We start from the raw sequence: 288358 nt of genomic DNA on the forward strand, positions 1-288358 counted from the left end.
TCTCTGTCTGTGAGCAAGAAGACGGGTAGAAACATTTATTTCCTTAATGCTAACTAGGTGTATTCTTCTATAGTTTTAATACTGTATGTTCTGCCTGTTAAATGTTTGAGTGCTGTCATTCACAAGGCACAAGGCCATTTAAGGCGTATTTCCCTTTTTGTCAGGGATTGTGAGGATCTACAGTGTAGCATACTTCGATAGGACAATACAAGCGCCGATCCAAGGATTAAGCTGTGTCTCCTGCAGAGGCACTCATTTGTGAACTGGTCTTAAATCGTCTTGGTGCTGTCACTTGCATAATAAGTTTGTTTAGGTTGTTTTGTTTGGGTGGCAGGTAGCTTCAGGCCATCAGAAGTAGGTTGCTGCCCATCCTTTCATCGTGGGTTACCTTTTTGCCAATTTTTATTTCCAACATCTTTCTCTGTCTCACTGCCAACTTAATACTTCTACTATAGCTAGCATAGAGGACTGATGTGTGGTTTCCTTCAAGTCCACTATCAATATCACTCTGAACTGGACAGTGGGAGGGAGGGAGGCAGCAAGGGGGCATTTCACAGTCTTCCCTGTGTGAGCGTGAAGTGCCTCAAATTCCAAAATTATTGTAGTATCCACTGGGCCCTGAGGGGGTTTACCTCTGTAATGGAATCTCTCTCTTAGTATCCTGAGATTATTATGAATAAGGGGGTAAATCTCAAATCTTTCTACTGCTTAAAAATGAAATAAAATGCACCATATTTTCCCATTTGTGCAAGCATTTTCAGCATGGTTGTTTTTGTCTTTACAAAGCAGTTTCCATGGCTCCCATACCTCTGCATTAGTGAAATAAAAAATTAATAGTTTGAGTTTGATTAATTATGAAATTACACATGTTCTGTGAACCAATATGTTGAAAACCATAAGTAGGTATTGCCAAGTAACAGGCCACAAATAAAGTCAGACAGTAGGGAGTCAAATTGGCCACAGCTTTTATAAAAAGATTAAGTTGAACCAAATCAGCCAAACCTAAATGAGGTGGAAAGTCTATTAAATTTCCATTTTTTTTTTCAAAAAGCAGCCTTTCATTTTACTTATGGGCCCATCTGTGTACAAACTGACTGCCTTTGGACATGCAAACGGAGAGTAAAAGTGTTTTATTGGACCTAGGATGGGAAGGGAAGATTGGCTCTCCTGAGTTCTAGCTAATCCCATATCTGTTTCTCACTCATTGGCTAAGTCACCGATCCTCTCTGAACCAAAATCACTGGTACCACTCCACTGGATTCAATGGAACTGAAACAGACTATAGCAGTTATGAATTTCAGCCAGAGTTTAAAGGCATTTTGGCACCTAAAAATGCAGATAGGCAGCTAGTGAGATTTTCAGAAGTATCTAGGTGCCTAATTCCCATTGAAATAAGTGGGAATTAGGTGTCCAGGTACTTTTCAAAACCCGATTAGGTACCTAGGTGCACTTTCAGGTGCCTAAATACCATTAAAAATCTGGCCTTTGGTCCATATGTAAATTGGTGTTAATGGTATGACCTACCTCGTATAAATATTGTGAAGATTAACATATGTTTGCAAAATGCTTTCCAGATGTGAAGTGCCATGTAAGTGCTAAGGCATTCATTAGTGTGTAGTATCTATGCAAGTGAAAAATGGTGTATGCAAAGCAAGATCCTAGGCGGCAGCTGGGTGAAAATATGCCCCTTATTGTTTTAGAAGAAAGCTAAATCAAGAGCTTACTATCCCTTTTGCTAAATTTAGTTTTTCAAATGAAAAATTATGAGCCATTAAGGCTTTGAGCATGGTACTGTTGAAAGATATAACTAACAGCTTCAAATTTAAAAAACACTTCTGATAAAATGTTGCATGTACTGTAGCACTGTTTCTAATCCACCCATAAGACTGACACCAGATCCATGCATAACATGCATTGATTGACCTGGACAATGACATATGCCAAGCATAACAGCTTTGATTGACAACCCAGCAATGAGAGAACTGTGTCATCCATATTTGGTACAGTCTGTGCCCAACCCTCTTTATGAATATGTAACAACACTGCTATTGACATAAAGGGATACATTTTAAGAGGGCACGTGAGACTGCGGTAACAGGGGAAAGTGGTCTTTGTATCCACTGAGCATTTTGAAATGGAGCTCCAGTGAACTCTTCTCTGATCTACACTTTTCTTCAGGAATGTGCATGGTTACATCCATTAGAGATGGCGATATGGATGCTGTAGTAGCTGCCAGGTCACCTGCACTCTGACTAACTGGAAGATCAGGCATCTCCTCACCACTCACATCCTCACTGGGGATGGAAGGCTCACCATGAACATTTGTGTCTATGTATCTCAGGAGAGCTCCTTCCTGCTTAGATAGAAAAGCTTCCTTTGCTTTCTTTCTTTTTCTGAATGCTGCCTCAGAGGGGCATTTTCTTCTTTCACTCATGACTGCTGTTCTTTGCCAGCTATAGTTGCTCTCAACACTCAGTTGAAGGGGACAAATAAGCAGGCTGGTGGCAGGGCCTGAGTGAGAGAAGATATCAGTGCCTAACTGGCTCCTTCTACTTCAGTTGACTGCCTATTATCCTCAAGTGAGTTCTGGGAAGCAGCAGGAAACAGGAAGCTCCCTGAGAAGCTGGTGTTAATCAGTCCAGGCTCCTAGGGGGTGCTAGAGAGGTACGTAAGAGGCTTCTCCTCCTCTCTTTCCCTGCAGCTCCTGCTGCTTTCTGTTATTCCCTCTGACCTTTTCTCCTGCCTGTCTGTCATGTCTCTTGTGCCTGCCTTCCTCCAGCACAGCACTCCACCATCTCTGTGCATCTAGAGCAGAGAGAATACATATGCACCAACAGCAGAAACAATTTTCTACACTCTGTGTCGTAGTAGTGCTCCCCCCCCAGTCTGGCATCTGAGGCGGCCACCTCAGTTTGCCTCATGGTAAGGTCATCCCTGAGCAGCAGAGCTGGCTGGGCATGGAGATGTGAGCACACTGCACCCTCTTCTAACATGATGTAGCTCTCCCACAGCACAAGAGCATCCAGAAGGGATTCTGGTAGATTCAGGCATAATTCTTTCATAAGACTACAACTGCACAATATTCTCTCAGTACCCATTCCAGATCACCTGAGGGGTCACACAGTATGACCTAGGCCTGGTGAGAGAAGTTGGTCTCTTGACAGAGTATCATTTTTCAGTGTTTTGCTGCAATCATACTAATTAATGTAGATTTCACATTATACCGCTGTGTTTTTATCAATAAAATTGCAGGGCATGCTATTTTCAACAACACTGTTATACTGGTTTATTGAAAGTGTATCAAGCAAACACAAACACACGCATACTATTTCTTTAAATTGCAATACACATTTAAAAAAATATTTTATTGTTTTCCACGTGGTAAATAGTTATTGTTACTCCAACTGAACTGAAATTAAATATGATTCTTTTGGGAGTCTGATCCAACTCCAGTTGAAAATCAATGTGATTTTTGCCACTGACTAACAGGAGAAGAAAGGGTCTCTATGAACTGGTTGTTTTTTTGTTTTGGCATTTATTGTTGCTCTTGGCACCCTCTTTACCAATGATCTTGGCATCGTTTTGAGAGATTCTTAGTTGATGTGTGCACCTTCTTCTGGTTGTGTTAGCAGTGCAGCATAGATGCTGTTGGCCCAATCCCAAAATCCTTCGTCAGCCAAAACTCCCATTGATCATGCTAGGAGGTTTCCTTGAGTAAGAACTGCAGGTATAGACCCTGGAAGTCCTATCTAATTTAATTTCCTAGAAATTTCTTTCTTTGTTTTACAGTTTAGGAGCCAGATGATCTTTCTGACCAGATTATATTTTTAAGGTATGACAGTTTTTTTACTTAAACTTCTTGACATAATTTAATTCGCAGTAAAAAAGAACTAAGGGAACTGAGAATGTGAAGGGCCTTTCTCCAAGAAGGACTATTTTTTTTAAATATGGTGCCTATCCCTCTTCTTCATTTAAATGAGTAGCGGCCATCTAGTAAAAGTGGGTCTTGAAAAGTTTTAATTGTCCTGGTAGCTGTTAGTCTGGGGTAGAAGGAAGCTGGTTAGGGAGATATCCAGGAGGTGAATTTTTCCACAAAATACATCTTTCCTTGAAAAGGCTGAAATAAGGAGCCTTTGGCACTGTAGCTTTTCAGTGGATAAATAGAGAATTAATTCTCCAGGATGCCAATCCTGTCTCTTTCATAAGCACTATATTTAAAAAAAAAGCCTTAGCATGTCATGTTGCTTTTATTTATGGCTTTATTACTAATTTTTAATGTTGTAACCTTGTATGTTTGTAGTCTTTTTAAACTATGTTTTGTAGTAAAGGACCTAGGTTACTATGTGACAATAAAATGTGCCTATATACAGCCTATTAATGAATATCTCTTATTTGCATAAAATCTGCAGTTTTATCAGAACTTTTGACTTGATTTTACACCAGTCTAAACAGGAGTCACAGTTCTGAAGTAGTATAGTTACAGTGGGGTAAGAGAGAAGAGAATCAGTCACTGTGTGCCTAGAATATATTGTGAAGAGGAAATTGTGGTAATTAAGTAACTTTATATGCAGGTTAACAGTTCTTTTGGGCTAAAGACAGTATGTGAGGGATGTACAGAGGAATCTTGCCCTGAAGCATGATTTGGAGATGGACTGGTTGTTGCCTTCTACATGCAAGAGTGTTTGAGGTCCTTTCACTTAGCATGAGGTTTTTTTCCAGAGGCAAAGACAACCAGTATATCAAACTCAAGACAGCATATTTGGATCTTTCTGGTAAAATGGGAAAGTGCCATATTCTTGTTGGAAAGGTCTACCATCGATAAAGTCAACTTTATCTTTATTTAGGAATTACTACAGTGTTCATGATCAATGCGAGTTTTGTATATATACTAGTGTGTTCTAGAAATAAGGCTATGACCTCTTTCTTTTGAACAGTGGTGTTTCGCCTTCCTCCGAAGCATGGGGGGCAGCAGTTACTAGTTAGTGAGTGGTGGTGGGATTATGTGTGGCCTGCATCTTGCAGGAGGTCAGACTAGATGATCATAATGGTCCCTTCTGATCTTGAATTCTATGATTCTATGATTCTATTTTGTTATTGATGTTGTCAGTGATATTATCTTATTAAGTTTGGGAGAAAGAGGAAGAAAACTTGTCACTACTAATGGTCTCTAGAACTTGATAAATGTAACATTCCTATGTCTTACAGGGGTATTGTAGAATCTAGTGTGTGTGACATAGCTGCTGCATTTTATTCATATCTTGTATCATCAGTTATAGGAACAAGCACACAATAACAAAAGTGCAACAAAATTACTCATTTGTAGTCAGAATGTGATCTCAGTGAAGTTTCAACCTAACTATGTGCCATTAGAGAAATGAAGACTAATCTTTTAAAAGGTAGCAAATACATTATTTTAAGATTTCAATTACTCCACAGTACAGTTCACTTATCTTTTGTGGTAGGAAAATCTGACCTGGTATAAATGGTTGTAAACACAATGACTTCAAAGCAGTTACCCCCATTAAATCATTTCTGGTTTTAGCCCTGATTATTCTAAGGCTACCCTTATTGCTGAGGATAAGGTACTACTTACTAAGATCATCACTTCAGATGATCATACATAGAGGGTTACCACTGATTTCAACATGTGTAGTCTCAAGCCCATAGTCCTTGTTGACCTCAGTGTGAGAATGGTAAAGTACTTTTCCCTACTTTTAGCCTCCAGAAGTTAAATACTTTCTAATTATTTTGCATAGGCTGTTATTTGACCATATTATGGCCCAGTCCTACAACCACTGACTTCAGTGGTAGTTATTTCCATGAAGACAGTTAAGCACACGAGTAAGAGTTCCAGGATAAGCACTTAAACTGGAAGATTCCCAATGCTGAATTGAAAATGTACTTGTTAAGTCCAAATCCTGAATCTGTGAATTTACTTTTCAATTAAATGCACAGAAATCTAGTCTTGTACTATTAATTATAATCATTATATGCCTAAGTCCTCTGGCATCACGTTGAATATTTACCCATAAGAAACTTCTCTAGACATGGATGAAATCAAGGATCTCCCACTAATTTAAGGGAAACAAAGTTTTTGTTTAATATTTGTCACAAAACAAAGGGTATATTGTAATTATGAGAAATATCCAATGTTAACTTTTAAAAAATCTGCATTTGCTAGCAAAATATTTGGGAATAAATTATCCATTGAAGCCTTTGTAGTTTATTGCTTGCTTGCTAATTGTCAGTAATAATCACTTTCAATTACTATCGAGAAGTAGGTCAGCCAGTTTTTAGTGCTTATGAAAGTTGCAATTTAGAGCTAGAAGGCATATCAGCACATTATATTTTAATATGGGGGAGCAAATGGGCTTCTTTGCCGGCCTCTGAACCCTAAACAATGGTTCTGTGTAGGATACAGATCTAATTCAATATAGGATTTGTTGTATCCTGCTGTGGTATGTTAAAGTAATTATATTTACTGTAATTTTATTTATAAATATCTATATAATTAATTAAAATTATTCAAATTAATCACCAGAGCTTTTTTAGTCAGACCTTTCTCTGGTTTATGTGTAGGATCTGTGGGATCCCATTTCTGTTTGGGCAAGTTATGCTTCCCCCCTTTATCTGTGTGTCTTTTATTTAGGATTATTTTTGTCTAATATGGTTATGAATGTCAGAAGCAATCTGCAGACAGTCCATTAGCTTGACAACAGAACAGAAGGCCAAAATCTGAGAGCTGCTCAGCCCCGGGTCAGTGTAGTTCAGGTGTGCTGCAGAGGTGATGTGTTCCAGTAAGCGGGAGAGGGATGTTCTATTAGGCCCTGATCCAAAGCCCATTGAAATCAGTAGAAAGCTTTCCATTGACTTCAGTAGGCTTTCGATCAGGCTCTTATTGCACATCTTCGTTCTGCTGGCTGATACATACAGCTGCATTGGCATCATCCTCAAAAAAAGTCTGTTCACCTGCTCTCTGCCTGAAGCATTCTTAGCTAACTATATGGGTCAGAGCAGGAGTCGGCAACCTTTCAGAAGTGGTGTGCCAAGTCTTCATTTATTCATGCTAATTTAAGGTTTTGCGTGCCAGTAATACATTTTAACATTTTTAGAAGGTCTCTCTTTATAAGTCTATAATATATAACTAAACTATTGTTGTATGTAAAGTAAATAAGGTTTTTAAAATGTTTAAGACGCTTCATTTAAAATTAAATTAAAATGCAAATCTTTTCAGTTTAATGTGATCCTTGCCCTGGGTGAGTTTTCCAATGTCTGGCACGTATTTGAATACTTTAAGCTGCACACAGACTTCTGAGTGATCAGTTGTTAACCAGCTCCGAGAGGGACAGAGGACAGATTTCATGTGTGAAAATACCTGTTCACACAAGTATGTGGATCCAAATGCTGAAGGCATTGCAAACACAATTTTCTTCAAACAGTTACATTTCACTGGCAGGGATGTCGAGCAGGTCAGAATAGAGGCCCCATGATCTCTCTCCATAGCTTCAAGTGCGCTCTGCAGATCTCCAAACTTTGATGCCCACAATTCTGAGCTTTTTAACTGAATGAGCTGCATTTTGAAATCTTCAACACCCATCCCACTGAAATACAGACAAATCCAAGTTGCTTTCATTGAACTTTTCAGGGTTAATTAGAAAAGAAAGCATTGGGCCAAATCGCTGGAAATCTTGAAATCTGTCAGAAAATTCTGATTCCAGTTCTTGCATGTACATTCCAGCCTCATCGACACTGACAATGCAATGTGTCGAGAGCTCTTTTATGTGTTGGAAGTAGCGGAAAGCCGAAGCTCAAATATCCGAAGAAAAAACTGCTAGTTTTACAACAAATGCCTTCCAGGTTTCATAAAGATCCAGAACTGTTTGCCCTGCACCCTGGAGACAGAGGTTGAGTTTATTTAAGTGAGTGGTGATGTCAGTTAGAAACATGAGCTTACGCAGCCATTTGTCACCATCCAGTTTGGGGTAGTTTTGTTCTTTTTCTGACAAAAAGGCCTTGATTGCATCAAAACAGTTTACAAAGCACACCAAAACTTTGCCACAACTTAGTCACCAAATGTTGCTGTGAAGTGGAATGTTGTTATAAGCACTGTCCATTTCTTCTAGCAGTGCTTGAAACTGTCTGTGAGTCAAAGCAGACAGAGTAACAAGGAAATTCACAGTTCTCACCACTGTATTCATCACATTATTAAGCTCTGAATGAGAAATTTTAGCACACAGGTTTTCTTGATGGATGATACAGTGACATTTGACTGTCAGCAGGAACGGCTCCAGGCACCAGCACACCAAGCACGTGCTTGGAGCAGCAAGCCACGGGGGGTGTTCTGCCAGTCACCACAAGGGCGGCAGGCAGGTTGCCTTTGGCGGCATGCCTGCGGAGGGTCTGCTGGTCCCGCGGCTTTGGCGGACCTCCCGCAGGTGTGCCGCCGAATCCGCGGGACCGGGGACCTCCCGCAGGCAAGCCACTGAGGGCAGCCTGCCTGCCATGCTTGGGGCGGCAAAATTCCTAGAGCCGCCCCTGACTGTCAGGTGACCAATTTGATCTTCAAGTAACTTTACAAATCCCTTCTGTTTTCCAACCATGGCAGGAGCACCATCTGTTGTTACACAAATTTTTTTCTGATGTCAATTCCTCGTTCTTCAAAATGACTTACAAAACTTTCCAGTATATCTTCCCCATTTGTTGTGCCATGCAGGGGTTTTAGGCAACAAAGTTCCTCTTGGATTTCATCAGAAGCACAATATCTTGCAACAACTGCCAAATGTGGAATGTCATTTATATCCACGCTTTCATCAACTGCAATTCTAAACACTGCTGTGTCCTTTAATGCAGTTGTCTGCTTTTGTTAATGTTTTCTGCCATTTTGTTTAGGTGTCTCTCAACTGTTCTGGCAGACAGGCAGTTATTTTATTCTAGATATGATCGTATCTTTATTTGGCAAATCATTGAACAAAACTTCCGAACTGCTGAGAAAAACTTTGTATATATTCCCCATCTGTAAACGGCTTTCCATTTTTTGCAACGCACTGTGCAATCAGGTAACTTCCTTCTGTGGCTTGATTTTTACTTACACTTAAGCATTTAAAAACACTGCTTTGATTCTCATATCCTGCTACTGCCTTTTTGATTGATTCAGTCTTGTCTGCTTTGTCAACAAAGGTTTTCTCATGCTTTGTTTGAAAATGTTGTTGAACACAATGTGCGACAAACAACACTTTTACAACAGAAAGCACAAACAGCACGATCCTTCTTTTGAATAAATACAGATGTGTCTGTCCAAAAACGCTGAAATGAACGGACATTTAACTTTGCTTTCTTAGGAGCTGACATTTTGTCAAATGTACCTCTCAACTTGCAGTGGGGAAAAAAATTGCGACAGATGGCACGCACAATGTCAAATGCAGTGTGCTGTTCCACATGGTGTGATAGTGATGTAAGCAGCAAATCAGGACTTAAAAATATCCCAGTACAGTGATTCTGGAACAATTTTAAGGTGGGGGTGCTGAGCTGCCCCTGTCTGCACCCCTCACTGCCCCAGGCTGGGGCCAGTTGGCCACAGCTGGGGGCGGCTGCAGAGCCCAGTGCCAAGGCCAGGAGCAGAGCCCCAGGCCGGCAGTGGAGCCCCCCAGACCAGTGGCCGGGACCCGTGGCTGGTGAATGGGACCCCGGGTGGGAGGGGGCCGACGGACAGACCCCAGGCCAGCAGTGGATCCCTCGGGACCAGTGGCCAGGACCCGGGCCTGGTAGCGGGCTGAGCAGGGCTGGCGGCCGGTACCCCAGGCCAGCAGCAGAGCCCCAAGGCTGGCGGCCAGGACCTGGGCAGTGTGAGTGTCACTGAAAATCAGCTCACGTGCCGCCTTCAGCACACGTGGCATAGGTTGCCTACCCCTGAGTCAGAACTGAGAATGGCAAAAGGTGGCACTCAGAGGAGGTAAAAATATGTAGTTTCCTAGAATAAAGGAGTAGGAGATCTTAAAATTCAATTGGTAATTATATGCTTGAATAAATGTAGGAAAGGAGACCAGCCAAAAGAGAATAAAACAATGTGCCCACCCTTCTGCTTAATTAGCCTATCTGCCCCAAACCAAATCTCAGCACAGCCAAACATAGACAGAGACATTTTAAGATTTAGTGGTGAATTTAGCACTCATCAAAGTGAGAAACTAACAATACTGTCTTGAATGTAGACTACTGTAGGCAGCTTCACACAAAGCTCTAGCAACATACTCCAGTCTATCTGCAGTCCACATGGTCTCCCACTGTATGATTATTGTTGATTCTCCTATGGTGCAGTTTGTTCAGCATTATTCAACAGGGTCCTCAAAAGTTACCTGTACATAACTTCCATTGGAAGGATGGAGGAGGCTGGAATCAGATTGCCCTTACAGCAATGGTGTGCTAAAGGAACATTATTTCAAAGGAGTATTAAAGAATATTGCTCAATAGCCCTCAAATGATCATACTAATTTCTCATTTTATTCTCCAAAGCAGCTCTTATATTGGCCAAGCTTCCCAGCTTCTTTAACTTCAGAGTTGCCCTCAGGCCAGCTTTTAGGGGCATGACCTAGGAAATGGGGTCAGTCAAGGCTTCTTTTGTAACATGCCTCACCCCTGTATTCCACCCTGTGTGGAGTGCTCTCTGGCCACAACTCAGAATCTGGACCATTATCTCATGGGACAGTTTTTAAGTCTTCCCCAACAATAGTTTCAGCATCAAGTAGGAGTTAAACATAAGAAGATTATTATATATCCTTGCAGGGTTAGAAATGGAAGATTTATACCAATGAGAAAGGAATATTCCCACCTTCCAATGGGACCAACATTTGCACTGGAATACCCCAAGATATCAGACCTTACATTCATGACAGTTTTATGTACAAAAAATCTATTGTGTCATGTTTAAAGGTTACTGGATTCATGGTATCGGATGTATTCTAGCTTTGCAAGAGGGATAGAAAAATGACCCCATTAAAATTGTAAAATAGTTTGCCCTGTAACTTATGTTGATTACACAGAAGCCACTATGTTTTCATTTGGCCTAAAGATATTATCAGCACTTATTTGGGGATGGCCTGCATAACTCACTCATGGACTGGCAACTCATGAGTACAGTAGCAGCCCCAAACCTATACTGATAAAAAGCATTCTTCCCATGTTACATTATATATTCCCTACATATACACATATGCATTTATATATGAAGGCAGTGGGACCATTCATATGAGTCATGTGAGCAGGACTTGGACCACAATATCTTAATATGGTACTTTGACAATCTGTATCTCAGGGGAACACTCTGCACCCCCATGTTCATCCTTATAGTATGATTGTGTGGTATCCAATGTAAAGTTTGTCATGTTGGATGTCTTCGGTGTCTCATGATGCACTCAGCATTGTTGTTATAATAATGTTATGGGTTGTAATTTCATGTATATAGTTATGAGGCTCAAAATGTGTCCTTGTGGCTTAAAACAAGCCCAGGAAAAACTCTCCAGGAACAGAGGGGCAGTTCACATCTCATCAGGGCATGTATGGGACATACCCAGCCCAGCCTCACAGGAACAAAGGACACTGGCCTAGGCAACAACAAAAGATCTGTTGGACTCTCAAGTGAGTCACCCCGCTTCCCTTGGTCAGTCAGGGACTACAATGAGGTAATGATCACCTGATCTTGAAAGGTGGGGGCAAAGCCAAGAGGGAAAAATAACATGATAAAAGGGAGAGATGTTTGCCATGCTCTTCCTCTCCTCTCTTCCACCTCCATCTACAAACAAAATAAATAAATAATAATTGGAGATATACCTATCTCCTAGAACTGGAAGGGACATTGCAAGGTCACTGAGTCCAGCCCTCTGCCTTCACTAGCAGGACCAAGTACCGATTTTTGCCCCAGATCCCTAAATAGCTCCCTCAAGGATTGAATTCACAACCCTGGGTTTAGCAGGCCCATGCTCAAACCACTGAGCTATCCCTCCCCCTACACCACCACAAAGTGACGGAAGCACTGATCAAAGGGGAGAGCCTGGCTGAAGAGCAACCAGCCAGCCTGTGATGAGAAGCGTCTAAGTTTGTATGGGCATTGAAAGTGTTAAAATCAGCTTAGAATGCTTTTTTGCTTTTATTTCATTTGACCAAATCTGACTTGTGTTTTGATTTTAATCACTTAACATCTATCTTTGTAGTTAATAAATTTGTTTGTTTATTCTACCTGAAGCAATGTGTTTGGTTTGAAGCATGTCAGAGACTCTCCTTGGGAAACAAGCCTGGTACATATCAATTTGTTTGTGAAATTGGCGAACTCATATAAGCTCACAGCATCCAGCAGGCATAACTGGACACTGCAAGATGGAGGTTCCAAGAGTTGTGTCTGGGACCAGAGATATTGGCTGGGGCCATTCGGTTGCACAATCTGAGGAACCACTTACATGCCAGAGGCTGTGCGTGAACAGCCCAGGAGTGGGGGGTTTTCACAGCAGAGCAGGGTAAGGCTGGCTCCCAGAGTCAAGGACTGGAGTGATCTAGCAGATCACAGGTCCAGATAACACCAGGGGAATGTCACAGGTACATTTTAGGTGTTATTACACACATTGTGTGTACCCAATATGATCAGGAACACCAAAGACTTTGGTACATTAAACATCCTTTATCATAATCAAGAAAAAAAATCATTGTTAAGTTACTGAAAATTGAACGATTCCTACAAGTGGTATGCTAACAAAGGTAAAATGATGAGATAGTCCAAAAGCTAATGCTGCTCAAGTGAACCCTAGTAGACAGTAATTCTGTTTCCACACAAAGATTATTTTGTTATCTTGCTTTTTTTTTTTTACAGGAGCTATTTTTCATGCATAGTACTAGTGTAAATTATGTACAGCAGACTTATTCGTTTAATAGGTTCAGGTCAGAGAGTTATTGTATTTCAGCAGTTGGTGCTCAGGGATTTTGTAATTTACAAAGTTTATTAATTTAGCAGGCATTTGTTTAAAATGCAACTTTTCCCTTCACCAGGCATTTGCAGTAGAACAGTAGTGTCTTGTCAAAATAGTGGAATTCCCTTATTATGATTCAGTTGTGAAAGTCCATGAAACTAGACCAAAAATATTTAAAAAAAAATACACACAAGAAAATTAATGCATAATGAAGCAAAATATTTGGGTGGGGGAAGAATATGTGTGCAAAATTGAAAAAAAGCAGAGAGGACTAGGAGACCATATATTACCATTCATTGTTTAGTGCAGCAGGGTGCCACAATTAGAGCACTAGGTAAATGCCAGCCTCTTAAGAGGGCAAGGCACAGTGGTCAGTCATGTTGAAATCTGCCTGCTTAATCATTTGAAGCTACCGTATTTTCCGGCATATAAGATGACTTTTTATACTAAAAAACAACCCCCAAAAATCGGGGGTCGTCTTATACGCCGGGTATAAACAGCGGGCAGCCCAGAGCCCTCTGATTCCCGGCCGCGGCTGGGATTTAAAAGGCTCTGTGCTCCCTGCCGCAGCGGGCAGCCCAGAGCCCTCTGATTCCCAGCCGCGGCTGGGATTTAAAAGGCTCTGTGCTCCCCGCCACAGCGGGCAGCCCAGAGCCCTCTGATTCCTGGCCGCGGCTGGGATTTAAAAGGCTCTGGGCTCCCCGCCGCAGCGGGCAGCCCAGAGCCCTCTGACTCCCCGCCGTGGCTGGGATTTAAAAGGCTCTGGGCTCCCCCCCTTGGAAGGGGGGGTAGTCTTATATGGCGAGTATAGGCCAAAACCTATGTTTTAACTGTAAAATTAGGGGGTCGTCTTATACGCCCAGTCGCCTTATACGCTGGAAAATACGGTAGATTCTACCTGGCCCTTACGCAGCCACTCAGAATGCACGTAGGATGTTAGGCACTTTCATCACATTGCTCAGCCCTTTACACTCAGGGAGTGCAGAGGTAGATACTGAGATGTCTTCTAAGGAAATATAGCACCCTAAAGGGTTCTGGGAAGGGAAAGGTTACGCAGAACAAAGGCTCTGCTCCTACATGTTGGCTAGCACACCTGCTTGGCTGTAAGGGATTGGGATGAACATGCTGTAGTCCTTAAAAAAGTGCTAGCAGTTTGCACTCCCACTAGTCCCCAAACACAATACTTCCAGTACACTTCCTGTGACAGAACATGCTCAGTGCAGGACTGTGCCTTCAAAGCAGGGTCTAACACAGCGGTGGGCAACGTGTGGCCCACGGGCCACACATGGCCTGTCAGGGTAATCCACTGGCGGGCTGTGAGACTGTTTGTTTACATTGACCATCCACAGGCACGGCCATCTGCAGCTCCCAGTGGCTGCGGGTTGCCGTTCCCGGAGAATGGGAGCTGCAGGAAGTGGCGGACAGCACGTCCCTGCGGCCCACACTGCTTCCCATAGCTCCCATTGGCCAGAAATGGTGAACCGTGGCCACTGGGAGCTACGGGCGGCTGTGGCTGTGGATGGTCAATGTAAGCAAACTGTCTTGCGGCCCGCCAGCAAATTACCCTGACGGGCCATGTGCGGCCTGTGGGCCGCGGGTTGCCCACCACTGGTCTAACACCTCTACAGCAGCTTTGTAGAGAAACATGAAACAAAATGTGAGTGCTTTTTATTACACTCCCATGGGACCATTTCTAATATTCTATTCCCCATCACCTGCAGAAGCAAGGACCTTGTTGTATCCCAAATGTAAGCACTATCTACCAGATCCTGGTATGGAGTAAATCAGAGCAATATCAATGACTTCCACATAGCTATACTGATTTATATGACCTGGCTCTCTGGTTTGATGCATCAAAGAAGTCAAATATGCACCTAGAAATCAATAAGACATTGTCCAGATCACAACTGTGCTTGGGCAAAAAATGGTTACTCACCTTCTTGTAACTGTTGTTCTTTGAGATGTGTTGTTCATGTCCATTTCAATCAGGTGTGTGCACACTGCGTGCACAGTAGCTGGAAGATTTTTCCCATAGCAGCTTCTGTCAAGTCGGCCTGGGCACCCCCTGGAGTCGCACCTTCATGGCGCTCAATATAGAGCCCTGCTAACCCGCCATCCCCTCAGTTCCTTCTTGCCGGCTATTCTGACAGAAGGGTAGGAAGGAGGGTATTGGAATGGACATGAACAACACATCTGAAAGAACAGTTATGAGAAGGTGAGTAACCATTTTTTCTTCTTCAAGTGCTTGTTCATTTCAATTCCAATCAGGTGACTCCCAAGCCCGAGTTCAGGAGGTGGGGTCGGAGTCGTCCACTGATTGGAGCACCGCTCTTCCAAAGGCCTCATCATTTCTGGCCTGCTAGGTGATTGCATAGTGCATGATGAAAGTGTGTATGGAGGATCACGTCACTGCTCTGCAGATTTTCAGGGCGGGAACCTGTGCCAGGAACACCACTGAAGAGGCCTGGACCCTCGTGGAGTGCACAGTGAGTGGAGGTGCAGGCACCCCTGTCAGGTTGTAGCACTCACGTATGCAGGACGTGATCCATGATGAGATGCATTGTGACGACATAGGTTGACTTTCATTGTGTCTGAAACTGCCACAAATAACTTGGACAGACTTTTGGAATGGCTTCGTTCTCTCGATGTAAAAGGCTAGCACTCTGCGGAGATCCAGTGAGTGAAACCTTTGTTCCCTGCCACTCAAGTGCGGCTTAGGATAGAATACTGAGAGGAAGATGTCCTAGTTGATGTGAAACTGGGAGACAACCTTTGGAAGGAAAGCCGGGCGGGGTCCGAGCTGAACCTTGTTCTTATAGAACACCATGTAAGGGGGCTCTGACGTCAGTGCCTTGAGCTCAGAAACCCTCCTGGCTGAGGTTATCGCTACTAGAAACGCTACCTTGTATGAGAAATAGAGCAGGAAGCACGTCGCCAAAGATTCAAAGGGCAGTCCCATGAGTCTGGAAAAGACCAGATTGAGGTCCCAAGCTGGGACAGGCTGCCAGACATGAGGGTATAGCCTGTTGAGACCTTTAAGGAAATGGCTGACCATAGGGTTGGCAAAGACCAAGCGGCCTTCTGCACCTGAAGGAAAGGCAGAGATGGTGGTCAAGCGAATCCTTATTGATCACCTGGACAGCCCCTGCTGCTTGAGATGGAGAAGATAGTCTAATATAAGCGGCACAGAGGCAAGCATCAGGGACGCATGATGCTGCACCAACCAGACTGAAAATCTCTTTCACTTGGCAAGGTAGGTGGCTCTCGTGGAACAGTCCCTTAGGAGAAGTCAGAGTTCTGGCTGCTCTACAATGCACTGAGTAGTACAGACTGGGGGGAATTCAACCTAGAACCATGGAGTGCAAAGTTGGCTTATAATCGCCTTTGCACCACCTCCCTCCTCTTTCTTGGGTACCACTCAGGAGTTGGGCCAGTAATTATTACTGTGAAGGTAAGAAGAAATGAAATGGGCTTCCGGGGAAGCAAAAGGGAATGTAGTTTCCACACTGTAGGAAGCAAAAGCACGCTTGCCTACCAGCTGCAGATGTAATGACGGGGATGAAGATAATTGTCAGCACAAAGGTTCAAGGAACAAGTTTTGACTGTAGCTAGGTGTAACACTGTTAGGACTTCTAAAATCCAGCAGCACCACTATAAACAGCCAACATAAAGAATTTAAGGTGGGCATGACATGATCTCAGTAACTCAAACCAGTGAGCAATCCTGTGGCTCTTTTCAGAACAAGCTGCAGGAGATCAAGTAACCAGAAAGCTCTCTGAAGAGGGAATTAGAATAACAGAGCCTTATATTCACAAGCATCTGTATCACAGTTGCAGATCACCAATTAGCTTATAAAGTCCCACCAATTAAAGAAAGATACAAGATTGACTAACAGCAAAAAAGGCCTGCTTTCTTCATGGAATGAGACAGTTGCCTGGTAGTTGAAAAGCTGCCACTGTTGACATACCAGTCCTTGTCTCTGGCTTTTTTTCATTGTCCCAGACGTGCAGGAAAAAAGACAAGATGCAAGTGAGGTTGTTTAATTAGGCTGAAACTTTACTAATTTGACTCATCTGGGAACTATCCAGCAATACCTTGTACAGGGCAGGTCATGAGTCTTGTCTTAATCTGTGACACCTGGTGGAGGGCTGACATCAGCATCCCACCCATCCACAGCTGGTCTCAGCTTATTGCCCTCCCTTTGTCTGAGAGTTAAGGGGCAAGGGAAAGGGGAGTTGTCTCCTCCATATTCCAGACATTAGTAGCCCCAAACCCATTCATCAGCTTCTTTAGCAAATGCCTTTTCATAAATCCAATTCTAGTTTATTTGGGAACCATACTTCTATAGAATGAGAATGTGCACAGGATACCTGACACAAAGCAATTCAGTTGGCTAACTTTCCCCTCACTCCCAGCAAAGTAAGTGGCCCCTAGGGGAACTAGGAGGGCTGGCTGGGCTCTCCCCTAACCACAGAGTCACAAGTGAGTGAGTTCAGATCATAAGCTGTAGGTGAAGAGTGCTTGGTAGAGGGAGGAGGGGATGCAAAGGTGGCCTTTAATCACCTTTGCACTCCCTTTAACTTGTGTGGCAAATGGCCAATAGTGGAACATCTGTGTCTTGTTGCATGTCACACCATAGGGAACAAACAATATAGTTGCCCCTTTGGCCTGGCTGGTTAGCCAGAATTCAGGTCCTTGCAGGGTTGTTTCTGGTAGGATGAGAAATCTGTAATATGAGTCATGTATATTCTTTGTGTAATCTACCTTATTTACTCCCCACCCCAAAAAAGTACACTACATTCATTTCCTTGCCACTATAGAAACCAACAGAAATCCCCCAGTTTGCTTCTTCAACAAGCTCTGTAACCCAAGTACTCTATCCCCTCTCTTCTTCTCAGGGTCATGCTCACACCTGCTTCTTTGGCTTTCTGCCTCCAGCACACACAGCCTGTGAATAAATGTCCTAGCTCTTTTGTTTGTCAGCAGGGAGAGTCCTGCTAATAACTCTGGCCTGTGACCCCATTGCCTTGTGTAGTCACCCCCATTGTCTTTAGCTGATTTTCCTAAGGCACTTGATTGCTTCATCTCTGGAGCCTGAAAGAGCATGCTTGCCATCCTCAATTGGTTTTAATGACATCTGTGATTGTCTTTGGATCCAGGATTTACTTGTTGGGTTTAAACAATAAAACCTGACTTTAAGGATATTTTCTCACTTTTTTGATACAGTTAAAAAAAAATTACACCAGCTCTGCCCTCTGTTGAAGATGGGAAGGGACCGAGGGGTCCCTGCCCAGGCTACTCAGGTACTTGGGGGTTGGGGATAGGATCTCAGCGCAAGCTTTGTGTAGACCCCTATGAGGAAGTAAACTTGGGGAGGGAAGAGTAGTTTCCTACCCAGTCTGCTCCCAATGCAAATAATGGAGTCCTACCACTGATTCTTCAGGTAATGCTGCCCCCTGTCCTTTACAGAATGAATGAAGCCCCTTATTGCTCCAGTTCAATTAAGAAGGCTCCCAGTACTTCAGTACAAGTAATGCATCCCTTAAACCCCAGCATAAGTGAGGTCCCTGCCCCCAAATCATTTTAATGCTCCTCTCCCACACTCACCCTGCAATAAGTGCAGGTTTTCCGTACTTGTTACTGCCACTGTGTCCTGGTCCCAGAAGTCTCCCCTCTGTTCCTTCTTAACTGGCAGCTCTGGGCCTGTCCAAGGGACAGAGCTGGCCACGAGCACTGGCAGTGTTTGGATAGGGCAGGAGAAAACAAGTAGCTCTTACCATGTTCAGAAGAGTGTATTGCGAGAGGAGGGAGCAGAAACAGCTAGGTAGCTCAGAGCCAGCTCTACTCCTTCCTCTCCTCTCCTCTCCTCTTGTGAATCTAGCCTGTGTCCTCCTTCACCCTCATCCAAAAATTTCCAGTAGACTTCTGGGAAGCTCTCCATTCCCTCAGACATAGAGACAGGGGTAAGGGGCCAACAGCTGCCTGAATTGAGTCTTCTCCTTCCTTCACTACTGCCAGCTGTTCCCTGCCCCAGGCAGGAGCTCAGAATGGGCTGCAGGAAGACATGGAAGTTGAAGGAGTTCTAATGCAGTTCACTCCACTGAATACTGTCATACACTTGAGAGTTCTGGTCACCAATATATCACAGAATAGCTTAAAAGGGACACTTCCCATAGTTGCAAACCACCAGGGTATAGGGATGTCCCAGCCATGCCTCTTTCTCCACACTGCCAGCTCTGTCATGGTGGCTATATGCCAACTAAGACCCCCCTACTTTGGCGGAATCCTTCAGAAGCTGCCTAAATCTGATTATGGGGCACCTTTGTGCCATCAGAGCAGTGGAAAAATACCCTAATGCAAGGCAGGCTCTTGGCCAAAATGTCTGTCTGGTAATTAATCCCATCAAGCAGTTGCATACCTCTGTAACACATCTGATTTTTTTTATTTCACTTGAGTTATAAACTATTCTTTCTGTACCCAGCATAGCTTGTGGCTATTTATCTGTTTGGATCTGTCACTTAGAGCTGGTAATTCCTTGGTGTATTTGAGGACTGTAACGTATGCTGTACTAAAATAACTTTGTGTTACCAGATAGTTGGAACAAATCATTTCTCTTTGAAGATTTATAGAGTACAAGTCTCAGTTGTCCTTTACTTTTTAATTTGGTCCAAAGGAGTTGCCACTTCAGCAGTTATTGCAGCAAACTCCTTGCTTTGTCTACACCCCAAAAAGAAGATTGTTGACCCACATGTCAGATTATCAGTTTTGTTGGGTATAGTGATCTAGCCTCCAGTTAAACCTTTTTTTTTTCCTGCTAGAACTTAGGACCAATGTTTGAACTATGTGCGTTTTTGGTTGGTTGTGGTTTTTTTGTTTGTTTGTTTGGTATACCGTTTAGTTTTGCTTCATATATTTCTATGTTTTCTTAATGCCACAAAACTCCTTTCTCTGTCTCTGGGATCAGCAACTTAACATATGAATGCAATTGTCTGAGTGAAGGCACAGTTTTATCTATCCTCTGGTATCCAATATGCTTTCTGTCTGTTGTGTTTAAGAATATGGTACAAATGATTTTATTAGTATATTGCAAATACTCAAATCTACAGTTCTATTTAAAATTAATTTTCTCTTTTGTCTGTAGTTGCATCTTGGAACACTTTCCTTATGAACTATAAAATGTTAATAGCAAAATATAGTGTTACTTTATGACTGTCGTGTCATTTTTTCTCAGCTTGATCAGCTCTTTCAAATGGCATCATTATGATGAAAGTTGTTTACAGTAATAAAGCAAGAATAGTTTCAATAAAAAGTAGGTGCTTTTACACTTAGAGTATGTGGCATTAATGCAGTAGCTACTCATTCTGTGGGTGCAGAATCTTAAGTAAGTCCACAACATAATGGAGTTAATGTATGTAATCACAAGATTGCCCCCCACAGGATCTAAAGGCATGGAAAAAGACAACAGAAAATACATTATTAAAATGAAGGAAGAGAAATTGTACATATTGGTGATATAAGGAACAATAACTGGTAACTGAAGCTTTGAGTTTTAGAGAAACTGAATTATTCTAATGCAACGTCATTCTTCACTGGTAAACTTCTACAGATCATCAATTTCTAAGAAGAACACAGTGATACTTAAGGTACATTTGTAAACATTTTACTAATAATACATGATTAATAGCAATTAAAATATAAATTATTGCAGAGGCACTCTAACGTGGTGGGAACACATGGATGATTTTTCAAAATACATTGAAAAAGGATGTTCTACAAAGTTACAAAGCATTAATAAGCTGGAGCATATAATATTATTTAGATACCATCACACCCCACCAAATCTTAGAGGAGATAGTATAGCAATAAGGGAAAAAAAGCAATGGTGGGACTTTATGCCAACTTCACCCAGGTGAAAGGATAATTGAAGGTACATAAAAGGGGTGAAGCAGGCCCTTTCAATTTAGTGGGAATGCTCAGACTTTGCAGGATCAGGATCTTAATATAAATAGATTGGTTACTAGCATAGTGTTGGATGAAATTCAGGTTGCTGGGATTGTAATGAATAAAATGATCAAGGAAGTAACCAGAATCATAAGAACATAAAAACATAAGAAAGGCCGTACCGGGTCAGACCAAAGGTCCATCTAGCCCAGTATCTGTCTACCGACAGTGGCCAATGCCAGGTGCCCCAGAGGGAGTTAACCTAACAGGCAACGATCAAGTGATCTCTCTCCTGCCATCCATCTCCATCCTCTGACGAACAGAGGCTAGGGACACCATTCTTACCCATCCTGGCTAATAGCCATTTATGGACTTAGCCACCATGAATTTATCCAGTCCCCTTTTAAACATTGTTATAGTCCTAGCCTTCACAACCTCCTCAGGTAAGGAGTTCCACAAGTTGACTGTGCGCTGCGTGAAGAAGAACTTCCTTTTATTTGTTTTAAACCTGCTGCCTATTAATTTTATTTGGTGACCCCTAGTTCTTGTATTATGGGAATAAGTAAATAACTTTTCCTTATCCACTTTCTCAACATCACTCATGATTTTATATACCTCTATCATGTCCCCCCTTAGTCTTCTCTTTTCCAAGCTGAAGAGTCCTAGCCTCTTTAATCTTTCCTCGTATGGGACCCTCTCTAAACCCTAATCATTTTAGTTGCCCTTTTCTGAACCTTTTCTAGTGCTAGAATATCTTTTTTGAGGTGAGGAGACCACATCTGTACACAGTATTCGAGATGTGGGCGTACCATGGATTTATATAAGGGCAATAATATATTCTCAGTCTTATTTTCTATCCCCTTTTCAATGATTCCTAACATCCTGTTTGCTTTTTTGACCGCCTCTGCACACTGCGTGGACATCTTCAGAGAACTATCCACGATGACTCCAAGATCTTTTTCCTGACTCGTTGTAGCTAAATTAGCCCCCATCATGTTGTATGTATAGTTGGGGTTATTTTTTCCAACATGCATTACTTTACATTTATCCACATTAAATTTCATTTGCCATTTTGTTGCCCAATCACTTAGTTTTGTGAGATCTTTTTGAAGTTCTTCACAATCTGCTTTGGTCTTAACTATCTTGAGTAGTTTAGTATCATCTGCAAACATAGCCACCTCACTGTTTACCCCTTTCTCCAGATCATTTATGAATAAATTGAATAGGACTGGTCCGAGGACTGACCCTTGGGGAACACCACTAGTTACCCCTCTCCATTCTGAGAATTTACCATTAATTCCTACCCTTTGTTCCCTGTCCTTTAACCAGTTCTCAATCCAGGAAAGGACCTTCCCTTTTATCCCATAACAGCTTAGTTTACGTAAGAGCTTTTGGTGAGGGACCTTGTCAAAGGCTTTCTGGAAATCTAAGTACACTATGTCCACTGGATCCCCCTTGTCCACATGTTTGTTGACCCCTTCAAAGAACTCTAATAGATTAGTAAGACACGATTTCCCTTTACAGAAACCATGTTGACTATTGCTCAAGAGTTTATGTTTTTCTATGTGTCTGACAATTTTATTCTTTACTATTGTTTCAACTAATTTTCCTGGTACTGACGTTAGACTTACCGGTCTGTAATTGCTGGGATCACCCCTAGAGCCCTTTTTAAATATTGGCGTTACATTAGCTAACTTCCAGTCATTGGGTACCGAAGCCGATTTAAAGGACAGGTTACAAACCTTAGTTAATAGTTCCGCAACTTCACATTTGAGTTCTTTCAGAACTCTTGGGTGAATGCCATCTGGTCCCGGTGACTTGTTAATGTTGAGTTTATCAATTAATTCCAAAACCTCCTCTAGTGACACTTCAATCTGTGACAGTTCCTCAGATTTGTCACCTACAAAAGCCAGCTCAGGTTTGGGAATTTCCCTAACATCCTCAGCCATGAAGAATGAAGCAAAGAATCCATTTAGTTTCTCCACAATGACTTTATCGTCTTTAAGCGCTCCTTTTGTATTTTGATCATCAAGGGGCCCCACTGGTTGTTTAGCAGGCTTCCTGCTTCTGATGTACTTAAAAAACATTTTGTTATTACCTTTAGAGTTTTTGGCTAGCCGTTCTTCAAACTCCTCTTTGGCTTTTCTTATTACACTCTTGCACTTAAGTTGGCTGTGTTTGTGCTCCTTTCTATTTGCCTCACTAGGATTTGACTTCCACTTTTTAAAGGAAGTGTTTTTATCTCTCACTGCTTCTTTTACATGGTTGTTAAGCCACGGTGGCTCTTTTTTAGTTCTTTTACTGTTTTTCTTAATTTGGGGTATACATTGAAGTTGGGCCTCTATTATGGTGTATTTAAAAAGGGCCCATGCAACTTGCAGGGATTTCACTTTAGTCACTGTACCTTTTAACTTTTGTCTAACTAACCCCCTCATTTTTGTATAGTTCCCCCTTTTGAAATTAAATGCCACAGTGTTGGGCAGTTGAGGTGTTCTTCCCACCACAGGGATGTTGAATGCTATTGTATTATGGTCACTATTTCCAAGCGGTCCCACTATAGTTACCTCTTGGACCAGCTCTGCACTCCACTCAGGATTAAATCTAGAGTTGCCTCTCCCCTTGTGGGTTCCCGTACCAGCTGCTCCATGAAGCAGTCATTTAAAGTATCGAGAAATTTTATCTCTGCATTTTGTCCTGAAGTGAAATGTTTCCAGTCAATATGGGGATAATTGAAATCCCCCATTATTATTGGGTTCTTAATTTTGATAGCCTTTCTAATTTCCCTTAGCATTTCATCATCACTATTACTGTCCTGGTCAGGTGGTCGATAATAGATCCCTAATGTTATATTTTTACTAGAGCATGAAATTTCTATCCATAGAGATTCTACGGAACATGAACATGGATTCGCTTAAGATTTTTACTTCATTTGAATCTACACTTTCTTTCACATATAGTGCCACTCCTCCCCCTGCACGACCTGTTCTGTCCTTCCCATATATTTTGTACCCCGGAATGATTGTGTCCCATTGATTGGTCTCAGTCCACCAGGTTTCTGTGATGCCTATTATATCTATATCCTCCTTTATCACAAGGCACTCTAGTTCACCCATCTTATTATTTAGACTTCTGGCATTTGTGTACAAGCACTTTAAAAACTTGTCCCTGTTTATTAGCCTGCCTTTTTCTGATGTGCCAGATTCTTTTTTATGTGACTGTTTATCATCTGATCCGGCCCTTACATTATACTTCTCATTCCTCTGCTCCTGACTATAACCTGGAGATTCTCTATCATCAGACTCTCTCCTAAGAGAAGTCTGTGTCCGATCCACACGCTCCTCTGCAGCAGTCGGCTTTCCCCCATCTCCTAGTTTAAAAACTGCTCTACAACCTTTTTAATGTTTAGTGCCAGCAGTCTGGTTCCACTTTGGTTTAGGTGGAGCCCATCTCTCCTGTATAGGCTCCTCCCATCCCAGAAGTTTCCCCAGTTCCTAATGAACGTGAACCCTTCCTCTCTACACCATCGTCTCATCCACGCATTGAGACTCTGAAGCTCTGCCTGCCTACCCGGCCCTGCGCGTGGAACTGGGAGCATTTCTGAGAATGCCACCATAGAGGTCCTGGATTTCAGTCTCTTCCCTAGCAGCCTAAATTTGGCTTCCAGGACATCTCTCCTACCCTTCCCTATGTCATTGGTACCTACATGTACCACGACCACCGGCTCCTCCCCAGCACTACACATAAGTCTATCTAGATGCCTCGAGAGATCCGCAACCTTCGCCCCAGGCAGGCAAGTCACCATACGGTTCTCCCGGTCATCACAAACCCAGCTATCTATGTTTCTAATGATCGAATCTCCCATTACTAACACCTGCCTTTTCCTAGAAACTGGAGTTCCCTCCCCTGGAGAGGCAACCTCAGTGCGAGAGGCAACCCCAGCACCATCTGGAAGGAGGGTCCCGACTACGGGAAGGTTTCCCTCTGCTCCCATTGACTGCTCTACTTCCCTGGGCCGTTCTTCCTCCTCAGCAGCACAGGAGCTGTCTGAGCAGAGGTGGGACAATTCTACAGTGTCCCAGAAAGCCTCATCAACATACCTCTCTGCCTCTCTTAACATAGGTGAGAAAAAAAGTTTGATGATCCTTTGACTAAGACTGTGAGCTGAGACTTGGAGATCCAGGTTCAACTGTTGGCTCTACCACAGATTTCCCCATGACCTTGGGCAAGTCTCTTATGCCATGATTCAGGAAAGTGCTTGAATCCATCCCTGTTTAGGATGCATTGACTTTAGTGAGAGTTAAGCACATGCTAACATGTTGTCCTGGATAGAGGTTTTCCTAAATCAGGGTCTTATTCTCTCTTATTCTATCTGTTAAAAGGGGATAATAGTACTTCCTTTCTCTGTTCATCTCTTCAGATTGTAAATTTTCAGAGCAGGGAGAGTTTCTTACTACACATATGTGCAGTCCCAAGTACTGTGGAACTGTATTCTCTCTTGGGGCATTACAATAATACAAAAAGTAAATAGTAAAAATAATAGAAAAACTCATGTCTGGAACTTCCTTGGCTGTCACAGGTGAAAGGTACCAATGGCTACATTTGTTGCATCTGACGAAGTGGGTATTCACCCACGAAAGCTTATGCTCCAATACGTCTGTTGTCTATAAGGTGCCACAGGACTCTTCGTCACTTTTTACAGATCCAGACTAACACAGCTACCCCTCTGGTATTTGAACAAGGGTTAATCAAGTGAAAATTCTCTTACTTTGCTCATTACCTTGGTAATAATTTATTAGCAAACACTTCACCTAGGATAGGTACAGGTAAATCCTAGACTGAATTTTGCTTACCTACAGGATGTACAATAACATTTACTAATTTCTCTGTATCAGTTTGAAAGCTATAGTTTAAGACTGCAGGTGTCTGACAGAAAACTGAAGACTTGATTGATTTATATGACACTGTTTTAACAGAAAGTTCTATAAAATAAGTCAAAAACAGTTTGACATCTTGCAAGACAACCTTAGATTAAGAAATGTCAGGTTTGTGGAGCACAGAAAGAAGAGACCATGATATATATTTTCAATGAATAGCAAAAGTGGTGGTGGTGGGGAGATGCCTATAAACTTCCCCATCAATGTGTTGTAGCACATTATATCCTTGGAAAGGCCAATCAAGTAACACATTATAGGGTACTTGTGCGATGTTGCAACTCTTCGAATGAGGAGAAAACAATTGAAACTGGCACATAAATCTGAGTCAAGTTGTTAGGGTTGAAGAATTTTCTTTTATGTGGATTACCCTGCTGTTCTTATATGATGTTGAAAGGTGTTTATAACTGTTAAACTGGGAATGAAAAATATAAGCCAAGATAATGTGCTACATTCACCTAGACTGAAAACTCATTGTGGAAATCAAACTTTTGTCTTTCTCTTGCACATGCTGGATAAGAAGGGAAACTGTTCCTGGAAAGTGAAAGACATGAATTTGGAGGACATTGAAACATATAATATGAGACTCCTACTTTTTTATACAAAGCATATCTTTCCTAAACGTTAGTTTCATGATTCCTTTTTGTAAATTAATTTTTATTACATTTTATTAAATTACATTAAACAAACATTTGGCCTGACTCTCCTATTGCACCGGTCCTACCTAAGTATATCTTCACTCTAATTTTAAGGCAGTGTTAAGTCTTGTAACTCAGGCCTGGCCTGCCATAAGTAATTAACACATGGAGGGAGGCCTCATTTCTTGAGGGATAGAATTAGGGAGTGTAGAGAGGTTAGCCAGGCTTGTCTCTGACTGGGGCGGTGAGGAACCATACCACCTCACTAAATTCAGGAAGATGTCTTGTGGGGAATTATTTCGGCCACGGGAGTCTTCCTCTGCGGCCTCTGTGAGGGCAAAAATAAACACAGTAAGCCAGGCCCTAGGTCAGAGCGGGGCAATGGTGAGTCAGGTGCTCAAGCTCTCAGGCAGGGGCTGAGCAACAACAGTATATAATAGTATATAATAGTAAGCCCAGGCCCTGAGAACAGTAGAAGTAACATGAGCTATTGTTTGCCTGCTTCCTTCCAGCATGGGGTATTTATTCCTCAGGTAATCAGTGGAATTACACTGAGAGCACCTTTTGGGCTCTTCTGCTTTTACAGGAGATTTGGGATGAGGGTTAGAGGAATGTTTTTGGGTAAGAGAATGTTTAGGCTCCCAATCCCCTTCTCTCTTCCCAGGGGCAAAATGGGATCCTCCCTTCCCAGCAGTTTTAAACCCCTCTTTCTGTGGCCTGCCCTCAATAGACACCTGATTCTGTTCAAAGGCATCAGCTAAAAAAGCCATCTCATCCACAGACTTTACATCTTTGTCCCATAGACACTGCTTTACATCTGCCTTACAGATGCTTAGGAAATGCTCTTGAGCAACAAGATCCAACATTCCCTCAAAACTTGCCACCTTTTTACCCCTCACCCATTTTCCCAACAAATCTTTCATTTTGTTTACATGTTCCCCATTACTCATCCCAATATCCCTCTTAAGATTCCTAAATTTAACTCTATATGTTTCAGGGGTAATCTAAACACTTCGTAAAACAGTATCTTTACATTTACAATAGTCTAAAGCATCTTCAATAAGCATTCCATTGAATACATTTCGAGCTTTACCGGTTAATTTCGCAATCAGGGTAGGAACTCCCTTATCATCAGGGATTTCGTGTATTTCAAAGGTAGTCAGATATTCAGCAATATCATCCTCTTCACTGTCTGCAGGACATAAGTGTTCCCACTTGTGGATTTTTGGAGTGATGGGAGTCATTGGGGTTGGGGGCAGGGCCAGCGCAAGGATATTTCGCACCTTAGGCAAAACTTCCACCTTGCCCCCACCCCCGGCCCGGGGATCCAGGGCCGTCCCTAGCTATTTTGGTGTCCTACACAGCCCCCCCATGGAGGGGCTGTAGGGGGCCCCAGGCCTCCACAGGGGAGAGGGAGGCTGGCCCCAGGCCTCCGCAGGGGGGCTGTGTGGGGCCCTGCTCCAGGCCTCTGTGGGGGGGGGGGGGTGACCCAAGACCTCTGGGGGGACAGAGGGAGGGGGAATGACCACTTCCTGCAGGAAGTGGAGTGACCCAGCCCCAGCCTGCTCTGCTCCCCTGGCTCCCAGCCATGCAGCCAGCGAGTGTGGAGGGAGTGATTCCCCCCTCCCCCCAAGCCTGGGAGCCAGGGGAGCAGAGCAGGCTGGGGCCGGGTCACTCCACTTCCCGCAGGAAGTAGCCAGCTCCCTGTCCCCCACGGAGGCCTGGGGCTGGCCAGCCCCCTCCCCCGCTCACCCCTGCAGAGGCCTGGGGCCCCAGCCTGCTCTGCTCCCCTGGAACCCAGGCTCATGCGGAGGGGGGAACCAGCGGAGTGGCTGGGAGCCAGGGGAGCAGAGCAGGCTGGGGCCAGGTTGCTCCACTTACCATGCGGTGAGTGGAAGGTTGGGCCTGGCTGCAGTCTTCAGGGGAGTGGGGGAGGGACTGGGGTGGTGAAGGGGTGGGAAGAGGCGGGGTTGGAGCGAAGCAGGGGTGGGAGCCATGGGGAAGAGCCAGGGAGCCCCCCCCCACCGCGGCAACTCCCATCCTGCAGTGCCCCCCCTGCGGCAGCTCCCCGCCCCTCCTCCACCTGAGGAGCCCCCGCTGCGGCAGCTCCCCGCCCCAGCTCACCTCCACTCTGCCTTCTCCCCTGAGCACGCTGGTGCTGCCCCACTTCTCCTGCCTCTCAGGCTTGTGGCGCCAATCAGCTGTTCGGCCTGGCAAGCCTGGGAGGAGAATTAGAGCGGGGGTGGCATGCTCAGGGGAGAAGGTGGAGCGGAGGTGAGCTGGGGCAGGGAATGGTTCCCATGGATGCCACCCCCATTACTTGCTGGGGACAGCCCTCCCTGCCCCAGCTCACCTCCACTCCACCACCTCCCCTAAGCGCACTTTTTGGCACCCCCAAACCACTTGGCGCCCTAGGCGGCTGCCTAATTCACCTAGTGGTTGCACTGGCCCTGGCTGGGGGAGTGTTCTGGTTCTGCTTCTCTAGCAAGTACAGTTGGTGTTTTTGCTCACTTTCTCTTTCTTCCTGCTCTCTTTCTCTTTCTCCCCTCTTTTTTCCTTCCATGGCCCTTCTGTATGCAGCCTCCTCTCTGTCTGACTCTTTTTCTTTTATCTCCAGTTCTTTCAGTCGCAATAATCTCTGGTGCTCCCTCTCCTTTACTGCAATCTGCAGCCTAAAAAGCTCCAACTTTGCAATTGCTTCACTGCTTTCACTCATTTTCCTGCTTTTCTGCTCCTACTTCCCTTTCCTGAAATAAGCAAACAGAAAATAACACAACTGTGACCTCCTCCTGACTGTTCTTAGCCACTGCACTTAAGACTCACTTAAAATCACAAATATCAGTGCTTAAAGTGTGAACTTCACTTGGAGTAACCAGCAGTACATACCCTCTGCCCATTGCGCCACTGTGACATTCCCCTCTGGTGTTATCTGGACCGGTGATCTGCTAGGTCACTCCAGTCCTTGACTCTGGGAGCCAGCCTTACCCTGCTCTGCTGTGAGAACCCCCCCACTTCTGGGCTGTTCAGACACAGCCTCTGACACATAAGCTGCTTCTTGGATTGTGCAATTGAATGACACTAGCCAATATCTCCAGCCCCAGACAAAACCCTAGGAACCTCTATCTTGCAATGTCCAGTTATGCCTGCTGGACACTGCAAGCTTATATGAGTTTGTCAATTTAACAAAGAAATTGATGTGCGCCAGGTTTTGTTATCCCAAGGGGAATCTCTGACATGCTTCAAACCAAACACACTGCTTCCGGTAGAATAAACAAACAGATTTACTAACTATAAAGATAGATTTTAAGTGATTATAAGTTAAAACACAACAAGTCAGATTTTGTCAAATAAAATAAAAGCAAACACATTCTAAGCTGATCTTAACACTTTCAATGCCCTTACAAACTTAGATGCCTCTCATCACAGGCTGGCTGGTTGCTCTTCAGCCAGGTTCTCCCCTTTGATCAGTCGCTTGGTGTGGTGTCTGTAGATGTAGGTGGAAGAGAGAAAGAGAGAGAGAGAGAGAGAAAGAGAGAGAGAGAGAATGATACATGTCTCTCCCTTTTATCATGTCCTTTCTTCCCTCTTGGCTTTGCCCCACCCCCTTCAGAGTCAGGTGAACATTACCTCATCACAGTTCCAAACTGACCAAAGGAAGGGGGTGATTCCCTCGAGAGTCTAACAGATTATTTTGTTGCTTCCCAAACCAGTGTCCTTTGTTCCTCTGAGGCTGGGCTGGGTTTGTCCCATACATGCCCTGATGAGGTGTGAACTGCCTTTCTGTTCTTGGAAAGTTTTTGCCTGGGCTTGCTTTAAGCCATGAGGATACACTTTCAGCCTCATTTCATACCTGAAATTATAACCTATAACATTACAGTAACAATTACTATAACATCACTATAACAATCATGCTCAATGCATCATAAGCCTTCCAAAGACACCCAACATGACAAACTTTGCATGGGATACCACACAATCATTTTATAAAGATGAACATGGGGGTGTAGGGTGTTCCCCCAAGATACAGAATGTCACACTGGTCCCAACATAATTCCCAGTTCCATAAAGCCAATTCAACTTGACAGTAGTGACCCCTGCCACCCACCCTGGCAAAGGGCGAGGGAGGAAGGATGGGAGACCACCCAAGGCCCCAGCAGGAGTCACTCTTCCCCCAATTTATGTGAGCTGAGGAAACCTGCTCAAAAGAGTGCTGACATTCAGTCAGAACCTGAACATCACAATCTCAAGTAATAAACACAGTCACATCATCAGCATATGCAGAAACTTTCACCAAAATACAAACTGGAACAGGGGCAGAAAGGCCAGAAACAACATGTATAACAGAAGCTTGATAGAAAGAGCATACAAAACCCAGCCAGGGAACAACCTTGTCTGATTCTCCTATGGAATGAAAAGGGAGGTCTCAAAATACCATTCACCTTAGGTAGACTATATATCTCATTATACAATACCTGAATGCAGGAGACAAACCTTGGCCCAAAACCAAAAGCACAAAGAGTACAAAATGAATATCCATGATCTACACAATCAAAAGCATTCTTTTGATCAAGGGACATGCTTACCACTCCTCTGGCCACAGCACCCCAGGAGCTGGTGTGATTGGCTGCTCTGGCCCAGGGAGGTGGGCTGGAAGTTCCTCCCAGAGGAGAGACATGGGGTGGTCCCCTTTACATTGTGCCTCCCCCCACAGTATCACAAGGCATGAGTCATCTACACCTATTGGGACCCAGTCTCTGTCACAGCCACCTCAGCCTGGGCTTTACTCTCAGAAACCCCCATATACCCAGGCACAGAGTCACCATCCCCCGGGCAGCCTACCTCCTCTTAGGGAACTGATTGACCAAATGTATCAGATTCCTGCAATAAAAATAGGTCATGTCCTACATGGCAACAAACACAATGTCGTCACACCCCCCAATCCTGTACTTCAGGGAAACTTTTAACACTTTGGAAACATTGTTTAATATTATATAAATCTATCTATGAAAGGGAAAGACATGCCAAACTTCTGGTCCATTACAACCCGAAGGAATCCTCCTAATGGAGCTAGTGATCTCAGCATAACTCGTCAGGTCTCTAGCCAGCTGCTTACATCTTAAAAAAGGAGGAACATTAAAGATAGTGACTTTAATAGCAGATGACAGGGGCACTACAGTGACAAAAGCACCCCACACAACAATCCCCTCCGCAACTACCTGCTCAACAAAGCTAAGTGTGGCAACAAGGCAACAACAACTTTGCTGATATGGGAGGCAAACCTCACATTTTTAAACCTGTCACCTTCCTCACAGCTAGAATCCACCCTCCACAGAGGCAGAGTGTGGAGGAAAAATCCACAACCCATGGTCATGGGTTAAACCCTCAGAATCCACAACAAACTGTGGTCTCTGTCCCCCTGGGCTGTCCAGAAAGCAGACAAAAGCTTGCAAAGACATCCTGAAATTAAACCCACAACAACCACAAATCTAAATACACAAGAAAGAAAACCCCATTTTCCCAACAGAAGGAAATGCAGAGAACTGCAAAGCACACTCACTCTCAGCCTTACTTCCAAAGTGTGTGTGCATGCACGTGTGCATGTGTGTCTGAGCCTGTGCAGTAGCTTGGTGCTTAGGGCTCTCATCTGGGATTTGGGAGACACAGGTTCAAGTGCCTGTGCTGAATTTCTCCTGTTGGAACTGTTCCACTTTGTATAAATAATTAAATATTCAGAAAGAGACTGTCTGTATAGCCTAGGGCACTCACGTGGGATGTGGGAGATGCAGGGTCTCTCTTGGTCCAAGGTAGTGCTCTAACCACCAGGCTAATAGCTATTCTGGAGTGGGCCTCTTTTTGTGAAAAAAATTCAAAAAGTCTTTGGTTTTGTTCTTCTGTGGAACAGGGAAACTTTGTGGGACAGGAATCTATTTCCTACCCAGCTCTGAAAGAAACAGTATCAGCTACTATGGTATTTTTAAACAGACTTAGGACTTGTACAGAGAACATATTGCTTAGAGTAACTCTTCCATTGCTCCTTCCTGCCATGTTCCCTGTTCACGCTGCCTCCCTCCCCAGTGTGGCCAATTGGGCTGCACAGGTTTTTTGCACTTGAAACCATTCGTGATTTGGCAAAACTTTCTACATAGCTGCTTTTCCATGAGATTTTCTCTCCTCTCCATAGCACAGAGGGTGGAGTAAAGGGGCATATCTGATTAATCCTTTTCACACTTGAAAGCTGTGCAAGTTTATTACAGGATGACACTATTATGAATAGCTCATGTTAAAAATACTCTTTGATATGAAGAAATATATTTAAAAGTTTGTCTGCAATACAGGGTAAGAGGAGAGCTAGAATATTTGAATGAGCCCTTTGAAGCCTGCAATTGCCTGAGTTCATTGTCGTCCAAGGCTCTAGTTCAAGATGACTGGAGCTGCTCCAGGCTTTGCAAACTTATTTCAATCATAGGTGAGTTGCAATCATATTGAAGTGTCCATTAAAACTTCAAAGGATAAGCTTGATCTGAGTTTTACTTGTCACAATGTAGAATACTTATTACAGGGAGATTAAACTTTTCTCATTTTATGGGCTGAATCCCATGTAAGGTCATGTACCATATTAAGGTTTTTGACCAGCAGTAAAGAGCTCAGATTTTCATATTTTACTATTAATGACCTTGGGACTACATAAAATGGCAGCTGCCTTTAATTCAATCCAGTTGTGCTTAAGCACAGCAGCACTTGTGCTCCACTGATGTTTCCATAGACAATAGGTACTATGCAGGGGCGGCTCTAGGAATTCCGCCGCCTCAAGCAGGGCGGCGCGCCGCGGGGCATGCTCTGGCGGTCGCCGGTCCCGCGGCTCCGAGGGACCTCTTGCAGACGTGCCTGCGGAGGGTCCGCTGGTCCCGCGGCTCTGGTGGACCTCCCGCAGGCATGCCTGCGGATGCTCCCCCGGAGCCGCGGGACCAGCGGACCCTCCGCAGGCATTTCTGCAGGAGGTCCACCAGAGCTGCGGGACCAGTGGACCCTCCACAGTCATGCCTGCGGGAGGTCTGCCGGAGCCGCCTGCCGCCCTCCCGTCAAAATGCCGCCCCAAGCGCGCGCTTGGCGCGCTGGGGTCTGGAGCCGGCCCTGGTACTATGGGCTAAATCCAGGGCTGGTTTAGAAAGTATTTTAGGAAGCTAGGCAATGTAACACTGGCACTTCTAGGCAGAACAGAGCAAGCTGTAATAGCTAAGATGGTAAGGCATCTTTATGGTACAATAAATGGAGTGGAATTAGCCTCATTGCACATGTGTATGAGAAGTAGGAAGCATGGGCCTGATTTTCCTCTAACTCACACAGGAATAAACTAGTTAATGGAGATACACTACTGTAAGTGAGAGGAGAATCAGGCCTCTTAAGACCAAAAAGTGGTATGCCAGTACAGACGAGGGAAATTCACCATGCAAAATAGACTTATTTACGTCCTGCAGTCATATAAGTGGGGAAAAGGGCATCTAAATCAGAGACGTAAATTTGAGTATCTCTGCCCCTTCCTAAAATAAACTTGCTTCACATGCACACAGAAGAGCAATGCAGCCTACCAACCCAGCATAATAGCAAAATCTCCATTAAAACAGTGAGGACTGGCAAAGTCCATGGATATCTCAGTAACTGTATTCCTAACTATGGTCAATGAGGTCACCTACTAGCACAGGCCCTCTGTGATGATGAAGCTAATAATAATAACTGATACTTTGCACTTAGAGAGCACCTTTCCACTTAAGTATTCAAAGCACTTTACAAACATTACTAATTAATTAAGCCTTATAACATCCTTGTGAAATATAATTATAATTCCCAATATACAAATGGGGAAACAGGTAGAAAGAGGTTAAGTGACTTGCCCAAATTCACACAGCTAATCAGCTGCAAAAGTGAGGCTACACTCCCCTGAGTGATGCAAGTTTCAGTGCTGTAAAGTGGCAGTGTAGATAGTGCTATAGCGCTGGGAGCCACACTCCCAGTGCTGGTAGCTCTTCCCCTTGCGGAGGTGGTTTTATTACAGCACTGGGAGAGCTCCGTCCCAGTGCTGGAGCTGCCGCAGCTGCGCTTTAATGTCAGCTGTGTAGACATACCCTATAACTCAGATTTCCTGGCTCCGAGTCGTGTACCATTACCAGAAAACTGTTCTGTTTTACATAAAACATGTGCCTGATACAGTATGGAGGTAACATTGAAATGGTCAAGGGCAAAATATAACACTGAAGGGTCAACTATTCACCCCTAGCCGAGCAGGTCACCAGGGAACAAGGTCAAAAACTGAAGACTGGGAATCCAAACAAAGCCACAACACAGAGGACATCTGCCTCTGCAGGGAGAAGATGGCAATGGCAGGATGGCGAGGCAGTAGAAAATCATATTTGGCCCTGTGGAAATCAAACAAGTGTAACACCATTGCCCCACCATCACATCTAGAGCATGACATTAGATTTCAGTGCTATCCTCGTGACAGTTGCCTTTGCAGTCTCTTGGTTACATTCTGCTGTCTGTTGTAGCAGTGTAAACCTGCAGTAACTCCACCAAGACATTGGAGACCAACACTATCAAAGACAGGCTAGTCAACATTTCAAACATTTCATTCATAGTTTTGGACTCCCAGTTTGAGACAGTTAGGGCCTGGTTTTTATGGGTGATGCTGAGCACCCACAGCTCCCATTGACTTCAGATGGAATTGTTATTGTTCAGCATATCTGAAAACTATACCTCAGTTTCTCAAACTGGGCATCCAAAAACTGAGAAACCCTAACCTGATGGACACTTTTTAAAATTTGAGCCTAAATACATAATCCAGTGGATGGAGTTACTCTTGATTTATACTGCCCTTCTTTGCTTTCTTTATGTTGTATAAAAACATGATAGAGAACAGATATATAATAATTTGTTTGGCCTTTGACATCATCCTGCAAGTATGTGATCAGTCTTAGTTAGCCCCTCTATTTAATTTGAGCCACCACTACACTCAGGGAAGTTTATTTTTACTTTATTGTAGGATCCCTCTTCCAATTTATATAATTTAGGGAGTCAAGTTTACACTAACTAAATTCTGCAGTCTAAAATCCATGGATTTACAAGAGTGTAACTGAGAGGAGAATTACAGCAGTGTCTTTACTTATACCATTTTTACATGGGATTTTCAGGATTTTATCCATTCATAATTTGCTACTTTGTAAATATTTAGACACATGGACGTCCTCTATGTATCTATACAGAATTATTTTTTAAAAATGTTCACTGCTTGTACTACTGTACTTTCTTCTTTTTTGTAAAGAACAACCTTTTGTCTAGTGTCCTGAAGAATTTCTTTCTTTTTTTTGTGGGTTCATTTCAACCTTCAAGTCATTGTAACAGTTTTGTGTATTTAATATACAGTGAGTGTTAATATCATTGGCAGTTTTATAATAACATTATAACATACACCGTTCTTTCCAGATTTTTATGGACATCTAGGCTTCTGCCTTAAACTACTATAGCTTGTAGAATTTACAGCAGAATTTGAAAATGAAACCTCATGAAATGCCTTTTAAATTGTGTTGTACATCCACTGCTGTATATTTTTTGCAAAAAGACTAAAATGTAGGCAACTCTTATGCGATAATTTCTAGCATCCTATCTAAACAAGAGCATAGCATTATCATTCCGCGTGACAAAGCATAAAGGAGAAAAAATTGCAGTATAGTAGAAAATATAAATTCATCTTTTTATTTTAAAATCAAACAATAACTTGTTTTTCAGAAAAAAGGGTGAAAAACATGCATTGTTAGTTTAACAGAGGTAGCATTTCAGATTCTAATATAGACTAATACAGACCAGCTAGAAAAATAAAAGCTGAAGAGAGCCAGGAAACACCCTTTCTTTTAATGCAGACCTATGCCAGAAAACAGAGCCAAGTGGTAGATAACTTTACCATCAGAAATCAGCCTAATTAATCATTGTACACTGAAGACATGTAGAGAGTCTCAGATTGAGAATTAACATCATATTTTGAATGTCAGTTTAGTGCAAAGGGCAGCATTTCTTGCTACATTTGTAACCAAACATTTTAAAAGCAGAAAAGTCTGGATTTATCTTGTACCCTTAAAAACATACAGAATTTACACTGAAAAAATGTGATTTACAGAGATGACACAAGCTGTACTCCGTGTTATCAGAAAATAACACCACTGCATCACAGAGAGCCAACTCAAGTTGTCATTTCTGGTTACTATTATTTCTTAGGTAATAAACGACTTCTAGTTATTCTGGGCTGATGTGACATGGCAGTGTAAAATCAACAGGTTTTGTTGACCAAGATGATAACATGTGTCACCACTGTACTAAACCTGTGAAAATCCCTTGGAATTCTTATTTGTTAAACCCCATGTTCACCACAGTAGCCAATGAAGAAGCCACAACAAGATGCTATGTGCTATAAATTGCTACCGTGGCTTCATGCAACAGCAGTCTGCCTTAAACAAGCTAATAAAAAACTTCACTTGAGGAAACACTAATGAGGATTTTTTAAAATTTCAGTATGTAAAACCAAGCTTACCAGGGGCAGCTCTGCAGTTGTGTGCCTTACATATTTGCTTATTACCAATTAAACTGAACTCCAACACAACGTAAACATTAGTTTTTTAAACACCTGTTGGCCCACACTAAAAGCAAATACATACAGGTACTGCTACATGACATTTGTATTAATATTTTGCATTTTCAATCTCCTTTCCATACCCTTAATCCTTCTTGTCACTCATCCCTGAACTTCCTCTAATTTTGCAATATCCTTTTGGGATGGAGTGACCAATACTACACCAGATGACGGTGAACAATTGTTGTTGTTGTTGTTTTATAAAGGCATTATAATGTTTTCTGTATTATTCTCCATCCCATTCCTCATGCATCATAAAAAAAATTGACCTCAGGTGCACATTGAGCAGAGGTCTTCATTGAGCTGTCAACAATGGTGTCCATGGCCTTCTCCTAAGTTGATATAATTAATTTAGATAAAAAAATTCTCTCCAAAGTGCATTAATTTGCATATATCAGCATTGAATTTCATCTGCCATGAAGTTGCTCATTCACCTAGCTTGTTTATTTCCTTCTGATGTTCCATATAACCCTCTCTGGACTTGATTAACCTGAATAATTTTGTGTCACCTGCATATTTTACTATATCAGTGTTCATCCCATTTTCCAGATCATAAATAAATAAATAATGCCAGTCTTACTACAGAACATGTGGCACATCAGAGTTGAACTTTTTGCCAGGCTGAAAACTGATTATTTATTCTTAGTATTTGTTTTCTGTCTTTTAGCCAAAGTAATCTGTAACAATACATGGATGAAATTCTGCCCCATTTGGGAGTTTTGCCAGGGGCCTACATCTCTCACCTCTTGGCTACTTAGTTTCTTTAGTATCCTCTTGTGGGAATCCTTGTCAAAGACAATATGGAGGTCTCAACTTTTGTCGAGTAATTCTCCTTTATCACCCACTTTACTGATGTGTTTAATGAAGTCTAGTAGATAGAGAGGCATGATTTTTCTTTTGAGAAGCTACACTGATGTACCATATGTATTGTATTTTATTTTAAATTGTTTTGACCTGCTTACCCAGTATATAGGTAAAGCTTACTGGTCTGGTAATTCCCGAATCACCTTTAGAGTCTTTTCTTAAATACAGATACAACTTTTGCCACTCTCTGATCCTCTGACAAAATAGTTGCTTTTAACATAAAAATTTGCTCCAGCACTTTTTTTGACACCTCAGTCTTTGAAAGCTCTTCATCTTTTTTCCAGAAAAGAGCAATTCAGGGGTAGAAATCTCCACAACATCTTCTGTATCAAGACTGATACCAAAAAATCATTTAGCTTCTCAGCCATGTCCTTATCTTCCTTAATTGCTTCCTTTAACTCCTGTTGATCGCAGACTTGCCAATTCTTTTGCAGGCTTCTTGTTTCTGATATACAGTACTTAAAGCATTTCTTGTTTGTTTTCATACCTTTAGCTATTTGCTCTTTGGAATCCATCTTAATCCTTCTAATTTTCTTCTTACATAGTGCATCTGCAGTTTATGCTTCTTTTATTGTCTTTACTAATTTAGATCCTGAAAGTTATTTATTTTTATTATAAGCATCCAAACGCTTACCTTTTAAAAGTTTCCCTGCTAATAGATCTGCATGTAGTTTGGCTGATTTGCTGTGTGCATTTACATGTAGTTTGGCTATTTCACAGAGGAGGGGGTATATGTTTTTAAATTTTGCTTCTTCATTGGTCATAGTATATAAATCAGGAGAATCAGTTCTGCTTTAAGTACACTTTAGTGTTCTGATGGGAAAAAAGCCGGTTAATCTGCTACACAGATTAGCCATTGGTTAATCATGGCAACAATACCAACAACAATTATACTTCCAAATCTCTTCTTCAGCTCTGGATGCCCTAAATTTGAAGTCATATGGGCTTCATTCTTATTCAGATTTAGATCCTTAAATCCATTTTTTCATGTAAATATCATAGCAGAATTTTTAGAAGCCTTCTCAATCCACTGCTAGCTTCAAGCATGCAGCAGCTAATCTCCCAGTGATATGTAGCACACCAGCTATCCATCTTCTTGCTGGTTATCCCTGCTACAATCAGGGGCAGCTCCAGGCCCCAGCACACCAAGCGCGTGCTTGGGGCGGCATGCCGCGGGGGGCGCTCTGCTGGTCGCCGGGAGGGCGGCAGGCGGCTCCGGTGGACCTCCCGCAGGCATGCCTGCGGAGGGTCCGCTGGTCCCGCGGCTCCGGTGGAGCATCCGCAGGCACACCGGTGGGAGGTCCACCGGAGCCGCGGGACCGGCGACTGGCAGAGTGCCCCCCGTGGTGTGCCGCCGTGCTTGGGGCAGTGAAATGGCTAGAGCCGCCCCTGGCTACAATGACCCCCTGCCATTCTTTCCATAACAACTTTCTTGTGTTATATCTGTCTCTACATCTAATGTGACCAAAGTACGTAAAATTGAGTCTAAATTCCTTTAAGCACTAAACTGGCCTTAGTATAAATGAGAATCAGGTCATTATGATTCCAACTAGCATGTGCAAGACATACTAAAGAACCATGGTACTTCCGCATATATCCCTGCAAACTTCTATGTCCATCTGACCTGGTGTGTTTTTATGTGTATGCAGCTGTGTACATTCTAAACACATGTGAGTTTCTGTATACTGATCCATCACTCCTTATCTTCTCTTTACAAGCCAAAATGCCAGCGATATCTATTAGGGGATTTTCTCAGTAAATAGGAAAGCTGGACTTCTGATCTAGATGTATCTGAAGAAGTGGGTTTTAACCAAGAAAGCCTATGCCCAAATAAATCTGTTAGTCTTTAAGCAAGGTGCCACCGGACTCCTCATTGTTTTTATGGATACGGACTAACACAGCTACCCCTCTGATACTTGATCTAGATGTAAATTTTGAAAGCTGATATGCAAAGCTTTTGAGGAAATTTTTGCGCACTTGACATTTTGTAACAAAGAAAAGTTGATGTCTTGAAAATTATGCAAAATTAACTAGTGAATTGAAATTTTGCATGTTTGTGTTATTTTAAAGCAAGTTTTGTTTACCTTAATTAGATAAAATACTTTATTTATATTCAAAAGGTCATTCCTCCTTTGTTACCTCCAAAATGTAAAGAGCCCTCCAACATTTTATCAGACTAACCCCACTCACTATAATTATTTTCTGTAAACACTGCATTTTTTTGAACTGTTGGAAACCATACTCAAATCTTGGACTATGCCAAAATATATTTATTGTTTGTTTAGCTTCAGGGGTCAGTTAACTAACTAGTGCCTTGTCAGTCCCAGTGATTGTCATTCTCCCCCAAAAGCAGTGATGTAAGAACCTCAAATAGTTCAGAATTCATATTCACTTTGAATGCTAATCTGAAGCTTAACTGAACCTTTAAGGACTCCACTAGAACCGGTGACCGTATGGGCCATGACTTCCCCTATCTGTTGTTTGTATCTGAGAGGAAACTCAGCAGCTTGGAACCTCTTTGTAGCATTACTTCCTCATTTTTAGGGGTAATCAAGCAACCTGTTTCCCTCGGTGACATCTGATTGCTCCACAGCAGGGGCAGCCCTAGACTAGCTGCCAGCAACTGGTGCCCTAGGCGAACCATGCAATCGGTCCTCTCTCCCCCAAACCTCAAAGGTAGATCTAGGCTGAGTTTTTTTGGTAAACTGGGAAACATTTTGCCCCTTTTTTCCTTTTAATGTTTTTTAAGTTTTTTTTTTTTAAGCAGAGGCTTAATTATTCGGTTTGTCTGTCCATCCGTCTGTCCAACCAATGTTTCTGAGATCAGATAAAATAGAGACGCGAAATTTTCAGAATAGATTTGTATACAGGTGATATTTCAGTCCGATTTCAAATAAAAATGCATTAAAATATTAGTTATAATTTTTATTATTACAAATCCAAAATTATCCATTATACTATCCTGCTTTAATTGCCATTACCACCACATCCAATATAGAAAGAAATAAGAAAACTCTTCAATGAACTTTAACCTGTATTTACAAAACACTCTGAATAAAAAACACTCTGTGCTTTTAAAACATGACTTTTCTTGCTTTAAGTTTTGAAAATTCAGTCACTAGTTCTTTTAGATCTAGTTTTCCAGCTATTTCATGCTCTATTGACATTTTGGCAAGTCCAACAAGTCTCTCTTGCACCATTGTTGAACACAGACATGTTTTTATCAATTTTAACTTTGAGAAGCTACGTTCCCCACTAGCTATGGAAACTAGCAACGTTAAAAGAATGCATAAAGCTATAAAAATGTTTGGAAAACTGAGAGTTCATTTTCACAAACAAACTTCAGTACTTCTTCAGGAATGGAATGTTTCTTAAGTCATCTTGAAAAAGCTGAAGCTCACTACACAAATCTGTAGCATCAATGTCTTTTGAATTTTCATGAGTCAATGCCGACTCCAGTTTTATACAAAATTCTCTTATCTGTTGTGCTGTTTTCTTTTGCAAGCTGTGGATATCATATAGAAAGCCAAATACTGACTCTAGCTGCTGCATCTGTTAAAATCTTTCATCAACCGAATGAACAGCAGTATCAAGGACTGCAAAGCAGAAATTCACTTTGGAGCTTTGTTTTGGGTTTTGAATGGGTGTGTCTCATCCTTCATACGAAAACTGCTGTTTCTTTTGCTGAATGTGAACTGGCTCTGGTTCAAATTCTGTTGGAAAGTCTATTTCTTCAGCAAGCTCAAGAGAATCTATCAGTGTTCTTTCGAACCCTTCATCACTTCTTAATTCCTCCAGAATATTTTTAGTATTTGCTGCAGTTTTTGAGTAGCAGAATGTATGTTCAAGTTCTTTTCCTGAAGCAACTTACTAGTGAGGTTAATCTTGAAAAGGATATTATGCCACAAAATGAGTGAAATCACAAATTTGAACTTGGAAAGGCCATTTGCAATAACTTCTGCATCTGAACATGCTGTATTTCCAGATGATCCAGTAAAGGTAGTATCATCAGAAATTTCAATTAGGGCATCATAAATGTTTCCAAGTTCATAGCGAAGAAGCTTCAAAGCATCAATGTGACTCTCCCATCTTGTCTGACTAAGTGGTTTCACAATTTGAGAATTCACATGGCGAGTCAGAATCTCTCAACAGCATGTTGAGCCTGAGAAAAAACACATATATTCATTGCACCAGGTCAAAGGAACTGCTTGCTTCCAAACAGAATCTAGCAGCATTATTGACAACCAAATTCAGAGAATGTACACTGCAAGGAACGAACAAGGCCCTAGGATTGATTTCCATCATTCTCCTTTGCACACCATTCTCTTTACCCTTCATATTACTCCCATTATCATAACCTTGACCACGTAAGTTTTCAACAGATAATGACATTGTTTCAAGCTCTTGTAGAATAGTTTCAGTCATAAATGCTCCAGTCATCTCCTTCAATGGTAAGAAACCCAAAAAATGTTCCTTTATGAGCACTTCAACATTATCTTCATCTGCAGACTTTTCTGTATCCACAAAATGAATGATCGTCATCATTTGTTCAAGATGACTCACATCTGGTGTACGGTCCAGTATTATTGAAAAGTATTTTGCAGAATGGGCAGCTTCTACAATTTTTTTTTAATGGCATTTGCTAGGATTTGAATCAGTTCATTCTGCATATTTTTTCCAAAGTAATGAACCTGTGTTTCATGATCAGTTATTTTATGTAGATGCTCCTTCATGACTGGATCAAACAAAGCTAGGTATTCAACAAATTTTAAAAAGTTTCCAGTACCTGGAGTGTATAATTTTTCATATCTACTGCGGCCGTGGAATGCTAAATTTTGCCCACCGAGAACTCTCACTAAAGCAATCAGGTGCTCTAATATTTGTTCTTCATCGATAGTTTTTCCTTTTTTCAATTGTAATTCAAGTTCTTTCCAATTTTGAAAACATTCCAAATGTTCTGTACTTCTTTCATATGAAGAGAGAATTGAAGATATGTTTTTCCAGTCCTTCGAACCATTTTCAGTAAGTGATGTACCAATTGCTTGATTTCTAAACAACTTGCAGCAAAAGCAAAACACAGAGTCCTTCGACACTGAATATTGTAACCAGTTTTGATGAATTTCTTCCCCATTAATGAGTTTCCTCTTGTAATGCTGAGCAGAGAATTTTCTTTTATTTCCATCATTAAGGAAGGGAAATTCATGAACTTGTTCGGGTCCATGTTCCATGAGAATTTGCAGCACACGGTCATCACATCTGGGCCATGAAGCTGGGTCCCGATACTGTAACTTGTTTGTAACTTCCTCATCCTTTCTTCCTTCTACTTCATTTACTTCAATTTCTGCATGTCTTTCTGAAGGTGAATATATTTTCTCCACTTCCATATAAGTCTGACGCAGGGCCGCCGAGAGGATTCAGGGGGCCTGGGGACTTCGGCGGTGGGTCCCGGAGCGGAAAGACCCCCTGCCGCTGAATTGCTGCCAAAGACCCAGCACTTCAGTGGCGGGTCCCAGGGCGGAAGGACCCCCCGCTGTGGGTCTTCCGGGCACTTTGGCGGTGGGTCCAGGAGCGGAAGGACCCTCTGCCACCGAATTGCCACCGAAGACCCGGAGCGGAAGAAGCTCTAGGAGCCCGGGCCCCACAAGAGTTTTCTGGGGCCCCCAGAGCTAGTGAAGGACCCTACTCCAGGGGCCCCGAAAAACTCTCATGGATGCCCCTGCGGGGGGGGGGGCTGGATCAAATTGCCCCACTTGCCCCCCCACCCCCGGTGGCCCTGGTCTGATGCTGTGAGCTGCCTTCATCTAGAAGTAAGTTTCCATCATCTTGAGTTTCCAAACTGCTTTTTTGTGGATGTGAACTACCCTCATCTTGGTCCTTTTCCTTCTCAGCCTTTCATTTATGATACTCAGCTCCTGAGGGTTTTCTTTTGCCTCTTTCTGCCATGGGGCATTTGAATATTGTTACATACTGTGCTCCTGACTGCAAACATTATAGCATTAAGGATGGCTGACACACCCACCACATGGTTGGCAATTTAAACCACATTGCAGCCATCCCAACACATCTTTTCACTGCTTAAAGGTTCAATGATTAGTAACATACACTCACTTACCTATTAAAACAGTTAGTTACAAAGTATACACGGAAACAAAATGACCTTTTTCGATGTTATAACCCGACACCGATTATTCGGAAAATAATCCCCTTCCTCATGGTTACCAACTTGGAGTGTGATGTCAACACTTTCATAGTCTATTAAGTGTTAACACTGTTACTTTTCTTTTATGGATCCTTATTTATTACATGTGAACCAGTTATAACAAAGAAAAGTTCATAATTATATAGCTCAATGATAACGCTAAGGTTTAATAACGCTTAAAGATATTCACATTTTGGATTTATAATCATAGAATATCAGGGTTGGAAGGAACCTCAGGAGGTCATCTAGTCAAACCCCCTGCTCTAGTTCAAAAGGAATTATTTTGGGGAAGTTCTATGGCCTTGGAATCTATAAAATTCCCTATTAAGCCAATATTAAAAATCTAGTCAACAGTCTCAACACACTTAAGTTGATATAAACTTGAAAAAATATTTTGGGCTAAATCCTACTCATTTTATTCATATGAGACTAGCTTTGGTAAATTCCAATTGGACTGTTCATAGGCTAGATGGTTCTCTTATTTACACTGATGTATCAGAGTATCTTCACTGAATTCAGTTGAATTACTCTGGAGTTACATTAGTGTAACTTAGAGCACAATTTTTATACATGTAAGTAAAGTGAGCAGGATTTAGAACAATGTGCTCATAATCTCTCTCTTTATTGTTCTACTATCAGTAGGTGCATTTAATGTAGACTGAAGTTCAGAGAAGCAACAGTAACAATCTAAATTACGTCTGCAGTCAATTACCTACTCCACAAAATCAGCTTAGCATATTTATGTGTTTAAATATTAGTCTGCTATGATCACAGAGAGGAAAATAACATTTTAAGGATTGCCATGAAATATGTTTCACAATGCAGAAACAAGAACAATTCTCTCAAGTGCAGAGAGAAATTTTCCAGAGGAGTTTGAGTAGGAGTTTGCAAGGGGAGTTTGGGGGGAAGACTAGGAGAACTAGGCAGAGGAACAGACAGACTAGTGAAGGGAGTGTGTGGTGTACTGGCAGTGTTGTAGTGCTCACTGGAGGGTTGTTTTGCTGTGGATAGTGGTGTTTTGGTTTGATTTGTGTTTCCCTGACTAACAGGACTTAGATGGGAAGGCTATGACAGATACAGAGGCAGCAGTGGTAGTGACTCAAGCAGTGGAAGACACAATGAAGATGACTGGATGTGGAAACTGTGGTATGTACATGATCCTGGAGGGGGTACCTGAAAAGAGTTTCATCTGCATGAAGTGTCACCTGATAGAGCTGATGGAAGAAAAGATCCAAGATGCAGGTGGAAACTCTGGTTGAGTTTAGAAGGGGAGTTTGAGCAGATGATGGAGCAAAGTCATGAGGAAGCTGAAGGGAAAAGTTCAGACTTCCAGATGGAAGCAGGACCAAAGAACTCTGAGGGGAGACTGCTGGGTGAGGAAAGTAGACAGCGGAAGCCTGTGACTAAGAGGAAAAAGATGGGCTAATGAAGGAGAAATAGAACTCAGGAACAGGTTTGCGGAGTTGGGAAATGAAGAAGAGGCATAGCAGGTGGTCACTGAAGGTGGGAGGGCAAGGAAGAAGAGAAAACCAGCTAGTCCTATAGGAAGAGGGGAAGATTCAATGGAGATAACACCACCAAATATGAGCCCCAGGAGGATATGGGATGTGTTGCGGAGGATTGCAAGGGACAATAGGAATCGAGAGGACTTGCAGCAAGAGGGAACAGGGGATAGACCGGAGAATTGCACCATCACCAAGAAAAGGCAGGTCTATATGATTGGGGACTCCTTACTGAGAAGAATAGACAGGCTTATAACCAGAGCTGATCCCGAGAACAGAAGAATGTGCTGTCTGTCGGGTTCCAAGATACGGGATGTGGACCTGAGGCTGAAGAGAATCCTAACAGGAGTGAGACAGAATCCACTGATTATCACTGGAACGTATAAAGGGAGACTATGCCAGGCTGGGGAAGACTCTCAAGAAAATTGAGGCTCAGATGATCTTCAGTGGGATTCTGCCTGTTCCTAGAGAAGGGCAATAAAGGTGTGACAAGATTATGATGATCAACAGATGGCTCAGGCAGTGGTGCTATAAAAAGGGCTTTGGGATGTATGGCCACTGGGAGGCATTCATGGACAGAGGACTGTTCTCTCAGGATGGACTTCACCTGAGTACAGAGGGAAATAGACTTCTAGGATGGAGACTGGCACAACTGATTAAGAGAGTTTTAAACTAGGAATTTGGGGGAGATGGTTGGGAGACGTCCAGGTAATCTCCACACCAGATTTTAACATTGAGAGGGAAGAAAACGAAGTAAGAAAGGATACAGCCATGGGTAGGAGAATGGACATAAGGAGGAAGGGTAGTGTAGATACCAGTCCAATAGGTGATACTGGTGGTAGAATGTCTGTGCCTAATCGGGTAAAGAATGTGAGCAAAGCCAAACAGCAAAAATTAAGATGTTTGTACACTAATGCGGGGAGCCTAGGTAACAAAATGGAGGAACTAGAGCTACTGGTGCAGGAAGTGAAACCAGATATTATAGGGATAAAAGAAACATGGTGGAATAGTAGTCATGACTGGAGTACAGGTATTGAAGGGTATGTGCTGTTTAGGAAAGACAGAAATAAAGACAAAGGTGGTGGAGTAGCATTGTATATCAATGATGAGGTAGACTGTAAAGAAATAAGAAGGGATGGAATGGATAAGACAGAGTCTATCTGGGCAAAAATCACATTGGGGAAGAAAGGTATTAGAGCCTCCCCTGGGATAGTGCTTGGGGTGTGCTATAGACCACTGGGATATGATTTGGATATGGATAGAGACCTCTTTAATGTTTTAATGAAGTAAATACTAATGGGAATTGTGTGATCATGGGAGATTTTAACTTCCAGATATAGATGGAGGACAAGAGCTAGTAATAATAATAATAGGGCTCAGATTCTATTGCTGATGGATTCCTTCGCCAAGTAGTTGCTGAACCAACAAGAGGGGATGCCATTTTAGATTTGGTTTTGGTGAGTAGTTAAGACCTCATAGAAGAAATAGTTGTAGGGGGCAACCTTGGTTAGAGCAATCATGAGCTAATTCAGTTCAAACTAAATGGAAGGATAAACAAAAATAGATCTGTGACTAGGGTTTTTTATTTCAAAAGGGCTAACTTTAAAAAAATAAGGAAATTAGTTAGGGAAGTGGATTGGACTGAAGAGCATGTGGATCTAAATGCGGAGAAGGCCTGGAATTACTTCAAGTCAAAGTTGCAGAAACTATCAGAAGCCTGCATCCCAAGAAAGGGGAAAAAATTCATAGGTAGGAGTTGTAGACCAAGCTGGATGAGCAAGCATGTGAGAGGTGTTTAAGAAAAAGAAAGCCTACAAGGAGTGAAAGATGGGAGGGATCAGCAAGGAAAACTACCTTATTGAGGTCAGAACATGTAGGGATAAAGTGAGGAAGGCCAAAAGCCATGTAGAGTTGGACCTTGCAAAGGGAATTAAAACCAATAGAAAAAGGTTCTATAGCCATATAAATAAGAGGAAAACAAAGAAAGAAGAAGTGGGATGGCTAAACACTGAGGATGGAGTGGAGGTTAAGGATAATCTAGGCATGGCCCAATACCTAAACAAATACTTTGCCTCAGTCTTTAATGAGGCTAATGAGGAGCTTAGGGATAATGACAGGATGACAAATGGGAATGAGGATATGGAGGTACATATTACCACATCCGAGGTAGAAGCCAAACTCGAATAGCTTAATGGGACTAAATCGGGGGGCCCAGATAATCTTCATCCAAGAATATTAAATGGCACATGAGATTGCAAGCCCATTAGCAAAAAATTTTAATGAATCTGTAAACTCAGGGATTGTACCATATGACTGGGAGTTGCTAACATTGTTCCTATTTTTAAGAAAGTAAAAAAAGTGATCTGGGTAACTACAGGCATGTTATTTTGACATCTGTAGTATGCAAGATCTTGGAAAAAAATTTGAAGGTGAAAGTTGTTAAGGACACAGAGGTCAGTGGTAATTGGGACAAAATACAACATGGTTTTACAAAAGGTCGATCATGCCAAACCAACCTGGTCTCCTTCTTTGAGAAGGTAACAGATTTTTTACATAGAGGAAACACAGTGAATATAATTACCTTGATTTCAGTAAGGCATTTGATATGGTTCCACATGGGGAATTATTAGTTAAATTGGAAAAGATGGGGATCAATATGAAAATTGAAAGGTGGATAAGGAACTGTATAAAGGAGAGACTACAACGGGTTATACTGAAAGGTGAACTGTCAGGCTGGAGGGAGGTTACTAGCGGAGTTCCTCAGGGATAGGTTTTGGGACCAATCTTATTTAATCTTTTGATTACTGACCTTGGCACAAAAAGTAGGAGAGTGCTAATAAAGTTTGCAGATGACACAAAGCTGAAAGGTATTGCCAAGACAAAGAAGGACCGGGATATCCTACAGGAAGATCTGGATGACCTTGTAAACTGGAGTAATAGTAATAGGATGAAATTTAATAGTGAAAAGTGCAAGGTCATGCATTTAGGGATTAATAACAAAACATTTTGTTATAAGCAGGGGCGGCTCCAGGGATTTTGCCGCCCCAAGCACGGCAGGCAGGCTGCCTCCAGCGGTTTGCCTGTGGAGGGTGGGCTGGTCCCGCGGCTTTGGCGGACCTCCCGCAGGCGTGTCTGCGGGAGGTCCTCCAAAGCCGCGGGACCAGCGGACCCTCCACAGGCACACCTGCGGGAGGTCCACCGAAGCCGCGGGACAGCGGACCCTCTGCAGGCAAACCGCCGGAGGCAGCCTACCTCCCACCCTTGTGGCGCCGGCAGAGCGCCCCCCACGGCTTGCCGCCCCAAGCACGCGCTTGGCGTGCTGGGGCCTGGAGCCGCCCCTGGTTATAAGATGGGGACTCATCAGTTGGAAGTAACAGAGGAGGAGAAAGACCTCGGAGTATTGATTGATCACAGGATGATTATGAGCCACCAATGTGATATGGCCGTTAAAAAAGCTAATGCAGTCTTGGGATACATTAGGTGAGGTATTTCCAGTAGAGATAAGGAGGTGTTAGTACCGTTATACAAGGCACTGGTGAAACCTCATCTGGAATACTGTGTGCAGTTCTGGTCTCCCATGTTTAAGAAGGATGAATTCAAACTGGAACAGGTACAGAGAAGGGCTACGAGGATGATCCGAGGAATGGAAAACCTGTCTTATGAAAGGAGACTCAAAGAGCTCGGCTTGTTTAGCCTAACCAAAAGAAGGCTGAGGGGAGATATGATTGCTCTTTATAAATATATTAGAGGGATAAATACCAGGGAGGGAGAGGAATTATTTAAGCTCAATACCAATGTGGACACAAGAACAAATGGATATAAACTGGCTATCAGGAAGTTTAGACCTGAAATTAGATGAAGGTTTCTAACCATTAGAGAAGTGAAGTTCTGGAACAACCTTCCAAGGGGAGCAGTGGGGGGAAAAGACATATTTGGCTTCAAGACTAAGCTTGATAAGTTTATGGAGGGGGTGGTATGATGGGATAGCCTAATTTTGGCAATTAATTGATTTTTGACTATTAGCAGAAAATATGCCCAATGGCCTGTGATGTGTTAGAGGGAGTGGGATCTGAGTTACTACAGAGAATTCTTTCCTGGGTGTCTGGCTGATGAGTCTTGCCCACATGCTCAGGGTTTAGCTGATCGCCATATTTGCGGTCGGGAAGGAATTTTCCTCCAGGGTAGATTGGCAGAGGCCCTGGGGGGTTTTCGCCTTCCTCTGTAGCGTGGGGCACGGGTCACTTGCTGGAGGATTCTCTGCACCTTGAAGTCTTTAAACCATGATTTGAGTACTTCAATTGCTAAGACATAGGTTAGGGGTTTGTTGTGGGAGTGGGTGGGTGAGATTCTGTGGCCTGCGTTGTGCAGGTCAGACTAGACGATAATAATGGTCCCTTCTGACCTTAAAGTCTATGACTCTGTGACTCTATGTGTACAACATAGGAATATCCTCATTGATGCAACCGATGGCCCATCCAACTTAATATTCTGTCTCAGCAGGAGAAAATTAAAAACCTCTAGAATGCTTCTAAACTTGTGGGAAATTTCTTCTTGATGATTGGCTTAAGCACTGAATCAAGAGGATCACTAGCCCTTGTGATTTTACCTTAGCTAGTTTCACTTTTAGAGAAAACATGAGTGTGTGTACATATCTACACATCTTAACTATTCTTAAGCCTTATGATTTTATGTTAGTTAGTTAAAACAGAGAACGAGTAAATGTGAGTGAATGCATGTATAATATGTATGTTAAGGAGGAGAAGAAAAACAGATCTGAATATTTAAGACTTTGATAAACATTTGGAAGCTTGATGATCTGAACTTTGACTATCTACTTCCTCAGTATCAGGTCAAAACAAAGTCGTTAGTCCAAATTTACTTATATGTTTGGAAAGTTTGGATTCAGATCCAATATTAACAGCTTGGTCCTCTTCCTTCTGTATATATTTAGACCCAGGGTTTTGGCTCAGCCTATCACAGAGGAACAGGACAACTACAAAGTTTAGATGTGATGAAGTTTGGGAATTTTGGTGATCTATGTATCTTATGAAGGAGAAAGAAAAGAAAATTTGGTCATTTTGCTGATACAGCTGAAGTAAGATTTCATTTTCTTGTCTCTATGTAGTTAAATTCCCAAGAATCCAATTTTGTTGGTGAGAACATGACAAATGGTTTAATAATGACTATTATTAAAGATAATTGGTAATGTCTGATTTATTTTTCTAGTAAATTCATTAAAATAAGTTATTAAAACCTTATGTTCTCTTGTAAAAACTGCCTTTGTCTGTAACACAAATATGTCATTTCTAAGAACAGCCAGATGAATATGTTGCAGTAGTGGTATTTAAAAATAATTTTGGAAGGAATTCTCAGCTCATTATTTAACATTAGATATGTTTCCCCCCCCCCCCATCTTCTGAATTACCAGTATTAAGAATAGGAAGACAAGACCTCTAGCTTCTATTTAAGCAACATGAGGGACATCTTGAAAATAGAACACAATCGAGAGAGGGAATGTTTATGAGTCAGAGAGGCATGTGCTACCAGAGCCAACATTAATAAGATGTATCAGATGTTTCTGGTGATGAAAACCTTTTTGTAAGGTGAAATGGGCCATATTCCATTCCTTTTATTTCAAAGATAAGATGGAATTGCAAAACCTACCTGGCTCCTTGATGCAAGGACTCTCCACATGAGATAATCTCCAGCATATTACTGTTGGCAAGCAGATCTTTCACCCTTTTTTCCTCCAGGCATTACAGAAAATATTAAATCAGTTTGGTGTCCATACAAACTTTTGATCCTAGAAACAGCCTAGGGTACTATCATTATCTTCAGGAGAACCATTTGTAGATCTTCAGTAAGTAGTACTAATTTAACTTCTTTGCTAGAGAAAAAGTGACTGATTTTCTAGATCAATATTTGATTGAATATGTTTGAAATGTTGGCAGATAAAGGCCCCTTTTTCTGGTCCAAAGACTTTTTGAACCACAGAGATATACTGTTCTAGCTCCCCTGGGATCTAAGTGGAAGGAGGTCTCAAAGATCTGTAAGAAACCTACCTGCTGTTCCTTGTGTTCTTCCAGCAAAACTTTCTAAAGGTTGAGATGAGAAGAAAAGAAGATCAAGAACCAAAATGTCTTTATATCAATTCTTAATCTTTCTTTGTGCCTTTCTCAACTAAAAATAATTGTTTATAACACCAGTTTACAAAAACTCCTGTAATAATATCATGTGAAAGCAGAAAAAATGTTCAGGCTAGTCCTTCATATTTGCTTTAAGAAGATGCTCCAACAACTTTTGCAAAGCATTTGAGTGTTTTCCTCCCCTTTCATGACACTAATTAAAGTGGCATGTCAATGTATCATCATGTTGAAAGAGATCCATTAAAGAGAGAGATTGAGAGTGGAAAAACTGGAATAATGGGCATATACATTAGAACGTCAGAAGAAAAGTTGTCTAGTTATGCTAGAAAATTGCAGAATTTTAAAATAATTATTTCATAGAAATAATGTAAGAATACATTCTATGATTCTCAAACAGTAGCAAGACATACCGATGAAAAATATAGAAATGTGAGATATCAACCAGCTTATATCATATTAAGACATACCGTACATAAACTACATTGTAGCAGTGGTATTCTTGCTTTTCAAATTAAGGTTTCTTTAAATCTTCAGGAGTTTGATTAGCCATAAACATTTTTAGACTGAGACTTCATATAAAATCCTGGATTGAAATTTGACCTAGTACAAGAAAAAATATTAAATTAGCTTAGAAGTTTTTATAATACACAATTTTAAAAAAATGCTTATTGGGTTTAAGATACTTTTGTGTGCTCAACATAAATAAGGTTTAATTTTTTTTTAAATGAGAAATTCTTGATCCATACTATTGTATTTAGAGTTTTATTTTTTTTTTAAAGTATTTACAGCTTATTGGCTGATGTTTATGCACTGTTCTTCAACAACAAAAAACACACAAGAACTTTTATTACTCAGATAGTGTGTGGTATCATATTAACTCTATAGACTACAGCAGCTCCCATGAAGCTACTACAGCCTTTATAATCAATTATCTGTCATCTTTGTTAGATCTACATTGGTACATTGGATTACATTAAAAATCTGCTTTTTAAAAGTGCCTTGATGTAATTAGCCAATACTTGAGTAATGTAAGTAACTTGCTTATTTTTTACTTGAAAAGTAGTTAAAATGTACTTCCACAAGCCAAGTATGTGTAAGCCACTCAAATAGCTCCAAAGGAGAACAGTATTTTAGTTTTATACTTTGTTTTGTTTGTTGTTTCAGTGAACTTGAGAGAAACTTTAAAGAAACTGTGGTAAAGCAACCATATTCCTGCCTTGTTGATCTCATGGGAAACAGAGAAAATCACTAACACTCTTGTATTGACCATCTAATTTCAAGTGATGCTAAAATAACTCCAGTGTCCATTCTTGTATGTAAATTGAGTGTTGAATGCTTGTTAAACTTTGGGGTAAAAGTTTTAGCAGTATGCCACCAACTATTTCTGCAACATGCATAATTGCTAGATTATTTCAGAAACATCTCATCCAGTTACCATACCAGACACTAGTAACTGAAATCATAAGCACCCAGCAGTGATGTTGGATAGGCAATAGACTCTGCAAGGATCAAAATAAGCCAAAAAAAATCTATGTTTTGTACCTGCTTCCAATATGTTTGGGAAGCACTGTTAATGAGAAATGAGGTTGATGTACCCACCACACATTTTTGGATTACTGTTCAGCACCATTAATCTGAAACCTAATGAAACTGAGACCACCTACAGTGGAGGGATATTGTGTCCATCTGACAAACTGCATCCAATTTACTAACTGATGGTATGACACAAGCTGCCACTGGTCATATGATTTTTCTGTTTTTGATTGGTCATACATTAAGCATTAGTAACAGGGCAGTGCCATTCCACTGTAGTTCTCTGGCAAGATTAATAGTATTGCACAGTACACTGTAATTATGTGACACTGATAACATGTAATGTGCAGTTTTCCACCCACCATGGACACAAATTTGTAGAAATCTTGGCTTCTCAAGACTGTATTTATGGAATTAGAAAAGAATAATTTGCTGGCCATGGTGTATATTGAATCTTTTCAGTTTACTTTTGTGTAACTTTGAGAACATGTTTTATGTATGTCACAACAAAACACTGCAGGAAGAGATAAAATAATACATACATCACACAATGCACAACCTAGACTCCAACCTGCATTGCACAATGGGGTTCTTTAAAAGAAAAATGCTGACTCTCCAAGTGGAAGATGCTTTTGTTTCTGCACCTGTTTTGGCTAGTAGCTGATGTTTGGGATTCCACTGCAATATACACTTCTACAGGATGTCAGTAGAAGTAAAATAGAGAGAAATTATTATAGATATTAGTGATCTTCTTAAAAAGAACAGGAGTACTTGTGGCACCTTAAAGACTAACAAATGTATTTAATTTATATAAATGTATATAAATTGATCTTCTTGTGATTGGTAGATATGATTATCACATTTTCCTACTTGGGCTCCCTCAGTGTATTCATAACAGAGTGCAGCTTATTAAAAAGCACTGCTGTTAATGTTTTACTGGCATAACTATCAGTGCTTACTTTATGGCTCTTTACAAGTCAAGTCACTAGTCCCCTGTCAGATTTTGGAATAAATGTTAAGTTTTTTTAATGAATTTTAAGGTTCTTCATGGGTTTGCTCCATCACTCTGAACTTGTCCACTTGTATGTTCATGCTCATTATTTATACTTAGCAGGTGTTGGTCTGTTATAGGTTTCTAAATGTTGGCTTCATACAGTAAGGAGGGCTGGGAAGGTGTACTTTGGGTGTATTGTATTCTTTATATTGTTCCACAACTGTTAAATGGCTTTCCAACTGACAGTCAATGTACTACTATGTGTTAAACCACAATCCCCCACCCCTATATCTGGAAGTAGGGGTGAAGGATTGGGAGTGCAGGTGGTGTTCTCTTCAATCCTTCCAGTCCAGGGTAGGGGCTGAGGCAGAGACAGATGCATCCTGGAGGTGAATGCCTGGCTGCTAAGATGGTGTTACTGGAGGCTTTGGCTTCCTTGACCGTGGGATGCTGTTCCAGGAAGAAGGACTGCTAAGCAGAGAAAGGGTCCACCTATCGAGGAAGGGGAAGAGCAGATTTGGATACAGACTGGCTAACCTAGTGATGAGGGGTTTAAAATAAGTTTGAAGGGGGCAGGTAACCAAAGCCCACAGGTAAGTCAAAAACATGGAGACGTGGGAAAAGGGTCAGACTTTGGGTGGAACATGGGCTGTTATAGAAGGGATAAAGGAGAGAAAAGACAGAACTGGAAGGGGAGGAAATTAAATCAGTATCTTGGATGTCTGTATAGGGAATAAGTAGGAAGAACTCAAAATGCTAGTAAATAAACACAACTATGACATTGTTGGCATCACAGAGACTTGGTGGGATAACACGCATGACTGGAATATTGGCATAGAAGGGTTCAGCTTATTAAGGAAGGACAGGCAGGGAAAAAAGGGAGGAGGTGTTGCCTTATATATTAAAAAAACTATACTCTTGGAGTGAGGTAGAGATGGAAATAGGAGGCAGACTTGTTGCAAGTCTCTGGGTAAGGATAAAAGGGGTAAAAAACAAGGGTGATGTCATGGTAGGGGTCTACTACAGACTAAACAGGAAGAAGAGGTTGATGAGGCTTTTTTTAAACAACTAACAAACTCACCCAAAGCACAGTACTTGATGGTGATGGGGGACTTCAACTACCCAGCCATCTGTTGGGAAAATAACACAGCAGGATGCAGATTATCCAACAAATTCTTGGAAGGTATTGGAGATAATTTTTTATTTCAGAAGGTGGAGAAAGCTACTAGGGGAGAGGCTGTTCTAGATTTGATTTTGACAAATAGGGAGGAACTGGTTGAGAATTTGAAAGTGGAAGGCAGCTTGGGTGAAAGTGATCATGAAATGGTAGAGTTCATGATTATAAGGAATGGTAGGAGGGAGAACAGCAAAATAAAGACAATGGATTTCAAGAAGGCAGACTTCAGCAAACTCAGGGAGTTGGTAGGTAAGATCCCAACAAGAGCAAGCTATCCCACTGCATAGGAAAGATAGGAAGTATGGCAAGAGACCACTCTGGATTATCCAGGAGATCTTCAGTGATCTAAAAATAAAAAAAGAGTCATACAAAAAGTGAAAACTAGGTCAAATTACAAAGGATGAATATAAACAAATAACACAAGTATGTAGGGACAAAATTAGAAAGACCACGGTACAAAATGAGATCAAACTAGCTAGAGACATAAAGAGTAACAAGAAAACATTCTACAAATAAATTAGAAGAGGAAGACCAAGAACAGGATAGGCCTGTTACTCAACGAGAGGGATGGGGGGAAAACAATAATAGAAAATGTGGAAATGGCAGAGGTGCTTAACGACTTCTTTGTTTCAGTTTTCACCAAGAAGGTTGGTAGTGATTGGACATCTAACATTGTGAATGCTAGTGAAAATAAGGTAGGATTAGAAGCTAAAATAGGAAAAGCACAAGTTAAAAATTACTTAGATAAATTAGATGGCTTCAAGTCACCAGGGCCTGATGAAATGCAGCCTAGAATACTCAAGGACTGACTGAGGAGATATCTGAATCATTAGCAATTATCTTTGAAAAGTCACTGAAGACAGGAGACATTTCAGAAGACTGGAAAAGGCCAAATATAGTGCCCATCTATAAAAAGGGAAATAAGGCCAACTTGGGGAGACAGAGCAGTCAGCTTAACTTCTGTACCTGGAAAAATAATAGAGCAAATAATTAAGCAATCAATTTGCAAATACTTAGAAGATAATAAGGTGATAAATAATAGTCAGCATGTATTTGTCAAGAACAAATCATGTCAAACCAACCTGATAGCTTTCTTTGACAGGGTAACAAGCCTTGTAGATGGGTAAGCGGGAGATGTGGTATATCTTGACTTTAGTAAGGCTTTTGATATTGTCTTGCATGACCTTCTCATAAACAAACTAGGGAAATACAACTTGGATGGAGCTACTGTAAGGTGGGTGCAAAACTTGTTGGAAAACCGTTCCCAGAGAGTAGTTATCAATGATTCATAGTCATGCTGGAAGGGCGTAATGAGTGGGATCAGGTCTGGGTCCAGTTCTGTTCAATGTCTTCATCAATGATTTAGCTAATGGCATAGAGAGTACATTTATAAAGTTTGTGGATGATACCAAGCTGGGAGGGGTTGCAAGTGCTTTGGAAGATAGGATTAAAATTCAAAATGATCTGGACAAACTGGAGAAATGGTCTGAAGTAATTAGGATGAAATTCAATAATGACAAATGCAAAGTACTCCATTTAGGAAGGAACAAGCAGTTGCACACATACAAAATGGGAAATGACTACCTAGGAAGGAGTATTGCAGAAAGGGATTTGAGTCATAGTGAACTACAAGCTAAATATGAGTCAACAGTATAACACTGCTGCAAAAAAAAAGGAAAAATCATTCTGGGATGTATTAGCAGAGTGTTGTAAGCAAGACACGAGAAGTAATTCTTCTGCTCTACTCTGCGCTGATTAGACCTCAACTGGAGTATTGCGTCCAGTTCTGGGCGCCACATTTCAGGAAAGATGTGGACAAACTGAAGAAAGTCCAGAGAGGAGCAACAAAAATGATTAAAGGTCTAGAAAACATGACCTATGAGGGAAGATTGAAAAAAACTGGGTTTATTTAGTCTGGAAAAAAGAAGGCTGAGAGGGGACATGCTAACAGTGTTCAAGTACATAAAAGGTTGTTGCAAGGAGGAGGGAGAAGAATTGTTCTTCTTAACCTCTGAGGATAGGACAAGAAGCAATGGGCTTACACTGCAGCAAAGGAGGTTTAGGTTGGACATTACAAAAAAACTCCTGTCGGGGTGGCTAAGCACTGGAATAAATTGCCTAGGGAGATTCTGGAATCTCCATCATTGGAGATTTTTAAGAGCAGGCTAGATAAACACCTGTCAGGGATGGTCTAGATAATACTTAGTCCTGCCATGATCAGGGGACTGGACTAGATGATCTCTCGAGGTCCCTGCCAGTCCTATGATTCTGTGAATATACCTACTGATGCAAGGAAATTCAGTTAAGGATGATACTCCATTATTATCTCACTTGAGTTGTGCCTACATATTGCAGTACACATTATATTATGTATACCAAGAATCCTGCAATAGGTAAACAAAAGCAGGAGGCTTCAGCCTTCACTGTGAATGTCTTTTATGTTCTCTGAGGCCTGGTCTACACTACGCGTTTAAACCAAATTTAGCAGCGTTAAACCGATTTAACCCTGCACCCATTCACACAATGAGGCCCTTTATATCGATATAAAGGCCTCTTTAAACCGGTTTCTGTACTCCTCCCCGACGAGAGGAGTAGCGCTGAAATCGGTATTGCCATATTGGATTAGGGTTAGTGTGGCCGCAAATCGACGGTATTGGCCTCCGGGAGCTATCCCACAGTGCACCATTGTGACCGCTCTGGAAAGCATTCTGAACTCGGAACACTGGCCAGGTAGACAGGAAAAGCCCCGCGAACTTTTGAATTTCATTTCCTGTTTGGCCAGCGTGGAGAGCTCATCAGCACAGGTGACCACGCAGAGCTCATCAACACAGGTAACAATGCAGTCTCCTGAGAATCGAAAAAGAGCTCCAGCATGGACTGCACGGGAGGTACTGGATCTGATCACTGTATGGGGAGAGGATTCTGTACTAACAGAACTCTGTTCCAAAAGACGAAATGAAAAAACATTTGAAAAAATTTCCAAGGCCATGATGCAGAGAGGCCACACCAGGGACTCAGTACAGTGCCGTGTGAAAGTTAAAGAGCTCAGACAAGCCTACCGGAAAACCAAAGAAGCAAACGGAAGGTCCAGGGCACGGCCGAAAACATGCCACTTCTACGCTGAGCTGCATGCAATTCTAGGGGGGTCCACCACCACTACCCCACCCCTGTCCGTGGATTCCGAGGTGGGGGTGGTAATCGCAGCCATGGCTGAGGATGCTGTGGACGGGGAAGATGAGGAGGAGGAAGAGGAGGATGAGCTTGCAGAGATCACACAGCACTCTGTTCTCCCCAACAGCCAGGAGCTTTTTCTCACCCCGACGGAATTACCCTCCCAGCCCTCCCAAGCAACTATCCCATACAATGAAGCCATGGAAGGGACCTCTGGTGAGTGTATCTTGTAAATATAAGACATGGTTTAAAAACAAGCGTTTTTTAATGATTAATTTGCCCTGGGGACTTGGGATGCATTCACGGCCAGTACAGTTATTGGAAAAGTCTGTTAACATGTTTGGGGATGGAGCGGAAATCCTCCAGGGACATCTCCATGAAGCTCTCCTGGAGATACTCCAAAAGCCTTTGCAGAAGGTATCTGGGCAGGGCAGCCTTAATCCATCCTCCATGGTAGGACACTTGACCACGCCATGCATGTAGCAAGTAATCTGGTATAATTGCATGACAAAGCCTAGTTGCGTATGGTCCCAGTGTTTGCTGGCATTCAAGCAACATCCGCTCTTTATCTCGCTGTGTTATCCTCAGGAGAGTGATATCGTTCATGGTAACCTGGTTGAAATTCAGGAATTTAACTAAGGGGACAGAGATGGGCATTCCTACTGGGCTGTTTGCCTGTTGCTTAGAATAAATCCTTCCTTACAGGTAGCCAAGCAGGGGGATGGGTGGGGGGTGATTGGCGCTGAGCTTTTTCACATTTGGCTAGTAGGGATCTTCCCTGCTACCAGCCATGTGGTGGGGGGAGGGGGGTGTTTAGCAGTGATCTTCCATGATACCAGCCACGCGGTGGGGGGAGGGGTAAAGCGATCATCCCAGAGAATTGGATGGGGGGGTAGTTTCTGCTGCTGCTGCATGTTAACAGGAAAGCAGCAGCACTGAACGGGCTTTGCTTGCTATTTGGTAAAGGAGGGCACTGGATATATGAAGGCTGCAGAAGCCGAAAGACAATGGCTTACCATGACCGCATGCAAGCCGAATTCTACTGCCTGGACCTGCGTCTGTGAGATCTCTAACACCAGAGCCGCAGGCACTCAATATTAAGATGTAAAATGTGACCTTGCAGTGAAATCACATGTGCTATATAAGGTGAATAGTGTTGTTCACCGTGAAAGAGTGTAAGCATTGTTCTGTAAAATGTATCTTTTTAAATACTTCTCTCCCTTTTTTCCCTCCCTCATGCAACTGCAAATTTTTCAAGCCTCCCTACTCCATACCGAAGGCTATCTCAGATAAGGCGGCGGAAAAAAAAGACACGAGACGAAATGTTCTCGGAAATCATGGAAGTGACCCACAATGAAAGAGCTCATTTGAATGAGTGGAAGGATGTGGTATCAAATTACAGGAAAGATGCCAGTGAACGTGAGGACAGGAGGGACGCTCGAGAGGAGAGGTGCCGGCAGGAAGATCAGAGGTGTAGGCAGGAAGATCAGTGGTGGCGGGATGCAACTCTGGGGCTGCTGCGTGATCAAACTGACATGCTCTGGCATCCTGGAGCTTCAGGAACGGCAGCAGGATCACAGAGTGCCGCTGCAGCCCCTGTATAACCACCCTCACCCCTCACCATGTTCCACATCCTCCTCACCCAGACATGTAAGAATGCGTGGGGGGAGGCTCCATGCACCCGCCCACTCCACCCCCGTGGACAGCCCAACCAAAGGCTGTCATTATTGTGAATTTTTTTTAGTGGCCTTTTCCTTCCCTCCTATCCTCCTCCCAAACCACACCCGGGCTACCTTGTCAGTTCTCTCCCTCTTTTTATAATGAATTAATAAAGAATACATGATTTTTAAATGATAGTGACTTTATTTCCTTAAGCAAGCTGTAATCGAAGGGGGAGGGTGGGTTGCTTACAGGGAATGAGTCAATCAAGGAGAGGGGCGTTCATCAAGGGGAAACAAACACAGCAGTCACACCCTACCCTGGCCAGTGATGAAACTCGTTTTCAAAGCTTCTCTGATGCGCACCGCTTCCTGGTGTGCTCTTCTAATCGCCCTGGTGTCTGGCTGCGAGTAATCAGCGGCCAGGTGATTTGCCTCAGCCTCCCACCCCGCCATAAAGGTCTCCCCCTTACTCTCACAGAGATTGTGGAGCACACAGCAAGCAGCAATAACAATGGGGACGTTGGTTTGGCTGAGGTCTGAGCGAGTCAGTAATGTGCGCCAGCGAGCCTTTAAACGGCCAAATGCACATTCTACCACCATTCTGCACTTGCTCAGCTTGTAGTGAACAGCTCCTGACTACTGTTCAGGCTGCCTGTGTATGGCTTCATGAGCCATGGCATCAAGGAGTAGGCTGGGTCCCCCAGGATAACGACAGGCATTTCAACATCCCCCAACTGTTATTTTCTGGTCTGGGAAGTAATTGCCTTGCTGCAGTCGTTTAAACAGAGTAGTGTTCCTGAAGACGCGAGCGTCATGAACCCTTCCCGGCCATCCCACGTGGATGTTGGTGAAACGTCCCTTGTGATCCACCAGTGCTTGCAGCACCATTGAAAAGTACCCCTTGCGGTTTACGTACTGGGTGGCCTGGTGCTCTGGTGCCAAGATAGGGATATGGATTCCATCTATCGCCTCACCACAGTTAGGGAATCCCATTGCAGCAAAGCCATCCACTATGACCTGCACATTTCCCACAGTCACAACCTTTCGTAGCAGCAGCTTAGTGATTGCTTTGGCATCACAGCAGACCCCACAGTAGATTTGCCCACTCCAAATTGATTCCCGACTGACCGGTAGCTGTCTGGCGTTGCAAGCTTCCAGAGGGCTATTGCCACTCGCTTCTCAACTGTGAGGGCTGCTCTCATCTTGGTATTCTGGCGTTTCAGGTCAGGGGAAAGCAAGTCACAAAGTTCCATGGAAGTGCCCTTATGCATGCGAAAGTTTCGCAGCCACTGGGAATCGTCCCAAACCTGCAAAACTATGCGGTCCCACCAGTCTGTGCTTGTTTCCCACGCCCAAAATCGGCGTTCAATGGCTAGAATCTGCCCCATTACCATCAGGATCTCCAAAGTGCAGGGGCCCGCGGTTTGAGAGAATTCTGTGTCCATGTCCTCATCACTCTCGTCGCCGCGCTGCCATAGCCACCTCCTCCTCAACTGGTTTTGCAGGTCCTGGTTCAGCATAGACTGCACGAGAATGCGCGAGGTGTTTACAGCGTCCATGATTGCTGTCTTGAGCTGAGCAGGATCCATGCTTGGTGTGCTATGGCGTTTGCACAGTTCACTCAGGAAAAAAGGCGCGAAACGGTTGTCTGCTGCTTTCACGGAGGGAGGGGTGAGGCTGTACCCAGAACCACCCGCGACAATGTTTTTTGCCCCATCAGGCACTGGGATCTCAACCCAGAATTCCAAGGGGCAGGGGAGACTGCGGGAGCTATGAGATAGCTATGGGATAGCTACCCACAGTGCAACGCTCCAGAAATCGACACTAGCCTTGGTACATGGATGCACACTGCTGAATTAATGTGCTTAGTGTGGCCGCATGCACTCGACTTTATACAATCTGTTTTACAAAACCGGTTTATGTAAAATCGGCATAATCCCATAGTGCAGACATACCCTGAATTAGATCATTTGTGATTTTACTCTTTCCACTCTTAAAAAATGTTGTTATAAATGTTCACTGAGAATATATGAATTGGTATTGAAATGCCTTCAGTGATCTCTTGTATAAATACACACAATTCTTGGAGAGTTTGTAAAATGTGTGTTATTCATAATAAACTGTATTGGTCTATCAGGCAAATAGGTACTGCAAATTGTAAAATGCACATTATTTGCCTAAGTGTTAAAACTCTGTCAAAGTTATGGTCTGTGTTATAAATATGTATTTTCTCTATTTTTATACACATTAACATGGTAGAGGATAAGCACTGTTGTGGAGTGGTGGATTGTTATGATTTAATCACAATATAGAGCCTGTGGACAACAGTGTATCAATACAGAGTATGGGATATAATAATCAGCATATTTTTCCCCAGTCTGTTCTAGTTTCTGCTGCTTCTGCAATCTCCAGGGAAATGATCCAAAGCTTACTGAAGTCAATGGAAAGATTCCAATTAACTTAAGTGGGCTTTGGATTAGGCTCCAGGTAGCCAAAATAGTGATTTCGGCCCATACTGTGCCTAGGGAGAGAGGAAAAGGAAACAGCACAGTTCCCTAGCTGTCCTGGATCCTCCTGTTGGTTCTGTGCAGACACAGCAGGGGACATGTGTGCAAGGAGCTGCCCTTCAGGAATCCAGGAGCTGCCTAGAAAGCAGCTAAAATTTATGACTTCACAAAAAAATCCACACAATTTGAGTGGTCTGGATACCATTATATTCTGGTAATTGCATTTGTTAGGGTTACCAGGTTCTATCTTAAAAACCCATTTTAAGGTTTTCTGTGATAACTCCCCTGCACTAAGCTTTGCTTCAGACTCAAGCTTGAATAGCAAGTCAAAGCCTAAAAGCAAATTTGTTTTCAGATTTTTCCAAAAAAGGTCAGATCAGCTGTTTCAAATGTATACAAATTCAGAAATGTAGAAATACCATTTAAGATTTTTTTGTTTGTGTAACTCATAAAAAGCTAAGCTTTAAAAAATAAAAAGTATTACGGACTATACAATCCTAATCACTTCTGATAGTCTGAAAACTATGTTTTTCAAAGAGGTGTTTTTATTTCTCTCCCCTTTTTCCCCCAATGCCACAGTAATTTATTCAGATCCTCAAACATCTTTCCATCTCTCATTTTGGCCATATTGTTTTCTCAAATATGGTGCTCATCTCGCCAGTGCTGCTTGCTGTGCTTTTCCCTGATGTTTCCTGATGCTAATTCTTATTACAGTCTCATATTGTCATTCATGTAAGGTCACTATTTACTGGCATATTCTGTGAGCAACTATTAGTGCTTTTTATGGTTCCTACCTGTCTACATTGTGACATTGGAGAGCAGTGACATGCTCTAAAATGGAAAGAAGCCACAATGCAGCCCCCACAAGAATCTGGGGGATATTGTTTACTATTCAGCTATTCAGACAGTGTTTAGGCCACTACATTGTGTTATTTTATTTATCATGTTACTTTCCTTCTTATCATTGTGATACATACAAGAGCTGAGATTGGCTGTCATTTGCCAACAAGATTTGTTACATTTGTTGTCAATGGCCTACATGCTGTTTTGACAATAACTGTCCTGCTTACTTGTCTTCTATGCTCACTCATAGCACATGATGGCTGATTTAAATGATCTTTCTAACAGTGCTACTTACCAGTATCTGTTAGCTGAATTTGATAACTCCAGTTTGGGTAAGGCATTATTTATTTATTTGAATTTTTACTACATTGTAAGAAAAGAGTACCAATTCAGTGCACTGAGCTAAAATGACCACCTTTTTTTTATAGCAGTAAAAATATAAAACAGATCTTCCACATACCCCAGGATCAAATGAAATAATCCAACAACATGAATATAACAGAAAATAGTTACTGCCACACAGTGTTTTAGCCTGCTCCCCTGAAGTAAATGGCAACATTTCCTATTGACTTCAATGGGAGCAGGTTCAACCCTCAAATCACACCCAAGTCCCACTCTACCTGCCCTATCAATTGCCCATCTTCTTATAGGGAAGGACTTTGTAATATATCTTGAAGGCTAAAAAAATTAGGCTCTTATAAGAACATAAGAACATAAGAAAGGCCGTACCGGGTCAGACCAAAGGTCCATCTAGCCCAGTATCTGTCTACCGACAGTGGCCAATGCCAGGTGCCCCTGAGGGAGTGAACCTAACAGGCAATGATCAAATGATCTCTCTCCTGCCATCCATCTCCATCCTCTGACGAACAGAGGCTAGGGACACCATTCTTACCCATCCTGGCTAATAGCCATTTATGGACTTAGCCACCATGAATTTATCCAGTCCCCTTTTAAACATTGTTATAGTCCTAGCCTTCACAACCTCCCCAAGTAAGGAGTTCCACAAGTTGACTGTGCGCTGCGTGAAGAAGAACTTCCTTTTATTTGTTTTAAACCTGCTGCCTATTAATTTCATTTGGTGACCCCTAGTTCTTGTATTATGGGAATAAGTAAATAACTTTTCCTTATCCACTTTCTCAACATCACTCATGATTTTATATACCTCTATCATGTCCCCCCTTAGTCTTCTATGGACCAGGAGGAAAGCACTTTCTAAGGGTCCAGGGCTATAAGGATTTAAATATAAAAAAGACTGGAGGCATCTGAAGATGAAGGATACTGGGGACCATCTGATAGTAGTGGTATCGGGATATTTTGGTTTATCTAATTCCTTCCTCCCAGTGAATAGATATAGCTGGACAGCAGCTGGGTTGGAAAATCCTGGTGGACATCCAGAACTGTGTCCTTCATTCTATTAATATGGCAAGTCTCAGATTGTCAGAGGAAGAATTTTATGTCAAGGAGGCTCTCAGGGCCAAGCAAGCTGCTCCCTTTCTCTTCTCTACCCCTAGCTCAGTATGTATAACATCTAGACATCATTACTCTTTTAAGGATGTAGAATTACAAGGAAACACCTTTGCTTTCCTGAATAGTTACTGGATTATTGTAATCCCTTATTTTCTATGGTTCCTGTTTATATTAACTCTAGGATAAAGCTCAGTCACTACATAAGAGATTACATCCTCTATAAACATAGCTATCTCATCAGCTCAGTCCTATTTTAAAACTAGAGCTGGTTGGAAAATAGTATTTTCTGTGAAAAATTTCTAAAGAAACAAAAAAACAAAAACAAAAAAAAGGAGGTCATCTCTAACTTTTTCATGACTCTTTTTTGGTTGTGTTTTACTTCAGAACAAAAATTGCTTTTGAAAACCAAAACTTTAGTTTCATTTTCAAAAACTTAAAAATATGATGTGGTTTATGAAAAAAATGGAAAGTTTTGAAATAAAAAGTTAAAACTGGAGAGAGACCATTTTTATTAAAAAATTGTTTTTGAATGTAAAATGTTGACCACCTCTACTTTAAAACTCAGAAGTGGCTTCCTGTAGGGGTATGTCTACACTACCCATCAGATCAGTGGGCAGCGATCAATCCAGCGGGGGTCGATTAGACGCAATAAATCGACCCCCGAGTGCTCTCTCATCGACTCCTGTACTCCACTGCTGTGAGAAGCACAGGCAGAGTCAATGGGGGAGCCACAGTTGAGTAAGTCGCGTAACTTGGATCGATCCCCCCACCTTACCCCCCTAGTGTAGACCAGGCCTAAGATAAGCAGAGTTGTGTAGAGATATTAAAGACTTATAAGAGTGGCACACCTAACTAGTTGCCTTCTTTCATTAGATGTTTCCAGGTTCATGTTAAAATCAGAACACATATTTAGTGTATCCCAGTTACAAACTTGGGGAAATGGGTGCTACAGCATTTGGACTATGCCCTTGGACTATAGAGTTTTCTATCTATTACTGTTCAAAATGTCAGTCAGTATTGACATTCAAAAGCAGATTGACTACATTCTCAGAGATTTGCATCACACCTTTGGGGGTTGCCTGGAAATACCACATACTCTTTTTCTACTTTCTGTGGCCTTTTGTGGCTCCCTGCTTCTTCAGCTGGGATGCACTGATAAACTTTCTGCGCTTACTTCCATGTACAATTATTATATGGCCATAGTCATGTAAGACCTGAAATAGGCCATTTTACCACCTAGATAGAGAATTAGGCACATATCAACAAATGGAGCACAGGCACACATAAATTCTTAAAAGGGTAATTCAAGCACGAACGAGGCTGCTGTGTGCACTTGGGTATGCTTAATGTTTGAACACTGTGGCATGACCAAGGGTTTAGGTGCCCAATAGGGAGTTTATAAGAAGAAACACCATAACTAAAATTAGGCACTGAAAAGATAAGTCCTTCCAACACACACCTAAATTGTCAGAGCTGGACAGGAATTTTCTAAGTTTTTTGTCAGAAAATGTTTATTCATCAAAGCTGAAGCTGTTTGAGAGCCAGGGTCTGTTCTAATGAATCTCCTGATTTGAAAAATTAAAATTTCACAATTGTCAAACTTTCCATTTTTACATTTTTGAAATAAAAAAAGTTTCATTTGTCTTTTCAGAATGATTTGGTTAGAAATTTCAGTTAATGTATACCAAAAGCTTACAAATTAAAAAAAAAAGTTGAAGTGAAACATTTCAAAATAAAATGTTTCAATTGACCTGAATTTTTGTGGTTTTTTTAATCAGTTCATGACAATGAGATTTTAACTTTTTGTCCTGTTTTGATATGGGGAAAAATCTTGAATTCTCAGACTCTTGCAGAATGGGAAAACAATTTCTCCTCCAGCTCTAGTCTTTAGGCACTGGCCCAAGTTTCTCCTTGGCAGCAGATCAGTGCTAGATAGGCTGTCTGAGAGAGAAAGATACCTTCTGATAGAGGGAAAGGGTCAGTGCCAGATAATGTGTTAGGTGTGCTATTTTAATGCAAAATTGAATTTTACAATATCTAAAACTTTAACTTACATACTGAGGAGCCAGAAGAAAGTGTAAGCCACACTAGCATAGACTCCCATCCCATCAGTGAAATGCTTGTAAGGAGGAATCAGGGAGTTTTACTAAATTTAAGGGAGTTGGGTGCAAAAGAGCCCAATCTTACACATAGTTGTTGAAGCTGGGCCATTCACTTTTGTGAATTTTCTTCTAATTTACACTCCTATAAAAATAGCCAAATCAGGCCCATAATGTTCCAAAACACTAACATGGGACACCAGTCCAACAGCATCTGCTTGTGTTTTTGTAAAAATTGGGTTCTGGTAATGTATTGCAATAGAACCCTACAAGTCTGCAGTAATGATGCACACAGATCATGAGGGAGGGGCTTTTTCCTGTGGTATTTGGAGTCACTTCACTTTTAAATGATGCTAAGTGGGAAATTAGTGTTATCCCTCAAAGTGCATGAGATTGTCACAGTTTGGGGGCTAATAATATAAAATTGATATTAAAATAATATTACTTGATTGAGTTTTGCAGTTCATATTTAGTTTTCAAATTACTTGAGTCAAAAGGCAGTAGTAAGAAATAATAAAAAACCATTCAAAGCTGCTAAAGCAAATTAAGGTTTACTAGTCCTTTGAAAGACAAATGATCCAAATGCTGTAATGTAGGGAGGGCAGTAAAAATGTTCCTGACATTTACTATACGTTTAAAATAGCAATTGTTCTGGGATGCCATATATTGAACATACTTAATATTTCCCCCCAATTTCTGTTTAGGTGATGGTCTTTTTATTTTTAAGAAAGGTCTCTTTTAGCTATACTTAAGTTTTTGCAATATGAGAATTTCTAGATTACTGTAGAGAGGCTACTGGAGTCAGTGCATACTAACCCCTAAAATTTAACATGTGTATGTACTATGTAACAATGGCCTATGTCATGTGAATGGAGCCAGAAAATAAAAATCTGTCTTTTTACCATCACTCTGGCAGGTCTAACTTTTATTTCATAGTATCAGAAGCCAAAAGAAAAGAAAGCAAATGAAGGCACCAGAATTACTCATAGTGGAAAGGAAAATGTCAGAGAACTAGAGGAGGCAGCAACATTCCCAAGTTTTCCTGGAAGTATTTCAGAGAAATCCAAGAGGTGCATATATTCTGTACAGTCGCAGGCCCAGAGGCTTCAGATATCTGCTGTACCAGGTTTTCCAGTAGGATCCTGAAGAGGTTTGCAAATGGCAAGATAATCATTTAAAATTTCACAAATACTCTGACATGCACAAAAAGTCACTTGGGAAAGGTAGAGGAAACAAGCAAGGTGAGACCATTGACCATGGTGTTACATAGATGTGTAACAAAACTAAATCCTTTGGATCTGAATAGTTAACATACAGACCAATTAGTAGAGCTGGCCAAAATTTTCAAATCAAAAGGATTTTCATCACAAAATGGCTTTTTCTTTTTCTTTCTTTCTTTCTTTTTTTTTAAACTGATTATTTTTGTGAAAAATTTACACCTTTTCTACATTTTTTTTTAATTTATTTTATCAGTGTATAGAAAATATTATGCAATGGTTAAATTTCTCTTTTACAAAACAAAAATAAATGGTAAACAAAGATAGTAATTTCAATAACTTTCAATTAAAATGGGATAAAATGTGAAAAAATTGAAAATGAAAAATGGGTGTGTTGACCCCTATGACTTAAAAACAAATTAGAAATTTCAAATATTTTTTAACCTCCTACACTAATTAGAGACTAAATTATATGTGGTGTAAGTAAAAACCACAAAGTAACGTTGCTGGATGAAGTGGATTTGATGCGGCAAAGAACAGTGAATATTTGTAAGACTAATGAAAAATTATTTGCAAATGAAAGGGTGAAAGAACTGAATTGCAACTAAATAAAAATGCATACTACTGCATAGAAACAAAATTCATGGTTAAATAGAGGCCAGTTTTGTTTGTAACCAATGTGGAGGCAATCACAACATGATAGAAAGGTGCTGAGCACAAGGACTGCACAATATTGACAACCTTAAACATTCAAAAAACATGAATAAGGCAACAAAAAATCATGAAACTGGCACAAAAATCAGATTTTAAAACTAATAAATTTGGAGTTCTTGCTATTTATCTGCTAGCGTTGGAGATTTAGAATTAATGTTTTCAAGCTATTATCCACAACCACAAAAGCTAGCAACTTACTCATTTTAATTAATGCCATGATTCTCAGATAAGAACCTTGATTCCAACAGCTAGGCCTTTAAAAATACACCAAAGATCATAACAGTCATAGTTGGCAACACTGGCTGTTAATATCATGCATGCAATGAAAACAACCTCTTTGCACAATTGTGTTGCTGTGAGTAACAATTGCAGACATACTCATGAATGTTTTTTTGTTTTGTATACAAGCAGAGGACAAAGCAGTGATCATCATGCAGAAACAGAGGTAGTTGTTCTGTTTCTAAATAAGTGTACAGTGCACGGCCCTGCAACAGAATGGTTGGTGACAATGGAAATAAATGAACAAAACACCAGTTTCACAATACATATTGGAGACAAGTACAATGTAATAATGGAAAACATATACAGAAATATTAGTGACTGCCCAGTGTTAAAATAGAAAACTCAGCTTGTTTCATACAATGGGCACATAAGCCTGGGAGGCAATGCCCGGCTAGCATGTTTGTATAGACACCACTTGGTAGAGTTTTGAACAATGGAACAGGAAATTTCATTTGTGCTTGGGTCTAAGAGCAGTCTACAAATGCAGATGATCAAACTTTTTTGTTTACAGATATAGAAGATAGTAGTGAATTTGATGATGTTTTTAAACAGATAGGGATGCAGTAAGGATATTATACATCACACTGCTGTAGAAGGGAATGTGCTCTCAAAAGTATATGCACCACATAAAGTCCCATTAATACTAAGAGAGAGAGAGAGAAAAAGCGGAACTTCACTAGATGAGAAAATTGGATGTTACTTGAGTGAATTCAGATAAAAACTGAATGGGGTAACAGTATGGTTACTACAAACAAGTTAAAAAATTGTAGAGATTGGAAAGATATGAATAAGCCATTAATGAAAGCACTATCCCAGGAGAATAGTTAAGGTGATCTTGTCTAGACTTCAAAATGCAAGAGAGAGTTTTCAGTTTTGGATGCAAGCCAAGGGTTTTGGCAGGTCCAGTTCTACACAGAATGTGCAAAATGCTGCGCCTTCAACTGTTTTGGCAGATATGAGTAAAAGTGAGCATCTTTTCAGGATTCTCTGAGCATCTGAGTTTTAAGAACATATCATTTCTCAGATATTTGAGGATCTAAATGGGATGGAAGTAACTGCTGCTGATCTGAAGTTATAATGATCAACTCCACAATTAGAAGAAACCTAATGTTCTCTATGCCAGCAAAAAGAACTTTAAATTGAACAGAAATAAATTCTAGATTAGGCTGAATGAGTTTAATTATATTAGACACATAGTCAGTGACAAAGGAGTTTGACTTAATCTAATAAATGAGAATTGTAACAATGGAAAGACACAGAACCAAGGAGCCCTTTCAGAGATTCATGGCAAGTTAACTTACCTAAACAAATTCATCCTTATTTTGTCATGGTTAAGTGCTCCTCTGAGAATGTAGTTTGAGAACAGTGCACAACAGCACTGGCTTGATTGGCAAGAGAAAAACCTTTTTAAAATGAAAGAAGTTGTAACAGAAGCATCTGTACTGAAATATGTTGAGATTAACCAAAAGCTGATGATCCCAGTCAATGAAAGCTCACCAAGGCTTTCATTCATTGAATTGTGGAGGTAAATGCGTAGTTAAGCAGGTGGTGTTGGAGAGAGGAGGGCTTTGGATTCTTCGACCATAGGATGTTGTTCTGGGAAGAAGGATTGCTAGGAACAGATGGCATCCACCTAACAAAGAGAGGGAAGAGTGTCTTCGCAGGCAGGATTGCTAACCTAGTGAGGAGGGCTTTAGGCTAGTTTCGCATGGGGACGGTGACCTAAGCCCTGAAGTAAGTGGGGAAATGGGATACCGGGAGGAAACACAAGGAGGAGGGTGCAACAAGGGGGCCTCCTGATTCATACTGAGAAAGCATGGCAATCAGCTAGTTATCTTAGGTGCATGTACATGAATGCAAGAAGCCTGGGAAACAAGCAGGAAGAATTGAAAATCCTGGCACAGTCAAAGAACTATGATGTGACTGGAATAACAGACTTGGTGGGGTAGCTCACGTGACTGGAGCACTGTCATGGATGGGTATAAACTGTTCAGGAAGGACAGGCAGGGGAGGAAAGGTGGAGGAGTTGCACTGTATGTAAGAGAGCAGTATGATTGCTCAGAGCTCCAATATGAAACTGAAGAAAAGCCTGATGAGAGTCTTTGGGTTAAGTTTAGAAACAAGAGCAACAAGGGTGATGTTGTGGTGGGTGTGTGCTATAGACCACCAGACCAGGAGGAAGAGGTAGATGAGGCTTTCTTCAGACAATTAACTGAAGTTTCCAGAACACAGGCCCTGGTTCTAATGGGGGACTTAAATCGCCCCGATATCTGCTGGGAGAGCAATACAGCAGTGCACAGACAATCCAGGAAGTTTTTGGAGAATGTTGGGGACAACTTCCTGGTGCAACTACTGGAGGAACCAACTAGGGGACGTTCTCCTCTTGACTTGCTACTTATAAACAGGGAAGAATTGTTAGGGGAAATAGAAGTGGGTGGCAACCTGGGCAGCAGTGACCATGAGATGCTTGAGTTCAGGATCCTCACAAAAGGAAGAAAGGAGAGTAGCAAAATACGGACTGGACCTCAGAAAAGCAGACTCTGACTCCCTTAGGGAACTGTTGGGCAGGATCCCCTGGGAAGGGGAAAGGAGTCCAGAAAAGCTGGCTGTATTTTAAAGAAGCCTTATTGAGGGTGCAGGAACAAACCATCCCAATGTGCAGAAAGAATACCAAATAGTGAAATCGTCAGTGAGCTTAAAGACAAAAAGGAAGCTTACAAGAAGTGAACTTTGAATAGATGACTAGGGAGGAGTATAAAAATATTGCTAGCGCGTGCAGGTGTGTAAATCAGGAAGGCCAAAACACAACTGGAGTTGCAGATAGCAAGGGATGCGAAGGGTAACAAGAAGGGTTTCTAAAGATATGTTAGCAACAAGAAAAAGGTCAGGGAAAGTGTGGGACGCTTAATGAATGGGGGAAGCAACCTAGTGAAAGATGATGTGGAAAAAGTTGAAGTACTCAATGTTGTTTTTTGCCTCGATCTTCACAGACAAAGTCAGCTCCCACACTGCTGTCCGGGACAATGCAGTATGGGGAGGAGGTGAACAGCCCTCAGTGGTGAAAGAACAGGTTAAGGACTATTTAGAAAAGCAGGACATGCACAAGTCCATGGTCCAGATCTAATGCATCTGAGGTTGCTCAGGGAATTGGCTAATGTGATTGCAGAGGCATTGGCCATTATCTTTGAAAACTTGTTGCGACTGGGGGAGGCCCCGGACGATTGGAAAAAGGCAAATATAGTGCCCATATTTAAAAAAGGGAAGGAGAACCGGAGAACTACAGCCTCACCTCAGTCCCTGGAAAAATCATGGAGCAGGTCCTCAAGGAAACCATTTTGAAGCACGTGGAGGAGAGGAACAGTCAACATGGATTCACCAAGGGCAAGTCATGCCTGACCAACTTGATTGCCTTCTATGATGAGATAACTGGTGCTGTGGATATGGGGAAAGTAGTGGATGTGATATATCTTGACTTTAGCAAAGCTTTTGATACGGTCTCCCACAATATTCTTGCCAGCAAGTTAAAAAAGGTATGGATTGGATGAATGGACTATAAGGTGGCTAGAAAGCTGGCTAGATTGTTGGGCTCAATGGATAGTGATCAATGGCTCGATGTCTAGCTGGCAGCCAGTATCAAGCAGAGTGCCCCAGGGGTCGGTCCTGGGGCCGGTTTTGTTCAACATCTTTATTAATGATCTAGATGATGGGATGGATTGCACCCTCAGCAAGTTTGCAGAGGACACTAAGCTTGAGAGATTGAGGGAGCCCCACCTCAGAATATTTTATAGCTCAGTGGTTAGAGCACTCTGAGAGTTCAGATCCTTTCTGCCTATCAGGCAGAGTGTGAGGAATTGAACCTGGGCCTCACACATCCCAGGCAAGTGCTCTAACTACTGGGCTAAAAAATTTATAATGCGGGTGGCTCCTCCTCTGGTTATTTTGGATGGAGCAAAGCAGGCGCCTAACTCATTCTCTCAAAAAGGAGCTCAAGTGCCTAAGCCACCTGATTCTAAAGGCTGGCTCTCCTGTAAGGATTGCTAAACTGACATAGGCACTTCTGTGCAGCCTAGACTTAGGTGCCTATCTCCGAGAGGGACAGGGCGTAGCACACCCCCTTCTTGGTGGCATCTCCCAATGACTAGCTTAAGCAGCTCCTCACCTAGTGTGCTGGCTTTTGTGCCTCGCATTCTTGGGCCCCTATCTCTCCCCATGCATTGTGTAGGGACCTTGGGGGCTAATTTCATTTTATGGATCACAGTGTTGTTCCTGTGATTTTCTAGGTGCCATGACACTCAATGTTGCAATACCCAAGTCCCTTTTTGGATCCCACCCCTAGAAGTGCAAGGTCATCCTAGAACTTCTTTTATTTACAATCCTTCTCATAGCTGCACTCATACATACCACCTAGTAATGCAAAGCCATTGCAATGTTGACCAGACTTCACCCAGGGGTTTTTGAGCTTCCACTTATACAACAGTTCTAGGGCCCTATGGTTTGAAGTGTGAGACTTCAGAGATCAGTCCCAAACAAAGGTCTTCCCATGTTGTTGCATTTTTAGCAAAGTGTCTCCCCCTTTTCTTTGTCTTTTTCATGATTTAGTTAGAAAGATCTTTTTAAAAGGCTTATTTTACTATAGTAGTATCACATCTACATTTTCAACAGTATGCTGTTTAATCACATTGGGTTATAAAGTGATACTCTCAGTACTTACTGTAATATCTAGTGAAACCCATACATTTGGTCTTTTAGTGTCCCTGACTCATCAGCTTATATTTGTTCATCAACAGTTTAACAGCCACTCTTAAAAATGTGATTTAGTGGGTAGTTCTCTAAACCCCACTTTCTTAAAAAAGTTCTCTCTGCATGTCTTTCATTCTCTTATTGTTGGACCTGAATAATTCTCTACATTCAGATATACAGAACCAAACCCTTAGCTGGTTTAAGGTCAACATCAATGGAGCTGTCACAATTTATATGACGAGTCTTGGACTCAGAATTTAAAAAGAATACTTCATTCATAGGTTTTTAAGATTCCAGGGACTACCAGATCACTTAGTCTATTTTCCAGTATATCACAGGGCATAAAATTGCACCCAGTTACCCCTGAACTGAGCCCAGTAACTTTTGCATTACTAAAGCATCTTCCAGTCTTGATTTGAAGCCATGAAGAGATGGAGAATCTATCACTCCATTGGGAGTTTGTTCCAGTGGTTACTTGTGCTCACTGATAAAAACCAGTGCCTTATTTCTAAGTGGAACAATATTTTTAGATACCAGGACTTTTTTTTAAACTTTGATCAGAGTGGATAAAAATCAACGATTTATCTCTTTAAATCAAAAAATTTGATTTTTGATAAAATGCTTTTTGAGGTAAAAATCTATTTAAGTTAGTTTTAATTAAGATATATTATAGCTCAAAGATATCTCAGCATGGAATAGGGATTATAAATTCTAATTCTATTGTATGAGACAATATATTCATGTAATGTTTAAGAAAAGTTTTGTAAATGAGTCTCAATAGTTCATGGATTAGGGACCCAATCTTATGGAGTTCCAGGGGCTTCTGTATAGATTATTTAGCTTAATCTTTCTATCTACCCACTGGGACTCAGTGCTCAGTCTAGAAGATACCAGAGATGCTTAGTTTTGCACTTCTCAAACTGTGGATTTGTCTCTCCAGAGATAACATGCTTGTTAACAGCAAAAATTTGCTTAAATATATAAAGGTGAGAAATAACAGACCTCAACCTTACTGTCCCTCTGCAAATTTGTGTATACAGAATCAATCCCTTACCTCTCTCTAAAAGTACGAAGTTTCAAAAAAGTTCAATGAATAGAAGATTGTTGGGGGCGGAATAGATCTGGACAAGGAGAAGTCTGGTGATAAATGTGAGAAGGGAGGGACAGGCAGTAGAAACAAAAGTGAAACTGTTTGAGCAGCATATTCCAGAAGTCTTGAGGTCTTTCTGAGTGTAGCCTTTGTTGATTTGAGATCTACAATACCACTCTCTTACTAGAAGGGAAAACCTATAATGGCAGCAGGCCGTAAAAGAGACCCAGTTTGGGAATATTTTAATGAAGTTCCTCTACCTATGAATGAGACAGGCGTGTGCGCAAAATGCAAACAGTGCAACAAAGAAATGCAAGGCCTGTTAGCCCGAATGAAACAATATCATGAGAAGTGATGTTGAAGATGATGAAAGGAACATGTCTGAAAATGCAGGATCTTCAGGTTGGTCAACTTTTTTATTTCATACTTCTTAAGGCCTGCCTGTCTTCCTTCTGGACTATACTTGAATTCTCATGTTTGAGCAAAAAATATAGTTGTTACTCTATGCTATGGTACTATCATTTTAGATGCAGTTGTGATAAAAAAAATAAATAGCTGAAATAGGCAGATCTTCCTTTTACAGTTTCACCTTTAACGTAGCACCAAGTGTCAGTGAATGCAATGAGTAATACTAAATAGGCAGAAGGGTAATAATTTAATAACTGCCTTGACTTATTTTGTTTAGGAGAATCCATCCTCAACATACAGGATTCTGAAGACGATCCACCTTCATTTTCTATAGTTTCAGAGTTATATGCCAATGATAGTGTTTCAGTCATGTATGTCACATAGCCACAGTATATCACCTGTAGCAAAAAGAAACAAAAATCTCCCTCATCCAGAAACAGCCATAGATAAGTTTGTGATAAGAATTTGGGGATTGGTCCTGCTTTGAGCAGGGGGTTGGACTACATGACCTCCTGAGGTCCCTTCCAACCCTGATATTCTATGAACCAGCAGATTACAAAAAGAGGTAATTGATGAAAAAATTGCCCGGTTTGTTTATGCAACAAACTCTCCTTTCCATGTGATTGAGAACCCACACTTCATTAACATAGTTCAGTCATTAAGACCAGGATATAGTCCACCCAACAGAGCAGATGTTGCAAGCAATTTGCTGGATAAAGGGTATGAAAGAGAAATTGAGCAGTGTGCAAAAGGTCTAGAGGATAAAATTGTTAACCTGAGTCTTGATGGGTGGAGCAATGTCCACAATGATCCTGTTGTATGTGCTTGTGTGACGACAGAAGAAGGGAATGTCTTCCTTACAGAAACAACTAATATATCAGGAAATGCACACACAGCACAATACTTACAAGTAGCAGCAGTAAAAGCTATAACAAACTGAAAAAAGATTAAAATGTCTAGTACGCACCTTGGTCACAAACAATGCTCCAAATATATCCAAGATGAGTAGAAATTTAGAAGAGAGTGAAGAGTCCCAAGCTAATAACATACGGTTGCAGTGCTCATTTGATGCACCTCCTAGCCAAAGACTTCAGTGTTCCAGAAATAAAGGCTAATGTTGTTGAAATTGCAAAATACTTCTGTAACAATCACTTTGCAGCGGATGGTCGGAAAAAATGTGGGAGGAACGAAGCTAACTCTCCCACAAGATGTGCGATGGAACTTAGTAGTGGACTGTTTTGAGCACTATATCAAGAACTGGCCTAATCTGATGATAGTTTGTGAACAAAATCGTGAAAAAATAAATGGTACTGTCACAGCCAAAGTTCTCAACATTGGGTTTAAGAGAAATGTTGAACACATGATGAGTACCCTGAAGCCTATTTCTGTAGCCATAAACAAAATGCAGGGAAATAGCTGTTTTATTGCTGACGTTGTTGAAATTTGGAAGGAACTGAGTGAGATCTTAAAAAGAGAAATATGCAACGACAGAGTTAAATTACAGGTATTTAAAAAAAAATGGGACAAGCACTATCGCCAGCTCATTTTCTTGCAAATATTCTCAATACTCAGTATCATGGTAAAACCTTAACTGCTGAAGAGGAGGAGTTGGCTATGACATGGACATCCAGCAATCATCCCTCTATAATGCCAACTATAATAAACTTCAGAGCTAAGGGTGAACCATTCAAGAAATATATATTTGCTGATGAGGTTTTAAAGAAAGTCACACCAGTGAACTGGTGGAGGTCACTTAAGCACTTGGATTCAGAGACTGTTGAAGTGATAATCTCACTTTTAAAAGCAGTAGCTTCTTCTGCCGGTGCAGAAAGAATATTTTCTTCCTTTGGACTAATTCATTCCAAACTGAGAAACTGTTTGGGACCTGAAAAAGCAAGAAAGCTTGTTTTTCTTTTTCAGATTATGAACAAACAGGAAAATGAAGGTGACGACGACTGAGTTAGCTGCAGAAGCCAATATTTTAAGTTTCTCATGTTGACCTGGCTGACTTAGTCAATTTAATTTTTGCTGTTTTTTAAAATTCATTTAACTATTTTATTAAAACAATTTTAACAAAAACAAACCTGATTTTAAAAAACTTGAATGTTTAACTAAATTAAAAAATTCATATGCTTGTTTTGTTAAAATATTATGTTTGCTTTTGAAGAAAAAAAATCCAGAATACATAACGTTGTTGGTTTAGTTAAATAAAACAATCTAAATGTCTGTCTGGTGATGTTCTCCTCCTAATACAGCAGGACAAGAAACTCCTCTAAATATTAATGATTAACCTGTTGAACTGGAGATAGATAGATATGAAGTCACTGGGAGGTGAACTGCTTCAGTTACCTTTGGTAAATGAAATAACCAAACAATCGTTCATTTTCTGATATAGCTGTAAAACCAATCTGAAGTTTTCAAAATAAATCACTTTAAAAATGTATAGTGTGTACTTTCTAAAAATGAAACCTACATCTAACTCTGAGTTGTGAAGAATATGTATTAAGGTTATAACAACCAACAAGAACGCACTTTTATGTAGAAATCCATGATTAAATTGAGTCTTCTGACTAGTCATTTAAATCAAATAGACCCTGACTTTGATACACATTGGTTTATTTAATGTATACATTTTAATACACAGTGTGAAATCAGCATGTCCGATTAGACCAGAAAACTAGCAGTCAAGCCTCCTGGTTTCTATTCCTGGCTCTGCTGTTGACTTTCCCTGCGAACTCAGGCTAACTTAAGTTAGGAATCTATAGCCATATTTAGATTCCTGAATAAATGGTTTGATTTTCAAAGTTATTGAGCATCAGTAGCTGTTGAGGTTTGATTCATTTGATTTATCGATTCACTTAAGCAGATGCTTAACTTTGATCATGTAAGTCCATACCTATTCAGCAAAGCAGTTAACTACATGGTTAATTTTGCTAACAACAGGCCTGATCCAAAGCTCATTGAAGTCAACTGAAGTTAATAGAGACTCCCAAAGACTTTGAGTCAGGTCATGGGCCCTGATTCAGGAAAGCACATAATAAATGCGGTTGCAGTGGGGTGGCTGTTTACTGATCACCCGCTTGTGGCCAGGGGGCCCTTTGCAGGCACACTGCCCCTTTTAGCCCCTATTGTGGCTCCCTTAAGAACTGCACAGAGCTTTCATGGTGGATAACACCACCCCATAACATAAATAATTCTTAACAATCCTCAGGGTCACAAAATAAAGTTCATCACCACACAACAACCCATACTTAGCTTTGATACAAAAGAATCAAAATACACTTTGGAGGGGAACCTTCCTTAAAGCAAGTTATTTAAAAAGAAACAAACACTAAGTGTAGCTTGTTCTTTTATTTAAGAACAACTGATTTTGGCTGACTCTATCCCTTTTCTCCGAGATGCAAAAGCAAGTAACTCAGCTGCATTTAGAAAAATGGCTTCAATGAACAGGAAAACGGCAACATTTAATCTTTTTTTGGTGCATCCTGCATTTTATGAGTAAATTCTGTGGGAAACTGTGTAAATGGAGCATAGTTATTTTTAAAATAGAAGCCTTTGTTATTAGTTGCATAACTGTCATGTGAACATAAAGCACCCTGCTGTATAGACAAAAGACTGAAAAAGTTACCTGGAGAGTTTCTGCTATTGAAAGACTAAAAATTGAAGCAGTGGGATGAACTTTTGGTTCACAGACTCAAATACTGAATGTTAAACCTGGCTGAGAGAAAATCACTTTAGTCTGATAACCGGATTACTTAGAACAAAAAATAGAGAAAATTAAGAACTGAAGAGCAGAAAATTAAGGTGGAATGCAATTTAAAGACTAAGTAGATGATGTAGGCTTTCATTTTCATCCCCCCCAGTGTCCAGCTAATTAAAATTATAATCAAAATGAAAGACTCTAAACTTGTAAATATCTTTAGCTAATGATTTTGTCTTTTTAATCATCTTCACATTCAAAGACTTTATTTTATTCATTTAGAGCTTTACAATAAAATTGTTTTTCTCTAGTAAAATCCTCATCTTAATTTTTTTTATTTGTTTCCTTTTACATCATATTATATATTTCTATTTTGTCTGATTTCTGCACAATGTTGTCTCTAATCTTACAGTCTAAGCTCCTATTCCTTTTTACTTTCTTGAAACTATTATAAAGTTATATATAATAAAGTGCTTTAGTTTCAACCTTTTATTTAATATACAGTCATAATGCTGCATCTATTGGCTTTAAAATGTAGTGTCCACAAATGCTCTAGCCCCATTATAAAGATATTAAAAACATACTATATTATGAAAGCACTGGTCACATTCAACCCTGAAGTTTACATTGAATGTTTCCACTTAAAGAAAAGGCTGAAGTTTCTGAGTATTTTCAAGAAAATCTGTTAAATAGTTCATGAGTTTAATTAAAAAAGATCCTTTAACATACTGTCTCTCACCTTTTTTGTACTCCTTTGACTTAAAAATCCCACATCCACAACCTGGAGCTCTTTCAGAAAAATCTTTCAAATATCAGCCAATGTTCACATTTTAAAAATATAGTTGCCCTTATTTTTACTCCATCATGAAGTTCAAAAATTAATAAAGTCAGTCCCAAATGGATGCTCCAGAATCTAATTGGTTAGTATATGATTTTCTAGCTCTCATGGGTGTGCAGAAAACCTTGAAAATGTGAGCTAAGCGCTGCTCATTCCTACGGCTCTATGTCCTTGCTACATGCTGGTTATTCCTTCTGCTCACGCCAAACAGAGTATTTTTACGTGGTAATTTTTTATTACTTTGACAACATTGATTTAGCACAATAATTTCAAGATCATAACCTGGCTTATCACAGCATAATATTTTAGCACAGTATTAGTAAAATTTCTATAAAGTAAAATAGCTTACTTCAATTTCATATTAATCTGTTTGACCTTGAATCTGAATTGTGTAATATGATTTGCGCACTTTAGCTTTAAAGTGTAAAACTATTACGTTTCCAAAAAGAAGTCCTTTGATCCATATCTTTCTGCCAATACAAATGATGTCTCCAACTGATTCAGTTGCTTTGATTATATCCTGGACAAATGCAACTCACTAAGTACTCTACCATGATTATTGAACTTTCACAGACTCAATTACTTCTCCTCACCTGTAAAAACCCAGGAACCATCTATTGTCCTCTTATATATGTCTCTTTTCTTCCAATGATTATAAAAAGGTGTTAAAATGTTATTGTAGATAAACTAATAAGCAATATAGTCCACACGGCAATTGTTTTAAATTAAATGTTTCAGTTTTAAAAAAATTGTATGCAAAAGTGCAAATGTAAAATACCCAATCCCTGTGCACACATAGGAGATGTGCATATGCATATACTTTTGCATAAAGGCAACTCCAACATGTTTGCACTGAATGTTTGGTGTGCATAACTCATGTGTACAAAAGTCCATGTGCAATATAAGAATTTAGGTCATTGTAGCATTGATATTCTTTAAAACTATCTATGTATACTGCTACCCATCACCATAGCATCTGATTTTACTTTCCACATAAAATCAATCTCTAGTTGACTTCACAGAGTCTTTTGCTCTTCGCTTTCTTGGGTTATAAACACTCTGCAGAGGATTTTGGTTTGTTTGCTTGATTTATGAGCTTGGGTTTGGTGTTTTCAGGGGTGAAGGATACAGCAGAAGTGTGTCTTACTGTTGTGAGTGTACTCCTGTTATGGAGGAAAGGCTTTGTCAAAGAGGAAGGTTTTGTAGCATTTCCTAAATGACATCAGACTTCAGGTATGTCTAGTCCAGGGGTTGGCAACTTTTCAGAAACGGTGTGTCAAGTCTTCATTTATTCACTCTAATTTAAGGTTTTGCGTGCCAGTAATATATTTTAACGTTTTTAGAAAGTCTCTATAAGTCTATAATATATAACTAAACTATTGTTGTATATAAAGTAAATAAGGTTTTTAAAATGTTTAAGAAGCTTCATTTAAAATTTAATTAAAATGCAGAGCCCCCCGGACCAGTGGCCAGGACCCGGGCAGTGTGAGTGCTGCTGAAAATCAGCTCGCGTGCCCTCTTCAGCACGCATGCCATAGGTTGCCTACCCTTGGTCTAGCCTCCTCTAATAGCTGTAGCAATATTTCCAGGCAAGTACAAAGATGTGTAACTGGTGCAATGTGATTATATATATTGGAAAGGATTGAAGTATCTGGTATAGAATTATCATATTCATTTAGGTACACATATGGACAAAACCATGGTGAATTCAGTAGATCCAAAACACCCACTGATGACACGTCTCAGAATTTGATGTTTACACTGCTGTAAATCCAAAACATTTCCATTAAAATTCGTTGAAATAATCTGGCTTTACACCGGTGTGAGGTCAGATTTTTGCCTAATATGATGCGAGATATCCTTATTCAGCATGTTCCAAACAAGCACACTAAAAATAAATTGTATTTTTGTATCAAGAAACTTGATGCTTAAACCTGTAAGAAGTAGATAAACAAATTATGTTTATAATAATGTTCACCGGGTAGAGTATAAAATTTTTTTTAGAAAGCTATTCATTTAAGTTTCTTACTAGTAGAGTACTGTTTTTATTTGTGAGTTTTACACAGTAACTATACATGATTAGAGACACATGAATTGACATCTGCTGTAATACTGGAGACTAAAAGAACATGGCCAAAAGGAAGGATGGTGCTTATTTAGTTTTGCATGAGATGCTATTAAGGCTAATACCAACTCTGATAAGGTACACAGGAACCAAGTAATTAAATAAGGTAATTATTGGTGTAAGGTACACTTTGAGAGAAAATAGTTCAAGAGAATAAACGTTTTGATCCAAAGCACATTTTCTTTATTAAGGATGCAATTTACTGCAAAGCATCAGATTAACTGTTTGAGGTGAAACATTGCGTAATGAGATGCTTTCTATTTGCATTTGTTTATGAGCATCTGGCACAAAAATAAGTTAAAGACAATATTACATCAATCTGTGGGGATCAGAAGGCAAAATGTTGCTTGAAATGGTTAGTAAAATCTAACATTTTCAAGGATCCTCTGAGCAGGGGTTCCCAAACTTGGTTCGTGGCTTGTTCAGGGTAAGCCCCTGGTGGGCCGTGAGACGCTTTGTTTACCTGAGCTTGTTCAGGGTAAGCCCCTGGTGGGCCATGAGACGCTTTGCAGCTCCCGGTGGCAGCGGTTCACCGTTCCCGGCCAATGGGAGCTGTAGGAAGCAGTGGCCGCTTCCCGCAGCTCCCATTGGCTGGGAACAGCGAACCGCAGCCACGGGGAGCTGTGAGTGGCTGTACCTGCGGACGCTCAGGTAAACAGAATCTTGCGGTCCGTGAGGGGCTTACCCTGAACAAGCCGTGAACCATGTTTGGGAACCCCTGCTCAGAGGCAAGGAAACTGAATAGTCTAAAGCAAACAAGCACCATCTGTAGAGAACTCAACTGCTACTACTGCTCATACTCTGTATCACCGATAAACTGAAGGTCTGGTGAGTTCCAATGACTTACCTATTTGCATGTCAAAACACATTAACCAGCACCAAGAATATAGGAGATCATAGACTGTTGTGACCACCTATTCTTGTAGAAGCTACCATAGGATCTTACAAGTCTTAAGACATAAGTATTACCTCTCATTTGAAATTCACCTAATATCCTGCTGGGGTGCTTCAATATTTCCTCAGTGAGTTAGTGGCAGAATGGGAACAAAACACCAGAACCATGACATGGAGTCCCCAGCTCAAACTAGTAGACTAGCTTTGTGCATTGGCCAGAGTGCAGGTGTCCCCATATTTGTTGTGCAGTAGGAAAGGCTGGTTTATTGTTAAAGCACTAGACTGTGAGTGATGTAGGTTCAATTCCTGGCTGTGCAATAGCCCTCCTGAGTGACCTTGAAAAAATCACCCACTCTCTGTTCTAATCATAGAATTATAGATTATTAGGGTTGGAAGGGACCTCAAGAGATCATCTAGTCCAACCCCCTGCTCAAAGCAGGCCCAATCCCCAATACCCTAAATGCCCCCCCAAGGATAGAACTCACAACCCTAAAACTGTGCCTCAATTCTCCACCAGAAAAATGGGAATACTATTACTCCCCACCCCCACACACTAGCTCTTTGATTGTTTTGTCCATTTAGATTGTAATTTCTTGGAGACAGTGACTTCCTCTTCGTTGGCATAGAGCCTAGCACAATGGAGCCTCAAGGAGCTACTGTAATATAACTAATAAAAAAACTTCAGGAGCTAGCCTTTCCTAATCTTTGGTCCCCTATGCAGGCGCCAGGAACAACTGCATTTCTACTATCCCAAGTGCACCTACTGTCTCCTTCCTAGCTACCCCTGCGTGCTACTGGTGCCAAAGAGATAGCGAGGCCTTAGCAAGAGCCTGAAGAGCTGGACCGCCGGGGGGGGGGGGGGGGGCCGACGGAAATGCATTGCTAGTTTGCTACACTCTACTGAGGGGCGGGCAGCCCTGGCTCTGCACTGCAGGCAGCGTGCGCCCCCGGCCATGCACTGCTGCTGACTAAACTGGGGCAATGGCGGAGTTGCACTGCCTGGGTCAGGGCTCTCCCCAGGGGCGGCTCTACGAATTCCGCCGCGCTGCTCGCGCTGCCGGGCGCCGGTCCTGCGCCTTCGCGGGACCTCCTGCAGACGTGCCGCTAGTCCCGCGCCTACGGTGGAGCTTCCGCAGTCATGCCTGCGGGAGGTCCACACGAGCCGCACCCGCCTGCCGCCCCAGGCTCTCCCTCTCGCCAGCCCTGCTCAGCGCCCCGGAGCCCGCTCCAGCCGAGGCGCACTGAAGGCCCACGGGAGGGACCTGAGGACGTTGGCTCCGCCGGGGGGAGCGCAGGGCACGCACGCGCTCTGAACTCCTCGCCTGGGTCTTACCCGCGGGGCGAGGGTCCGGCCTAAAGCCCAACGCGGTTGGCGGCACTTCCCACTGCCGGGCATCAGGGCTCGGCTCAGCCCTACGGCGCGGTCCCGGCCTCGCGCAAACCTATCGCCCGCCCCCGAACACGGCCACGTCCCCCGCCCGCCTGCCGGCCGGCACTACTTTCCTCAAGCGCCGTGCGCGCCACTTGGCCCAGCCAGAGCCCGCCGGCTCCCCGCGGCAGAGGCAGGGCGCATGCGCGTAACCCGTGAAGAGGCGGGTTTTGGGGTGGCGCGTGGGATTCGATTCGAACAGGAGCCTGCGCCGCCAGCCCGCGCGCGGGGCAGGAGATGGCGGGTTCCGGGGCGCTGCTGCGCCAGTGCCCGCTGCTCCTGCCTCAGAACCGCGAGGGGAGCGTCTACGAGGGGTTCGTCACCGTGCAGGTACCGGCAGCACCGCCCGAAGGGAGTGTGTCCCCCCAGTGAGCGGGCGGGGGGGCTTGTGAAGGAGACTCCCCTCCCCCAGTGAGCGGGCGGGGTCAGTGCCCTACGATAGACATCATTAGAAAATCTGGTCACTTTTTCTTCCTCTGCAGGTCTCTTCCTTGACATGAGTAAACACTGACATGTGACACTGACTACATACAACATACTGTAAATGCGCAAAGGAACACCGTGTCCCTTCCCTTCCTCCCACCGCCCCCAATATCTTTTCTATCTGAATAGCCTAAAGTAGGGGTTTATATTTCTGGAATCGATGAAATCTTTAGCCAGAAATGTGACTTCCAAATTGACCATGTCCCTTTTAAAGTTAGTTACTTCTTGCTACCTTTCTGTACTTTAATGAAACAGTGTATCATAGTTATTTGACCTTTGAAAAGGTCAGAATTACATTTGCTTCTTTCTGGGAGGGGGGGAAGGACATTTAAGTGTAATAAAATTCAGAGTTGTAATATATGATGAAAGTTAAGGTTATGGGGTACATTTTTTTGTTTCTCTATATTTTGAAACCACTATAAGGCAAGTATCAGAGGGGTAGCTGTGTTAGTCTGGATCTGTAAAAGCAGCAAAGGATCCTGTGGCACCTTATAGACTAACAGACGTATTGGAGCATGAGCTTTCGTGGGTGACTGCCCACTTTGTCGGATGCATGTAGTGGAAATTTCCAGAGGCAGGTGTGTGTGTGTGTGTGTGTGTATATATATATATATATATATATATATATATATATATATATGCAAGCAAGACTCAGGCTGGAGATAACGAGGTTAGTTCAATCAGGGTGGATGAAGCCCTCTTCTAGCAGTTGAGGTGTGAACACCAAGGGAGGAGAAACTGCTTTTGTAGTTGGCTACCCATTCACAGTCTTTGTTTAATCCTGATCTGTGGTATCAAATTTGCAGATGAACTGAAGCTCAGCAGTTTCTCTTTGAAGTCTGGTCCTGAAGTTTTTTTGCTGCAGGATGGCTACCTTTAAATCTGCTATTGTGTGTCCAGGGAGATTGAAGTGTTCTCCTACAGGTTTTTGTATATTGCAATTCCTAATATCTGATTTGTGTCCATTTATCCTTTTACGTAGGAACTGTCCAGTTTGGCTGATGAACATAGCAGAGGGGCATTGCTGGCATATGATGGCGTATATTACATTGGTGGACGTGCAGGTGAATGAACCAGTGATGGTGTGGCTGAGCTGGTTAGGTCCTGTGATGGTGTCGCTGGTGTAGATATGTGCGCAGAGTTGGCATTGAGGTTTGCAACAGGACCTAACCAGATCAGCCACACCATCGTTATCTCCAGCCTGATTCTTGCTTGTGTATATATACCTGCCTCTGGAAATTTCCACTACATGCATCCGACGAAGTGGGTATTCACCCACGAAAGCTCATACTCCAATACGTCTGTTAGTCTATAAGATGCCACAGGACTCCTTGCCACTATAAGGCGGTGTCTTTGGGATGTCCATTCCTTGGAGCAAAATTTGTGTATATAATTTAAAAAAAAATGTGGGCATGTTTTTTCCCCAAACATTATTTATATCTTTGCTGATGTTATGGCTGACCTGCTGGTGTCTTAAACAAGCTTCTCTAATTGCTTATCTACCATAGAAACTGCACTGGTTTAACTGTAGGTCTGATACAACCCTTTATTCCAACCAATGTGACTTTGTAGATTGGACTTAAGTCTTAATGACAAACTAAGATTTTAAGATGGCCTGTAATTATCCTTTTATAAAACATGAGCTTACATTAGTGTTTTGCGGTGAATTCTACAGTAGCAAGGGGAAAGGCGAAATTCAGCATGGAAGTGTGTGGGTTTTTTTGTTTTGTTTTAATCTTGGCTTTGTTCCAGATCTTCAGCGATGTCATTACTATGCAAATTTTCTAGGTAGTTGCTTTCTTTCAAATGCATATTATTATTTATAAAGTAGATTTTTTTTTTTTATGTTTAAGGTAAAATAAATCCCGATATTTCAAAGACTGTGTTGTGTGTTTAACCTCAATCGCACTGAAGTGACTACTTACATGCATAAAACTAAACCTGATAGTATAAGTGTTTATAGGCTGGGCTTCTACAGTTTGCAAAACTGTGTATTTACACACACACGTACATACACTCTTGCACACACACAAATGATTCCCTACAAACTGGTTCCATTTTCCCTTGAAGCTGCGTGTTAGCTGGGATATCTCAGAGTGCATCAGCTAATAGTTCATAACTGTGGGGGATCTAAAACAAAAATAAAAGCTAAAATTTTAAAATAGCTTGCATGCTAGATGCCTTTCATTTTTTTTACTGTTTGGAGTCTTTGGTGTGGAACTAATTGTAGAATTAACTTAAGAGTTGTAAGTTGCTTTTAAAAACAAAAATAAGGTATCCTGTAAGAATTTTGTAAGAGCTTGCATTTCTCATAGTGTACCTGTTTTGTTCAATATCTTTATTAATGATCTGGATGATGGGATTAATTGCATCCTCAGCAAGTTCGCAGATGACACTAAGCTGGGGGGAAAGGTACATACGCTGCAGGGTAGAGATAGGGTTCAGAGTGATCTAGACAAATTGGAGGATTGGGCCAAAAGAAATCTCATGAGGTTCAACAAGGACAAGTGCAGAGAGTCCTGCACTTAGGAAGGAAGAATCCTATGCATTGCTACAGGCTGGGAACCGAATGGCTAAGCAGCAGTTCTGCAGAAAAGGACCTGGGAATTACAGTGGATGAGAAACTAGATATGAGTCAGCAGTGTGCCCTCATTGCCAAAAAAGCCAACGACATATTGGGCTGTATTAGTAGAAGTGTTGCCAGCAGATTGAGGGAAGTGATTATTCCCCTCTATTTGGCACTGGTGAGGCCACACCTGGAGTATTGCGTCCAGTTTTGGTCCCCCTACTACAGAAGGGATGTGGACAAATTGGAGAGAGTCCAGCAGAGGGCAACGAAAATGAGGGCGCTGGAGCACATGACTTACGAGGAGAGGCTGAGGGAACTGGGGTTATTTAGTCTGCAGAAGAGAAGAATGAGGGGGGATTTGATAGCAGCCTTCAACTACCTGAAGGGGGTTTCCAAAGAGGATGGAGCTAGGCTGTTCTCAGTGGTGGTAGATGACAGAACAAGACCCAATGGTCTCAAGTTACAGTGGGGGAGGTCGAGGTTGGATGTTAGGAAACACTATTTCAGTAGGAGGGTGATGAAGCACCGGAATGGGTTACCTAGGGGAGTGGTGGAATTTCTTTCCTTAGAGGATCTGATGCCTGGCTGGGATGATTTAGTTGGTGTTTAATCCTGCTTTGAGCAGGGGATTGGACTAGATGACCTCCTGAGGTAAATTCCAACCCTAATATTCTATGATTCTGTGGCTGAGGCTACACTTTCACTTCAAAGCGCTACCGCACCCTCTCCCAGCGCTGTCCGTACTCCACCTCCCTGTGGGGAATAACGTACAGCGCTGGGAGCTGCGCTCCCAGCGCTGGGGCTTTGACCACACTGGCGCTTTGCAGCGCCGCAATTTGCAGCGCTGGAGAGGGTGTGTTTTCACACCCTGCTGCAGCGCTGCAAATTTGCAAGTGTAGCCATGGCCTGTGTCTATACTGCAGTTTTACAGCCTTGCAGCCTGAGCTCCAGGATCCTGAGTCAGCTAACCTCAGCCAACCACAGGTGTTTAGTTGCAGTGAAGACCTACCTAAAAGTCTTCACTCTGGTGAACTGAGAAAGTTTCAGAGATCTCTTACCTAGAGATTTTCTTCCTATATCAATTTTGTTCATCTGAAAGATAACATGCTGTACTGTATGATTAAAGAAACAATGTTTGGAATAATGCAGTCTCTGATGCAGAAAAAATTCCATATAAGAAGTTTATTCCTCCATTTTTCTCATAGCAGCTTCCCTTTGAGTTGTTTCTGTATTTTCTCTATTTGATACATCTGCAAACTTGCATTTTAACTAAACACTTATTTTCTAGGATAGAGACTTCCATATAAGGATACTGTTACCATCAGATTTTCAGCTTAAAAATGCAAGGTGAGGTAATATTTCATGATAAATACACTTACATTTGTTCTGACTTACAGTGGGGATGTATGAGTATGTGTACGTATATGAATACTAGTGTCACAGAGTAGCTGGCCTCAGGCTTCTTTTGCTCATTGTCTGATAGCTATGTGAAATTTCTATCCAAATAATACTGTTTTCATTGAGTTGTAAGTTCCTGAAAAAAAGTGTGTTTAAGAATGGTGGTGATTTAATATTCATATTATTGTAGTGTGCAGGAGCCCAAATAGGTTGCATGCCCTTTGTTTTAGGAGTTATATAAATATATCCAAGTAATAGACCCAAAGAGCATACAATGTAAGGTGAAAAGTCTTTTCAACCATGTTGCTTTGATCAATATTGCAGTTAATATTCTTCCCTGAAGATTAGTAAAATAAGAAAATAATTTAACTTTCATGAGATTACAATGCAATAACTAATTAGCTCTTGTGAGCTATTAATGTTTATTTTATATATATATACTTTTGTCATCATCTTCAATATCCCCACTAAACTGTGTGGCAGTTAACTCTGACATTTTCAGGATTTTTTTTTTGTTAATTCTAGTATCTGTTACGGAGACATATTAACTTGTAAGAATTATGTTGTTGTTTTCAACCTAGAATAGAGACTAGCTTATAGGTAAATGTCTACTTATTAATTTTTAAAGAACTTTGGCTAGAGAAAGTGACATTTAAAAATATAAGTAACTCATCTTAGTATAAAAAATTAAGAGTTGGAAAATATTTTTTTTCTTGTTTTTTCTGGGAGGTGGGCGAGAGAGAACTTTGTAAATTGTAAGATGGACTTTTGTTTCATATGCTGTTTCATTGTTTAAAGATCACTTGAATCAAGTTAAAACTATGAAAACTGTATTTCTAGGATACACTGTAGCTGGCGTCTAAAGAAGGTATTGCATGGGTATCACCAGATTGTGAAACAGGTATATTATTCTTATAAAATCATTGTGAGCTTGAAAAATATTAATATTAAATTTGAAAAGCGTTTACTCATCCTCACCATCCTAAAAGTATTTAAGAAAAAATTCCATTAACTGTACAGTAAAGATGTATTGTTTTGCGGTGCTTGGGGAATTATAACTTACCCTGAAGAACGATAAGTGAAGTCTTGTAAATAACTTTTTAATTTTCCTGCAAACTTCAGTTTTTGAAGACTATTAAGATGAATGAGTGCTTTATACTATTTTTAAAAAGCCCACAACTGAAAACAATTATGCTGTTGTCTTTTTCCTCTTGTTTTTTCTCATGCTCTTTATTACTAATTGTACTTAATATAGAAAGAGAGTTTAGAAGATCTGTCAGTAACAGGAGGGTGTTAATTTGGTTATATATTTGCTTGTGAAGTCTGAACTTACCCTTATGGGCCCTATCTGGAAGAATAGCGGGCAGTCCACAGAAACTCTGTGGGGTCCATCGTGGCTACAAAATTGTGATGGCTACTTTCATTTCCAAGATGGTATTACCCATTCAGTTCTGGTAAATGTCTAAACTACGGACCTTACAGTGGTATAGCTGTACCGCTACAGCTGCACCGCTGTAAGGTCTCCCGTGTAGCTGCTCTGTGCCCATGGGAGAGAGCACTCCTGCCAGCATAATTAAACCAACCTCGACAAGAAGCATTAGCTATGTCAGTGGGAGACGCTCTCCCACTGACATAGTGCTGTCCACAACAGCGCTTTTGACAGTGAAACTTTTGTCGATCAAGGGGTGGGTTTTTTCACACCTCTTGCAGACAAAAGTTTTGCCGAAAAATGTGCTAATATAGTATAGTATAGCTAGCTAACATAACTACCTATTACAGCCTGCTCTTTAGTAGCAGAGTTTGACTTATCACCCAGAAAAATGAAATTGGGGACTTGAAAAGTAGAAATGCACTGACACACCCAAATGTGGGAGGGTGGGGTTTAAATTTAATTTTAGTCACCAAGGGAAGATTTTTAAATGGGCTCTGAATCACGAAAGGCTAGTCTACAGTGGCAACGCTAACGTGCTGCCGTGGCAGCGCTTTAATGTGCCTTGTGTGGTCGCGACACAGCTCTCCCAGCGCTCTTAAAAAAAGCACCTCAACGAGGAGCGTAGCTCCCAGCGCTGGGAGCGCAGCTCCCAGTGCTGGGGCACTGTTTACACTGGCACTTTACAGCGCTGCAACTTGCTGTGCTCAGGGGTGTGTTTTTTCACACCCCTGAGCGAGAAAGTTGCAGCGCTGTTAGTTGCCAGTGTAGACAAGCCTGAAGACTACTCGTTCTCATTGGCTGTCAGCTTCAGTTAAATTATATGAAAAAAAGTACGTAATTTATTCAACAAAATTTCTTACATTGAAATCGGTTTGTTCTATTTTTTAACTGAAATATAGTTTAAATCTGTTGCATTTCCCCCCATTTTGCATTATCTTTGATTTATTACAATATCAGAAAATGGATAATGAAACTAAAATTGTTACTGAAACATACTGGATGGAGGAAATTAATTGACGTTTTCTCCCCAGAGGTTGCAACACTGTTCTGATCTGGTCAGTTTTATGGTGGAGTTTAAAACTATTCTGGTGAGTAATATATCCCAAGGAGACGTTCAACTGGTCTTAATTTTCACTTTCTCATTACTTGCCTTTTTTAAGAAAGCTATGAATGAATTTGTTAGCTTTTTAAAGTTTAAAATGAGCCTTATTAGAATATTGCAATTTTAGGACTATAGATAGCTAGTTGCTATTTATTTAGTAATTATGATATTTGGCATTAGTTCTTATTCATTGGACTATTTGCAGTGTTCCAGAAGTAATAACCCAGCACTCCAGCAAGTGGCCCTGTTATATTAAGCATCATATAGAAGGTACTTCCCTGATTGTGTTTTTACCTCAGGTATTGGTTTGTGTGGATGATACCCATCTTATAACCATGTAAAGGGATCATTCTCTTGATATCGTCTTCACAGGGTTTTTTCTACATTTATAAACAAACAACTAAAAAAGCCCATCATACTGGAGTAATGTGTTCTGTGTAGTGTGATTTGGGAACACAATTCAAAATATAGTTCTGTCCTGTCTGAGGTGACCGTGTTATGGGGTTTTTTACAGTGTAGATACACCCTTTGGGAGAGTTGGCAGCTGTCTACACTACACTATTTTTTCTCCCCCCCAGAATCTTCCTATTGCTGCTGCTACTAAGGCCTTGTCTACACTACACAGTTTTGTCTGCAAAAGGCAGCTTTTGTTGACAAAATAGTGGAGGTGTACACACTACAATATGCGTCCCGCTGGCAAGACTCTCTTACTTTGCCGACAAAATAAAACCACCTTGATGAGAGGCGTAGAGCTTTTTGCAGCAAAGTTAGATCAACAAAGCGTCAGTGTGGACACTGCATTTGTGAGGTTGTCATAACTGGCCTCTGGGAGATATCACACAATGCCAACCATGAGTGCTCTGCTCACTGTTTTGAACTCTGCTTCCCTACATTCAGCTACAAAGGCATGCGCCCCTCCCCTTTCAAAGCCTCAGGAAATTTTGAAATTCCTCAGCATGGAGAGGTCACAAAACTACTGCCCAGATGAGCATGCTGGCTCCCACAGCAAACACACTCCTGCCTGGACTACAGGGGAGGGGGTGGATCTCCTTGGTCTGTGGGGAGAGGAGGCTGTGGTGGGAGAACTTGGATGGGAATCACGGTATCAGAACATTAACGCAGAATCCAGCTCTCCCCAGCATTAGGATTGCAGTGGCAGACAGGCAGGGCGGGCTGCTGCTCCGGAGTGGGGAGGAGAGAGACTGCTGTGCTGTGCAGGGTTGGGGAGGGAGGTGGAGGCTGATGTCAAAGTGTCCCCTTCCCCCCCGCCAGTATACTAGTCTCTGCTGAGATGGGGAGGGGAGACCAGGGGATACCAGCTGTCTGTGCACCAACTTCTGCCTCAGGATTGGTTGCTTCTGGCTGCTGTCTGAACTTAGAGGCAGCATGCTGAACCACTCACTGTCCCCCCAACACACATACTTCCCATACACCAGGGATCCCCAAACTTTTCAGTGTCATTCCTCCCTTTACTCCTGTCCGTGTCCCCTGGCCAGGGCTAGGAGTGGGGCTGCAGCTCCCGGGGTGGGGGAGGAGAAGGAGGACACATGGACAGGAATACAGGGGCTGCAGCTGGGGCGAGTCTGGGCCAGGAGTGGGGCTGTGGCTGAGGGCAGGGCCACACCTGATGCTGAAGCTGGGGACAGGCCCGGGAGCCAGGTGCAGAGCTGAGAGCGGAGAGGGACTGGATGGCGCTTCCTTCCCTACCCCCCCGGGGGGGCTGGCCCAGGCCTGGCCGTGTCTCCCAATGTTCCTCTGTGCCCCACACTTTGAGGACCTCTGCCCTACACACACAAACTCACTCCCTGCCACACACACACTTCTGTCTTCCCCCCACACTTCTGTGGTTTGTCTTGTGTTAGTGTTCAGCAATGTCAGTTTGGTCATATTACCGAGTGCTACTTTAAAAAGTGATTTAAAATGTGTTACTTTTCAGGCATACAGAGCAGTCATTGCAAGGTTCATAGCACGGTGCAAACAAACAATGCCAGGTTCAGCATACTACAGCAACACACATTTCTGTGGCTCAGTATTAATATGCTCCTTCAAGGCATCCCCCAGCCAAATAGTCCCCTCATTGGGATCCTCTTCTAGCCTTGTGTTTATAACGCATAGCACAATACTGAAGAGCAGTGCAGGATCCATGCTTTCTGACAGATGGCTAGGTTGCAGGTTACCAGGGCAGCTGAAAAGCAGCTGGTAATGTAGTAGGATGCCTATGGAATGACGGGATTGAGACCCTGTACCTGCCCCTGTGAGGCATTGCAAACCCTTCCCAAAGCACCCTGCAGCCAGTTGCACAGTGGGATAGCTACCCACAGTGCACTGGTCTCTCTGTGAGTGCAAGAGCTGCTATTGTGCGTGCACTCCCCCGACACAAGAAGCATAGGTTGAACATGCAACAGCGGTTTAATTACAGAGGTGGCTGTATGCCGGCATAACTTGCATTGGCAAAACTCTTTTTAGTGTAGACAAAGCCTAATGCTACTAATTCACTGATGGTAGCAGCAGCAGAAATATTACCTTAGATGTGGGTCAAGCAATTTTACAACAGTGTTGTGGCTGATCAGATGACATGGAGGTTTAAAGATGCTGCTGACTGCTGGCACCATGTTTATACCAGTACTTCCACCAGTGATGCTGCATTAGTGGTAGCAAGGATTGAAAATTAAGGAAATAAGTCTAGTGTAGAGAAAGTTTTGTTCTTTGCCATGGCTAGAACACAATTCCTTATCATGGTTATAAACCTATTTGGTCAAAATAGATTTATAACAGGCAGGACACACTTGCATTTAAGCATATTACTTAAACATAGGTAACAATTGTAGTGCACACAGAGCCTTAGCACACATATAATCAAAATTGTTTGATAAATGCAAAATTAAACTCTAGAGTGTACATTGGGTTGTCTGTATCTCTCGAATGAAAACAAATACTCTGCAAACTTGTTAAGTCTGGTAATAAAGAACACCATGTAGTCAATAGACAAATGGCTCAACTCTTTGTCTACACTGGAAGGTAAGTGGAGAGTAGTTATACATCTTTGTCAGAAGAACATATTTCTTCTTTGTGAGAAGAAATATAGCAGAATGTCAAACAAATGGTTCATCTGACTTTTCTGAAACAATAGTAAACAGATTTTACTGGATAGTGTGTATATAAAGCAGATATAGTTGATGAGAGTAAATGCTGAAGATTCTGCCACCATATTACCCAAATTGGAACAATATACAAAAGTAATTTCACAATTCTGAATAAAAGTATCTGCCCCTCACCAGGCATTAATATACTGGAATTAGCAGATCAGATAAATTAACTCCAAGAAATAGATACTGTACTATGTCTGCAAGTAAAACATTTATTATTTAAAATGGAAATCTAACAGGCCTCTAGCTTATTTAGAAAGGTTCAGTTTTGTGTCATACACAGTTTTTGATGGAGAAAATAACTACTGGAGACAACAGAAAACAAAGCGACAATAAAATCTGGTGTCATGGATTGTTTAATGCTGTTGTGATCGATATAAACATAGTTACAAATTTAATAACAGTTTGTTTTAACATGCACTGATCACATGGGAAGTATTTATATATAAAATGGGCAGAATAGAATATTTTTCAGCCCATGTTTAGATGTTCTTTCATTTATGCTGGATTAATTCACTTAACATAAAATTAAGATGGAGAGACCAATGCTTGAAAAATTGAGGTTAAATGATATCTTGTAAAGATTTGATTTCTTGAATCAAGTATTCTAAAATACTTTTGGGGTCTTCTTTGTGCGTCTGAGGATTGCCTATACGAGTCTGCTCCATTTTCATCAAAGTAAAGTAACTCTAATTTCCGAAGCAATGTGTTCAGTGGCATTAATTGCTTATCCAAGACATAGCAGAGTTATTGGCCAAGGCAATGATGAGGGAGGACTGTGAGTGTGTTGTGTGAGAAAACAAGTGTTGTGGTAACCTGGAAAAATTGTTCACAAAGAAATTCTGAAGAGCAGTTGACAGTTTGAGCACTGTTTTTGCACATTGCAGTATTACTTAATTGTACTCTCTCAGTCTTTGCCTGGCTGGACAACAGGGCAACTGTAGCCCATTTCTTTCTACTCTATAAAAGGGCTGTTGCTCTTCTGTGAAACAGAGCAAAATGCTAATGAATCTGTTTCATGAATATTCTGTAGATTGGCTCAGCAGACTCTTCCTTCATCCAAAGTAATAACTTAAATTGAGAATATTGCAACAAAATATGTGGAAATACTAACCAGAATTTATGATGTGGAACCCTGTTCTTTAAAGGCTTCCACTGGTTTTATTTTAAACTTCTTTGGGAAAAGTCTCTTTGATGTCGATGTTGTATTTCTGTTATTTTATTAGTAAATTACTATTTTTAATGGAAAATGTCCTTGAGCATCCCAGAATTTTTCTTCATGATGCCAAAATTTCATTTATTCTAGCTAATAATGAATTTTATACAGAATCTATATTTACTTTAAATATAATCTACTAGTTAATGTTCTGTCTGGAAACTAATAAGGAGGACCTTGTTTGTTACATGATTCTCCACCCCTTTTTGCAAAATTGTGCTCCAGTATCTGTTTTAATTTTGAAGTTTCTAGTTCTTATTACAAAGAGACATCTAAAATAGAAATAGATGCAAACTGCTGCCAAATCCAGGAATCTTGCTGCACACTTTCGTTTTAGGTTGCTATGGAGTACACTGGGGTATGCTAATAAACACTACTTGTAAGGCTTTTTGGGAAGTCTTTGATAGTATTTTGAAGAAGACATTTATTAACCAACTTAGAGCCAGAGTGAAAGAATTATAAGACAATCTCCTAACTAATGGGCAGTTTTTCTGAGAAAATATGGCATTGTTGACTGAAGTCTTTGATCACAGTTTTTCATCCACAATTGCATTATTGAATGTCTAATTAATGGCTTGAAAATCCCCACCATATGACTAAGACATCTATTCCAAATTGGCATAGTATCTCTCTGCCAAAAAAACAAAACCTGTAGGAGTGTTTTTTCCATTTGATAGGGGTAGGGGCATTCATTCTTTCATTTCCCCCAATCCGCCATTTAATAGTCTTCATTTGAGTAGATCCTTTGTGTCTTTCTAACTGAGGTCTGTTAAAGTTAACTAGTGATATGGCTTTGGATTGCCTGGTGCCTTTAATAAAACTTTTTTGTTTCACTCTGAACTAAAGAGAGTTTGGGTACAATATATAGGCATTGCAACAAACAATTGAGAAGATGAACAGTTTCTTTTACAGAAACTTCACCTGGTGCATTCATAACTTTCCTGAAGGGTGCTGCTTTCTGTACAAATCTATTCTAAAACTTGATTGCCTTGGTCTTCCTTTGAACTGGGCTTTTTCTGCCTGTCCTATAATCAATTCCCATTCATGATAAAGGCCTCAGTTATGTTTTCACATCTGCACTAATCCCACCTCTTTCCCCCTCACCCCTCTTTCCTGGATTCTCATTTCAGCCCCTGACTATTTTCATACTTTGTGAGTGGGATTGCCAGTCTTCCTGAGAGGAGAGTCAATGAACACCTCCAATCAGTGGTTTTAGATTGGAAATATACCTCCAATTTTATTTTTCTTTAAAATAATTTAACATTATTTTAAACATGCTTCTAGGAAATGAATATGTGCATGAACACAATATGGAACATATGGCCTGATTTTTCTAAGGCCCTAGACTTCGTTGTCAGGGGATATCGCTTACTAGGACATTGAGGGCAAACACTTGACCAGCTTTTCCTCAGCTTCATCCCCAAGGACTACATGGTATTAAAATCAGGAAATGGAATAGGTTTGGATTGCTATATAAAGCCTTATGTACTAAGTTGTAAAGAAGACAGGAAGGATTTCATAGAGAAGTAAGGACTTGCCTTTGCTGTGGAGCCCAGGAGGCAGCTGTGCGCTTAACAGAACCTTTTACTTTTAAGTGAAGTGTTCTTTCAATCAAGATGCCTGACTTCAAATTTATTAACTTTTTTAAAAAGCACACCTGATATTTACATGTGAAGACTACAGTGTCAGCATCTGTTTAAAAAAAAATGGTTTGATCATCATTATCTGAAGCACTTTACCAAACTGCTTCTTTGTCTGCTTCATCTGGAGGCCAAAACCAAAAGCAAATGTAATGTACAGTTAATTTTACTTAAACTTAATATTTTTGAATGAATTTTAAAATTGTATGACTGAACAGATGCAAAACTACTGAAATTGTGTGCCATTTATAATGAGGTGTTTTAATATTCTTTTAAACAGGAAGCTGCTTTAAAGAATGCACAAGAGCTGCATGCACCCCCACCTCCAGAATACTACTCATACCTTGTCAGAGATATAGAAACATTGGGTTGGAATAAGTATGTTTGGTTTTCAATACTTAATAGAAGTTATCTTTAGAATATGTACTGCAAAGTATCCTTGGTCAGTTAATTTAGTCTGTACAGGTCAAACAGTTTGGTAGTGAGAACATCAGTCTACTGCTTGTGCTTTTCTGAAACTGTTATATGAACCAAAAGGCCTATCACACTATTTAAAAAAAAATGACCTGAAGGGTAAGCTGCTACATATTACTACAAAGAAATCAATTTTTATGTGTGCTATAAACTGTCAGCATAGACAATATTTTTAATACAACTTCTTCTTTCTCCTTTTCTCTCCTGCTTTTTCCTTGTGTTGTATATCATTTGATTCTGACACTTTTCATTAAATAGTGAAAGATAAGTGATGTCACCATATCTGAGTTACATGTAGTAGGTAAAGCTACTGTTGCACCAGCAAATGAGTTTATCCTTTCGATGACACACAGTTGTTCTAAGAAACTAGCACATAAAAATACATTACACTATCTGAGGGGTGAATCTAACTCCTCTTTTGCAGCCATAAGGGGCTTCTGTGCAGGGAGGCATTGTGGCTCCACTGTGTAAAAGAGGAAGTGTGTGAATTTAGGGAGCCTGCTCGGAGATGCAAACTGTCTGGGTCCATTCCTGCTCTTTCTGAGCACTGTGTGTGGCAGATGTTCATATTGCTGTGACAACATGGCAGCTCATTGGCAGGAATGATGGGGAATTCATAGAAGGGAACCAACACCAGAGAATTTGGTCTCTCCATGAACAACTATTGCATATGGGTTCTCTGGAGATGAGGTTGGTCAAGTTGTATCCTATCTTCATTCAGCAGGCAATCAAGCCACCATTTAATATAACATTTTTAATGTAACTATGTCTCCGGACAGGGAGACAGCTGGGTATGCTTTCTGTGTGAAGAAAGCTCTCCAGGTGGGGGAGTGGGCTCTAATCCATGAGATGCATATGCTTACTGCATATATAGGAACAAAGATGAAATGACACAAGAACAAATGGATATAAACTGGTAATCAACAAGTTTAGGCTTGAAATTAGACAAAGGTTTCTAACCATCAGAAGAGTAAAGTCTTGAAACAGCCTTCTAAGGGGAGCAAAAAAGTGAGGGGTTAAAAACCTAACTGGCTTCAAGACAGCTTGGTAAATTTATGGAAGGGAATGTCTGATGAGACCCCCTTCAATGGCATGTGGCCCATCTGTGCTAGTAACAAATATCTCCAACAGCTGGAGATGGGACACTAGATGGGGGAGGGTTCTGAGTTACGATGAGAATTTTTTCCCAGGTGTGTCTGGTGGGTCTTGCTGACATGCTCAGGGTCCAAATGACCGCCATACTTGGAGTTGAGAAGAAATTTCCTCCCAGGTCAGATTGACAGAAACCCTGGGGTTTTCTCAACTTCCTCTGCAGCATGGGGCATGGTCAGTTTCAGGTTTAAACTAGAGTAAATGATGGATTCTTTCTAACTTGAAGTCCTTAAATCATAATTTGAGGACTTCAGTAATGCAGCCAGAGGTTATGGGTCTAATGCAGGAGTAGGTGGGTGAGGGTCTGTGGCCTGCAGTGTGCAGGAGATCAGACTATATGATCATGATGGTCCTTTCTGGCCTTAAAGTCTATGAATCTAATAGCATGTAGACCACTTTAGATATCAGGGCTCTCAAGTTTATAAAGAAATCAATATTCCAGGTGGAAATACTGAAATCCATCATTACAGCATTCTCATCCCAAAATTTCAGAATATGAAAATAAATCTCCTGAAAATCTATGGATGATATGATTGGGGAGAGTCGTGCAGAGATTTTAGTTTCTGCTACACCGAGAAGCATATTCTATACAAAGTACTGTCCTCTTGGGCTTGTAACGTACCCATGGGTATTCGCAAATTCCATTCATCCCTCTAGCAGTCTGCTTGGGCCTAATTTTTAGGCCCTAAGCAGACCCAGACCCAAGAGGATTGAGTTGTTTTCTAACTTGATCCCAACCCTTCCCACCGAACTTGAGTCAGTGCTGCCAGCTCCTGCCCATGGGATCAATGTGGTGGCGGCTGCACGTGCCAGTGGCTGTTCCCTGCTGTTGCTGTCCACTGCATCCTTCTGTGGACTCAGAGGCACTGGAACTCAGTGGCATACTCACTCTGCATCGTGCACAGCCCAGCAAGCTGGCAGCGGTCAGCAGGAGCAAAGCCAATGTCATAGGCAGGAGGAGAGCTGTGTTAACTCAAGCCTGAAAGTGTCTGGTGGTTTTCCCACTCAACATTTGTAATCAGGTCCCATCAGGTTTGGGTCAGGTTGCAGGGCTCCACATTCCTCCCTTCAAGTGGAAAGGAGATGTGTATCCATGTCTGGTTACCTTCTCAATTTGTTATGCAAGCCTGGGAGGTATATCTTAAAAACCTTCAGAAGCATGGCTCTGAGTGAACAACTGGAAAGAACAATTACAGGAACAGGCCACAGTGATTATAATTATCTTCTCATTGAGCTTTAGGCCTTTTGTTCTCAAACCTTTTTAAATGCATCTGGAACCTCCTCTCCAACTCCTGCTCACATACAACCCCTCCCCACATAGTATAATCAGAGGCCTATCCTAATCAATATCTAGCGCTGCCTGGCTTGTCATCATCTGGGATGCTGAGAGGAAGGAACTACAGTTACTTATTCTAAGGTGACAAACATCTTCTTGCCATGTTGGAGGAAGTTTACAAATGATGTCTATGTATTGCTTGAAGTTTAGAGATTGCCCTGATGTGTGTCCCTGGTAATACCAAAGTCAGCTGAAGCAAAGAATATTCTAGTGTCTTTACAAGAGGTCTTGACAATGAGGCTCAAGGCCAATATTTCTGGGAAAGATGAGTCAGCAACTGCAAGCGTATTGCACTTTAAAAAAACCCATGAGAAACTCATCACCATCATATAAGACTCCTGAGGACCACCAATCTTATCGAACCTCTGGCAATATGTAGATTCCTCTCATGTTTTTGATCTGTGTGCTATGAGTTCAAATACCATCTCTCAGCTTCACATTTGGTAGCTCTCTTCACCTTTTCACTGAAAGTATCTTTCCTATTCCCCATCTCTTGGTGCAAAGGGGTTTCAGAGCTTGGTATGCTCTCAGTGAAACATCAGTTACATATTCTAACAAATCTGGTGGTTCTGTATAATAAAAGAATTTCCATCCCCCAGCATCACTGTGATGGAGTGTATTAACCCCACACCAGTGAGGAAAGGGTTAAGGAGCTGCTCTGTATACATGAAGCCATACCCCCTTGCCTCTGCTGGGCATGCTTTCAGTGGTGGGAGCATTCAAAAGGGAGTAGTTTCGCTCAGTCTGGGCTGACCAAGGAAGAGAGCAGTTGGGTGCAGCTGCATCCTGCTGAGACTCCAGACAGTTGGGACCGAGCCTCCTAGCCAAGCCACTGGAATCCCATCAACCACAGGAACTGAGGATGACAACTCGCTGTCACCAGAGGGAAGGGGCTCTGGAAACAAACCAGGGAGGAAACCAGGAGGAGGGATCCCAAGACTGATCCATGATGCCAACGGAGGTACAGGGATAGGAAGTGACCTGCGGGCGTGAGTAAGGGTACCAGACTCTAGGCCACCTATATGGTCTTCTGCTTTGCAGGGTCCTGTGTTGGAACTCAGTGGAGTAGGGTGGGCCTGTGTCATTTCCCCCCCCACACACACACATATTGGGACTATACCTGCTATGCAGAGCACTCCTTGTCTCTCACCATTGGGTGATGCTACTGTGGATCATAGTCAATAAGCAGAGTGGCCTTTGATTATTACTATTGATTTTCATTCTAGGACATTCCATGTCAGACACTCTCACCCTCCCTCCCTGCATTACATCCAAGGTATTTTTTTCCCCTTGCTGTTCACTTGTTAAGTACACCTCCACCCTGATATAACGCTGTCCTCGAGAGCCAAAAAATCTTACTGTATTATAGGTGAAACTGCGTTATATTGAACTTGCTTTGATCCGCCGGAGTGCACAGCCCTGCCCCCCGGAGCGCTGCTTTACCGAATTCATGTTATATCGGGCTGCGTTATATCGGGGTAGAGGTGTAGTTTGAAAGGGAAGAGGGTGTTCCTCCAAGAAATCTCTAAATTTTATGTCAAGGATCTGCTGCAAATGGTTTGAGTTGAATACTCCTTTTATATGGTGTTTTTTCAGCTTTGGAAGCTATTGTTCTGGAGAGTTCTTCCTGAGGGGAGTTCCTAAATCCAGGCTCAGAGCAAACATCGGGCCTGCCCCAGTTGCCACTGAGATGGGTAATGCTCACCTTGGAAACTGTCTGACATGGAGGGTCCTAGAATGAATATTCACTTAAAACCGAATTTTCCCTTTCTGTTGTTGTACCTAAATAGGTGGTCTGTGGAAATTTAAAAGCACTGATGTCAAATATTTCTAGAAAGATATACCCAATAACAATTGGTCAAATTTTGTATCAGCTTCAACCTCCGGATAGAAATAAGATGTAGCCCTATGTAGGGCACATTGCAGTAGTTTAGTTTGGAATTAACAAGGCAAGGTTTGATTTTGAGAAAAAACTGGCACAACCTTCTGGCTATGGCTGCTATGTGCTCTTCTGGTAGCACCAACCAGACTCTTAAATTCTGCACCTTGCCCTGTGATGCTACTTGAGCCCCTGAAGTAGATGAAGTGATATCATCTCTTACATTTGTTTTCATCACCACCTATGTGTGGGGGGCAGGGGAGGGACAAAGAGGCCATACTTGCACAGTGGGGGACTCCATCCTGGGAAGCAGTGACTCTGAAAAAGATTTAGGGATCATGGTGGATAATCAGCTGAACATGAGTTCCCAGGGCAATCATAGAATTCAAGATCAGAAGGGACCATTATGATCATCTAGTCTGACCTCCTGCAAGATGCAGGCCACATAAGCCGATCCACCCACTCCTGAAATAATTCTCTCCCTTGACTCTGCTGTTGAATGCTCCAAATCATGATTTAAAGACTTCAAGTAGCAGATAATCCACCAGCAAGCGACCCCTGCCCCCTGCTTCGGAGGAAGGCGAAAAACCTCCAGGGCCACTGCCAATCTACCCTGGAGGAAAATTCCTTCCCGACCCCAAATATGGTGATCAGCTGAACCCCGAGCATGTGGGCAAGACTCTCCAGCCAGACCCTCTGGAAAAGGCTAACAATATCCCAACATTGACCCTTTGTACTAATTACCAGTGTGGCACGTTATTGACCTATTGACTAAACCCGTTATCCTATCATACCATCCCCTCCATAAACTTATCCAGCTTAATCTTAAAGTCATGGAGGTCCTTCGCCCCCACTGTTTTCCTCGGTAGGCTGTTCCAGAATTGCACTCCTCTGATGGTTAGAAACCTTTGTCTAATTTCAAGCCTAAATTTCCTGACTGACAATTTATATCCGTTTGTCCTCGTGTCCACATTAGCACTGAGCTGAAATAATTCCTCTCCTTCCCTGGTATTTATCCCTCTGATATATTTAAAGAGTGCAATCATATCTCCTCTTATCCTTCTTTTGGTTAAGGAAAACAAACCGAGCTCCTCAAGTCTCCTTTCATACGACAGGCTTTCCATTCCTCGGATCATTCTAGTGGCCCTTCTTTGTACCCGTTCCAGTTTGAATTCATCCTTCTTAAACATGGGAGACCAAAACTGCACACAATACTCCAAATGAGGTCTCACCAATGCCTTATATAACGGGGCTAGCACCTCCTTATCTCTACTAGAAATACCTCGCCTAATGCATCCCAAGACCGCATTAGCTTTTTTAACGGCCACATCACATTGCCTACTCATAGTCATCCTATGATCAACCAGGACTCCTAGGTCCTTCTCTTCCTCCGTTACTTCCAACTGGTGCGTCCCCAGATTATAACTAAAATTCTTGTTAGTCATCCCTAAATGCATAACCTTACACTTCTCATTATTGAATTTCATCCTGTTACTAATACTCCAGTTTACAAGGTCATCCAAATCTCCCTGGAGGATATCCCGATCCTTTTCCGAATTGGCAATACCTCCCAACTTGGTGTCATCCGCAAACTTTATCAGCCCACTCCTACTTTTGGTTCCGAGGTCAGCGATAAATAGATTAAATAAAATTGGACCCAAAACCGAACCTTGAGGAACTCCACTGGTAACCTCCAACCCGACAGATCACCCTTCAATACGACCCTCTGCAGTCTCCCCTTTAAGCAGCTCCTTATCCACCTCTGGATTTTCAATCTGCAATGCTGTAGCCAATAGGGCTAATGTAGTCCTTGAATGCATAAACAGGGGTATATTGAGTAGGAGTGGAGGGGTTATTTTATCTCTCCATTTGGCACTGGTATGACTGCTGCTGGAATACTGTGCCCACTTCTGGTGTCCAGAATTCAAGAAGGGTGTTGCTAAATTGGAGAGGGTTCAGAGAAGAGCCACGAGAATTACTAAAGGATTAGGAAACATGCCTTATAGTGATAGAATCAAGAAACTCAATCTCTTTAGTTTAACAAAGTGAAGGTTAAGGGGTGATTGCAACCAAATCTATAAGTACCAACATGGGGAACAAATAATTAATAATGGGCTATTCAGTCTAGCAGATAAAGAGATATCACGACCCAGTGGCTGGAAGTTGAAACTATACAAATTTGAACATGGAATAGGGCTTAAATTTTTAACAGTGAGACTAATTAACCATTGGAACAATTTACCAAGGGTCATGGTGGATCCTCCATTATGGACAATTTTTAAATCAGGATTGGATGTTTTTCTAAAAGATACGCTCTAGGAATTGTATTGGGGAGCTCTATGGCCTGTGTCATTCAGAGGGTCAGACTAGATGAACACAATGGTCCCTTCTCTCTTTGAAATCTACGAATCTATCAACATCCTCTCAGATTTCTCCAGACTGTGTTTCAACCAGCTAATTAACTCTTCTCCATGTCCTGATGTCTTCCAAACACTGGGCGAGGCAATTGACTGCTATGGGTGGATGAAGTGATAGAGAGACCAAGGTGGGAGTCATCAGCATACTGAAGGCACCACAACCCCCCATCTCCTGACTAATCATTCCAACTTCCCTAAATTCACATTGGATGGGAGAGTGACAAGATGGAAACCTGCAGAACCCCACATGAGAGCTCCGTCAGAGAGAGAGAGAGAGAGAGAGAGAGCACGCAGCTATCTAATAGAAAAGAACAGAAGCATCCAAAAAACAGCTCCAGCCTATTCTAATCTGCTGGGGTCCACAAAGGCGTTAGCACTGATGTTGTTGGCATGAAGTGTTGCCATCTGGCATTTAATAATAGCATGGTGATGAAATCTTTATGCACTACCAAGAGATCATCTACCAATGTAACTGGAGCAGTCTGTTCCATACACTGGATGGCACCCATATTGAAAAGAGTGCAAGAGGTCGGAGGCCACCAGATATTCAGAATTGCTTTTCCCCCACTTTTTCAATAACCTTAACCAGAAAAGACAGCTGAGATACTGACAATCTGGCCAAGTAAAACTGTCAAGTGGTGATTTCTTCAGCAGATGCCATACTAATATTTTCTTATGAGAAGCCATAATCTGCCCTCCCTTAAGGGCAGATTCTATTGATAAAAGACCCAGTTCTTTTGTACAAGCCTTTTACTAGCCAAAAAGAACATGGTTCCTGCCTGTAATTCACAGGATGAAGTTTTCCCTGTATCTAAGTGAGACCACTGGCTGAAATGCAGGCAAAGAAGACATAGTTAGAGTATTTTTAATATATATAACAACAACAAAACAACCTTAGGACTCTCCAATGCTGTGAACTCTCAGACAATACATTTAGTCTTCTTTTCCCATCTACTGTGATCATCACAAGTGCATCTAGTTTGGGTAGAGCCACACCTCTAGAAGCTAACAGTTCATGGTTGATGGAATGTACCTAAGATCAAAATCCATGTTCTGGAACTGAGAGCTACAAGGTGGGTTATAAATTTTTTTCTACAACTGATAAGACAGTATTGTCCAAGAAACTGACTAGAAGACAGTCAAGTGTTATATCAACAAACAAGGTGTTCAGTCCCAACAGCTTTGCGAGGGCATGACTGTGGAACTGATGCCTATTTCATCAAGTGCATCTTATGCCTGTGTTTGGCAAGCACAGGTAGTGCACTAACAGAGAACACTGTGGGCACAGACTTTAAAGACAATATGACTAGTGATATGTCTACGCTATGGAGACTTTATCAGCATAGTTATGTCAGCGTAAGTATGCTGGCTTAACTTTGTAGTGTAGATGCAACCTATGCTAATGGAAGGATTTTTTCCATCAGTGTAGGAACACTAGCTCCCTAAATGAAGTTAGCTACATCAGTGGAAGCATTCTTCCATCAACATAGCTGTTTCTATGCCTACATCAACCAAACTTTTGAGTTTAGACCATAGTTTGGGTCTGGGATCAACTGCAATAGATCTCTTATTCAAGAAAAGGAGCCATTTGTCATCAGACCTCTTTGACAAGTGTGCTGTGTCCTCATTTCTGCTCCAGAGCAGAGCTGGATACAAACAGTTAAACGAAAGGCACCACAACCCCCCCATCTCCTCACTAATCCTTTACACTTTTCCACTGATCCCACTGGTGAGTAAAAATATGCCAGAAGAACGCATGGGTCATAGTAATTGCTTCAGCATCTAGACCAGGGTTCTCAACCCGCGGCCCTCTTCTGGCTCAATCAGCACACAGCTGTGGCCATCGTGACATCCTCAGGGCCATACAGGTAGTATATATATTGTGTGGATGCGGCCCAAGTAACACACAGAATGCTGCATATGCAGCCCACAATGGGAAACAGGTTGAAAATCACTGGTCTAGACTGTATTTCTATATGAAATTTGTGGGACCCTCAGTATCTCCTAATGATGTCATTGCACCTGCTGACTTTCAATCTGTAGCTGCTCCACTTCACAGCCTGGATCCTGGGAGATTGACTATTTCTGATTTGGCATGCTCTGAAGTGCAAAAGATTCTGCTGGAGTCCGAAAAGCCATTTATGGTGAAGTACTAAACTCAGAAATAGAAAAAGGTTTTGATTAGGGCAGTTGATTAATCGCAGTTAACTCACGCAATTAACTCAAAAAAATTAATCACAATTAATTGCAGTTTTAATCGCATTGTTTTGCAATAGAATACCAATTGACATTGATTAAATATTTTTGGATGTTTTTCTACATTTTCAAATATATTGATTTCAATTACAACACAGAATACAAAGTGTACAGTGCTCACTTTATATTATTTTTATTATAAATATTTGCAATGTAAAAATGATGAACAAAAGAAATAGTATTTTTCAGTTCACCTAATACAAGACCATAATGCAGTCTCTTTCTCGTGAAAGTGCAACTTACAAATGTGGATTTTTGTTGTTGTTATGTAACTGCACTCAAAAACAAAACAATGTACAACTTTAGAGCTATGAGTCCACTCAGTCCTACTTCTTGTTCAACCAATCACAAAGACAAAAACGCTTGTTTACATTTACTGTTGATAATGCTGCCGGCTTCTTATTTACAATGTCACCTGAAAGTGAGAACATGCGTTCGTATGACACTTTTGTAGCTGGCATTACAAGGTATTTACATGCCATATATGCTAAACATTCGTATGCCCCTTTATGCTTAGGCCACCATTCCAGAGGACATGGAAATGCTGATGACGCTTGTTAAAAAAATAATGCTTTAATTAAATTTGTGATTGAACTCCTTGGGGGAGAATAGTATGTCTCCTGCTCTGTTTTACCCATATTCTGTCACATATTTCATGTAATAGCAGTCTCAGATGATGACCCAGCACATTTGTTTGTTTTAAGAACACTTTCACTGCAGATTTGACAAAACGCAGACGGTACCAATGTGAGATTTCTAAAGATAGCTACAGCACTCGATCCTAAGGTTTAAGAATCTGAAGTACCTTCCAAAATCTGAAAGGGACGAGGTATGGAGCATGCTTTCAGAAGTCTTAAAAGAGCGTCACTCCGATGCGGAAACTACAGAACCCAAACCCAAACTAAAAAAAGAAAATCAACCTGCTGGTGGCATCTGACTCATATGATGAAAATGAACGTGCATCGGTGTGCACTGCTTTGGATTGTTATCTAGCAGAACCCCTCATTAGCCTGGACACACGTCCTTTGGAATGGTGGTTGAAGCATGAAGGGTCATATGAATCTTTAACAGCTCTGGCACGTAAATATCTTGTGGCACTGGCTACCTCAGTGCCATGTGAACACCTATTCTCATTTTCACGTGACATTGTAAACAAGAAGCGGGCAGCATTATCTCCTGGGAATGTAAACAAACTTGCTTGTCCGAGTGAACAAAAAGTAGGACTTGAATGGACTTGTAGGCTCTAAAGTTTTACATTGTTTTATTTTTGAATGCAGTTTTTTTTGTACAGAATTCTACATTTGTAAGTTCGACTTTCATGATAAAGAAATTGTATTACAGTACTTGTATTAGGTGAATTAAAAATACTATTTCTTTTGTTTTTATAGCACAAATATTTATAGTAAAAAATAAATGTGAGCACTGTACTCTGTTCTGTGTTGTGATTGAAATCAATATATTTGACAATGTAGAAAACATCCAAAAATATTTAAATAAATGGTATTCTTCTGTTATTTAACAATGGTATTAATCGTGTTTAATTCTTTTAATTGCACGATTAATTGTGATTCATTTTTTTTAATTGCTTGATACCCTAGTTTTCACTGTAGGTAGTGTATAACAACTAGCCTCCAAGCTCTGCTTCTCTGTTGTGGATTATTTAAATAATGCTTCCCCAGCCAGAAGGCCGAGAAGCGTCTCTGTGTACTCTTTCAGTCTGTCATCCACCAGGAGAGAGTTCTAGAGGTCAAAGTTCATTATTTCCCCCTTCCCAAGCTCTAAGGGGTAAGGATTTTCAGATTGGCTTTAAGTTCAATAGTACATCATAGAGGATTAGCGTGTGTGTTTTCCTGAAGATCTTTTCCAGCATTTCAAACTGTTGATGATGATTTAAATTTTTTAAAAAAACAACTTTTTGCAAAGATACTTTTTTGTTCTAGAATTTATTGACAATATATGTGTGGAAAAGTGGGAGATGGGAGTTACTTTCTCTTGGATTTTTTTATATGGTAAGTGTATAAAGGTATATTATTGCACAACTACATGTGATTTTCTGTATCATAGCACCCTTTCTGAAGACATTTCAAAACTTGGTAGTTTTTGCAGCGTGCCTAGTTTCCAACATTCAGGAAATTGACTGGAGGGTCTTTCCAAGCTAAGGTCTTGAATGTGATCATACTGCTGGCATGATACTATTTATTTATAATAGTTTTATATGTATTTTTTTTTAAATTTTAAAGGCACACTAAGAGTTGTTATGCCTTTACAATTGCCCTAGTTTGATGTTGATCATTTATTGGACTTACCGTAAGGATTCCAGTATTTTTAAATAAAACTTTGTCACACCACAAAGACTTATTTACTTGTAAACAAGTGTGTTTGAGATAAAATATGTCCATCCGTTTCCAGTGAACAGTAAACCAGTTTTGGATCTTGTTCTGAAATATACAGGGCAACTGTCAAGGTAGGTTAATCTTAAATCCTAACAACCTTGACAGCGTCTCTTCAATTTTTTTCTCTAGTTTTTTGCTATCTGGTATGGTGATGCTTTATGGCAGGCACTAGTTATACTACATATTGGGCATGACAGTATACATTTTCTGGTTTAACTATATGAAATCATGTTTTGTTTTTCTCAGCAACTGTAAGTGAAGGATGGATTTAGAATCTCTTAATCTTCACTTTATAAAATCTTGCTATGGTGATCTGGTGCAAGGTTTTTGAAAAAGATGGGATTAATGATTTTCTGATTTAAAATATAGACATAGACTAGAGCCAAATTTCTACTGGGTTTAAATTAATGCAGATTGATTGACTTAAGCTTAATTACATCTTCTCATGTAAGTCCTGAATTCAACTCTTAAATTTTCTAGGGAAAATGATATTAGTGTCAAATTACCCAAAAGAACTTTGAGTCATTTGATATTGTACATGAAAATTAGATGTAATTATTTCATGATTAATGCATCCTTTTTCATATCCCCAACTTCTACCACTTTTTTATTTATTTTTTCCCAATTCCTGCGTATTTGATTGTGTGTGCTGTGGAGTACAAATGTTTTCCTAATTTTCTTCTTTTCACTATTTTCTTCTGCTTCTAATCCAAGAGCATCCATATCCTTCAGTTCAGACCTATTTTTTTCTGCTTTAATAAGGCTTCCTCTGACCAGCTTCTCCTGAAAGAGAGCCATTTTCCCAGTGTGCTGACTCCAGTGACTGGACTAGTATGTAATGTATTTTTATTTAAAAAACTGTTAGGCAGGTCAGCAGGCAGAAGCTAGTTTTGAACTCTAATGGGCCTTGTTATCAGTATTGGTGATAAGTTGTGCAATACGCTTAGACTGCTTTTTATATTTACAGGAGAATGTTATTGTAAAAGTGTCAAAATATCCACATGCCCAGTTCACTAGTAAATATACAGCTAAGTTAGAACCTCTTTGGCAATAGTTTAAACTACTCAGGGGACCTTCTTTCCAAAGAATGGTGTTTTTTAAAATGTATTGGTCTCCATTGTAGTAGGAAACTTAAATCTGTGGCATCTTAAACAAAACTCCTGTATTTGTTACATGTTTAAAATCTTAGCAACCTTCAGTATGCACTTAACACTTGCTTGGGTACATGTATACTGTATAAAACTGTCATAACATGAAAGAAAATTATTTTAAATGACTTTATACCTGTTCTAATACTATATTTTCTTTAGAAAATTGATTTGAGTATATAAACCAATACCAACTGAATTTTCTAAAATAACAGTATTGATGATAATAAAAGAGAAGTTCATTGAGGAGAAAAGCAAATAGAGACCATAAAAGTCTTATACTGTAAGAAACTGCAGAAATGGATTAAGGAATTTGACAGAAAGTTTAATGTGTACATAAGTAGAAGCTGACAGGAACATGCTGTGTGTGTCAAAGGTTCCAGTGATGGAAAACTGAAACATAGTGCTCACTGACCACAGCATGAGCCTTGACACACATTGTAAATAACCCAGAGATATATGACTGCATTAAGCAGTAGACTGATGTATTAACAGCAGTAAATCTACAACAACAGAAATGGCTGGCATGCAGGACTTCCACTAATTAATATTTGTAACAGACTAATTAGGAATATAGCAAAGATTAGGAGTTATAATTCTCTCTTATACTACCAGAGTTTTCTTTTCCTTTCAGAGTCGTGTATGTAGATACTGGCCTTAATACCATCAAGCTAAAAGGAGAAGACTCTTGTGGTCGACAGCATCTAATCACACTGAAGTTAAATGCAAAGGTGAATTTATTTGTGGGAAAATACTTTAAGAAAATAAGACCAAAAAGAATGGATTCCTCTCTTTTGTCTTTTATACTGAAGTTAGTGAACTGGTTTCTTTCAAAAAGGTCTTGCGTGCTTGTCCTTTATTTTCAGGTGGTTTGAACAATGATTAAACCAATGAATGTTGTTCTGAAGACTTTTTAAAGACCAGTTTAAAACTCTCAGTGCATAATAGTAATCTATAAGTATCTTTTGTTATCAAGTTGTACACCACTTGCAAAAACCTTCTGTTAGAGGTTAGCATCCAGTGCCATTTTGGAAACCTTCATTCTTCGAGTGCTTGCTCATGTTCATTCCAATGTAGGTGTGTATGTGCCGCGTGCACTGCCACTGGAAAGTTTTTCCCTCAGTGGTATCCGTCAGGTCAGCTCTGGTGCCCTCTGGAGTCATGCCCTCATGGTCTGCTGCCCCACTGCTCCCTCAGTTCCTTTTTACCGCCCATGACAGTTGCTGGAACATACTCATCTCTTGCATCTCACAAGTGTTGCTCTCAGTGGACTTTATCTGTAAATAAATTGTAAATAGTTAAGTAAGTATAATATAGTTAGCAGTGTTCCTCACCTTGTGGGGTAGCCTGCACTGGGTACCGGGATATGTTTCGGTCCCAGTTCAAACAGCGTGTGGCGTGCCACAAACTGATACCGGTGAGTGACCTGCATGATAACTGTCTTAAGTGTCTGGGAGAGGTCCACGTTCGAGAATGGTGCAAGATCTGTAGGGGTTTCAAACCCAGGATTAAAAAGGACAGGGAAAACAGACCTAAGTTCCTCCTGATGGAGGTGCCTCTTCGTCCCACCTCGGAGCTTCAAGTGAAATCGGCACCAAGCACTTCTATGTTGGTCAGAAGTCCTTGAAAAGAGATATAGTACCCTTCCTCCTCACCGACACTGTGAAAGGATTGAGCGCCGGCGGCCAGGACTCCTGGCACTGTCATACAACCTTGGTTCACAGGAAACTGGCACCAGCCTCTTCGCACTACTCATCATCACCGGTGCCAAAGAAAAAACACAGGAAGACAGACCAGGGGTGCTCCCTGACCCTGAGACCTGCGAGCAATAGGAACTCAGAAAGAGTGCGACCCATGTCGGGCCACTCTGAGGCGCTGACAGGGCGTGCGGCTTTGTCAACTTTTGGCCCTGGGAAGGGTGCCGTTGAGTCCAGTGCCAATGGATTCCCCACCTAGGGAGAGCCACTGTGGTGTGTTGGCCCTGTCTTTACCATCAATGCCAGAGACCTTTGAGGCTGTGAGGAACCTTCTTTCACTCTCGATGCCACCATCCCTGGCTGTTTGTGAACTGTCTGTTGCAGGCCCGACATCACGGGATGCCAGGGCACCAAGGCAGGTGCCTTCGAAGGGCAAGCCTGCAATGATGGCATGGCACCGCTCTCCTTGGTGGCACTGCTCTCCAGTGCCGGTCAGCACTGCACCACCATGGTCACCCAGGAGTGAGTCCTACGGCTTGGTTTTGGAGGCAAAATCCTATGCCTCGCCCAGGAGCAGACATTGCTCCGACCAGAGAAGCCCGGCACTGGACATGGGACAGGGTATAACCAGAGTAGGAATAGGGGCTACAAGAGAAGGCCTACATCTCAACCCTCATTTGCCCAGATATCTGCCCCATTGAGACACTTGGCAAGGTCCAAACAAACCTTTTGAGGGTACACATGAGGATGGTATACCAGGACAGCCTCTAGATCCTATTTCCCCTATGTTTGTGGACTGGTTGTCACACTTCTACCAGGCGTGGACCTGCATTACCATGGGCTGTTGGGTATTGTGCATGGTGGAAGGGGGATATACCCTGCAATTCAGTTGTTCCCCTCCTTCCCACCCTCCCTCCGTAACCCTTTTCAGGGACCCTTCTCAAGAGACTTTTAGCCTAGAAGGTGCAGTCGCTCCTAAGGGTCGGAACAGTGAAAGAGGTTCCAATGGAGCTAAGAGGATGGTGGTTCTGCTCCTGTTACTTTTTGATCCTAAAGGCCAACAGACTGATTTTGGATCTGCGAAACCTCAACAGATTAATGAAGAAGCTGAAGTTCCGCATGGTTTCTCTGGCTTCAGTTATTCCCTCTCTGGATCCAGGGGACTGGTGTGCCACCTTTGACTTAAAGGATGCGTATTTTCACATTGCTATCTCTCAAGGTCTCAGAAGATACATAAAATTTATGATAGACCACAAGCATTATCAGTTCATAGTGCTACCCTTTGGTCTGTCAGCAACTTCTTGGGTGTTCACGAAGTGCATGGCAGTCTTTCTGAGGAGGAGAGGGGTGCAAGTATACCTCTATCTGAATGACTGGCTGATCAAAGGTTGATCCAGAGACCAGGTGGAGGCGCATGTCAGATTGATACAGTCAGCTTTCCAGGATCTGGGACTATTGATAAACATGCAAAAATCAACACTTTCCACAGTTCAGAGAATAGAATTCATTGGGGCAATCCTTGACTTGAAGTGAGACAGAGTGTTTCTCCCAGAGAGCTGATTTATAGCTGTAGAGGCACTCAGATGAAGTCTAAGGAGTCACCTCATCACAACAGCAAGGGACTGCTTGAAGCTTCTGGGACACATGGCATCCTGTACCTATGTGGAACATGCATGGCTAAATCCCCTTCAGTTGTGACTGGCATTGATATATACACACTAAGCCGACACCATCTGAACAAGGTGGTCTTTCTTCCACCGTCGTGATTTCCGCCCTCCTCTGGTGGTGGCTGGATCTGGAGATGCTGTGTGCAGGCATTCCCTTCTCAAGACCTGACCCTGCAAAATCCCTGGTCACGGACACTTCGAAGATGGGATGGGGAGCCCACTTGGGGACCCTCAGGACCCAGCAACTCTGGTCATCGGAGGAGCTAGAGTTACATATCAATGTGAGAGAGTTAAGGGCTGTGCGTGTAGCTTCCCAAATGTTCTGACCCCACCTGGAGGGCAAGTGTGTAGTGGTCCTCACAGACAACACAACAGTAAGGTTTTACGTAAACAAGCAAGGGGGAGCTCACTCCTCTCCATTATGTTAGGAAGCACTGCGCTGATAGGACTTCTGTATGGCCCATTCCATTCACCTTGAAGCCTCATACCTTCAGAACGGTTGCAGAACGAGTTAGTGGATAGCTTAGCAGATCCTTTTCCATCCATCACAACTGGTACATTTGCCCAGACATCTTAAACACTGTTTTCCAGAAGTAGGGATTTCCCCAGTTGGATCTATTTGCAAGAAGGCACAACAGAAAGTGCCCTCAATTTTGCTCCTTCCTGGGACACAGTTCAGGTTCACTCGTGGATGCTTTTCTCCTTCCCTGATGGGATGGCTCTTCTATGCGTTCTCTTCCTCTCCTCTCATTCACAAGGCCCTGTTCAAAGCCAGAAGGGACGGAATGCGACTGATCCTTGTAGCTCTGGTCTGGCCACGCCAGCACTGGCTCACCATTCTGCTGGGCCTCTTGGTAAACACACCAGTCAGCCTGCCACTGTTCCCAGACTTGATCTCTCAGGATCATGGTCACTTGTTTTACCTGAACCTCAAATCGCTTTACCTGACGGCATGGAAGCTCCATGGCTGAACCCAGCAGAACGATTCTGTTCAGCATAGGTTCATGAGGTGCTCTTGGGGAGCAGAAAACCTGTTGACTAGAGTCACTTACCTGGCAAAATGGAAGAGATTGTCAATCTGGTTGACGCGTAAAGGTGTTTCACCTACTGAGTCCTCACTGCACTTTATTTTGGATTACCTGCTTCATTTAAAGCAGGAAGGCCCAAATCTGTCCTCCATAAGAGTCCATCTAGCTGCGATCTCTGCATTTCACCCCTGGGTGGGTGGCCAGTCAGTATTCTGAAACTCAATCTCTGGCTGCTTTCTGAAGGGATTGGAACGACTGTATTTGCAGTATGTCTCCTTGGGGTCTTAACTTGGTTCTGACGAGGCTGACGGAGGCCACTGGCAACATGCTCATTGGTCTATCTGTCCTGGAAGGTGGCCTTCCTCATTGCCATCCCCTTGGCTAGATGGGTTTCAGAGATCCAGACCCTTACCTCTGAGCTGCCATACACAGTCTTCTTCAAGGACAAGGTGCAGTTGCAGCCACACCCATCCTATCTTCCGAAGGTGGTCTCACAATTTCTTAGTAATCAGGACATCTTCCTCCCAGTTTTCTATCCTAAGCCGCATGCAAGCAGGGAGGAACAGAAGTTCCACTCGCTGGATGTGAGACATGCACTTGCTTTCTATATAGAGAGAACCAAGCCCTTTAGAAAGACCACTAAACTGTTTATAGCCATTGCGGATGGGATGAAAGCAGTCCAGTCTTAGTCCAGGGAATCTCATCATGGATCATGTTGTGTATCCTCACTTGTTATGACCTGGAAAAAGTCCCAGCTCCTTGTTTGAAGGCGTCATCGATGGCGTTTGTGGTGCAGGTTCCAGTTGAGGATATCTGCAGAGCGGCGACCTGGTCCTTAGTCCACACGTTTGTGTCACACTACGCCATCACCCAACAAATCAGCGATGATGCAGGCTTTGGTCGAGCGGTGCTGCAATCAGCATATCCATGAACTCCAAAACTCCCAGCTGCTTAACTCCTTGAGAGTCACCTACGTTGGAATGGACATAAGCAAGCACTTGAAGAAAAAGCGGTTACTAATCTTTCTATAATTTTTCTTTGAGATGTTGCTCATGTCCATTCCAAAACCTGCCCACCTACCCCTCTGTCAAAGTTGCTGGCAAGGAGGAACTAAGGGGGTGGTGGGTTGGCAGGTCACTATACACTGCCATGAAGGTGCGATGCCAGGGGGCACTAGATCTTACCTGATGGATACTACTGTGGGGAAAACTTTCCGCCGTCAGTGCACATGGCATGCACATACCTACATTGGAATGGACATGAGAAATGCATCTTGAAGAACAACAGTTATGGAAAGTTTAGTAGCCGTTTTTCATGATCACTCAGTCAGAAGACTAAGCCTTTAACATCTGTTAAAAATGTTAGGTTGCTTCTTTAGCCACTTACTGTGTAATGTGTGGAGATGAAGAGTAGTTATGGGAGACTACAGTGGGGTCTTTGGGTAAAAAGAAAATGTTCAGCCTTTCTAGGCTAAATAATTGGTCTGTTTTGACAGCATTCCCTTCTACATGTTTTTATCTCCAGTAATTTATCCTTGTAACTTGTACTTGAGTGGCGAAAATTTCATTATTTGAACGTTTCTGCAAAACAGCTATTTCTTGGAATGAGGTTGGGGAAAAGACTGTTCTGTTTAAAAACAAAACAAAACAACAACCTGGGAATTTTGAAGAGGAATTTTCAAATCTGACATGGCAGAATAACCGTTAGAAAACTCAATTATCCATGTAGATCAAATTCCTATCGTACTCTGGTTCACCCCATCCCATTTTCCACCAGAGTGTTGCCACCTTCTTTCTAGGAAGCAGTGCTTCTCTAAAGCTGATGATAAACAATATTTCACACATACCTTTTCTAGGCAGATACCTTTTTGTCACCATAACTTGTCTCAAATGTTCTATCTTCTGTGCTTGTGAAATAATCCTGCCTTAATGTTCATAGAGGGATTGCTACATGAATCTCATCAAGTGAGAGACAGAGATTTTGCATTTGGGTAAGAGACAACTTTTCGTACCTGTAAACCAGGGGTGGGCAATCTACGACCTGCTGGCCACATCCTGCTAAACAGACCTTTTAATCAGGCCCTCCAGCTCCAGCTGGGCAGCGGGGTAGGGAGTTGCTCCACTCCGGCACTCCAGCCGGGGAGCAGGTTTGGGGGCACGGCTCCCGGAAGCAGCAGCATGTACCCCCTCCAGCTCCTACGTGTAGGGGCAGCCAGGAAGCTGTCCAAGTGCTGGCTGGGAACTGTGGCCAATGGGAGCTGCATGGGCAATGCCTGCAGATGTGGGAAGCGTGTGAAGCCCCCTGCCTGCCCTTCCGCGTAGGAGCTGGAGGGGGGACATGCCACTGCTTCCAGGAGCTGGTTGAGGTATGCGCCGCCTGGAGCCTGTACCCCTGACCTCCTCCCGTGCTTCAACCTCCTGCCCCAGCTCGGAACCCCCTCCCGCACCCTGATGAACCCCTCATTTCTGGCCTCACCCTGGAACTTGCACCCCAGCCCAGAGCCCATACCCCCCCTCGCACTCCAACCCCCAATTTTTTGAGCATTCATGGCCTGCCATACAATTTCCATACCCAGATGTGGCCCTCGGGCCAAAAAAATTGCCTACCACTGCTGTAAACAGTACTTCTGTGATTGACAGGCCAATTTCTAACAACTATCCCCTTTTAAAAATAATCTGCTTTTACAGCTGTCTAAGAGGCCATCTAAGTTGTAGCAGTCTTTCCCCAGCTTCCTTTGGACAGCAGTGCTGCTCAGAATCTCGGCCCATCCCCCAACATGCACCTCTCTGCCCCTGGTATGCCCCCTACACCAAGGTTTGTGAGGGGGTCTTAGGAAGACAGCTACAGGCTGTTCTCTGCAGTCTCAGCCCTGGGGAATTCTGGGGATTTTATAGCTTTTATGTTGCTCTGTCCCTTTATCTGGTGTAAAAGGGCTGGAGCAAGGGTGAGGATCTGATGATCAGAACAGAGAATGCATGGGAATCCAATCCTGCATCAATGAGCATAGCTAAGGGTACGTCTACACTACGGGACTATTCCGAATTTGCATAAACAGGTTTTGTAAAACAGATTGTATAAAATCGAGTGCGCGCGGCCACACTAAACACATTAAATCGGTGGTGTGCGTCCACGGTCCGAGGCTAGCATCGACTTCTGGAGCGTTGCACTGTGGGTAGCTATTCCGTAGCTATCCCATAGTTCCCGCAGCCTCCCCCGCCCCTTGGAATTTCCGGGTTGAGATCCCAGTGCCTGATGGGGCAAAAATCATTGTCGCGGGTGGTTCTGGGTAAATGTCGTCAGTCATTCCTTCCTCTGGGAAAGTAACGGCAGACAAGCATTTCGCGCCTTTTTTCCTTGGATTGCCCTGGCAGATGCCGTAGCATGGCAATCATGGAGCCTGTTTTGCCTTTTGTGACTGTCACCGTATGTGTACTAGATGCCGCTGACAGAGGCGATTCAGCAGCGCTACACAGCAGCATGCTTTTGCTTTTGCATGACAGCAGAGATGGTTATCAGCCATACTGCACCATCTACCAATCCATAAATTGGTAAAAAGATGAGCATGGCTACCAGTCGTTTTGCACCATTTGCTGCTGTCATAAGTGCCCCTGGCTGCTCTTAGTCAGGGGCGCAAAAGCCAAAATTGAGAATGACTCCCAGAGTCAATCCCTCCTTTTTGGTATCTAAAAATAGAATCAGTCCTGCCTAGAATATGGGCAAGTGTACTAGAGAACCACTGTATCAGAGAGCACAGCTGCTCTGTGTCAGATCCTGCAAAAATTATGAGCTGTATGCTATTCACAGGGGGTGCTCCTGCAACAACCCCACCTGTTGATTCTGTTCTTCCCCCAGCCTTCCTGGGCTACTGTAGCATTGTCCCCCCACTTGTGTGATGAAGTAATAAAGAATGCAGGAATAAGACACACTGACTTGTTAGTGAGAAATGAGTGGAAGGCAGCCTCCAGCTGCTATGATAGTCCAGACAGGACAGTAAGGAGTGTGGAGCAGAGGAGCCCAGCATCCCTCTGCAAGTCCAGGGGCAATTGAATCTTTTTTTTACACATGAAGAGTGGGGGCTGACAGAGCTCAGCCCCCTGTTGCTATGACGACGATGGTTATCAGCCATACTGTACCATCTACCAGGAAAAATTAGGGCCAGGCACCCTTGATAGACCTCACCGATGCTAGTCTGCATGGTTACCAGTCCTTTTGCACTGCCCCATGTGCCAATAGGCTGATGACGAGGACGGATACCAGTCGTATTGCACCATCAGCCACCCATGGCGGGGGGGAGCAAGGATGTTGGTGTTGAGTGCTGCAGCATCGGGTCTATCTGCAGCATTCAGTAAAGATAAGGTGACATGTTAAAGAGTCAAGAGAGGATTGTTTTCCCTTTCACTTCTGGGGGTGGGTGGGGGGGTGCGTAAATTGCCGAGCTATGCCCTGACCCACCGCGGACACTGTGTTTGACCCTAGAAGCATTTGGAGCTCAGCCAAGAATGCAAATACTTTTCGGAGACTGCAGGAACTGTGGGATAGCTTGAGTCCTCCAGTCCATGAGCATCCATTTGATTCTTTGGCTTTCTGTTTCGTTTGTCACGCAGCAGTGCGCTGAGCCCCTGCTATGGCGTCTGTCTGGAGATATTTTAAAAATGATTTTGAATTTCGTCTTCTGTAACAGAGCGCTGATAGAACAGATTTGCATGCCCTTACAGCGATCACATCCGCATGGTCCATGCGGGAGCTCTTTCTTTATTTTGATTTTTAACTGCATCGCCACACGTGCTGATCTGAGCTCCACGCTAGGCAAACAGGAAATATTCAAAAGTTCGCGGGGCTTTTCCTGTCTACCTGGCCACTGCATCCGAGTTCAGATTGCTGTCCAGAGCGGTCAGTGGTGCACTGTGGGATACCGGCCGGAGGCCAATACCGTCGATCTGCAGCCACACTAACCCTAATCCGATATGGTAATTCCGATACTAGCGCTACGCCTCTCGTTAGGGAGGAGTACAGAAACCGGTTTAAAGAGCCCTTTATACCGATATAAAGGGCCTCTCAGTGTGGATGGGTGTGGCGTTAAATCGGTTTTACGCTCCTAAAACCGGTTTAAACGCCTAGTGTAGACCAGGCCTAAGTATCTACCCAGTTGCTCCTGTTGAGCAGATTAGGTACACACACTCCCTTTGGTATTTGGTATTATCTAGGTATCGCGTTTGGATACTGAAGACCACATTTTAGCCCATGTGTCCTCAGGTCTACCCTATAACTGTACTTGTATGATTACTTTGAGGATCAAGGCCATCATGTTAATGCACTACTGAGTATCTGATTACTTTTGTATACTCTTTTTAGTATAGTAGTTTAAAAATCTCTGAGACTTCTAGTAGGAAAAAGAAGTTTTAGTATTTCAGTAGTTTCATATGCTAACAACTGAGAACATAGTGCTATCACACCAGAGTGTAATTCATAGTCATCAATCAACTCTTTTTCAGAAGATTATAGTGGTGAATGATCAATTGTGTTTGTCCTTTTTAAAAATGTGTCTGACATTTAAACTTGCCACAAAAGAAAATTAATATATAAAACATGGTTGGTGACACAGGAATTTTGATTTTTCACTAGTACACATATTAAACACATTGAAAAAGAATGCTCATTAAGTTTTAAGGAAAGCTTTGTGATAGTCTTTCATATCATCTTATTTGAGAAATATCTTCTGCTTAATTTCTGCTATGTTATTTCTATTGATAACATGAGTAGTTGGATTAAAAGCTTTTTACCTTTTTATTTGTTCCCTGAGCACATACTGCCCGTTCTCTCGTATGATCTATCAGAGTGTTTAGATGTCCAATCTTGTCTTCAGAGGCCATATAGAGAAATGGGTTTGTGTACTCCTTTTGTGCCCACCCCCATCAAATATTGGTTATGTAAAAAGCTGAATTAATGTTGAAGAAGTTGTATGAAGTGTAAGATGAAAATCTTCCAATACTTGTCTGGTCATTGCCTTTTTTTCCCTTGGATTCCTTGCTATTTGTTCCACATGATATGCTTCATCTGCACAAACTTTAATTGAAGTAGCAGTCTCACTCTTTATACTCCATTCCCCGCTACTGATTTCTTTTGCTGCTTATGTTGGTAAGTATGATAAAGATTGGGGGGGAGGGATAGCTCAGTGGTTTGAGCATTGGCCTGGTAAACGCAGGGTTGTGAGTTCAATCCTTGAGGGGGGTCTGAGGCAAAAGTCTGTCTGGGGATTGGTCCTGCCTTGAGCAGGGGGTTGGACTAGATGACCTCCTGAGGTCCCTTCCAACCCTGATATTCTATGATTCTATGAAGTTCTAGCATTGACCCAATTGTCAACATTCTTTAGGCTTGTCTACACATAAAATGCTACCACAGCAGAAGTGTAGAAACTATCTATGCTGACAGGAGGGGTTCTCCTGTCAGTGTAGGTAATCCACCTCCCCAAGAGTAGCTAGGTTGATGGAAGAATTCTTTTGTCAGTGTAGCGCTGTGTACAAGAGGACTTAGGTCGCCTTACCTACTCCGGTCAGTGAGGTGGATTTTTCACACCCCTGACGGACCTAGTCAAACTGACCTAATTTTCTAGACCAGGCCCTATATTTTTTCAGGTACTGCCGATGTTCTCAAAAGAAAGGTTTTGAGGAATGGTGGGGGATAGGCAGGGAAATTAGGAAACAATTTATTTTCCTTTCTGTAGAGCGAAAGGAGAAAGGCAGCATGCAAATGAAACCAGACTTTTGCTGGTAAGAAGAATGATTTATTAAGAGTTTGAGGGCCCAGGTTAAGTCAGTTTTAAAGGCTGAAAGTAGTTGTCAGTATGTGTTGGTTTCTTGTCTGGGGATGTTTGGGCTCGGGAGGGTCAGTAACAGATATAGACCAGGGTATTTAGAGAACTGTTCTCCTTCATCAATTGTAAGTTGATATCTAAATAATAGATTTTAAACAGGCAGGAGGAAAGAAATTTCAGAAGACCCGGAGTACATATTTACAATAATATTCAGTACTTGGGGTTTTTTTTTTGTTTTGATTGGCATATAAGTCACACAAGACTGAGTTGGATTGCTTTTTAATAGTCTTCAAGACTACTAAAATTATACAATTTTGTGTCTAGTATTCTTGGATTAGATGTTCACTTTAAGATTAGAAGAGTAAAATTTTCAGGGGACAAGTTCTATTGTAGATGATTGAAGTACTGTGTTGTGTTAAATGTTTTTTCATAAGATCACCAAGTGCCTTAGAAGAAATCCCTAAATATTTTCTTATCCATTTGTTTTACAGTTTGGAAAAGTCCTCAAAATGCACCCATATCTCATTAAACTGATGATTTCTAAATTACTATATCCTTGCCTTGAGGAATTTGTTTAGTTAACATCTACAATAAACTAGGTGATTAAGTCATATATTTATTTAAGTGTTTATCCTATGAACTAGCTAGTCATTTATGTTGAAAGAGGTGGAATGTTATGAAGGTAGTGTATAAAGACACTAGAATTGAACCTGAAGTTGCTATTTGGAAGAAAGAGTGTAGTTCAGTCAAAAACAAAGAACTGTGCACCAAAACTTGTAACAAATATTTGGTGTATGCCAGCAGTGAGCAAACTTGTTGGCCTGAGGGCCACATCTAGTAATAGAAATTGTATTGTGGACCATGAATACTCACAAAATTGGGGTTGGGGTGTGGGAGGGGGTGAGGGCTCTGGTTGGGGGGGCGGGATCTGAGGTGGAGCCAGAAATGTGGAGCTTAGGGTGCAGGAGAGGGGTCTTAGGCTGGGGGGGGGGGGTGGGTTGCTGGGGTGGGGACTGAGGGCTCCAGCATGGGGTGCGGGCTCTGGGGTGGTGCTGGGGATGAGGAGTTTGTGGTGTAGGAGGGTGGAAGTGGGATCAGGGCTGAGGCAGGGGTTGGGGTGCAGGAAGGGGTGCATGCTCTGACTGGGGGTGTGGGCTCTGAGGTGGGGCTGAGGGGCTGGGGGTGCAGGAGGGTGCTCTGCACTGGGACCAACGGGTTTGGAGGGTCGGAGGGAGATCAGGGCTGGGCCAGGGGTTTGAAGCATGGAGGGGTGCTCTGGGCTGGGATCGAGGGGTTTGGAGGGTGGGAGGCATATCAGGGCTGGGGCAGGGTGTTGGGGCGCGGGGGGAGGCTCAGGGATGCAGGTTCCAGGTGGTGCTTATCTCAAGCGACTCCTGGAAGCAGCGGCATGTGCCTTCTCCAGCTCTTACGTGGAGGCGTGGCTAGGCAGCTCTGTGTGCTGTCCCGTATGCAGGCACCGCCCCTGCAGCTCCTGTTGGTCATGGTTCCTGGCCAGTGGGAGATGCGTGGGTGGAGGCAGCATGCAGAGCGAAGCCCTCTGGCCTCCCGTACACATAGGAGCTGGAAGGGGGCCATGCCACCGCTTCTGGGAGCTGCGTGGAGCAGCCCCGGACCCTGCTCCCCAGCTGGAGCGCCAGAGTGGGGCAAGCCCCAGACCCCGCTCCCCAGCAGGAGTTCAAGGGCCAGATTAAAACGGCTGGTGGGCCAGATGCGGCCCGCCGTTTGCCCAAACCCTGGTGTATGCTATATCCCTTTCCCCACCCCTTATCTCTATCTTTTTTTAGTTGCATGCCTCTGGCACATGTTGAAGATCACTTAACTGAAGCAAAATTAGAAGTATTCAGTAATGCAGAGCTAGATACTAAATCTTGTGTTATGGAACTTGATCTGGTTCTGTTGAAATGATAGGGCTTATGTCTCTCATTTAGCTTTTAGACAGTTTGGGTACATTTTTGAGGTTCTTGATTCTATTCTACAAAATGAAATCAGACTAGTCTTTTTCTTCTGAAAATACTTGCTTTAGTTTATCTTACTCAAAACTTACTTATTTTGCATACTTAATTTGTATTTCAGAGGAGAAGGTGCTTTTCTGAGTTCAAAACACACCTTAGTCATGAATAAAACATTTAAAAAATTGGTTTGATTTCTGTCAGTATTTATTTTCTATCCTGTGATGGGCTGATGTCTGGATAACAGGAAGTAGATCAGCTACTTGTGAAGTTTTGAGGTGATATGCAAAAATTCTATCCTTACAGTAGGCACTTGTGGATAAAAATGAAGATTCTTCCGGCAGTAGTTTATGTGGCAGGTTGTTTGTGGCTCCAGATATATTTTTTACGTATAAATTGTTAGGCAAATACTCAAATATTCAATTAAAGTTTTTCTAAATTGGTAATTTAATTTGACTTGTAATACAAGGTGCTGGGCTGTCAAACGATTAAAAATTAATCATGAGATTAAAATAAATTGCAATTAATCACAGTTTTAATGGCACTGTTAATAATAGAATACCAGTTACTTAAATATTTTTGGATATTTTCTACATTTTCAAATCTATTGATTTCAATTACTACACAGAATACAAATTGTACAGTGAACACTTTATATTTTTATAAAAAATATTTGCACTGTAATAAAGATAAACAAAAGAAATAATATTTTTCATTTCACCTTATACAAGTATTGTAGTGCAATCTCTTTATTGTTCAAGTGCATTATAGCAGGGATCCCCAACCCCCGGGCCGCGGACCGGTCCCCCCGCGGCCTGTTAGGAACCGGGCCGCGAACCGACCCCTAGCACATCAAGCGGCGTGTCTCCGGCGGGGCCCCTGAGCCCCGCCCCCTCAGAGCCACGTGGTGAGGGGGCGGGGCTGCGAGCTCCAGGCTGAGCTCAGCTGCCTCCGCTTGGTGTGGAGCTCCCCGCCCCGCCTCACCACGCGCGGCTCTGAGCGGGACGGAGCTCAGGCCCCGCCGGAGGCACGCTGCAGCTGTCGGGCGAGGCGCTGAGGCTCCGGGTGAGGATGGAGCCGGGGGTAAGAGGCTGGGGCTATGGGGGTTGGCTAAGGGGCAGGGAGTCCTGGGGACAGTCAGGGCACAGAGAGGGGCGGAGGTTGGGGCGGTCAGGGGCAGGGAATGGGGTTGGATTGTGGGTGTTCCGGGAGGGGTCTGTCAGGACTCAGCGGGGTTGGGGCAGTCAGGGGACAGGGAGCAGGGGTGGGGTCCCAGGGTGGTGGGGGTCTCTGGGGGATGGTGAGGGGACAAGGAGCAGGATGGGTCGGGGATTCTGAGGGGGGCGGGCAGTCGGGGGGGCAGGAAATGGGTGGGGGTCAGATAGGGGGCAGAGCTCCCACTAATTCTGCATTATGGTCAGTTGTATAATTATTTCATTATATATTACAATAATAATAGAAATAAAAGTACAAAAATAAATGTAATGTGCTTGAATCGTCCCAAAACCATCCCACAGGTCCGCGGAAATTTTTTTTTCTACGAAACCGGTCCCTGGTGCCAAAAAGGTTGGGGACCGCTGCATTATAGGGTAGGGAACTACAGGTAGGACCCCATAAATGTAAACAAATTTGTTTGTCTTCGCAATTGGCTGAAAAGAAGTAGGATGGAGTGGGCTTGTAGGCACTAAAGTTTTACATTTGTTTTATTTTTGAGTGCAGGTATGTCACAAAAACCAATCTACATTTGTAAATTGCACTTTCACGATAGAGATTACACTACAGTACTTGTATGAGGTGAATTGAAAAATACTATTTCTTTTATCTTTATTACAGTGCAAACATTTGCAATAAAAATAATATAAAGTGAGCACTGTACACTGCATTCTGTTGTAATTGAAATCAATAGATTTGAAAATGTGGAAAAATTTCCAAAAATATTTATAATAATTTTAAATTGGTATTCTATTATTATTTAACACTGCAACTAATCACAGTTAGTTTGTTTTGAGTTAATCGCTTGAGTTAACTGCTATTGACACCCCTACAGTGTGGTGATCTCTAACCTGTATTTACTATTTATAAATGTAACTTTAACGTAAAGTGTGACTGAATTTGTGTTCTTTATCATTTTGACAAGGTCTGTGGCCTCTGGATCCTTATAATTTACTTTTATATAGAGCCTCATACTGAAAGATACCAACATGCTTTCCTAAATGATGTACAGTGGAAAAATGGTTCTGTTTAGTAGAAGTGTATAAGGTAGAGGCTGTTAATTAGCTGGTGCACAAAATACAGCATGATATTGTGAGGTGAGAAAAGTTTGGCCAAGATATTTAGGGCAAAAAGTGTCATAGGAATTTTTTTAGTTCGCATAAAGCAAGTAGGAACCCAGTTTTCACCATTGCATCTGAAAGACCCCCGAAAAATGCATAGAGTTCATTTTACCTACCTATAAAAGATGAAGGGATCAGTTGACTGACACTGCTGGGATTTTAACTTGTGCTGCCAAGATTGATGCTGGTCCTTAGCATGGAAAACCTGTTCATAATTTCAGGCATTGTGATCAAATTTCTTACACTTGTAGGACAGCAAGTATACTTCTATGCATGCAATGAAATATTTAATGAAAAAATGTAATGCCAAATTGCTAGGTTAAATGGCAAAATATATTCTTTCTGCAGGTGAAAGAACTCTGTAAATGTTTCTTGCCCAGTTGTTTCAGTTCCCTGTGTTCATTTTTTAACTTGTCTGCAAGTCATGACTGTGACCGAAACTAGTGTGATTAAAATGGAAAAAGGCAAAAGCTTATTCAAGCGATAAGTTTCCTTTAAAAAGTGGAAATCCAGCAAGGAACTTACCTTGTCTGACTTAGTTTAACAGTTAGAAGAGCTAAGTGGAAATTTGAACAGCAAATGGATATATACTTGTTTATTTTTTTAATAAAAAATTTAGCATGCATCAGTCAGTAGTCCAATAGACTAAAAGGGTGTCAGGAGAATGATCAAAGAGGATATGGATATTGCAGAGAAACAAAATTTCTATGCACTATTCTTTACCATAGAGGATAATAGGAAGCTACCTGGAGCAGATCTAAAATTTGCAGATAATAACGATGAGGTTTTCTGTTAAATTTCAGATGTCAGAAAAGGGGTTCTAACAAACTGATGATCAAAATTTCAGTAAGTCACCAGGACTAGTGATGAATTTATGGGGAAGATGGGAGGAAACTTATATCATCTTTATAAGGCTGAACTACTTTTTAACCAGGTAATTAGGGTCTCACTTTTTAAAGAAAAGTCTTATAAAATTAATACACCATTTAATTAATGAGGAAAACATTGTCCTTCTCTTCTTTTATCTCTGCTCCTGTTCCTCCCCAGGGGCGGCTCTAGGTATTTTGCCGCCCCAAGCACGGCAGGCAGGCTACCTTCGGCGGCTTGCCTGCAGGAGGTCCCCGGTCACGCGGATTCGGCGGCACGCCTGCAGGAGGTCCGCCGAAGCCGCGGGACCAGCGGACCCTCCGCAGGCATGCCGCTGAAGGCAGCCTGCCTGCCACCCTCACAGCGACCGGCAGAGCGCCCCCCGTGGCTTGCTGCCCCAGGCACGCGCTTGGCGTGCTGGTGCCTGGAGCCGTCCCTGTTCCTCCCTCATCCATACCTTCTGTTTCCTTTTCAACTAATTATTGTCCTTTCTCCTAAAGTGCTGAGGAGCTATCCTCATACCTCTAGTAGTTTCCAATACTGCCTGTTCTTCCTGTAGCATATAATGGGACTTGAGTAGGAGTAGGGTGGAGGAGGAGAAACATGCTGATTGGGGTCATTGCTGCATTGGATGCAGTGGTAGAAGCATTCAGACCAACAATCACATACATCAGGTGGGCTCTGGTAGGGGCCACAGTATTGTCCTCTCAAGAAAAAGCCCCACTACACACTTGCTTATCATGATGGGGATATATATATTTTTTGTATATGTAATATATGTGTATAGTCTCTGAAGAATTAGTAGGTGGAACTGGATAAGATGTATTGGATTGAGCCATGTCACTTTTTAGGTCACAAAGGTCATGATGTTTTTGATAGTGGGTGCCTTTCAAATGGGTGTATTTCTATGAAATTAATTATTTTTTTCCTTGTATTTGTGTAGAAAATGGAGGTGCCTAGTTTCTCTTTCACAGATTTCATAGTGTAATGCTTACAAAAAGCAATAGATTGGACTAGTGTAAAGAATGATTATGTAAAGAATTAAACTTTGAAATTGAATCAGCTTTCATATTTGTATATAGCCTGTTTATTTTTGTTCTGGCTATTTTTTCCTTCCCTTGGCATTCTTTCTTTTAATGTCAGATTGTTTAAAAAAACAACAGAATATGTTAATCAGATGCCCAAGTTTATCAGTTTTTGAAGAAGCAATACACAGTTGCAATTTAGTTTCACCACTGGATGGTTTTGAATATTTGACAATATTGCTTTTCATATATTGGTGGGTATCACAACAAATTGGAAGTTGAATCCTAGGCTTGGGAAGAGTTATTAAACATTTCTAAACCTGGAAAAATAACTTAATGCAAATGTAGGTTCTTCCATTCTTTGGGCCTATATTAATATGAAAAGTATTAACCTTTTTTTAAACAGGATGAAGAAAAGACGGGAAGAAACATCCTTTCTCCGTCTTGAATTCTCCCCATTTGTCTTTTTAAAAAAAATATGTATGTTTGAAAACATTGTACACTTTACAGACTGATAGCTCTCTGGCTTCAATAAAATCTGCTATACTGAAATTTTCTGTAAATGAAGGTTTCTTGTTTAAATGATAGCTGCTAACATTTTATTACTGTCTGGGGAAATAGTTTACATATTTTCATTGGTATTCAAGGTATTTGAGGCTCTCAAATTTCATTATCAAATTCTCTCATCTGATATCAAGTTTTCCCCAACAATGCATCAGCTTGACTGGCAAATAACATAAAAGAGCAAAAAATGATTAAAGTATTTTTTTTCCACAGTATCCTGCAGAACCACCAGATTGCTGTGTAGACTTCCCTGTTGAATTTGCTATCTCTTGGATTCCACAGGTAAAATCCATACTGTGTCCTTTTCTAATAACTAAGATTATATTTATTTACTAGCTTGAAGATATATTTACACTGTGCTTCTGATATGACAGGTGTGTGGTAATGGTATATTTAAAAAGAAAAACAGTCTGACTGTTTTGAAACCTCTTCCCATTTGTTTTCTTTGGTATTTTTTCCTTCACACAAGCTTGGGAAAATGCTATATTTAGTGTATTCATATTTAATTCTCCAACATTTACAGTTTTAAATTAATTTGCTTTCATCATTTTTTCAATTTTTAAAATGTTTCCTCAACCTTTTAGAACTACTGTATCAGCGCTAAGTCCCTACCCCATCTCTTACACACTGGACTGCTGAGACTCCAAATATTTATGAATGATACTGGGAAATATATACATGAGAGAGTAATTACTGATAACAAGGGAAAAAGCTCCCTCTAAACCTTGATGAATATTTTCTAAAACACTGAATAACAACAAACAGCAATCCTTTATAATGTGTGTAGCTTAATAAGAGCACTTGAGTGTTATACAGTATCGTAAGTTTAATGATTTGTTCTAATTAAGAACCAAATGCCATTGTTTTCCTTTTTTGTGGAAGGCCTGATGTCTCTCATGCATTATTTCTTGCATCTCTCCCTTCAGTGTTTTTGGTAACGGATTTACAGACAAATTAACTGAAATACACCGTAGAAAATATTTGTTTGTTCCTGAATTAAATAAAACTAAACATTGTTTTTTGTAAATATTACATATTTAAAAAATCTTGTCCTTGTCAGATTGTTAGGGTTTCCACCTATTAATAAAAAGGGTGCAAGTGTATGTAAAACATTAATTTCTTGTGGTGTGGCATAAAGATTGTATCAGTTCGAGATGGCTGCATAACTTCTGAGTGGCAAAACTCTGAGTCTTGTCACTTTCAGGATGACACACTTATTGCATTGGAAATTTGATGAAGGAACAACTGCAGATCTGGGCAAGATTATATATAGGAAATAATCAATATATTTTGACATTTCAGAGTTTCATTTTCACTTTCAGAGCTTTGGTTGATTCCATACATGTTTTGGAACAACTTACATGCGTATTGTTTATTCTGTAAATTCTAGTGGCTTTATTGCTCTTGTTATAAATACTGACTTTTATATTGTGTACGCATATATCACTTTCAATACCTTTTTTAAGCCACTTATAGGCTGTGTAAATTCATGTTTGTTTAACTTTTGAAAATATTTGAGTTGATTTTTTTTTGATTGACAGACTGAAAAATACAAGCTGACTTAAGTTAAAAGCATCACAGATATCCTCATTAAATTTCAGCTCTGATAGTTTGCTACTGATAACCTTAAGAACTACCATCTGGAGTACCTTTTTTTTTTTAAGTGGTTTTAAACAAACCTCCGAAGAATCAACCTTGTTTGACAAGTTAAAATTGATAATTTTTCCATTCATGTTGCAAGCAGGTGAAAGTCTGGCATTGTCAATGTGACCTACAAAAATCTTAAAGAGGAAAAATTTATTGAGATTAGAATTAGGTAGTGAATATTCCAAACAACTGGGATAAGAGAGACTATTCACAATGTAATTATCTAGAGACTTATCCTTTTTGTGTCTTTGCAACCAGTGACAATTCATTCCAACTGCAGATAGTCTGCTCTAATTCTGAATGAAGCTCCCAACACACTGTGCAGTATGCTGGTACAGTCGCATCAATCGTAGAGCCCTGCTGGAGAATGGAGTCTGCTTATATCGATCAGAGTGGCAATTTTTTGCAAAAATGTGTTTGGGGGTTGGAAACAGGATATAACACTTCTCAGAAAAACAGAAAATCACACATTTTTTTCAGGATGTATGGAATTAACCCTTGTAGGCCTAATTCAGGCTCGAGAAAGTTGTTAATTTAGCATAGGACTTGTTGGGATATTGCCTGGAGCAGTATCCAGCAATTCCTGGTATGATTGAATATTTTGGTACCTAAGAAGACTAAAAAGGAAGACATACAGAATGTGACTCTTTCCCTGTTCTAGATATTTTGGGTATTCAACATGCAGTTCTAATCCTGATAGGTTTTTAATTTTAACATGTGTAGGTCACCTTTAATGGAAACACTGACAAGACCCTTAACTGAAGCAGTGGAAATGTCACTGTTATAATACAAATACAAACTCCTGTTAAAGGGAATATAAATAGATTTCAGGTAATTTTTTTTTCCTGCCTGCTTTTGCCTGTTTCAAGTTCTGTTTTAGTGCTTGTGGACTTGAAACTTGGAAGATCTTTATTTTCCTTTTTTGAATAATAATAGACATGGCTTTATGGCATCCATATTAAAAATGGGTAATTTTCCTTATGGTCCCTGTCTTCCTGCTGGGTTGATAATGTTTTGATGTATTTTTCTTTCTCTCTGATGAGAGGTCTGCTGCTGCTGCTTTGACATATTCATTTGGATGAATAATTATAACTTGCACAATGTCAAGCTGAAGATGGTAGGGTTTTGTGCGTCATGACAAGCCTAGTAGCCAGTGCAGGTGTCTCACAGCATGATCAGCAACAGCCAGTGTATTCTAGCTCAGAGGAGACATTTTAGAGTAGTCAGAAATCAGCACCAAGGGCAAGCTGCTGCTGCTACTACCGTTATATGTGCCAAATAAATGCAAAGTGCTTCTCAATGACAAGTGCAAGAACATCTATTTATTTCAGTTATATACTTTTTCTAATTAACCAGATAAATTTACTGTCTGCACATTTTAGCATACACTATAAGAATGGTTCTACAGTCATTAGGTATCTGGATTCTTGTGCCCTCACATTAGATTACTATGCCTATATTGACTACTGCCCATCTGGATTCATTCATGAAGGTCATGAAAACAGAAATTAATGACTAATGAGGTCATGCAGCTAACAATGAAACATAATACAAGATCTGGGAAGGGATATTGGTGTGGATGGCATTATTCTTTAGAATTTTGAAGAAATAGTTCCCATAGTAAAATAATATTGATCATAATTGTGGTATTTCTAGTATAGGAACTTTACAGTACTCAACTTTCTACATATCCATGAGGTAGTGACCCTCTAACACAATACAAAATGGAATGGTTGACAACATTTTTCTAAAAATATTAGCATGTTCACTCAGTTTTAGATTTAGTTTTGGTGGATGTGTGTGTGAGAGCAGGAGGGAAGTATTAATCTTCAGTAAATAACATGGAATAACAAATTACAGATTAAAAAGGTCATCTATTCCCTTCTATTACCAGTCCAGAATTGTTCATTAAATTTTCTCGTGTTTTGTCCTACCTACAACACTGGGAAGACTGTTCCACAGATATTGTGTTTTCTCTGGTATTCATCTGAAACATATTCTTGATATTAATCTTTTGGTGGAGTGTTGAGTATACTACCTTCTAGTTTCACAATTGAGACTTGCACCTGGGTACTGCAACTCTTGGAGCCATCTAGAAAGCAGTGAATGTTTGGTGCAAGCATACATTAGTAGTTGTGTCCCCAAACATTTTGATTTCATTCTGCCATTTGAAATACCAAATGTGGATCCTAAAGAAGAAGGATCCCTTCAGAGTTAATGTAACATTCTTTTTTTAACTCAGAACTGTTTTTGTGGAATTTCACTCTTGGGAGACTTGGCTTTCTGGTGGAGAGTAGAATATTTTAATACGAAAGAACTGCTCTCAAAACAAGTATCTGACTGGGCTCTTGTGTTGAAAGAGAGGTGAGAAGTAAGTACAGGTTTCGATAGAGCTTTATGTGGCAGCTCTACATATTTCAGAGATGGTGAAGTTACTCAAGCATGCCTCAGCCCTAGACAAATGGCCTGGTGGGATCTGGTACTGGAGTACTCATCTGATCATACCAGGAGTGAATATTGTAATCTATTCTGACAGTGTGAATAGACTAATTAATCCCTTGGATTTGTCCCTCAATGTCACAATCTTAGAAACCTTTGAAGGGGTTTGATTTTATCCAAGCAATAACTCATTACTTTTTAAAACCTAACTAATGCAGTTTAGCCTACACTTGTAAATTATGAGATTTTGGGGATGAGATGTTTGAGATAGAATTCAGTAATTCCCTTAGAGAAGAGACCAGGCTGTGGATGCAGCCACCCACTTATCTAAGTGAAACATTGTGAAAGGAAGATCAGCCATGCATTTCTGCAGATCTACTAATACTATTAATATTCTAGAGGTAGTAAAGGAACAGAGAATGTAGGTAGACTAATGCTTAATACTTTAGCACTACTGTTTGAATGTGTAAGATACAAGCAGTTATGCTTTTCAGGTGCCTCCGAACTCATAGGATGAAAACCTGGCCCCACTGAAATCAATGTGAGTTTTTCCATTGACTTCATTGGAGTTAGGATAGTGCCAGTGGTGTTTAGATGTTTTATCCCAAATATAAGGTTCTGCCCAAGCAAGTCACCCTGGATTTCCCTATTCCTATTTTACCTCATCATATCACCTATGTAGTTCTTCTTTCCTTGTGTTTTGAACCATTCATATAATTTAGACTGCTAGGAAGTTCTTTAACACATACTCTGGCTTGTCTACATGAACGGTTAATACCCAGCAAACTGGGGTGTTACCCCACAATCTGTGCCTTTTTAAAAACTATATAGAGAAAGAACAGAGAAATCAAGTTTAGGCTTCTGATGATGCAGCAGGCTCTGTGACCAACCTCAGCTCAGGCCCTTCTCCCACCATCAGTCTCCAAGCATTCTTTGTTTCCTGTTTGACCTCTGCTTCTTGGTCTCCAGAGATCCTCATCAGAGAAAAGTATACATGGTATTAACAAGCCTCCTAAGAAAATTTCTAGTTGTAGTAGAGAGCCTTCATCCAAAAAAAATAAAAAATAAAGAGCCTGGTCACCTTAAGTCCCACAGAGAGTTCTGTGGAGGCTCCAAGCTGCTTCTGTACCAGGAGCTCTTTGAAGTTCCTCAAAACACCATGGGTACCATTTATATCTCAGTACTGAAACCAACCCGAATACTGTTGAAGCATGACAGACTTAGCAGAGACTCCAAACACATTATTTAATGGAAGCCTTTGCCATCTTCAGACTCCTTGGTGCTGGTATGTGAGTAGCCAGACATCTGCAAGAACAGAGGCTATCCACATCCTCAGTAACGGAGTCATCTAACAGACCTGTGTCTCAACTACCAATGCCTTTTGACCTGCCCCATTTTCTAGATAGGACCACTGAAGTAGACCATTCCCTCGGTATTTACACATTTGGCTCATTTACACCTGCTGCAAGAATTTAGATGTTCTAGAGACTTGATTGTGTCAGATAAACTGGAATCCCCCTTGTTAATGGGCACCATGCAGATGACCCAGCAGCTACTGGGTCATCGAGACCATATCTTTCTCTAGTGCCTCCTTACTTTCCAGTACCAACTGCACAGGACAGGCAGTTGCATTTGTCTCTGGTATCTGCTCCATCTTTTGATGATGTTGAGGATGTCCTCAAACTCCCAAATCTTTGTATAGTGGATCACCTAACTGCTACGTAGAGAGTTTTGTTGTATGATTGTGTGTTACCCATACCTCTACAACTGGCTCATAAAGGGCTGGTCCAGGTCCAGTGTAGCGAGACATTGTAAGTGACCTGTCAAGCTCTGAGCCTGTTGATAAAAGAACAAAAATCAACACTGGTTCCTGTTGAAAGGATAGAGTTTATTAGAGCGGTATTCGACTACCTGAGCCAGAGCCTTCCTGCCAGAGGTCAGGTTCAGGGCAATGTCAGATCTGATTGCCAGCATCACTGCCAACCCGTTCACCATCAGGTCTCCCTGATATCAGATGCATCTGACCCTGAAGGAGGAGCACATCTCGGTACACTGCGAACGCAGGGGCTATGGTCAAGAGAGGAGCTCACAATTTAAATGTCAAGGAGCTCAGACCCCTCTGTCTAGCTTGTGTGGTGTTCTTTCCCCACTTACCCCATTGGGTAGTGCAGGTATTGACAGACAACATGGCCTCCGTGTTCTGTGTCAACAGGTCGGGGGGTGGGGAGGGGAGGCTCGTTCGTCAGCTCTGTGCCAGGAAACCCTTTGCTTGTGGGACTTCTGCATCTGACGTGATCCATCTGGAAGCCTTGCACCTCCTGGCATCCAGAACACGCTAGCGGATCGCCTCAGTAGGTCCTTCTCTCACCATGAGTGGTCCCTCCACTCAGAGGTTATCAGGATGCTCTTCCAGAAGTGGAGAACTCCCCGAGTGGACCTGTTCACCACCAGACATAATAGAAAGTGTCATCAGTTCTGCTCCCTGCAAGGCCTCGGCCAGGAGACCTGATGTATGCCTTCCTGCCAATCCTACTCATCAGCAAAGTCCTCTTAAAAATCAAGAGGAACAAGGCATGGGGCATTGACTTGCCCCAGCATGGCCTCGCTAGCATTGGTTTGGCATGCTCATGGACATGGGCTGCTCTCGCAGGATCATGGTCAGCTGCTGCTCACAAACCAAACCTCACTCCACCTTACAGCTTGGATGCTGCATGGTTGAATCCAGAGGAGCAAGCCTGCTCTAGTCAGATATAGCAGGGTCTCTTGGAGAGCAGGAAGCCCTCCACCAGAGCAACTTACCTGGCAAAGTGGAAGCATTTCTCCTGCTGGACAATGGAGCAGGGTATCTCCGCAAACCGGTCGTCTCTGCAGTCTATTCTGGATTACCTGCTTCACTTAAAGCACCAGGGCCTTGCCTTCTCTTCGATCAAGGTTTACCTGGCGGCTAAATCAGCCTTTCACCTTCATCTCCAGGGTAGATCAATATTCTCTCATGACATGACTATTAGGTGCCTGAAAGGCCTTGAAAGACTCTTTCAGGTGGTCGGGGACCCAGTCCCCCAATGGGACCTCAACCTGGTCCTCTCCAGCTCACGGGCCTGCCCTTTGAGCATTTGGCTTCTTGTTACCTTTCCCACATGTTGTGGAAGGTCGCATTCCTTGTAGCTGTTACCTCAATGAGATGAATGTCCGAGATTAGAGCTCTTACTTCAGAACCCTGTACACCATGTTCTATGAGGACAAGGTTCAGTTACAGCTCCACCCTACCTTTCTGCCAAATGTGGTATCTCACTTCCACGTCAACCAGGATATTTTTCTTCTGGTATTCTGTCCAAAGCCTCACTCGACCAGCGAGGAGAGGTGTCTGCATACTCTAGATGTCAGGCATTGCAGTGGCTTTCTACTTAAAGCGCACCAAGCCCTTCCGCAGATCGACTAAGCTCCTTATTGTGATAGCTGACAGGATGAAGGGTCTCCTGGTGTCCTCACAGAGGATTTCTATCTGGATCACCATGTGCATCTGTAACGAGATCTCGCAGACTGTGCCTCCTCCGATAGTGAAGGCTCATTTGAGAAGGGCTGCTTTCCTGCCGCAAGTCCCTGTCCAGGACATATGCCGGGCTGCAACATGGTCCTCAGTGCACATGTTCACGTCTCATTATGCCATCAGTCAGTAGGCCAGAGATGACGCTGGCTTTGGCAGAGTTGTGTTGCTATCAACACTTCCATGAACTCCTACTTGTCTCCAGTGGTACTGCTTGGGAGTCACCTACTATGTAATGGACATGAGCAAGCACTCAAAGAAGAAAAGTCGGTTACCTTCCATAACTGTTCTTCGAGATGTGTTGCTCATGTCCATTCCATGACCCGCCCTCCTTCCCTTCTGTTGGAGATCCGGCAAGAAGGAACAGAGGGAGTGGGGAGCCGACAGCGCCCCTTATACTGGTGCATACGTGCGCCACTCCAGAGGGCGCCAGAGCCAGTCCCCTATGGATACCACTGAGGGAAAAACTTCTGCATTTGACAAGCACACACACCAACAATGGAATGGACATGAACAACACATCTCGAAGAACAGTAGTTATGGAAGGTAACCGTCTTTTATTTGACCACATGAGCAAGTACCTTGTTGGCACAGCCCAAAACAGTATCAATAGCACTGTTTTAAAAGAACAGTGGTCAGCAGTGGTCAAAAATTAACTGGTTAATGAAGTATAAAGGAATGATACGTTTTTCATGGTTGCATGATAAAGTAGTATGATGGATTTAAATAGATGTAGATAGGCATACAGAAAAAGACAGTTGGCAACATCAATGAAGCATGCAAATAAGATCAAATGAACAGAGCATTAAAAAAAAAACCAAAGGGGAGGAATTTTAAGGAACATCATTGAAAAATTACAATTAGTATTAAAATTAATTGGATTTTAAAATTTATCTGTGGGTTGTAGTCTCTTGATGTTTCTTTTTTCTATTGAAATCGTTTGAATTCCCCAAAGATAAAGATAGCAATGATTATTAGAGGATTTATCTGTGTATGATGTAGGAAAATGTAAAAAAAAAAAAAAAATGGAAAGCAACTGTTGCAAGTACCAGAAAATTATGCTATTAATTTAAGTGTCATCAGGGCACAAAAGATCACATTCCAGGACTGTATGAAAATTATTAAAATACTAGAAATAATAGTACTTAAGATGAAGATATTATACTCTAAGATCTGGTTAAGTGACTGACATTATTATATCACTTCAGGTATTATAAAAGTAACAAAATGCTTTTAAAGATAATAAGCGTTACATTTTGAGATTGGCAGTATTCACACTTTTCTGCTTAAGTGCTTTCCTACTTTAATATAATTTAATAACAGCGGAAAAACTCAAACTTTTTATTTCCAACCTATACCTTTTCTTTTTACAATATTTTCTCAGATACAAAAAACAATAAAAGATCATGCTCCAAGAAAAAATTCAGCAACCCCTATCATTTTGCTTCATTTTGTCCAGTTGACACAGAGAAAAAAAAGGTAGATAAAAGTTACAATAAACAGATTTTCTATATAATATATTCCTAAAAAGAATACTTTTTATATAGAGTTATCACTATTTATTTGTTAATTTGATTTTTTTCTGTGAGAACCCAAGAACTTCCAGGCCAAAATGATATGAAAGATTTAAAATCATGTGGCCTTTTTTAACATATTATTGTCTTCCAGAACACATAATGACTCCTCTTCTTCCATCTAGGGACACCTTTAGCCTCACTGTTCTTTTCTCCATTTACTCCTCTTCCTTCTCTTGTTTCCCCAATCCACTTCTATTGTTTCGATAATCACCCCATCCAGATGATTCCCAAATCTACCTCCAAACTATTCCCCTCTCTTCAGTCTCAAAAGTGCCACTGCCTCTCTAAATTTGAGATGGCAGCAGGGTATCCCAGAGAAGCAAGTCTCTAAAATTGAGCTCTATGGGTATCGCTACACAGCAAAGAAAACTTGTGGCTGGCCTGTGCCAGCTGACTCGGGCTCACGGGGCTCGGGCTGTTTCATTGCTGTGTAGACTTCCGACTTTGGCTGGAGTCTGGGCTCTGGGATCACCCCACCCTGCAGGTTCGTAGAGCCTGGACTCAAGCCCGAGCTTGGAAGTCTACACAGCAATGTGTAGCTCACAGCCCAAGGTCCATGAGCCCAAGTCTGCTGGCACGGGCCAACCACAGGTTTTTCTTTGCTGTGTAGACATACCCTATATCTTTCCACCTGATTAATTTCCAATAGTCTCTCTCTAATTTCCTTGGCAACTTTTGCTATTTTTCCTGTCTCCTAGGCTTGCACGCTCATTATCATCTTTGACTCTTCCCCCCACCCCCTTTTTCCATATCCAGTCACCATCTGTGTTTCTTTGCTTGCTCTTTTAATAAAGACAAAGTACATCTCTTACTCTTGATCGCTACTCCAAAATTTTTATCCATGCCTTGATTCTCTCATATGGACTTTTGTAACCTTTTGCTCTCTGACTTGCCTCTCTTTCCCCCTCTTTCTCATCTTCCCTCTTTGTATTACATCCCTGTCATCTTAGTGGGTCAGCCAAAGTGGAGATACAAAGACCAGCTTTTGCATTTATCTAGTATGCGTTGTATATAATTTTGCAAGATAAATACTTTCATTAGAATGATTGCACTTCGAGATGTTTTAAAAAAAAAATTCTGCATTTTGTGTCTGAAATCATACCCAGACTGGAAGTAGAAGAGCCATTCTTTTAAACTATTTAATTAAAATCTGCTAAATAATCTACAAAGGTTTTTTTCCCTAATGGACTGTTGATCAACATTATAAAATCCTTATGAAGAAATAGTTCTTTTCAGAGCCAAATTTATTTTTATAAAGTTGTCTAGGACCAAACTACTATAGCAATATCTATTTGACTGAAACAATGAAATATAAAAAAAAGTGTGTTTAAAATGCATATGCTATGTTCGAAATGCAGTTGTATAATAGAGTTTAAGGGTGTAATTCTCTTAAAATCAAGTGGAATTACAAACTCAGATCTGTACATTTAATTTACCAATCTCTTGAAATTAAATATTTAAACATTTACATTCTCATTGAAGGGGTTGAGGGCTGAATTCTCTAGTCTGTTAAGCAGTGGAAATTGAATCTGCTATACCTCTTCTGCAACTTTAATTTACTCAGGACTAGATAACTAAGCATCACTCCCTTTCTCACAGACACGAACAGTGGAGAATTGAGTCCTGAAACCATACTAGCAGGTCAGACTTTTTAAAAAGTAAATAATTCCTTCTAGAAATCACATTCTGGAATTAAAATAAGCAATTTTCTGGCCACACAATTGTTTTTGAGATGCAGAGGATGCCTTTTATATTAAATCCATCTACAAAAGACTCTGACTACTATTTGACTGTGAATAAAATCTTTTGAAAAGTTTAGTTTGGAGTGGGAATTGCTGCATAGGAGTCAAGAAGGCAAACTCATAAACTAACAGCAGATTATGCTGAATTTTACTCACTGCTTACTTAGAATGCAGTTGTTATGAATATGTAATAAAAATACTTCCAGGTCGTAACATTGATTTCTGAAATTATTTAGGTTTGAGAGTGGCTACCAACTTCAAGAATACTGTACTTTAGATACATCAGAATATAACAAAAATGTGTTAGAAAATTTAGCTGTACTTTTTGAGAACATTACAGTTATTTGTAGTTAATATTTGTGTGGTCCATTAACAAATCAAAAGAAGTGGTTTGAGTCCTAACAGGAAAAATGTTGACCCTAGCACACTGCAGTATATTTTACAGCGGGATGTGTGCTAGATTTAAAAAAACTTTGAAATGCTGTAGTTATTTTTTTTTTTTAATCATTCTATATTGCTATTGGTAGAGTGCCATGTAACTTTTTAAAATTTTCTCGTTTCTTAGAGCTCCTTAGTAGACATTTATAGCCAGTTCTTGGCAGCATTAGAATCACTGAAAGAATTCTGGAATGCTATGGATGAAATTGATGAGAAGACTTGGGTACTTGAGCCAGAAAACCCCACACGGAGTGCCACAATGAGAAGAATTGCAGTAGGTAGGAAAACAGAAGAAGGAATAAAATATTTTTTTTAAACAGAAGTGAAGTTGATTGTTTTGCTTTACTTAATAAAGAACAAGGAATAGGAAAATAAAGGTTACACTTTAAAAAAAAACAACCCACAAACTATTACTTGTTCGTTATTGTACAAAACTAACCTGAGGCAGAATATTGAATTTGAGAGAAAGTATAATTTTGTATTTTTAGTTTTACATTTAAAGTTCTGATATAAATATTTATAAATTACAAACACAAGCATTAATTAATTCAAAACTGAGGACACATTTGTGATAATCCTATATCAGAAGTATTTCAGTATAGGATTTTTAAATAGATTGTGTATGAAATGGATATCTATTATAGAATAGAAGAAAAACAAGTTTAATTTTCAAAAATTATTCACTACTAATTGTAATGAGAAACCCCTGTCAGAAAACTAACTTTTGTAATACATTTTAAGTTATACTGTAAATATTTTTTTAGTATGAAACTGTTTTTGGAAGGATGAAAGAACTGGAAATGCAGTCCAGTTGGGCCCTTTCCCCTGCCTTTTCTTGATTCCTGAGGGTACGTCTATGCTGCAATAAAACATCTGCAGCTGTCCTGTGTCAACTGACTTGGGCTTCAGGGCTATAAAACTGCAGTGTAAATGTTTGGGCTCTGGCTGGAGCTGGGACTCTGGCACCCTCCCCACTTGCAGTTTATCAGAGGACTTTAACTCACTGCCTAGATAAAACTTGTTCATACTGAACTGAAATTTCTAGTCATGAACACCATCAGTTCAGAATTCTAAGCCAAATAGCTTACTTTACCCATCTAAAAGCTGTAACAATGTTCATAAAACTACAGGTGTGCTCAAAACAACTCATTTTAAAAACATAAGTACTTTCTATATTTGCGATTATAAAGGAAAGCTTTACACCATTCATTTACATGCATTCTCTCTCATTTCAGGAAACAATGTTTCCATAAACTTAGAGGTAGATCCCAGGCATCCAACTATGCTTCCTGAGTGTTACTTTCTTGGAGCAGACCATGGTAAGGTGTTTCATATACAGAATTTCATATACAAACTCATTTCTCAGTCTTAGAAGCTAGGTCTGTGGTGACTTGCAACAGTAACTGCTTATAAGCTTTTAAGGTAAACTTTATTTAGTGGTTTCAGGCTCCACCTTCTATTTGAGCAAAGTATAAAATGCAGTATCTCTTGCATAGACTTACACAAAACAATACAAGAGTGAATTCACAGCATGCTATTGCGCGCTGTTAATGTGTTAAAGTCTGGCAAATTAAGATACCATAAATGGAAGAATACTTTAAAAATACAGTTATGAGAAAAATGACTAACTATTGACAACTTATTTTACTCCTGTAGGCACTGTAGATATCATGCAGCTGTAGGAGAGTAGCTAGATTGAGTTTTAGCTACTACACAGTCAATAGAATTAACTACTACATTCTAGGTACAGGGTCACATCCTGTCCTGATTTTTCCCACATTATATATGGAGATGATACACAAGCTGGGGAAAAAAAACAGCTTGACTGTCAGATGCCAGGCTGAGTTTGCAGGGATAACAAAAACATAAAACACCTAATTCTTTCAAGTGTTGATTGGGCAAATTTTTTCTGTAAGTTACTGAGAGAAAGATGGAACTCTACACTATTTTGTTTAGTCCTTTTCCAGCAGAATCGCAATTCAGTAGATGCCCTGTGTCCTGTAGAAAATTATTCCTAAAGATAATTATCTGACCACATCTATGATTATTTTGCCTGGTTTTTTTGTTTGTCATAAATTATCCACTGCAAATTTCGTAATGTCTTTCCCTCTATTTTCTGTAGCTCCTTGCCATGTCTTGAGGGGACATCATACCTTTGGTGTACAATGTCCCAAAACTTAGTGAAATTATCATTCTATATGGCTTTTCAAATATGATAACTGGGGGCCAGATTTGTAAATGTCTTAAGATGCCTAGTGGAATTTCAAATGCATAGGCACCTATATGCATATTTAGGTGTCTAAATACCTTTAAAAAAATCTCTAGTTGTAAGTGCTGGAATGTGGGGGGAAGTCTCTTCCTGTGAGTAATATAAATATCTATGTATAACTTTGTAGTGGTAAATCCTCTGAGAACTAAGCTGAACAACAACATGCACTTGTGGTAAGTGTTTTCACTAATACAATTTTCATTTAAAATCTGCATTTTGCAGTTCCGTGTGTTGAAGTCTATTTTCTTCTACTTGCAGGGATCCAGATACCACCCTACTACAAAATTTGAAAGAAGTTTTAGAAATTGATTTTCCTTCTCGTGCTGTGCTGGAAAAGACTGTAAGTATTGCTTTTTTTGTTGATGCTCAGTCTTTGTTTCTGAATACTACAGACTGATGAAAATGAAATTGTCACATTATAACTGCCAGCAAAAATAAGAGTCAGAAAGGATGTAATTGGACTAATAATTTGTAAAAAAAAAAAAAAAAAAAAAAAAAGGCTTCTGAACATCAAGCAACAATTGTTAGCTTATTAACAAATAGTTATAAGTGCACACTTTCCTATGGTCTCCACAGCATTAAGGTGATTAATTACAGGCATCAACATTAAAAGGGGAAGAGGAAGTTCCATAGTACTAATAAGGTGGAAAATCCAAACATTCTGTTATGGATATTGATAATTTAGAACTCTAATTATGTAGGTAGATCTGCTTAGAAGGGGACAAGAGGCCATGCAAATAATGGTGCTGCATCTTCCAGTAGTGTCCCTGTGGGTGCTTCTCTGTTGGTGTGCTTGTGTCCCTGTGCTGCTGATCAGGGAACTTTGGTAATAATCAGTTTCACTTGCGCATGTGCTGCTCCCCACCTGCCACAAGGCTAGCCAGCATGCCTCCTCAGTTCCTTCTCAGTCGTCCTTGGCTAAAGACAGAACTAGAGCTGTCCGTTCATGGATTGTTCTCTCTCTTAGAATTGCTAATTTTAACTTATTTTGAAGCCCTTTTTCTTTCTTTGCTTCATTACATTTTATTTTGGCCATTGCCTAGAAGAAAAGAAAAGGACTTTGTCTTCTGTTGACCCCTAGTCGGGGGGGGGGGGGGAGGGGCGGGCTGGACAAGCCTTGTTCTCTGGGCTTCAAAAAGTGCCTCAGTTACAAGGGATAGATCCCAGTTAACAATGGACACTCACAGTGTGTTTGTTGTCTTGGGAGAGAAACACATTCCACAGAAGTGTGCAGCAACTGAATCCCAGATCCAGGAAGGACAGAGAACTGAGGCTCAAACTCCTACTCATGGAGTTAGTCCTTTAACCTCTGGAGTCTTGGTGGGAACCCTCACTGCAACCCTCTGCTTCGAAGGGGGGTGAGCTCAGAGAGAGGCCTGTGAGCCACTCATGTAAGGCCTCTTAGAAAAGGTCAGAGAGTCCCCATAGCGAGTATCGATCGAGCCAGAAATGATCCCTGTCTCGGTCAGTATCAGTACCGATGGCACCAAACCTGTCTAAATCTGGTACCCACAGCATGCGTGGTACTGAACTGACAGGGCAACTTTGAATGCCTAGAGACTCAATGGGTGCAGGCAAAGAAGCATCGGTACCATAGGGGCATGAGAAACATAGAAGGGAAGGCTCCGTCAGTACAGTCATCAACCTCTGTACTGCCACAATACTGAGTTCACCCAGAGTCCTGGACTCACAGATGACCTCCGGCCACACACCGCCCTTTTCATTGTCTGAATCAAAAAGTGAGCAAGAGGACCTAGCTTCCCAACACCCTCTCACCAACCATACAGAGCCCTGTTTCACTAAGGACACTGGGAATACCACCCTTCTGACCCACAACATCCCTGGTATGGGCAACCATGGTACCAACCACTGTGCCCCTTCCCATCACAGTGGCCATACTGGGACCCTGGCAGGCCAAAAGGCAACAGGCCTCCATCACTGCTAGTATAGCATACCAACAGCTGAGGAAGTACCCTCCTTCAGCCGCTGCCTCAAGGGCCTCTGAACTCCCCAAGCAGGTTAGGGAGGAACCAGAGGCCAAAGTCCAAGAGGAAGTTACTCCTCCAGCCCACTTCTCATCATTATCACCAGATGAGACTGTGATGCCCCCTCCACCATCTATGGAAGATGACTGTAAGCTGTTCCAGGACTTGGCACAGAAGGTGGCAGAAGCCATTACAAGCAGTGTCTGAGTTGCACCACTAGGTGGTGGACATTCTACATTCCTCCAGCTCCTCCACAGTGTCTCCTCCCTATTAATGAAGCTAATGAATTCTGCCAAGGTGATATGGCAGGCCTCTGCATCCATCCCACCAACTTGCAAGAGGGCGGACAAGAAATATCATGTGCCAGCAAAGGACACAGAATTCCTGTTCTCCCACCTGCCTCCCAATTCGATCATTGTGGACGCAGTTAACTCTAAAGGCTGCCAACACCACTTTAAGTCCACCCCTTATAACTGGGACTGGGAGCACTGGACCTGTTTGGCAGTAAGGCCTACTCCTAAGCCACCCTTCTATTCAAAGTGGTGAACTATCAAGCCTTGTGGGCTAAATATGACTCTCAGAACTATGTGAAATTTAGTTCTTTTATTGAGCAGCTCCCCCATTCTCACAAGGACCAATGAGGGCCAGTTGGTGGCAAAAAGTCACTCCAGTGTGCATTTGACGGCGGCACATTCTATTTTGACAGCGTTGTGATGAGACAGGCCTTGTGGCTTCATCTCTCTGACTTCCTCAAGGAGGTCCAAATGACGGTGGAAGACTACCTCTTTTGGGGGGACAAAATTATTTGCTGAAAATGCAGATCCTCCCTCCATATGTTAAAAGATTTGAGGGTCACTCTTCGATCCCTTGGGATCTATACACCTGGGTACAAAAGAAAGTACAGCCCTCAGCCACCATTCAAGCCTTTCTCACAATACTCATCTCAATAGTCACAATATCCATCTCAATATACACAGAGATTGTATGAACCTCAGAGGAAGAAGCCCAGGTTCTCCAGATGGAAGATGTTGGGATCTCAGCAAACTTCGTCTCAGGCCTCCACCTTGAAGAAATAGTTTTGACGGGTTGATCAAGGTGCCTGTAGAACACTCACCTCATTTCATGATGGAAAACACCCATCCCTTTGGAGATCATCTCGCCCCGTTCCACAGAACCTGGGAACGGATAACCTCCAACAAATGGGTGTTGGAGATCATCCGAGATGGCTACTCCACCCATTTCTTCTCCCTCTCCACCTCCCAAACACCCCTCCCCATCTCTCTTCAGGGACTCTTCTCATGAGAGCTTGCTATGTCAGGAGATAAAGTATCACCTCCAGTGTAGCAGCCATATTGCAAGTATCCACACATAAGGGGCAGAGGCTTCTAATTTTTTACTTCCTGGAGACCCATACTGGACCTCAGAGCGCTCAAAAAGTTTATCAAGGCTCAAAAGTTCAAGATGGTCATGTTATCTATTATCATTTATTATCATTAGAAAAAGGAGACTGGTTCTTGGTCCTTAACCTCGAAGATACTTATTTTCAGATCTTGATCATATCGAGCCACAGACATTACTTCAGGTTCGTGCTAAGTCAAGACCACTACCAATACGGAGTACTCCCTATCGGCCCCCAGAGTATTCTTCAAGGTCCTTTTGATAGTGGTGGCCCACTTACGCTCTTAAGGCATCATGATTTATCCTCACCTGGACGACTGCCTTCTCAGGGTATGGTCCTTTGCAGAGTCCCAGCAAGTCACTCAGACCACGCTGGACCTGTTTCAGAATCTGGGCCTATAGATAGATAAACAAAAATCGACATTAACACCGGTATAGAGACTAGAATTCATAGGCGCTGACCTCGACTCCATTCTTCCCACATCAGATTTCTCAATCTCTCTTTGTTAATAGAGACAGTACAATCCAGCCCCCAAATTTTGGCCAAACATTGCCTCCAGCTCCTGGGCCACATGGAGATGGGCGCATCGATTATTGCTCATTCCAGACTGTGCTTGAGATGTCTCCGAGCATGCTTTTGGTTCAGTTTAGAGGCCAAACAAAGACAACATAAGCAAACTAGTATTCGTGCCCGTCAGGGTCAAGCGATCCTCTGATTGGTGGAAGGACCCAATAAACGTCTATATGGGAATCCTGTTTGTTCAGTCTTCCCCATCTCTACTCCTAACTGCACGGATCTCAATGGTCGCACAATACAGGACAAATGGTCTCCAGCTGAGAGATGCCTCCACATCAATACGTGTACTTTGCTTCCTCCTGCTGATCAAAGACCTGCACAAAAAGGTCATGACGGATAATATGGCCTGCATGTATTACGCAAACCATCATGGAGGCACCAGGTCTCATTCTGTGTACATAAAAGCACTAAAACTATGGAACTGGTGCATCTCCCACAGTATCTTAATATCAGCTGCATACTTACCAGGAATACACAACATGACAGCAGACAGTCTCATCCACAAATTCCCGCATGACCATGAATGGGGGAGAGATTCGATGGTACTCCACAACATATTCTGACAATGGGGGATACCGGTAATAGACCTATTCACTACTTACCAGAACAAGCAGTGTCCATAGTACAGCTCTAGACTGGGGATCAGACAACATTCCATGGGAAATGCCCTCCTCCTTCCATGGGACAAAGGCCTTCTTTATGCTTTTCCCCCATTCCCTCTAATATTGAAAGGCCTTTTGAAAGTGAAGAGAGCAAACATACTGATTTCTCCCACCTTGCCCAGACAGACATAGTACCCTTACCTGTCACAGCTGGCAATGTGTCCACCGATGACTCTTCCAATCACTTCTTTTCTTCTGTCGCTGAAAGAGAGACGCACTCTCCATCCCAACCTGTGGATTCTGTGTCTCAAAGTCTGGCTCCTTCATGGTTCCAGCACATAGAGACAACTTGCTCTGAGGATGTATGGGACGTGTTATTGCACAGTAGGAAAGGAGCTACTTGCCGTACCTATCTATAAAAATGAAAAAGATTCCAGATCTGGTGCCATCCCAAAAGTGTCATCCCTAATACATCCGCCCTACCAGTGATCCTAGACTACTTGTTGACTCTCAAGAAATCGGGACTCTCTATTGTTTCACCTAGCAGCAATTGCAACCTTCCCTCAGCAGACAGAAGGATATTCAATCTTCTCCCATCCGACTATAAAGTTTTTCAAATGCATAGCAAACTTTTTCCCACAACCCAGACTTCCCATTCCTCAATAGGATCGCAACCTACTATTAAAAGGTCTGACTAGGCCACCATTTGAACCTGTGGCCACTTGTTCGTTAACTCACCTTACCATAAAGATGGTGTTTCTCATAGTCATCACCTCTGCAAGAAGGATTGGGGAAATAGGAGCTCCGATGGCACATTCCCCTTTCACTGGGTTCTTCCCTGACAAGGTCACTCTTAGACCACATCTGAAATTCATTCCCAACATGACTTCTGCATTTCACATAAATTAGCTTATTCAGTTTCCAGCCTTTTATCCCAAACTTCATCAGGAAAATAGGGAAGCTATCCTCTATTTGCTCGGCGTGAGAAGAGCCTTCAGAAAATCTTCAAAACTCCTCCTCTCCATTGCAGATAGGTCAAAAGGCACAGTGATTTCATCTCACTGTCTCTCTAAGTGGGTGTTGGGCTGTATTAAATTCTGTTAACAATTGCGTAATGTAACCTCCCCCCCCCCCATCTTCAATATGCATACGTTCTACGAGGTTGGTCTCCTCATCTTTCGCCTAGGGTATCCCTATATCAGAAATCTGCAGAGCAGTTACCTGGGCATCTGCACACATCTTTACAGAACACTATGGCACCCTGGGGATTTAGCTTCAGACTCCAAATTTGGTGCCAGAGTACTATCATCCATATCAGACTTGACTCCAAAGTCACAATCTCCAGTGGTGGGCACAGCTCAGGAGTTATCTACAGTGGAGCCACCCATGTGGACACCACTTGAAGAAGTTACTCACCTTGAGCAATAATGATGTGTGTCCCGATGGGAACTCCATGACCCACCCTTCTCTCTACTTTGGAGTCCTGGTAGTTGACTCTGCGGTAGAAAAGTAACTGAGGAGGGATTGCCCGTGCATGCTGGCTAGCTTAGTGGCAGGCAGGGAGCAATGCATGTGCAAGTGGGATAGACTGCTACCAAAGCTCTCTGATCAGCAGCACAGGGACATAGACAACCTGCAGTGGAGCATCCATAGGGGTACGCATCTCAAGGAACCAACATTACTGCACAAGGGGAGTACTTTCTTTATTGGAATTAACTTTTTCACAATACTATAACACAGAATTGAGTGTGGCTCATATATGAAATTTTAAAGTTCTTAAATTAAAAACTAATCTGACTGAGGCCTTTTGTCTAATACAGTGAAAGTTCACTGTAGTTAAAAGCATGAAGACTGTATGAAATAATGAAGTTAAACTGCATGTCAATCAAGACTGGACATTGTTTTTAGGTGCATGAAATCATACTAGGACAAAAATGAGCCTTTTTGCTGAATTATCATCAAATCTCTTCAGGACAGATAGGGCTCCTCGGTCTGGAGGGGTAGCTTATTTAAGAGAAGGAAAACTCTGATCTGAAACCCTCATCTATGGGTTAAATAAAGCATGGTGTTGGGCAGCAGCAACAGCAGTACTGCCTCTTATTGGTCCATCTAGTCTATAGCAACAAGATGGGGAGAGTTTGGGCATGTACTTAGTTCAACTGGGGAAAGGCCCTCTCACTGCAGTGTATGTCAGGGACACCAATTAATACACTATAGTTTCTGGCACAAGGTGACTAGTTGGTGCAAGCAATGTTTTTCTTTTTGGTGAGTTACCAAAGGGCAGTAGTAGATATTAGCAAGGGATAATGCTAATGGTGAGAGGGCATCTTAGCTTTATGCCAGAAGTTCACCCACCTCAAGCCTGGCAGCCCCAGCATCTGAGCTGGGGATTTCTGGCGGTCAGCGTCTGAACAGTCCTGTAGAGATTCAGGGTAGAATGAAGAGTCAGTTAGAATGAAGAGTCAGATGAATCGCAACCACCTGCACAGCCAAAGAATTCCCATATAAATAGTAATATTGAATGTACCCCATTTGATTGACAAAGGTGTGGAAGTAGCTGATGTGAAGGTATGGAGAGGTATTTGTGTTCTATACCTGCAGAAAACACGGTGAATGGGGAACACAGTGAGGGAGCTGGGCTTAGATTGTAAACTCTTCTATGGTAACAAAAGCAGATGTAATGGAGTCAGGATGGTAGTGAGAGGAGAGCTGAGAAAGAACAATAATTGAAATTATTAGTGTAAGTGACTGACTAATGTCTGTATGGGGCCAAATTAAGGAGCATGTTCTGTTTGTGATATCAGCATATGCACCTCACGAAAGATGCAATGAAGCAGAGTTTCCTCCAAGATTTGAAAGCACTAGCGGACAGAGCCATCCCAGAGGAGATGTTGGATGACTTGAGATATGGAAGAGACAGGCAAAAACAGAAGAGGTAATATAATGTGCTTAGGAAATTCCAGTCTAGGCACTATGGAATGAGGAAGGGAAACTATTACTAAACTATATGTAATGTCAATCAATGGATGATAGCCAGTCCATGGTTCCAAAAGAAGGTGAGTGATTTGGACACGTACATCAGTAGTGGAAATAAATTTGGTATTGGCTGAAGAATGGAACTACCTCAAAAGAACATGGATTGCAGCAGCAGAAGAGATTTGTGGCTGATGCAGATGGGGAAAACAGGGAAAGAGAAGAGTGGTGATAGACTGAAGTGCAGGTAGTTACCTAAAACAAGAAAATGGAGCCTAATGAAAAAAAGAAATACACTGAGTATAAATGAAAGTGAATAGAACAAAGGAAAGTGAGCTGCCAAGCAAGCAATGAAGAAGGCAAAAAGAATGCCATACATGACCTGTATGACAAGCTTGTAAACCATCCACAACAGGCTGGAAAAAAGATCTATAGCTTGGCAAAAATGACCAACTCCACATTAAGTGTGTGGGGAGAGAGGGATTGTTTGTGGCTTGCTGGACAAACCACTGGCAAAAAAGGCCACACCACACATTAAGCGTGTGTGTGTGTGGGGGGGGGGGGAATGGACTGTTGTCTGGCTGGAGGAAGGTGTGTACCTCTTTAAAGGATAGAGAGGCAAGGAGTGAGGTTGTAGCAATGGCAGAGCAGGTCAACATGGGGATGCTGACCCATCCCCCTAGGTGACTGGAAGAGAGGAGAGGTTATGCCAAGTAGGAAAAGGCCTCTTTTACGTGGACCAGGCAGAACAGCAAGTACTCAAGCTCTGCAGTCTCCATGGTGCCATGTGGTAGCATGATGGTGAGAGCAGGGGAAGGGGTAGGAATGCTTCCCCCCCACACACAGAGGGAAAATCTGGCATTTAGTAACAGAAGGGGGGCACATTTTAGGCATAGCTCAGAAGCTTCTGTATGGAAGGGATACAGTGATCAGATAAATGGATTGGTAAAGAATTCAAAGGAGGTATTTATTAAAGGACTGGAAACTGGGAAGTTCAGGACTCCTATGTCTGACATGGCAGGGAGCCAACTGCCCCTCGTAGAGCCCACCTTAACCCACATGGGGGAGATGGAAGGTCCCAGCAATAGGTGGGCTGGGGACTAGAATGGGAAAGAGGGTTGGCTGATGGAAGCGCCCCGGTATATATTGAAATGATAATGCCATTACCAGCACTATACACTTTTATCTGTGGGGAGCTCCCAGGTAGTTAATAAAATGGTAGCTTAATTAAACCACATGCAGTTTCTCCTGTCCTTCCAATATAGCTGGACATTGAGATTCAAAGGAAAGGAGGATGGTATTGCAACATCATTTGTAAAGAATGACCGGGGAGGCTATTAGTAATACATGAACAAGCAAAGGAGAGGTGGAAACAGTAGTTTGAGGGGCAAAATGGCCTTTTTGGCAGAGTTGCCAACATGTGAGTCTAATGTCAGATCTGGGTCTGACATAATGGAGGATAAGGTGAGAAAATGTAGTCCAGAAAATGAAGAATGGTAAGGCAGTGGGACCTGATCAAATGACGGCAGACCTGGTGAAAATCCTGGGCAAGAGAGGTTTAAAGTGGATGAGCAGAGTAGTTAAAGCCATAGAGTGAATCAAGAGAATTCCTGAAGACTGATGAGAGTCTATTTTGGCATCAATACAGGGAAGCATCCATGAATGCAGACACTATCAAGGGATAAAGTTACCAGAACACATATTGGATGCTAGGATTGGGAGAAAGGTGGACAGGACAAGTGAACAAGAACAGTTCTGCTTTAGGAAAAGCCAAGCAACCACAGATTCTCTGTTTGTAATTCGGCAAGTGACAGAAGCAGCTAGAATATCAACAGGATAGCTTCTGGGCTGTCATAGACCCTAGAAAGAGTCTATTTTAAAATGAACAGACGCATGCTCACACCAGTACTGAACTATTATCTGAGAATTTAATAACTATGGAGAATGCAGTATATAGATCTAAAACAGTGATCTGAATGTGTTTTGGAACAGCAAGCCCCTTGGGATTAGAAATGAGATTGCACCAGGGGTTGGCCCTCAGTCCATTGCTGTTTATCATATTTACAGACTACGTCAGCTGGACGATCACAATAGGAAAACGTCAGAACCTGCAATATAGAGATGAAATAGCAATAAGGGCATCCTCAGAAGACGACTTGTAGAAAATAGTAAACCAATGGTACGACCAGCTAAGCAACCATGGGATGACAATGAACAGGACTAAGACAGAGGTCACATGGCACAGTAGAGGTGCCACAGGGAAACTGGTGTAGCATAAAGGATTAATCTGCTTGCTTGCATAGATATATCTTTTCTTATAAGTTTAAGTATTTGATTTATTGTAATAGGTTTATAGATTTATATTGAAAATAAGTTAGGCCAGGGGTCGGCAACCTTTCAGAAGTGGTGTGCCGAGTCTTCATTTATTCACTCTAATTTAAGGTTTCACGTGCCAGTAATACATCTTAACATTTTTAGAAGGTCTCTTTCTATAAGTCTGTGATATAGAACTAAACTATTGTTGTATGTAAAGTAAATGAGGTTTTTAAAATGTTTAAGAAATTTCATTTAAAATTAAATTAAAATGCAGAACCCCCTGGACCGGTGGCCAGGACCCGGGCACCGTGAGTGCCACTGAAAATCAGCTCATGTGCTGCCTTTGGCACGCATGCCATAGGTTGCCTACCCGAGTTAGGCTATAATGCAAGGGAGCTACAGGCCAAAACCTGTATGTTAAGCTAAGGCAAAGTTAGTATATCTATATTACAACCTTTTACCCAGATAGCAAAGTTAACCTACATATTAAGACCTGTTACCTAAATAGATAAGCACCCACACATATGTCTAAGACCTCTTATCTAAAGCAACAGACAATGGAAGAATGGAATAGTTTTTTTTTTTCAATTTTGTACCCACAGACTTAACAAGTACACCATAAGGAAACTTGTGTGTATATGTTCATGTCATCAATACACACAAACATACTAGTCTATGGGGTAAGTGTACCCTAACATTACTGTGGGTGAGAAATGAAATTTGGCATAGGAGAGAGGATTTTCTGGCACTTCTGCCCTATAAAAGAGATGACCCACCTCACTAGCATATGCTATCTATCCATGACAACTACTAACTATTGGTAGGCCATCCTCATTTTCTTTTCAAACTTTAAGTTCTAAGGGGACTAGGCTAAGTTTGGTTTCCCTAAACTTTTGTTCTTAGTTTTATTAGGTTTTAATTTTAACTTTAGTTAAGTAAACTCTAAGTTAGCTTCAATAGTTCTTAGCATTAGCTTCCTCTAAGCTCTGCACCTCTCACTCAAGAATTGAAAAACTGCCAGAGGTGAGGTCTTTTACCACCAGGTTATCAAGAAAGGGTGTATATTAACCAAAGCTTTGTAGCATATAATACTGTATTACCATATGGATCTCTTAAATAGCAGTAATACAATTGTAACTTTGTAACTCTAATTATTTTACCATTTAATTACTATTTTATTAATTTTAATAAGTCTTTATGGCTGTATCTGTCTCAATGTGAGCTTCCTAAACTGGGAGGAGTGGTAGATACGCTGGAGGGTAGGGATAGGATACAGAGAGACCTAGACAAATTATGAGGACTGGGCCAAAAGAAACCTGATGAGGTTCAACAAGGACAAGTGCAGAGTCCTGCATTTAGGATGGAAGAATCCCATTCACTGTTACAGACTAGGGACCGCGTGGCTAGGCAGCAGTTCTGCAGAAAAGGACCTAGGGGTTACAGTGGACAAGAAGCTGGATATGAGTCAGTGTGCCCTTGTTGCCAAGAAGGCTAACAGCATTTTGGGCTGTATAAGTAGGGGCACTGCAAGCAGATCGAGGGATGTGATCATTCCCCTCTATTTGACATTGGTAAGGCCTCATCTGGAGTACTGTGTCCAGTTTTGGGCCCCACACTACAAGAAGGATGTGGAAAAATTGGAAAAAGTCCAGCGGAGGGCAACAAAAATGATTAGGGGGCTGGAGCACATGATTTATGAGGAGAGGCTAAGGGAACTGAGATTATTTAGTCTGCAGAAGAGAAGAATGAGGGGGGATTTGATAGCTGCTTTCAACTACCTGAAAGGGGGTTCCAAAGAGGATGGATCTAGACTGTTCTCAGTGGTAGCAGATGACAGAACAAGGAGTAATGGTCTCAAGTTGCAGTGGGGGAGGTTTAAGTTGGATATTAGGAAAAACTTTTTCACTCAGAGAGTGGTGAAGCACTGGAATGGATTACCTAGGGAGGTGGTGGAATCTCCTTCCTTAGAGGTTTTTAAGGTCAGGCTTGACAAAGCCCTGGCTGGGATGATTTAGTTGGGAATTGGTCCTGCTTTGAGCAGGGGGTTGGACTAGATGACCTCCTGAGGTCCCTTCCAACCCTGATATTCTATGATTCCTGTCACACCCCCGAGCGTCCTTCATAAATTCTGTGAAACCTAATTCGGGACAAAAACTTTTATCTTCTAATCAAACAGAGTGGCAAGCCTAAAACCCATACTATCCAAATTAATATTAACACACCCTAAATCAGGCTACACTGGGTATAGAGATGAATAGAGTACAACTAAACCAGACTGACTGGTTCAATTACCTGAATAGCTGGATTACAGAAGGCTGTGTTTGAACATGAGCCAAAAGCTAGATTTGAGTGCTAGAAGTGTGAGGAATAACATCCCAGGTGTTGCACATCAGAAGTGTATGCCACTGAGACTGAAAGCCCAATTATATAGAACAATGGTACACACTGTAACGCTGGCAGACCAGTGGGCTAGAATGTATTCACCTGTGTATTAGTATAGATCAAAATTAGTATAAATGTAAGGGTGTATTCAGGAATTTAATCTTCATGATAACTAGTGGAATGTTACTTGTATTGTTTTCACTTATCAGTTTCTGTTATAATGTAATAGCAAACATTTACATTATGCATAACCCTGTAACTAAATAACCCATCAAAGAAATCTTGTGAAATGCTAATAAAGGACTTTAACAGAAAATGCTAATTTCAAAGCAAGTGGCTATTATGTATGATGGTCAGACATCAAAAGGCTAAGTGCATTCCTCACTCACTGACAAAGGAAAAGCCCATGTGGGTAGAAAAACTCTCAGCTTGCTTTCTGTCACAAGAAAAATATAAATATGGATTCTCAGAAAAATCCTTCATTTCTGAACTGTTTAGCCTCACCTCAGTCCCCAGAAAAATCATGAAGAAGGTCTTCAAAGATTCCATTTTGAAGCACTTGGAGGAGAGGAAGGTGATCAGGATGATGGGATGGATTGCACCCTCAGCAAGTTGGTGGATGACACTAAACTGGGGGGAGAGGTAGATATGCTGGAGGGTAGGGATAAGGTCCAGAGTGACTTAGACAAACTGGAGGATTTGTCTAGGTAAAAAAAAATCTGAGGTCCAACAGGGACAAGTGCGGAGTACTGCATTTAGGATGGAAGAATCCCATGCATTGCTACAGGCTGAGGACTGACTGGCTAAGCGGCAGTTCTGCAGAAAAGGACCTGGGGATTGCAGTGGATGAGAATCTGGATATGAGTCAACCGTGTGCCCTTGTATCCAAGAAGGCTAACAGCCTATTGGGCTGCAGTAGTAGGAGCATTGCCAGCAGATCGAGGGAAGTGATTATTCCCCTCTATTCGGCACTGGTGAGGCCACATCTGGAGTATTGTGTCCAGTTTTGGGCCCCCCACTACGGAAAGGATGTGGACAAATTGGAGAGAGTCCAGCAGAGGGCAATGAAAATGATTAGGGGCCTAGAGCACATGACTTAAGGAGACGCTGAGGAAAGTTGGCTTATTTAGTCTGCAGAGGAGAAGAGTGAGGGGGGATTTGATAGCAGCCTTCAACTACTCTGAAAGGGGTTTCCAAAGAGGATGGAGCTAGGCTGTTCTCAGTGGTGGCAGATGACAGAACAAGGAGCAATGGTCTCAAGTTGCAGTGGGGGAGGTCTAGGTTGGATATTAGGAAAAACTATTTCACTAGGAGGGTGAAGCACTGCAATGGGTTACCTAGTGCGGTGGTAGAACCTCCATCCTTAGAGATTATTAAGGCCTGGCTTGACAAAGCCCTGGCTGGGATGATTTAGTTGGGGTTGGTTCTGGTTTGAGCAGGGGGTTGGACTAGATGACCTCCTGAGGTCTCGTCCAACCCTAATTTTCTATGATTCTATGACTCTTGCAAGAAAGTATACCAGATGCAAAGCGGAGTTCCCCAGAGACAATCTGGATACCTGAAAAACTTCTGTGAAGCTGGCAGTTTATTAGATTACTGCTACAAACTGTGACCCACCTGTTAATATTTTTTTACCTGCTTTAACCTCTCAATAACTCTTATTTCTTTGCTAATAAACCTTTAGTTAGTTTACTATAGAAATGGCTGCCAGTGTTGTCTTTGGCATAAGATCTGGAATACCAATTGATCTGGCGTAAGTGAAACCTGATGTGCTGTGATTTTGGGTTTAAATGACCATTATCACAAAATCCAGTTTGTCTGGGTGGCAAGACAGGCTGGAGACTCTAAGGGGATTCCATGGTAAGCCTGATACAGTGATCCAGGCGTTCACATTTGTTGCTGGCATGGTGAAATCTAATTGTAGAACATAGCACCAGTTTGGGGTATCATCCCTTGTTTTCTGATAGTCTTCCCTGAAGTAGGCACTCTGTTAGCCACTCCAAACAGCGTGACACACTCCACAGTGTGCTATAGTGCAGAAGCCTGGGTGGTAGAGACTCAAGGTCAGTGCCTACAGGTGTTTGAAATAAGATGTCTTTGTACAATAAAGGATTACCCAAAGGGACAGATAGCAAAATGAAAGCATTAAGATGGAAGTCAGTTTGTGATGTGGCTGACAAAATCCAGGAAGCGCAACTTTGCTGGTTTGGACACATACAGAGGATGAACAAAGAGGACCTGGTGAAGATAGCATGGAGAATATGGTAGGAAAGAGATCCTGAGGAAGCAATACATGGATTGCATCAAAGATGGTATGCAGGTGGACTTTAATTTTGCTTTGGACAGACAAAGATGATGGATGCTTGACCAACATCATGATGGGGTGTAGGGTGGGGAGAAGATGATCATATATATTGACTGTAAATAGAACTAGTTCCAGTCTTGGAACAGATGAAATGGACCTTTAAAGGAAGAAATACAGAATAATTAGAAAGCGGTGTACTGTATTTCTTCCTCACTTCCACCCTGAGATATGTTAATGTACAAAAAAGTTAACTTGTCTAAAATACTTTGTTTTGTATTTTTAAGGACTTCACTATGGATTGTGGTATCTGCTATGCTTACCGACTTGATGGTGCTATTCCAGACCAGGTGTGTGGTGATTCCCGATGTGGACAACCTTTCCATCAGGCTTGCTTGTTTGAGGTAAAATTTTTATTAATGTAACAAATCCACTTGGCTCCAATTCCTTCTGTATGAGAATATTATGGAAGCAGTAGAAATAGCTAGTTAAGTGACGGGTAAAGGACTGGTGAGAGAACTTTATCAGCAATGAAGCAGAACCACTAAGCCTTCTTAATTACATGTTCTTATTGCTGCTTCCCTAGTGTTCTCTCCCATCACTCACTTATGTCTTATAAGCTCTTGGGGGGCAAGGAACCTGCCTTACTGTGTGTGTACAGGCAAAAGTCTAATCCAGACAGGCGCTTCTAGGTGCTACAAAAGTAGAACAATTTAATAATACTGCTCTGAAAACCTCAGAAGGGAGTGTGGGGGAAGTCAAAGAGGATCACTTTAGAGTACTTTCAGTAAGTGAAACCAGTTAATCATTATAGGTAGATTGTACAGAAAACTAATCCAGCGAAATTGCATGCTCCTAATCCAGTGTGAAAACACTACAAATCAGGGATTTATCAACTACTATGGTGAAGAGCACTGTTTATAAGAACTTTAGACTCATTCCTAAAGTAGGCATAAAATAAATATTAAGTTTTCATTATCTTATCTTGCAGTGGTTACAAGGTCTTCCTTCTAGCAGACAAAGTTTTAATGTCATCTTTGGTGAATGTCCATATTGTAACAAGGTAAGGAAATCTTTTAGGAAGGCTAATGGGAATGTAAAATTGAATAAAGTACAGTAATGGAGCTTAGGAAAAGTGGAAAAATAAGAGCAGCAGACAGTTAATGTTAATTTGATAAACACTTGTGGATTTTATATTTTATTCCACTGTAAAAATTATAGCATGGTGTTACTAATTACATGCACAAGTATTTAAAACTATTTGTTGAAGCAAGAGTAAAAGTAAGATGTAACAATGTCTATATATCAAACATATACCAGAGTCCTTTATCATGAAAGACACAGGAGATTTAATTCTTCTACAATTTTTAGTATTACTCTATGAAAGGGCTAGTTCTGGGAAGCATGCCTAATGTTCAGAATAGAAACAACCAAATAAAAATAGTGTAACACACATGTAGCCTTGTACACCGTAGAGGTTAAAGGGTATCTATTTACAGTATGTTACTTTACAAATCTTTTTCAAGCCAATCTCGGTGAAAACGTCTATGAAGAAACTTTGAAAAAATAACTTGTACAGCTCTGGGTGAATGACACTGCACATAAACTCAAGACATTTTAAATGGTGATATCAAAGAAAATACAACACAAGGAATATTAATATCAGAAGTACAAGTATGGTCATGGTGTATCGGTACCTCTCTTCAGTAAATGCAAGCTTAAAAATATTGGATACAGAAGGACAAGTAAAATCTCTATTGGGTTCTTGCAAAGATACTGGAGAATATGTAATGCTGTTTTGGTGTGGTTTCTTTTTAACTTCCAAGAAAACTTTTTGGGGATAGTGCCTGTGTAGTTGTCTTACGGTGTTTTCCTGCAAGAGAGAAAAAAAATTAAATGTTTCCAGCATTAAACAGAGTGGAAATCTGAATCAGAAGAACAAAGATTAAAATATTCTGTTACATTGCTTTCTGGGGGAAACTTATATGCAAATGTCAAAGAACTACAGTGAAAGAACAAATTCTGACAAGCTTTTAGCAAGATTTGCTAGTAACGTTTGCTGAGCTACTAGGAGTAGAGATTTAACCCCTCTAGATTTTGTGAACATTCTGTCAGATGCAGCTAGCATTTAAAGCTTTATAAATGCACAAAAACAGCAGTGTTCATATCTACAAATTAATGTGGGGTTTGGTTTTATAACATGTAGACTAAATGCTTTGCAAAAAAATATTTAGAATTCCATTTTTAAAAGCAACATCTAAAGGGCTCTAATACCTTTATCTTTGTCCTCAAAATTGTGAAAATCTGTAACATTTACAATATTCTTGCTAATAAAGCTATTATATACACATTCTAAACATCCGATTGTCAAATGTGCTGTTCCTATTTATTTAGATTTCATTTTATATCTCCACAGTACAGCAAAACTTGTCATGATTCCTCAAAGGTGTAGGTGGTTTTTAATTTCCAGAAGCATCAACTTTATGGCTGCTTTGATCTTCACCTCTGAACTGACTCCTGCACCCACAACCCTTATCGCAAAACTTTCTTCAACGCACAGTTGTGTTTCTTGTATTTTAGTCCTGAAGTTTCTTTTGACAATCATCTCTTCCTTTAATGTTGCTACCTTCCCATCCCACATTCCTTCTGCGGACTCCTGTCCGTAAAAATCCTCTTGACTTCGAATTTCCTCCTCTCTTTCCTGATGCCTGTTCGCACTATAGTTTTCATATTCCATCCCACTCTCATCCACACTAGTTTCTTTTGCTAAATCCATCCCACTTATCCTCTATCCTGGCATTGCAGTCCTTTGGATGAAAAATGTGTAGTGGAGAAAGTCAACATGGACCCTGAATTATCTTCCATTAGGCTTGCCAACTGATAATCCTTCCTAATTAGATATAGAAGTCGTTCTTTGACACTTCATCTCAGTCCAGTTTTCACCACAAAAAGATAACTACCTCATGAACTATTTTTCTCTATAGTCTCCAATACAGGTGGTGTTCTACTCTGATCCTCTGTCATTTGCCTTCATGCTCTCTCATGCTCTTCCTTCCCCAGCTGGTGTTTTTTTTTCTCTGCCTTCACACATACCACTATTTCCTGTACCCCAAAAGCCCTTCTGCCTCTCCAGCTATCACCCATTTCACTTCCAAGTCCTTGAGCAAGCTCTGAACTCTGGTTTTCTTGTCAGTTCACTCTCCTTGACTCTTCCCCAATCTATTCACTATTTTCCAAGTGACTAATTACACCTTTCTTGCATCTCTTCTCCATCCTCATTCAACAGTCTGTTACACTGCTGACCACACCATCCTTTTATACCCTCTACTACTATAGTCTCCTTCAACTGTTCTACTTCCCTCCACTCTGATTCTTGTTCCCCTTTTCTTCCTCCTCTTTCTGAGGTTAAGGTCATATCTGCATTCACAGCTACCAAATTACACATACCACTCCCAATTCTTCTATTTCCACCCCTGATCAGTGGCATAGAGACATGGCAATTTCCTGATGTAGTGCCTCCAAAAATCGAAATGGCAAAAAACAGATCTCTCCCTACTTATTCGACATCTCAGCCTTGGGGTTGCAGTGTCATAAATGACTTCACCTCTCACAATTAGGCTGCTACTGAATTCTGTAACAATTTCAATGTTTTCCAGTATATGTCACTTTCTCTCCATAAATACAACTCTTCTCTTGCCTTAATAAGTTGATGACTAGACTCTTGCAAACTCCTTTGATCTGTCAAACCCGGCTTCCATCTTCCAGTCCATTCAAAATGCCACATCAAACTCATCTTCCTTTCCTGCTGTTATAACCATGTCATATACTAAGTCTGTTCTGACTCTTCATCATATTCAGCTTCCTCGTCATCATGGCTATGCCTAGACTAGAATAAAGGTATATAAAATCTTTCCTTTCCAAAATTCTTTTGCTTGGACCATGCAGCCTTTGTTTCTTTTTATCTATGCCTGAAATATCCTTCCTAATTTTGTACATCACAACCTCTCTCTCTCAAATACACCCAAAATCACTTCTGTAATCCCAATATTACTCTCCTACACCAACTTTCCAAATCAGTTAAATAAAAGCAATTCGTAGGAAGCATACCATCCAAACATATTCCCATGGCTTCATTTTGTATATCCTTTCTCCAACTTCCCTCCCCTTAATTCTTCATCTGAATGTTTTAACATGCTGACATCCATATTTAACTTGATTCTCTTGTTAGTGATAATGTGTCGTGAGTACTAAGGAACAACTATAGTGGAATAGCCAGATAAACAGACATATTTCCCAATTACTTTTTCCTCCTAGGGAAAAATAACTCAAAAATACTAATGGCAACCAAATATCATGCAAAAGGCTTGTTTTGACCATTATTGTTCTTGATACCTGATCCTTCTCACGGGTTGCTGCTTCTATTGCTTGTTCCTTCTTTCAGTCACCCAGGAACACACATTCCACAACTCCTCCCCTCCAGCTGTACTAAATGTACCCTTGCCTTCCAGCTAAGTGCAGCTTCTGATATCACCACAAAGGAGGGGAAAAAGGAGCACAAATCCCCATACTCCTTCACAACAACATGATTTACAGTGAAGATGGCACCACTGTCATTGGCAGTTTCCACTAATACACATGATCAATGTCAGGGACCAGTCTCTATCATTCACAACCCAGGTGATAGACTACCTGGGTGGAGAACCAAAAGCTGCTGCTTTCAGGTAAGAGGCAGGTACACAGGGGGTTGAGGGATTTGGAGGGAAGCAGGTTGGGGATGGTCCAATTGGCTATTTATATTCTAGCATCCAAAACAGAATTTCTGCATAAAAATAGCATCTTAATTGCTACTTCCAACTCCTTCTCTGCATTCCCTCCTTAACAGGGAAGGTGATGTAAAAAATTCAGGGCTGTTTCGGCAGGACTCAGGAGCCTTTTTTAGTCTAACCCTTTTCCTGTTAGCTGTGGCCCTCTATCCGAATTGTTCTGCTCACCACTTGCGTGACTGAAGCCCTGGGGCAGTTTTGCTGTTTCTTCTTCACTTTGATGCCTTGTACTGGAGTCTCCATGCAGCAGACTGCTTGAAGCAAAGATTTTTTAATAAAGCTGCTTTTAAAGTCTTGTTCTTGTGCTTCATAAATGAGTTTGATTTCCTTATCCAGTAAGAAGGGCACAAACTGAGTAAATAGTTATTGTTAAATTAACTTAAAACCAAAGGCAGGGCCGGCTCCAGACCCCAGCGCGCCAAGCGCGCACTTGGGGCGGCATTTTGCCGGCAGGGCGGCTCCGGCGGACCTTCCGCAGTCATGCCTGTGGGAGGTCCACCAGAGGCGCGGGACCAGCGGACCTCCTGCAGGCATAACTGCGGAGGGTTCGCTGGTCCCGCGGCTCGGGTGGACCTCCCACAGGCATGACTGCGGAAGGTCCGCCGGAGCCGCCTGCCACCCTCCCAGCGCACCCTCAGCAGGCGCGCCTGCAAGAGATCCCGCGGAGCCGCGGGACCGGCAGCACGCCCCCTGCGGCATGCCGCCCTGCTTGGGGCGGCCAAATTACTAGAGCCGCCCTTGACCAAAGGGGAGGGGGGGGAGAGAGGGTTTTCCCCCCCCTAAGATGCCTTCTATTCTGAAATATTCTTACTCACAAATAGCACTGAAGCCTTTACAGAATGATTCTTTGCACCCTAGAAGTGTGACGCTGAGCAGTACAGATCCACTTTGGCATACAAAGTATACAAGTTGAAGTTAATGAGGGCATTCAAACCTTTTATATAATAGAGTAGCTAATGCTATTGAGCTTTGATCAGTTAAATACTGACTCTTCAAGGCCTGAAACCAAGATCTTATTATTGGTTAATATTAAATGCAGTTATTGAAGACCCAGCTATTACCAAACAGTACTATCAGAGCAGTTTCCCTGCTATAAATTAGAAGAGGAAACGATTATTGACTTGCAAATGTTTAATGACAATCACTACACAAAAATGTTGTCCTGGGTACCATTCTTAATACCTGTGACTGTAGAGCTAATGTTAAAGGTACTACTGGAAGTGCAGCACTATTTTTGCACCTAATGCACAATGATGACAGAACATTTTTTGAACTTCATAATATTTTTGGAATAATGTTATCCAATGGCGTCTAAGCATATACCAAATACTGGTGTTACCATGACTAATATCTAGCCTGCTGTTTGTATACATCTATTGTGCCAATCTTTCAGTAGAAAGAAACACAGAGCTATTAAAGCAGAACTTATTTCAGGGTTTCACATATACCATGTATGTTCTACCGTAACATCAAAAAACTCACCAGCAGTGGTTCATTATGCTGACACACATTCAATCCAACTGGTTTCTCTTGTTCTTGTAATTGTCTCTGTGTTACCTGAATACTAGCTTTTCTCAGACAATTATGTTCTTTATCATCCAGCTTGCTTTCTTTTTGTTTAAACTGTGTTGGTGTAGGGTTTGGTAAATCAGCCTGTTAACATAGAGTTAATAACACGATAGAATGAAAACATTCAACAATTCAGAAAGAAAAGTGCTTAAATACAGTACTAAGAATACAAACAAAGGCAAACTTCAAAAAGAAAGTCAGAGGATACTAAAAGTATATAAAAATAGTTGTCAAAAAATCTTTACTACAAACAGGACAAGATTAGTGCTACTGTTATGCTGTCATTAGCTACTATGTTACTGAAAGGCATTTTTATGGAATATTATTATTTATTATATTATTATTATATACACTTAACCCTTACTGGGAATGGAAACTTATATTTTTGGAATAATGTTATCCAATGGTGTCTAAGCCTATACCAAATTCTAGTGTTACTGTGACTAATATCTAGTCTGCTGTTTGCACAAGTCTATTGTGTCAATTTTTCAGTAGAAAGAAACCCAGAACTATTCAAGCAGAACTTTTTTCAGGGTTTCACATATACTATGTATGTTCTACCATAATGTCAAAAATCTCACCAGCAGTGGTTTATTATGCTGATGCATCTTGTTCAATCCATCTGGTTTCTCCTGTTCTTGTAATTGTCTGTGTGTTACCTGAATACCAGCTTTTCTTAGATAGTTATGTTCTTTATCATCCAGCTTGCTTTCTTTTTGTTTACACTGTTTTGGTGTAGGCTTTGGTAAATCAGCCTGTTAACACAGAGTTAATAACATGATAGAATGAAAACATTCAACAATTCAGAAAGAAAAGTGCTTAAATACAGTACTAAGCATGCTGGGCTGGGGGTGAGTGGCCCCTCTCCCCGGCTGCAGAAACTCCAGGGCTGGGGGAGAGCATCTCTCCCTGCCACGGCAGCTCCCAAGCTAGGGGAGATTATCTCCCCAACATAGCTCTTGATAGGCTGCTGCGCAGCAACACATCTTAGAGGGAATTTAGGCTGGGAGCTATACTCAGGAGTTCATGCAATTTTTTTCCATCTTATATCCACTCTAAATGTCAAAAGGATGTCTGGTTTTGGCATTTGTAACTCTTAAGGTAAATATAGCCAAAACACAGCCTGTAGGCCACGTGCTGCCCTTCAGCACTTCTGGCACACTAAACAATTCTGCAGTAGTAATAGTCACAGGTGGCCCTCTCCACAGCAGTTCTTCCTGGATATAGCAGTTCCAAATTAAATCTGATTAAGTAGTTCAAGAATGGGAATTACACTAAGAAATAATAAAGGAGAGTATTGTACCAATGTGGATTATAGGAGAGCTACTCCATCAGCCACCAAGCAAGAGCTGAAACACAAAACCTTCTAACTATTGCAGGTCTAATCCCAAGAAGTTTACGAAGTATAATTTTCAAAAGTGCCTACAGTCCAGTTTTTGAAAGGTGGTTAGGTACCAAAAGATGCAGATAGGCACCTAGTGTGATTTTTTTCAAAGATAATTATCTAAATACTTTTTAAAATCTGACGCTTAGATTCTCTCTCTGAAGTTCACTAGGAGTTCAGCTCCCAAGTGCCCAATCCACTTTTCAAATGGGACTTAATTTCTGAAAAACTTTACCCCACACCTGTTTTCTCTCCCCACCTAAACGAAGTGTATCATGGTTTTGTGCATGTCAAAATAAATAAATAAAGTAGTATATTACCTTAAATCTATCAGATAGGACCTCTGATTATACTTGGGCTATTCAGCCATAACCCTAGCATCCCAGGTAGATCTGGGAGAGCTAGAAATATTTATCTGATGCCCAGAAATATAGAAAGCAAATAGACATGGCTTCTATCCCAATTATCCATTCTACGATGATAGAGATGGAAGGAAAAGGGAGGACAAGGTTAACATTAATAAGAGTAAGGAGGCATGGAGTGCAGTATTCTCAGTCAGCTGATGACACTGTATGTCGGTCTCATCTGACTTGGACAAGGTGGTTCAGTGCCTCAGCCAGTGTATAGATGAGAACAAGCTGGCTGAAGCTCAGCCCAGACAAGATTGAGGTGAGGGTGGTGTGGAGCAAGCAGCTGGAGATGGCAGATACAATATCAGTTCCTTTGAGCATGTACATCCACCATTAGTTACTAGAGATCTCAAGTCAGGGGTGACTTTAGATCCCTCCCTACCTTTGACAGTCTTTACAGCAGTAACCCAATCATCTTACCACCAGCTGCATCTGGGTAAGAGAGTGTGATCGTTTAGTTGCAAACAGTGCCACTGTTATCCATGCTTGTTACCTCAAGATTAGTCTACTGAAATGTGCTCTCCCTTAAAACTATTCAGAGACTACAGCTGGTGCAGAATACAGCTGTTCACTTATTGAGAATGGGGCACGTTGCTGGGAGCACATGACACCAGTGCTCTGGCCTCTGCACTGGCTGCCTATGGATCTCTAGGGAGAGTTTAAGTTGTTGGTTATGACCTATTGTGACAGAATACACCCCTGTATTCACCCTATAGTCTATTGCAATAATCTTTATACAAAGTATGCCTCATTAAGGTATCACTTAAACTCATAATTTGCTGGTCAGTATTGTCCTGGTAAAACTTGTGGCAACACTGCATGTGAAGTTATGAGATTCCCCTCTATGTTATTAACATGTTCCAAACCCCACAGCCCTGCCTGAACTGAAGTTGGCAAACAGGTCTGTCCTAAACAAAGGTGTGTGTGCTTTGTTTAATTTGTATTTAAGCAGTAAACAGAGTCACCAAGCAGGAAGGGAGATATACCAATCTCCTAGAACTGGAAGGGACCTCGAAAGGTCATCGAGTCCAGCCCCCTGCCTTCACTAGCAGGACCAATTTTTTGCCCCAGATCCCTAAGTGGCCTCCTCAAGGATTGAACTCTCAACCCTAGGTTTAGCAGGCCAATGCTCAAACCAGAGGAGAAAGGAAGCTAAAACAACTAAGAAAAAGCCAGCAGGGAACATCCTTCCAAATGGACTTTTTGTCTCCTAATGCACAGCTGGAAACGTTTTTGCAAGAGGGGTACTGAAACTATAAAAAGGAGGAACACCCCACGGGACCCTTCTCTTTCTCCCCCTGCCCATCACATTCACTGCATCTGAAGAGACAAAGGAAGGATTCATTGGACTTAAGGGAGGAGTCCTGACCTGAGAGTTTGGTCAGTAATCTGCTGGAGCATGTGGTTATTTTTCTTGTAACCATTTCTGACATTAATGCCTCATTATTTGTACTCCCTTAAAATCTTTGTAGTTAAACAACTTGTTTTACTGTTTTATCTAATCCAATGTGTTTATCTCAAATAGTTATTAAGACACTTCAATTTAAACTGGCATATTATTCCTTGAAAGGAATGATAAACTTAAAATATTTGAACTGTCTAGGAGAGGACTGGGCAGTAACAGGACATATATTTCTGGGCGACATCTGGGACTGGGGACTGCAATATAACCAAGGCTAGTGAGACCCGGAGTGTAACACAAATGTGGCTGGCAGGCTGCAGTCACACAGAGACGCTCAGGGTGTGGTTTGCATGCTGGAAAGCTGTTTGTGACCAGCCCAGATGGGAGCTACTTCAGCAAGGCATTGTAAGGCATGGGTGACACAGACCCCACTGATCTGGACTATACACTGGTATGTTACACCTATAAAGCCCTCAATGGCATCCCCTCCCTGTATTATATCGCCACCGCTGCAATCAGAAAGGACACCTTAGTTAGGTCACCTGCCTGAGAGAGTAGAGCTGCCAGCATGTTCTCTTTGTATGCTCAAGACTCTTGAACTGCTCCCCAACTTGTCTGAAATAACAGAATTTGGTGACCATGTGGACATTTTGCAAAAGCCATCTGTAAAGTGTTTTGTTTTTATTTTTTTCCAGAAAGGGCTGAGGGTATACTTCCCATAATGAATGAAAGAGATTCTGTAGGTGCCTGGATGGCTGAGTTTCTGTTCAATGATAAATAAAATCTCACTAGCATTAATCTTGTAATGATGTTAGGGCATGCAGAGTCTTGGATAGGTGTCTATCTTAATGAAAAATGACAAGCTATTCAACTGTAACAGGAGTTTGAGTAGCTTCAGTATAGATCCATGTGGCTGGACCCTATCCGGAACTGTCTAGAAAGCTCTGACTGCTGGGGACTGTGTCACAGAATTCTCCAAGTAAAGTTGGGGCTGTGGCTCATTACATCCTCAGTTTCTTCCACATATCACAATCTAATATACATTCCCAAGAAGGGGCGATGGAGGTTGTGGATCTGTATTTACAGTTATCCCTTATGAAATCCAGTTACATGTCAATTTTTCCTTTCTCCAAATTTTGTCACTACTGATCTGCTGTAGCCAGTTGACTTTACAGCAGCCCTATGGCACACCTCAGCAGCCAAGTCAGCCATTTAACCTTTGGCACCAGGGATATGATTCTTGTCAGTGACAAGGACTCCCTGGAACAGCACCATTACCTCTAGATTTTTTTTTTCTCCAAATATAGTACGAGCAAGCAGGAATAATAATTTATGGCAGGGTCATGCTTCCTCTCTGTCCCTGGCTATTGAAAAAGAATAGCATAGAACAAAGGTAACAAGTTCTTTGGCTTTAGACTTCAAGATCTCTAGAGTCAGTATGGTGTAAAGAAACTGGAACAGGTTCTGGCTCTTGGTCTACCCAGGATGCTCTCAGGGCCTCCAGGCAATACTGATTCAGTCACACACATTTCACCAAGCACCAACTAGGCACTTCACATTTCCAAATAAGACTAAAAATTACCTAATGCTAAAAAAAAAAAAAAAAGCTACTTCCAACAGCTATCTTGAATTGGGAGTAAGAGAAAATGGCTATGGAGCTATCATAACGGACCTCAGGAAGCTCCAGCTGGAAGGAAGTGAAGGGTCACTTCTACTTATACAGGCTCACGTGGAACACTGCATGGCTCAAGGCAGGTTCCGTGTGACCCCAAAACAGGTTTCTAGAGAATTCTGGATTTGGTGTGGAGTGTGCAGGAAAATTCTCAAGAATGAAGCATTACTGACAATCCTCAGAGAAGGTTGTTACACTGAGAGGTTGTATATGCTTTATAGTTATTGAATTACTCCAATTAGTAGTACATTTTATGTTTTTAATGGGAGGAGAGAGGTGTGTGACGAGTAAGAGTAGAAGTGTAAAAGAGCTGAAAATGCAGAGGAGGTAAGATTGCAGGAGTTGAAAGGAAGGAGAAGATAGATGGGCTGAGGGCAGTGAGCAGTACATTGCTTTTTAAGGCATTCCACACTGTCAGCAGTGTAGCCAGAATCAGCCCTGGCCCCTCCAGGAACATGCACCCCAAAATCTCCTAATCTTCCCCAAATGGGGTGTCTCTCTTATCTCCTCCTCTCCCCCCCAAGTTACAATACAACCAGTCAGCCCCAGCAATTGTAGGTTAAAACCTAGTTTTCTGAAAATCTTACGTCCTCTGCTTGTATTCTCTGTTCTCACACAAATGGTAACTTAGATTTGGTAAACTAACACATTTCTTAAACTTCATGGGGAATACCATAAACCCCCTTTTAACCATTCAGAAAATAAATCTGTTTTATGTCCATTTTTCAGTAAATTAGATTACATTATATATATATATATTTTTTGCCCTTTCCTCAAGGGTATTTCTTGCTAGAGAAATACCCTTGAGGAAAGAAGAGCTCTAATTTGAGGTGGCACAAGCATGCATATTTTTCAAAGAGGCAAGGCAGGAGAAATGTGACGTCCCTCTGAAAATTTAAGTGATGATAGGTACTAAGATCAAATCATCGGCAAACAGCACAACCCTGTCTCTGACCTTGTTATTGACCATTCAAAGAATTCTGCCTGTGTCCAAGCACTGATAATTGACACTTCTCACTTATGGACTTGTAATGGGGTTGTGCACTTGCAAATAGCAAAATGCTGTAGCAACTCTTCAATCTCATAATCAGAACAAGTTCAGCAACATCTTTCATTCTACTTTAGTATCAAAGTTTTAGGCTAAGTATAAAACTGAATAATAGATTTTGTACTTTCAGCTGAAGGAAAAAGTTAAACAAAACCTGAAAACCCCTTACGCAGGCCAGTTGCTTTGATTTGCAAAGCAAATCTTCATGCATCTAGCATCTGGCTGTTCAGTTTTTTTTACAGTAACACAAACTTACATTTACAGAAAAACTGCTGATTTATAACGTAAACTGAATTAGGAACACGGGGAACAAAAACTTGAGAAATAACACATTAAAGTATCTTTCTCAGAATGCTTTCCGTCTTGAATCTGATGTTACTTTGGTTTCACATCATATACAAGTTTTCACTAAGATAATATTTTTTGATCTTTATACATCTGATTTTCCTCTGACCCACTATTCTTCCTATTGCAATTAATTACTGAATGTCTGATTAAAGCTTACAGGACAAAGTGTAAGCTTCACATCATTGGTCCAGCTTCCATTCTATGAAGAGAAGGAGTCTGCATTTTGCTGTGTACACATATGAAAAGAACGCCTCAAGAACCATAGTTTGGCTTTACTAGTCAATGTCTAATATGTAAAAATGTAAGATTCTGGTGAAGCAGAGATCTAAACACAGATCAGGAAAGGAGATGCCTTTTTTTAAAAACTATTGTTTTATATTTCAATTAAGTTTAGAAAACTACACCAACTACAAAAATGAAATAAGCTACTCAAATTAGTGTAGATTAATTGGTGACCATTATTGCACGGGAAATACTGTCACCGAAATAGCTTTGTTTTGTTGTAAAAATGATAAAAACACAAAAGTCAATAAAACTGCTTAAAATAAGTCTCTGTAATTACCAAGATCAAAATACAGTGGCTTTTTATTAAACATGAACTTTTGTTCTGCCTTCTGCAATACGTAAATAGTGCTGACAATTGGTTTGTGAGCCACTTGCTACAATAAAATGTAATTGTATCATGAGAGAAAGGTGACAATCAGGAGATCATGAAAAAATTACATATTCTCACTGGTAGTTAATTAGCCATGCAAAACCCCCTCAAACAGATATTCTCGTCTATTAGGAATGATTACTATGCAGGCCTACAGATGTCAATACCACAGTCATTCAAATACTTCTTTCCCTACTAATTGAAGGTTGTAAAGCTCTGGTGCCAAGGTTTTGCTTCCAAAGAGCTAATTTATGACTAGAAGGATATTTTATGTCTTCAGTTGCAGCAGCTACAAAACTCAGCAAATCAGAACCATCTGTGCACTGATACTTGAATCACCATTCATCTAGCAGCCTATCAGTCACATTAGTTTGCATCCTGCATTCTTGGCTCATGTACACTTCTGATGGTCCAAAGTTCACAAGAAATATTAAAAATGAATGATACCCTGACCCTGCCTTATTTGCACACACATCAGAGAAGAAATAGGGCTTTTGCATATGGGTAGTTTCAAGGCAGAGATATCATGGGGCTGACATTTCATATCAGGTCCAGTAAGGCTTCTAATTACATCAATCTAAATTTATTAAAACTTAAAGGTTTTATTAACTGTATAGTTTCAGACTTAAAATACAGGGAGGAAATATATAACATGATAGCTGTCAACTTTAAATCTGTGTGCTAAAAAGCACTATGCAGCACCACGTACAAATAAACTACTTAAATCCAAGGATGAAATATCCCCTTCAGTTTGGTAGCTGTAGGAATGCAATGACAAAGGACAAAAAAAATATTGAAAGACAGAAAATGAATTAAATGCTTTCACTGATCAAGACAACTTTGCTTTTAATCTGGTCAGAAAGAAAAACCTGGCATTCAAGCTTGTCTTAAAGATGTTAGTGAACAAAGTCCTTGACTTCCCCATTATCCTGAAAGTAAATGATTCTCCACAGACATACTACTTTGAAGTGAGAGGCTGTAGGTCAAAAGGACTCATGACAGTTTTTCCTCCTTAAGGGTTGACATCCCACTTTTTAGCAAAGCTAGGGGAAACAGGAATTAACAAATGTGATGTATTTAAGGCAAAACAATTGCTGTGTCAGTCTCATTTTTAGAGCTTAAACTACTTCATCTCGTGCAAAAGAAAAAAAAACAATCATCAAACAGGTTTCACAAAATAATTGCTGAACTGCAAGGGATTGTGTTACTTACTTTCAGATCTTTAGAAGCACACAGATTTAGTGCACATCCAGCAGCGGAAAATTCCAGAGGGCCATCGTAAAAAGTTCCACTTGATTTCAGTCCATCCACCAGGATTTTCTTTAGCACTTGATACTTTGGCTTTTCCTCATAAGTTAAACCATAAACACATGCCAAAAACTTAGCTATTTCACCTGTGGAGTATATTTTAAAAGTGAATTTTATTTGATGTGGACCTACAACTTTGAAAAAGTTTTAACTCCAAGATGACAAAAATCATGGGAATGACAACCAAGATACAACAGAACCAAAAGGCAATAGCCACAACAAAGAACTATCGAAATACAAAGAGTTTTTCTTCTTGGGATGGGAAAAGGAAAGAATAGACTTTGATAAATTTGCCATCCCCTATGCTGTTCATTATGTTACGACTGTTGCACAAAACCACACTAACTAGCATTAAAAACTACTCCTAAAGTGTCTCTTTTTAGTCCAAAGATGCTGATAATTTGGCAACTAGAAGGATTTTCTTGATATCTGGATCATAACAGGACCTTTAAAATGCTGTTGCTATGTATACTGAATGCTAATTTGCAGACATTTTATAATTTGAACACCTACTGGGGAAAGCAAAATGCTTTGATTTACAGGGTCTTGACAATCCCTGCATTATGCAAATATCCTATAAGTCACTAGACAGTGGTTGGTTTTGTTGGAAATAGGTCTTAATAATGCAACCCAGCAATAACATTTTACCACCATCACCAGCTAATATCTTTGGAGGTGTTAAGATGCCTTCAGGAGTGTCAGAATACTACAGTTGGGTATGTATAAAAAACTTTTCTTGCAATTATTTTAGTATAATCCTAAAACTAAACTGCAGTATGTATTGACATTCATTGATCCTCAAGGTAAAAGATGTTAAAACAGATCCACTGAGTGTGTACAACACTGTAGGAGGAGGAGAAGGGGAAGCTAAGTTTTAAAGTGAAGTATTTTATACTCCACAATTCCAATGTCATATAATACACATTAAGTTTGGGAATTCTGTGGGGAAAAGAACAGTATGAGCAAATGCCTCATGACCACCCCACCCTACCATGCCCCACAAAGGCCATTGTTTGCCCTATACCGAGAGCTTCCTGTTTGGGTTACCTTTACACTGTTTCTGTGAAGAAAATACAGAACTAGCCAAGCCACACATTCATTAGCTGCTTCAAACTCATAAAATGCTAAGCAATAAAACCTTTTGTAGACCTGCTGCTTACATTTCCATACTAACAGCACCCATATTCCTTAACACATTCACTGCTTCCTAACAACCTGTGGCTAAAATGTCACAGGCAATTACTAGGCACAAGTCTGTCATGCAGGGACAGAATTCCTATTTGGTAATTTCCTTTATTAAAGTCAAAAAATTAAGTTCATCGCATTTACACGAAGAAACTGGTTCCAGGAAGACCTAGTGCTAGCAGTTGGCTTTTTCACAATTCTCGTAGCGGTTAGAATAGCTTTGACAATCAGAGATATTTGTCTTTGTAGCCTAAACAAAAGATTTCATGTTGAACTCAACAGGTCTAATGGCCTGATTTGTAGCTGGGACTCAATGTGGCCTACAATTTTGCGACTACAATGGATTGTGCATCAGTAAGTTCCAGGTGGAACTGGTAGCACTCAGATGCATACCTACCTGACTTGCATTGCAAAGGAGTTAGATCTAGGTCTCTGTGTTACCAGGTGCACCCAAAAAATGGCAGGACATAGATAATAAGGGCTTGATTTTCAGCTAAGTCATCTACTTGATTTTTGTTTTATGGATAATGAGGGAAGGAAACGGGAACATATTTTAAACCATTCCATCATTTATAAAGCTATGTTTTAGTCTTATACTTCTATCACGTTAACATAAAGCAAGAAAATCTTCCTGTCGAAGCAGGACATCTACAACAACACTAGAGGCTGACTTGGTCATAATTCTAGGATTGTCCGGTAGGAGTGCACAAATGCAGTACAACTTCTCCTCACTATCTCACTTTTTGCATAAGCAAACCTGCAAGCTACAATTTTTACAGGATTATCTGTAAAGTAAGGACCTGATCTCGCATTAAGGTTGAATTCAATGGATGTTGGAGAATATCCTAAGTTAGTACAGTATACACTAGAATACAGAGAATTGCAAAGAAATAAGACAATTGTTTAATACTAATTGTTACCAACTAAAGAATCAAACCCCTAGAATAGATGCACCTTGAAATGTAGTGGGTCTGATTCTTCTTTCAGTCATACCGCTGTACAGCAAGAGTAACTCTGCTGAACTATTAGAGTTACACTGACACCAGGGAAAGGAAAATCAGCCTCAATGCATGCAACTCCACTACATTTACCAAGCATGTGCATTTTTAGCTCTAATTGTACTATTATTTATATATTAAATAAAGCACTTTACACTCTGAGTAATATGGGTTTTCTGTACTTTTACTGCAGTATCTGCAAAGAGCATGCAGGTGAAAGTTTGCTAAGAGCACAAATCCTAAATTTCTCTCTAGACAAAATGTTATACTTACAACGGAACATTAAGAAATGTAGATGCAAAAGAAACATGAATAAATGCATATACTTTGAACTTCAAACATGTTTGGTTTCAAAACCTTTAAAGAAAGGCCCAGAGAAGTGGAGTGAGAAAGCAAATAAGTACCAGACATTGCAACAGAAGCACTGGTAGCATTACCCTCAGAAAAAGCTAAGAAAAGAAGAGAGCTTTGGGGTTAAGTGCTGGTGAAAGAGGCTTGAAACTGTGAACACAGAAAATATACCCTGTTTGAGTCCTCCTGTGTTCCAGGAAACAAAACTATGTAGATTCTTGTAAAACAGGAATAACATCAAAGAAATAATTGTCTCTAATCAATTTCTCCCCCTAATGGATACAATATACAGACCCTGAATTTTGGCTAAGTGCATAGCTCAGGATGTTCTAGTGGTTAAAGCACTAGCCTAGGACTTCAAATACCTGGGTTTAATTCCCTGTTCTGCCAGAGACTTGTGTGTGACTTCAGACAAGTCATTTAGGCCCAGATCCACAAAGATGTTTAAGCTCCTAACTTCCATTTATTTCAGGAATAGGTCAGGGCAGGAATGAAGAATGGGGTTGGAACGAGGCTGGAGCAGGCACAGGCTGGGGCTGAAACAGTCTATCAGAACTACTAAGCATCAAGGGATACTCCTGGTGAAATAGTGACATTGAGCAAGTGTAGTGGCTGCTCTCAGTGGGAGCCTATATACCTGGCTTTGAGGTCACGTGATTAGACCTGTGCCTGTGGACTGGCTGAGCTCTGGTTGATTGACATGGAACCCTCAAGTAATATCAGGCTCAGGAATGACTTATCAGGCCCAGAGATTATTGATTACATTACTCCCCCTACCCAAAAAGATGCCTACCAGAGATGATCTGACCAGGCTTATCGGTGTGCAACTGATGGAATTCTCTAAGCTGATTGGGTGCATGTATTTTTTCAGCTGGCTCCCACAAATGATCAGCTGGACCATAACCCTCCCAATCAACAAGGTACATGAACTTTCCTTGGAGAATTTTGGCATCCAGGATCTGCATGGAATCATAGGGTTAGAAGAGTAGTTCTTTGTCACAGATTTCATAGTTTTGTTCTATGGGCATCGGTTGCCGAGAATAAAATGCACAAGGTTGGAGCATGTATTGGGGACCATGCTGCTGTGACAACACTGCTCTGATCGCATAATCAGAGGCATCCACTTTGACAAAGAAGTGGCCAACACCGAAGTGCCGATGTAAATGCTTCCTTTAATAGATCAAAGGCAGGTTAGGCTTCCTGCATCCAAGTAAATGTGGTGTTCTTCCAGAGCAGTTGGGTAATTGGGTTCACCACCTTCAAAAAGTCCTTGAATTAATCTTCAGTTAAAAACTGTCAAATCCCAGGAAGCACTGGACATTGTGGTCATTCCTTGGGGCTGTCTAGTCTACAATCAAGGACAATCTCTGGGGGTCCATATCTATTTCATCAGAAGTGTGATCAAACTCACACTTCTCAGGTTTTCCATACAGGCCACTTGCTTGGAGGCGCTCAAATATCAGACAATCAGAAAGGTTTTGACTTGAGATGAGGACATCATCTCGGTGGATTGCCACGAACTAGTCTAAAACATCCCTGAAAATGTCATCGACAAAGTGCTGGAACGTGACTGGGGTAGTGGAGAGAACAACAGGCATAACCAGATATTCAAAATGGCAATATGGACTGCAAAATGCGGTTTTTGTCCCAAATATGGGCTAACTGTAAACCCCGTGAAGATCAAGCCTGGTAAATACCTTGTCAGAACTGATCCTTTCCAACAGCTCATTGATCAAAAGTCAAAACATACAAGGTTCTGTTCAAGGCACACAAACAAAATTGGGTCCTAGTGGGAGATGGGGATGGATATCTTTGCAAGACTATCATCAAGGCATTCTTGTAGGGCTCTGAGTTCTGAGTCTGATGAGGAGTAAATCTAACCAAATGGAATTTTAGTTCTTAGTTTGAGACCAATGGAGCAATTGTTGGGTCTATGCAGGTGTAAAATATCAGCAAATTCTTGATATTTTGCAGAGATTAATAATCTGCTGGGCACAAAACGCAGTGAACTTCTCAGTGCTGGTCCTTGTTTCCTTGGCCCCTGATTTAACTAGACACAACTGTTGGTAGTAGAACAACTCAAATTGTACCTCAAGCATCTTCCATAAGATGTGTGGATCATGCCTTGACAGCCAGGGAATACCGAGCATGATCAGAAAGTTTGCTGACTGCAGAGTCTCTAGAAAATCTTGGATTTCAACCTGGAGGGGGCATGATTTCACAGGACAGCATGCTACCATTGACCATTTACACTAGATCGGGGGTGCGCTTCCTGTGCACTGGAACTTTAGCAAATTCAGCATCCATTACATTGCTAGTGGCAACACAATCCACTCACACAAGCTGGGTGTAGTTCGCCTCATGTACAGTTGGGACGCTCTAGGTGTAGCAGACAACAGTCTGAGGCTGCCAGGCTATATGTGGGCAGAAGAGGGGCCTCGTTGGAGAACTCAACTCCAAGGAGCTGGTGTAGTCTGTCAGAACTACCAAGTGGCAGGGGATACTCCCAGTGAGGTAGCAATGCTGAGCAGACTGTAGTAGCTACTCTTACTGGGAGCTTATATCCCGAGTCTTGGGGTCATCTGGTTAGAAATGTGCCTGTGGATTGGCTGAATCCTGGTTGATTAACATGGAGCCCTCAGGTAATCAGGCTAAGGGATGGCTCAGCAGCACTTCTCAGACTCAAAGAGCACTCATAAGAAACCCATAGATAACTCATTACACTAAATACCTTTGTGGATCTTGGCCTCTGTCTCTTGGGCCCAGATCCACAAAAGGACTTAGATGTTGCAGTGCTGACTGACACAGCATCTAACTTCTAAATCCCTGGAAAATCACAGTAGCATCATTGTGATCCAGAAAGCCTGAGTCAGGCACCTCGGCTACTATACAATAAATGGGGAAAGACAGGTACCTTAGAATGCAATGCACAAAGCCAGCACACTAGGCAGAGAGCCAGCTCAACTAGCCAATGGGAGGTGTAGACAAAAGAGGAATGTGCTAAGCTCTGCCCCCTCACAGAATTTAGCATTTAAGTCTGGGCTGCAGGGAGGTGCCTATCTCTTCTTAGCAATCCACTAATTGATGGAAGAGAGAAGTTCTTCCATCTAAGTGACATGTGGGTCCCAATCAAGTAGGTGTGTTTCAGGGCCCTCAGGCAAGCTCACACAGCTGGGGACAGACTTCCCTTATAACCCAGCAGCTAGGTACTCACCCAGAATGTGGGAAACTCCCAGTTCAAGTCCCCCCTTCTTATGAAGAAGGGATTTCAACAGGGATCTGCCGCCATTCAAATGAGTGCCCCGGCCACTAGGCTACAGAATTATTCTAATTCTCTGACCAAAAATATTTATTCAACTATTTAATTAAAGTAGAACACCTTCACTAGAAGAATTGAGAGAGCCCCACAGCAGAATATTCCATAGCCTAGTGGTTAAGACATTCATCTGAGATGGAACCTAAGTCCCATTTTTAGAAGCCTAGGTACCTTTGCAGATCACACCCATTTGTAAAAATGGGGATAATAGCACATCCTTACCTCACAGGGCTGCTGTGAGGATACATTAAAGATTGTGAGGTGCTCCATGCTGCTCAGTGATGGGGGCTATACAAGGGTGAGATTTTTTTTTTTTTACCTTCTGCTACCAAAAAACATTTTTAGTACTGGCATGAAGGCCCTGGACATTTTTGCTCTGTAAGCAACGGGGACCCTAAGCTGGGAGGTGCGGAAGGGACTAGCACCAATGCCACTGTATCATCCCCTCTCTGTGTCTGAATGGAAGCTCCTCCATTCGAGCTCGGGGGGAGTACAAGACAGGAGGAGCTGCTGTCCATAGCATTTTCATATCTCTAGGCAGCCGATCCAAAGTATTATTAGGGTGTCAATCATTGTAGCATCTACCTGTCAAATACAGCGTTAACATTAGCATAAAATGTAATTTGAAGTGGACCCTGCTCTTGCCATCTTAAAAGGGATGAAATTCTTCACACATCTGGCAAGCACTGCATCATGAGAGGCATCCCTTCTTTGGCCTCTTGCAAAGGGAACAGAACAGCACCTGTTACCTGGCTGCTCCACCTCCTAGGTCTCTAGGTATGGACAACTTAGCATGCACTAGGAGTGAAGAAATGGCAGCCAGCCTTGCATTCCATGGAAGGGGCCAGCCCGTGTCTGTTTTGGTTTCATATGGTTGGAGGTAGGGAGATTTGCAGTAGGGCAGAGGAAAGGGAGAATTATAGGGAATTTCAGGTGGGGAGAGGGAAAGAAAGGGGAGGGGAGACAATGGAGGTAGCAGGTGGGGGGGAAAGAGAAAAGAGTGATGAGTAGAGAGAGAACTAATAAGGGAAAGGAGGAAACAAAAATTGAGGATGAACAAGAAATTGAGAGGTGGGGAAGAGCAGAATGGAGAGATTGAAAGAGTAGAGTGCGACGGAAAAAACGTATATGTGAAACACAACAAGGAAATGCAGGGGGAAGTAGGATCACAAGGGTCCATCTAGTCTAACCCCCTGCCAAGATGCAGGATTTGTTGTGTCTAAACCAGGGGTCGGCAACCTTTCAGAAGTGGTGTGCCGAGTCTTCATTTATTCACTCCAATGTAAGGTTTTGCGTGCCGGTAATACATTTTAACATTTTTAGAAGGTTTCTTTCTATAAGTCTATAATATATAACTAAACTATTGTTATATGTAAAGTAAATAACATTTTTAAAATGTTTAAGAAGCTTCATTTAAAATTAAAGTAAAATGCAGAGCCCCCAGGACCGGTGGCCAGGACCCGGGAGCGTGAGTGCCACTGAAAATCAGCTCGAGTGCCGCCTTCGGCACACGTGCCATGGGTTGCCTACCCCTGGTCTAAACCCTCCAACTCAGTTCCAGCCTCCTTTTTGAAAACCTCCACTGAAGAAGCTTCCACAACCTCCTGAGGCAGTCTGTTCCATTGTCCTGCTGTTTTTACAGTTAGGAAGTTTTTCATGAAATTTAATTTAAGTCATGAAAGACTGGGAACATTAATGGCAACTATGGGAAAACTTTAAAAAAAAGTATCTTCTGAGTGGCTGGCTTGGTGGGGGAGAACATGGGTGAATGGATGTACACACACACACACACACACTAAATTGAGGGGTGTATGACAGCTGTGAGCGGCTCAGAAGATACTGCCTGGTCTGCTCTTACTTACCAGTTTGATCTTGATGGTCAAACTCAAGCTCATTCTCATCTCTGGTCAAATATTTATGCTGAAGGCCCCAGTCCTGCAAAGTTTAGTATGTGGGTATAATTTCAAAGAGGTACCACACAGGTGGACTGCTGGGCCCACACACTACAATTTGCAGGATCAGGGCCATAAGGGGATAATGCTGCATTAAATCATGCTTGCCTTAGGGGGAGTGGAATTGGTAATTTAATTTAAAATATTAAATTTCAGTTCCTAATTTAAAATATTAAATTAAGTTCCTTTTGTTTACTTTGTTCTTATTGTCTTTTTGCCCAAAAGTTATAAAAATATTTAAAAGCTTTATTCTAACAAACAGACTAAGACGGAATGATAAAATACACAGTATATGCTCTAATCATGCTTACAGCAACTGCTTCCAGCCGGACCCCACTTCATCACTGAATCTGGGAGCTCGTCCATCAGTCTGAAACAAAACAAGAATGCAACAGGTGAAATTTTTAGGAAGTGATCCTTCACTTGAAATTCTGGATACAGTAAAACTCAATTGCAAAAGGAGGAGATCTCAAGGACAACTAACACTTAAAAAGACTCCTCTTCAAACAAAATCTCTACCTACCAGATACCTATTTTTAACCACCTAGAGACTGGAGATTTAAGCAAAACCAGTTATAACCGGGGAAGCATCTTCACGTCAAGCCTCTTTGCAGGGGCTTATACATGTGCTGGGAGTAAATAAATATACCTTGGGATGAAATTTCTCACTTTGCTCTCACCCCAAAGATTAATTTTTGTGTTTTGAAAGTTGGGAACAGTTTTGTCTGGCTTTCTCTAATCATTTAGCACCAGATCCGTTTAAGAAGTGGGCCTCCACCCTGCTTCCCAGGGCCCAAGCCGAAGCCTGAGCCACCTGGTGTCACTGCTTGCCCCTCTGTGCCCTCTCAGGGGGGGTGCACCCCACAGTTTGAAAACCTCCGCTTTAGAGTGATTCATTTTCACTTTTAGAGATTAAATTACTGTAACACTCAGATTACATTTCTCCACAGTGACTCTAGATACGATGTAATTTAGCTTTGTGGGGCCCCTGGCAACTGCCTTGCTTGCTAACCCCTATTGCTGGCCCTGCTACAAGGAACTTAGGTTGGCTTAACTACACCATTGAGGGGTGTGAATTTTTCACACCCAACCAACATAGTTTAAACCAATCTAATTTTCTACTGTAGACCAAGCCTGAGTCAATTTCTCCCCACTGCTCCTCCTGGGGTGGTGCTGCTATGCATTGCTCCTTGCTCTGGGTGAGCCAACAGCTCAGTCTAGCCGCAGGTAAAAAACCCTATATTCCTGCGGGGGCCCAGTTCTCTTTTTAAAAAACAAAACAAAACACTTTCAGTTAATTCTTAGGGGCCATAGCACCAAGCCCCAATAACTGGTTTGTGGTGATAGATGGAGGGGGATCTCATCAATGTAGCTGCATAGTCACTATTACAACAGCATCTACAGTCATAGTGCACTCACATGGGAGAAGACGGGATTATCTGCACTGCAGCAGACTATTGTCCAGGGAGTTACCGCAGAGTTGAGCCTTGTGGAACAGGTGCACGTCCCACCTGAAATTGCCCTTCTACCTCAAAATCCTGAATCTCCTTTGTTCGGAGAAACCACAAGGGACCTGCCAGAGCTTCAGGTGCAGGGTTTGCCCTTAAATTCATAAAGGCAGAGTACAAGGGCTTTGCTCAGAGAATCTAAAAGATGATAAACCCATCAGGTCCTCATCCAACTGGGTGGTTTTGTATGGAGTGGCTTCACATGAGCCATAACCAAAGCTAGCGTTCTGCTATGATCCCTGTACAACCGTGGGATGGGCATGTGAATCTGTGAAGCAGTGGATGAACTGGCTACATCATGCCCCAAGACCTACCCTCCACACCAGTAGAGACAGACACTGCAGACACTTCCACAGCATGCAGATGGGAAGGTCCCCATGGGGCCTGTACTTTAAGGCTGTCAGTAGCTGCCATCACATTTAGAGGCAATGGAAGGTGGGATTTTCTTAGCCATCTCTTTACAAAACAGCACATGTTTAAAGAAATGAACTTTCCAAACAGCATCCATCATTGTTTCACTCTCACCATGTAATGGACGCAGGAGCAGTTTCAATGGGTGGCACCTACCCTGTGGCTCATTAAAGAGGGGAATTCAAGTCTGACTAGAAAGCATGAGAAATCAGAATTCCAGAACTAAATTAAGGAAAATTCGGTGTGTGTGTGTATGTTTAATGTCATTAATTTCCCAAAACATACACTTGGAAATTCTATGATTTCTAGCTGAATTCCCTCAGCATAATTTCCCCCAGGAGGCTGCCATGGCACCAGTTTCCATTTGATTGTTAATTATTCTTTTATTTCAGTCGCTTAGTATTTCACTCTTTTTTTGTAATTAGAGGTAATGATTAGAAGATTTTTATATTACACTGGAGTTTTCCTTTTTGAAGTTTTCAGATGCTTTTATTAGTGATCTGATAACTCAAGACCAGTTTAGTTTTTAAAAGTTCATCGTTTGGTGAAAAGCACAAGCCATGCCGAGGCTGAGTGACACCGGTAGAGGAAAAGGGAAGCTCAACAAGTGAGAGAGCACACTGCATCATCTCCCTTACCTATTTAAGTGGGCACACAGCAGCAAATCCAGCACCTGGCCTAAACAGTGGAGACAGGTGCTGGGGAGGAGAAATCCTTTCCCCCAGGAAACAGCATGGCTGCAGAGCAGCCCTGCAGAAATCACCTCAGTTACTGGACTGGAGTATACAAGATGAAGCACTTACTTCTCCCCCTCACCTTCACAACCATAACTCAGCTACCCCTACTTCCCTGCACTAGGGCTAGCACTAGATTCTTCCTAAATGACAAGAGAAACGAGGCAAAGGGAAGAGAATGAGATTATCTGTGCAGCAGCAGAGTCCCAAGCCCTGCCTCTGTGTCTTGTACTACTTCAACTGCACTCCCATGTCCAGGTCCCCAAGCTCTGCTCTCAGCAGAACCACATTGATTCCACTGCAAAGGGTCTCTGAGCAGAGAAGGGGGCTGGATTTGTCCATCACATACCCATCAACTGTTACATACCCATGTAACTGAATATCGACATGTACATACACCCATCTCCTCTGGTCTTCCACAACATTACAGGGGCATCAAAAACATTCAGACAATTAAGGGACCTACCTCAGTAAATGTTTCATTCCAAGGGACAAAACAGCCATTCAAATAAGAGGGATTTTTTGCTAAATGGAGTTGTACCATATTTTATGTATTTCCTCCTAAGAAATGTTTTGGCTGCCAGTCTGGAAAATACCAGTGCTTGAAGGGTTAACTGTAAGTGAAGAATTAGTGAAGCAGCTTGATCGATTAAATTGATTTAGCAGAATTGTCTAAGTGTTAGTTTGGTTTCTGTACTGATCAGAACTTCTAAAGCAGAAATATTAAACATAACATACGATGTCAACATTTACAGATGCAATCCGTATTATCCGCAGTCTGCAGGCTAACCTTTTTCTCTGCTGAGAGCCGATGTCGCACTGAATTTGCAGATTGATTTCTGTGGCTCAGCTATCCCTATTGTGTACCTCTGTTGTGACTTGCCCTACTTAAAAGTTTGCGGCCTTCTCCAATTGTGATGCTACATCTATGGAAAACTACTGTTCAGCATATCCTTGTACTGAAGAACAGGCTATATTGTGTACCACATGCAATTAACTCTCTCAAGTCCCAACAGTGAGAGCACTGAAAAAATGGTAATAAACTCTGTTGCTTTAATATTATCTAATGAGCCATGGCTGGGGGGGGGGGAGGGGGAAGAGAAGGAGGGGAGGAGAGATTCTAACAGATAAAGTGTTTTACTTGGTATTTTAAATGTTTATATAACACTGAAACCCTCAACCAAAAGATTTAATTCTTTAAAAAAAAAATCTACATAACTGAAAACAAAAGAAATAGAATGAAACAACACATGAAAAATAAGGATAGCTTGCTTAAATTTTCCTCTCTCTCTGTGAAGCAGTAACATAGTTCATTCTCCATAATCATTCTGAATGTGCAGCAAGCATACTGGCACACAGGATTTGCAAATGCAACTTCTTAAAAAATTAACAGAATTCAAAAATCTGAAAAATTGTTCTGCATTACACATTTGTGTACATTAAATCTCCACAGCTGCATGCACATAAATGTATGCAGGAGTGTGCATACATCTCCCAGAGTTCACATCTTTTAAATGCTTCTAACACACCTTTAATTAAGGAGAAAAATTTTAACTTTCAGGTAAGGCAATATTCTACAGGATGTGAGCTCCCTTTGAAGTTCACTTTCAGATCTGTTTTGGTAAATGGTGGAGTATTTGAAATTATTATTATTATTTACTTTATTTTAGCAGTCTGCACAGATACAGGGTCCTTCAGGTTCTGTTCCCAGGGTAGTTTCCCACATAACCACTGTAGCATGCAGTAGCCAAGGATTTCAAGGTCACCTCTTCTGGATGGGGCTAAAGGGGAGAGAGAGAGATGAAGAATAAGACCCATAAGAAATAGAAAAGCTTTGACTGAACTACTGTTGATGAAATATGAAAAAGCCAAATGGGCAAACTGTTTTGTTTGTTCAGCTGTATTAGAACTAAAACGCCCAGGATTTTGGCCTCAGTCCACAGACAGGCAGTGACTTGTTGCTGCTGAAAGTAAGGGTCAGTTTCCTCACCTCCTCCAACTTCATCCTTCCTTAGTCTGGCCTGTCACATGAACTTGATCCCCATGGCCTCTGACATGATCCAGACAGCCCCAAACCCAGTACCAACACTTTCTCAAAGAGCCAAGCAGTAAAACAAAGAAATAAATGTCTGCTGCTAAATTGCTAACACATGTTCCAGGAAGTCCATGGGGTCCACATTGGTCATGCAGAGACCCTTTCAGTGCAGACTAAATACTGATGGCCTTTCCTGTTCTACCACAGAACTATTTGAAGTTGGAAGATATGACAAAACTGCCATCTAGTGTACATTTACACACCAAATCGGTCTGCTTATAAGTTCCACAAACTGTTTAAAGAGAGAGTTGTCGCACAGGCTAAAATACGTTGGCTCTTTAGTAAATCATTCATACATTTATCACAATTTTGCTTGCCAATAAGAAAAGCACCGAGTTATTTCACAAACACCAAAACCCCCCAACCCCAAATGAAAAAGCTGACTTTAAAATGAAAACACATACTAATTTTGTTTCTTTATTACTGGTGACAAAAAACAAACATCTTATACACAGGGAGACAGACGGTACTTGAATTCATACAAAGATTGACTGTTCCCAGGAAAGAAACCCACTGCAATGTAATCTAAGAACTAACATTGTTGATTGCTATTTTAAGTAACATTTTTTTTTAAAAAAAGGTTAAACAAGCAGGGGCAGATTCCTCATTTCTTTGTATGAAGCTGAAGCATATCCTATAGTTCACAATGTAACAGGGTAGGCTGAAGTACACTAACAAACTGTTAATCAACTACAATTATTGGGTAGAAAAATAGCAAGTCCTTTTGAAAATAAATTACACATTTTCCCAAATTTATTTGAAACCTGCATAAAAACTATGGGAGACCGGTACCCCACGTCTAAAGTAGAGAGACCGACACAAGTATGTGGCTGTTAATCCAGCTGTAAACAGATATATTTTGTGAGCTTTCATTAAATAAATTCCAAAAAGTTACTCAAACTATTTTTTCATTTAAAAAGTTATCTACTAAAAGCTACAGTGCCTACACTTCATAACTGTTTCTTGTTACCATACATGGTTGTTTTAAAAGCAGAAGACAAGATTAGTTCTTACATATTCTCTATCTTTACCACTATTAGACTATCAGATTATTAAAGGCCCTTCAATCTAACAGAATGCTACGCTATCCCTTGGGTGTCATTTATTTTCTACACTAGATTCAACAATGTCCTAATGCAAGACTTGGCTCTCGTATTAAAATAAAAACAATCTATACCACTTGCTGTTCTGTAGCGATTTCTTCAGTCATAAATCTCCCGTTAACTGTGGAATGATTCCATTCATACACATGTGTTCACAACTCCTTTTTCCATTATGGCAATTCCAGATTACAACCATATAAACCAGCACTTTTGATGGCAGAGCCTCTAATTTTCACAAAATGCTATTCTGGCACCTGTTTGTGTGACACAGGCTACATACAACCAGCCCTTTGAGAAAAATTGTCAGAATTACAATGGAGTACTTTTTTCACTGAGGGAGTAATTGATATGAAGCTGTAAGTAATGGCAAGTCATTTAGATTTCAGAAGCTAACCTAACATAACTGCTCTTCAGATTAAATAGTCCTCAGAGAGTAAAATTTATTCCATTGTTGTAGTTTGGCCATGTCTAATTACCTTTGAATTCACATTTTAGATCTTTCACCCATTTCTTGATCTGCTACTTCATTTGTACAGCAAAGTCATGTTGTGAGTAGGCAGCGTGTGTATAAGAGTTTTACCAATGTGTTAAGAAAGCTGTGCTGTCCCACAGAATAAACCCTAAATATATGTAATTAAACTAAATGCTGCAACAATTAAAAAGAAAGTGAAAAGTATTACAAAGAGATGATGAATTACAAAAGCTGTTTATTTATCTACGTTTGCAAATCAGTGTTAAAACACAAGTAGATTTACACATATCTTTTTCGAGATTAATTCAAAAGTATCAACATTTCATCATCTACTTGATTGTGTATTGTTCTATCCTCTCTCCCTACTCTCTCATCAGTTCATTATTAGAGATCTTAACTTCTTGAAATGATTATATTTATATCACCATGATCTTTAATATTTTTATACATTTATTTGGCTAATAATCACTCTACTCTTTAGTGAAACAATGGTGTGGTTTATGGTAGTAACCAGCTGAATTCATTACAAATGTAAACTCTATTTTCTAAATAATCCCAAATTTATATTTCAACTATATTTTTAACCAGAAAAATAAGTCTGCTAATAAAATCTAAAATGAGATTACTAGAGTCCTTGATGATTTAAAAAATAAATCTGGGTTTAAAGAACTTCAAAGCCTGCTTTATTTTAAGATGTAATAAAACAAGTGAAAATTCATAAAATTTTGACTTTTAAAATACAGCAATTCTGCTTGATAATTTGTCACTTTTGCAAGATTATATTTTAAAAAGAATCCTTATTTTAAAACAAATTACATTTGATTTCTCTGTAAACTAAGAATTTCTATTCTTCTTTTTAAATAGACATTTGAAATTTGATTTTCCATTAGCAACTACAATACTATGGTGTTTTTAGCCCAATATTAAATGCTATCTGATTAAAACATTTCAGTAGTAATATTATATTCCACAATACTTCAGAGTTTAACTTTTTCACTTGAATATTTAAGGCCTGATTCTGTACTCACCTGTACAAAGATAAATCAGAAGATACTCCACTGAAGTCACTGGAGTAATACCCCCAGCAGTGAAATCAGAGTCAGGCCCTTAGAATATATTCTTAACTCAACAAATAGGGATAGCGCTAGAAAATTCACTCTAACACAGAGTAGCATAACTGAAGCAACTCACACTGAGATAAGAATGTATTATGCTTCTGTGTATGTACCACATTCTGAAGTTAGTTGAGATCTAATATGAATTCAGATTACTATTTCAGAACAGAAAGTAAATTATATCATACCAGCCACTTTTATGGTCTTGAACTTCCAGTGTTCCCAAGAATTCATGTTAAAGACATCTGCTAACCAGAATTCATGTGTGGAACTCTCCAGCAATATAAAATGGGAGTTTTCCACTAGGGCCCTTATTTTGCTAACTATTTCTCCTGCCACTCAGAGTGAGCTAGAAGGCTGATCAATGACAGAGATAATGTGTTTTTCTATGACATTTTCACTACTACTATCGCGTTATAATTTCATCATTAGTCTTTATTTGGATTGTAAGCTCTTCAAGGCAAGGATTGTTTTATAAGTTTGTAGTGTCTTACACATGGGACTACCAACCCTAGCTCGGGCTTCTAGGGGCTACCATAATATAAATAATAATAGTGTTTTTTCATAACACATAAAGCCTATAAAGAAAAAAAAGTGTGCCAAACTGACTGTGGAGTTAGAAATATAATTTTAAAAATATATTACCCTATGGAGTTATATCTTATGAGATGAGTGTTGTCATCTGTAGGGCACTATAAAGTAACAGAACAGTTCAGCTTGGGGTTGAGAATAAGACAAAGAAGATAAACGAGACTGAAATATGAGACTCGACAAAATTAATGGCTGACATATTTCCAAGAAACATAATGAAGTACTGCCTCACTGAGGGTCTGGTCAGCCTGAGGAATTTACTGCAGCAGGAGGGCAGAGTCAAATATGGGGCATTGTTTTTAAAAAGAAGGCTGGATAGTTTTAAGCAACACTTGTAGGCAGCGTACGCAAATTTAGCCGAGGGTTATACACAGAACTGTGTGAAGATCAGATTTTTCAGCTTGCTAGCACTTCTGGAGGGGAGAGGGAAGGAGAAGCATTCCCGGTCAAGCTGACACTGAAAATTTTCAAAATTATCAGCAAATCAAGAAGTAATTGATTTGGATAGAACAAAAATAAAACAGTTTCAATTTAGGGCATTTTAACCCTTTTTTTTCTTTAAATAAAAGCAAAGGAAATTTGAAAACAAATGGCTAGATTTGCAAAATCAGGGTGGTGGTGATCCCCCTTGTACCAACAGCCCAGAGGTTAGAGCACCGGCTGCAGCCCATGTTCCAATGAATAATTATTTATACAAAGTGGAACAGCTGCCAAATAAGAGACAGAGAGAGACCCCACCCCAGCCAGTGTATCCTACAGCCTGGTGTTCAGGGCACTAACCAGGCAGGGGAGAACCTAAGTTCAAGTCCCTGATCCAGCACAGGGATTTGAACCTTAGGCGCCCACATCCCAACCAAGTGCCCTAACCAATAGACATGGGTGTAAGGAAAGGGGTGGTACTTGAACTGACAGAGCAACAGTTCATAGATTCCAAAATACTTCCTTTTGAACTAGACAACATCTTTCAAAAGAACACCCCATCTTCATTTCAAAATTGCCAGTAATGGAGAATCTTCCGCAACCCTTGGTAAATTGTTCCACTGGTTAACCACTTGCACTATTAAGAAAATTAGGCCTTATTTCCAGTCTAAATTTGCCTAACCTCCGCTTCCAGCCATTCGACCTTGTTCCCCATGTAGGTACTTTGTTCAAGTCGCTCCTTAACCTTCTTTTTGTTAAACTAAAAAGACTGAGCTCCCTGCGTCTATCACTATAAGACATGTTTTCTAATCCTTTCTGATCTCATGGCTCTGCACCCTCTCCAATTTATCAAGATTGTTCATGAACAAGATCGTGGGCCCAAGAACTGGACACAGTATTTCAGCATCAGTCACACCAGTGCCAAATACAGCAGTAAAATAACCTCTCTACTCCTACTCAATATTCCCCCATTAATGGAGCCAATAATTGCAGGATCATCAGGTTGAGTATGGCAAATCCAATGTTAATAGATCAGAACAGGAGGATGAGAGTGTAACAAGAAAAGAGAAGAGAATCCAGAGAATTTGGCTTGGGGTTTTGGTAATGCATGATTTCCCCTAGGCATGGAGCTTAAGGGAGTTGTAGTGCCTTTGCAGGCCTATTGGTCCTTCAAAGGAAGGTGTTAGTCTAATTAGAAATGCCAACTTCAGGCCTCCTCCTCTTCCGCCCTTTCCTTTTCCTCCTGCCTGCCATAGCCACAGTTAATTCCAGTTTTCTCTCACTTACACTACTCTGACTTCCTGCTCCCCGGCCTCCCTAATGTTCCTCTCCCATCTAGCCAACGTTCGGTAGCTCAGAATTACTTGTACTCTCCCGTAAAGCTCTGTCTTGCTTACCCCTCATCTCACCCCCTTACACTGCCCAGTCATTTCACCTTGTTCCTCCCTTTGACTCCTCCTCCCACACTTGGCTGCACATCTCTTTTCCTAGTGTTCTCTATACCTAATATGACATTCTTCTGTGCCTAGCACATTCACTTTTACACTGCAAGTCCCTCCTTGAAATCTACCCCGGACTTTCACTCCTGGGCTGCCTGCTATTGCTCAATCTCTCCTTACGAATATTAGACTTTACTTGATTCACTTGCTATACAATGCCCCACATTTTTTATTTTAACCTTACTCCCCCTTCCCCCAACACCCTGTTTCACATTCTATATTTGTCTTATTGAAAATGAAAACTCTTTGAGGCAGGGGCCATATGTTTATGTCTTTTAATCTCTTAAGTGCTATCCAAAACTATAGTGATTATTTATATTATATACACACCACATGTGTTTTTGTTAAACTACATAAGCACTATCCAAAGTTATAGTGCCAAACACATACACACAGCATATAGAATTATATGTGTATGTATACACATAAGGCACTGTAACTTTGATAGCACTTATGCAGGTTTATTAATAAAAACAAAACACCACCACAACAAACACAAAAACTGCTAGAAAAAGTACACAACAAGGAAGGTGGTCAGAAGTGCCAGAATTTTTAGTGAAAGCAGTAGTGAAACCTACAGTGTTGGCCCCAGCTTTTGTGGATAGCATGTAAATCTCCCCACTGCCCATCAATAGTCTGATGACATGAATATCATCTCACTTATGATGGAGTGCAGCATAAACGACTCATGCCTCCTGATACTGGGGTGTGGGGGGAGGGGGACACACACTATGTAAAGAGGAGGACACGTGATCACAACTAATTCTGCCAGCTCCTGGGCGGCTTGGGCCAGAGGAGTGGGGAGCACGTGTCTCTGGGCCCAGCTGAGGCCAGCCCTAGCCTAGGGAGACTCACAGCACCAGTGTCTCCCTGGAGTTTGCGGACACCTCAGTAGAGGAGGCACAGGCAATGCCCCTATCTTCGGCTAAGCAGATGCCAGGGAACCTGCTCTCAGTACCTTCCCCAGCACCTCCCACCCTGCACCCAGCCTGGGGCCATTGTGCTTTCCCTGCCTCACCAGAGTTGCCTGGGGGCGGGGGCCCCCTGTCCTTCTCCACTAGGCCCCTTCCCCCCGCACGTTTGGCCACTCTCCCTGGCAGCTGGGGAGCGAGAGGGAGCCCCTTCTCATGCTGGCTGAAGCAGGCTGCTCCGGGTCACTGTTCTGTGCAGCGCGGCGGCTGCCTGAGAGCTCGGCTGGGGAGATGGCAGCAACTCACCCCTCCGCTCCCCTTCTGGGCCCAACTGCCAGGGACAGGGGCTGAGTAAACTGGAAACATGCTGGGGGGTAGAGGGGCCTCTGGCTCGCTTGGCCCCTATCCGCAGCAGCCGGGCCCAGGTGGGGAGCAGAGGGGGCGAGCCGCTGGCGTCTCCCCAGCTGGGCTCTCACAGGCAGCTGCCACACTGCGCAGAGCAGAGACCCGGGGTGGCCCTGCCCCTTCCACTCCCTGCCTGGGCCCGGCTGCCGGGGACAGAGACTGAGCATGCCGGGGGGCCTCCCCCTCTCCTCCCCCAGCCCAGCAGGCCAAGCAGAATTTTGCGCGGGGGGCCGTGGGCGGGAACTTGACCCCACATGTGTTGCGTATGGCGTGCTGTACAATCCGGTATGTCTAAAAGTAGAAATAATTAACAGCATGTTATTTGGCTTGTGGCAGGGTAAGCACTGCATGCTGATAACTTGTTGCCATGTATTGTTACCTTAATACTTTCAATGAAACAGGTTTTATTTTTTGATTCTCCAAACTAGTAGAGGATCTAATTCTTCTATAAACTTGACAAAACCCCTGAAGAGTATGTTTTTATTTACTGTATTTTTAGGTTTAGAATGCACCCATTATGTAATCCCTAGGAACACACACAAATTACTACAATTCATTGACCAGCATTAATAAAAATAATGCTCACCACTAACCTCAAATAAACTAAATTCCTATACAGAGTCAACTTCCTCAAGCAAAAAGCCTGAGATGACTATTGCACTACTCCCTACAGGTTCAAAGACACAGTCTCTGTCAGACCAGTGGAGAAAGCAAGTAGCCCCAAGGGCCATTCACTAAGAACAACACAGTGCCAGCTCCCTAATATGCTAACTTAGGGAGCACACATGCTAACTGACTTGAAGCAGGATGAACTGCATTAACCCAATCTGGAGGATACAAAGGCATGGGTAACTCTGGCAAGGCCCACATTAGAGATAGTTGCAGCTGCCATACCAGAGACAGACTACACAAGACACTTGGCAGTGATGCCATATAAGAATCCAGAAGTAAAAAGCACTGAGAAACTGCAAAAATTTGACAACTGGGTATAAGTGGGGACAGGCACCACCTTTTGCTGTAGGCTCTGGGTACCCTGAACCTAGCACAACATCATCTCTGTCTGCAACATCCTTCCTATTTCATATGTTTTTAATCAATCTAGGTGCTTGAGTGAAGATACGTTAAAGAAAAGCTTTGTTAAACTAATAATATATTTAGAGGTGTCTCTCTGCCACTGAAACAAAAAGGGAAAGTAATTAATATTAATTATGTAAAGTGTTGGCTTGGAAAAGGAAAACAAACGGGAGAATGATCCTGAAATTCACTGCGCACACAAATATACATTGGAGGGAATTTAACTTAGACAGTTCATACTCTTCTGTTCATCTATGATAGCAAATTAAAACTGGTCTTACACACTCAATGCACGGGTCTGGAGTATTTAAAAAAAGCTCGATATGTTAAGTGCAGTATATCTCCAGAGAAATTAGGTATTGACTGCATGCCTCAGTGAGTAGAAGATCTACAAAAATCCATATGATGCATTGATCCAAATGTTACTTTTTAACAATTCTAACTATGTAACAAATTTTTAAAACATACATTTGACGCAAATATAATTCACTTTAATTATCAAGTAACAAAAATGTAATACTATTTATACAGCACGGACTTTCAAAATGGATGCAAGACTATGTTCAATATGGTTCACTAAAATTCTATGCAAGAACTAACAAACACTGCAGTCTTGTAGACCGTGCCTTTGAAAAACGATAGGGGATTTAATTTGGGGAATAATCTCCAATTAAAAAAAGCCATCCTATAACCTCTCTTTCTTACAACACCAGAGCAAACAAGTAGCCAAGACGACCAAAGTTTGTCAAGTTAGTTTAGAAACTAGCCCAGAAGCTCAAATGAAAATTAAGCACAGAGCAATTCATGTTCCATACTGAATGAGATTGGTGGGGAGAGCAAAAAGACAAAAGACCGTCACAAAAATGCAGACTAGTAATGGAAACTGATACCATGGAACGGTTGTTTGGTGTCCAAAGCTAAATAACGTCCAGGATCTCAGTGTGATTCCCAGTGAATATCACCACAACAGCCACCATAACTAGGAAGCTTAGCAAAGAGTACAGCGAATGAATGTGCATGAGGCTGGATTGCTCTCTCTAGCTGACCTGTGATAGCAATGTTCATTTAAGTTACTGGGAAGCTTGCAATGAAACTGTGTGGTACTTGCTTTGTGGAAAGGGGCAATCAGTTTCAAGGACTGTCAAGAGGCACTTTCAAAAGCCACAAATTCATATTTTTTGGAAGTCTACGCCAGACATCTCAATCAAACCACTGCACACTTTTGTATAGCTAATTCATAAATAAGAATAAGTGGAAGTTTGAAGGTTTCCATCTGTCTAACTCAATATAACAAGTTCTACCCCTCAGGCCTTTTGAAAACAAGCACATAAAAAACCCTTGATAAATATTTTTGTTGTTGAAATATTTGGCATTTAAAATACTTCGGTATGGTACATATAGTCAGAAAAGCCCTTTGGAAAAAATCATATATACATATAAATAATTTTTTTTTAAAATCAACTATGTTCAAAGAACATCATTAAGGCTGCACATCAAGCACTCAAAAGTTAGGAAAAGCCAGAATCGTGGTTGCCTGTGCATACCCATTATGATAGTCTGGGGGGAGGGATAGCTCAGTGGTTTGAGCATTAGCTTGGTAAACCTAGGGTTGCAAGTTCAATCCTTAAGGGGGGGCCATTTAGGGAACAGGGGTAAAAATCTGTCTGGGGATTAGTCCTGCTTTGTGCAGGGGGTTAGACTAGATGACCGCCTGAGGTCCCTTCCAACCCTGATATTTAGGATACTCACCATATTGCTTTTTCCACAAGAGCCCTGTCTCATTCCCTGCACTGGACAATGTGTGCTCCAGGAATGAATGAATGAGGGTTGTGAATGAGGATGTTGTCTGTAGGCCCTATGCCCCATTTGTTTCTGAAGCTGGAAGTTTTGTTGCGAATGGGATAGAGGACTGCAGGAAGAGTAAGGATGGTGTCATGCTTAAGATAGTTGAATGCCAGCATAGATAACAGGATTCCATCTCTGCCTTTGCCATGTACTTCTTATGATACTGGGCAAGCCACTTAAACTAAGCTTTTCACAGGGGCCACTAATTTTGTGTTACTCATTTTCCAGGTGCCCTATTTGAGACACTGGGGATCAGATTTGTAGACATGCTGACAACTGCAGCTCAAGTCAATGAAAGCTGTGCACAGAATGTGTTATAAAATGTTACGGAATGCTAAACTCCCTGAAAAAAATCAAGCTCCCGTTGTCTCAAGTTGGGCACCCAAAATCCATGGACACCTGCAAATTCTGGCCTTAATCTCTCTCTGCTTCAGCTTCTGATTTTAAAACAGGATAATACTTTCATTTCTTTAATGTTTGTGAATCACTCATTCTAAGGAGTGTAATACTTCTGTATTCAGAGCAGGGTTTGAAAAGTGTGCAGTATATATGGCATGGGAGCACGCACTGAACAATGAAGATAAAAAGAAATAGTACAGAGCTGCCCATTCAGTGAGCACCATCCATCCTATGCACTGAATGAGGCTTGGGGTTGTGTTGAAAAAAAATAGTATTTGATCATGTAATTAAAGACTGTCATGACACAAATGCACAAGAGAGCCGAATTAAGGTTGCACAGACCACCATAAAGCTGGCATTTCCTATCTTTCAAATGTTTGATTTTGAAACCTTAATGTTTTTAACATGGGCTTTTTGGTTGTTGTTTTATTTTTAATGTAATACGTGTGTGTATATAGAGAGAGAGAGCCTTATCTCACCATCAGCTATAATGACAATAGGCCAGCTCCTCAGGGGAGGCCAGGATTGTTCACACTGACCTGGCACACTCCCCCTCCCCCAGCTCAATGGCTGCCCAGATCCATTGATGCAATCACATTAGAGAGTCCCCTTAGCAGCAGGTGCCTTCACAACCCCCTTGGAAACGATAACACGGTCCCATGGGAAATGCATAGGGTTGGAGAGGAGATTGCCCTCTCATGTTGCCTGGACTCTGCTCCCTTCCCCACGTGGAACCCAGACCTGCAGCATGTGCTCTGCGGGTTCTACAAGAGATGGAAGTTGCCATAAGGGTCTTTTCTTAGAACATGCAGTTGGAAGTGGAAAAGTCCAAATCCTTCACAACAACTAGCTGCCGCAAGTGAATTCTCAACTGGTGTAAATCTTCATTTTTTTATAGCAGCTCAGGGTCTGGCTCCCTATCCTTATACTGTCTGGTGTCAGGCCCTGTAGACTTTTCTCTTGGGGCAAACCCTGCCCCTCACAAACGACACTGAGACGAAACAGCAGCAAAGGGATCTTTGTGGAGAGTTCCTTTTCCACAGCCCTCCCTATCACCACCGTGGCTTTTGATTTTACCACAGAAAGGGATGATCTGACCACTGATTTTGCTGTGGTGAGGAACGAAGAATTCACCCAACTACACCCAACTATGACCGCCCTGTTCAAAAGGTGGAGGGAAATAAAAGATGCATCCCCTCCCTAGTACCAAGACTCTCAACTGCCTCCTGTTCACCAGAAAACTAAACCAACTGCTACGTCTGCCCAGGTGCTCAGTCCCAACTGCCCCTGCCCAACTGCCCCAACCTCCAGTTTCTCCCTTCAACAACATTCAGACAGATCTCCAAGGGACAGTTTTCAGAGTGGTGCTCATGCCTCTAGTCACACAGCTCACACTGTCTATGGACATAACAGAGTAAGATCTTTCTGTGCTGGGTGGGTCGGGAAGGGACTGGAGCATATGCCCTCTTCACCACAGAATGTTATCAGCAGGTGAAGCTGTGCAATTGTCTGAGCAGCTATACTTGACAGTCTTATTTCATTTTTCCTAATGACCAGCGTTAAACGACTGCAGGTTTTAACAGCGCTGGCAAATTATCAAGACCCTCTACATTACATGGTCAATGGTCCTTTTAATAGAAAAAGCAATAATATACAGTTGTTTGTGCCAACTAAAACTCATTAGAAAGTATTAGTTTAAGGTAACAGTTCAGCAGCTATTAACAAGCACAAATTTCTACAGTTATCATTTGTGACACTGTGGTCCTAGCATAGCTAGCAACAGAAAGCCAGTCCATTCTTTCAGGTTTAGAACATTTGAGGGGGTGGAAATGCTTCACAAAAATATTGTTTTGCAGCAAGAGTCAAAGTTTTTCAATAATCACTATTTTTCACTAGCATAACATTAGAATTGACTTTTTGTCTTGCTGACATAGCAACTAAGAAAGTTGTGTTGCATTGACCATATTGATTGTGAACAATGCAGCCATCAGTGGGACTTTGCAACATATATTTTCAATATTGACCTCCCACTCCCTTTTTCCATGGCTCTGTGGGTCTGCTATTGAATTTGGACTGCAGTGTAATAAACAGCTACAGTTTAATTAATGGTAAATGAATACAAGACATAGGTTATGACTTTAACTAATTAGGGAATTGTTGAATTAAGTCTGCCTTGGAATGCAAGGCAGTACAATCAATATCCAATAAAAGGACTATGTATGTAATTTACCTGCAAATGTGTTTCCAATACCATCAAATTGAGTTTAAATAAGTAAGATATATGAAAGGCTACTGGAAAAGATTTCAAAAAGTTAACACTTTGTAGCTTTAAGAAAGGATTCTCTCTCTGTAGGAGGATGTCTTGAAATGGTCTGACACACAGACTGAAAAACAGGTGTAGATCTGCATAAAGGCATATTTATCAGGCCACCAAAATTCTTCTTAGGTAATGTGAAACTGCCAAACATCTCCCCCACCTCTATGTTCTAGTGCAGGGATTCTCAAACTTCATTGCACTGCGACCCAGTTCTGACAACAAAAATTACTACTACAAAGCCGAAGCCCGAGCCCTGCCACACCAGGCGGGGGGAGGGGAGCATCAAAGCTGAAGCCCAAGGGATTCAGCCCCAGGTGGGGGGCCTGTAACCTGAAGTCCTTGGACTTTGGCCCTGGGCAGTGGGGCTCAGACTACGGCTTCAGCCCCAGGCCCCAGCAAGTTTAACGCCAACCCTTAAAATGGGATTGAGACCCACTCTGGGGTCCCAACCCCCAGTTTTAGAACCGCTGTTCTAGAGCATTAACAAAACAAACCACTGCACGATAGTATTATCAATATAAACCAACGACCAAGTTTAAAGGCAAGTTTCTTTTGTAGCGTCTTCCTCCATCTTCCAGCCCATCGCACCCATTATTCTTTAAGCGTTAACACATTCCCCTTTCCCTTGCACCTGAAGCAACATTCCCTGGTGTGACAGGTCACCACATAAGAACTTCTTCTGATCAACCATCACCAATACCCACCACTGCTCCGTAACATACACCAGTTCACATAGCCTGATTACTTATTCTGTAATCACTCTTCTGAAATAAAAGAAGAAACCTACCTACTCCCTTGTGGGCATCTACGCTGGTAAACTCTATTGTCCCATTATGGCCCTTTTTAGGATTTTCCTTATACTGTTTGTGGTTCCCATTGGGACAATATCTGTAGGAAAGTCCATAATCTGCAAGATAAACCTGGAAGACATGAACAGACAAATGAATAATGCTTTTGTCCTTTGAAAGTATAACCTTTATAATTAAGTCTTAAGAAACTGATAGGTTAAGAACAGTCTTAGATCTACATTTTATTAAACCAAATGGTGTCTCAGGATAAAATATGTACAACTGGGTGCTGTAACAGCTGCCCTCCCCCATTTAAATCCTCCTTCTACCATGCTCTTCTCTTATTTCAGAGTCGAGTAGAATTTCCATCTTTTTATTTTGTTCTTAAGCTCTCTTCTCTCCAGGTGGGGATCTAAACATCATAAACCATGTCCTCATGCAGCTTATGGGACCCCTTCCTCTCCTTCCTAAAAACACACACACTGGATCAAATCTTTCAACAATTAAGATTTATTATACAAGTTCATAATGGCGAGGACTATAAAAGTGTAGAAAAAGAGTGAAAGTCACCTAGTTTCTCTAAAACACAAAATCCCAGTTTGCATATAGAACTTACCCATGGTATTGCCAGTCATTAGACCGGTAGTAGCTACATCATTATCATCATCACAGCTGGTAACTCAGTACTGGAAACAGTTTTTGTTAACAGAACGTAGAAAATTTAAGAAAAAGACAGAAAGCAATCAGAAAAAAATGTTCCTCCATTATGTTGAAACATTTATGTTGAAATTTTTTTTTTAAAGTTTTTCAATCAGAGAATCAAACTGTATTCAGAGTTACACTGGGGCAGACTCAATGGGGTTCAACGGAGTTGCATTGGTTATACCAAAGGACAGATTTTGGCCCCCAATGTGAATTCCAGGAAGAGTTCATTTATCATGATACATTTATCTTCAAATACAAGGCTAGCACATTCTTTAAGATTTGTGGCCATATGCACCCAAGTACCCAAAGAGAGCACATACCCCCAAGAGGTTGAATACTATACCTGACATATACCTTTAAAAAAATGTTCTGAACGCTTATCCATGTGAATGAATATTAAAATAGAGCAGACTGAAGACAGAAGTACTGCAGCAAGCCTCACATTTTAAAGCACTCTCTATAAGCAGTATTGTTTAATAGTTAGATCAGCAGAAAGTCAGGAGAATTGTGTTCTGTTCTCAACTCTGCTAGTCAGTGTCACCCTCAGCAAGTAATTTGACCTCACTGTGCCTCAGTTTCCCCATCTGTTCAATGCTGGTAAATCTGCAGAAAATGTCTATTCTATCACGACTAAGGTTGGTTTTGTGGTACATCATTTTTGCATGCTTGCCTAACCTTTGCCCTTCACTTATTACTAGAACTGGTCAACCTAAATCATGTTGTGTAAATATTCATAGTGCTTCTTACCATGTAATATGCTGCAAGTTCACAGAAGAAAGGTAGTACAGGCCAGATCCAAAACCCACTGAAGTCAATGCACAGACTCTCTAAATAGGTATTATAATGTAAGAATATAAGAAACTAGTTTTCTTACTATAATCTTTAATAACTTTTGTTTTCCCTTTAGTTTTAATGGGAAAAAGTTTATCTGGTAACAAGAGTTTTCTGTGCTTTTAATTTAATTATATCGCTGTTGGTGGGTTTCACTCCTTCCCAGGAAAAAAACACCACCACTATTTTGTAACACATACTGTTAAATGACTGATTCCTGTTTGTGCTCCAGGCAGCTTCAGATTTTGGGCTGCTGGCATCATGGTTTTACGGTTTCTACTGCAGGATCTGTGCTTATTTGGAGCGTGTAAGCTGGGATGCAGCACTCTCTTCCTGCAGGGTGAAGTGTTTAAGATTACTGATTATGTTTTTCACCTGACGGACTGTACAAACTGTGATACAAGATTAAAGACTGTAGGCGCTATTAGGAAATCTGGGACAAAGCACAAGCTTTGCTGGGTTGACCCAATGATTTTCTTCCGTGTTCACCAGTGTATTCTAGATGCTCTGGTACCCGCCCTAATTGAGCCTGAAGTCAATAATGCACTGAGTCAGAGTGGCAGAGAACTGATTTAAACTACCATATCGTCAAGCTTAGTGATGTGGAGGGGAGCCTTCCACATATGGTGTGGGCTGTGGTGGAAAGATGCTGTAAGGTCTGTTCTTCCTTGGTTAAGTAGCAGCATTTGGATTTTGCCTGACTGTAAGTCTTTGGCAGGGATAGATAAAATGACACCAAACTGAACCAGAACCTAAAAAGCATGGCCAACTTTTATATTAAATTTAACTGGTTTTTGGCATGTTAGAGAAACAACAGAGCAGTGTGAGTGAAGGACATCAAGACATCTCCACACTTCCTGCCCTGCTGGAACCACAGGATACGTCTACATTGCAATTATACACATGGATGGCTGGTGTCAGCTGACTCTGGCTTGCAGGGCTCAGGATGCAGGGCTGTAAAACTGTGGTGCACAGGATCAGGCTTAGGCTGCAGCCAAGGCTCTGGGACCCTCCAAATTTATTTGAGCATAAGCTTTCATAGGCTAAACCCCAATTCATCAGATGTATGCAGTGGAAAATACAGTAGGAAGAGATATATACACAGAGGACATGAAAAAATGGGTGTTGCCAAACTAACTATAATGAGATTAATCAATTAAGGTGGGCTATTATCAGCAGGAGAAAAAAAAACTTTTGTAGTGATAATCAGGAAGTGCCATTTCCAACAGGTTTCTCCATAAAGATTGGATTGAGCCCATACCAGTGAAGTCAAACAGCAAAACTCCCTTTGATTGCAATGGAGACAGGATTCCACCCTGGAAGCTTCATCACCAACTTCAACGAGTCTAAATGATCCTTTTCTTAATTTCATCTCATTAGTTGCAATTACACCCCTTTTCCCATGCTAAATAACTCCTCTTCCAACCTGGTTTTCAGCTTTTGATATTGCAGATCAGGGTGTCCTTTTAACTCACTACATTATTGGGGTTTTTAATTAAATGCTTTTCATTATAGGAAGGGGAGAAAAAGCCACTGACTGTAACAAAGAAAGTAAAATAAATACAAAAGTTAAGTACAACATTAGCCCATACTCACCATGTCATAAAATAACAATTTACATCTGTTCACTGCTTTACATTGCAAGAAACAAAGAAAACCAGGAACAAGCCATAGGAAACGAGAACAAGAGAATATGTAGGACAGTATGTCAGACTGAAGAAATACCATGGAAAGCTCGGAAGTTGTCCCTAGACAGCCAATCTGCTTGCTTGGCAAGGGGTTGAACTTGGTTGGTTTGGTTTAGTTTTTGTTTTGTTTTTCATGTAATTATGCACTGGACCCAGCAGTTCTTAGCAATGCCTGTTATGGATTATGGGCCAGATTTTCCAAGTCTGGCACACTTAATTTCATGCATAAGTGTACCTATCACACACGCAAATACCAGATATGCATGCACAGATAAGGCCAGTTATGTACCCAACCGACATAGGTGCTCATTTGTATGCATGAACACTTGATCATAGTGCTTAAATATAAGTCCTTTAAGCAGATGTTAAACAAGAAACTAAACAGGAGACGTATGCTACCCTAGACTACTTATTCAGGATATTCCACAGCGCTCTCTTTTAGACTTGTGATGGGGTATACCAACCCCACTCTGGGCTAGAATGGCCTTGCCCTGCTACACCTAATAAAGGGGTCAAGCCTGGAGGGAAGAGTTAAAAGGGCTAAACCTGGGCCAGCTGGGAGCTGACCAGGAAGGAGAGCAGCTCACTGGCTTTCACTCAGTGAGAGAACTCTGGCTGGAGCCGGGGAGCAGAGTAGAACTGCTGATCGGACAGAGTTTACCCGACAGAAGGTGGGCTTGCAAGGAGCAACCAGACTCCTGTAACCACCTGGGTGGCAGAAAGTGCTAAGAAGCTCTGCAGTGAGCCTGGGGCAGAGGCTTGGAGAGGGAGGAGCTGAAACCTTCTGAGCCCGGGAAGAGGCTGTAGGAAAGGCCCAAGACAGGGTAAGGTAGGAAGTGGGCCAGGAAGGCAGTAAAGGGTTAGCACAGCCAGCACTTGACTGCTTATTAAAGGATCCCTGGACTAGAACCCAGTAGAGAGGGAGGACCAGGATTTCCCTACCATCCATCAAGGAAGGAGGCGTGGAAACACTTCCTGACAAGGCGTCAGGACTACTGAAACCCCCGATAGCTGGGATATGGACTAGTAAGCCTGGACTTGGACTAAGTTGAAGGGCTGGTAGCTGTTGGACTATTGGTTTACCCTTGAAGGAGTGGAACTGTGTGTGTCCTGGCCAAAGGGCTGAGTTGCAAGAAGAAGCAGACTGCCGCTAGGCCTGGGTGGCTGTCAGTAGGAGGTGCTATAGGAGAGCCTGCCAAACCACACCCAGCCACCAGAGTGTACACCTGCTAGTAAGTCACATCTTACAATACTCCATGGTATTATATTTTTAGATGCACACATCTGGTGATGGTTATTGAGCTGATGATGGTGCCCAGATTTTCTGGTTTGTTTTCCATTTGGCCCTGTGAATAATTACTATTTATTAGCACCATACACGTACATGGTACTGTACTAGTAAGGGAGCTGTCCCAAAGGTGAAAGGCGATCAATATGAGGGCATGAGTTTATTTACTTTATAGAAGAGGCTTGGTGTACAGTCACTGGTTAAACCATGGAGACTGGAGATGGAGCTCTCACAGCAGCCAAGGTGAAGGGTGGAGCAGCTGGGCAGAAGGGCCTACTCAAGCCAAAGAAAAGAGGGGATGCTCTTCCTCTGCTTTTAGCAGTAGGAGCAGTGCTCCCCACTTCTGCCCCTTACTTCAACACCTGGGTACAGTGCCTGTGAGGATGCTCTGTGTAGCTGGAATGGTGTGGGATTATATACTAAGGGGGCGTGGGTTAGAAGTCAAAAAGAAAGCCCAGATGAAAATTCAGAACGGAGCTGGGGGAAAAGGAGTATAACAAGGCACAAGGGTAGAGATGTAGGTTGGGACAGAGCTGCAGAGAGCCTTGAATGGTGGGGCAGAGGGGACGATGAATATTAAGAAAAGAGAAACCATTAGAGAGAGGTCAGAGAATGGGAAGGAGGGAAACGGTCAGAACAGTAGGTCAGGAAGGTAATCTTGGCAGCAAAGAGGCGTGAGTAAGGAGAGCTGGAAGAGATCAGAAAGGACGAGGCTGAGAAGTGGTAAGAGTACAGGGGAAGTGTTGTGTTGCAGCATATAATTTTGACGGGGGAGGGGAAGATACATGGTTTGCTAAACTTTGAGTCTTTCTGAACTGTAGTGGATAAAAAGACAAAAATGTCATCTCAACTTGTATACATCTTTATATAAACAGCCAAGTGTCAGCTGGACTGAGTTTCATTAGAGTGTAATGACCCCCAAGTACTCATGAGTTCACTGGTGTACTTAACAGCGAACAGAAACAGAGAGAAATGCCTATATCTGCCTATATAGGCATTTCTGCTTTAGCTTGAACAAACTGATAAGGGCGGTGTTGGCTGACCATTACTCTGGGCATTCAGAGAGGAGCACAGTAGAACCATTAGCATCTTCATGATCCTAGATGTTCTGGAAGTCCCTGCACTAAGAGATGACCTCGTCTCATCAAGGGGGAAATCTTTGATACATCCAGGACACAAATAGACCAGTAAAAATGTCAAGCCATTGCTATAAGATCAGCTGAGTCTGAAGCATTTTTTGGGATATGAGGTTTAAATTCCCTGCTCCCCTTCCTTGTGTGTCACTTCATCCCCATTCTATTTCCTATCTCTTTCCTCTTGGCTTCTGCATAATCAATTCCAATTAACATTTGAAATTAACTGAACTCCATGACATCAAAACTATAATCAGCAAGACAAACCAAGACAGTGCACAGAGCCTTGCCCCAGTGTGCTGAGAAGACTGGTGGAAGGAATCATGCCAACTTCAGGTCACCCCAGATCAGGGAAGCAAGTGAAAGTTCAAAGGTTAAAGCTCAAATTTTTGCAGCTAACCTGTCTGTGCACTGTATCTTGCCTGTAACACATGAGATGAAGGAAGCAGACACAGAGATTCCCTTATTCTGTCATTTGTTGTGTGAGTTTGTTGTGTTTGCCTAAAGATCAGGAGTAATCTTAACTGCCAAGTCAAAATCCAGCAGTGGATTGATTTTTCTTCCCCTCCTACAGAGACTGCACCATAGTGTGCCAATACCAAAAATCTGAAAGATTTTATTCACTGTAAATGAAAGGAAAGGGAACTTTCCCAGAATCAACCACCACTTAACTTTGGAAATCCAAATATTTTAACTTTTCTGTTATTAATTGCTGTGCACTTAAACAGCATGTGAGAAGATTTCTGTACCGTGGCTGCCGAGGGAACGCAGGCCATAACCAGTGATGAGCTGCCAAAATATTAACAACAGGGGTTCCCTCCTCCTTACCCCATGAGGGGTCGTGGCCGCCCCCCACCCTGGGACTCCTGCCCCATCCAACCTCCCATGTTCCTTGACGCCCCGGGACCCCTGCCCCATCCACCCCCCGTCCCTGTCCCCTGACTGCCTCCTGCCGCCCCATCCAACCCCTCCTCTCATTCCTGACGGCCCCCCCAGGACCCTTGCCCCCATTCACTCCCCGTTCCCTGCCCACTGACCGCCCCACCCCTATCCACCCCCCCACAACCGCCCAAACTCCCCTGCCCTCTTCCAACACCCCCTCCCTGCTCCCTTACTGCACTGCCTGGAGCCACTCAGACAGGACCAGCACCAGTACTGGCGCCGCGGGGCCCGAGCCAGGCCGGAGCTGCAGCCGCGGGGCTGGGACCAGCACCAGCACCAGCACTGGCACCGCGGGGACGGAGCCGGGCTGGGCCGGAACCAGCACCAGCACCACGGGGGCCGAGCCGGAGCCGCGGGGCCGGAGCTGGGGGCACTCGGCCGGGGGTGCCAGGCCAGAGGGAGCCGCTCGGCCAGGACCAGGAGCTGGGCTGGAGGGAGCCGCTCGGCCGGGCCTCCCCTTCCCCCGCGCCCCAGCTTACCTGCGTGCCTGCTGCTTGTTTCAGGCTTCCCGCGAACATCCGATTTGCGGGAAGCAGAGGAGGGGGAGGAGAAGGGGGGCAGAGCATTCATGGAGGAGGGGGAAGTGAGCTGGGGCCGGAGCGGAGTGGACAGCTGCTGGAGCTTTTGTTAAATAAAGCCCTTATAGAACCGGTTGTCCCGGAACAACTGGTTCTAAAAGGCCTTCTAAATTTAACCACCGGTTCCTGTGAACCAGTACGAACCAGCTCCAGCTCACCACTGGCCGTAACACAATCTACAGTTAACTTTTCAATATTGTAACAGTAACGTGAGGGTTCTAGTAACACTTTTAAGCCACAAACTATCATTACCAGAGAGGGGAAGTATTTTGGAGAAAAAGTTGATTAGGGAGGGCTCTGAAGAGTATTGCCAACTCTAAGCATTCAAAAACCATAAGTCAGGAACCAGAAGTCCTGATTGGCTTAAAAATAATGAGATTTTAAAAAGCATGTTTGGGGTTCTCTTTATTTGCCATCTTGTGTTAGAATATGTAAGGATCATGTTTGCAAGGTTTCTTCAGCAGCCACCTGGGCTAGAAACTTTTTTTTAAATGAAAGCAAAGATTCTCAAGTAAAAACGTATCAGAGGGGTAGCCGTGTTAGTCATGCATCCGACGAAGTGGGTATTCACCCACGAAAGCTCATGCTCCCAAACTTCTGTTAGTCTATAAGGTGCCACAAGACTCTTTGCTGCTTCAAGTAAAAAACCTCATTCCAGCAGATGGGGCTTTAAGAAAAAAACAAATATTGCGAGACTTGCAGTACAATCTTGAGAGTTGGCAAGGCTGCAGATGTGAAATGTATGGATGCCTGCCCCTGTAATCCATAAAAATAAAGATAAAAGTAAAGTGTTTTAAACAGACACCCTCCCAAGGCTTGTTTTACTTAAATCAATCTTTCTCTGATTTTAAAGCGTTTGTTTAATGGCAGTCAATCAGCTGTCTCTTTTAATAGCACCAGGATTTGAGGAGGTTAATTGATTCAGTTTTGTCATTCGGGGTCTATATTAATAATACTCACTCTGCATTACCATCTAAAAAGCTATTGCCATATAGTGAATTGTCTTTAGACCCTGCACAATACTGAAATAGTGGGTTGTTCTCTCTTTGAATTTATAGGACTGATAACTGCAAATCTGCTTGCATGCCTCTCCTGGTTCTATGGGCTAAGTTCTTCTCCCAGCACATCACTCCCGCTCTGTCAATCATTATGCTGGCTCCATGTTAAGAAAAACAGACTACAGAATTGCTCTTTTGACCTCTAACTCATTGTATGGCCTTGCTCCCTCCTATTGAATGGGTCTGCAGCAAGTTGCTCTTGGGTCAGTGGATTCTGATTTTCTGGCCATCTCTAAACATCATTTGGAGGTCACAGAGTGATAGAACCTGTGCTTTATTTGTTTCTCTGCCTTGCTAGAACAGCTAAGAGACATGAATATAAATTTTAAAAGTTATTTGTCTTATTGTTCATTTTAAAAAGGGGATTATGAATTCTGTTGGTCAGAGTGCTAGTTTGTATTTTACAAGGGTGCTTTAGAAGAAAAGCATTTCAGAAATGCAAGATCTACTGTAATGACCCCTGTAAAATAAAAACAGGAAAGATTCCCACTAAAAGTACTATAATGCAGAACAGCAGAACTTTCCAAAATGGAATTTGGGGAATGAGAAAGAATCAGACTAGGTTTTCTCAGTACAAAGTTATACATTTAAAAGGTTCTCATAATACGGTCATAAGCTAAATGATACATTTTTGGAACTGTGTAAGCAGATATGCATGCCAAATATGCATGCACAAATCCTAATAATTGCATGTTCAACGACAAATGTAAATAATGGGTGTAAATGTACATACATAGTTCTGAAAGTCTAGATTTGTCTATGTCTCTGAAATGTAACATGGAATAAGAAAAACTTTTTTTAAACTGATATCGTGTCTCCTAACATTACTGTATTTACTGGCCTGCCTGTGATTTTTAAATAAATTTGTTTTACATGTAAGTGACAATGCATCTTGACTGATACTGATAAAACTAGATTAATTTGGACTTTTAAAAAAATACTTTAACCTTAAAATTATGACACATTAACCCCCCCTTCCATAACAAAAACAAATCCCACACAGTAATTATTTGGCAGCAAAGCCTCCCACATGCTTCGAGCATGGAGCTAGAAGTCAGTCAATACGAGTTCTATTCCTGACTGCCTACTCCTGACTTGCCATTAGTCAAGCACTTAACAACCCTGTGTTTCAGTTCCGTCAATTTAAAAACAGGGATGACGTCACCTACCTTTTAACACACTGCGAAGGTTGGATGAAATTCCATCCTCAGCACGAAAGAGCTAGAGTCAAGTTTCACATGAACAATGCTGGGAGATTCATGTGGGATTATCAAATTAAGAATAAAACAGTACAACTAACGGTGTTACAAAACATGCGACGTGGGGTGAAATATGACTGTCTTCCTTGTTTGTCAATGGAGCTGCCACATAAAATTTCATGATATATTGCTTTGTTAAGTTGGATAATAAACGTGGATTACCAGCATATTAGAAAGCTGACTTAATTAGGCCCAGAACTCACTGATGCTATTGTTAGTGCAAGAAGCAATAAACTACTGTGTGAAACAAGGCCTGATCCTGTAAGGCCCCCAAGCACTGAACTCTTACTGACATCAGTTCAAGTTGTGGAAGCAGACAGCTTTCAGGATCAGACCGCTGGTGATGATTCCAGGTGAAGAATTATTCAGTTATGCAGTGTATGTACAGCTGCTCATTTGAAAATATTAGCTACAACGCTGTCTAGATGTTACTCTCTGTTTCCCACACACCGCAAATAGCACTGTATAAATATTTTAAGATATACAGGAAACTACCTATGGAAGATTTCCTTTACAGTCTAGTGAACAATAGTCCCATGGTTAGCACAGGTACTGGGCCATCTGCCATATGCTAGGTATAGTAATCATCTTAAAATGTGTTTATAAGATCCAATCACTACACACATACCCAGAGATTTTTGGGATGTTGTGCGTCAGATCCTTGGCTGGTGTAAATTATTACACCAAATTACTGCAGTAGTTCCACTGAAGTCAACGTACACCAATTGAGGATCAGACACCATGACTCATAAAATTTGATTCTTTTTTAACTCCTTATTTTATCACAAGCACTCGATGCCTCTTCATTTGCCTGGGAATCCACAAATAAAGTTCATTCCCCATTCTACCCCTATCTAGTACAGGCAGGTATTGTAAGTTGCTCCCCTCCCTCACCTTTCTAAAATGAAAGTTACATTTTAAGTTATCTATAGAAAAATATTTGAGTGCTTCTACAGGAAAAAAAAAAAGTCATTCAATGCAACTAGATCAGTCAGCAATGAACATACACATCATACACCCTGAGTTATATAGCCAACCTCTGTCCACTGACCCAGTCACCTTGTTTTCAATTTGAGTGAATTTAATACTCGTGAAAGTGAAGAATTAATACCAAACAGCATGAGGCACGAATCACAAACTGGCTAACATATAAGTAACTAATCAAAGTCTATTAAGCGACTCAAAACCTTTTGCAATCACTAAACTGACTCAACAGCACAAAGTGATTGCAACATGAAAAATCACTGCATTTTAGCATAATCGTAATAAAACATGGAAAGCTAAGATGGAAAACAATCTGTGTTGTGTTAATAAGCTTAGGTAGCAATTAACTTGTTTCTCCAAAACTGTCTCCCAGACTCATTTGTCTGGTAAACACCATAAACTGACAATGGACTGTTACAGAAGTCTACAAGAAGTTCTTTCAAACAACCATGATAACTTTTAAGACATATGTTTAAAGAAAGCAGAAAAAATAATGTTAAACAGTCATATGAGCCTAATATTTTTAATGCTGAAATACAGAAAGGGAACTGGGAAATAAAGTAAGCTTTTCGAGTGGTTCTTGAGTCGTTCAATGGTAAACATCTCCAAACAAAGTGAAACAACACTTTGGCAACATCTGTCTGTCACAGAGAGTGTCATAGAAGTTGGAAGAAAATCAAATTGTCCATTAGAGCTGGCTGAAATTTTTCAAGGGAAAAACTCACATAAAAATGGCCTTCATTCAAAAATGAAATTTTGTCCAAAACAGTCAACATTGTCAAAAAATTTCCCCAAGCTCTTTTGGTAAGTTTTTCAATTTTGTTATATAAGACATAACCAAAATTGTTTTTATTTAAAAATGAAAAGTGTGAAAAACAAAAATGGATCAATTTCAAACATTATGAAATTAAAACAACTTCAAAAATTTCAATATGTTTCTTGAAAATGGGTTTTCACTTTATGGCCACTCTACTGCCTTAGTAATAGCACCACCTAGCTCTTTCATCAGTAGATCTCAAAGCACTTCATAATCTGCTGTATGCTAAAAGCATACAGTAGTCTTCATCTTACTTACCCACTATCCTGTTCTTGCATTGTAGAGAGGTAAAGTAAAAGCCACACAGCCACAGTGCTTATAACAAAACCAGAAAGCCAGGAATATCTTGAGAAACTGAATACAATGGGCCAGATCCTTAACCCTTGTGAAGTCCCTTTGCACCAGTCCAGATGGCACAATACAGAAGAACCATTAGGCTTCTCTAAGTTACTCTATGGGTCATTTTGACCCCTGGCTGCCACAGGATCAGGGGACCTAAAAGGTGGTTTACCAATGCCTTTCCTTGCTTCTCTCCTTAGCCACACTGAGCATAAGCTTAATAGAGCTGAGGATCGAGCCCAATGATTCACACTTGATAAGATGGTATCCATACTATAAGTTCTCTTCCTTTAATACGTGGACTCAATGCAAAAACTGCATAGGACAGAATGAACATCAACAGTGAAAGTGTTACGGAAACAGTACACAGTAAGTGTAAAAGATACTGCGTTTACCTCATGTGGATTTGTGTAGCCCAGAAGTAGATTTGCTGCTTTAATGTCACCATGAACATACTCGTTTTCATGCATATATTCCAAGGCATCCAACTAGGAAAGAAGTCCGAAAGGGAATGTTTATTAATTATTATTCTCATTATCACCTAAAATGTGCTTCACTCATTCAATGAGCCTCAACTGCCACATTATGGGCTAGAATGTGAAGTAATGATCTGCCCTACATTAGCTGAAGCCCTCCTGGTTCCCCTGGGACAAGGGATAGATTATATTGTTCTGGGTCTATGCCCATCCCAGTGTACGCTGCCAGATGCATAGGGAAGGAAAGCAAAGCCAAGACTCTGGCCATTTCCTGCCTCATTCTATCCACTTCCCTCCACTGCTATAATGCAGGTAGCTGATGCAGGGATGTAAGGGTGTGCCACTGGGCCACATTTTATCCCTATACATCTTTGAAATTTCTAAAATCTCTTTAAATGTGATTTTAAGGTCTTTTCTCTCATGATCCATTAATGAAACCAATACTTTATAAACTGTTCAGGAAGGACAGGCAGGGCAGAAAAGGTGGGGGAGTTGCATTGTATGTAAGAGAGCAGTATAATTGTTCAGAGTTCTGGTATGAAACTTCAGAAAAACCTGAGAGTCTCTGGATTAAGTTTAGAAGTGTGAGCAACAAGATGTCGTGGTGGGAGTCTGCTATAGAGCACCAGACCAGGGGGATGAGGTGGACGGGGCTTTAATCAGGAAACTAACAGAAGTTACTAGATCACAGGCCCTGGTTCTCATGGAGAAGTTCAATCACCCCCATATCTGCTAGGAGAGCAATATAGCAATGTAACAATCCAGGAAATTTTTGGAAAGCATAGGGGACAATTTCCTTGTACAAGTGCTGGATGAATCAACTAGGGGCAGAGCTCTTCTTGACCTGCTGCTCACAAACAGGGAAGCATTAGTAGGGGAAGCAAAAGTGGATGGGAACCCGGGAGGCAGTGACTATGAGATGGTCGAGTTCAGGATCCTGACACAGGGAAGAAAGGAGAGCAGCAGAATACGGACCCTGGACTTCAGAAAAGCAGACTTTGACTCCATCAGGGAACTGATGGGCAGGATCCCCTGGGAGAGTAACACGAGGGGAAAAGGAATCCATGAGAGCTGGCTGTATTTTAAAGAATCCTTATTGAGGTTGCAGGAACAAACCATCCCGGTGTGGAGAAAGAATAGTAAATATGGCAGGCAACCAGCTTGGCTTAACCGTGAAATCCTTGCTGATCTTAAACACAAAAAGGAAGCTTACAAGAAGTGGAAGATTGGACAAATGACCAGGGAGGAGTATAAAAATATTGCTCAGGCATGCAGGAATGAAATCAGGAAGGCCAAATCACACTTGGAGTTTCAGCTAGCAAGGGATGTTAGGAGTAACAAGAAGGGTTATGTCAGGTATGTTAGCAACAGGAAGGTGGTCAGGGAAAGTGTGGGCCCCTTACTGAATGGGGGAGGCAACCTAATGACAGAGGATGTGGAAAACGCTACTGTACTCAATGCTTTTTTTGCCCCCGTCTTCACAAACAAGGTCAGCTCCCAGACTACTGCACTGGGCAGCACAGCATGGGGAGGAGGTGACCAGCCCTCTGTGGAGAAAGAAGTGGTTCAGGACTATTTAGAAAAGCTGGACGAGCACAAGTCCTTGGGGCCGGATGCACTGCATCCGAGGGTGCTAAAGGAGTTGGCGGATATGACTGCAGAGCCATTGGCCATTATCTTTAAAAACTCATGGCGATCGGGGGAGGTCCCGGATGACCAGAAAAAGGCTAATGCAGTGCCCATCTTTAAAAAACGGAAGGCGGAGGATGCCAGGAACTACAGGCCAGTCAGCCTCATCTCAGTAATTGGAAAAATCATGGAGCAGGTCCTCAAGGAATCAATTCTGAAGCACTTAGAGGAGAGGAAAGTGATCAGGAACAGTCAGCATGGATTCACTAAGGGCAAGGCATGCCTGACTAACCTAATTGCCTTCTATGACGAGATAACTCGCTCTGTGGATGAGGGGAAAGCAGTGGACGTGTTAGTCCTTGACTTTAGCAAATCTTTTGATATGGTCTCCCACAGTATTCTTGCCAGCAAGTTAAAGAACTATGGGCTGGATGAATGGACTATAAGGTGGACAGAAAGCTGGCTGGATCGTCAGGCTCAAAGGGTAGTGATCAATGGCCCTGTGTCTAGTTGGCAGCCGGTATCAAGCGGAGTGCCCCAAGGGTCAGTCCTGGGGCCGGTTTTGTTCAATATCTTCATTAATAATCTGGAGGATGGCATGGATTGCACCCTCAACAAGTTTGCAAATGATACTAAAACTGGGAGGAGTGGTAGATACGCTGGAGGGTAGGGATAGGATACCTAGACAAATTAGAGGATTGGGCCAAAAGAAATCTGATGAGGTTCAACAAGGACAAGTGCAGAGTGCTGCACTTAGGACAAAAGAATCCCATGCACTGTTACAGACTAGGGATCCAGTGGCTAGGCAGCAGTTCTGCAGAAAAGGACCTAGGGGTTACAGTGGACAAGAAGCTGGATATGAGTCAACAGTGTGCCCTTGTTGCCAAGAAGGCTAACAGCATTTTGGGCTGTATAAGTAGGAACACTGCCAGCAGAACAAGGGATGTGATCATTCCTCTCTATGTGGCATTGGTGAGGCCTCATCTGGAGTGCTGTGTCCAGTTATGGGCCCCACACTACAAGAAGGATGTGGAAAAATTGGAAAGAGTCCAGCAGACGGCAATAAAAATGATTAGGGGGCTGGAGCACATGACTTATGAGGAGAGGCTGAGGGAACTGGGATTATTTAGTCAGCAGAAGAGAAGAATGAGGGGGGATTTGATAGCTGCTTTCTACTACCTGAAAGGGGGTTCCAAAGAGGATGGATCTAGACTGTTCTCAGTGGTAGCAGATGACAGAACAAAGAGTAATGGTCTCAAGTTGCAGTGGGAGAGGTTTAGGTTGGATATTAGGAAAAAAAATTCACTAGGAGGGTGGTGAACCACTGGAATGGGTTACCTAGGGAGGTGGTGGAATCTCCTTCCTTAGAGGTTTTTAAGGTCAGGCTTGACAAAGCCCTGGCTGGGATGATTTAATTGAGGATTTGTCCTGCTTTGAGCAGGGGTTTGGCTAAGATGACCTCCTGAGGCTCCTTCCAACCCTGATATTCTATGATTCTATGAACATTAGGCAGCTTCAAAATCTCTGAAAATAAGACCACTTAGCTGGCATGTCCAAATACGGGTGTAGGTGCCTAACTTTAGGCATCCATATTTGAACATTTTGTCTTATGTCCTGTTACTGAGCCTGATCCAAAGCCCACTGAAGTCAATAAAAGTTTTTCTATTCACTTCAATGAGCTTTGGCTCAGGCCCACAGAGATGTAGCGTAAAGAGGATCTAGTTTCCATTCCTAATCATTAACACTCTGTTTCATAAAAATGTAATTTGAAGAGGAAAATTAGGACCCTGATTCAGGATGATACTTAAGTATCTATGCAACTTCATGCTGACTTGCGACCAAAATAGATCTCAGCATTTCACAAAGAGCAGATACATTAGGAGAGTTCGATACATTAAAAATAGGCCCATTTCCTTCCCCTCTGCACTTACCATTCGGGCCCCAAGTTGCAGAACTGTTTCTTTTTTAAACCGGTGTCCATCATTGTCCAAGATTCTTTGCAGGTCTACCCCTAATCTTTCCATGACCATGAATCTATACCTATTAGAAAATGCACAAGTGAGGAATCTTAGTAAGAGCAGGGACACAGATAGCTTTATATCAACAAGCTCAAAACATCCTTCATTTAATTGAAAATAGATCTTCGGGCAACTATGAACCCAGCAGTGTTGACTCCAATTCATCTTGTTATTACCTTTTTCCATTGTATTCAGCCAAGCCTGTTCCCCAGAACATCGGAATTCCTAAAAATCCTATTTGTCTGAGCGTCATCCACTTTTTGACTGTCAAAATAATAATAGATAAGCCAGAATTTAAGGTAGTTTGAAAATCTACAGTTTAACTTTTGTAATTAAACTATCATTAGAATCTTTGTTGTTAAAATGAAAACACATACAGGTAACTATTTTACCTAACAGCCCAATTAAAAAGTTCAGCAAGTAATTTTCTGCAAAAGTAAAGCTCCATGTTCCTTTATTATATGTTTCTCTGAGTCATAACAACACAATAGGAATCCAATCAGTAGCTGAGAAAAACTAGATCCTTTAAAAACTTTACTTTTTGAATTTACCTTCTTGAATAAACAGTGGATCAACAAAGTATGTAATTAGGCCTCAATCGAGCAGAATACTTAAGTACATGTGTAATTTTTGCTCATTTGAAATCATTGGGACTGCTACTATGAGTAAAGAGCTTGCAGGTTCAGTTCCTAAATTACTACTAAATCTTGCAAACACTTAAGCACGTGAGTAACTTCATTCTTGGAACAGTTACTGGCAGTACTAGCCTTACTAAGTAGTCCTTGCAATGCCGCTGTCCATATCCTAAAATATGGACTACGGAGAGAGGCTAGTTCTCCCTCAGGTTTGTCACCCTACTAGTCCTGATTCTATTTTCACTTACACCCGTGAGAATAAAACTAGTGTAAACCAGATCAGAATCAGTCCCACTGTCTGAATTATGCTTGATATAAAAGCTTCAAGATATCAATTGATCTAATTGGAAAAAATTACCATTTCATTTTATTACGTTTTGCTGATATTACTTACTGTGCTCCTGTTTTGCAGCTCTCTGGTAAAACTTTAATTCAGAAAACAAAGGCCCATTCTCAAGATATTCCTATAAAGGAACAAATAAATTTGGTGTGATAAAGTGAGTTGGAGGAGGAAAAAAAAAGTTCCTAAATAACAGATTGGAAGTTCCAATTGGGTTAAAATCTACTTTTTAAAAAAAAAGATACAGTATGACATTTGACAAAAGTTATTTTACATAAAATATAGCCACTATATTGTTTTAAAAACCAATAACTTTTGTTGGCAAAACAAGCTGTTCACTGCAAATACCCAAAAGAAAACATGTAATACAGACTAACCCAAGTACTATTCAGGAAATTTAATTAATACATTTTAACTTCAATCACTGTATAGTCTTAAATATGTAGTCTGATTTTTTCCCCCTCTTTCTAATGTCCATGGTTAGTAATGGAAGCAAAGAACATTCCTCTAGCAAACAAATTATGCGATGATGGAAGAAAGGCACACAAAAAACATGCAATGCAACTCAATGCTCAAAATAAGATTAAATAGAAAATGCAAGAGAAAATGCTAGTACTTTAAATAATTTAGAAGTGAGATATGAACATTACCACTTTAATTACATGCACAGCATCATCTTCTACAGGAATATGAACATGAGAGGAAGCTGTAAAATCAGAGAGATGGTGATGAAACTTCCCCCTACAGTAAATATAATTGCAACTAAAGAGCAAAACATGTAGCCTTAGTCAAAACAAAAAAAAGGGGGGGAGGGAGTGAGAGGAGAGGGGAAGGGGACATTTTCTCAAAACTGTTAGAAATGTTTTTTTTGAAATTTTGTCCAAATTTCAAAATTAAAAAAACTTCAACCTATTTTAATAATACTTGTATGTATTAATCCTACAGGAGAACCTCAGAGTTACGAACACCAGAGTTACAAACTGACCAGTCAACCACACACCTCATTTGGAACCAGACGTATGCAATCAGGCAGCAGCAGAGACCAAAAAAAGGACAAATATAGTATAGTACTGTGTTAAACGTACATGACCAAAAGAAAGGGAAAAAGTTTGAATAAAAGATCGACAAGGAAACTCTTTCTGTGCTTATTTCGTTTAAATTAAGATAGTTAAAAGCGGCATTTTTCTTCAGCATAGTAAAGTTTCAAAGCTGTATTAAGTCAGTGTTCAGTTGTAAACTTTGGAAAGAACCATAAAATTTTGTTCAGAGTTACAAACATTTCAGAGTGACAAATAACCTTCATTCCTGTGTCTGTAACTCTGGGGTTCTACTGTACTTTCAGTGGAATGTGTCAACCCAATTTTACCTACAGAGCCACTAGAGCACCTCTAACACACACACACACACACACACACACACACACACACACACACACACACACACACACACACACACACACACACACACACACACACACACACACACACACACACACACACACACACACACACACACACCAAACTTTGGTGAAACTATGTTACATTAAAATAGACTAATCTGTTTTCTCTTTCCTAAATCATTCAAGTCAGTTGGGTCTCTATGTATGCTTCCTGTCAATCTGCTGTCATGATAAAGAGACTCTAGTAGAGTTATGCCCTATGTCATGCTGCCAGAAGGGGTTGTCTGCTTTCCCTATTTCAATTTAATCTGGCCCTTGAGCCTTCATTGCCACCCTGGAATTATTTATTTAGTCACTGATCTGAGTTGTGGAGAGTGCAGTTACAACTCATACAAAGGGGAGACCAGTGATTGTGCCTCTTAGTGCAAGAACATTCAAAACACTAACTGAACACATTTGCCAATCACAGGCTACAAAACAGAATCCCTTTGCACAATAGGAGTCTATTTTTTTCTGACTCCGAGAGAACTCTGTTCCCTTGGATGTCACTGAAGCATACAGGGCCACATCAAGAGGAGAGGGTAAAAAACCTATTTTGTTTTAAAATTGATCTTCATAAATTTATGGAGGACATAGTATGTTGAGATTGCCTAAAATGGCATATGGCATATCCACAACTGCTATTAGCAGATATCTCCAGTGGCCGGAGATGGTAAACCAAAGGGGGAGGACTCTGAGTTACTGAAGCGAATTCCTTCCCAGGTGTCCCAGGGTAGATCTCACCCAAATGCAAGATTTATCCACATTGACACATCGTTCCATCAATTGCTATTAGCCAAGATGGTCAGGGATACAATCCATGCTCTGGGTGTCCCTAAACATCTGACTGCTAGATGCTGGGACTGGATGACAGGGGATAGATCACTCAAATTGCCCTCTTATCTTCACTCCCTCTGAAGCACCTGGCGCCAGTCCCTATCGGAAGATAGATACTGGGCTAGATGGACCTTTGGTCTGACCCAGTATGGCTATTCTTTTTTTCTTATGCTCACTATACCTGGGGGCAGGAAGGAATTTTCCCCCAGGTCAGATTGGCAGAGACCCTAGCGGTTTTTTCACTTTCCTCTGCAGCATGGTGCACAAGTCAGTTGCTCACTTGAACTAGGGTAAACAGTGGATTCTCTGTACAGGGCCGCCCGGGGGGGGGGGGGGGAGAGCGCAAGAGGGGCAATTTGCCCCAGGCCCCGGGCCCCACAGGGGCCCCCACGAGAGTTTTTCGGGGGCCCTGGAGCGGGGTCCTTCACTCGCTCCGGGGGGCCCGGAAAACTCTTGCGGGGCCGGGCCCGGGAGCTTCTTCCGCTCCCGATCTTTGCCGGCGGGGGGTCCTTCCGCTCCGGTTCAGCTCGGTCTTCGGCAGTAATTCGGCGGCGGGGGGCCCTTCCGTTCCGGGACCCGCCGCCGAAGTGCCCCGAAGACCCGCGGCGGGGGCCCCCCCGCCGCTGAATTACCGCCGAAGACCAGGCTGGACTTCGGCGGGTCCCGCTTCGGCGGTAATTCGTCTTCGGGGCACTTCGGCGGCGGGTCCTGGAACGGAAGGGCCCCCCACAGCCAAAGACCCCAGGCCCCTGGAATCCTCTGGGCGGCCCTGTCTCTGTAACTTGAAGTCTTTAAATCAAGATTTGAGGACTTCAGTAACTCAGCCAAAGTTTATGGGCCTATTACAGGAATGGGTGAGCGAGGTTCTGTGGCCTGCAACGTGCAGGTGGTCAGAATAGATGATCATGATGGTCCCTTCTGGCCTTAAAGTCTATGAGGGAAAGAGAAGCTAAATTTAAAAATATATATATTATACAAGTTGAAATAAGGTCTACATTCTTCACCACAATTTCCAATTACTGTGTCTAGGCAATGCAGAATTAACTCATGTCCAGAATTTCCTAGCTTTGGCCAGCGACAGCAGGCTGGGCTAAGATCTCAACATCAGCCTTAACTATGAATTCATAAAGTTTGTTGGCTTGCACCACAATCTTAATTAATCAGTCTTTCTGTGTTTAAATATGACAAGGTAACAACAGAATTTCTGGATGAACTGCAGTTCCCTAGGACTATAGCACAACTGAATTCAGTGTGACAAAGAAACATGCCAGTTTCATTTGCCAGTTCAAATGTGCCAGCTTTAGTTTTAGCAGTTTAATTTGTGGTAGTCATGTTCAGAATATTGTGAAGTATTCACAATGGTTCTCATAAAATCAGTTTGTAGATAAAGTTTACACAGTGGAAAAGAAAATCAGTGTATTTGGCAGTTAGAAAAAATATCCCTGTTCCTGTCCACAGCTGGTCTCTATGCTGCTGCTGGATATTTGGGAGATAAAAGCTCATTTTGGAAGCATGAATTAGCTCAAGAAGCCTTTTTATTATCTTTTGCCTAGTTTTCCAGAGGATATGAAAATGTGTAGTGGTATTGTCCTCTCAGCTCTGTTTATGCAGGAATAAAACAAAACCTATGATTCAAAAATTAACATGGTACTCAAAAGCTAGGGCTAAGAACTGCAAATTAGTTTATGTTAAAGTAATGAAAAGACTAGTGAAATCCTGGCCCCATTGACGTAAATGAGAATTTAGCCATTTACTTCAACAGGGCCAGGATTTCACTCACTGTATTTAATGTAAAGAAAGTTTTAATTTATATAAACATCCTAAAAAATCATTTTCAGAACACTGGCTTGATAATAAATAAAAGCAATCTACAGTTGTTAAATTATTGTGTTATTACATATCAGAATGCCATTCAGAAACAACATCTAGTTTTAATAGAGCCCTTTGTATTTTTCCCCTTTTGTTTTCTTTCAATATCTCATGGAATTGATCATTTCAGTTCTTCAAGTCCTTACACTCTAAGTTTCCTGAGGAAGGACTTCTCTGTTTGGTGATCATGATTTTATCCCATGCTCTACCATTTTCTGGATAGACTAATTTCTGAGAAGCCTTTGGAAATGGTCTCTCTCAAGTCTTCCTTTCTGAATTTGGGGTTCTATTAAGCAGATACACAGGCCTTTAAAGTAGAATCTTGTGGATTTGGATTCCATGGCACCTGGCTAAGCTATTCAGCAGAAAACTGTGCTCCACTGCAAAATTATTTAGTGGGGCATCTGCAAATGCTTCCAGTACAACACAGTTCTGGTGAAAATTTTATTATAATTTCTGTCATTTTTTCATGAAACTTTAATCCTAATTCACCAGAGCCAAAATTTTGCCTTCCAGAGCTATGGAAGACACTGTCTGACTTTCAAAGATAATCTAGCTCTGAGCTGGAGTAGATACGACATATCCTTTAACCTCAGGAACAAAAGCCGTTTCAGCATTCTTGAATGGGAATCCAGGCCCTTAACTCTTAAACTTGATGCACGCATTGGTTTACAGAATGACTGCACTCCTGCTCATCTGCAAGCCTGACTCTGTGACCACTCAGAAGGTACTATGCCAGTTTCAATAGGGCATAGGTGCCAATCAAAAATGGGTTTAGAGGGGCAGCCTGCATATTGCAGCAAATGCCACATCTTAGGGCAGAACTTCCTCCTGTTATCATGTAATGCCAAATTAGGGACACATGTTTCATGGCATGATATCACATTGCATCTGTAAATGCTCATGGCCATCAAAGAACGCATTTCTGCTGATTCTCCTCCTTCTCCTTACTTTGTATATATCTTTCTCATGATTTGCTACAAACTCAACATATCCTTGGCAATCTCTATCATAAGAATCTCAATAGTAGAGTATTATACCTTTAGGAAATCATGTGGGAAGTAGCCTATAGCTGGACCTCTTTTCTACCCATATCTTAACACATACAAAAAAAGCTATACTTACAGTAACATCCGACCTCCCTACTCCTAACTACCATCTAGAAATGGACCAGAAATCGCTATGCCTTCACCTCTCATCTTGGGAGTGAAGACTTATGTTATGATGTAACCATCTAATCAATATGTGCAAAGGAAGTATGAGCATTGGCAGAAGTGAGGAAGGAAATGTCTAGCTTGTACATGGATGGTGAAATGCAAAGCATACTTAACAATGATATTGGAACCTTAACTGAGTATTGTGTGATGTTTCTGCATTTAAATGTTCAGCCCTAACTGTGTAATAAAGGACTCATTGCCATTGGAAATCAAGAATGATTTATGTAAAGTACCCAGCATCAATCACTAGCCATGATAAGGAAGATAAATGAGTATCTGGTATTCTCTCTCACTTGCACCCTTCTAAACTCATTTAATTCTCCCACGTACTGCCACTATTCCCTAAAGGACTTTAAACTGGGCATTGTATCATGGAAATGCTGTATTGTTCCCTGTTTGCTTTGCTTTTCTCCCTCCTGTCAAATGAACAGGAATATTCTGTCTGAGCTCTATCATAGTAAGCCATTGGTAGAGTGTAGGTAACAGAAGGAAAGCTCTAATATGGAGCAGCCTAGGTAGGACAGGCTCGTGAACCATAGCACTCTCCCTTGGCATAAGCAGTAGCTTAAAACTGATTCAGAAGAACACTTCTAGACAGTCTCAAATTGCTTCCAGCAATGGAGGGAAACTCTGCTCTCCACAAGCATAGGGAGGAACCACATTGCTGGTAAGACTTCTGCTGTTAAGGGGGATTCTAGAGAGACATGAAAATTAAGAGGAAGAGGCAAGACAATGAAGGAAGAGAAGTTGCAGAGCAAACAGGACACTTAAAAGTGAAGGCAGAAATATTTGAAAAGGAGAGCATAAAGGGCAAACACAGGCACTTTTCTACTTAGAAAATATTAGGTGTCATATTCCTGAACGGCTGAATCCAAGTGCATCATCGAATCCAAGAGCTCAGGGACAGCAAATAGCTTTCCACAGCTTTGATTTAGTGAACAAAGCCTTCCAGGAAATGCATCTTTGGTAAATATATGTTGCAGAAGTAGTATAAAATTTTTCAAGTACATTGTTAAAGCTTAATGGAGTATGGCGTACACTTAATGGGGAATTAAGCTGTAACAATGCACATCAAAAACTTTATACTACTGCTGTAAAACTACTTATTAAAAGATACAGCCAGCAAAATTAACCTTCATTTTTATAAAATAGCTGTGCTGTTCACATTTCGCAGACATTCAAACCTAGCATATCCCACTGTGTGGCCCATTTTGTTCAGTTCTCTAGAATTTCCTCTGGATTAGCTCCTCATTTCAAGTTTAATAGTCACTCCGCAACATAGAGCTATAAACAGAACTCTACTCCTCTCAAGAAAGGGGTGAAAAAGACATATCTCAGACACAGGACTACCTAAACGAGACCTAGTACTTATTCATTAGTATGTCCTTCTAAGGAACTGACCATGTGAAGTGCTCAGAACTCTTGAACACCACTAAAGACAATGGGATTAAAGAGTGCTCAAATCTTTGCAGAATCGGGCCCAAACTGAGCAGCTGGCTGGTGTTATTTCAGACAGAATGCCTGTCATAATTAGGGCCCTACCAAATCCACACTTCATTTTGGTCATCCAGTCATAGGATTTTAAAAATCATAAGTTTCATGATTTCAACTATTTAAATCTGAAATTTCACAGTGTTGTAATTGTAGGGTCCTGATCCAAAAAGGAGTTGGGGGGGGGGGGAGGAGGGTTGCAAGGTTATTGTAAGGGGGGCTGTAGCACGGCTACCCTTACTTCTGTGCTGCTGCTGGCAAGGCGCTGCCTTCAGAGCTGGGTGCCCAGGCAACAGCGGCCGCTCTCCAACTACCTAGCTCTGAAGGCAGAGCAGAAATAAGGGTGGCAATACTGCAAGCCCCTAAAATAACCTTATGCCCCCCAACCCCTCTGCAACTCCCTTTTGGGTCAGGACCCCCAATTTGAGTAACACTGGTCTCCCCCGTGAAATCTGTATAGTATAGAGCAGTGGTCCCCAACCTTTTTCATCTGGCGGGTGCCAGACGACGAGCCATGGAGGACCGTGGCAGCGGACAAGCATCCGCTGAAATGCCGCTGACAAGCGGCAATGTCAATAGGCGTCACCACCGAAATACTGCTGACAAGCAGCGTCATCCAGAGATGTTGCCACCAAAATGCTGCCAAAAATGGCGGCATTTCGGCGGCGACACCACTGGATGACGCTGCTTGTCGGCGGCATTTCGGCAGATGCTTGTCTGCCGGCCAGTACGTGGGCACACTTAGACGCCCCGGCGGGCGCCATGGTGCTCGCGGGCACTGCGTTGGGGACCCCTGGTATAGGGTAAAAGCACACAAAAGACAGATTTCACAGTCCACAGCACGTTTTTCATGGCCGTGAATTTGATAGGGGCCTAGTCATAATGAATATGAGAAATAAGCTTCCTTGTTTTGGACCTTTCTTTACAGCACAGAGTCAATCTTTGCTGATAAATCTGATCCATTTCCTATTTCAGCTGACTCAGCAGTGCATAAGTCAATCTGCTATGTTCCTCTTTCTAATTTCTGTGTTACAAGGGGAACCAAGCCTCCAATTTAGTGCCATATCCAGTACCAGTCTCCGTTCTGAGAGAAAGCAGAGGCAAACAACAACGACTTTTGCAAAGATTCTAACAAACAGCTGTACTTTTTCCAGCTATTCCTGCTATACTCATTAGGAACACAAAACCAAAATATACAAGGGCCCTAGATTGCAATATCATTCCATACCACTCCTCTGGCTGCTCTCTGCCTCAGCGTGGTGGGATTCAAACAACAATACACCACAATAGTTGAAGTCATCTGTGGTCTGTGTGGTCAGAAAGAAATCCAGTAAAATCTGCATGAAACATGTACCAATCTGCAGGCACTATACCATTTACAAGATCTTTTATGGTTTTCCTGTAATAGGAAATACCCTAGTAGATTTGGTACACAATTAATGTTTTTTTGCTTTAGACTGAGAATTACTTACACTGAATTATTCCTTGTTCACTGTTGCACCAGATGTTCTAAACATGTGCCCTCCGAGAATAATCTGGGTTCCACCAGAGAAAAGCGTTGTAAAACAAACAAAACCACATTCTCACTTCAGTTTCCCCTCATCACTACATCAGAGTACCAGGAACCAGTCTCACTTCTCTGTGGGAACCTTTGTAAGTTTCCATTTCCCTCCCCTTCCATTGCTTTCTTTTTCCCCCTCCCAACAAATAATCCTTGACTAGCAATTTCAGGAGGCACCTTGACTTCATTCCATTGCTCATGCTGGGGTATATTTTCTTACGGTAATGCTTCCTGTATATGCTCTAGACCAGGGGTCGGCAACCTTTCAGAAGTGGTGTGCTGAGTCTTCATTTATTCACTCTAATTTAAGGTTTTGCGTGCCAGTAATACATTTTAACGTTTTTTGAAGGTCTCTTTCTATAAGCCTATAATATATAACTAAACTATTGCTGTATGTAAAGAAAATAAGGTTTTTAAAATGTTTAAGAAGCTTCATTTAAAATTAAATTAAAATGCAGAGCCCCCCAGACCGGTGGCCAGGACCTGGGCAGTGTGAATGCCACTGAAAATCGGCTTGCGTGCCGCCTTTGGCACGTGTGCCATAGGTTGCCTACCCCTGCTCTAGACACAGGATCTCTCCAAGGCAACTGACTGATGTTTAAGAGAAGGTCATAAAAGATATCACGTACATCAAAAGAAAAATGTAAATATCAGATGCTCTGTCCCTCACCTCTTCTGTGACTGCACATTTCTGAGGGGCCTTGGTAATTGATCTCACCCTAGGAAGGCTATGAATAGAATTCTATAGAATGGAATGAGACAGAGAGATGACAACTAGGATTTTTTTTCTTTTCTTGGCCTTGAGCAACAGATGCTGATCAAGCACCTCCCAAAAGAGTGTATTAAGAAAGATTAATATTAAGAGAGAATATTATTGGACAGTGGTGGATTAAAGCAGAGTTTGCCTGCTTCTTCTTTTACTAATGGAATATACAGGGAAGCAAAGGACTGGGGTGAAATATGTCTTAATGTGGATTAAACTGGGCATCTTCTGGAGAAGTGTCAAGCACATATTAGTTTGTCTCTGTATGCTTAAATAATTGGCAAGTAGTACAGGACTGAATGTATGGAGAGCAATTAGAAGCAGTGGTTTTTAGGTTGCTAATAAAATCCTCTCTCTCTCTCCTCCTCTCCCCTGTGCAGCCATACAGTGGAATGGATGCCATCCTCTTTTCCATTCTAGAAAGCAGGACATCTTGGTTAATGGCAGTCTTGTTCATAGTTTTTCTTTTCAGTTTCTTATGACTGAAATTAAAGATATCAGAGTGTGCAGATCAGATTGATGATTTTTGCTATAATTTACAACCACCATTGCTGATGGTACAGTAAGGTTTTAAGGCATCCATTTTATTTAGAGCACTAACATACCAGTCATCGGTAGAACCAGTCTCCAAGAAGTAAAATATGGGTTTTCACGACTGTGCACAGTCACTATTCAGCTCTGTGCTTCGCCACACCAAACACAAGGAAAAAATATGGAGGAATTCAGCTCAGTCCCTGCTGAGCAGCAAAGGAAATATCTGGAACAAGGACATTGCCTGTCAGATAGAACAGGAAAAATGCAAGAGACACTACTGCATCTATCAAGAAAACAGTGGCACATACAAATGCCTATATTTATGACTGAATAGGATGTAACAAACACCCATAAGTCCTACAGAAAGTAAAAACTTGTTCCACATTCACTAAGGCTCCAAGCCTGCAATTTTCTCCATGTGGATAAACTTCTGTGCTTCTGCTTCCAGTGCAGCTCTGCATGGGCAGAGAGGATCCACCCATGCAGAAGAAGTTGCAGTTAAAAAGACAAAAGAACTGAGAAATAAGTCATTTTGTATATGGTGCTTGTTCTCATGAAAAACTGACTTGTTCCAGTGGTCTAGAAACCATGCAACAAGGAAAGCTTGTGCTGTCCCCAAACATATTAGCATATCGTCTTCTGACAAAGCAATTTGTATGAGCTAAACATCATAGCACATAAACAGAAAGAGTGGAAAATAGAAAATAAAGTGGCACAAAGTATGGATGCCAAAAAAAACAAAACAAAACAATTACACATTCCATGACAAAATAAATGGAGAAAAATTGAAAAGATACAACAGATCTTTTTATGTGCAATGCACATTCAATCCGTGTATTGAAGTGGCTTGATAAGCAGGTTCTGAATATTAATACCCCAAGTCTGGAAACACTAGTTAACATACCACTATCTAACTTAAGAAGAGCAGGTTTGCCTTTTGGGATGATGGGTTGTACTAATGTTGCTATTCAGGACTAATTCTTCACTGCTGTCTCAGTACAAGCTCAATGTAGTTCCTGACAGATTTTCATTGTAGACTAGTTCCCATATTTATTCTGCATGTGTGGGGTACAGGAAAAGTCCATCATGCTGCCTTGTAAACAGATTTTTCTCTTTTATAGAGACCAACGTTAGTAATTTACACGTGTATATATATAAAATGATCCCAAAGTGTTTTACAAACTATTTATCAGACTCACTTATTCCCCACTGAAAAGCAGCTACCTCTGGATAAAATATAGCATCTGTTGAAGAGCATGCAGCTATATTATGCAATTTTGGACAAGTGAAGAATACCATTTTCAGCTGCTATACAATGTCTAATTAGTTATATAATGACCAAAAGCTCTGCATCTTGATTGTATGTCTCAGCTGACAGATGGCACCTTCAACAGCCAATGCCCCCAACAGCACTTTGGAGAACTGATCAGTACTGACTCAAGAGACAGAGGGGTAGCTGTGTTAGTCTGGATCTGTAAAAGCAGCCAAGAGTCTATAAGGTGACACAGGACTCTTTGCTGCTTTGACTCAAGTTACTGCCACATACTGAATCACCATGTCCTACAGCACTTACTATTGGTGCTCTCTGGCAATCTTCTACTCAAGTATTGCCTCGCACGTGCCCAAGGTATGCGCTTCACTCTGCAGGTTATACAAACAGTACTCTGAACAATCTAGGAAAGAATCATGCAGTTCCTTCAGCAAAACTTCCCAATAACCTGAGCATTCAGCTGAGTACTGTTTAAGACAGTGAAACACATTCTGGCACCTCTTGTTTCTTTTTTTTTTTCTTTTAACCATTTTGTTTTAAAGGATAAAGTAGTTCAGACACTCACAGAAATACTCTAGTAATTAACACTCATGCTTTACCTAAATAGATCAATCCAAATCCTCCCTGGCCAATTATATTGCCCAACCTCCACTCTTTTCCTTCAGTGTCTTTCATTATCATTCCTTTGGGAAGGGGAACAGGGAGCTTGCTTTTTCCACGCCCTTTAGGTGGCATCACACCTTGAAAGAAAAGAAAAGAAAATGAAACCTTACAATTCCCTTGTTCCAAAACGAAAATCATAGTTAAGTCCGCCACAGCCTGGCACCTGGGTAATACCTTCTCCCTGTGCAAAGAAGGATTAAAATGCTACCAAATGAGAATGGTAGTGTTTTATTCCACTTCAAGTGGAGTCAAGGCCTAGACAACGAGGGGGACCAGTCCCATTCAAGCAACATTATTACTTGGTGAGTGGCTAAGGCAGAGGGACGGAAGAAAAGTTGCACTGAAAGAATCTACAACCATGCAACCTGGCATGAGTCCACAGTACAATCTTTAAACAATGCATTGGCAGTTTTGGAATATGCACCATTATAAAAATAATCAATGGACTCCAGAACAACCACCTGACTCTGCACTCCATTCTTTATTAAGCTCAGTGAGTTGAGATACATCAGCAGGGGTGGCTTTGGGGTTCTAAACATCTGGTTTGAAATACCAAGACCCCACTCTGGAACCAGACTGGCAGGCCTGACTGAGCGGGAGCCCTTTATCCTTTTGAGCTAGATAAATTGGGATCGGTGCAATTTACAGCAAAGTGGACTTTCACACAAGCCCCGAGTGTTTACAGTACCTAGTTCCTGCTGTAAGGGGGATTTTTCAGACATCACTCTCAAAGCACTTTACGCAGGTGGCTGGTGCTAGCTGCACTGCACAGGTCTCGGGATGGGGAGCGCAGCCGGGGAGACTAACAGCTGCCGAGGCAGAACAGATCGGCTAAAGGAGATGGCAGCAGACTGGGAACGGCTGCCCAGGAGCTCCTACTCCAGGCGATTTCCCGACAACTCCCCCAGCTTCCCTCCCCCTGCAGCCTTGCTCAGGCCGCCCCAGGCGCCCTCCGACAACCTGCCCCCCCCGACTCCCCCAACTCGTTTCGGAGGGTTGCTCCTGTTCTCCACCCCCTCTCCCACCCCCAATCCCTGCACCTACTGGGGGAGCCCTCGCGGGCTTCTTCTCCGGGGCGCCGCAGCAGCCACGGACTCTTCCCAGGCCGCTCCGATCCGCGCAGCCCCACCAGCTCCCCGAGACACTAACCGGCCCAGGCTCCCACCCCGAGCCCGGCGCCTCTCGCCCTCCCCGGGGCCGCGGCGCGAAGGAGCAGCGGCCGGAGGCGCCCGGGAGCTGGCGCGCGTGGCAGCCCGCGGCCCGGCAGTCGCAGGGCGGTGAATGGCAGCAGCCGGCGGGTGGGAGGAGCCGCCGGGCCGGGCCGCAGGGCTGTGCTGGGTGTGGCTCGGAGGAGCGGGCTCGGCTTCCTGTGGGATCGCCCCAGTGCCCGGCGACGGCAGGCAGGGGAAGTGCATGTGAGCGGGAAGCCGCGTTTCCGCGGGAGAGACTCAGGCTCAGCTCCGCCCAGGAGACTGCGAGGTGCCCGCCCGCCCGAGAGGCGTTGAAGGGGCTTGATTGCCAAATAATGGGTGTCTAGGGTGACCAGATGTCCCGATTTTATAGGGACAGTCCCAATGTTGGGGTCTTTTTCTTATATAGGCTCCTCTTACCCCCCCCCCCCCACTCCTGCCCCGATTTTTCACACTTGCTGGCTGGTCACCCTATGGGGGGGGGTCATACCTCAGATTGGCCAGACACCAAGGCCGGCTTCAGGCCCCAGCGTGCCAAGCGTGTGCTTGGGGCGGCATGCTGCGGGGGGCACTCTGCCTGTCGCCAGGAGGGCGGCAGGCAGCTCCGGTGGACCTCCCGCAGGCGTGCCTGCGGATGCTCCACCAGAGCCGCAGGACCAGCGGACCCTCCGCAGGCACGTCTGCAAGAGGTCCGTCGGAGCTGCGGGACCGGCGACCACCAGAGCGCCCCCTGCGGCGTGCCGCCGTGCTTGGGGCGGCGAAATTGCTAGAGCCGCCCCTGACGGACGCACTCTGAACATGCCCTGCTTCAGCTTGATAGTCCAAGTATTAAACCAATATTAAAGAATGAAATAAAGTGCCTGAATGTTTTGGGGCCACATGTTCCCAGCCCATGGAAGCCAGGGTGAGAGGAAGAAGCTTTGAGTGATGCTTCTGTCATCAATGCACACACTTTCTAGAAGTGTCGTAGTTGGTAAATAGGACTCCATTGTAACGAATTCTTACCTCAGTGGTGACTGTATAAGGAGGTGTAAGGTGTGGCACATACTACAAGTATTTTTTGAATGGAGCAGGAGAAGGATCCTTATAGAAACCAAAGAGTAAAATTAGCAAGAAACTACATGAAAAAAATCTTGTTAAATCTTAATAGGGAGAAATGATATGTTTTCCCAAGAAACAAAACTTCTGATTGTGTTGCTGATTTTTTCCTCTTATGAAAAAAATGAGAACTGGGGGTGATTTTAATTCACTTCCTTGGAAATAAGGACAGTTTTATGAGCATTGTGAAATCAGTGAATTCGTGGAAAGTTGGGGTTTAATGTAAAACTCTGAACTCCAAAACTATCTGTAAACTCTCTTGAGCTTTTGACTCATGAACAAGGATAATGTCACAAAATGAAAACAGGTTCTGCAAAAGAAGAGCTATATTTAAAATAGTTGTTGGAAACCAAAAGCAAAAGTGAAACTACAAGTAAAGACACAAGGATCTTATTCATTGCTAATGAAGACTCTGGCATATGCAGCCTTCACCTATTTTTGTATACTGTATTCAAGTCAGACTGCATAGACTCTTGAAGTGACTCATTTAGCCACATAGAGGCTTGCATAGCTGCATATATAGCTGAGGGTTAGGGTCTTCACTGGTTTCAAATGAAAAGCTTGCCATATAATTTTCTTATATAACTAAAAGAAACTGCAGATTTATGGATACAACTCCGTCCAAAGCCAAGATCATTGAAATCACTCCCAGATTTGGTATCATGTAAACATTTGACTTGTACAATTTAAGATTACAGTGAAGTATAAAAAAGGATAGAATATCTTACAAGGGCGGAGAAGAGATCCCAATGGAAAATGTTATGGGTTTTTCTCTTTTTAAACAGGGAATAGGGCTGAATTTGGTTTTAAATGAGACATATGGCTGAAGTTGATTTTAAATAGGCAACAGGACCAAATTTTAAGCAAGTTTTTATGTGTTTATCTTTTGACTGCTAAAATAGTCCATTCACTACAGCAAGACTGAATTTTTCAGGGCTGCCGGGGGGTGGGGGGGGGCAAGTGGGGCAATTTGCCCCAGGCCCCACAAGACTATAGTATTCTATAGTATTGCAACTTTTTTTTTATGGAAGGGGCCCCCAAAATTGCTATGCCCGAGACCCCTGAATCCTCTCCCCAGTCCTCACTCACTTTCCCAGGGCTGGGGCAGGGGGTTAGGGTGCGGGAGAGGGTAAGGGCTCCAGCTGGGGATGCAGGCTCTGGGGTAGGGCTTTGGGATGCAGGAGGGGGCTCCACACTGGGGGGTGGGGCTAGGGGTTCAGAATGTGGGAGGGGGCTCAGGGCTGGGGCAGAGGGTTGGGGTGTGGGGGGGTGAGGTCTCTGGTGGGGGGATGGGCTATGGGCTGGGGCAGCGGCAGGGGATGAGGGCTTTGGGGTGCAGGAGGGCGTTCCAGGTTTGGGGGGAGCTCAGGGCTGGGGGTTGGGGCTCGGGGTTGGGGTGCGGGCTTACCTCGGGCGGCTCCCGGTCAGTGGCGCAGCAGGACTAAGGCAGGCTTCCTGCCTGTCCTGACAACACGTTGCGCGTGCCCTGGAAGTGGCCAGCAGGATGTCATAATGATCATAATGAGTGTCCCTGCAGGAGAAGAGGTGTGCACAGGTGAGAGAGTGAAAATATATGCTGCTTGGATTTTCTCTTATAATCAGAATTTACTAAGAACAAATTATCCCAAGCCAGCTTGATTTCCTTCTTTGACAGGTAACTGGTTTGGTGGATGGGGGAAAATGTGGTGGACATAATATACCTGGACTTAAGCAAGGCTTTTGACATAGTCCCACATGACATTCTTATACGTCAGCTGGAGAAATGTGGGCTTGGTAGAATTACGATTAAGTGGATACATAATTGGTTAAACAACCAAAAAGCGTAATTATTAATGGAATGTCAGATTGAAAGAAGGTCGCAAGTGGGGTTGGATCTGTTTTGGGTCCAGTGTTATTTAACATATTTATTAATGACTTGGATACAGGACCGTTGTAACCACTAGGTGAACTAGGCAGCTGACTAGGGGCGCCAAGTTTTGGGGGTGCCAAAAAGTGGTGTCCAGCATCACAGGAGTCAGCTGAGTGGGGCAGGGCAGGGAGCGAGGCCTCCATAACAAACTTGCCCCCACAGTGAGGGGTGCCACGCAGGATGGTCAGTGGGAGCCTGTGGTGGAGCAAGGAGGAGACAGCTGGCCAGGTGCGGTGACCAGCATGGCTGAGGGACAGAGCTGTTGGGAGAAGCAGGACGTGGTCCTGAGCTCAGGTGAGGTTTGCCCTCCAGTGCGCCGCACCTGGGGCCGGGCACAGCCGCCTCCCGGGGCGAGGGAAAGTGAAACTAAACCCCGCAGCACGACGGAGGGGAAAGGGCTGGTGCAGGTGCCGCTTCCAAACACTGACCCCCCCACCCCCGGTGGCATTGTGCCAATGCAGGGAGCCGGCCCTGATTCCCAGGGAGATCCTCACCTGCTCCCTGGGAGAGCCTGGCTCTGCCCTCCTTGCCCCTGGGTCCCCACCACCCAGAGGGCGAAGTACTCAGAGCCTGGAAAAATTTAGAGACCCTGCGAGCTGGGGGTATTCTCAGCCTCCTCCTTGCTCATAGGTTCCTCCGGGCCAGAAGGGACCATTGTGATCATCTCCTCTGACCCCCTTGCATTAATTCTAATGAACAATGCCACATTATGCAGCATTCATTTTTGAAAGTTTATAATAAGCGATGCTCCAGGATGAGGGGAAAGGAGGGAGGGGCACAAGGTGGAAGTTTCGTCTAGAGCGCAAAATATCCTTGCGCCAGCCCTGCTTGGATGTAGGACTAGAGAGCATATGGATCAACTTTGCAGATGACACAAAGCTAGGGGGAGTTGCAAATACTTTTGAGGATAAAGCTAAAATTCAAAGGGATCTTGATAAATTGGGGAACTGGGCTATAGACAACAAAATGAAATTCAACAAAGATAAATGTCAGGTGCAACACTTAGGGAAGAAAAACCAAATGCACAAATGCAGAATGGAGGATAATTGGTTTGGCAGCAGCACTGCTGAGAAAGATCTGGTGGATCACAACCTCAACATGAGTAAACAATGCAATATTGTTGCAAAAAAAAAATAAAAATGGAATTTTGGGATGCATTAACAGAGGCCTAACATGCAAGTCACATGAGGCAATATTGCCGCTCTACTTAGGTATCATCTGTGTCCAGTTTTGGTCACTGCTGTATAGAAAGGATGTAGAGAAACTGGAAAGGATCTAGAGGCAACTGACAAAGATGATCAAAGGGATGGAATGCAAATCATGTGAGCAAAGGCTGAAGGAACTGGGTATGTTTAGTTTGGAAAAGAAGAGATTTAAGAGGGGACATGATAGCCATTTTCAAATACTTGAAAGGCTGCCATAAAAAGATGGAGAAAAAATATTTTGTCTTGCCATGGAGGGCAGGACAAGCGGCAATGTGTTCAAACTACAGCATAGCAGATTTAGACTAAATCTCAGAAAAAGCTTCCTAATGAAAAACAATAGGACAATGGAACAAAACTGCTTAGGGAAGTTGAAAACCTCCAGTGAAGGAGCATCCACAAAAAGAGACTGGATAGCCATCAGTTTTGGATGTTTTAGACACAACAAATTCTGCATCTTGGCATGGAGTTAGACTAGATGACTCTTGCGGTCCCTTCTATGGTTCTTTGATTTTATGAGTCTATCACAAATATTTGCTTTTCATGTTTTATTAATAGGAGGTAGGGGAGCAACCATCCATTTTAGGATTCAATTTACAGCAGCAGCTGCACTATAACTGGAAGTTCCTCATGCTAGACCTGTCAGTCATGCAATGTACCAACAGTGCTATCTGTTGTGGTGTGACTTTCCCCTTTGCTTTAGGGGCATACTGTAGAGGAGCTGACTCACCTCTGCGGCGCCTCCTGCTGGTGACTTCTGGGAATTAGCTCAATTCAGCTCTAGAGCACCCTCTGCAGGCCAGTGATCTGCCTGTCCTCTTGGCCCCCCCCGTGTCCCTCCCTGGACATAGTGCCCTTTTACATGGGGTGCTACCCCCTGGCAGTAACCCCTTTCTCTCAGGGTCTCCCCTCCCCAGGGAACCCCCACCCTCTATCCCCACCTTGCCTCAGTATATGGCTACTGCCAGTCATTGTCTAGCCCCACGCCCTGGGGCAGACTGTAGTATCAGCCTACTCATCACTGGCAAGGAGGGTTTGGATCTGCTGCCTTGGCCTACCTGGGGCTGCTCTCTACAACCCCCAGTACCTATTAGCCCAATGCTAAGCCAAAGCCTGGGGCTTTCCAGGCTAGAGCTCCCCAGCTCCTCAGCCTTTCCCCAGCACTGCTTCACTCCGGTACCTTATGTCCAGCTCCCTGCAGCCAGGCCCATCTCCCTCTATAGCTAGCAAGAGAGAGAAACTGTTTTGGCTTCTGGCTCACAGCCTCTTATAGGGGCCAGCTGGGCCTGATTGGAGCATGGCCACAGCTGAACCTACTTTCCCTCATCAGCCCAGGCTTCTTGCCCCAGCCTAAAGGCTGATTTCTCCAGCCACAGCCCCTTCCCAGGGCTGTTTTTAACCCCTTCAGGGCAGGAGCAAGGGTCCAGCCTGCTACACATACATTTAACATCCAGCTGGAGTGAGATACTGAGGCTCTAACTGAGTATGGGGTGGGGTGGATAGAGGTGGGGAGAAGGATAGGCTATTGTCTATTTGTTGTATACCTTCACCTATTTTCTGCTTATTGTTGCTGAGGTTATTGATTACCTAAAGTTTTTGTAAATCTGCACTTTTTAGAGGTGTCGCCCTCTTCTGCCCCACACATGTAGAGGCAGGAAGCATCATGTGGTGCTTTTTAGTTTACTTATCTAGCGTGCACCACTTTTGGCTAAATATTTACAGGTTAAGTTCTTAGGACCTCCTACTGAAGACCCGATTCTGTAGTATCCCTATTCTTCAAATAGTACCCATTCATTTCAAAGAGTCCCAGTGAGATGGGTCCTGGGCTTGGTATATCTCTGCAACTGATTCCAATGAGACTACTTACAGAGTAAGTTACTGCTGAACATGTGGTAATCCATGTCATTGGTTTTTAAGAAGAGATTAACATCAGGGATGATCTAGGCATACTATCTAGGTGTCTTGATGCAGGAGCATGGACTAGATAACCTTCTGAGGTCCCTTCCAGCCCTATATTTGTATGATTCTCTGAGAAAGGATGTCAGAACTGAGACCTGAATTAGAAAGTATTGTTAGACCATGGGCACAGAAATGTTGGTGATGCCCTAGTAGACCTTTGCACAGCTCAAAACTCCTGACAAAAGGTTTTATTATGTGTCTTAAATTGTCCATTGTGGCATTTTCCATCTGTGTGGCATGTTAGGGATGATCCATCAGACCAACATTTGGATATTTGCTTTTGGGAGTCCTAGTATATTCAAACCCCAAATATGGGTGTCATTCAACAATCCCCACCCCACTTTGCCCTCTTTAGGCCTACCTGCCCGTCTGCTGCAAGGGTGAGTGGCTCTCACCAGCTCCTCTGTAGGGCCACAGCTGGGATAATCTCTTTTGTATCACCAGAGAAAGGAAATGATGATCTTAGACTCATAGACTTTGAGGCAAGAAGGGACAATCATGATCATCTAGTCTGACCTCCTGCACAATGCAGGCCACAGAACCCCACCCACCCACTCCTGAAATAGTCCCATAATCTCTGGCTGTGTTACTGAAGTCTTCAAAACATGATTTAAATAATCCAAGTTACAAAGAATCCACCATTTATACTAGTTTTAACCTGCAAGTGGCCTATACCCCATGCTGTAGAAGAAGACGAATAAACCCTAGAGTCTTGTAAAAAGGACAGGACCGTGAGTCAAAAAAATATTTTCTATTTGTTACTCTGTCACAGTTGACCTTGGGCAAGTCACTTAATTTTTCTGTGGCTCATTTTCCCTTCTGTAAAACAAGAATGCTAATATCCACCTCACAGAACATTCAGTAATTAATGTTTATTAATGTTTATGTAACAACTCCCTTGTCTGCAAAGTGAAAACACAGAACTGGACTACTGGATCTAAAGGTATCAAAGGACCCGGGTAAACTTTCTGAAAGTCACCTAAGTAACTTATGAGCCTAATCCCATTGACTTTCAAACTCCCATGGGAGTTAGGTGGCTAGGCACTTTGAAAATGTGACTTAGGCTCATAAGTCACTTACAAACTTTCAAAATTTTATGCCTGATCCTTTAGCTTAGCGGCAGTAGTATCCCCAGAAACCTCCATTCATGGTGTACCTACTCACAGGTGACAAAGAGCCACATTTATGTTTGCATGGGTTACATTTATAAAGTGCTTTGACATTCTCAGGGAGCAAGTGCTATATATAAATGTAACACCCCTGCCCTGCTTCTATATTTGTTTCTCACTTTGTTTTAAAGTACTGTACATTACAACTTAGATCAATTTTCCATTTATTTTAATCCTTTCTTTCTTAAAATACTTGCTCAAACCTAAGCTGAGAATAAAAGATTTCAGTCAATTATCTGAAATCTTTCAGTTTCACACACAAAGCCCCTTAAATTTACTGCAGTAGGTGAACAATTTATAACTTCTCACACTGTTGCATTGTGACACCTTTGTGGTATTTAACACTGACATTTTAGCACTTCCTCTTTTAATTCTGCCTTCCTCCCCCTTCTCCCCACTGCTCCTCCTGCTTAAAATATCATGGCTAGATTTACACTAGAGCCATCTCTGTATAAAGAATATCAGCAACAAGGTATCAAGTTTCTCAGTTTCTGCTGAGAAATTTATTCTTGTTCGTGCACAGCGATAGCATTTCATGCACTGCTGTGAGCTTACTCAGTTGTCACTGCGCTCTCTGCCAGGTTCTCAGAACTTCTCAGGTAATTACTTTTTGGGGTTTCAAGGGACATGCAACATTCAGGGGCATGTCACTCATCTCTGTCATTGTCTGGGTGCATTGACACCCATTTTAAAGGCTCTGACATTACTCTGTGTGACTGGCCCCTTGATTGAGATCACATAATTACAATAATTAGGAAGCTCACCTCAGGATATTATCAAACTGACCCACCCAAACCCAAGTCCATATGGTTTGAAATAGCTAATGAGTCAGTTAATGTGCTATGTCCACGAGTAATGGATACTCAATAAGGATGGCATGAAGGTATAATTGACCAACTTTCTGACTGATTAAGGTATTTCAAGTAGACAATTTTAGCATTTTGCAACTCGCAATGTGTTCAAAGTATTAAAGGCTTTTATATGTTAAACAAAGCAGAAGAAGGCAGCTGAGATTTCTAAAAGACAGACAAGAAAGCAGGCCTCTCTTTAAACAAAATATAAAAATTGGGGATCTCAGGGCTTTCATCTTCTTAATGATAACTGCAAATGAATTGGTTTTAAAGCTCTATTAAAATGCAAGAGTTGGCAACAGCAGCATATGTACTTCTCATTAGCTGTGAGCAGCCTGACTGACTGAATGACTATTGGACTGCCATTTGCCAGACCAGCAAAGGAGCCTGTAGCGAGGCGGTGTGGTCCCCGCTGCCCCAGAGAGGGATGAGTCCCTCCCAACACCAGAGTGGGTGCCTGCCCCCCAGAGGTCAAGGCACAGGACAGGAAGTATAAAAGCCCAACCCCAGAGCTTACTTAGGCGGCAGTTATCTCTGACCCAGCTCCCAGTTGGGACACCCCGGCGACCTACGGCAGACAGAGGACTGGCCTGACCTGTCAGTGCCCAACATCAACCAGAGCCCAGAGGAGCTGCCCAGCCTGCCCCTCACCAGTTACCCAGAGGATCCCATGGTGCATGACCCCCTCAGAGGACACGGTCCGGACCTAGCTACCTCCAGACGGGCAGTTCGGAAGTAGCCCGGTGGCAGTCTTCCCCTCTCCAGGCCCCTCTGAGCCAAGGGCCTGGGCTTGATGTTTACCTGCCTTTGCTCAGCCCCTGCCTGAGGACCTGTTCCTTTGACTCACTATTGCCCGCCGACCAAAGGCTGGCGTGAATAACTGTCTGTATTTGCCTCTACTGCTGCTGCGGCGAGAGATTCCTGCTGCCAGGCTAATTTCCTGTCAACAACTGGAAGGAAGCAGTGAGGCAGTGTGGTCCCCCGCCATCCTGGAGAGGGACGAACCCCAGCCAACCCCTCTACAGAGCCCTATCAAGAAGGGTGTAGTGCCAGCTAGCTCACCTATGGAACTGTTTTAAAAGTAACTTCTGAGAAGTGTGTACTTCCCAGTTTCCATGTAAGGTATCATTAGAAAGCTTATAATCTACTGAGTGTGCTCATCCTATTTGTATAAATGTACCACTCTTGTATCTGAAACTAGAAATAAGATATATAACTCTGAGGGCCTATTGTAATTATGCAAAGTGTGGGACATTAATGGTGGTTTGGAATCTTGATGATTCCCATTAAACAGGACAATTGACTGCAGATGGCTCTGTTTTACCTGTAAGTCTTCCTGTATATGTGTGTGCTGGCAAGTGGATAATGAAGTCTTGCAGTGACATGTGATCATGTCACCTGAACTGGAATCCATCTTTAACCTGGTGTCTTTCCATTGAGAAGTTGGGGTGGGAACCCAGAGAGGGACAAATGATTCCCGCCTTATGCATCAGCTATATAAATGGGTGGAACAGAACAAAGGGGAGAAAGCCATCATGAGGAATCGCCTAGCTACCACCTGAACTGGAACAAGAGCTGTACCAGGGAAAGAATTGTGCCCAGGCCTGGAAGGTGTCCAGTGTGAGGAAAAAACGTACTGAAACATCGCTAAGGATGAGATTATCTGTATTCAGTTTGATTAGACATAGATTTGCGTATTTTATTTTATTTTGCTTGGTGACTTACTTTGTTCTGTCTGTTACTACTTGGAACCACTTAAATCCTACTTTCTGTATTTAATAAAATAACTTTTTACTTATTAATTAACCCAGAGTATGTATTCATAACTGGGGGGAGTCAAACAGCTGTGCATATCTCTCTATCAGTGTTATAGAGGGTGAACAATTTATGAGTTTACCCTGTATAATCCTTATACAGGGTAAAACGGATTCATTTGGGTTTAGACCCCATTGGGAGTTGGGCATCTGAGTGTTAAAGGCAGGAACACTTCTGTTAGCTGCTTTCAGTTAAGTCTGCAGCTTTGGGGCAAGTAATTCAGACCCTGGGTCTGTGTTGGAGCAGATGGGCATGTCTGGCTCAGCAAGACAGGGTGCTGGGGTCCCGAGTTGGCAGGGAAAGCAGGGGTAGAAGTAGTCTTGGCACATCGGGTGGCAGCTCCCAAGAGGGTTTCTGTGATCCAACCCATCACAATCTGTGTAACTTCATTTGCATTACATTACTCCTGATTTACATCATTGTAACAGAGGAGAATCAGGCACTTAATGTACACTCTATTTTGTGTGTATTTGCACATGTAGTTTTCCAGTGTACATACATGTATATAATAACTACATATCAGCATGGAAAAACATTTTTTTTCTCATTCATCTACTTTCAAAAATGTTCAAAATTATAACACAGAGCTATTGTTGCCATTGGGCAGGGCATCTTTTATTGCATCTGCAGGGAGGGGACGTTGTCTAGTGGTTAGAGCAACAGCCTTGGGATTGGGAGTTATTTTCCCTGTGGGAATAATTCTGGGAATCCTAATTCAGGTTCTTCCACTGACTAACTGTGACTTTATACAAGTCACTTCTTAGCTATCTCATTTTATCCATCTCATGGGGAATGACAAGACTTGTTTTAAAGCACTTAGAGATCCTCAGATGAGAGGTAGTATGTAAGGCTTATTACTACTGCTATGATCTGATTGGCTGGTATTATCCGTTACTTTATAATGAAATGTTTGATGAATTAGAACTAGTTTCCCATGTAAGCAGTTAAAAAGTATGTTCCTCATTGGCATCCATTGCACATTATAAACTAGGAGTAAAACTAAATAAAATATAAATTACTGGAAAGCAAGAGTCACATTGCTAAGCTTCCACGATGTCCAAGCAATATCTACCATAACAGTCATTTCAAAGGGCAGCCAAGAAAGGAAAGGAAGAAACAGCAAGAGTAGCAGTGATAGCACATTGCTGTTCTGAGTCTACAAGAAGCAATGGCTTCCAATTTTCCTATATAGTACTATTGCTAGCAAAGAGTTTTAGGGTCACAAGGAAGAATTTGTCAAAGTGCTCAGAAAGAAAGGAATGTGCATTCACTGAGGTCTTTTCATTTCCCATATTATCCATCTATTTGAGAGACAAAGCCCATCTGTCATAGCATTCATTGTTCGCATATCAATGCTACTTTTTATACATAAACTTAATTATTGTGATGGGATCTATTAAATATGACTCATTTTATTGCAGGATTGATTTTTTCCCCTGACCTCAGAATAAATATTGATCTTCATGATCATTAAATGTAGTGCAAAGGTCATTATATTAATAGCATATTAATAAAAAGTAGCCCTGATCATGCAATATTAATATATTTGCATTGTTATTTCTCAGATCTCGTCCAGAAGGAAAGAAGGTGGACTCCATCTCCTCTTCTCCCAGGAGAAATTAGGAAACTCCTGCATGTTAATGAAAATTCAGGCCACTTTCATTTTGGTGAACATTTAAAAATTAGCCATACAGTGGTAAATAGCCTGTATAATATGTCCAGTATGCAGTGTTCTGGTTTCCAGAGTGCACATGAATGCAGGGCACAAGTTGATAATTTAGGCCCCAATCCTGCAACTGACTGTGCAGGGCAGTGCACCCACATGGAGTCAGTAGAAGAGGAGCCACAGTTATGTAAAGAAGGATAATGAAGAGTTTTGGTGTGTATTAAGGCTAATAGTAGCTGATACTTTGCTTTCTTTAGTAATTCATTATTGATAGTATCCTTAATAATTTATTTTAAAAACACTAATTTACTCAATTGACTGTCACACCACTCTCTGCTAGGACATCATGTGATTTTTCTAATATAGGGAATCTTGGAAACCAAGTTTTAAAGCTGCAGTTCCAGTGACTGATGACACCAAGATCGGTCTGTTTTTAAATGTCCCTCCAGCAGTAGCTGAATATTATGTCCCTATGACAGGCAGGGACACAGGAGTCACAAATCTGAGGCAGCATTTAAATAATACTGATCAGTAACCAAAGGTCCTGAGATAAAGTGCCCACTTTAAAAGAGAATGAATGCTTGTTTGCCTTTTAGAAATGTAGTTTTACATATGGCACTTTTTTTTTTAGCTCAGTGGTTTGAGCATTGGCCTGCTAAACCCAGGGTTGTGAGTTCAATCCTTGAGGGGGCCACTTAGGGATCTGGGGCAAAAATTGGTCCTGCTAGTGAAGGCAGGGGGCTGGACTCAATGACCTTCCAAGGTCCCTTCCAGTTCTAGGAGACTGGCATATCTACAATTATTACCTATTACCTATTGTTAGTGCATTGTGTCAGGAAGTGAGAGTGAAGAAAGCAGCCTCCTTTTCAAGAACACAATTAATTAGAGTGCTCCTGGGGGTCATTCGGTAGATGGTGCTGTTAGTGCAAAAGGACTCCCACTGACAGAAGAAAAACTGCAAACAGCAAGAAAGTGATGGAGTAAACTTGGTTAAATGAAGAAGAAATTACCTCATCTGCTTACCACTTCTCAAGTAAAGGTCTCTGTCATAATACACTCATGATCACCATAAAAAAAAAGTGGCATTTGGCAAAAGTTAGCACACAGGGTTAGCTGAGTTTACTACAGAATTTCCAGATCGTCACCAGGTTTTGAGCAGCTCTATGTATGACATTTCATGCAAATTATTTAATGAGTTAATTTGCGTATTTTTCAAGTAAGTAGCACATAGCTATAAACTGCACACCCTGACCCCAGCAGTGGGAGGAGGTAGGATATGGAGCTGTACAAAACTTGATAGCGGTAGCTGGGCTCGGTGGGGGGTGGGAATGTGTTTGTTGGTGCTGGAGGGTATAGGGCATTGATTGGGAGGGCGCTGGTAAGGGTCTATGGAATGGTCTCTTTAGGAGGTATCTGGGGTAGTTGAAGGAGAAGCTGGATGGTGCTGTTGGGAGGTGGAGAACTTGGGGATAGCTGGGGCAGGATGGCTGGGAGAGCCTGTGGCTAGTACCAGATACTCCTCACTTTCTGCCCCCACCACTGCTGGCTGCTCATTCCCCAAATCCCCATTCAAATCCAGCAGGGGACCAGCGAGACAGGAGGCAGCCTGGCTGGCTGTAGACAAGTCTCTAACAGTGTCCATCAGTAGCCAGAAGCAGCACCTCTAGGCCATTCCAGCAGCCCAAAGCCAGTCTGTGGGGATACATGACGGGGCTGCAAGATGTCTGCCACTTGGCAGCCCTGTAAAGTGCAGCTCCCATGGATAATAGTGATTGCTCAGCACCTCTGAAAATAAAGACCACTTTTGAGCAGGTGCCTGAATATGGTTTTAGGTTCTTGACAAGGCACCCAGGTTTGAAAACATTGGCCTAGTTGCCCCATTCTTACCAAATGTTTAAGAATGAAGAAATTGCCATACCCCCAGTGTTGCCTATGTACACCAGTAATGGAGATGCAAATTAAACCAAAACATTTGTAAAAATTTACAGACCAGAATCTGAGACCACTCTATAAAGACTGGCCCAATTTATGTCTTTATCTCAGTCACTATTTGATTTAAATTCTACCTTTATTATGGAATCCTGGAATTAAGTTTTTGGTAATCTTCCAGTAGGAATTCATAAGTATGTAATGATGGACTTGACAATTGATTTCACATCTAAAACAATTTAGGTAGCGTTGGATGCTTTTATCCAATTCTGCTGTGGCAAGCTCAGTTAGCTTATCAAAATGGAGCGAGTCTAAATAATTGTACCCCTCTGCTCCACAGTGGTCAAGGGATAGAAAAGGCCCCTAAAACTGAACAAAGTAGGGGACAAAATCAAAGTGGTTCTGTTACCAGTCAGCTCTGTGTTCTTGGGGAACCAGGGCACAGTATCCAGCCTGTCTGACTCATGAAAGATACCCCCCAACCAGCCTCTGCTTAAACCGAAACCCATCAAAGAAAAGACTTGCAGAGAGCAATGAAGGGCAGATGGGAGACACACCTAGACCTCTCCTGACAAGGATGGCAAAATTAAGACATCTGCATTAGCATACAGAATGAAGAACAGAAACAACTCCCCTAGCCTCATCTGCATGAAAGATGGGACAGAGAGAGATCTTAATTTGCATACAGAATGGAGAACAGAGAACTGCACTGAACTCTGGGACCAGAAAAAGCAGGGAAGCAATGCATCATGGGAATCTCTGCCCCAGATGTTAATGAACCTATGCCTGCCTACACCCAGCTCAGCAGTTATCAGACCAATTCTAGTAAGGAATCCTTGACTGATATCCAAAATACTGAAGCAGCCTAGTTGCATTGTGAGCTCCCTGGAAGAAAAGACCACCCATAGCCAAGAGTGATCAGGTCCTATTGTCTAGCCTAAAGAAAACCCTTGAGTCATCAGTTTACCTATAAACAAATCTAGTGTTCTCCCTTGAACCATTGTATTTTCTCTACAAAAATCCCTACTCACCCTCCAGTAAGGGTTCTGATTCATAGACCCAAGCTCTGCATCAGTTCCACTGGGACTCTATCTCCTGATTGATCGTGCTGGGGGCTGTGCCTGTCTCCTGCCCTCAGGACCCTAGGCTACCACCATCATCGGGGAATCCCGACCAGTTCACACTTCAGGGAGCGGTGAGATCCCCTTCTTTCTCTCTCTCTGTTTTCCTCTCTGCCTTAGGTATTAACCTTTAATTATTGATGTTATGTCGGTTTAGCCCTCCTTGTGTAGTGATCACTATTATTTATTCAATAAATAACTTGTATGATTAAGCTGGTGGCTTCTCTCTCTCTTGGTGAACTTTAGTCTTTTTTGTTCTTAGCTTCCCCCATTTATTCTAGAGCAACGCTTCGTTTACCTAAGCTAAAGATCCCTGCAAAGCCCAAAATACTGTGGGGTTTGCTCATCAAGTAGGTTACTGCCAGTACAATTGTGATGTGAGAGTGGGGATAGGGACATGCTGAATCTGGGATGCATAAGGGTGACAGCTTGAAAGTGCTGCTTGACCCAGTCCATGGAGCCAGGGGCATATAAGGGGAGGCAGCTTAAAAGTGCTGCTTCATCCAGCCCAGTGAGTCCAGAGACATAAAAGGGGTCACCTTGAAAGTGCTGATTGACTTGGGCCGCTCAGACTTGCTCTGTTAATGTATGTGTGGGTGTGGGTGTGTTCATCCGGTTCTGGGGCTGGAGAAACCGAGCCCTAGGGAACCTAAGTCCTGCAGGATAACTCCATTGGGAGGAGACTTGCAGACGGGAGAAGTAGAGCTCCACATGAAAACACACGTGACACAAGCAGTACACTGGTAGAATTACAGAACACCCCCTTTCCCCCAGAAGAGTAACCTGAATAAATGAGTATACTCCAAAGTAACAGGCAAATCTGGTAACAGATCTCAAACAACAACCATAAAAAAGTATCCTGTATAGCCCTTCTACAAATCAATAACTGGGAACTGACACATATAAGATATTGGCTTAAAAGAAGATGTGGAGGAGAATTCTTCTTCCTAGAGGTGGAGTAATGGAGCTACTTTAATTTTGTAGGGTGTCCCTTGACATTCTGGAAGCCCCTTCACAGGGAGAGTGAACATTTGAGGGGTTTATGGTTTTAGTGTGTGTGAGGGCTGGCTGGGAAGACAGACCTGCTCTACATGGCCTGCTCCTTTGTATGCATGGACAAATGGAGTAAGAAAAAATGATGGAAATTAATGTTGCTCTCGTCTTTCTGCTTCTTGGGGGCAAGGAGGGAAAATGCATTTGTGACAGCACCTGAATAAATTATGCTGCTGGGAGCAGCAGGATCCAGGGCAAATTCATATGCACTATCTGAGGATATGCAAGGATGAGACTTGGAAGCCACCTACTCCTGAATTCCTAGGCTCTGCAGGGTGTCAAGACCTCCAGCTATCTCACTGGAGCCATAAACCCGCTCCTCGCTGAGGGGTGAAATAGGCAAGAACACAGGATGTTCTGGATCACTTTTAACCCTTTCCTGTGGGTCTTTTACACAGGAAGGGGATAGTTCAGCCCAATAACATCACAATCAGTAAGTCAGTTTTGATGCAATTAAAGTATGAACATACAGTAGCAGCAATATAGTGTTCAAGTAAATGAATGTAATGGTATTTAAGAAGAACAGTTTAAGTAAATTCCTGGGGTTAGATTCTACCTTGGGCGGGGGTGAGGGTGGGGGTTGCTTAAGATAGCCGGGGGAAAATTTAGCCTTTGTTTATTTAACCTGATATTTTAAAGAAAACATGCCTTTTAATTTTTGTTTTTCATTGTGAATCTCTAAATTAATAGATATTTTAATTTGTATATTGGAAATACTACCAGCGTGGAACATTACTTCAATCACTGAGGTGTCTGTGTGTGTGCGCGCGTGCGTATACACAATATGCTGCATGTAGTGCTAATAATTTTCATCTGTTCATCTGCCTTTCACACTTACCTACATACACAAATATGTATAGATGTGTAATATTTTATGAGAATGTATATAGTGCTTGAAAAAATTGATTGCCTGCTGTGTTTATTTATCCTATACAAATTTTACATTAAATGACATACATTTTAGAACCATCAGAGAGGCAAGTGTAAGTCCATCCTTGAATTCCTATTTGTATTATTACTTTGTAATGAATTCTGTACTACAGCAGGTGTCAAATCATATCTCTTGTTTTGCAATCGACTATGAATGGAAGATGTATTGCTATTGCAAATGAATCTAATATGAATCTAATGAGCAGTAATGAGCAACTGTTTTGTCATTATTGAGGCAACCACTGTGATGCTAATAAACTCTCATTTCTGCTCTTTAGAAAAAGCACTGACCAGGATTTATAACATGGCCTTAATGTCCCAAAAAGCCTGAGGCAAAAACGAGAAGTGAAACCCCTAAACTGAGCATAATTTAGTCATTTTCTATATGGCAGTCTTATTTTCTCTTATTAAAATGAACCTGTTTTATGCCTTTCAAACATTCTTATATTTGAAAGGAAAATATGAAGAATGAATGCCTATTAAAGGAACATAAAGTTAAAAAGATGGGCATTCTGCCTTAATTTTCTTTAATGTAAGTACAATAATTCCATACTTCCACACTTGACAGTTCTTTTGTAGTAATAAAGCCAACTATGTACAACTCTTTAAAAACAGTCACTTTAAAAGTAACAGCCCATTAAATCAATAAAAATTCTAATATGTTTGGGAAGGGAGATATCTCAACACTATTAATTGAAGGTCTGATTTTGTTATCCTTGGATTACAGAGAAGCCCACTAACGAAGCTAATTTTTTTGACACAGTAGCACTGATAACTCACTTCATAAACAATATGTAACTGAGTTCTGACTTTTGTGCTGCTCTCTCCTTTCCAGGTATAAATAATACATATAGTGATACATAAAGCTGTATAAAAGGGACAGCTGGGTACATGTTATTGTAGCCTATAAGTAGAGCACAGAAAACCAACCACAACTGCTTCCTGAAATCTAAGTATTATGCGTCCATCAAAAAATAATGCTTTTGTTTGTACAGTCTTCCTGGAGTCATCTCTCTGTGCAATAAAGCTAGACTCACTATAGAGATTCATTTTAGTATTTCATTCTGAGGTTTGAATTATTCTGGGTAGGGTACAGCTGTTTGTTTTACTACAGTACGCTACATAGACGCTTTAACTACTGAATGGAGAGTATATTGCTGGGATTTAAGGTATGATGTATACACAATAGTATAATCATGGATGCAGGTGCCAGGGGAAGGGAACTGGGAGGACTTGCAGCAGCCACCTCCCAGTATTGTAAATGAGGGCATCAGCGGGCTGTATGAAAACTATCCTGCTATGCTAAAGTGAGAAAGCTATTTTAAGCTCATTCCAGCCCACTGACCTGTTGCCTGCTGAAGAGTTGGGTCATCTGCTGACCTGCCAGTTCACTTACTTGATGCAAGAAAATGAGGGTATGTCTACACTGGAATAAAAGATCCATGGCACGGCCACAGCTGGCCCGGGTCAGCTAACTCAGGCTCAGCACATTCATGCTCAGGCTGGAGCCTAGGCTCTAGAACCCTCTCCCTCCTGGGGTCCCAGAGCTCTGGCTCTAGCCTGAGCCCAGGCATCTACATTGCAATTTTATAGCCCAGTAGCCTGAGCCCCACAAGCCTGAGTCAGCTGACCCGGCCCAGCCATGGGTGTTTAATTGCTGTGTAAACATACCTTTGAGTTCATGCTCTAGCTGCTAAAGCAGGGACTAGGAGTTCGAAATATAAGATTCTATTCCTAGTTCTGTCGCGGACATGCTGTGTAATCCAGGGCAAGTCATTATGACACATTGTGCCTCAGTTTCATCATCAGTAAAATGGGATCATGCTTACCCACCTGACAGGTGTGTTGTGAGGTTTGTTCTAATAATGTCTGAGATCCCAGGTTGTAAAGCACAGCAAGGTTTCAGAGTAAAAGCATTATTAACTTAGAATTCACCAGAGTGCACTGAAGGTCCCCTGAGAGATGGGAGTCTAAGAGTCCCTAGACTTCTGGGTTGAAATCATGTCCCATTGAAGTCAGTGGGAGCTTTGCTTCAGTGTAGCCAAGATTTTATCCCTAGCATACAGAATGGTCCCTTGGAAATGTTTCTGCGGCACAGACTCCCAATGTAAGAAGCTGAGCTCCATTTCTCCCACAGCAGAGGCCCAAATGTGTGTCTCTCTCCCTTTTCCTTAATTTAAAGTGAGTGCATTATGCATGGGGGGGCGGGGGGAAGAGAGAGCAAAGAATGATCTCAATGGCCCTCCCCAAAGCCATCTTAAAGCAAAAAAGGGAGACAGACTAATGGAGTCAGCAGCAGGGAGAAACAAGGGGGAGTAAAAAGTGTAGTGGGGAGCATAAGAGGCATGCAGAGGGCAGGAATAGAAACTTGGTCTCCTCCCAGAATAGAAACTTGGTCTCCTCCTGTGCACAGCTCACTGGACCACACTCATCTCTCCACTTTGAACATGAAAATCTGCAAATTATGACTCAATCATCATGATATAATATGTCTTTGCTGATTGTGAATAGATATCTTACAATATATTTCTGACCTATTGGGGTTGGCTGGCACCAGCCCAGTATGTACATAATAATTGTATTATTCAGATCCAAGAATTTTTGTAAAATGCTCATATGACACATAAGCTCTAGATATGCATCTAGGCATCTATTAATTAACACGCTATAAAATATCCCAACAGCGTATTTAATTTTGATAACTATGATTTCCTGCCATTTAAAAGCCTTTCAAAAGTGAGTGGTGCTACTAGATGGATTGTACTAGAGTTTACATTTATTTCTACTTATTCTGACCTTCCACATAAATATTGTCTGTATAATGGTAGCAGCCAGAGGCCCAACCAGGGCTGGGACCTGCTCAGTACCCAGTTACTTATCCCATATAGAATCTATAATCACAAGAAACAAAACTCTTTTGACGCAGGGATAGTCTTTTTGTTTTGTTTGTACAGCCTGTAGCACAATAGGGTCCTGGTTTAAGACTGGGGCTCCTAATTCTAATTCAGGTCTAGCTGCCTATTGGCATGGCATTTGAACACTTTCCATAACACACTCAAGATTCCTATACTTCAGCTGCAATCCTGAAAAGAGCGCCAGAAGAGTTAGCCTATCCAGAGCTCCTTACAGAGGTCCCAGGTACCTAAAAATAAATATCCACATCTAAACCCTCAAATCCATGCGACATTATTTTGCCATTTTAACTACAGATATGAAGTAACATATTCCGCGTTAGGTTATGGAATCATCCACATGCAATCTATTGCATTTTGGATATCATCAGGATATTATATGTATGATTTTGTTTAAGTAATAATGACCAATATGCAGCTAACAACTGGATTGTGGAATTTAATGCCAGAGGCACAAACTGTGTGTTGACTACAAACTTCTTCCAGTGTAGCTTTGTTGGTCAAGGGAGTGAAGGAGTGTGATCCCCGACCAACATAGCTGGGCAGACACATTTCTATGGGCAAATGGTGCTTTTGCCCAGGGGCCCTGGAATATGCTATCCTGGCCAACGTGCAATTTTGTCAGTATAAGCTGTGTCCACACAAGGACTGATTCACCAGTATACTGGCATAGCGATACTGGTAAAGCACTCCTAGTGTAGACATGGCTGAAATGCAAGATGTGTTCAAGCTGAAGGTCATATTTGCTCTTATAAATGTTGGTAAACTTAGCAAAATGGAATAACATCTTTTCATGTGTTGTGTTGAAGAGTAAAAAGTTGAACTGCACGTTGTCCTAGAAACAATAATCTATTTACAATGCTAGTCTTGTTTTACTTAAAGGAACAGTACGGTAGTAATCAATAGGAAAGCAGGACTTCATTTTGAACATTCTGAGTGAGCGGGTGCTGCAGGATCAGGGCCATATTTTATAAAGCTGTCACAGTATTTAGAGACGGAAACAATGTATTAAATGATCCAGTGCATCTCAAATTTAAATATACATATATAGAGCTCTGAGCCAATTCTGCCCCCACTAGGGCACCTAGATACTGCTCTGACAACAGACAGGGCCTATAAAGAACCACAAGTGGCAGAGGGAGACTTCCCCTGTCACAGGAGCTGCAGAGAGCTGATGTAAATGTCCCTACATAATCCACCCTTTCAGCCCCCAGTGTTTGGAGCTCCTAAGGGTGGGAGATGAGGGTGAAAAGGGATAATGCCTGGGGCAGGATGCAGGGGAGTGCAATTTACAGATTTTGGGCTCTTCTGCAGCTCCTGTATAGCCTGGAAGACTTCTGTAAGTTAGATCAGCCTCTTTGAGTCCTTTGACTTAAACTGAGGGCTGCTCTGGCCATGGTAGAAACCACCTATGCCCCTCTCTTCCTGAGCTGCCCAGAATCAGTCTCAATTAGTGTCCCATATGCAAGTGTCTGGGACATCGGTTGGTAAATTGCACAAGGGTGATAAAATCAGTCTAAAATTAAAACATTGTAACGAAAGTAACTGGAAATTCCACTGAGCTCATTAGAATTTTTCTGTTTGCATCAGATGATAGAACAATCTTGTTGCCTTATGTAAGTGCGTATGTCCCTGACACTGTCATTATATCACTACACTGACACAGTATAGTTGAATAGTTCATCAAATTGAGCCTTTGTGGGGAAAAGGTTGTCACAGGAGGGTATTTCATAAAATTCCTTAAGGATACAAACATCACTTGCAGGAATCCAGAGACATGTCTTCCTTTTTGCCTATCGTCTGTTACTTAAGGAACTCAGTCTTCACATGCTACTGTTTGTAATATAGATAATGGGACAACTGTTCTGCACAAATGTTGGTGACCTGCAGCAGCTTTATTTATACAAACACCAACCCCAGACTATCCCTGGAGATGCCTCCTCTCCTTCCCCTTGTCTTTGTTTGCTCTCTTCTTTACTCTATCACCTCTCCTCACTAAATGCCAACAGCAAATGAATCAGTTGGTCAGTGGGTTCCAACAGTCACTCTTGGTCCTTGCCCTAATTCACACTACCCAGGGCTCTATTATCTTTTTGTGTGGTTGCTTAAGCTCCATGAGGCTAGTGGAGGGATGAAGTACAGCCCTCCTCACACACTCCACACTCACCCCAGCCTGCCTTTCCCACCCCTCCCTGTAGAACCTCTCTTTAAGTTTTGGGAAATGGTGCCAGGGAAGTAGCTGAGATCTTATCCCTTCTGGTGGGGAGATCTGTGTGGGGAGTAGACTTGCAGTTCAGTGGGGGTAGGCACAATTCCCTGTTATTGGCAGAAAAAAACAGTAGCTTTATTTATATAGAATAACATTATCACATTGACTTGACTTAGATTTAATCCATCAAACCATCATAAGCAATGTGAGGACCACATAATAACCATGTGTACACCAGGGGTAGGCAAGCTATGCCACATGTGCCGAAGGCAGCACGTGAGCTGATTTTCACGGGTACTCACACTGCTCGGGTCCTGGCCACCGGTCTGGGGGGCTCTGCATTTTAATTTAATTTTAAATGAAGCTTCTTAAACATTTTGAAAATCTTATTTACTTTACAGACAACAATAGTTTAGTTCTATATTATAGACTTATAGAAAGAGACCTTCTAAAAATGTTAAAATGTATTATTGGCACGCAAAACCTTAAATTAGAGTGAATAAATGAAGGCTCGGCACACTACTTCTGAAAGGTTGCCAACCCCTGGTGTACACTACGCGGTAGAAGCAATGACTTCACCATATAGATATAGCATCCTATGTCAATGGAGGGTGACCATCTGGCACTCCCCCTGTGTTAAGGTAGAGCTGACCTTCCAGTTCAAGAGTGAAGGATATCTGAATCCAAATGAGAGACACAATACACGTAAAGAAGATGGAGTTACACTCCATATTCTCATAGATGGCAGAAAATCCAAACAGAAGCTCCTTGTAAATTTGTTAACAAGACATGCAATAAGCCAGCCAAGGTGAACTATTCTGGTAAAGAAGTTAAATCTGCAATGGGCTAGCCGTATTTCAGGAAGGACTACACTTGCAGGACATTATAACATAGACCAATGGATGATAGGCACAGCAAGTCAGTGACAAAGTGATAGCATTTACAGGATCTCTGCTGTCAGCTTTGGCTCAAGATAAGGACAACTGGAAATTCTTGGGTGCCAAATCCTGTTATTCAAGAGGTCAGACTAGATTCAGGATGCCCTCCTAGCCTTAAACTCTCTGAATCCATGAAACTTGCTGACCTTTCAGCTGTATTATCTGTCATCTCTTTGTGTGTTCTCTAGATGTGTCTGGATCCCAGGTTACCACCAGGGCCGGCTCTAGGTTTTTTGCCATCCCAAGCAAAAAATTTGCCACCCCAAGCTCTGAGAGTGCAACTGCCCAAGCAAAAAAAAGCTCCAAGAGCACAACTGCCCAAGCAAAAAAACCCAACAACGACAAAAAAAAAAAATGCCGCCCCTGGAATTGTGCTGCCCCAAGCACATGCTTGCTTTGCTGGTGCCTAGAGCTGGTCCTGGTTACCACAACAGTTCTATTTAAATTAACACAAGTCCTCGCCTCAAAACATATGCTTATTTTTTCCTACTCCTAACCTTTGAAACAGGTACATTATCTGCTGATTTTAATAGTTCAGATACAGCATAGTTACCCAAATGTATACAATATGTCAAGTTTAAAAGTGATCGTGCCCAGTATTCCAACACACCTGTGCAACCCAGATAACTCACATTTAGACTCTAAACCTCTGCTGTCCTGCATAAGGCACTCATTGACCAGAAGTAGTTGCATTAGAAATGCTTACTTTTCATGCTGACATTTTTCTGTTTCTAAGTTCTCAGAGTTCCCCAAAAGATATCTGGGATCTTCTCATACGCCAGTTCTTATGGTGCTATGTTCCTTTGGCTGTGCAGCAGAGTTTCACAGTGCCTTTAGAAGTCTCTTTCTTACCACTTAAACGCATAAGGGAAGATACTAATTATAGTCCTTTGGGGACATTTCTTTTCTCCAGTTCCTAAATAGTATTCTGAGAATTAAGCTTCATTCTGGCAAAGAAAGCATGAGCCAATCTAGAATCACACCCCTGAGATTCCTGCTATATTTCTTGACTCCTCAGTACTCTGTTTATTTCTTTGGCTAATATGAGGCTTTACTTCAAGAACCTCACAACTTTAAGGATATGCTTCAGAACACTGACTCTCTCTTCCACCCTGTAATGCTTTCTGTAAGACTCTTTTCTTTCACCCTTTCACAAAATAGGAATGCCCACTGAGCAAGTCTTTCACCGCTTGGGCTGTAGTTTCCAGCAATCTCAGGCCATCTTGATCAAACAAAGAAGAGGGGAGGCTCCCTATTAATGCACTGTCTGGCCTTTCAATCCCTCTGAGAAAGGCATGTATACAAAATCCTAATGGTGCTGCCCATATCTCTGGTACCATTCCATCCTTGAAAAGTAGCCTGGCTCCTCTCAAACGCTCCTCCTCTCTTGTTTTCTCTCACCTCCCTTAGAGAGCAATTGCTCTCAGGAGCAGCCATTGTTTATGCATACAGTCCTAATGCAACTGTACTTGTGATTCCTGATCAGCTTCACTAGGAACTAAACTGCAGCCCTCGAAGGAATTAGATTCTTCCTTGGAGCTCTATCATTTTGAGCACCATGCTGCCCTAGATGACACTGTGTTGTCAATGCTCGATGTTGTTATAATGTAGCAGTCAGAGAGAGATTGACAAAAAATAGTCATTATAAGTCTCAGTAAGACAAAGCAGAATTTAGATAAGTGTCTAAATGTTAAAGGATGGATGTTCTTCTCAACTGCCAGACTGAGGCATGTTGCCCAAAGCCATTAGGTAAAGTGCAAAAATACTCTGGGTTTGAAATATTTGCTTGTACAGAAAAGAGAGCATGTATATCCTGATCAGTTGATGGGCAACGGTAGGAGTGTTCTTGTGAAAAAAATTATAACGGGGACAGGGACTTAAACAAAGTGTTAATTTTGAACTAAGGCAAATACAAAATCACCTCCTCTCAACACCTTCCCGTTGATCTCTGGTGGTTTTGAGTATATATGTTTATGGGAGAGTATTGCAAATTCTGTCTATGGGCCTGATGATGAATACAGACTATGCTGCTGCAGACTTGCAATTGGTGCTACTTATTTTGCTTCTGCCAATGGTCTAGCCCTCTGGAGAATCACCTGACATAGGGAAGTATGTTTACCCTGTATAATTCTTTTCTTACAGCTATACATGACATGCTGTTGCCTAACAAAAGACAGGTCATGTTTATCAGTTGCACTGACTCTGGTTCACTGATCTCTTTTGCAGTCTAAGGGGAACCAGGCAAAAGAAAACAAAACATGTCTGTAAAAGCCTAGCTGTTAAAGTTCATTGTCAGATTTGGATGGGCCATCAGAGAAAACAGATTATTCTGAACTGAATTTAGTTTTGAATTATTCACTATGGACATGGAAATCTCAAAGTTGCTTTTCCTCAGAAACATTTGTTTGGATGAGTGTGAACATATGCATTCTTCATAATGTTTTATATTTTATTTTGAAGCAATGACAGTTTCTCCTATTGTCTAATTTCTACATACTTCTTTGGTCCTGTTATATCCAGTGGGAACATTAGGCCTGTGCTACTATGTATTGTCACAAGGCACCTGTCCCAGGAATATGCATCTGACAAGCTACCATAGTATCTTTAACACCACTATCTATCACCTCTAACTGTTGTCTCATGCTGCTTTCCTCTCATTGATCACTCAGTGCACAATATATGGATTCCTTTCATACCTACATTTTGGCATGATCTTAGATTTAACCACTGCAGTAATCCTTGAAAGACCTTCCTTGAAACATCTTGTCGAGGTTACATCTTTCTGATGGCAGATATGTAGCTGTCCTGGTCAGCACATTATGGACCAGTCCTCAGCTGGTATGAATCACTGTAGCTCCATTGACATCAATGGAGAGATGCTGATTTATACCAGATGAAGACCTGGTTCATGCATCTCCTTTACAGGGCTTTATATTCACATTTACATTTGCATTACTAGGCTGACATGCTATAACCCCCTGCACCCTCCCCCATATTTCCTCTCATGGGAGAATGCCCACTTGGCTCAGTTTTGAGTGGAATATGTGATGAATTGATCTGTCCCTGCTCCTCTCCTCAGCCAATGCCTGGCCTACTAGACTTCTCAGGTTAGGGAATTGCTTCAGACCCAGCTGTTTCTTCCTGAAGTTTAGAACTAGTCATTCTTATTAGCTCCATGTGAGATGACAGATGGAAGGAAGGTTGAGGGGAGCTGGAAGGTAAGTTTAGCTTTCCTCTTCCCATGCATCTCTCCCACTCAGTCCCCCAATCAAACTTACACCATCGCTCTGCTTGTTTGGGATTCCCTAGACCTTGCACAGTAGCCTCTCCTGTTACCCGGGTTTTCCGAACCCAAACTATGGTAACTAGTCTTTGTTTTCCAGGTTGTTTCAGGACATAAATCAGTGGGGACACAGTTTCTCTATCAGATAAATGATTGGTACACACAAGAGTGCTTCCACACAAAAATCCTTGTTTTTGAGTCTAAAGCACACAGCTAAACTAACAATAGTCTAGAGCATCCCAGATATAGTTACCCAAAATCTGAGATGGTGTTGAGTGGTCAACATCAGGTTTCTGGTGGCCAGCCTTCCTCCTAACCACTGGGGAGTTGGACATCAGTCTCCTCGCTTGTTGAAAACCTCTCTGAACTTCTCCAAATTGCACACTCAAACTAATCTCTTTATAGGTTGCTCAAAACAAAGTACATAACTCATAATAACCCTCAGCGAGCTAACAATTTTCTTAGCATCAGCAAAAAAAAGGTCATAATTCTACTTATCAGCAAAGCTACTCCCAGCAAAAACTCCTGGTCATAGACAACCATGTCCAAGGTCAGCTATTCACACTCCCTCCCATTCTCAGGAATCTGTCACTGTATCTATCCTTACAAGGAACACTGCAGCTGTTGTCTCTGCTTAGGCACAGGCCAAATTATTCCTGACTACATGGTTTTCTCGCTTCTAGTCAGTGGTGGCTGAGTGCACAAAATGGCTGTAGTTATGTCAAGTTCAGTTCTCTTGTAACTCTCTAACCTGATGGCCTGATCATTACTCCCTCTCTCTTCTTCTAGCGCTGCTGTCTGTCTCTATAGCAATCAATAGGGAGCAGTAGTAGAATGAACTCTGGAGTGAGGGGAGACAGAGAGAACAAACCAGACCAGTTAGGGAAGAGAAGGTTAATTTCCAAAAGCAGGAGGCCCTATCCTTCAACTCTCTAATAGGATCAGTAAAGGGTAAAGGCCAGAGAATGAGCGAAGAGGATGTAGAACAATAGGCCATGAGAAACAGGATATGGGGGAAGGAAGAAGCAAGTGGAGAGGAAAACTGCTATGGAAGTTGAGTAAGACAGAGACAAGACTAAGGAAAAGGGGAAGTGAATTAGGAGGACATTCTTAAAGTCCCTATAATTTTTATTACCCTCCTCACAGCTACAAGTGTTTGAGAGGGGGAAGCATGGCTGGATTGCTCCCACCATTTTTTCAATCACACGGCAACATAGGAATTTTTAAGATCCTACATGGGATTGACTTACGTGTGTAAATGAGTCCAACTTCATCTACTAAGATGCAGCACTTAAATGACCTTTTCTCTCTTTGGGGTCCTCCAGGATCCTGGGTTGGCCTGGAATTTTGGACTATAAACAAGTAAATGCTACTCCCAGAGCTGGGCTGATACTTTCACCGAGGACCATAGAAGAGAGGAGAGGGAGGAAATTCAGGTCTAACTATTGGAATAAGCACAAGAGACATGCTCCATTCTAGATTTCAAGATAATTTTATTTACAAAAAACTAAAAATAACCTAGTTTTCTTCTTTTGGCATCAGTGCTAAAGACTTTCAATTTTTTAAAAATTGATTAATCATTGTATTCTAGTTTGAATATTTTGAGTGCTTTCTCATTGATTTCCCCAGGACCTTGGGAAATATATTTACTGAGAGCGATGGGCAAAAAAATGTGTTTGCTGCTTCTCTTTCAAGTGAAAATATTGCAATAAATGCACTGCACATGCAAAGCATCTGTCAGATCCTGACATTATCTCCTTTTTATAGTTCAGAGTGTTTTTTCATTAATTGATTGTAAAAAGAAAATATCAACAATCATGTTCAAAATGCACAGTAATAATATAAATGCTTAAAGGGCATTGTTTACAAGAGTGATTTTCATGCTGACATTTGAATAAGCCATGAAACACAGCATATGAAACAGAAGTGTAAACAAAGTGTTGAAAAGTCCAAAACTTCAGCCAGTGCATTATTATTCTGTTTTACTAGCCTCCATTAACTCATGCAACATGCTTTCATGTTATTTGACAAAAACCTATATATAAAACATATCTTACGGTGTGCATATGAGCTAGTATGTGATGAATTGTCCCATGTGACATATATTATGATGCTCTCATGTGAGATCATTCAAGGATTTTTTTAGAAAGTTTGGGGGGAAAAGCAAATAATTTGTAGTTTATGCATCAAACTACTGATTTTAACAAGAACATCTATTTTGTTTAAAATAAGCTTGAGAATATGTAGTAAAAATGTTTAAAACCTCTTATTGTTGTGAAGTAGGAAGAAGTTAAAAGTGGAATACAGGCACATGCAATAAAGGAGGACTTTATTAGTGTGGTCACAGCACTGAGACCCTTTAGTTGTTTCTAGGATTTAGTTAAAGTTGGAACATAACTTAGTCATTGCTTCAGTGACGGTAGGATAAAGGATGTACAATGGCACAGTTAATGGATACATAGCATTCTGAGATGCTAAAGGAAAACAAAACAAACCCATATTTATCAATATTTTGCTTCTCATGGAACTATGGTGTAGTCTATTAACCTGTTGATACATGATGATCTCCACATTTTTTATTAAAGCAATGAATTCGAGATCAAAGGAACAGACTATCTAACTTATAATTGAGCACATTTTTCTAGTAGTTTTCAAGCACAGCTGTCTCTAAACTAAGTAAAGGTGGGTGTAGACTAGAACATTAGTTGCAACAGCATATCACCTATACTGTTCTAAGCTTTTCCAGGCAGTCACAACATACCAGAAAAAGAACAGGAGTACTTGTGGCACCTTAGAGACTAACAAATTTATTTGAGCATAAGCTTTTGTGGGCTACAGCCCACTTCTTAAGATTCATAGAATGGAACATATACTGAGGAGATATATATACACATACAGAGAGCATGAAAAGGTGGGAGTTGTCTTACCAATTCTGAGAGGCCAATTAAGTAAGAGAAAAAACAGGTTGAGTGACCAGATAGGTTAAAATGTTCTCCTACTGGTGCCAGCAATGCCCCTCTGCCATGTATATTGGCCAAACTGGACAGTCTCTATGCAAAAGAATAAATGGACACAAATTTGACATCAGGAATCATAACATTAAAAAACCAGTAGGAGAACACTTTAACCTGTCTGGTTACTCAGTAACAGACCTGAGGGTGGCAATTTTGCAACAGAAAAGCTTCAAAAACAGATTCCAATGAGAAACTGCTGAACTCGAATTGATATGCAAACTAGATACAATCAATTTAGGCTTGAATAGAGACTGGGAATAGCTGAGCCATTACAAACATTGAATCTATCTCCCCATGTAAGTATTCTCACACTTCTTATCAAACTGTCTGTACTGGGCTATCTTGATTATCATTTCAAAAGTTTTTTCTCTTACTTAATTGGCCTCTCAGAGTTGGTAAGACAACTCCCACCTTTTCATGCTCTCTGTATGTTCCATTCTATGCATCCGAAGAAGTGGGCTGTAGCCCACGAAAGCTTATGCTCAAATAAATTTGTTAGTCTCTTAGGTGCCACAATTACTCCTGTTCTTTTTGTGGATACAAGCTAACATGGCTGCTACTCTGAAACATACCAGAAGAATTCCAGTTTCGTGCATGTCTATAACCTTCGAAAATTAAGCCATTTAGTTACTGAACTAAGATATATGAATATGCAAAAAGTGTATTTAATACCCAAACCCATATTAAAATAAGTTTCCCAGTTATACACAGATACATTGGTTTCCTTGATCACAAGATAATGTATTTACTTGATCATTAAAATAGACTGAATAATATCTAGAACCTCTGCATTGCCCAATGATGCAAATCAGTCTATCAAATCAGGATAAAATAAACCTATGCTTCTCAAGTTCTCCAAAATATTTTATATTTAAAAGATAAATTATCTCAATACCTTTCAATCATTTCACCATTTATGTTACAGGACACAGTACCTTTACATTTCATTCCTCTTCCTCTTTCCTCCTACCTGGAAATGCCTGGCGTGCAACTGTGGTCACACTGAAGTCAAGGGCATAACTAGCATTGACGTCAACAGAACCAGGATTCTATTGTTTAGAAGAGAATACCTGATTGTCACTCTTTTGCTTCCACATTTTTCTACTTGTTCCTCTTATAATTGTTTTGCCATATGAGGTCCTGAGACTGAAAGTCTGGTTCTAAAATGATGTTTCTAAAATTACTCAGCTGGTCTTTTCTGCATTTTTGTCTGTGGTTCAGCACAGTAAGAAAAGCTAACATTTGCTACCAACTGAATGATATACCATTTTCTATTGCTCAGTAAAGTGAAATGAGGGTCACTGTCTGAAAAGACTTCTGTAAATCTGTATGTAACAAGCCCATTTCTCAGAACTTCAAGTGGTTTTGCTGGTATGACTTCAGGCATTCATCTTTGGCCACCTTTTGTATTAAATACAGTTATGAGGAACATTTGCTTGTCATTCTCTGGCCTGGGTTCTTAACACATTTCAAAAGATGGCAGGATGCACTGACAGGCACATTACAGGCCTGTTGCTACACATCACTCTGTGCATTCACAACCTAGTATAAATTTGGCCACCAAAGTTAGTTTCTGCTGACAGCTTTCATTTTAACCCTTCCAGTGTGGCTTTCAAGTGGTTCCACGAAGTGTGTCTGGGCCTCAAGGCTTTTGGTACTACACACAGACATTCCAAAATTCAGTCTCTCTCTCTAGTTATGAGTTCACCTCTTCAGGTATCTATGGCTTAAAGTTGCTCATGTCTAAACTTTCCTCTATACAAAGGATTATCATTTTGGGAATAGCATTATTTTCACTCTCTGCTGTAATTTTTCTGGCAAGATTTTTTCTGGATAAATTCTTCCCAAAAAGAGATTCTGAAAACTGGATTTGGTGAGGGTGGATTCTTCACATGCAATGGCAGCTGGGAGAATGCATCAGCATTTTTGTATGTTTCAGATGGCTTGAGCCTGTTCTCATATATATTCAAGCCTTACTCATGTTGAGTAACACTGTAAGCCTTCAGCCTGCATCGAGAAGCATTCAGGCAAACCCCTGCACCTGCATGGAGCCCCAATGACTTGATTGATTTCTGCAGGACTACTTGCAGAGTAAGGTATTATTCAACATGGGTAAAGCTGGCAGAATCTCACCCATAGTGATAAGATACTATCATCAGAGCCTGTCTTTGTAATTTAGCAGCTTCTGCAACTGTTATACTCATTTTTGGTCGAAAAAATTTAACAAGAGGTTTATGATCTGTAATCATTAAAATTTCTACAATTTAGAAACGTGTGGAATTTCCTAATTCCAAATAAGATAGTTTGGAGTCTCTCTCTCTCTCTTTGTCTTTTTTTAAGTCGAGCCAATTTATTGTTTTAAATTACAGTTCTGAAAACAATTTGCCTTTCAGTCCTGTTGACATTTTATGTAATATAAAATCACCTCTGACATATAGGTGAATTGTCACAGGCTAACAACTGTGATTTAAATAAAAATGTACATAGCAGAAATATCTGCAGCACCTTGATATATTTAAATACCTTATTGCATTTGCTAGTCCAAAGCCAAAGACTATCCTTTTTAAGGACTCTGTCACTGGATTTATTACATATTTGTCGGACTGCTGGCAAGCTAGCTGGAAACTTCCATTTTACATAGCTACAGCTAAAAATCACCTCAGTTTTGTGACGTTCTTAGAATGTTTACTTTGGATACTGCTTCACTTTCCTCTGGGAGAGGCTTTAAGACTTCCACCAATCCTGTGAACTCAGTATGTTCCTTGTAACAGGAAAATTCAGCTTTGAAATGGTCAGGTTAAAAATTATATATATGCAAGAGCTCAAGAATCATGTATCCAGATCCCCAGAAATCATGAGATGGAGATTATAAAAATATTTTACAACTTTTTGTTTGTCTTCTGGTTTTTAAACTTTTAGGACTCACATTTTCCAGTTTTTCTTCACAACCATGAATGATAGGAACTGTTTTTTAAATGAAAGCTGAGATTCTCAAGTAATTACATGACCCCAAGAGTTAGAATTTTAAGAAAATCAGCAAATATGGAGAGATTCATGATAAAATTGTGAGAATTGGCAACATTGTTAAATGAAAAATCTCAGCTGTGCTAACAACAAAATCGAAGGTATCTTTCTTTATTAATTTACTTTGTTGCCATTTTCTCAGTTTCACTCCTGAGAATAGAGGGGTCCGTTTCATGTTTTCTTTATTTTATAGATGGTTTCACTTTCTGGTTATGACACACAGGCACAATGCAGCCAAGTTTTAGATAGCTGTGCTAGTGACATGTTTGTGAATATGTGGGTGTGAAGTGAGTGAGCTTTTGTCTTGTTCAGCTTTTCTCTGCCATCTAACGATAATACATTAATAGTGTTGCAGGACCTCATTGTCTCCTTCTTTGGAATTTTTTGTGTTTATGACTGGAAGTGGGGGCAGCTCCCCTCCTGCTGCTGACTCTAAAAACTCCTCACTGACCCCTGGGCAGAAAGCTTCTCCTTCTTGAACTTTCCTCTCAGAGTTACTTACTTCCTAGGTCAATTGTCATCCTCAAGGGGCTGTGTGGCCACACATAGATACTACCAGCACAGTAACTTGATTGCTACAAAGAGTCCTGTGGCACCTTATAGACTAACAGATGTATTGGAGTATAAGCTTTTGTGGGTGAACACCCACTTTGTCAGTGGCATGGGTATTCACCCATGAAATCATAGAATATCAGGGTTGGAAGGGACCTCAGGAGATCATCTAGTCCAACCCCCTGCTCAAAGCAGGACTAATCCCCAGACAGATTTTTGCCTCAGATCCCTAAATGGCCCCCTCAAGTATTAAACTCATAACCCTGGATTTAGCAGGCCAGTAGTTCAAACCACTGAGCTATCCCTCACCTAAGCTTATGTGCTAATACATCTGTTAGTCTATAAGGTGCCACAGGACTCTTTGTCGCTTTTTACAGATCCAGACTAACATGGCTACCCCTCTGACACTGGATTGCAATAGTTCTATTTCCAGCCAAGGAGTTTAAGGTGCTCTCACCATCCTGTGAGGTAGGTCAGTATCGTTATCCCATATTGCAGATGGGGAACTGAGGAGTGATGTGACTCTTCCAAAGTCACAGAGCAAGTCAGCGGCAACGGTAGGAAGGGAATCCCCAGACCTTTGCATTAGCAACCAGCCATCCTTCCTTCCTTTATCTATGTCCCTGCAGTGGTCCCAGCTCCCCTACTCTTTCTGCCATCTCTATTTTCCCCTCACCGCTGTGACTTTGCCAGCCACCTGGCCCTTCCTCTCCACACTTTTTTCCCTTGCCCCCTTTGCCTGCAATAAACCTCAGTCCTGCCTCTCTAATCTCTCTGGGGTCCTGCCTTCTTCACATCAAGGCTACCTTACTTACAAAGGGAATGCAGCTGCTGCTGAGGCCCTATTTTTTCCCATTTCCAGCCATACTATATCACACTCAGAAGCCAGATGGAGCAACGGAGATGGGAAGAAACCTTGGCTGCCTTATGAGATCACATTCAAATAGCTGGCAAAAGACTGGAAGGGGAAACTTTGCTTGCTGCATACAGCCCTGGCTTAGCAGTGACACATCTTCAGGCAGGAATGAGGGAAGTGACAGGAGGGGCTAATGTGTGACCACCACTCCAGATGAGTGGCGCTTGTCTGGTTGGATGTGGAAGTTGCTTGTTTCTCTGGAATTAAAAAAAAAAAGGAAGAAAAACCAGCAGAAGTATATTGCCTCTGGGTTTTGTAAAAGTAGGCTGTTTTGGAGCAAATCTGACCAGAGAATGACCCTTTGAAATAGACTGCTGTTTTCCTAAAGGAGCTTCCTAATTTGTACCTATAGTGAGCACATCCTCCATATAATATGTTCCTGTATTTGAACCAGGTCATGTTTATTCCATTATGTGAGGAAATACAGCTGCAGTGCCAGACACTCCAGGAAAATTTTCTAAATAATCTTTTGCCCCACTGCTAACTGTGAAAAAGACCCTAGGCTTTCTGGATTTAATATTGGTTCACAGTTGAACAGTTGCTGAGAGCTGTCTGTGTTATAGTCCCCATAACTGCAGAAAGGGCCTATCATAGTGCACCTCACCTTATGGGCACAGCATCATGCCTACCCATAATGTTGCAGGGAGTCTTCATCTCTAACCTTGCTGGTGGCTACTTCCTTAGCTCTGTAATGGCCTATCTCTATCCAGGTTTTCCGTGGCCTGGTCATCAAGCCATATCAGTCCAGTCACTTGGTAGGGTAACAAAAGGTCCAACTGTAGGTTCAATAAATCCCTAAACCCATGACTTCTTCTTCACGTCTCAGACCACGCTAAAACCCTCTGCTTTGTCCCTACTCCTGGTCCTGCAGAGTTCCTCCTAGTTTGCTTCTTCCTCAGCAGGATTCTCCACACTGCCTCCCTTTCCCAGAGACTCCAGCAGTCTACCTGGGATATTCTTCCACTTTCAAGCGTAATCTCAGGATTTCCTCCACAATGAGCCCAACCTGCTCCCTATGGGCCTTTCCCAGAGATGGACCCCCTCCTAGTTCCTCTCTCCTAAATCTCCCCCTCTGACTGAGTTCAGCTCTAAGGGTATGTCTACACTGCAAAGAAAAACCCACAGCTGGCCCATGCCAGGGAGTCTACCAACCCGCAGGGTCCCAGAGCCTGGGATCCAGCTTGAGCCCAGAAATCTACACAACAATGAAATAGCCCAAGCCCCACAAACTTGAGTCAGCTAACATGGGGCAGCCTGGGTTTTTTCTTTGCTGAGTAGACATATCCTGAGTGGTCCCCACAGCTGGAGTCAGCTGGGATCACTAATTACCACTAAGTGGCTAGATCATGAATAAGGCTGAGGCACTGGAATGGGTTACTAGAGAGGTGGTGGAATTTCCATCCTTAGAGGTTTTTAGGGCCCAGCTTGACAAAGCCCTAGCTGGGATGATTTAGTTAAGGTTGGTCCTGCTTTGAGCAGGGAGTTGGACTAGATGACCTCCTGAGGTCCCTTCCAACCCTGATATTCTATGATTCTATGATGACTACTAGGGCACAGAGAAGGCTGAACCCTGCTTGTCTTAAAGAGACAGCCAGCCTATGACAAGATCTTTCAGTTTTGGAGGACAAGCAACATGTGTTGAAAATTATATAGCTAATAAGAAAGACACGGTGGGTGAAGTTATATCTTTTAGACCAACTTTTGTTGATAAACGAGACAAACTTTCGAGCTCCACACAGCTCTTCTTGAGGTCATAGCTAATAAGGCACTTTAGCTAACCATGTTCTCTATTGGTTTTCCATAGCGTCTTTTGTGCTGTAATACACAGCTCTTGTGACAAACAACACACAGACACAGCCCCTTCTCTTCCTTTTGACTACCTAGTCCTTGCTATCTCCCCACTGCAGGGTAGCCATCTGATATGAAGTTGTTTCCAAGAATTTCTTTCTAGTCCTTTACATTTATCAGAGCCACACACTTATGTCCCTAAAGTGGTCATTTTGCAAAGGGCTATGGCTTGCTGTCTTTTCCAGCTTTTCTAACTCAACTCCTATAATGTTCTCCTACAGTTTTCTCTTTCTGATTCCCGAAGAGATGGTACATTCTTTTGGCTCTGGAAGGCCCTTGTATTGTTTCACAATGTATGCGGTCACATGTATTCCAGCCTGAAAACTTTTTATCAAACTCAGTCCAGGGGCAAACATTGTCAGCATATTTTTCATATAAGTTTTCCAGGACACTGGATACTTTATCTACCCATGATCTATTTAGACTTAAGTGCTTTAGCAGGTTATGGTCCAATGATGATAGACCTGATTCACCCTTTTATCATAGCAAGGTCTAAATGAAGCCTTTACCTCTGTATTCTATTTTAATGGGATTTTCCTCCAATCTTTGCTGAATCTGTTTCTAATACAGCCTCTATGCAATCAGAGAAATTGCAGCCTTCACTGTTAGTCTCCAGTGTAGACTCGCAGTCATTTAATATGTTTATACAAGAGACACAAATGATTTTCCTGTGTTGAAGTATATGCTGCTGACCCATGAATGGTAACTACAACGCTATCTTTCCCACATCCTTGGATTTGGCAGGGTTTGCACTTTGTTTCACCTTTTATTTTATTTTATTTTAATTCCTTTGGAGGTGTCCAGTGTGAACACTGGGTTCCCTAGCAAGCTCTCACTGCATGTCCCAGACAGCCACAATCCCACGAGTCTACCACTTCAGAGGAATGACTCACTCTGATGCTCCCAAGACAGGCATCTTGGACACTGTTTCCCCTAGTTGCCCCAAACTGCTGCACTGTTCTTTTATGGCATAGAATTTTTAAATGCTTATTTAGAGTTTAGTGGACACAGCTACAGCTAGCCATGCCTTTGAGACTGAATTGCTGCAATGCTGTCTGTATGGAGCTATACCTGAAGATCATTTAGAAATTTAGCAGCTTACTTCCTTCCGTTCTGCTCAAAAGGAATAATGTGCATTTTAATGTAAATATAAACCAGTCCGGGGAGGAGAAAAGCATTTGATTTATTATGAAAAACTGGCCAGAATGCATTTCCCCAACTGTCTCTTTACAGCTTGGATTTTGCTGAAAAGGTCACAGCTCTGGCATACAATGTGGTTTCAGCAGAGTTCCTTGCAAACACTCCAGTAATGGTCTGTGTGAGCTTATTCTGTTGAAAAAGTTTTAATAAAGTGCTCCTGTTTAAACATCACCCTGAGAGTGCAACATTCATATGCTGGGAGCACTTTATACCTGTGTTTTTGATGCATGCTACCAGGCCTAGCTGACAACACAGACTTTAAAAAAGCATTGGTTTGAAAGGAGGGCGGGGAGTAAGTGGGTTATTGGATGGTAATTAGGCTTGAAGGTGTGAGGGAGCTCAATTACTGTGATGATGGTATTAATGCTCAGATAAGAAGAGTTTATGATTTGATAAGTTTATTTTGTACAATTTTCATATACATGCAGATAGAACAGAGATGAGTGAATTATTTAAAATCTAAATGAATGAAATGCAAACGGCTGCCCGCTTTGTGATATTATTGTGAAAATCTAACCAATTTCTATGACCAAGACTTAACACTGAGTGTTTTGTATGTTCTGTTTGCAGCAGCGATACCATTGTTCAAGGTTCCACTCACCCGAAACAAATCTCTCTCGCCGAGCTTCATCTAGGCACTTTCCCAAATGACCTGTTTCTGCCACTTATTAAAAAAAATTGTTGGGTGTTTCTGTGTCCAGCTCATACACCATGGTGGTAGATGGATAAATAGCTGGTTTCACAAGTTTAGTATGTAACATTCTGTAATAGCATTTGTTCTGGAAACACAGTATCAAGAACTGAAGAACTCCATTCAGTTTCCATGGTGGCATTAAGGTTCAGTTTTCAGGAGCTGGACTACAATTTTGTGGACTAAGGCAATCAGGGATTTATATATAAAAGTCATGCAAGTTTTGAGGCACAAAGTATTATGGGAAAAACGTGTCTGCAATTTTGTAGATGCAAAAATGGAGCCCCTGTTGGGATTAGATTGAAAATTAGCTGTTTGTCAATACTTGACATGTTCTCTCACTAGTAAAAAAATAATGGATCACATTCTCTGCTGTGGGCAAAACTCCCACAGCATAAATCAGGTGTGTGTGTGTGTGTAAAAGTGCATTAAAGCTCAACTTTGCACTCTCCTAACACTATTGTCACTGTGTGCCTCTGCACTGAGCTGATGCAGTCTCATGGGTTACTCTTATTTATGCTAGATGTTAATAACCTCCAGAGGTCTAAAATGCAGCCAGGCATCAGCACAGCCTAGGACCATCCCAGCCTTGCTCCATTTCCCTGCAAACCATCAGCAAGCAGGGGCAAAAGAGGCTGTAGGGAATCCCATGATCACCCCTGGCACTGCAGGGAGTCTCCTGGGACTGACTATACTAGCTTCAGAGCCAGATTGCCTAGGCAGTGTGGTACAAAGTGACTGCACCACACTGGAGAATCTGTACCACTGCCTTCGATTTGTCTTTACTATGCAACATCATTACTGTAAGGAACTACTTTCCAGCCCATTTTATAGGAGCATTCTAGCTCTTTGCTCTTATTAAAATGGAGTTTGCAAGCTATACTACACAGCCAAATTAATGGTGCTTCAGAAGAATTAGGATTTGTCTATACAGTGGAGTGATGTGCACTTCAGGGGTGTGATTTCTAAAGCGTGCTACTGGGATGCTCATTAACTGATCCATGTAGACCCTGCCGGTGCTAACTAAAAGTGCCCTAGTGTGCTTAACATAGTTGTTAGAAACATTAGTGCGCTTTGGAAATCACACTGCCATATTGGGCATTATGCCACCATGTAGACAAGCTATTTAGAGATTTTATTTTTGCAGATGTAATGAACTATCATTCTTCTTGGAACAATTCAGAGTGAAACTCCTTTTGGAAGTCTCCTGACTAACCCAAGCCATATCCTCAGCTCCTGGTTGAGTATCAATGAATTCTTCTGATTGAGTATCTATGGATCTGCTTGGAATTCCTTAACAAAATGCTTACATTGGATCTTTAAAAAGAATGATTCCAAGGAGCGATATGGATGAAAAGAGTAGTGTAACCAACCAGAAACCAACGCTCTCCAGCGGCACTCAAGCACAGTCCATCTCCATATTAATTAATTAAACACAAGTACTGTACAAGCTACATAATTAACTGCAAAACTTTGTACTATTCCCAGGCACTTCTAGCTCACATGGACTCTAGCTAATCCCAATGCTGATTTTTTTTATTATTATTACATTAGTGCCTAGAGGTCCAAACTGAGATCAGGACCCATTTGTGGGAGACACTTTACAAACACATGGTAAGAGACGTTTCCTGCCTCAAAGACCTAACAGTCTAAATAGACAAAACAGACCATTAGTGAAAGGGGAAAAGGAGGTAGGGAGAGGTTAAATGACTTGCCTGAGGTCATATAAGAGGTCAGTGGCAGAATAGAATAGAATCAGATCTCCCGCAGCCCTGTTCAGTTGTCCTTTACTTGGAAACAAAACGTTTAAGTTACTGAACTAAACCCTGACACTACATGTGAATCACCTAGTTGACACTGCCTACATTGTGATCTGGGTCTTCTTCATTCTGGCTTTAAATATCCCAGAGCAATGGGAATTACTCAACTTGTTATGAATATTTTCTACAGTGTAGCAGATCTTACTCTTAGAAAACTTTTCCTGATTCTCTAGTCCCATTCTGGTTTTGCTCCTACTTTTGCAGTGGAAGATTTCTCTAAAAGGGAAACTGTGGTGGCCAAAGGCTGCCCTAGTGGTACCTATACCTCCCCTTGCTCCTGGCTGCTCAGGATACACGCCGGGGTGCCCCTCTGCACAGCTGTTCCTCAGCTGCTAGAAAGACTGCTGACACCATTGACAGCCAGCGTCAGATAGAACATTGCTGTTTTCTAGGTATTTCCCGTGGGATGGGTATTAGTATTTCAGATTATTTTTGCTGGTGTATTTCCAGGATAAATCACTTTCTTTTCTTACCTGCATGTTTTTCTAACCCTATTATCTCTCTCCCTACCAGGCTTTGCATCATGTCTTAATTTTAATTAAGGGATCTATTGTGCCTGATAGGAACAGGCCCATGGGGGCAATTCAGAACCACGCCCACTAGCTCACTGGGAGTTCTGGGAAGCATTGTGTAGCATATGCTACACTCTTTGGCTAGCCAATTCCCTGCCCCACTCTTGCACTTTTAGGGAGAGAAGGGATTATCCCTGGGAGCCCAGTGCAAATCCTGCACACAAGTTCTTCAACAGAGAGGGAGGCTCAGGGCACCCTCCCCACTTGCACACCTGGGTGAGGTCAGGCACAATCTGGCCCTTGATATAGATCATCAAAGCATTGTTTATCCCCTCTCACTGATCATTAATACGGGATGTCACATGAGACTAGACCTTACACTGCACCTTGTGGCACCCCACAAGATACCTCCCGTCAGCCTGATATGCTGCCACCTATCATTACTGTTCGACTGTAGGCCTTCGGACAGTGTCTGTCACTGCCTCTGACAGTCCTTATATCCCAGAAAATGTGAATTCATTTTGCTAGTAAGATTATATGGAAACTTTACAAGTCCAGCTATATTAAATAAATCCACTTTTGTGCACTAATTCTGTCACTGAGTTTAAAAAAAGACTCATGAACTTTGCCTGACTTGACATTGTTCTTTATAATCTTAGGCTGTGCACTGTTCAGTATGTCCTATGTGATAAATTCTTAGTTTTGTATGTTTCTGGATGTGAGAATATGGATTCAGAGTTTCCTAGTTAATGCCATGAGTCTTCACATATAAGTTTAAGTTTATGGTAGAATATGTATGGCACTGTACACCCTCCCTCCCCCCTCCCCGCTCCCCACACACTCACCAGCCCTCTTTAATTTGAGTTAATCCACTCCAGCCTACTCATCCATACAACCTGTAACTGATCACAAATGGTAATGAACCAATGGAAGGAAAGTGGTATCTACCCTGTTTACCCCAGCACTCTTCACTGTTCTGGAACAAAAGCGACATGTATTCCTACACTAATGATAGTAAATATAAACTCAAGAAGATCCATTACCATGAATTAATTGATATTTTACAAATTAAAAACATAACTAATGTAAAAATAAGTAGATTTAATATTCAAAATTATCTGTAAACTGAATTCACAGCCACATTTTTATGGTAAGCCTCACTAACTTCAGGATTTTTCTTTCTTTTTGCTAGTTTTATACATGTCTGCCCATAAGCTTTCCTTAGCTTGAAAAGAACCATGGAAGGACAATACCCCTTGGCCTATTGATCTGACCTTAGAGACACAAATTTGAATAACACATCAGACAAGCTAACTTCTTACTGGTCTGTCATCCCAGCAAGTTCTTTTCTTTTCTAAAATGTAGGTGTTTTGGGATGCAGAAAATTAACTTGTCTGCACTTTTCATAGCCATATGGTATTAAAAGACAGTAAAAATAGACAACTAACAAGGGAACATCTTTGCAAGAGGGCAAAGAAGCATTTAGACCTGTGGGAGATAGTGTTCTCTCTCTCTCTCTCTCTCTCTCTCTCACTCACTCACACACACACACACACACACACACACACACACACACACACACCCCACACATATACATATACATACGCACAACCCAGAATCAATGCTCCTGCTGGGTCGGGCTCCTGCTGAAATCACATGTGACTTCTAAACAAAACACCTTCCTCAGTGGCCTCCCATAGCATGCTCTTCAGGACAAGATGAACTCATCCACCTAAAATCATGTTTTCTTTGCATCCTAACTGAAATAGCATTAAAGGGGGAAATGGGAATTCAGAGCTGCCAGCTATAGTATCTCTGCTATCAGTTCACCAATAAGGCCTAGTACAGACCCGCAGAGCCTCTGGATAAATTGTATTTTCCAAGGGTTAATTAAGCTGTCTTGAGCTTCTGCATGAAGGGGAACAAACTGGCACTTGCAGCATTTTCTGAAACCTGCTGTCGACATTGCAGTCCCTGCTGCTTTTAGCTGTATCGATCTGATGCCTGACCTGTGAAATCCTTGATGGCTGCTAACACTGGAAGCTTACTGGAGCTTTCCAAGGGAGCTTCAGGACAGCTTGTGTAGTCAAGTACAATTACCTGTCCCTCCAGGAGAGCCAATTAGTTCACAAAGAGCTGGAGCAGAACAAATGTTTTGTGTGTGATTTAGAATCTTTAAAAAAAGCTTTGTTCTGATTCTTTTGTTTCAAATTTTATGATTATTGCTCAACTCATGGCAGTCCACAATGCATTTCCTTATATTTCTTGTAAAGGATTTCTTGGGGATGAGAAAACAGATTTACAGGTGGGTTTTGTTCTTGTTATTTTTTTAAAAATAATGAAATTGCTCATGTACATTGCAGGATCCAGTGTTAGGGCTTTTCAGGGGCATGAACCTAAATACAAAATACTGAAGTTTTCAATGTTTCTAGACCCCCAAGTCCTAGATTTTTTGTTTAAAATGATAACATATATAGTCTTTTAACTCTAAATTTTGAAACTGAATTTTCTGAGAGTAAAATAAAGCAACTGTTACATATATACAACACATGAAAGGGATGGGAGCCACACAAATTACCAAGAGCATTACACTTCATATGTAGAGTACTTGTAACATTTTTTAATGGTGTGAAATAATGGGCTACAATCTGATCCCAGTTAACTGAAGCAACCCCACTAACTTGGCTCAAGATGTACAGGCATTGCTGAGAATAGAAACTGGCTTGATAACAACAGCCCTCCCCTTGGATTAATATGAATGAATAACTAAAATAGACAAGGTATTTAGGCAGTCAGTGTCTATTTGCCACAGTGTCCTGAGTCCAAAATATCTAATGTCCTGGATATAAATCAGTCTTTAACAAAAACTGTTGGGACAAAAGAGTTTTAGACAGTTAGCTGAGGGTGATAGATAATCTGAAATCAGTGATTGTGGGCTCCATATGTACTGCAGATCACATATTCTGATGTTGAAAGTGGAATCCCAATATGGCGAGTTTTAGGATCTTAACAAGGAAGGGTGATATAAAATAGATCTCACTGGCTTCCATTTTAGCGCTCAGAGCTTGATGCATTAAATTTGGATTCCTTCCAGTCCTGGGGTCCATTGGCTTTGTTTTCCTGTTTGAAAAATGGAAGAGCTACAGGCCTTGTCATTCCAGGGTCACTGGTCTGCTCGGAGCCCAGTGTGAAATGAGAAGATGGTCTTAATCCAATTCCCAGTTGCAGAATGTTCATAGTACAGAAACCACCATTACAGCTGTCACTAATTCGTACTCTGGTTGTTAGAAACAACAGGCAGATGAAGGATTGAATCGGCATTGCAAGAGAATTACACTCTAATTTGCGGAAGTCCTGTTTTGAAAGGAGGATTGAGACACTTCAGCAGGACAATGTGGGGAAACATAAATTGCTGTTGCTTGTACCACACGGCTATGCCTTTGAGTTCCATGCTGTCCGTCTGATACTTTCCACAAGCATTACATTCACTTACCAAAAAGAAAAGATATCTGACCGTGCCGAGAGTTTTAAATCTGTCAGAATATCGCCGTGTCATCCTGATGAACTGCACGAGGAACATGAAGGGCCACATTTGTAAAGTGGCCTGAATTCACCTTCAAAGGGAGACTTGCATATTTGTGTGGGGTCATGCAGAATCTGTAAGGCATTTTGTAAACTGCTGGAGCTCCTACCTTGCTCCAAATCCTTACTCCCTTCTAGGGCTTGCCTTTATTGTTAACATAAAGAGCAATCACACATATACCTCAGCTTAAGCTTTCTCCTGATTTTGGCAGTTGCAAATTTTTTCCTGCTTCCATCTTACTCAATCCCTCTGCTTTGAAGAGATACTTCAAGTCTTCTTGTACTCTTGGGTTGGGAATGATAGAACCCATCTGCGCTAATATCAGAGTGAGTCAGCAACACTAAAAAGGGTTCTTCTTAAAATATCCTCCCATTACACACTCCCAAATCTTGGGAATATACCGAGTTTGAGTTCCTTTTAGGACTCATCTAATAAAAAGACTTGGTTTTGTTATGAACGGTTGGCCCACTGGACAAAGCTGTGCTCAGAGCTCCCCACCTGAGAGTGCTGTGGCTGGAATGGCATAGTGGCTGTTTTTGCAGGATCTGTGCTCCAGAACAAAGCCAAAATCTCATGTTTCATCTATGACTTGTCAAAAACTGGTTCCAGTTTTTCCATCATTTAACCACTGACTGTCGAGGAAGATCCTACAGCCTTGTTTGTGGCAAAGTTATAGAAATGATGGGCAACAATGCGAGATTTGGTCCAGCAAGATTTGTCTTTGTCAGGTGCCCCCCTAAGAGCAATTGTAATAGATAGGAAGTTATTCCATCCCCATGACTCAAGCACCAAACCTGGGAATGCTGCTAAAATATTCATAGAGCAAGATGACCCCCAAAACCATTAGACCAGCGGTCCCCAACCTTTTTGGCACCAGGGACCGGTTTCGTAGAAAAAAAAATTTCCGCGGACCTGTGGGATGGTTTTGGGACGATTCAAGCGCATTACATTTATTTTTGTATTTTTATTTCTATTATTATTGTAATATATAATGAAATAATTATACAACTGACCATAATGCAGAATTAGTGGGAGCCCTGCCCCCAATCTGACCCCCACCCACTTCCCGCCCCCCCGACTGCCCGCCCCCCTCGGAATCCCGACCCATCCTGCTCCTTTTCCCCTCACCATCCCCCAGAGACCCCCCCCACCCTGGGACCCCACCCTGCTCCCTGTCCCTTGACTGCCCCAACCCGCTGAGTCCTGACAGACCCCGTGGAACACCCACAATCCAACCCCCATTCCCTGCCCCTGACCGCCCCCCCAACCTCCGCCCCCTCTCTGTGCCCTGACTGTCCCCAGGACTCCCTGCCCCTTAGCCAGTCCCCCTGGCCCCAGCCTCTTACCCCTGGCTCCCTCCTCACCCGGAGCCTCAGCACCTCGCCCGACAGCTGCAGCGTGCCTCAGGCGGGGCCTGAGCTCCGTCCCGCTCAGAGCCGCGTGGTGAGGGGGCGGGGCTGGGAGCTCCACGCCGAGCGGAGGCAGCTGAGCTCAGCCCGGAGCTCGCAGCCCCGCCCCCTCACCATGCGGCTCTGAGGGGGCGGGGCTCAGGGGCCCCACTGGAGACACGCCGCTTGATGTGCTAGGGGTCAGTTCGCGGCCCGGTTCCTAACATACCGGTCCGCGGCCTGGGGGTTGGGGACCCCTGCATTAGACCACTGCAAGAACTGAGGAATTATGGTTGAGGAATATTAGGTAGTTCCAGATCTTCAGAACACATAATAAAGATTAGGTGGCATGTTGCGGTGCCTTTATTTGTGAAATAAAACCTGTACAAGGGCATGTTTTTATGATGTCTAGATGGTGAAGAATATTGGAAGAAAGTTAAATCTAGACAAGAGAGTCTAACCAAATTCTATTGATAGTTACATAAGTAAGGTTTATATATTTTCTGCATATGGCAGGAGAGGAAAAGGGAGTTATGAATGAGATTTTGTCAAGAAGTATAAAGGTAAATTACAACCATGCTTAAATGTCTTCACTAAAACCAAAATGAATCTAGGCATGAACCTAATTTTGCTGGTAAAAGTTGAAAACATTCCCAGAGCTCCCCAAGAGGGGTCATGTCAGAAATACAGCCAATGAACATCAGAAAGTTTCTACATAATAAATATTTGAACAAAATATGTGTAATGGATTTTACAGACCCAGATGCACAAATGGTGAGCTGTAAGGGTTTTATTGGAATGATTTTGGGATAGGTGCATTATTCATGAATAGGTGAGTTATGCAGGGCATTCCAAGTGAGTGAATTGTACTAGTTTAAGTGAGAGGAAAATCAAGCCCGTTTCTAGACTCTCTGTGGTCTGCTTTAACCAGTAGCTCTTTACTAAGCATGCAGGTAGATTATGGCATACTTTATTACTGGACATAACATTCAGTGTAAATTTCTAAATGGGTGGAGTCAATCCTTTTGAAGAGAAACCACCAGGACCATCATCTCAACACAGAAAAATCGGTTGGTGTAAGTTTGATGTAGAAACCTGTGGAATTTGTATGTGGCCCATCTGGTCATTAACTTAGATTACATTTATTCCACACTCAAAACAACTGAATGGAATAGATGTATATGTACATATGTCTTATGTCTATGGTTTCAAACATCATGGGACGAGCTTATAATGACTGTAGTCTTATAGTAGGCTTTTCAGCACTTTCAAAAGCACACCTAAATTTAGAGAATGAGTTTCTGATTCCTTTTGGGAAGTGAATTACAGTAATAAGACATGGGACAGGAACATAGAGAGGAACTTAAATAATAGTTCTTGTAGTTGTAGTTGTATTAATCTGGCATAGTTAGTATAAAAATATAGATTCCTCAAAAGAATTAATTTTAAAGAGACACTAGGAGGAAAAAAATCTGCCCTGCGTTCTCTTGTAGTACAACCAAAAGTATTCCATTTTGTCAATGTAGATGGCTTTCCCATTGATGGTAGCAGGATGGGAAGGTCTATTCAGTATGTCAGTATGACACATGCAACCAGTTCTTTCATAATCTATTTATCCATTTTAGGGGTTTCTATAGCACCTATTACCGCAGTATCTAAATGCTGCAAAGGTAAATTATATCTGGTTTATGAGGTCACCAGTGGACTTCATGAGAGTCTTCTGCCCAATTGTGGTAGAAAAACTTCATCCAAGAGGAAGGTCTTGATGCGAGCCCTGAAGGTAGTCAGACTGGATTAGGCTAATGTCCTATTTAAGCCTTGGTTTACAGCCAAATTCTCTCTACTGAAAACAGTTTGGACCAGGTCCGAGTTTGGTGTACATTGGCATATCTTCATTAAAGTCAATGGAGCTATGCCCATTAACATCAGCTGAGAATCTATCCCATATTTCCAGTTCTCTCAAGCCATGCCTTGTGTTTTATAAAATGCATTATTTTAGAGAAGCAAAACTATTTAGGATAAGTCCCTGCGGGACTCTCAGGTGAGGGAAGCATTCTGTTAGCAGTAGACACAGTTCTTTGTTGGTTTAAACTAGTCATAAGGGTCCTGGATCTGTTTCACATTGGATAACTCCAATATTTCAGAGGGCTGTGGAGCTTCTACATACATGATGGAACCAAACTCCACCACAGGTGGCAGACTGACTAATGCATTAATGTTTGATTTAAAATTTTCTGCCTCTTGGAATTCCTTTCATATTCAGTTAATCTTTTCTGCAAAGTAGGATGAAAGCTCTTTCCAACTCTTTCTTGGATATGGTTGGACTATGCAGTCTGAGCAGAGAGGCTGGTTCAGTAGACAAAATTGCTCTGTGGCTGAAATGATGGTGATGGAGAAAAAGGTTCTCGTTGGTTCTGTTACTGTGTCTTTGTGATGATGGTGGATGGAGTCTTATGTCACCAGTGTTCTCAAAGTTTATCAGTGAACCGTAATGTTCTTTGCAGGTGACTTCTCTCACTCTAAGGAATTTTCTCTTTACAGTTAAGATCAGTCACATTCAGATTGGGTTAGCCATGTTCATGGAAGCAGAGCCATGCTAGGGGAGACAAGTGCATTGTCTTCTCTGGTTGAATTTAGGCAAGGCTCTTTTACTGTAAAAGGCCTTTGAGCCTGAAAAAGAAAAAAGTTGAGGGCCTTATAGAATCATAGAATTGGAAGGGACCTCGAGAGGTCATCTAGTCCAGTTCCCTGTGCTCAAGGCAGGATTAAGTATTATCTAGACCATCCCTGACTGGTGTTTGTCCAACCTGCTCTTAAAAATCCCCAATGATGGAGATTCCACAATCTCTCTACACAATTTATTCCAGTGCTTAACCACTCTGACAGTTAGGAAGTTTTTCTTAATGTCTAACCTAACTGCCGTTGCTGCAATTTAAGCCCATTGCTTCTTGTCCTATCCTCAGAGGTTAAGAAGAACAATTTTCTCCCTCCTCCTTGTAACAACTGTTTATGTACTTGAAAACTGTTCTCATGTCCCCTCTCTCTTCTCTTCTCCAGACTAAACAAACCCAATTTTTTCCATTTTCCCCCATAGGTTAGACCTTTAATCATTTTCTCTGGATTTTCTCCAGTTTGTCCACATCTTTCCTGAAATGTGGTGTCCAGAACTGGACACAATAGTCCAGTTGAGGCCTAATCAGTGTGGAGTAGAGCGGAAGAATTACTTCTCGTGTCTTGCTTACAATACTCCTGCTAATACATCTCAGAATGATGTTTGCTTTTTTTGCAACACCGTTACATTGTGGACTCATATTTAGCTTGTGATCCATTATGACCCCCCAAATCCCTTTCCACAGTATACTCCTTCCTACGCAGTCATTTCCCATTTTGTATGTGTGCAACTGCTTGTTCCTTCCTAAGTGTAGTACTTTGCATTTGTCCTTATTGAATTTCATCCTATTTACTTCAGCCTTATTGGGATATTCCAGAGCAAACCTACAAGATCTGGAACACCAGGTGTGATGGAGCAAGGCCGGATGGCTACAGGAAAGTATTGAGGAGCAGGTATGTTAGCTCCAGGCTAAGCAAATCCCTAGTACCATGGGAACCAAAATGGCAGTTGCTCCAGGCTAATCAAGGCACCTGGGGCCAATTAAGAACTTTCTAGAAGGCACCGGAGAGAGCTACATTGATTGGAGCACCTGCAGCCAATCAGGACAGGCTAATCAAGGCACCTGGTATAAAAAGGGGAGCTCACTCCAGTCTAGGGAGGAGGAGCCAGAGGAAAGAAGTGCGCATGAGGAGCTGGGAGCAAGAGACACAAGGAACTAAGAACCGAGAGGGGGTACTATTGGAGGATTGAGGAAAACACCATACAATCAAGCAGCATCAGACACCAGGAGGATCCTGTGGTGAGGATAAAGAAGGTGTTTGAAGGAGGCTATGGGGAAGTAGCCCAGGGAGCTGTAGTGGTCAAGCAGCGGTTACAAGTAGCACTATAGAGACTGCTGCAATTCACAGGGCCCTGGGCTGGAACCCGGAGTAGAGGGCGGGCCCGGGTTCCCCGCTAGCCCCGCTACTCCTAATCAGACATAGGAGTAGTTGATCCAATCTATGGGTTTCATCCAAGGGGAAAACCACTGAGGGGAAGAAATCCGCCAATAAGCGCAGGACCTACTAGAGGAGAGGAGGAACTTTGCCACACAGGGTATAGTGATTGGTTTGGATATGCCTGAGGGCAATGAGACAAGATGTCTGTCAATAAAAGGAACACTGTTATTGTGTTGCAAAAAGACCTCAAGAGATCTGCTGGAAATAATAAAACAAACTGAAGCCAAGTGACACAGAATACAAGAGAAGTTCACCAAAGGCAGGATGGAGCAAAACCTGAAGGTCAGGCTTGACCGAGCCCTAGCTGGGATGATTTAGTTGGGAATTGGTCCTGCTTTGAGCAGGGGGTTGGTCTAGATGACCTCCTGAGGTCCCTTCCAACCCTGATATTCTATGAATCTATGATTCTGAGCAAGAATGATTAGACTTCAGTGTTTGTTAGAGCCAGGCACTCCATTATAGTGTAGTCCTCCAGGAAAGGACAGTATGGTGTGAGGTTTTTAACTAACTAGCACGAGAACTACAGGTAATATGTAGCACTGTCAAGTCTAGGGGATTGGACTTTACCCATCAACTGGAGGTGAAAATGGTATAAAAGGAGTTCATCTGGCCATGGGTTATGCTTATTATATACCATACTGAATATCAGTTAATGCCCTGAACTATGCACATTACCTGCTCTCATAGTATGTGTTGAATTGTAAAATGCTAAATAATTTATACAGGAAGTACACTAAGTCTCAGTGGCATTTTTGCAACCCTCGGGCTTGGTGATTAATAAATAAATGCATTTTTTTCCGTTGCCAGTGGCCTATGTCCTTGCTTGCTGAGTTTTGTGCTGGGCAGCCAGAAGGTGCCTTGTGGGGGCACAACATCATGGGTTTGCATTGCTGATGTAGTTCTGTAGCAATATTATTGATAATATTTGCCTTGCCTCGCAGGAAAAACATATTACAGTGAAAGCCTCCACAATAGCATTAAATCAAACAGTGCTTAATCATTTGCAAGGGGAGACATCATGATTTATTTTGCAACAAGCCTTTGTAACAATTGCATTTCTGAGCTCTCCATTTCCCCCCATGATACTTTATATAGAGTCCAGAAAGCGCCATTGTGCGACAGGTAGAAGAGACAAGGTTAGAGACAGGTAATGGACGTTAACCGCTAAGGATGCCATAGTACTTCCAGCAGTGACATTGTCCTGTAGTGGGGACACAGCACTGCACACCAGTGTTGCTAAGTGGCAGAGAAGGTCATTTTACAGAGGTCAGCAATAGTAAGATGCGTTTATGTGTGGTGGGAAAACATTTGGCATGATTTTGCTGGTAGAGGAAGTTCAGTGTTATAAGATGGTGAACACATTTCCAAAATGAAATCAGACTGAGGATTAACATTGACTTTCAACCTTCAAGACTTGTGCCCCCAGAGGATGTGCTACATCAGGATTCTATTAGAGAAGGGTAGCTTGTTCAGAAAGTGTAAGAGCTGACTCAAACCCAAACCATTTTCAGGTTTGTATTGATTTGGATGTCATCCTCCAAAGCCTTCCATTCCCTACAGCTGTCTATCTAATCCCCATAGAGTTCCTCCCCATGTTGCAGAGAAGCGGGGCGGGGGGGGGGGGGGGAATTTGGAGTGGCATTGCTCCAGGGGAAGCAACAGGAGATATTCTGCCTGAGACAAAATCCTCCTGAAGTTCCCAGTGCACAGAGACAGCATGCTCATTGCTAGGCTACTCACATCTACTGAGTGGTGTGCAGAGAGCTGGGGCTATGACCCTGTCCCATCTGTACCCATTTTGGGGAGCACATACACTCCTTGTGTTCCTTTGAGATCAGGGTCTGCACATGTGACTGGCACATATGCAGACCACAGAAAAGGAAAAAAATTGAAAACTCTTTGCACTCACTGCATCCTACTGTCCTGCAGAAGGGCCAAGTATGATTTGACCCTATGATACACATGGAGTTCTGAAGACACAGTGCTAAGGTCTTCCCTGTTAAAGATTTCACTAAAGGTCACATAATAGCAGCTGTTGTGAAGCTGCATGTATGTATCATGGTGTGTCTTGTGGCATAAAACTATCCTCCAAGGTGCACAAAGTGTGAGATCATTGCAAGAAATATGTTGGACTTTAATTCCACTGTTATGGTCTGGGAAGGGCCAAAGGACAAGAAGCCATTTTCAGTTGCAGGTGATGTGCCCAATGGTTTCCTTTTAATGATAAGGTACTTACTAATAAAGAATGGTGCAGAAGAAGGACTTCCAGATTGGTGGGATGAAGTTGCTTGTGTGAATTTGGCAAAAATGTGTAACCAAAGCTAGAAGAGAAATGGAACTGGGTAACTGAACTGCATGTACTACCGACAGTGCATCAGTGACTTACAGGAAGCATGAAGGACAATTTGTTCAAGTATTATCCTTCTGGCCAGGGATGTTACCCACGGGAGTTTTAAACACTTATCATAGTATCATAATGCAACTTCACCAGCATTGTTGTAAAACACTGGTCCCAATTCTGATTACAGTGTCATGAGCCAGGCAAAATCAGCTACTATAACTGCATGTATGGGTTAAGTACAACAGCTAATTTTAGATGCCTGCCTTGTTTAGTAGACCCAAAGGTTTTCCAATTATTGGGAGCCACTTTTAAAACCAATCATACAGTAATTCTTTGCTATCTATTTGTTAAAAGCAAAGTTGAACCTATATGTAATGGTTGGTGTGATGCATGACCAGAAAGGGTTAAGCAGCTTGCAGGATAAATGACCAGAATCAACCATTAGAGACAGGTTAGAAAAGTATATGAATGATAATTAGGGATACTCCGTGGTAGATAGGCTAGAACTTTGAAATGCAAACCTATATTGTTAGAAATTAGAGGTGATACTAATTGTATGTGTGTATTCATATCTTGTTAAATGTTAGCCATGTAAACAGACAGTTACTGTCCGTCACTATAGCTATTGATTCAGAGATCAAAAGGGAATATTAACATTTAGATGAATTCTTAGGTGAAATAATGTCATTTGTTTATGTCTCTTTAAAATTTGTGATAGACTGCCTAATCGATAAATTGCCTTATGTTAATCCGTATAGCTAATTACCGGTGATGCTTAGGAAATAGGGCTACTTCAAAGTTGCTCTGATTGCCCATTGTTCGCCTAAGAACTCCGACCTGTCAAAGAAGTCCTGGTACTGTATAAAAGACCCTTGGGTCCTGATTCTTTTTATCTCAGATCTGCTTGATGCTTCCTGCAGGGGAAGCTTAAGCCATAAGGCTGAGATCTCCAGTCCTAGTCTGGAACCACCCTGAATATGAACATTGGACTATAACCTATGAACTAATTCTAAAAGAACTCTTTGGAACTACAAAGCTCACCATCTCTACTATGAATTTAACCTCAAGAACTGTACTCATGTCTGTATGTATACTTATCTTTAAACCAGTACTCTCTCTCTCTTTTCTTTTTTAATAAATTTTAGTTTAGTTAATAAGAATTGGCTGTAAGCGTATATTTGGGTAAGATCTGGACTATTCATTAACCTGGGAGGTAATGTGTCCGATCCTTTGGGATTGGTAGAACTTTTTTTTATGATGAATAAGATTTTCAGTAATACTCGTCATATTTGACTTGGGTGTTTGGGTGGAGGCCTGAGGCTGGGTTACATTAAGGGAGCTATGTTGTTGGCTTCTGGGTAATCAGTGAGGTATTATAGAAGCTGTTTTGTGCTGGCTTGGTAAATCTAAGTATTAGAATCCACCATCTTTGGGGATTATCTGCCCCATTCTTTGCAGTTCACCCTAATTCAGTGACCTCAGTTGGCTACCCTGGGTCTCCGGTCACAGTTGGTTATAATATGAAAGAACAAAGTATGATTTTTGTGTTATTTTTCTTTAATTATTTTGGGGCCTGATCTTGCTCTCACTGAAGCTAGTGGCTAGGATTTTCAATTACTTGAGTAATACCAGGATCAGACCCTAGAAGCTTTGCTGTAGATGTTGTTTTGATTTACACTGGTTTTAACAGGGTAGAATCTGGCCCCATGTATTTGTTCTGTCTTGTCTTGTCTTGTCTTGTCTTGTATGTAATGTATTATACCCACTCATATATCTAGAATGTAAACTCTGTGACTGCACTTTGCTAGCTGCTTCAGACTTATAAAAGGGTGTGGTAAATTCTCCATTGCCTGAAGCTTTTAAATCACAACTGGACGTGTTTCTAAAAGATATGCTTTAGCCCAACCTCAAGTTATTTGGATTGATGCAGGGATTACTGGGTGAAGTACTATAGCTGTGTGGTGCCAGAGGTCAGATTAGATCATCATAATAGTCCTTTTTGGCCTTCAGATCTATGACTCTGTAAGCTGTTTGGCATATCTGATCCATGCACCATCATTATGTTAAATAAAATGGTGTGTTACCAGATCATTTAAACTTGTGTTAATGTACTTCAGCACAGACTCGGTGGCATTTTAAAATGATTGCTCTCATTCTACTTGAAGGCTGGGGACCAGGACCTGAAAGGAGGATCAGGACCAAAGTATTTCAGAAACATGTAGTCCTTTCAAGGGAGCCCCAAAAATTCTAATACAACTGGAGAGCCATTTATCTGCTGCCACTGAAAGGATGGGCTGCCTCATAGCTCCTGAAGAGCAACTTCCACTTGAAAGGACCCAGCCATGCCTAGAGATGATTTGCCCAGTGGAAAAACGGATCACCAGATAGAACTGAGTTGGTAGAGCAGGAGATTGTGAAAGAGAACATGGAAGATTCAGGACTAGAAAGCTCAAAAGTTTCTGGTTATGCAGTCAAACTTGGATGCTCAACTGCACAGACAAACATTTTACCCTATGATCATTCCTAAAAAAGGTCACTACATTATGAATAGCATCTTGATTTCCAAACTAACTCCTTGGTTTTCAGGTGCTTATATCTTTCTGAAACTTTCACCTTTCAGGCTGAAACTTTTCAGGTTGGGTCTCTGCTTGGAGGTGATTTTTTTTTCCAATATTTGAGCAAAAAACAAGTCGATAATTTCTGACTCAAAGAAGGGTGGAAAAAATGCATTTCTATTATGATATAATTGCAGTGACTTTGTTTTGAACAGCTCAACAGCCTGACTGGCAGATAGAAGTTGAAATTTGGAATGGAACTAAATACCCTCATTGTGGAGAAGTGCCTTTGATTGTTTCAGTGAAGTCTGGTTTGACGAAGTTATGAGCCCTTGAAAACGATACTTGAAGCATGCACTGTACATTTGGGACAGATTTTCATTAAGCCTGTAAAGTGTACAGCTAAGAAAGGCCACACTGAGCATGTATGCTGGGCTAAGTTAGCTGTGAAGTGAAAAGTGTATAGAAGGTGTGTCGGGAGGTATAAGCCAAGATGCTTTTATTAATATGATTTTTTTGGTTTGTTCTTGAGCATTAAAACAGGTTGAGCTTTTCAAGCACAGGGAACTAGCTGCACAGCGCCCCCCCCCCCAACCCTATCTACAATATTCATGTCTTGTCTGTTGAAAGGCACAGTCCCATTAAAAAAAATCAATTTTGTGGTGAACAGTATTCCTACCCACTGCTGCAAGTTTCTAGTGGGCTTAATAAAAATGAATTTGGGCAGGTTATAACCATTGCTCAAACATCTGTGAAATGTCACCACGAAACACTCTAGGCTTTAATTGTTTGAAAGGCCTGTCTTGAAATGATCCTTCTAAAAACAAGTTTGATTTTTCCTTTTCAATGTAACCAACATTTTTATGGTCTTTAACAAACCCCCAAACCTATAGCATTCTAAGAAGTGCTGTGATCCACTTTACGAACCCTAAAGTAATGGGTCTGCAAGAAGAATATGCAGGAGTCTGTTATTGACTTTGAAGACATCTTGTATGGACTGACTGTGAACTAAAGCATCATTCTCACTCTCATCCTGGTATTAGGCTAATATTATATTTGAACCTTTGATTAGATTGCTACATCTCAGCAGCAGGACATTTAGACATTTATATCATAAATGGAAAATGAAATATTTTATATCACTGAACATGAGAGCATGGCATGCAGCAGTTAAAATCCAGCGAAGTTACAATCAATTCTGCAGTTACTCAAACACCTTTTGTTTTAAAGGAGCTTCCAGAAAAACACCATAAAGTTTAAGTGACAACAGACAGTATTTATTTTTTAAGGTTTTAAAAGGTGCCAAATTTTCAAACTTTTCACATTCTACATATACACATGCAGTGTCCGGAAGTGGTATCTGGAAACCCCAAAACAAGCAGTTTACTCATTTTGTGCACACAACTGCATATTTTACAAGCATATTCACCTTGTGCATATCCAACGTAGGCATCTAGTGTTGAAAAGTTGGAACCTTCGTATTTCTTTCTTTCTGATTCCCTGAAATCACATATTTCAACCACATGGAACTGAAGATATAATTGAATTCTTTAAGATTTGTATGGTTATTATCTGTCCATTAACCTAGAAATATTTAATTTGTGCATATACTGCTGTACAGTATAAATTGAGGTAATTAGACTGTGTGTGTGTTTGTGTGTGTGTGTGTGTGATTAAAGAAAACATGTAAGATTGTATCAACTTTTAATTTGATCTGCCTATCTTGACAAATTTTTAACTTAAGTATATTGTGCCTCATTAGTGTTTTAAAACCTGCTGAAGCTAAGATGCAACTTGCTTGCCTATTAGTTCAACCTAAGGCCCATCAATAGAGCATTACCCAATGTCTTGGGAACAATTAAGGCATGCCTTCCCTACCAAACAGTTTTTAAGTGCACAAAACATATTTAATTGTAGAGTTTGTGGCACACAGCATGGAAATAGAATGAAAACCATTGGGAATATGCATTTATCCTAACACTGAAAAGTTCCTTAAAACTCAGTTGAGACTCATGGGGATACACTATCAAATATGTACACTCTAAATGTTACTAATGAAATGTTTACAATCTAGAGCTGTGTATGAAAAAAATGTATAGTCTGTGGCCAGTTAAGGGGTTACTTGAACATCAACCATAATGCAGATTTAATATGCACATGATTATTGATCTTTTTAGCAAAAAGACTTTATGAATTATATTCATAGCGTAGTGTTAGAAGCTAAAGTAGCCTGGGAATTAGGCATCAGCAGCAGAGCAATTGATAGATCTAGACAGGTCAGACAATGTTATTCTAAAAGCATCTAATCAATATGGACAAATGTGTCAGAAAGGTGATTTGAAAAATGACTTTATATAAAAAAAAAAAGGCAGATTCTTTAGGCCTCATTTTCCTCCCTCAAAATTATCCATGTTACTGAAACAAGCTTTTTAACCATTTCACGTTTTCACCAGCAGTAATAACCAGTTAAATTAGGCAAGGGCCAGTTTTCTGCAGCGTAACTCCACTGAAGTCAAGTCAATGGAGTTGCACCAGGGATGAAGTTTGCGCAGTGAATTCAGCTTGGTCTTGTTTTATAGCCAGATCTGGTTTATCCACGTGGCTGTATGTTTGAATAGACTTTTGAGTTGAAATATTTTTTTCAAATCTAAATTGGGTTGCAAACTCAGATCCCGCATCTTTTAACGTCTGCATTAAAGTGAGGAGCTCCACCACTTCTGGAAAGCAAAAAATTTCTGGGCCAGATTCACTGACACCCTCTAGCTACTTTGCATAATCCAGCAATGTAAAGGAACTGCAAACTGGCTTTAATTGGATGGTTAAGATGGTTTTATAGCTGCTGTGTTATCACTTGAGTGGCATAAAGTAACCAGAGCCTACTGGTGAATCTGGCATCCTCTATCCCTACACTTGTGTAACATGGCATTTCACCTGCTAGGCTATTGAACTTGAATATGATAGTAATGGGGTGAACTGCCACAGAATCTAATCTGGACATCTTTACCTAGCACTGTCAGACAGTCCTTCTCTACTAACTATGTCTGAACACCATAACATATGTCACCACTGTAATTGTAGGTTATCAGAATAGCCACTTTGGCGTCTGCCCAGTATCATTGTCTGGACAATTTAAATTGATCACTGTAACTATACTGCTTTGTGCTCCAGTCATCTGAGATTTCCTCAGAACTAGTATCCAAATTAAGCCCACAAAATCCAGGACTCTGCTCTCCCTCACTGCTAACCATCCAGTTTCACCAGATACACACAGTGAGCCTGATTCTGATCTCATGCAGGTCTTGCACTGGGTTTATCTCCATTGACATCACTGCTGAAAGTGAGATCAGAATAATGCCAACTATCTGGATTAGTAGGCTTGTACCATACTCAGGCCTCATGAGCTTTAACAGTCTAATTCCATGCTTTAAACTGCAGCACTTCTGCTGCTTCTAGTTGCTTCCTTTACTTGCTTCTGGAGCTTGCCAACACAAGACCCTCACCATGGTCCCACACCAAGACTAGTACTTTCTCTGACACTATGTACCCATTCATTCGCCACACCTAGAGTGACCAGATGTCCCATTTTTAAAGGGACAGTCCCCTACTTAAGTCCTCTTGCAGGTGTCCCGACTTTTTTTTAAAAATGGGCAAATTGTCCCATATTTTCTGTCTCCCCCACATCAGTAATGGCAGATCCTGCTGCTGGCCAGATCTCTGCTTGCCGGCCGCCCATCCACCAGCAGTGTGTGTGTGTGTGGGGGGGGGCCAGATGGGGGTGGGTGTATAAGGCTGGTGGTGGGGCAAGGATGCAGCACACAGGGTCAGCTGCTTCCCCTGCAGGTCTGTCAGCGTAGCCCCTACTGTGTTCTGCCTCTCGGCCAGCAGGCTCCCACTCCCCATCCAGTTTCCGGCTGACACTGGCTGCTCGCTGCAGTGGGTGGTGAGTGCAGGCAGTTGCCAGCTGGTTACGTGTTGCCTCTGCTGCCCACCCGTCGGCCCTTTACATGCTCTCCCTCTTGCTGTCATTTCCCTGATTTGCCTCTTTGCCCCCTCCGGCCCTGCTGCTCCTTCATATCCCCTCCGGCAGGGCGCATCCAGCTCCCAGTTCTGTGCGGAGAACCAGCCCCTGGTCAGAGTGCTCATCTCACCAACAGCCTGGCCGGCAGGCTCCTTTCTTCCCCCACTGCCTCTGGCTCGGCTGGCACCCCAGGAAAGCCCCAAATCCTCTGGCCCCGGGTGCTGGCCAAGAGGAGCCAAGCCCTGCATGTGCCAAAGCCCTGCACAGCACTGGCAAAGGGGAGCCTCACTGTCCCGCAGCTAAGATCTGGACTAGCGGTGGGGAAGCAACTTCCAGTCGGTTCACACACCAAATGGGAGTGGGGGGGGGGGAGGGATCTGGGCAGAGAGATGAGCTGTACAAAGACACGGGCCAGGTCATCCCTTCCCCCGCCCCTCCTCCCCTGCAGCTTCTGTCTCTTCCCTCCTTTACAGTGCCAAAAGGCTGCTGCTGGCTGCATTCTGGTCTGAACCCTGGCAGAAATCTGGGGAGGGGGAGCATATGAACCTGTGCAACCCCCCCACACACGTGTTGCCTTGGGGAGACATGGTGCCAGATACCAGGAGAGGCGGGTCTGTTCTGAGGCCTCAGCCAAGCATGGAGGATGGAGAGTGCCAGGCAGGGAGTGTTGGGTCGGTCGGTCACCCTCCTTTCCCCATGTGAGTGAGGTGTACAGAAGTGCATGTGCGTCCCCATGTGTGTGTGTGGGTGTGTGTGGGTGTCCCCCCCCATGTGAACTGTAAAGCCTTAACAATAAGAAGGTAAATAAAAATAATCCAGCTACGCAATATTTCTTTTTAACAGGGACTCAGTCAACTAGATGTTAATTTGAACGTTTGTACAATTGATTGCTGTTGAACTCACTTGAATAAGAATAATTTTACCAGGTGTCCCATATTCAGCATAAGGAAATATGGTCACCCTAGCCACACCAATAGACAAAGCCACATTTGGCTTCAAAGGAGGCTTCTCCCGCAGTTACCATGTTACAACAAAACATTTTTGTACTGTGACCTGGCACTCCAGTATTCTCCTAGCTGCAGCACTTCATCGTGACTTCTTCATTGTATTTTTAGATTTTAAGGTCAGAAGGGACCATTGTGATCATCTAGATTGACCTGCTGCATAACACAGGCCATAGAAGCTCATCAACTAGTTCTTGAACCAAGCTGAATAACTTGTGATTGAGCAGATATGTTAGAAAGGCATCCAGGGCTGATTTTAAGACTTCCAGTGATGAAGGATGTGCCACATCCCTTGTAAGCTGTTCCACTGACTAATCACCCCCACTGTGAAAAATGGTCACTTTGCTTCCAGTTTGAATTTTTCAAGCTATGATGACTTCCAGACATTAGATATGTTATGCCTTTGTCTGCTAGATCAAACAATGTGCTAAACTGTGACTGTGCTTGCTCATGTGACGTCATTCCCATCTCACTATAACTTGCCATTGTCAGAACAGCACATGGTTTACAGAGCTCACTTATCTTGGCCTCACTCACTTAGCCTTCTAGCTGGCATCCTGGCCGCTGTCCTCATTAGCACTATAAGAAAATCTCATGTTTAATGAATAGGTCTGGAAGCTAATGATTGGGGGCATTGTTTCCAGTCCTGACCCAGACTTCCTTTGAGACCTTGAGGCAAATTACAGAAACTCTCATTTGCCTCAGTTTCCCCATCTGTAAAACAGGGATAATAATATTTGCCTACTGCATAGGTTTGGATTTATGAAGCACCATGAAATACCCTGATGGAAGGAGCTATGTAAATGCAGAGATTTATTATTTTTTCTGCTTCGGTCAAAGACATGAATAATTTTAATTTATTTGACTCTGAATGTTTATTTCAGTCCCATTTATCCAAAAAGTTTAAAACCTCAAGAAAACTAGATCAGCGAATAACAATATGCATGGGAGATGGGAGTGATAGTCTCATTCTTCTGAGATTCTCTGCGATGTCACCAGGCTCTACTGATTTTATCAGTCATTCCATCCCCTTTGTCATCTCTCTCAGGTGCTCCTCTCTTTGTTCCAGCAGTTAAATCCTCTCATTCAGGTGTTTGTCACCTTTTTGGTGCTCCGATGGATGACCTGTTCAGACTGCTTATACTTCTATAGTTCCCCATTGAGCTGTACCAGAGATTTATTGATAGAGAAACCCCATGGGTGACTAGCTAGGCCAGCCTCAGAAGAAGTGAAGACTGGTTGGATCATGTCACAAAGTCTCCTTAAAGGTACTGAAATCAAGGGCTGGGGTTGCAAAGAGATGAAGAAATAAAGCATGGGGATGAGGAATGAGTCATGGGGAGGAGGGAGAGAGAAACCTAAATAAAGTAGGGTAGGAGCCTTCCAAACCAAAACAGCGTTTCCAATTCTTTCTAGAATGATATTCTTGCTGTTTGGTATCTGAGTCCACATACATTCCTGCCAGTACCTGGACACCAGAAGATATGCAGAGCTGCATGAAACTTTTGCGGTGAAACCCCCAACTGTATGAAAATTGGAAAGTATAGAATTCACGTATGGAAAGAAATCAGCAGAATTTTATCTCAGGCTGACAAACCTTTCAGCAAAATTCAAAGTGACAAGTTTTGTTGTGTTTAGATACATCAGTCACATGATAGGTTTCTGGGCCAAGAAAACTCTTGTGGATGAACAGAATTTCCAGGTCAAAAGAAGCTAAATCTTAAAATGAAACTCAAGGAATTCATAATAAAAAAGATGAGCAATTTTGGTTAAAAAATCCACATCATCCAAAACTCTGGCAAGTTTCAAACAGTTCTAAGGATACAGTGGGAGGAAGCCTGGACAAGTGCAATGCAACAGAGGACAGCCAATATGGACTCACTCAGGAAGAGTCAGGCTTAATGGATCTGGTGGAGTTCTTTGAAGATGCTACAGCAATAATGAATAGAGAACAAATAGGTGGTTCTGAAGTGCACTGACATTTGCCTGGGAGGAGATTGGAATTAAGTGGGCTGACCATGCAAACTTTGCTCCTCCCACTTCCATCTCAGATATTCAGCATCCCACACCACTCTCCTGAACTCCTGGCTTTTAGGCTTTCACACTGCGGAACAGAGGAGAAATACCTTGGTGTTATGGTGAGCTCCTCAAACATTTCCTGAGCCTCGCCCTCCATGATGGGATTTACCAACCCCACATTGGGCTAGGGTGGTAAGAGAATAATGGTCTGTCCTGGAGACAGGACTTAGTTCCTCACCTGCCAGAAGTGATAAGCCTGGAGGGACGGGCCCTCTGTCTGTAGTAAATAATCAGGAGGGGAGAGGAAATTAGATATTGGTAGGGGGCTGCCTTGACTGAGACAAGACACACCTCTCTCAGTTTTAGAAGACAGCCAATTGGTGAGAAAAAGGATAGTGGGACTTCTTTTGGGAAGGGGAGAGTCAGCCCCCAGCTTTTTTGACCATTTACTGAGTGGGAAAGAATGGCCAGATTTCCCCAAGGTAAGGGAAAGCCTGGGGAAATAATATGAGGTTTTTTTTCCCACTGAGGTCAGACGGATGACCCCTCAGTGAGATGGGATGGACTCTAGAGTCCTCCCTGAAGAAAGGGAAAGGGATATAGAGTAGATGGACTAGTTGTTTGGCCAAAGTTATCCCTCAAAACTGCCCCTCATCCATACGTGACTTGGGAAGTTTACTGGTTGCTTTGATTTTGTGGTTTGAGTAAAGATCCCCCCCCCCCACACACACAAAGGTGTGCTTAGGCATCCTTCTTTTTGGCTCCAGCTGTGACCTGTTGGCACTCTACAGATGTGACACCTGCAAATCCAGGTTCAGTTTGAGCCAGCTACTCTTCAACTTCTTGCATGCACTGTGTCACGTTTGGGACGGTACTGCTCATGTCTATAACAAATTGTTAGCAGAGGAACCCATTCCGTCTTATAACCGCCTTCATGTAGTGATTGTAGAAGAGAGTGGACAGGTCTTGTGTGGCTCTAGAAGTGAGTGCTCTTCGGGAAGAGAAGTTGCCCATCATCACTCTCTGGGTCTTATTTGAGAGGAATAAATGGAGGCATTGTAGTACTGCACCATCTGGAAGCAATAGGATGCAGAGTAAATAATAAGGAGCAATGCAATCAGATTCAAAAGGGTTT

General features: G+C 41.9%; 2 protein-coding genes across 14 annotated transcripts; one reads left to right on the top strand and one right to left on the bottom strand.

Moving 5' to 3' along the window:
• The first annotated feature begins 84513 nt into the window (after positions 1 to 84513).
• On the top strand, positions 84514 to 166542 carry FANCL (FA complementation group L). Of its 5 annotated transcripts, none has more exons than XM_039529827.1 (15): positions 84514 to 85059; positions 89070 to 89128; positions 90020 to 90080; positions 91643 to 91699; positions 97996 to 98093; positions 111405 to 111501; positions 128946 to 129014; positions 140247 to 140397; positions 141355 to 141438; positions 142516 to 142561; positions 142647 to 142728; positions 149755 to 149885; positions 157211 to 157327; positions 157915 to 157986; positions 166331 to 166542. In XM_039529827.1, exons 1-15 carry the CDS (start codon positions 84967 to 84969, stop codon positions 166431 to 166433), a joined length of 1320 nt encoding a protein of 439 aa, XP_039385761.1. In that variant the 5' UTR covers positions 84514 to 84966; the 3' UTR covers positions 166434 to 166542. The 5 variants fall into 5 exon arrangements, with proteins under 5 accessions (XP_039385761.1, XP_039385764.1, XP_039385765.1 ...); XM_039529828.1 differs by lacking the exon at positions 166331 to 166542 and adding an exon at positions 158450 to 159760 and having other exon boundaries at positions 84519 to 85059; XM_039529830.1 differs by lacking the exon at positions 149755 to 149885 and having other exon boundaries at positions 84517 to 85059; positions 166331 to 166510.
• Positions 158090 to 232012, bottom strand: VRK2 (VRK serine/threonine kinase 2). Of its 9 annotated transcripts, XM_039529818.1 has the most exons (16): positions 231974 to 232012; positions 229091 to 229213; positions 227590 to 227667; positions 225331 to 225471; positions 214402 to 214457; positions 213806 to 213875; positions 212953 to 213040; positions 212690 to 212798; positions 209049 to 209141; positions 197031 to 197163; positions 183658 to 183778; positions 179656 to 179714; positions 171447 to 171628; positions 163897 to 164070; positions 163229 to 163399; positions 158090 to 158796 (listed from the first exon to the last, which is right to left on the bottom strand). In XM_039529818.1, exons 4-16 carry the CDS (start codon positions 225464 to 225466, stop codon positions 158554 to 158556), a joined length of 1635 nt encoding a protein of 544 aa, XP_039385752.1. In that variant the 5' UTR covers positions 225467 to 225471; positions 227590 to 227667; positions 229091 to 229213; positions 231974 to 232012; the 3' UTR covers positions 158090 to 158553. The 9 variants fall into 9 exon arrangements, with proteins under 9 accessions (XP_039385752.1, XP_039385753.1, XP_039385755.1 ...); XM_039529819.1 differs by lacking the exon at positions 227590 to 227667; XM_039529821.1 differs by lacking the exons at positions 227590 to 227667; positions 229091 to 229213; positions 231974 to 232012 and adding an exon at positions 227075 to 227182.
• Between the last annotated feature and the right edge of the window lie 56346 nt (positions 232013 to 288358).

The sequence above is a fragment of the Mauremys reevesii genome, linkage group 3 (genome assembly GCF_016161935.1).
Source record: "Mauremys reevesii isolate NIE-2019 linkage group 3, ASM1616193v1, whole genome shotgun sequence".
NCBI lineage: Eukaryota > Metazoa > Chordata > Testudines > Geoemydidae > Mauremys > Mauremys reevesii.

What these genes read in the sequence shown, in the direction of transcription:
- FANCL (XM_039529827.1), top strand. Translation starts at nt 84,967, where the DNA reads ATGGCGGGTTCCGGGGCGCTGCTGCGCCAGTGCCCGCTGCTCCTGCCT. An exon ending in GAAACATTGGGTTGGAATAA is followed by an intron (nt 98,094 to 111,404) that starts GTATGTTTGGTT and finishes TTTTCCTTTCAG; the next exon opens with AGTCGTGTATGTAGATACTG. An exon ending in CACTGAAGTTAAATGCAAAG is followed by an intron (nt 111,502 to 128,945) that starts GTGAATTTATTT and finishes TTTTTTCCACAG; the next exon opens with TATCCTGCAGAACCACCAGA.
- VRK2 (XM_039529819.1), bottom strand. Translation starts at nt 225,466, where the DNA reads ATGCCACCTAAAGGGCGTGGAAAAAGCAAGCTCCCTGTTCCCCTTCCC. An exon ending in GCTACACAAATCCACATGAG is followed by an intron (nt 197,164 to 209,048) that starts GTAAACGCAGTA and finishes CATGTCTTCCAG; the next exon opens with GTTTATCTTGCAGATTATGG. An exon ending in AGCATAATAAACCACTGCTG is followed by an intron (nt 163,400 to 163,896) that starts GTGAGATTTTTG and finishes CTATGTTAACAG; the next exon opens with GCTGATTTACCAAACCCTAC.